General features: G+C 56.0%; 15 protein-coding genes and 1 non-coding gene across 37 annotated transcripts; 12 read left to right on the forward strand and 4 right to left on the reverse strand.

The window, feature by feature from the left end:
- Positions 1-4,274: 4,274 nt before the first annotated feature.
- Positions 4,275-30,937, forward strand: NECTIN2 (nectin cell adhesion molecule 2). Of its 2 annotated transcripts, XM_027619572.1 has the most exons (9): positions 4,275-4,584; positions 14,874-15,269; positions 17,930-18,226; positions 19,142-19,259; positions 19,730-19,878; positions 26,248-26,401; positions 28,881-28,944; positions 29,084-29,170; positions 29,830-30,937. In XM_027619572.1, the coding sequence occupies exons 1-9, from the start codon at positions 4,494-4,496 to the stop codon at positions 30,094-30,096; spliced, it is 1,623 nt and encodes a 540-aa protein (XP_027475373.1). In that variant the 5' UTR covers positions 4,275-4,493; the 3' UTR covers positions 30,097-30,937. The 2 variants fall into 2 exon arrangements, with proteins under 2 accessions (XP_027475373.1, XP_027475374.1); XM_027619573.2 differs by lacking the exons at positions 26,248-26,401; positions 28,881-28,944; positions 29,084-29,170; positions 29,830-30,937 and adding an exon at positions 23,495-24,176.
- Positions 30,938-32,331: 1,394 nt separating this feature from the next.
- Positions 32,332-42,963, forward strand: TOMM40 (translocase of outer mitochondrial membrane 40). The gene is made up of 10 exons (XM_035725309.1): positions 32,332-32,428; positions 32,525-32,804; positions 33,560-33,627; positions 34,097-34,189; positions 35,023-35,124; positions 35,204-35,309; positions 41,377-41,499; positions 41,596-41,672; positions 41,770-41,872; positions 42,293-42,963. The coding sequence occupies exons 2-10, from the start codon at positions 32,531-32,533 to the stop codon at positions 42,430-42,432; spliced, it is 1,086 nt and encodes a 361-aa protein (XP_035581202.1). The 5' UTR covers positions 32,332-32,428; positions 32,525-32,530; the 3' UTR covers positions 42,433-42,963.
- A 1,758-nt stretch (positions 42,964-44,721) lies between these two features.
- On the forward strand, positions 44,722-47,527 carry APOE (apolipoprotein E). Of its 2 annotated transcripts, none has more exons than XM_027619772.2 (4): positions 44,722-44,830; positions 45,607-45,657; positions 46,099-46,327; positions 46,660-47,527. In XM_027619772.2, the coding sequence occupies exons 2-4, from the start codon at positions 45,615-45,617 to the stop codon at positions 47,375-47,377; spliced, it is 990 nt and encodes a 329-aa protein (XP_027475573.1). In that variant the 5' UTR covers positions 44,722-44,830; positions 45,607-45,614; the 3' UTR covers positions 47,378-47,527. The 2 variants fall into 2 exon arrangements, with proteins under 2 accessions (XP_027475573.1, XP_027475574.1); XM_027619773.1 differs by having other exon boundaries at positions 44,802-44,897.
- Positions 47,528-49,500: 1,973 nt separating this feature from the next.
- APOC1 (apolipoprotein C1) lies at positions 49,501-52,839 on the forward strand. 2 transcript variants are annotated; one of them, XM_027619015.2, is made up of 4 exons: positions 49,501-49,700; positions 50,650-50,729; positions 51,229-51,376; positions 52,640-52,839. In XM_027619015.2, exons 1-4 carry the CDS (start codon positions 49,501-49,503, stop codon positions 52,698-52,700), a joined length of 489 nt encoding a protein of 162 aa, XP_027474816.1. In that variant the 3' UTR covers positions 52,701-52,839. The 2 variants fall into 2 exon arrangements, with proteins under 2 accessions (XP_027474816.1, XP_027474817.1); XM_027619016.2 differs by lacking the exon at positions 49,501-49,700 and adding an exon at positions 50,471-50,528.
- Positions 52,840-60,664: 7,825 nt separating this feature from the next.
- On the forward strand, positions 60,665-63,357 carry APOC4 (apolipoprotein C4). Its single transcript, XM_035725324.1, has 3 exons — positions 60,665-60,911; positions 62,071-62,200; positions 63,154-63,357. The coding sequence occupies exons 1-3, from the start codon at positions 60,836-60,838 to the stop codon at positions 63,317-63,319; spliced, it is 372 nt and encodes a 123-aa protein (XP_035581217.1). The 5' UTR covers positions 60,665-60,835; the 3' UTR covers positions 63,320-63,357.
- Positions 63,358-63,853: 496 nt separating this feature from the next.
- Positions 63,854-65,599, forward strand: APOC2 (apolipoprotein C2). The gene is made up of 4 exons (XM_027619303.2): positions 63,854-63,939; positions 64,730-64,814; positions 64,981-65,140; positions 65,368-65,599. The coding sequence occupies exons 2-4, from the start codon at positions 64,760-64,762 to the stop codon at positions 65,456-65,458; spliced, it is 306 nt and encodes a 101-aa protein (XP_027475104.2). The 5' UTR covers positions 63,854-63,939; positions 64,730-64,759; the 3' UTR covers positions 65,459-65,599.
- A 3,498-nt stretch (positions 65,600-69,097) lies between these two features.
- CLPTM1 (CLPTM1 regulator of GABA type A receptor forward trafficking) lies at positions 69,098-99,845 on the forward strand. Of its 4 annotated transcripts, none has more exons than XM_027619103.2 (14): positions 69,098-69,685; positions 75,946-76,058; positions 84,074-84,197; positions 85,835-85,993; positions 88,332-88,449; positions 92,559-92,644; positions 93,483-93,603; positions 94,157-94,401; positions 95,130-95,223; positions 97,137-97,327; positions 97,600-97,695; positions 97,991-98,126; positions 98,728-98,895; positions 99,061-99,845. In XM_027619103.2, the coding sequence occupies exons 1-14, from the start codon at positions 69,113-69,115 to the stop codon at positions 99,381-99,383; spliced, it is 2,547 nt and encodes an 848-aa protein (XP_027474904.1). In that variant the 5' UTR covers positions 69,098-69,112; the 3' UTR covers positions 99,384-99,845. The 4 variants fall into 4 exon arrangements, with proteins under 4 accessions (XP_027474904.1, XP_027474907.1, XP_027474906.1 ...); XM_027619106.2 differs by having other exon boundaries at positions 69,645-69,663; XM_027619105.2 differs by lacking the exon at positions 69,098-69,685 and adding an exon at positions 69,781-69,924.
- Positions 99,846-104,525: 4,680 nt separating this feature from the next.
- RELB (RELB proto-oncogene, NF-kB subunit) lies at positions 104,526-130,889 on the forward strand. 4 transcript variants are annotated; one of them, XM_027618836.2, is made up of 12 exons: positions 104,526-104,720; positions 105,707-105,754; positions 109,738-109,746; positions 111,222-111,568; positions 119,907-120,064; positions 121,421-121,512; positions 121,675-121,806; positions 123,358-123,462; positions 126,777-126,992; positions 127,736-127,804; positions 127,926-128,003; positions 130,076-130,889. In XM_027618836.2, exons 1-12 carry the CDS (start codon positions 104,666-104,668, stop codon positions 130,465-130,467), a joined length of 1,701 nt encoding a protein of 566 aa, XP_027474637.1. In that variant the 5' UTR covers positions 104,526-104,665; the 3' UTR covers positions 130,468-130,889. The 4 variants fall into 4 exon arrangements, with proteins under 4 accessions (XP_027474637.1, XP_027474638.1, XP_027474635.1 ...); XM_027618834.1 differs by lacking the exon at positions 104,526-104,720 and adding an exon at positions 105,343-105,587; XM_027618837.2 differs by lacking the exon at positions 109,738-109,746.
- A 198-nt stretch (positions 130,890-131,087) lies between these two features.
- On the forward strand, positions 131,088-154,473 carry LOC113936542 (CLK4 associating serine/arginine rich protein). 2 transcript variants are annotated; one of them, XR_003524285.1, is made up of 21 exons: positions 131,088-131,140; positions 132,156-132,283; positions 139,899-139,996; positions 140,532-140,633; positions 140,851-140,930; positions 142,822-142,906; positions 144,110-144,258; positions 145,134-145,230; positions 146,155-146,233; positions 146,327-146,400; positions 147,740-147,781; positions 148,710-148,925; positions 149,042-149,332; positions 150,857-151,108; positions 151,388-151,431; positions 151,782-151,842; positions 152,134-152,192; positions 152,269-152,315; positions 153,780-153,862; positions 154,086-154,110; positions 154,322-154,364. XR_003524285.1 is itself a non-coding variant. In XM_027619889.2 (21 exons), exons 2-21 carry the CDS (start codon positions 132,185-132,187, stop codon positions 154,362-154,364), a joined length of 2,022 nt encoding a protein of 673 aa, XP_027475690.1. In that variant the 5' UTR covers positions 131,088-131,140; positions 132,156-132,184; the 3' UTR covers positions 154,365-154,473. The 2 variants fall into 2 exon arrangements, 1 of the variants encoding a protein (XP_027475690.1); XM_027619889.2 differs by having other exon boundaries at positions 151,388-151,427; positions 154,322-154,473.
- Positions 154,474-154,966: 493 nt separating this feature from the next.
- Positions 154,967-158,772, reverse strand: ZNF296 (zinc finger protein 296). Of its 2 annotated transcripts, none has more exons than XM_027620050.1 (3): positions 158,400-158,772; positions 158,015-158,164; positions 154,967-156,016 (listed from the first exon to the last, which is right to left on the reverse strand). In XM_027620050.1, exons 1-3 carry the CDS (start codon positions 158,695-158,697, stop codon positions 155,064-155,066), a joined length of 1,401 nt encoding a protein of 466 aa, XP_027475851.1. In that variant the 5' UTR covers positions 158,698-158,772; the 3' UTR covers positions 154,967-155,063. The 2 variants fall into 2 exon arrangements, with proteins under 2 accessions (XP_027475851.1, XP_027475850.1); XM_027620049.1 differs by having other exon boundaries at positions 158,015-158,167; positions 158,400-158,769.
- Positions 158,084-170,722, forward strand: GEMIN7 (gem nuclear organelle associated protein 7). Of its 10 annotated transcripts, XM_027620057.2 has the most exons (6): positions 161,069-161,128; positions 164,276-164,339; positions 164,913-165,043; positions 167,130-167,217; positions 167,584-167,803; positions 169,943-170,722. In XM_027620057.2, exon 6 carries the CDS (start codon positions 169,951-169,953, stop codon positions 170,344-170,346), a length of 396 nt encoding a protein of 131 aa, XP_027475858.1. In that variant the 5' UTR covers positions 161,069-161,128; positions 164,276-164,339; positions 164,913-165,043; positions 167,130-167,217; positions 167,584-167,803; positions 169,943-169,950; the 3' UTR covers positions 170,347-170,722. The 10 variants fall into 10 exon arrangements, with proteins under 10 accessions (XP_027475857.1, XP_027475856.1, XP_027475861.1 ...); XM_027620052.2 differs by lacking the exon at positions 167,584-167,803; XM_027620059.2 differs by lacking the exon at positions 164,913-165,043 and having other exon boundaries at positions 161,087-161,128.
- Positions 170,723-172,254: 1,532 nt separating this feature from the next.
- On the forward strand, positions 172,255-211,942 carry PPP1R37 (protein phosphatase 1 regulatory subunit 37). Its single transcript, XM_027619925.2, has 13 exons — positions 172,255-172,777; positions 203,913-204,010; positions 205,451-205,496; positions 205,746-205,846; positions 206,551-206,670; positions 207,114-207,264; positions 207,360-207,515; positions 208,738-208,850; positions 209,442-209,583; positions 209,672-209,838; positions 209,983-210,724; positions 211,073-211,163; positions 211,260-211,942. Exons 1-12 carry the CDS (start codon positions 172,576-172,578, stop codon positions 211,153-211,155), a joined length of 2,121 nt encoding a protein of 706 aa, XP_027475726.1. The 5' UTR covers positions 172,255-172,575; the 3' UTR covers positions 211,156-211,163; positions 211,260-211,942.
- A 2,439-nt stretch (positions 211,943-214,381) lies between these two features.
- Positions 214,382-221,824, reverse strand: NKPD1 (NTPase KAP family P-loop domain containing 1). Its single transcript, XM_027619808.2, has 4 exons — positions 221,725-221,824; positions 220,427-220,837; positions 218,033-218,164; positions 214,382-216,512 (listed from the first exon to the last, which is right to left on the reverse strand). The coding sequence occupies exons 1-4, from the start codon at positions 221,822-221,824 to the stop codon at positions 214,705-214,707; spliced, it is 2,451 nt and encodes an 816-aa protein (XP_027475609.2). The 3' UTR covers positions 214,382-214,704.
- Positions 221,825-224,057: 2,233 nt separating this feature from the next.
- Positions 224,058-234,368, reverse strand: TRAPPC6A (trafficking protein particle complex 6A). Of its 2 annotated transcripts, none has more exons than XM_027619805.1 (6): positions 234,221-234,368; positions 227,351-227,468; positions 226,558-226,669; positions 226,268-226,361; positions 225,753-225,826; positions 224,058-224,137 (listed from the first exon to the last, which is right to left on the reverse strand). In XM_027619805.1, exons 1-6 carry the CDS (start codon positions 234,302-234,304, stop codon positions 224,071-224,073), a joined length of 549 nt encoding a protein of 182 aa, XP_027475606.1. In that variant the 5' UTR covers positions 234,305-234,368; the 3' UTR covers positions 224,058-224,070. The 2 variants fall into 2 exon arrangements, with proteins under 2 accessions (XP_027475606.1, XP_027475607.1); XM_027619806.2 differs by lacking the exons at positions 224,058-224,137; positions 225,753-225,826 and adding exons at positions 225,073-225,415; positions 227,674-227,741 and having other exon boundaries at positions 226,558-226,641.
- A 374-nt stretch (positions 234,369-234,742) lies between these two features.
- BLOC1S3 (biogenesis of lysosomal organelles complex 1 subunit 3) lies at positions 234,743-237,794 on the forward strand. Its single transcript, XM_027618844.2, has 2 exons — positions 234,743-234,894; positions 235,352-237,794. Exon 2 carries the CDS (start codon positions 235,361-235,363, stop codon positions 235,958-235,960), a length of 600 nt encoding a protein of 199 aa, XP_027474645.1. The 5' UTR covers positions 234,743-234,894; positions 235,352-235,360; the 3' UTR covers positions 235,961-237,794.
- A 23,109-nt stretch (positions 237,795-260,903) lies between these two features.
- On the reverse strand, positions 260,904-260,976 carry TRNAE-CUC. Its single transcript has one exon. It is a non-coding gene; the product is annotated as a tRNA-Glu (tRNA).
- Positions 260,977-270,324: the final 9,348 nt, after the last annotated feature.

Below are 270,324 nucleotides of genomic sequence, written 5' to 3' on the forward strand. Positions count from 1 at the left end.
ATGGCTTGGGCACAGGACTCAGGGAACAGATCTGGAGTCACCAGCAGGAAGAACCTCATCGACACGTGGACCTTGGGGCTTACTCGATCCTTCCATCCTTCCCATCTATGTTCAGATCATTCTTAACATGTCTACCAGGCCCCGTTAGTTGCTTCTGAAAAAACCGTTCTTTATTTCATCTCTCTGCCTCCTTATTCATGTGGCTTTCTTGTTTTCTATATGGCAGAAATGACTATCCTTTTTTTAAAAAAATACAGCAGACACAAGAGAGTTGTTGAGAGAATTTGATAAGATAACTGTGGAAAGTGTTTATACAAAGCCTGGCACAGAGTATGTTTTCAGAACATGTTTATTATTAGTAGTATCATCATCCAAGGAAAATGGAGGGTCAGAGAGAAAAGCAAAATAGGGTCCCTTGGTCCAGGGAAGGGACCAGGTGGAGAGAGAGACCCCTGTAAGAACAGACATTGGTGAGGGAGGACCTGGGGAGCTAGAGGGGGGTGAACAGATGGCGGGGAGGGGAGAGAGGGACCCCAGGAACGAAGGGGTTCTCTATGCTCAGCACCTGGTCCCTGAGTTAACGAGGGGAGGGTCCTGGCCTGCCTCCCAGGAGGGCATACATTTGCTTAAGGTCCCTCATCTGCATGGCATCCCAGGCAATTTGCATACAGATGGCAGTCTGTGCCCTTGGTCCAGGTCCAACCCCTCCCACCGTGGCCAAGGGTCTGGGGGAAAGGGAAAGGGGGAACCCACAGGATCTGGGGCTCCCAAGAAGTAAAAGCAAGTTTGGAGTAAACTACCATTGTTTATCCATCTTCTACGGCTCCCTGTTGCTCTCAAGAGCATGAGACGCCCTTCGCTTGGCATTTAGGACCCAAAATGTTGCCCCTCACTCATAACCCACGTCTCCCTCTCTCACACATGTCCCCGCCTTGTGCCTTCATGACTTTACTCTTCCTGGAATGCCCTCCCCTATTTCCCCCCTTGTCACAGAGCTAGCCTGTCCTTCAAAGCCTGGACATCTTGAAGGATTCTAGGAAGCTTTCACTCCCCTTTCCCTGTCCTGGGAATTTTATAGGAATCTGTGCCTCTTCTGGACTCCTATAGATTCCATCAGTAAGGATATGTTTGGTTGCAAATGACCAGAAAGGGAAAAAAAAAAAAAAAAAAGGGAGTCAAGAATGTGTGTAAGTGAAAAGGAAAATTATTCACTCATATAACCAGGATGATCAAAGACTGGCTACCTTCAGGCATAGCTGGATCCAGGGGCTCAAACAGTCTCACCAGAAAGCTGTCCTCTTCCATTTCACAGCTGCTGTCCTCCAAGCACAGGCGGGGGCTTTTTCTCTCAACTGTCCCCCTAGCGCCAGATTTCTACCCTTACCAGTTTAGCAACCCCCAACAAAAGAGTGTGTCCCGGGGCACCTGGCCGGCTCAGTTGGTACAGCATGCGCCTCTTGATCTCAAGGTTATAGGTTTGAGCCCCACGCTGGGTGTAGAGTTTACTTAAAAAATAAAATCTTAAAAAAAAAAAAAGTGTGTCCCTTTCCTATTCATTCAAGAGGAAGTCTGAAGTCTCAGGTCTAATGCCCATTGGACAGGAATGGGTCCCACCCCCATCCCTGAACCAATCCCTGTGGCCAGGGGATTGATCGAATGCTCTGATTGGCCAGGACCGGGTCAGGCTCACTCTGAAGCATAAGGACTGAGTGTAGGGGATTCCTTGTAGGAAAACTTGGTGGGGAGGGCGGGGTGGGGGGGCTACTGGAAGAAGAAAAAGAGGTCACAGGTTGCCAGGCAGGTAATTACTTGGCACCAACTCCAAAGCTTCATCAGGAAGACTTTGGCCTTGTGCCTGTACCTCCGGGTGGTTATGGCTCTTCAGTGAAGTGCCATGGGATTGCTCGACACTGAAGGCTGACTCCTCAGGCATGAGACCCACCCAGGCATTTGTCAACAAACACAGCAGTGCTCAGCCTAATGCATGTTCCCTCCCTCATGTGAAGGGCGTGTTAAACTCCCGCTTACCCTCCTAGGGCTTGCCTCCTGGGCTCCACAAAGAACAGCCAGGAAGGCTGAACTCACTCACTGACAGGCCCAGAAAAGAGCAGGTGCTACGGGGCCTTCCTAAAAGAAATCTCCCTGAGGACTGGGCACCTTGTTCAAGAGAGAAAGGGGTGTTGGGGGGAAGAGGGGAGGCAAGGATTTTGCAAAGCAAATTAGCAGCAGAGCAAAACCCAGAGATCCTCCACCATCTAGTCTGGCCCCAGACTGGGGAGAGAAGGACAAAGAGATCACATCTATTATGCACCTATTTGTCCAGCTGCGCTAATACCAGGCTGGTGCCAAGCCCGAGATACACATTATCTGGAGGATGCATAGGGTAGAAAGGCTAAGAGTGCAGACTGCCTGGGTTCAAATCCCTGCTTGCTACTTTCTTGCTGGGTGGCCTGGGGCAAATGACCCTCAGTGTACTTTTCAGTGAAATGGGGATCATGATAATGTCTCCTCCAGTGGATTCTTGTGAGGAATTAACTAAGATCCGTCAGTCCCGGATTTGCCATTTTGTAACTCTGTTGGGCCAAGTCATTTCATCTCTCTGTGCCCCAGTCCCCTTATCACATAGGGTCCTGTGTGGGTTATTTGAGATAATACAGTGCACCTAAATGTGTACCCAGCACACAGTAAGTACATTTATGAAGAGTAACATTACCAAGACTTGAAGGCAGGCTAGGAAGAACCCCTACCACTTGAGATCTTGCCGGTCGGGGAGGAAAGCTCAGGTGCGCGGTGAGTGGGAGGGGAGGGCAAGTCTGGGGGGAGGTGGTCCTCTCGCTAGGGCAAGAAGCTCTACAAGCATTTGCCCCCAGTTGGTCGGCACCCTCGCCCTAGAGGAACTGGAACGGAGGGATTTCAGGCGCTCAGTGGCATCCCCCCCTCCCCAGCCTCCTGCTTCCCGCCCTCACCCCAACACACTGGGCGGCCCCTCCAGCTCCCCGGGTCAGCCCTAGGAATGTGAAGAGGTAGGTGGGGGTGGGGAGGAGCGGGCGCCGCCGAGGAGAGACAAAGGGGCCGAGTCAGAACTAGAGACACAAAGACGCGAGGCGACCGGGAAGATAGAAGTGGGACAAGGACAAGGGGCGGGACCGGCGGAGCCTGGAGGCCCGACCCTGGCCCAGCCCCGCAGGGCCGGCGGAGCGCGGGGGCCGGTCTGTGCCGCCCCCTGGCGGGAGGCCGCGGTAACGAGGAGGTGCGGACCAGATGCGGGAGAGGACAGGGGGATGCACGCGGCGAGGGGACACAGAGAACCGAGGCAGGAACAGAGACATCGAGAGCGACACAGAGAGAGAAACGACAGACACCGAGGGACACACTTAGAGACAGAGTCAAAGGGATGGAAAGAGACACGGGGACCAAGTGACACAGGAACGGTAAGAGAAAAACAAAGAGAGCAGAAACACAAAGGTACACCGAGACGTGAGGACTGAAAGACCCCGGGTTAGAGACATAAAGGGACGAAGGAGAGAGAGACACAAAGCCAGAGAGACACTGAGAGACGCAGAGAAATCTGGGCAGGAATGGTGCAGCGACGCCCAGAGTCCGAGGCAGAGATTAGCCGAGACGCACCCAGACCGAGATAGATACTGGGCGGGGGGCAAGAACTGGGAAAAATCTGGTGGCTGGGAAGGGGGTGGTGGTCTCAGCCTGGGGGCGGAACTCCAGGGGGGGCGGGCCTATGAGAACCCACGTGCCTCACGCAGGTGTGACGACGAAGCCTCCGCTAATTCCGAAGAGGGCGGGGCTAGAACTTCGCGCGGGGCCGAGACCGGGCGGGACTGAGTTCCTGGGAAGAGACTGGATCCACTGCCTGGAGAGCGGGTGGGCGGGGCTGTACCGGGGGCGTGGCTTCAGGGGGCGGAGACCGCCATGAGCCCCGGAGGGGGGCGTGACAGAACCTTAAAGGAGCCACCCGGAGATCGGAGGAGGTGGGGCGCAGGAGGCCTCTTAGCGGGCGAAGGGGGCGGGGTTTGAACGCCAGGAGAGGCGGAGATACAATTCTAGGGGAGGGGCGAGATCGAATCCCCGGGAGCGGCAGGTGCAGAATCCTGGGAGGGGGCGGGTGCAGAGTGCTGGGCGGGGCGGGAGTAGAATCCTGGGGAGGACCAGCGAGGAATCTCAGAGAGGGCGGGACAGCTTGAGCCAGTGGGGCCGGAGCCCAAGGTCGGCCCCGCGGGGGGGCGCGGGGGGGGGGGAGGAGGGAAGGGGGTGGGTCCTGTGACGTCAGCGAGTCCGAGCTGCCCAAGAGAAGCCTGGGGCCGGGGGCACCGAGCGGGGAGAGCCCGGCCCCGAGAGCAGAGCCGCGAGAGTAGAGCGGGCGGGAACCGGCCGGGAGCCGGAGCCCCTCAGGCACCTGCTCGACCGCCCAGCGGATCGGCGCTCACGGAGTGGCCCGCAGGCCCCCGCCCGGGCCCAGTCCCTCCCGGGGCCCCCCCATGGCCCGGGCCGCAGCCCTCCCGCCGTCGAGATCGTCGCCGACGCTGCCGCTCCTGTCGCTGCTGCTGCTGCTGCTGCTCCGGGAAACCGGTGAGAAACCGCAGACGCCCACCCCCCGCGCGGACCCAACCCCTTACCCACCTTCCGAGTCGGAGCACCTTCCCCGCTCCGCCCCCGGTTCACCGAGCCTCCTCTCTCGAGCCCTTTTCCTGGCTGGCCCTCACCGACTCCGACCCTTTCCTCTCTTGCAGCCCTCTCCCCCCATCACCCTTCCTTATCCCAACTCCCCAGCCTACACCGGACTTCTCGGTCTCCCCCTCCCCCTTCCTCAGATTCTAACACCAAAAGGGTTAAATCCGAGTCTTCGCGACCCCCTCCCCACCTCGCACCGAGCTGTCAACCGGATCTAGGGTTCCGTCTCCGCTTACCCCCTCAGGCATGTGGGGAATTTACCCCCCCCTTCCCCAGCGGGAGGGTCGCGACGAAGAGACAAGACCATCCCCATTTTCCTTCTCCCAGGGCTGGGCGTCTGAGGCCTTGGGAGAATTGAGGGCGGGGAGCCAAATGTCCAAGTCCCCCAGAGGGGCCGGGAGCTCGGACTTTGGGTCCCTCGGAGGGCCAACGATGAGTTCCGGCGACCTGGGTAAGGGCCTAACGACTCCAACCCTGGGCCTCAGGGAGATGAAGGCTCTGATTCTTGGGACCCAGAAAACAAGGGGCTGGGGCCTGGCTCCTGGGCTCCAGAAAAAATTAGGGGCTGGGGGCTCCGTCTCCTGAGTCCCAGGCCGAATGAAGGCTAGGGGCTATGTGTACTGGGTCCTGGTCAAATTGGGAGCAGACAGGGCTCAAACTTGGTTCCAGATTGTGAGCAGGGGGCTCTGTCTCCTGGGTCCCAGGTAAAATGGGGGGGAGGGAGCGGTGGAAGAGGCTCTATCCCGTGGGCCTCAGATTTAATTGTGAACATTGGAATGTCTTCTGAAATCCAGATATAAAATGTGGGCGGAGGACCCCGTTCTTGGCTTCTAGATGTAATCAAGGACTAGAGGCTCCGTCGGGAAGCTGGAGCTCCGTCGGGGGTGTCCCAGGCCGAAAGAGAGGCTGAGTCCCAAGGCCTGGGACCCTTCCTTTGCCTTGTGAGCCGTCGGCCGGGACGTCCCTGGGGAAGTTTTACCGGTTTCACTTTAGCTGAACCCGGGCGGGAGGGGCGGGCGCTCTCCCGGCTCCCGGTTCCGGACTCCCAGGTTTCGGGACCTTATCTTTCCCCTGGTCGCGCCCTTGTCCTCGGAGCCGCCGCGAGGGGGGGCCGGGAGGGGGACGCGCGGAGCCGCCGCCCTAATCCCCCGCCCCTCCCTCCGTTCTGCCCACCAGCCCCCTCCTGTTCCCCTCAACCCCCTTGAGGGAGGGCGCAGCTCTCAGAGGAGGGAGGGGCTGGGAGGAAACAGGTGAAGGAGGTTCTGGCCCCGCCCCTTGCAGGTGACCGGGCTGTTTATTCTCAGCTAGAAACTCTGGATATTGGAGTTTACCAAGGGTTTGCCCAGAAAGTGTAGGCGGGGGCTGGGGAGGGTGTGGGGGGGGGGTGTCTTGGGGGAGCCCTGCTTACCCCCCTGACCTTATTTTTCCCAGCATGTCTCTGAGTTGTATCCCAGCCTTTACTCAAGAGCTGGGTACTGCCTCCCTTGGTGTCAGAGATAGGGAGATGAGATCAGAACCTGCCGCTCCAGGGAAATGCTCAAAACCCACCTGACCTTGAGCCAGGCTTTGACGTGATGCACGATCTCGTGGAGGATTCTAGAGCTCCTTGGGAGACACATCCTATTCCTGTTCCCATTTTGCAGATGGGGACACAGAGGTTTCAAAAGGGCAAGCTTCTTTCCCAGGGTCCACAGCCAGTCCCCAGGAAAGCCGGACTGCAGACTTCAGAGCCTTTCTTGGCTGTGCTCCACTGGGTGCCTCTGAGCCTCCATTTCCTCCTTTGTAAAACTGAGAGAATAACCCTTTTGCTGCAGGGCCATTGGGAGGAGTCAGAGCTCCCGCTGATCCCATGTGAAAGCTCTTAGCACCTGGGGAGGGGGCCTTCCCCTTTCCTGACCCCTCATCCTTGTGCCTACGCTCCTTGCTTTTCTCTCTGCCTCCCTCCCTCCCTCCCTCCCTGCCCACCCCCCATCACTCCCCTCTTCATTTCTCACCTGTCTCTGCCCCTCTGGCTCTCTCATCTCTCACAGAGCTCTTTCTCCCTTTCCTTTCCATCCATCTCTCTTTACCTGCCTCTAGCTCCTCAGCCTTCCCCCTCCCGGGCCTCCGCGGACTGAGGGTGCGCCACCTGGGCCTCCAGCTGGGTCCTCCCCAGCTTTCACTGCTTATCCTTGTCAGCCAGGCAGCCCCACAGTAGTGGAGGGGGATGGGAGGGATGGCGGGCCTGCTGTCTCTTCGCGTTAGGGAAGGGGGACTGGGCAGCGAAGTGGGGGTGGGTCTGCTCACAGGCGGGAGCAGGGAGGGGGAGGGGAAGGGGGGAGGGATACACAGAGAGGACAGAGATACAGGGATGGGGACAGAAGCCCATGGAGAGTGCATCTGAAAGAAATTTAGGGATGGGGTCAGAGACAAACACTAGAATGGAACCGAGAGATGGGGAGAATGAATTACAGCCCACAGGGGTGGACAGAAAGCTACTGAGAAGGGACAGAGAAAGGCGGGGGAGGGAGCTGGACAGAGACAGCAGGATAAAGGCAAGAATTGCCTAAGGAGAGAGACTTAGAGGTTTGGTGATGGGCTGGGAGCCCAAAAGCCCCCAGCCATCAGTGATGGAGATGTCATGACCCAGGGAGGTCAGGGCACAGGCGAGCCTCAAGGCCAGCAGTGTGTGGGGGCTACCGGGAGTGGCGCACATAGGAGGGACAGGGAGTTAGGCACGCTGGCCAGCTCCTCTGCCCCGCCAGGGACACTGTTACATTTTTAATGTCCCAGCGATGCTGAGAAATGGTGGGGGGGTGGGGGGGGAGACCCAACGAGATGGCCCAGGCATAGGAACAGTATGTCAGAGATGTGGAGAGATGGGCAGAGATGGGGAGACCTAGGAGGCAGGGGGGTCCCAGGGCCAGAGACCCTGAGAGATGTACCCCAGAAACCCCAAAAGATTAGAGACCCCAGGAGTCAATGCACGGCGCTGGATTCCAGAGATGAGACCCAGACCCAGGGAGACTGGGCTCTCAGATGTCAGACAGAGAGGAAAGAGAATATGAGAACAGCTAAGGATGTGGGCGATCTGGGGATAGTGGAAATGTTCCGAGATGGGCTGCGGTGTGCTGAAGGCCCGAATCTGTGAATATACTGCCACCGAGTATGTAGTATATGAATATACTGACGCCACTGAACTGTGAGCTTCCAAGGGGTGGATTGGATGGTACGGGAATTATGTCTCAATAAAGCTGTTAGAGAGAACGTGAGAGACACGGAAAGCAGAGACCGAAAGGGATGGAGACAGAGACCAGAGACCCTAGGAGTTGGAGGCACAGAGGGACCGACTCAGGGCTCAGGAACCAGATGCAGAGAGAAACACAGGAGATCAAAGTGACAGGACCTGCAAGAGGGAGGCCAGAGAGTCTCGTGGCCGGAAACATCTTTGGGGCACGGGTAAACTGGGTGTGGGAGCGCTTCTTTCTGTCCCAGGGACTCAGCCGGGAAGAGCAGTCCCAGAGACTCACCCCCAGAAATACCAAACCCCACAGGCGAGGCCTTCAGGGTGGTCAAGCCCCCTCAGAAAGGCAGGGAAATCTCAGCCCGGGGAAGGGAGGGATAACCGCCATCTGAGAGATGATTGGGGGAGACAGGGAGGCATGTGCAGAAATCCTGGGCACGGCCAGAGCGCCCCATATCCTAGCTGCTGCTGCTCACCATCCCCCCCAAACCGGCTCCCGGATGTCTGCTCTGGGGGTGGGCATTGTGATTAATGAAATTAATTAATTGGCAAGGTGGCTGAGGCAGCAGCTGGGGCCGGTGCTCAAAGCACGTTGGCCTTCCAGGGCCTGCTCAAGTCCCGCCACGCCCTACAGGGCAGGTCACAGTGTTTATGGGTCAGGAGGGGGTGAGCCAAGCCCTGAGGAGCCAGCCAGGCAGGAGCCCAGGAGTCCGAGCCCCCAGCCCCCTACTTCTCTGGGGTGCACACGCCTCTCTACTCTGCCACCAGAAAGCCCACAGGCCCGGGCCTGTAGGGAGAGGAAGTGCATCTGGGGACCTGGCTGACTCCTCGTTGAAGCTGTCACTAGTCTGGCTTGCTGATGAGGGAAGCTGAGTGAGTTCCCTGTTCCCAGGGCCATACTCTCCCCCATTGTGGTGCCAACCACGCCCCAGCCAAGGTCAGGGCACAGGCACGGCACCCGCCCAGCAGCACGCTGGACACTAGGATTCTAATTCCAGGCCAGCCATCCCCCTGGTTTCGATTCCCGTGCCTCCATCTGACCCACAGAACATCTGGGCATCGGCCCACCCCTGTGCCCCTAACTCCTGCAGCCTGTCGGCCTCATGTCCCGGCCAATCCACCTTTGAATTTGCCTCCGATCTGGCTCATCCTTCTTCCTCATAGCCCCCACCCCCCATGTCCCTGCCCCATCCCATTCTGAGGGCTGTTTCAGAAGCACACACCTAACCCTGCCCACCCCCCTCAGGTGTAACTCTCCGTGGTGCCCAAGCCCGTAACTTAGCCTCAGCCTGTGTGATCTGGTGCACTGCTGTTCCTCACCTTCATCTCATTCATTCATTCAACATATTAATGGAGCTCCTACAGTGTGCCAGGTACCATTCTAGGCTCCGGCGCCACATTAGTGAACAGACAAAGATCCCTGCCCCTGGGCCCTGATGTTCTCATGGGGAAGACACATCAGGTGCCTTGAGGAAAATGAAGCAGGGTCTGGGGTGGGGGTGGGGTGTTGTTATTATTAGGGTGGTCAGGGGGTGCCTAGCCGAGCAAGGACCTGAAGGAAGTGAGGGAGAGAGCCGTGGGGACATGTGGGGTAAAAGCATTTCAGCATGGGAGAACAAGTGCAAAGGCCCTGAGGTGGGGCTTGCCTGGCATGTCTGAGGAACAGTGTGGGGGCCGGTGTGGCCGGAGCAGGGAGAGCACAGGGGAGAGGGTGGGAGACTGGGTGAGAAAGGACGAGCGGGGATGATCGGGGGAGAGCATGCAGGGCGTTGTGGGTTGCTATAAAGGGCTTGCTATAAAGGCTTGAGTTTCTTTCCTGAGTGAGGAGAGCCACTGGATGCGACGGATCTTCAAGCCAGAGGATTTTAGAACCTCATTGATTCAGCGAATGTGGAACATCCACTGGGAGTCAGTCCCTGTTGTGAATACCGAGGGCGTAGCTTGTGAGCCTAACAGGGCAAAGAATCCCTGCCCTGGTGAATCTCCAGGGAGTCATGAAAGTCCAGGGTGGAAAATGGGGAGGAGGGCTCTGCAGAGGAAATGGGGTGCAGGGGGAGGGGCGCGGGGCTCTCTGGGGCCGAATATTGGGGGATGAAAGACCTGTCTTAGGAGCCTGCCCCACAAGAAGCAAGAGGGTTGTCTTGTTCTGTTTTTTTTTTCTTTAAGATTTATTTGAGAGAGAGAGAGTGCACAAGCAGGGGGAGCGGAAGGCAGAGGGAGAAGCCGACTCCCTTCTGAGCCGGGAGCCCAATGCAGAACTCAGTCCCAGGACCCTGAGATCATGACCTGAGCCAAAGGCAGACACAACCAACTGAGCCACCCAGACCCCCTAAGCATGGGCTTTTTTAATCCTCTGAAGCAGGCAGTGCTGAGACATGACCCTAGATCTGGGAGAGCTGCCTCCCTCAGAAGATAACAGGCATCCTGCAATCACAAGGGCTTCCTCAGAATGGTAAATCTGAGTCCCCGAAGGGACACAGGGACCCAGAGTTGGGGGTGTGGCTCCGTGGGCCTGAGCTCAGGTTCCCTGGAAAAGGAATTAAGTCTCCTTCAGGAAGCCCTCCCAGCCTGCCTCAGATGGGTCAGGCCTTGGCTCTGGGTTCTTACCCCCACCCACCCTCCGCCCCCTTCGGTTTTCCTGGCATCCTTGATGATGCCTATTGGTGTGACATTTGTCTCCCCACCACATTGTCAGCTCTTGGAGAACAAGCCTCTGACTTGTCCTGTCGCTTCTGCAGCACCCGCACCCGGCACAGGGCCAGATACTAATTTGGTGGTGTATATTTCTTAAAGATTTATTTATTTGAGAGACAGCGCGCGCGTGCAGGGGCAGAGGGAAAGAATCTCAAGCAGACTCCTTGCTGAGCGCTGAGCCTAACACGGGGCTCAATCTCACAACCCTAAGATCATGACCTGAGCCCAAATCAAGAGTCAGATGCTTAACCGACTGAGCCACCCAGGCGCCCCCGTTCGGTGGTGTTTATTGAGCACTTACTACAGGCGAGACCCTGCTGTAGGCTCTGGGGGTACAGCAGGGAACAAGACAGGCATCCTGTCCTCGGGCCGACCCTCTAGCACCCAGGACCTCTGCTGAGTCACTGTTTCTTGCATGGACCCGTGTGGGATGGGAGCAGATTCCACTTCCTCCCTGCCCCCCACCACTAAATCCCTTTCAGTTCTAAGCCCCCCTCAAGAAGTCAACCTCCTGGGGGCGCCTGGGTGGCTCAGTCGTTAAGTGTCTGCCTTCGGCTCAGGTCATGATCCCAGGGTCCTGGGATCGAGCCCCATGTCGGGCTCCCTGCTCCACGGGGAGCCTGCTTCTCCCTCTCCCACTCCCCCTGCTTGTGTTCCCTCTCTCGCTGTGTCTCTCTGTCAAATAAATAAACAAAATCTTAAAAAAAAAAAAAAAAGAAGAAGAAGAAGAAGCAGTCAATCTCCTGCCCTCTAACCAGTCTCCATCTTAACCTCTAGGTTCTTCTCTTGAGCCCTTGTCAGGACTTTTTGCTGGCTGGCCAGGTTTCCGTCCAGCTCCACCTGCCCTTCAGGTTCCCTTGCTTTAAGCCTAGTCATTCTTCAGCTGAGGAACCCTCAGTGGCTCCCACTTGCCTCAAAGGGGAGAACCTAACTCCTTGGCCCCACCCTACTTGGCTCTCTCCAGAGCTCACGAGGCCGGATGGTTTCTCCTGACAGAGCGCCCGTCCCTCCTCACCCAGCTAGAAAGGGGCAGAGTCTTTGGGGACCCTTGTCCCACACTCAGTGCCTTTGGAGGCCAGGTGGGGCAAGGGTGCTGGCCCCTGAAGGAAGAAGCAGCCTTTCCTTCACTCCACCCAACTGGGGACCCCCAGGAGCCCCACATCCTGATTTTTGTCTGACCTTTAATCGCCAGACCCCACGGTGGGTTAGTAGATTGTTGAGTGCTAGTTCATGTTTGAAACAATGCTCTGTGGGCCAAAAGTAAATACAAGCAAAGCTGGATTTGGGCTGCGGCGGGTGGCTACCGGCCTATTTGACTCACCGGTGCCAGGCCCTGCCAAGCACTGATGGGAGCAAATCATTCCATGGAACTCTCACAGGGGGCCCTGGAGGGTACCTTGAACATCCCCATTTTACAGATGGAGGAAGTTAGGCTCAGAAATATGGTCACCCACCTGGAGAGGGACTGAGCCAGCAGGAAGCCCGTGACAACCCACTCTGCAGCATGGCCGGTTCAAAGGGAAGATGGCCCCTTTCCCAAAATGTTAACTCTTGGGCTGTCTGGGGACATGTGTGGCGATACCATGAGGTGGTATATCTATTACGCAGTGGTCTTGACCAATGGCTTCTTTCCAAAAGTTTCTGGGACTGGCCCCTCTGGTGGGACGGCCTTCTGCCGGGGACCCTCTCATTAGGGTCTCCTGTTAATGCATCCTGGGTTTCCTGTATGGGGCCTGGTGGCCGCACCCGCTCCCCTCCCCCCACCTTGGCCAAAGACAGCTGGGCAGCCGTTGGCACCCCTTGCGACAGGGCATGTGCCCTTGACCCACCTCGAGGCTGAATGTCAAGAGCCACTTGTAATTATACTTACCTGGCCGGCCTTTATTTAACAAACCCTGATCTCCTATTTCCTGGGGCCCCTGTGCTAAGTGCTCCACAAATAGTCTTTCATCTTTATAACAACCCCTCGGAAGTGGGCCCTATGATTATCCTCATTTTATAGCTGAGGAAACCACAGTACAGAGAGGTTAAGTGACTTGCCCCAAGTCACATAGGCAGTGCATGGCGGAGCCAGGATTCGAACCCAGGCAGTCTGCCCTCAGTCCCCACGCTGTCCTGCCTTGCGCAACAGAGCAACATTCCTCTTCATCCTGGTTTCTGTTAAAAGTGAGAAAACAAGGGGCGCCTGGGTGGCTCAGTCGGTGAAGTGTCCAACTCCTGGTTTCAGCTCAGGTCGTGATCCCAGGGTCATGGGATCTCTGCGCTCAGCCGGGAGTCTGCTTGAGATTCTCCGCCTCTCTCTCTCCCTCTGCCCTTCCCCCTGCTCGTGCATGCTCTCTCTTTCTCTCCTAAACAAATAAAATCTTTTTTAAAAAAAGTGAGAAAAAAATATACATTCACACAAAAATATGTCTGCACACGTTCATAGCAGCTTTATTCATAATCAACAAAAAGTGGGAAGAACCCCAGTGTCTGTCCACTGATGAGTGGATAAAGGGAACATGGTGCATCCAGACAATGGGATATTATTCAGCTGTAAAAAGAGAACAAAGCACCGGTGTCAGTACTGATAATGGGTACAGGGTTTCTTTGGGGAAGTATAAACGTGCTCTAAAATTAATTACAGGGACGGACACTATATGCAGCAACTCATGTGAATATACAAAAAGTCATTGAATTGGACACTTAGGACATCTCAATAAAGCTGTCAAAAAAAAAAAAAAAAGGTGGGGGCGCCTGGGTGGCTCAGCTGGTTAAGCGTCTGCCTTTAGCACAAGTCATGATCTCAGGGTCCTGGGATCGAGCCCCGCGTCGGGCTCCCTGCTCAGTAGGGAGTCTGCTTCTCCCTCTCCCTCTGCTCCACCCCCCCTTGTGCTCGCTCTCTCCCAAGTAAATAAAATCTTTTTTTTTTTTTTAAAAGATTTTATTTATTTGAGAGAGAGAGAATGACAGATAGAAAGCACGAGAGGGAAGAGGGTCAGAGGGAGAAGCAGACTCCCCGCTGAGCAGGGAGCCCGATGTGGGACTCGATCCCGGGACTCCAGGATCATGACCTGAGCTGAAGGCAGTCGCTCAACCAACTGAGCCACCCAGGCGCCCCCAAGTAAATAAAATCTTAAAAAAGAAAAAAAAAAGATGGTTTAAGAGGGCTGTAGGTTTTCTAGAAAAGTGAGAGAAAGTACAATTCTGTGCAGATAAAAGTGAAGGCTGCCCTCACACTGTAAATATTTAAAATTTTATTTTGTGATAGGCTTATTTATTTTCCTATTGATTTGTTTTTGAGGGGGATTCTTTTTTTTTTTTCTCTCCAAACATTTTATAATGGAAATTTTCAAACATACGGGTCGGTATACGTTGGAAGAACAGCTCAGGAGCCTGCCTCCCCCTCTCCCGCCAGACTCCACATAGGATTACATTTTGCCACATTGTCTTCATGGCTTTCTCTGTAGCTTGTTTTGGTTTTGCTGACCCATGTGAGAGTATGTTGCAGACATGATGGTGCAGCCCTGTATCTTCTGAGACACAGGAATGCTGCATGCCTACAATTGAATCACCATGCTTAAGAATGTTAGTGAAAAATTCTAAGATGCCTGGGTGGCTCAGTCGCTTAAGTGGCTGCCTTCGGCTCAGGTCATGATCCCAGGGTCTTGGGATCGAGCCCCATGTTGGGCTCCCTGCTCAGCGAGGAGCCTGCTTCTCCCTCTGCCTGCCGTTCCCCCTGCTTGTGCTTGCTCTCTGGCTCACTCCGTGTCAAATAAATAAGTACAGTCTTTTTTTTTATTTAAGATTTTATTTATTTATTTGACAGAGGGAGACACAGCAAGAGAGGGAACACAAGCAGGGGGAGTGGGAGAGGGAGAAGCAGGCTTCCTGCCGAGCAGGGAGCCCGACGCGGGGCTCGATCCCAGGACCCCGACGTGGGGCTCGATCCCAGGACCCCGGGATTGTGACCCGAGCCAAAGGCAGATGCTTAACCGACCGAGCCACCCAGGCGCCCCTAAATAAATACAATCTTAAAAAAAAAAAAAATGAAAAGAATATTAGCGAAAATTCCACAGCAGCCCATAATCTAGTCCAGACTCCTATATCCCTAGTTTTCCTCAAAATCTGTTTTCTGGATGGCCCTTCTGGAATGGCGACCCCACGAAGCCTCCTGCGGGGCATTTGGGGCCCGCGTTTCCCAGTGGGGCCCTTCAGTGATGGCCCCGCCTGGCCTGGAGGCGTCTGGATCCTCCCCCGACCCACCGCTCTCTCTCCCCTTTCTCTCCAGGGGCCCAGGATGTGCAAGTCCGAGTGCCACCCGAGGTGCGGGGCCACCTGGGGGCCACCGTGCAGCTGCCGTGCCATCTGCTGTCTCCAGGACCTGAAGTCCGAGTCTCGCAGGTGACGTGGCTGCACGTGGACGCAGCCGGGGTCAGCAAGAGCGTGGCCGCCTTCCACCCTTCCTACGGTCCCAGCTTCCGCGGCCCAAAGCCTGGCGAAGAGCGATTGTCCTTTGTCACTGCCGGGCAGAGCCCCGGGACCAGGCAGGGCACGGAAATGGAGCTGCGGGATGCCACGCTGGCCCTCCGGGGACTGACAGTGGAGGATGAGGGCAACTATACCTGCGAGTTTGCCACCTTCCCCAGTGGCACCAGTCGGGGGGTGACCTGGCTCAGAGCCATAGGTGAGCAGTGGCAGGGGTGGGGGGAGGGTAGTGGGAGAGGCGTCATGGGGCTGAGCCCCCTTGTGGATCCGTTTCTCTCTCTGCTTCAGCTGTAATATTGACTTTCCCTGTGGTCTTGAGTCAACTAGCAAATATCCGTTAAGCGCCTACTGCGTGTCGGACTCTGTCCTGCAAGTTGAGGACACAGCAGGCCACGAGGCATACAGAAATATATTATATTGAGCACCTTCTATGTGCCAGGCACTACTCTAGCCTCTAGGAGTAAAGCAGTGAGTGAGAGAGAGCTCCCTGCCCTACTGGGGCGTATACCTCAATAAGGGGGTACCAGAGAGTAAATAACATCAGGAAGAAAAATAGGAGGGAGTCAGGTGGTTATAGGTGCTGTGGAAGCTGGGAGGGGGGCAGGTTACAATTTTGGCTAGGGAGGCCTGGTGAAATCTGAACAAAGACTAGAAGGAGATGAGGGAGCCCTGTAGGGCTATCTAAGGGAACAGGATTCCGGGTAGAGGGAATGGCAAGTGCTAAGGCCCTGAGGCAGGGCGCATTTGAGGAAGAGCAAGGAAGTCAGTGTGGCCAGAGACTTGGGAATAAAGGGAAGGTAGGAGGGGGCAAGGTCAAGAAGATGTTGGGGGCCACGGATCACAGGCAGCCTCATGGACCACGTGAGAACTTTGGCTTTCGCCCTGAGAGAACAGGAACTATGGGAAGTTCTGAGCAGGGGACAAGTGTGATCTGGCTTTGGTTTCCACAGGTTCCTTCTGGCTGCACCTTGGGGGCAAGGGTGGAAGCTCGGGGACCACAGGGCAGGAGGTAATGGCAACGAGACCAAGGTGGAGGCAGTTGGGGTAGCAAGAAGAGGTCGAACTTTGGAAATGTGTTAGAGGTAATGCCAGGGAATAATCAAATTAGCAAACAAAGGGAACACCAGGATGTTGTGATCCTCCCTTGGAGGAAGCGACCCGGTGGTCCCTTCTAGACAGAACGGACAGCAAGAGCCTCTTAGTCAAGTCCTGAAGTGTAAGGAGTCACCCGTGGACGCGTGTCCTCAAGCAGAGGAATGGATGCACACAGGGAGGGAACAGCATATGGAACAGCCAGGACGTGGGAGTGAGTTCGGCGTGTTCCAGGAATGGAAAGGAGGCTGGTGGCCAGGGCTTGAGTGACCCCTCAACGGGGCAGGAAAACCAACAGGGACAGATTGCGAGGGCCTCCTAGGCAGAGAGGCAAGGCAGCTGGACTTCACTGAGGGCAGACGCAGTGGGGGTGGGGAGGAGTGGGTGGGAAAAAGCCTCCTGGTGTTTTGTTTTTAAGAAAGATCCTATGTCTTTCTAAATCTTGGGCATTTGCCTGGGATCCCACCTTCCCCCGGCAACGTCCCAGAAGCCACATCATGCTGGACACAATCTTCCCTCTTTCAGCCCCAGAGGGCTTGAGTAGCCTACCCTGTACTGTCCCTGGGAAAAGCCTTCCCTTTTTAACGGAGCCTGAAACCCCAGTTGTTTCCCATAATTCAAAGCACAGATCTCCACCACACCACCCCTTGCAAAGGTCACTCCCTGTGCCATCATGCATTCTGTTCAAGAGATACGTATGGGGCACCTGCCTCCCACCAGCTACCTCCTGGGGCAGGAGCACAGGACAGAACGGCCAAAGCTCTGCTTTCACGGAGGAGCAGGTGACGTGACTGCCCCTAAAAGGGAGAGTCAGATGTCAGGGAAGTTCCCTTGAGGAAGTGAAGCCTGGATCTGGAGGAGGAGAAAGCGCAAGCCAAGGAGAAGGGAGGCCAGAGCCCTCCAGGCACATGGTCGCCAAGACCCTGCAGTGGATGGGAGCAGGGACTGAGAGGGGCGTGCATGTGCCCAGAGCGGTCAGAGGACAGATGGGTGGGCGACTAGGGAGGATGTGGGGAGGCCCAAGAGAGGCTCTGGCAGTCAGGGCAGAAGGGGGGGGAAGGGAGGGAAGGAGGGGCGGGCTGTACCACATCGATGAGCTCAGGAGAAACCCAGAGAGGTCCACAAGGTAGCCAGAGCCGTGAGGCAGAAACTCGGGACTGTCTGGTTAAAATTGCAGGTTAGTTGTTAGGGACGTTGTATTGTTTCCCTCCCAATATCTTTCCATGGTTTCCAGGAAGATGGGTGAGAAGGGCAAAAAATTTCCAGCTTTAGGAATCTCCGCAACCTTTATCCCACTTCTGGCACCACCATCTACTGGTGATTACGGGAAAGAAGTGGAAGGCCTTTTGAGCTGGACCTTTGAACTACATTATTCTGCTTTGGCTTTTTTGGGAAAAAAAAAATTTCAGCCTCTTCCAGGCTTTTGGACACTGTCTCTGCTTTTCTGGCAGAGGAGAACAGACAGAATAATATCACGGGGCACACTTAGCATAGGGAGCGCCAGGCACTGTCCAGAGGGCTCTTTATATCAATTTAATCTGCCCAACAGCTCTACGGGGTGGGCATTTTAATTCTCCCCACTTTACAAAAGAGGAAACTGAGGTACAGAGCTGGGAAATGGCTTGCCCAAAGCCAGGCACCTGCTAAGCAGCAGAGGTGGGATTTGAGCCCCGGTGGTCGGGACCTCCCTGCTCAGCCCCATTGCCGAGGTGTCCGTGGAAGGACCTCAGGTGAGGAGTGACGTACCCCCTCCATTGCTCTCCCCAGCACAGCCCCAGAACCACGCCGAAACGCAGGAAGTCACGCTCGGCCTGGAACCTGTGCCCGTGGCCCGCTGTGTCTCCGAGGGGGGCCGTCCCCCCGCCCGAATCACCTGGTTCTCGCACCTGGACGGGGAGGCCAAAGAGAGCCAGATGTCAGGGCCTGTGCCCGGCACAGTCACTGTCACCAGCCGATTCACCTTGGTGCCCTTGAGCGGAGCAGATGGTGTCAAGGTCACCTGCAAGGTGGAGCACGAGAGCTTTGAGGAGCCCATCCTGCTGCCTGTCACCCTCTCTGTACGCTGTGAGTGTGTCGGGATGTGAGCGCATCCCCAGTATTGTCTACACTGGCTTTTCTAGGGCACTGTCTACCCTCTACCTGAGCGTTGTCTGCATCAGCCCTCTGGGCCAAATTTGGCACTGCCTTCCTGCCTATTGTCTTTACTGGCTCCCCTGGGCGACGTCTACACCCTGGACCCCCTCCTTGCTCCCCTGGGCAACATCTATGCCCTGTACCCCCTCCTTGCTCCCCTGGGCGATGTCTATGCCCTGTATCCTCTCCTTGCTCCCCTGGGCGATGTCTATGCCCTGTACCCCCTCCTTGCCTACACCAGCTTCGCTAGGCTCTCTCCTTCCTGCCACCATCAGTGGTAACCTGGAATGGGTTCACAAGGGCCAATTTTATGCATTTTGTCCCAATGCCACGTCCAGTGAAGTCATATCGACAGCTTGAAATCAACCACTGGGGAGTATTTGTGCCAAGGAAATTAGCAAACTACACAAACTGTCTCCATCGACACCCCCAATATTACCCCATGGACCTGGCCAGAGCGTAACTTAACCAGCTCTTCTTCGCCCCGTCCAAACACACCCCAGCCCCCAACTCAGCATTCTCCATGCCAGCTCCCCAGGCAGCGCCTGCGGTTCAACCAATTCCTTTATCTGCTCCGGGCGTGGCAGAAATAACAGGCATTATCTTTGTGGCCCCCTCAGACCCTCCCCGCACTGAACAATAACTCCCTCGACACGACCCAGGTGGCATCCCTGGACGGTGTCTGTCTCACCTCTGCAGGCATAGCCCAAATTGATTTGTCCCAGTTTCCATGGGTCTGCCACCTGCCGACCCACCTCATTTCTTTAGGACTCCCGTCTCTCTGCTGACCTATCCCCTGTTCTGGGACTCTCCCTGTCTCTGAGCGAGTCTCCCCATTTCCTCCAGATCCCCCTGAGGTCTCCATCTCTGGCTACGATGACAACTGGTACCTCGGCCGCAGCGAGGCCACCCTGAGCTGTGACGTCCGCAGCAAACCGGAGCCCACAGGCTATGACTGGAGCACGTGAGTCCGGGGTGGTCCTGGACTCCCGAGTCTGAGAGAGGAGGGGGCTGGGGGCCTGGACCCCTGGGTCTGAGGGAGGAGGGGGCTGGGGGCCTGGACTCCTGGGTCTGAGGGAGGAGGCTCCGGGGGCAGGACCCCTGGGTCTGAGGGAGGAGGGGGCTGGGGGCTTGGACCCCTGGGTCTGAGGGAGGAGGGGCTGAGGGCAGGATTGCCGGGTCTGAGGGAGGCAGGGGCTGGGGGCCTGGACCCCTGGATCTGAGGGAAGAGGCGCCAGAGGCAGGACCCCTAGGTCTGAGGGAGGTGCACCAGGGACCTGAACCCAAGAGTCTCCAGAAGGAGAGAGCTAGCAGTGTCGGGTCCTGAGCATTAAGTTTTTTGTCCCTGGAGCTTGGATTTTGAAGGCTGTGTCATCGGGGATCAGGCTTGTGCTCCCCTGATGTTCCCCCTCCGGTGACCCCCACACCTTCCAGGACGGCAGGCATCTTCCCAGCTTCCGCAGTAGCCCAGGGCCCCCAGCTGATCATCCACTCAGTGGACAAACTGGTCAACACCACGTTCATCTGCACGGTCACCAACGCCGTGGGCACGGGTCGCGCTGAGCAGGTGGTCCTCGTGCGAGGTGAGCGGGTCTTGGAGGTGGTCAGCTCCCCAAGTGTTCCTCCCTTTGGGGGCTCGGGGGGGGGCACGTTGGGGAGGCTGTGCCGCCGGCCTGGGGAGGGATTCAGACCCGCCTCGCCGATGAGAAAGGAGGTCAGTGTGGCTCTTCTCTCTCGCCCCCAGGTGGGATCCGGATTGGGATGACAGGGTAGGACCGGTGGAAGAGTCAGGAGGGTGAGGCCTCTGCTGGGGGCTTTCTAGAAACTAGAGGCGTGGAAAGGGTCTCCAGGAGGAGACCCAGGGACATTGCCCCGGGCTCCAGTTGGAGAGACACATCAGACAGCTAGACAGACACAAACAAACGCATTTGAATACTGATTTCCTATAGTGAGTGCCGGTCAAGTCACATCAGGAAATCAGTTTTTGCATGAGTTGGGACATTTGTGTTTCTCGAAGGGGTGTTTTGGAAATGGCGGCTGATGTGTTTATGGGTTGAAGGTTCTCTGAGTCTCCCTGATAGGAACTCAAACTCACATGGGCCCCAAGACAGGAGCGGAAAAGAACAAAGCCAAACTAGGCCTGTGGCACTGGCTGATAAATGGGGTCGAAATCACAACTGTAGACCCACACACCTGGAGGGAGGCTGTGTGCCCCGAGACACAGACACGGGGATCCCAGGGCTGGGAACAGAGTCCCTTTCATGTCTTAGTGGGCAGATGTGCATGCCACATCTCCAGAAACATACTCTGTGCTTTGAGATCATGTCGGAATCAAAACAGAAACTCACCCAAAACAACCCGCACACTCAGACCCACTGTCACCAAAACACGCACCCCCAAGAGAGCAGGGGCACATGCACTGAACAAAGCCAGGTGACACCTGGCCAGAGTCCCCCAAGATGTCACGTGTAGCTGAAAAAAAAAAAAAGTTCTTGGAAACACCCGCCCAGAGCCACCATCCTTGCAGAACACCTGTGCAAACGCAAACACACACCACCGGGAATAGTGGCCTTGGTGGGACCCCCCTCAGAAATGTGACCCAAGACAAACGCACATAGTGTGAGGACAGACACACCCATACACACCTGGAGACGGGCGCCATGGCCAGAGACAGACAGAAACAGATCCCCTTCCTGAGACATAATCTTGTACTGCACTCGTGTACACACACACGCACACAGCCCTGGGGGGAGACACTATCACGCAGACATGCCAACACGGGGGAGAACCCGCACAGCAACAGTTCCACACACAGAAACCGTCACTCACACGCAGATCCTGACAAAGAACCGCAAAGACGTCCTCAGAGGTGCACACCCGCAGAAACTCTCCAGAAACCCCGCTGCTTTCAACGGATCGTCATCTGACAAATATTTGTTGAGGGTTCCTCTTTGCTGAGCATTCTCCTTGATGTTGGGGATGCCATGGTGAATAAGACTCCGTCCCCGCCCTTGAAGACACACCCAGAGAGGAGGGATGCCCGACTGGAAATCCATCTGTCCCAGATACACACCTGAGAAACTGGTCTCCCCATGCAGAGTCAGGAGGCATCTGTAAAGAGGCAGAGCCTCTAAGATACAGATGCAGCCACACCTAAGGGTCATCACAGGGATACACAACCACAAACACATGGATACCTCCCTAAAACCCTTTAAAACACACACAAATCCCAGAGATGTCCCCCGCTGGAAACCACCCCCTCCAAGAACAGACCAGCTTCAAAGTTAAGCCCTTCATCAGTATTCACCCTGTAGAACACATATTTAGCCCTGTCAGGAACTGGTGTGTGTGGGGGGTGGGGGGCAGCAGGGAGTGGAGCACACAGAATCCCCCCCCAAGAGAGGCTCAGCCCTGTGGAAAGACACCCCTCCTCCGCAGGGAGCCCGATGCGGGGCTCGATCCCAGGACCCTGGGATCATGACCTTAGCAGAAGGCAGACGCCTGACTGACTGAGCCACCCAGGCGCCCCTCACTCCCACCTCTTGAGTCACATCCGGAGGGTCTCAGGGACTCATCGCATTCCCACACACGCCCAGACCCAGACGTGTGGTCGCAGACACGTGGTTTGGGGTTCACATTAGCGAAGCCATAGGTACACAGGTCATGCCACAGGCTAGACATCGCCTCAGGGAGACTCGGAGAACTTTTGACCCACAGACTGGCGAACACACCCACCAGTTCCAAAATACCACCTCCAGAAATGCAGATAAACATTCCAGCATGCGCCAAAACAGGTTCCCAGACGTCACTGATGGGCATTCCCACCAAGAAAACTGTCATGCCTCTAACCAGTGTACCGGTGTAGACGTATATTACAGAAAAAAACGTTTCACAAAATAGTACTTACCCTTCCTACTTCGGAGACACTTTTTCTATTCTACCTTTTTTTTTTTTTTTTAACTGCTCCTTGTGAATCACTAAATGGATTTGACAGCCCAGGGGGTCATGGCTGTATTTGAAAACCACTCTTAAAAGAAACAGGTGCCCTCAGGAGCTTGGGTCCCAGCCCCTCTGCAGGGTGTGGGGAGGAGGGGTTTAGGTGTAAGTGGACTCCTCCCCCCTCCCACCCCACCCCACCCCCGTTTCTCCCCATCAGGGTCCGCATGCAGGGGGTGCGGGGGGTGGGGGAAGGGGCGTGTATAAAATGCTTCTAGGTTCAAACTGCTTCAATGTCTGTTGGGTGTGGGGCCCAGACCCCCCTCCCTCTTCTCTCCTGCCCCGCCCCCTGGACCCCAAGCACTCCCTGGCTTCCTTCTCCACCTTCCCCAGACCCCTCCCCTCCCAGCTGCTGGCCCACTGCCAGGAGCACTGGCCTAAAGGGCAGGACAGTGGGCCTCATGAGCCCCCGTTTTCCACAACTGGGGACATGGCCCAGACAGGAGGGAGGCCACATTGCCTGGACCAGGTGCCCCCAGCCCCTTCCAAGGGGGTAGGAGGATTATCAGGAGGACCGCCCCCCTTCTTTCCTCCCTCTCTCAAGTCCAAAGGGCTTTGGAATCTGACAGTCTTGAGCCCAAATCCAGCTCTGCCTCTTCCTGGCTGGATCCACCCAAGATTCCATGACTCTAACCTCAGAGCTTTTGTGACAAACCACCCCAGCCCATCCCGAGCAGGTCGCAAACTCAGATGCCTACGGGGTCCTGGCCAGGGCCCAGGTGGCCAAGGGCGGAACCCCTGTTCCGACCCAAGCAGCCAGTCTTCACTCAGCTACTGCCCATCGCCAAGTGGAGATGAGAGATCGGTGTGGCCCGATCTGAGTTCCTTTTTCCCTGAAAGGAATCTTGGATTTTTTTTTTTTTTTTATGAAATCGCCTGGTTTTTGCAATGTTTGCAAGTTTAATTTTTGAAAAGCCCCATGCAGGTGTAAGGAAACACATCTGGGGGCCATCGGTCGGCAAACTGTCCCCGCCCCCCGCCGCTGCAGTCCCCCCTCCCCCAGAACAAAGTGCCCAGTGTGCGTAGCACAGAACAGACGGCTTCTCCCCCACCCTCCACCTTCTCCATCTTCTGCCCAGAGTCGCCCCCCCAGTCTTGCCGTCACTGTCCCTGTGGTGCCCTGTGCCCCCCCCCAACCACAGATTTGCCTCTTGAACTCCTGTTTCCCCTTCTCTCTCTCATCCCCTCCTTCTCTCTCCTCAGACACACCCCGGGCCTCGCCCCGAGACGTGGGGCCGGTGGTGTGGGGGGCCGTGGGGGGGACACTGCTGGTGCTGCTGCTTCTGGCTGGGGGGTCGTTGGCCTTCATCTTGCTGAGGGTGAGGAGGAGGAGGAAGAGCCCTGGAGGAGGAGGCGGAGGAGGAGGAGACAGCCTTGGAGGATCCTACGATCCAAAAACTCAGGTGTTTGGGAATGGGGGCCCCGTCTTCTGGACACCAAGCGCCCCTGGTCCCCTGAAGCCAGATGGCAAGGATGAGGAGGAAGAGGAGGAAGAGGAGGAGAAAGCGGAGGAAGGTCTCATGTTGCCTCCACCCAAGGCTCTCGAGGACGACATGGAGTCCCAGCTGGACGGCTCCCTCATTTCACGGCGGGCAATTTACGTGTGACCCCGAGACAGACAGACAGACACAGAAACAGAGCCAGCCATGCCAGCCAAAGGGTTCCAGACTGGTTGGACTCGTTTTTCTGGACGACACTGGAGCTCAAATGCTCCCTCCCACTTCCCCGGGATTGGGAGGGGGCTGGAATCACACACTGGACTTGTGTCTCCAGGGCTGCATGGGGACCCAGAGAGGACCCCCCCCCCATCCCAGAGAACTTGTTTTTGGCTCCGGCCTGCCCCGGCCCGTGACACTCAGGAGTTAATAAACGCCTTGGAGGAAAACATCGGGGGTGTCTTGTAATACATCAGACCCCCTCACTGGGGGGTGGGACAGGGACTGCTAGGTCCCAGGGGGTGGGAGCCTGTTGGGGGCTAGACGTGGGAGGCCAGGGGAGGGGAGGGAGGGCTCTGACTACTTGGATCATTCGAAGACATACTGGATGCCTGAGACCCCCAGGGCCAGTGCGACCCAGGAAGTGGGTCGCTGGCTTCTGGGCTTAGAGGCTGGGAAGGTTGGACTTGGGGTGTGTGTGTGGGGGGGGTGTCCCAGGACTGAGGCTGCCTTTCTGGGGGAGGGGATAGCCAAACTGTTGAGAGCCCAGAGCTCCCCAGAACGGGATAGGGAACCTGGACTCCTGGGCCCTTGTGGGGAGGGGGCGAAGCTCAAACTTGACCTTCTGCCGTTGCTGAGGATCTCGGGAGGGAGGGAGGCCCCCTTTGTTCTCTGGGCCCTGAGGATACAGGGCAGGTGGAGGTATTAAGGAACCAGAAGAGTCCCATCTTGATGACACAGAACAGTGGCGTTTCTCAGCCTTCTTCCTCTTGCCCAGATCCCAAGGGGTTTTTCAGTGATTCAGAGGGGGAAGGGCTGCAGCTCTGTGTCTCTTCCCCCTGCTGCCCCCTAGAAAATCTCCCAAACCCAGGCCTGGGAATGAGGGACGGGAGTGGGAGGGGGCCGGGGTTCGTCCCAGTCACCTCTGCTGTCCTGAGCCCTCCACGGCCCCCTCTCTTAAGACACAGGTGGAGCTGCCTCTGGTCCCGCAGCGGTCGTGGGGGGCACCATGGGGTGGCACCCGGGATGCCTGCACTGAGCCACCAGGTGGGGCTTGGGGCATTCATTTCCCACCAGAATTGACTTCCACTTATTATGCCAGGGACACAGAGGTGACTCAGGCAGACAGAGCCCTCTCCTCCCCCCCCCCCCACCTCCCCTGTCAGGGCATGTCGTCAGGATGGCTATGTGTGGACTGAGTGAGTGGCAATTACCGTTGTCCCCCCAACTCTGAAGCCCTCCCAAGGCCACCAGGCTGTGGAGCAGGAAGTTGTGGAACCCAGACATTCTTCCTCTGGGCAACTGTATCTCCTCCTCTGAGCAATAGGGCTGACAGAGAGTGGAGCCTGTGGGTGAGGCTTTTGCACAAGTGCAGTTTCCTCATCACCCCCCTCGGGTCCCCCATGCTTCCTCCCCAAAATGGGAGGGAAGCGCCAACAGGCAGGGGCGGGGATTTGGACAGTCTGGCGCGGGGTAGGTCCTTGAGCACTGGCGCTGGGCCCCTCCTTGCACATCTGGCCATCACCAACCGTGTGCCAGGCCGTGCGCCTCGGAGCTCCCAGTGTATTGTGGAAATTGGCAAGTAAACGGGTGACATCAGGGAGCGAGGAGGGCTCCAACCGAAAGGCCCAGGGGGCCACAGCTTCTCTCAATTCCTTTTCCTGTTGGGTTGAAGGAGCCACACCCTCTGTCCAGGATGACTCCATTCCCTGTGAGGAATGAAGGGTTCTGATCCCGATTCCAGAACACCCACCTTTCTGTGCCTCTTAGCTCCGCCCCGTCCCCTCCCTTCCCTCCTCTCCCTCCTCTCCCCCACTTCTCTGGCCCCACGGTCTCCTTGCTGGTCCTTCAAAGTATCAGGAGGCTTCCTCCTCAGGGCTTTTGCACTGGCTGTTTCCTCTGCCTGGAATGTTCTCATTTCCTCGTGGCTCACCCCCTCCCGCTCCTTCAGCTCTTTGCTCAGATGTCACCCCATAGTAAGTCTCTCTCTGACAACCCCTGGGGTCCCCCGCTCTGTCACTTCCTTACCACCGTCCCCACTCTATGTTTTTACCCTCGATCGCTCACTGCCACCTGGCATGTCAGCTGTTGTGTTCATCTCTGTGCTCCAGGTCTCTCTGCCCAGCTGGAACAGATGTTCCATGGGAGCGGGGGCCTCTATATGTTTTGTTCGCCACTGGCACCCAACAAAGCCTCAGTAAGGACTAGGGAGAGGAGGTAGGCAGGTGGGTGATGACTTAGGGAATAAGGAGCTGTGGCTTCCTCCCGGAGACCCCCCTTACGCTGTCCCTCTTCTTGCAGAGACCCCCAACACAGCAGGCGCGGGGGCCACGGGTGGCATCATTGGGGGCATCATTGCTGCCATCATTGCTACCGCTGTGGTCGCCACAGGCATCCTCATCTGCCGGCAGCAGCGGAAAGAGCAGAGGCTGCAGGGGGCAGAGGAGGAGGACGAGTGAGTGAGGGGCCCCGAGAAGTGGGTGGAGGGGTCCCGGAATCGGGGAGCCCAAGGGGCGGGGGTAGGGGGAGCGACCCCAAATAACTGACTTAAGTGGGGTGTAGAGGAGAGTTTATTTCTGTCTCCCGTAACGCGTGGGTATGATAGCTATGCTCTGTGAAGCCATCAGAGCCCAGGCTCCTGCTATCTTGTTGCTCAACTTTCCTTTCACTCAAATTCCAAGATGGCTCCCCATACTTCTAGCACTGTCTGCATACTTGACAACCAGATACAGCTGTCCTGGCCTCAGAGCCCCCATTCCTGCGGGGGCGGGGGGAGACAAATAGAGGGCAGTGAGCTGTCCTATAAGGGAACCCGTCACTTCGCCTCACTTCCCATTGGCCAGAACCTGGTCACATGGTGTACCAGCTTCAGGGGAAGCTGGGAAATGTAGTCCTTACTCTAGGTGGCCGTGTGCCCCGCTAAAATCTCTTATAGGAGCCTAGATATGGGGGGGGGAGGGGGAACTAGCCACACTTCTCTGTGTGGGGCACTTGTTACGTGCCAGGCTTGGCGAAATGCATTTTACATGGGTGACCTTGATGAAGTTTCACGTCCGTTCATTGATACAAGTATTCAGAAAGTACCTGCTCAGAGCCAAGCCCTAGAGGTTAGGAATGCAATGATGAGACAAACATTTTTAAAGTGTTCACACACATAAGTGCAGCATGGAGACAGAAATTCTCACAGGGAACTAATGATACCCATCTTATCAAAGAGGAAACAGGTCCAGAGAGCTGAAATCACTTGCTGAAATTCATCCATCATGTGAGCATTTGGGGGGCAAAATGATTCTGAAGTAACACTACCCAGTGTGTATGTGTGTGTGTGTGTGTTTCTGTGTGTGTGTGTGTGTGTGTGTGGCAGGGGTAGGGACAATTGTTAAAAATGCAGATTCCTGGGGTGCCTGGGTGGCTCAGTCGTTAAGCGTCTGCCTTCGGCTCAGGTCATGATCCCAGCGTCCTGGGATCGAGCCCCGCATCGGGCTCCCTGCTCAGTGGGGAGCTTGTGCTTCTGCTTCTCCCTCTCCCACTCCCCCTGCTTGTGTTCCCCCTCTCGCTGTCTCTCTCTCTCTGTCAAATAAATAAATAAAATCTTTAAAAAAAATTAAAAAAATAAAAATAAAAATGCAGATTCCCGAGCTTACAGCAAACGTACTGAATCAGAACTTTTACAAGAAGGGCTTGGAAATTGTACTTATAACAAGCTCCCTGAGTTATTCTGATGCACAAGGAAGTTTCTGACCCACTCTCTTTAACATCTGGTCAATTTACTTATTTTTTTAACGATTTTATTTATTTATTTGAGAGAGTGAATGAGAGAGAGAGAGCACATGAGAGGGGGGAGGGTCAGAGGGAGACGCAGACTCCCTGCTGAGCAGGGAGCCCAATGTGGGACTCGATCCTGGAACTCCAGGATCATGACCTGAGCCGAAGGCAGTCGCTTAACCAACTGAGCCACCCAGGCACCCAACATCTAGTCAATTTAAACCAACAACTTGCTCTCAGCCTCCTATGCCCAGCCCAGTGCTGAGAGCTAGTGGTGCCTGAGATGGCCCTGGCCCTGCCCTCCTGGGAGACAGACCCATCCCTAGAGAGTGGCAGAGATGGGCTAGAAAAACTGAGGGAGCTGTGAGAGGCCAGAGGGGGCACTTGATGTAGCCTGGAGGGTCAGGGAGGGCTTCCTGGGGGAGGCGACATCTGAGCTGGGGATTGGAGACATAGTAGACACTCATCATGATGTATACAGGATGCTCTGGTCTGTGGGTATGTATAACAAGGGAATTTTAACATAGTTTGAAGGCCAGGAAAGCCTTTCATTTATTCATTCTTTTTTTTTTTTTTACAAAGATTTATTTACTTATTTGAGAGAGAGAGAGAGCATAAGCAGGAGGGGCAGAGGGAGAGGGAGAATCCCAAGCAGACTCCACACTAAGCACAGACCCCCACACAGGGCTTGATCCCATGACCCCGAGATCACGACTCGAGCCGAAACCAAGAGTCGGATGCTTAACCAACTGCACCACCCAAGCGCCCCTTGTTCATTTTTTAAACAAATACTTGCTGACTTCCTCGTAGCGAGTTCTGAGAACACTGCTGAGGACACAGATCTCATTTTTTCCCTCACATTGCTCACAGTGGGATAGTTATTGAATGATATCAGAAATAATGTTTCAAATACAAACTCAGTAAGTGCCCCAAAAAGGAAGAACAGCTAGATATAACCATATATCAGGAGTCCCTAATCCTCCTGGAGAATCAGGGAGGCTTCCTGGAAGAAGAGAAATTCATGGGATGAATAGGAGTTAGCTGGGCAAGGGGGCCTGGGGGGGGGGGGCACGACACAGCAGAAAGGGAGATCGGGTAGAGGGAAGAGCATCTGGATAGGAGGGCTTCTCGGGTCTGAGACTCCACTTGACCTACCTCCTACCCAACAGTCTGGAGGGGCCTCCCTCATACAAGCCACCAACCCCCAAGGCGAAGCTGAAGGAGCCTGAGATGGTAAGCACTTACCCCGGAGCCCAGACGCCCCCACCTCCACACCTACCTTTCCCCACTGAGGCCGGGGCTAAGAGGGGGGACTCGTGGGGAGAGGCCAGCTGTGAGAGGGTCCTGACCTGCCCCTCTTCCTTCCCTTCAGCCCTCCCAGCTCTTCACTCTTGGAGCCTCAGAGCACAGCCCACTCAAGACCCCCTACTTTGATGCTGGCGTCTCATGTGCTGAGCAGGTGAGAACTCGGGGGAGGGCAGGGGTGGGTTTAGGGTTTGGGTTTAAGGGCCAAGGATCCTCTCCTGACATAAAAGGTCAAACACTAAAGGTCACAACTCAAGGCCAGCGCTGTATCTCTAGTCCGAGCTCAGAGCACCGAGATGTGTTTAGGATTCAGTGGGGGAGATCATGGTTGAAAAAGTCCAAAAGGACATGAGGTTAAAGCCACTTAGTGAAGATTGGTTGAACATCTACATTTGCCAGATACCGTGCCCAGAGATGAGACAAAACTGAATGTTATTCCCCTCCGTGATCTACTGAATGTCAGGGGTCAGATATTAAAGTTGAGACAAATCAAGGTTCAAGGAGCTCTTTAGGGCTTAGGGCTTAAGGTTAAGTAGTTGAGGTCAAGATTGAAGTCAAAGGTTCATGGAGAAAGGCTTGTGGTCAGGGATCAAAAGACAAAGGAGAGGCCCAGGACTGACAGGCTCTGGGCTTTGAGCTGGAGACAAGCCATATCATTGCTCTAGTGCAGTTTCCACCCAGGCCAACAAGGGATGAGGTCGGGTCTGGTTTGGCATAAGGAGATGGTCAGGATTTGGGGCTGAAGGGGCAGATCGGGATCCTGTGTAATGCACAGGAGATGACCTTGGGCTCTTTTTCCCTCCCTGCCCCCAGGATATGCCTCGATATCATGAGCTGCCCACCTTGGAAGAGCGCTCGGGGCCCCTGCTCCTGGGGGCCACGGGTCCGGGGTCCCCCATCCTGGTGCCTCCAGGGCCACCTGTTGTGGAGGGCGCTTCCCTGGACTTAGAGGACGAGGAAGAGGAGGAGGAAGACTATCTAGATAAGATCAACCCCATCTATGATGCCCTGTCCTACTCCAGCCCCTCTGATTCCTACCAGAGCAAAGGCTTTGTCATGTCCCGAGCCATGTATGTGTGAGCTGCCATGGCCCTGGCCTCTCACCTCTCACTTTCTGATCCCTCCACTTTCTGCCCGGGATCTAGTGCCCCCTGACCTCTGGCCAGGCCACGGTCAGTTAACACACAAAAATGCATCTCATCTGTGACTTCTGCCTTGGTGGCTCCACTATGATCTCTAATCCATGATCTCTGACCCAGAGAAACCGGCCATGACAACAGAAACCTGGTAACCTTATCTCACATGGGGGTGGGGGAGTATGTTCCTGCACAACCTCTGACCCAAGGACTCCTCTAAGACTGTGACCTTAGATCATACCTCTCATGTCCCATCATCTCCGGACTCCCCCCAAATCCCAGAGAAAATCCCAGACCTCCGAGTTGTCCTCGGGCAGTAAAATCCCAATAGTTCTGCTGGGGTAGGTGTCGGGGGTACCCTGCTGCTCAGACCTGAGCCCTCCAGGCAGCAGAGCCCCACTCACCCCTCCCCACCCTGTCTGTTCCCCAAAGACAAGAGGAAAGGGATTCCCCAGCCCAAGGCTTCCCCATCTCCTCCCTCCTGCAGGCAGGAGTCTCAGGGTCCAGACCCTTCCCTGAGCCCCCACTACCCCAGTTCCTGTCTACAGGGAATTAAGCCCCAGCCCAGGACTAGATGGGGTAAGCCTCATGCGGTGTGCCTTTCCGGCCCCAGCCTTGGAAGAAGAATTTGCTGTTACTTTGAAGCTACTGAGTCCTTTTACTCCTGCCCAGTGGGATGGGACCCAGACATCTCCCAGCAGGGGGTGGGGGGAGGTTGGAGGCTGGGGATATAATACTGTTTTTGTAATACAGCATTTCCTACAAAATCTGAGTTTATACTTTGACCGGATGTCAACTTGTGTTTTCTGTGGGATGCGAAGGGGATGGGGGTGGGACATGATGGGAAACAAATAGGGCGCGGATTGCTGAAGGAAATCAGTAGGCTAGAAGTCAAGATGGGTTACAGGCAAAAAAAAGGGGGGGGCGGCAAAGATGTAAAAAAATTAAGTGAGGGGATAATAAGCAAAAATGCGTAAACAAAAAACATAATGATGGATAATGGAAGGAGAGTGGGAGGAGCCCAGCGCATGGTGGTTAATGACAAGGAACGGCAGTCTAATGGGTGACGGACGGAAATAAACGGAACAAAGATAGAAATGGCAGTAATCCAGTTTGAGGGACTCGGGTTTAAAGGATAAATGGCAAGAATAGGCCAAAGGCAAAATTAGGAATAATGTAATAACTCAGGGCATTATGGGTAATAGAACCGAATGAATGAGCCAAAGGCAGAGGGATAATAGAGAAACAGGGCCGGCAGGCATGATGGGTAATGGACCCAAAACATGATGGTTAATTAAAGAAGCGTTAGAAGGATGATGGAAGTGAACAGGCAGAAATGGGCTAAGGGTAGTTCAGGAAATGAAGATGAAATGAATGGGGCAGAGGCATGCTGGGTAATGGGAGCGGAATGAATGGGCCAAAGATAGAAGCCGCAGTGACGCAAGTCGGGGCGGGGAACAGAAGGCATGATGGGTAACAAAAGGGGTGGGTCTACGGCAACTGTCGCGTTAGAATAGCTAAGGGGCATTGTGGGTAAGAAGAAGCCTGAGAGGGTTCGCATAACCGGTTAGAATTCTCCCGAGGTACTGTGGGAAGGGCCAGCACTTCCGGTTTTCGGTCGCCGGCTCTGGACTAGGGGGCTGCCCCTCTGCCGCGGTGCCTGGTGGGACGAGAGGCCTGACCTTGCTGCCTAGCAGCCTCTGCCGCGCAACCCACCTTCACCCGTGTCCCTCGACCCTGGCACATTGGCCAATGAATGTACCAGCCAGATTACGTCACCAGGATCGGCCTCCTGTACCCGCCAGAGCCAATCAGAATGCTTCAAGGGCCAAGGCTGACCAATTACAGTGGCCATTTCGCTGCGGGGCGGAGTCGAAAGGGGGGGCGCCCTCTGGAGAGGGGCGGAGGCGAAGAGTCAGTGGGCGTTTCAAAATGCGCAGCGCAGACCAATGGCGGGCGAACAACGGAACCCGCGGCGTTGAGAGCCAATAGATGCGGTCTCCGCGGGCCAATGGGAAAGGCGGGGAGGTGTGTCTCGACCTGCCTGTGAGTGGGAACCAATAGAAAAGGACGTCCCAAAGAGGTGGGTGGGACTCCCAGCCATGACTCCAATTGCAAGGCCAGGCCTTGAAGCTAGTGGGCGGATCCCAGGGCACGCCGAACCAATGGGCTAGGCGGGGCGAGGCGACGGTGGTGGCAGCGGCGGCAGCGGGTTCGGTTGCGCGTGGCGCACGGGGTGGGAGCGGAGCCCAGGCCGGGTGCGGGCGCTGCCGCCAGTGAGAACCGGGGCCCGGAGCAGAGCGGGGCTTGGCTGGGACTGGACCCGGAGCGCGCGGGCCCTGACCTTCGCCCTCTGACCCTTCCCCTTGCAGGCGACCATGGGGAACGTCTTGGCCGCTAGCTCGCCGCCTGCCGGGCCGCCGCCGCCTCCCGCGCCCGCCCTCGTGGGACTGCCGCCGCCTCCGCCCTCGCCTCCCGGCTTCACGCTGCCGCCGCTCGGGGGCGGTCTGGGCGCTGGGGCTGGCGCGGGTCGAGGTTCGGAACGGACCCCCGGTGCTGCGGGCGGCAGCGCCGCAGGGACCGCGGATGATGGGGCCTGCGGCTGCCTGCCCAACCCCGGCACGTTCGAGGAGTGTCACCGGAAGTGCAAGGGTGAGGGGCGACGGACCCGGCGGGCGTGTGAGGGCCCGGATCTCGGGGGGAGGGGGAGCACTCGGAGGACCTTGGGAATTGGCACGGACCACTGGGAACATTTAACAGAGCGTTAGGAGTTGACGTTAGGATCGAAGGGTGGAACGTTGGACTTGGGGCATAGAACGATGGGATCAAATGGTGGAACCTCAGGATGGAATGCCAGAGCCGTAGAGGAAAGGCTTAGGGACCTCAAGGAGCCCCGGGGATCAGCCAAGCCAGCCTTCTTATGTGATCGGGAAGGAAACTGAGGCCCAAGGTCACAGTGTCAGCAAGGGTCCAGTGGGGGTGGAACCCAAGGCTTCTGGATCTTGGCTTGGAACAGTTATGATAGCAAGAGTGGTGGTGACTTATTGAGCGCTGTTCTGGCATTCACTGTATGTTAATTCACTAAATCCTTGCAATGTCTCCACGTGGTGAGCTTACAGTTGACATCTTACAGGTGACAAGTTTGACATAGTTAAAGTGACTTGCTTTGGGTCACATGGGTAGTAAGCGGTGGCACTGGGATTTGGATGCAGGCAAAGAAAGGCCCTGGTCCTGGCCCTGTGTATTGGGTTAGACTGTCTCTTTATTGGTTGGGGTGCTTTGTGTGATGTTGTGCTTGTGGGTCCCTGGAAGAGGGAGAGCTGGGATGGTAGGGAAGGAAGGGATGAGAGCGTTTGCGTAGGGGTGTGTGTATGTGTGTGGAGAGTGACAGCATTTCTTTTCTTCAGAGCTATTTCCCATTCAGATGGAAGGTGTCAAGCTCACAGTCAACAAAGGGTTGAGTAACCATTTCCAGGTGAGCCTTCCTGGTGCCCTTACTCTCCAGAGGTCATCCCAACCATCTCCCTGCACCTACGCATACAACCCCTCACTCCCCCTAAAGGGCTAGGCTCCTGGGCACCTGAAAGGACTCAGAGACACAATGCCAGTCTGACTGCTCATTGGGTCCAGTGGAAGTGTTTAGGGACCCAGAACCTGGGGATGCCCCTCCACCCTTCACATCCAGGCAGGACTGAAGCACTGGGTATGTAGCCTCGTCTCCAGCTTATCTTTTCTCTGAGTGTCTAATCCAGTCAGGCTCAACCTCCCAGTCTTCATCCCCTGCCCTACCCAGAGCTGCCTGTCTTTTTCTCCACGATGGGGAAGCCAGGTTGGCGAGTACCTGCGTCCCAGGCTTGTAGGGAGCTTTGCTGGGGGCAGGTTCAGCTGGGTTTATTGGGGGGTGGCCCACAGACTCATCCCCACAGCCTTCCCTCCTCTCCCAGGTAAACCACACAGTAGCCCTCAGCACAATTGGGGAGTCCAACTACCACTTCGGGGTCACTTACGTGGGAACAAAGCAGCTGAGTCCCACAGAGGTGAGGTTCCTTTTGTCTTTTGTTCATTGTATCTCTTTTCTAACCAATATGTAGCCAAGCACCAGGCGGAGAAGGCTCTTAATACTAGGAGAGCTGAGCTGCTGAGGGTGGTGGGAGGTGGGGGCTGTCTCTCCAGGGTGCTTTGGAACATGGTCACTCCTTCATCCTGAAGCCCTGCTCCCTGCCCAGCCCTGTGCTGGGTCAGGGCCCGGGTCACCCAGAGAAAGCAGGGCTTTTGAATGCCAAACAGGGCATTTGGACTTTCCCTAGGGGGCAGTGAAGAGCCACAGAAAGATTTGGACGGGGAAAGACATGGTCAGATTGACACTCGAGGACCCTACCTTGGGCTGCCATGCAGAGGCTGCGTTAAGGGAATGGGACTGAAAGTGGAGGCCTGGAAGGAGGCTGGGCAGAACACAGGTGGAGCTGAGGGGTTGAATTAGGTCTCTGCTTATACTAGCTATTGCCATTCAGGACATTCATTTATTCCACAAACCTTCATTGTAGTCCATTCTGTGCCCAGCCCTGTGCTGGGCAGTGCTGGGGACAGAGCAGTGACTGAAACGGCCTTGGGGCTCATAGTCTAGTAGAGAAAGGGAACGGACCTGTCCCCAGAGACTGTCCAGGGTAGGCAGGAGTGAAATGGGGGGGGGGCGGGGGGAGGAGGCGCCCAGAGGGGCACCTGACTCAGTCTAGGTGGCCAGGGAGGGCTTCCTGGAGGAGGGAACCTCAGTCCGAGGTTTTCTGATGCTAGGCCTCTCACCTAGGCTCACCACACTTGTATTTCTATAGTGCTAGACCTCTGACCTCTGACCTTGCTCTCTGCGCCACAGGCATTCCCCGTGCTGGTGGGTGACATGGACAACAGTGGCAGCCTCAATGCTCAGGTCATTCACCAGCTGGGCCCTGGCCTCCGGTCCAAGATGGCCATCCAGGTGAGTGGGAGCCACGTCAGCTGCTCCCGAGCCACCCTGAGCACCCGGCTGCCCTCTACACTGTCCCTCCCCCCTACAGACCCAGCAGTCCAAGTTCGTGAACTGGCAGGTGGACGGGGAGTACCGGGGTTCTGACTTCACAGCAGCCGTCACCCTGGGGAACCCAGACGTCCTGGTGGGTTCAGGTAAGAGCCGCGGGCCTGGAGGGCAGTCCAGTCTCAGTTGCAGCTTTCCCTGCAATCCATTCCCTTCTCCGGACCTCCTTTTCCACCGTCTAGAAATGGTCAGGGGCAGGAGTGACTTTGGAAACACCCGCAACATAGCGTGGGGTGTAGGCAAGTAGGTTCCAACCCCCGGCTCTGTCCCTGGCTTCACTGCAGCTGTAGGCGAGGTCCCTCACCCCCGTGGGCCTCAGTTTCCTCGTCTGTAACATTGGGCTCCCTCACGGGGCTGTTGAAGAGGGCATTTACGTTCTTTTGTGCGAGAAACTTCAAGAGGTGTGGGGCCTCTAACAGGTCCCAAGGGAATGTGGGCTGCTTCTGTTACTTACGGGGCTCTGGAGTGGTTTCGGCGCAGAGATCCCGGGGTGGGTGGGTCCACGTGCAGTTCGGGCAGGTAGTCTGAGTCTGAGACAGAAGCTGACAAGGAAAGTTCCTGTTTGGGTTGGTGTAGACAGGGACTGCCTGACTTGTGCGTATACGTCTAGTCTCTTCTTGGTTCCCCCTCCCTTTTTTTTTTGGTTTGTCTCTGGGTGTTTCTTTGATTTCTTTACATTCAGCGTGAGTGTTGCTTGGGCATGTACCGTGTACATTCCAGGCACCAAGGATAAGGTGTGGCAAACAAAGAGAATTCAGTTTGTCCTCTGGGAGCTTCCATTCCAGAGGACCGGGACACAAGCACTTAAAAAAAAATGTCAGGTGACGGGGGCTGGGAAAGATTGGGTCATTGGGAGGGGTGTGGGGTGCGGTCCTCAGAGAAAGCCTCTTTAGATAGGTAATATTTGATTAAAGATTAAGGATTTGAGGGAAGGTGCCAAGCAGATTTGTGGGGAAAGAGCTCGTCGGCTGAGGCAACAGCAAGCGCAAAGGCCCTGAGGCAGGACACTTTACTGGAACGCCAGGAGGGGAGTGGCTGTAATGGGTAGGGAAAGAGGGAGAGGGGCATCTGGGTGGCTCAGTCGTTAAGTGTCTGCCTTCAGCTCAGGTCATGATCTCAGGGTCCTGGGATCGAGCCCCGCATCGGGCTCCCTGCTCAGCGGGAAGCCTGCTTCTCCCTCTCGCACTCCCCCTGCTTGTGTTCCCTCTCTCGCTGTGTCTTTCTCTGTCAAATAAATGAATAAAATTAAAAAAAAAAAAAAAAAAAAGAGGGAGAGTTGGAAGTCACAGGGGTAAAGGGCCCAAATCAGCTGAGGCTTTGTAGGACTTCGGCCTTCACTCTGAATGAGTCAGGGGCCTTACCGAGGGTTTCGAGCCTGAGAGGGACAGGAGCTGATTTAGCTTCTAACGGGACCCGCTGTGCTGCCCACCAGAGAGCAGACTATGAGGAGTGAGGAGTGGTCAGGCCCGATGTACTTTGAAAGTGGAGCCCACGGGGTTGGCCAGTGGATTGGGTGTGGGAGGCGAGCGGGAGGAGCAAGATGACTCCGTAGGTTTGGGCTTGAATGACCGGAAGGATGGGAGTGTGGGTTCCTGCTGCCATTTGCTCAGTCTTGGAGAGCAGGCTCTTGGGCATTGAGTGGCTCTGTGAAGGCAGGAAGCCCGAATCCCGGGGAGAGCTCTCAGTTCTGCCCGCCGGAGGCTAGGGAGCCGCCTCCTCAGAGGTATGGCCTCTGAGCTCCCCAAGGAAGAAAAGGGGCTCCCCGGGCAGGGAGAAGGGGGGCAGCTGGAACGGGTGAGGAGAGAGGGAGGGGCCTCCTAGGCGAGGCTGCACCCACGGGTCCCGCGGAGGCATGAGGAACCTCAGGAAGAAACACGTCATGTTCCCTGCAGACCCGACGTCATTGCCCTCCTCTGCTCACGTGCTTCCTGCAGTTGGGCCACATGAGCTTTTCTGAGACTTTCTGGAACTGCTGCATTCTTTCTACCCCACAACCTTTTCACGTTCTGTCCCTACTGCTTGGAGCTCTTCTCCTTGGTCTTGACGTGGCCGAACGAGTAGTTTCAGGGCACAGCTTGCCCTCACAGAAGGACCTTCCATGAGGAAAGCCGTGCGCGGTTAGCGCCACATCGTGCCCGGGGCTTTGCAGTGCTTCCCCCGGAGATCTCCTGCCTCCCACACTAGGGTGGCAGCCCTTCCGGGGCAGGAACTTGCTTGTCTCACTTGCCACTGTGTGCCGAGCTCCTGGAACCGTGCCGGGAACAGAGTAGGCGCTGAGAAAACCCCGGACAAGGGAGCGAGTGGTGGTAGTGGCATGTCCCGTGTGGTGCTTCTTGCCCTTGGTCAGGCCCTAGGCGTGTGATGCGTATCCTTTCCTTCAGCCATTCTAGGCACTGGGAATAGAGCAGTGAGGAGAATGGCTTGTTGGATTCTCTCAACAGCCCCGTGAGGTAGGTGCTACCATTATCCTCCTCTTGCCAAGACCCAGAGAGGGGAAGCGCCTCCCAAGGACGCACAGCGGGTCAGACTCCAGAATCCACGCTCTTCTCTATGGCCCCCGGGCACGGCCTCCCTCACGCACTCGCTGGCTTCTGTGCTTCCCGTGTTTCCTGGCACTGGCCTCCGGGTCCCTCTTCCCCGGTGCCCGAGGCCGCCGGGGGCACTCTTTGTCTCGTAGTTCTTTCCATTCCTTCTAATGACACTGGTAACGGCATCTGTCGCGAGGGCACAAAAACGGCATCCCCCTCTGGGTGAAGGATCCGGAGCGGGAGTCCACCTTCGGCTCCCAGTGTGGGACCAGGCACGCGGTTGGGGGTCTCTCTGTGTTGGAGCACCATGTCCTGCAGCGGGCAGGGGGTGTCCCTGGCTTTCTGGCCCGCATTTCACAGGTGAGGAAAAGGAGGCCCAGGGGTGGAATGGGGTGCCCGGGCTCACACGGCCGGGAAACCGAGAAGCTGGAATGTGAATCAGGGTCCAACTCGAGGGCCTGTATTCCTTCTGGGTTCCCTCCCCGGGGCCTCGGCCTCATCTCAGGAGCCTCCTGAGAACCTAGCATGTGCCCAGCCCTTGGCAGGGCAGTGCCAGGATACAGCAGTGACTGAGACAGCTCCTTCCTCCCCTCACGGGGCTCCCAGCCCAATCGGGGCCGGGGGCATATGATTTTATTTTATTTTTTTCTTAAATTTTATTTATTTTTTGAGAGAGAATTAAGGGGAGGAGCAGAGGAAGAGGGAGAAGCAGACTCCCCACTGAACGGGGAGCCTGACACGGGGCTCAGTCCCAGGACCCTGAGATCATGACCAGATTCAAAATCAGGAGTTGGACACTTAACTGATTGAGCTAACCGGGTGCCACATAAGTCACGTTTCTTTTATTTTTTTAAGACTTATTTACTTGAGAAACAGCATGCGCGGGGGGGAGGGGCAGAGGGAGAAGCCGACTCCCCGCTGAGCAGGGAGCCCAACGTGGGGCTCAATCCCAAGACCCTGGGATCGTGATCTGAGCCAAAGGCAGATGTGTAACTGACTGAGCCACCCAGGCGCCCCGGGACATTTGCTTTTAAACAAACAATCACACAGTGACTTCAGTACTATTGTGAAAAATCCAACTCGGGAAAAGTTCAGGTTGCTTAGTGAGAGCTTGTAACTACTGCCCCCCTCCCCCCCACACACACACCCCTCTCACCTAAAGGCGGGGAACAGCATCTCTAAGACGGTGGTGTTCAGTCGAAGGGGGGTAGGAGGGCAGTGCTCCTAAGGCCCATGGAGCGCAGGGCGTGGAGAGCAGAAAGACGTCCTGTCTGGCTGGGTCCCAGAACTACACCCCGCTTTGGGTGCTGCCCTTACCTGAGCATCCGCCCTGGGGTGTCTGCCGTTCCTGCCCCAGCTGACTTCCCCAAGGACTCCTGGTGTGGGTCCTAGGCGAGCAGGGGAAAGGCCAGGGGGAGGCGCCCCCAACCTCCCTGCTGCCCCGTCTCCGTCTCCCGCTCCCTGCCCGGCAGGTTTGGGAAGTGGCTCTGGAGGTGCGACTTTGCTGGGTTGCCTGGCTCTGCCGGTTGCCCGAGGCCGCCTCCCTGCTCACAGACCTCACTTGCTTTCTTTCCTTCTCGCGTGGTGTCCGGAGCACGAGGTTCTTCCCGGCCACCCCACATGCTGCAGAATGGCCCCCGCTTGAGAACCCACAGGGGAGCCCACGGGCCTTGGGGGGCGAGGGGGCCCGGCTGTGGACCCAGCGGCAGGGATTGCCTGGGTTCAGGAGTTAGAGGGGTGAGGACTGTGAGGAGCTGCGGGCAGGGCAGCCCCCCGGGGAAGAGGCCCAGGGAGCGGGCTTGGGGAGCGGGGAGAGCGGGCCAAGCTGTGGAAACGAGGGGCAGGCAGTGGAGAGCACGTTGTGACCCCAGTTCTCAGACTTCCAGTGGCCTCTCTCTGCAGACTGCAGGGCAGGGGGAAGGTGAAAGCAGAGCGGGGTGACTGCCCTGGTCCCATGGTGACCATGGCTGCAATCGGGGCGTCGCCAAATCCAGGAAACAGGTGCGAATATGTAGTCGGCCAGGCTCAGCAGGGGAGAGGGCACCCCGGGCAGGAGAGACAGTGCATGCACGGGGAAGAGAGAGCTGCTCGAGTTCATCCTGCCTAGAGGGACACGGCTGTGTCCTGGAAAGAGGAAGGGGCTCGATTTTGAAGCTGGGGCCCAGCCATGTATGACCCTGCAGCTGGGTCTCCTGGGCACTGGGGAGCCATGGCAAGTTCTGAGCAGGAGAACGGGGTTAGGTGTGTGCATGAACAGGATCCCTCTGTGCTGCAGGTGAAATTGGAGAGGGTGAGGCAGGCCAGGAGGTGGGACGGATGTTCGGGGGGTCCCCAACCCCGAGTCCCGGTGGGTGACAAAGCTGAGAGGCCAGAGACTCTGAGTTGAAGACGCAGTCTCTCTGTGAGCACGGACAGTTAACTCTTCCCTCAGGGGCCACGTTTCCCCCCCCCCCCCACCGCATCGAGGGAGGGGGACAAGCCTGGCCCGGGGTGTGCGACTGCTGGCTGCAGGGGCCGACCCAAGTCTCCTGCTCTAGTGGTGAAGGAGTGCACAGCGAGGCTCACAGAAGCCCAGAGGGGTTAGGTCAGCCGGCCCCTGACCACGACACAGCACCGGAGCCGGGACCCTGGACCCTCGGCGTCCCCGGCCCCACTGGCAGCCCCCATCTGGATCGGGAGAGGCCTCTGACCCTGCACGCTCATTCCTGCTCCGGCCTGGCTCTCCCCCTGCCCCTCACACGTATGCTCTCTGCTCTCCCCAAGTCCCCCTGCATCCCTGCCCTGCCTTCCCCTTCCCTCCATCCTCCCCTCCCTCGCTGGCTCCTGACCTCAGCCGTGTCCTCTTAGTCTCTCCTGGGAGTCCTCGGCCCTCTCTCCCTCCCTCTCTGATTCTGTTTCCACTTCTGCACGTAAGTGTCTTGTTTTCTCCTTCACCGGCACTCGCTCTGCGGCTCCCCGGTTCTCCGGGAGATCACGTTCGTGGCGTCTACTCTCGGCTCCAAAGACAGGCATGAATGCGACAGTCCCTGGGCTCCAGGAATCCAGCCCGGCAAGCAGACAGTCGCTTGTTAGCCACGCCCAGGGGCCTCGGGGCCAACCCCGCTGCCAAGGGGCAGGGAGAGCAAGCTGTGGGCCTCGGCGTGGCTGGTCCTAGCAATCACTGAGGCCTGGCCACTGCACCGCACCTCATTCTCCCCTTGAGACTTCAGGGCCGCCTCCAGAGGTAGTCCTGCTCCCAAGAGAAGTGACCCCAGTGGCCCGCTGTTACTCCACCGACGAGTGGTGGGGCTGGGATTTGAACCCAGGCTGTCTGGCCCCCGGAGGCGTGCTCATCAACAAGCCTCCCAGCGGCGGAAGGGTTCAGAACCCAGGCCAGAGAGGTGGAGAAGCCCAGATTCTGCCCCTGACATAATCTTGTGACTGCGGGTCAGTGAATCACTCCCTTAGCCTCCGTGGACTCCCAAGTGGTGGCGAAGGAATGGCCGCCTCATGGGGCCTGGGAGGCCTGAGGGGTGGGCCCTGAGCCTCCAGCAGGGGCGCGCCTGGAAGGCCGCCTGGAGCAGGAGGTGGGCCCAGCAGAAACTGACCGCACCAAGCCAAGGTGACCCCCCCCCAATCTGGCCCACAGGAATCCTGGTGGCCCACTACCTCCAGAGCATCACGCCGTGTCTGGCCCTGGGTGGGGAGCTTGTCTACCACCGGCGGCCTGGGGAGGAAGGCACTGTCATGTCTCTAGCTGGGAAGTACACATGTGAGCCCGGGGCCTGGGGGGTAGGGTAGGGGGCGGGGTCCAGGGTCCCGGCCCCCTTGGTAATCTGCGCCCCACCCCCACCGCGCTCTCTTACAGTGAACAACTGGTTGGCGACAGTAACGTTGGGCCAGGCAGGCATGCATGCCACCTACTATCACAAAGCCAGCGACCAGGTGAGCTGGGCCGGGGACCCACGGCGAGGGCAGGCTTTGCGGGCCTGGGGGCCCAGCCTGGGAAGCTGACCCTTGCGTGTCACCCCGGTCCCTCCAGCTGCAGGTGGGCGTGGAGTTCGAGGCCAGCACGAGGATGCAGGACACCAGCGTCTCCTTCGGGTACCAGCTGGACCTGCCCAAGGCCAACCTCCTCTTCAAAGGTACAGGCCTCAGTTTCCCTGCTTGGAAACAAGTAGGCATCAGGTGACTCGGCCCTGAGTGGGTGTGTAGGCCAAAGCAGACGGTGGAGGTTGGGGGTGTGACAGACCCATCCCTAGAGAGTGAAGACCTGGAGTGGTCGGGATTGGCGGGGGGGGGGGGGGGGGGGGCCGGAATTGGTGTGGCCAAGGGCTTCCAGAGGGGAGGGGTCATCAAGCGGGGGTGGGGGTGGGGAAGGGAGAGGACAACTAAGCCAGTTGCTCCGAGGACTGGAGAACTTGGGGTTCGGGAAGAGGTTTCCAGGTGTGGTCAGAGGTCTAGAAGCTGGCAGTCTGGCTGGTGGCTATCTGAGGTGGCCTGGAAGTGTGACTCCACGGGGACAGGGCTGGAAGTTGGCTCACGACTCAGCTGTTTCCCTGCAGGCTCCGTGGACAGCAACTGGATCGTGGGCGCCACACTGGAGAAGAAGCTCCCGCCTCTGCCCCTGACGTTGGCCCTTGGGGCCTTCCTGAATCACCGAAAGAACAAGTTCCAGTGCGGCTTTGGCCTCACCATCGGCTGAGCCCCTCCTGGCCCCCGCCTTCCACCCTTCCTCCTACAGATCCCCCCTCCCCCTCCCCCTGCCACGGAGGGGAGACCTGAGCCCTCCTCCCCCTCCCTTCCCTCCCTCCTCGGGGGTCAGGGGGGCAGTGGAAAGGAGGGGACCCATCACCCTAGCAGCTGAGGGGGGGATTCTGGAACTCGCGCGCTTCAGGATTCGGAGCACTAGGGACAGGGTGCCTACTGGGCCTGGAGTCACAGGAGGGATTCCGGAATCAAGGGGCACGCCAGGTTCTGAGCACCAGGGGCAGAGGCGGCCAGACAACCTCAGGGAGGTGTTGGGGTATCCGAGTCCCCCCAAAGGGCCCTGGGCCCGGCCCTGAGGGGCAGGAAGAAGAGGAGCTTCCCCATCCCCGGTCAGTCTGCCCCCGCCCACTTTCCCACCCATCCCTCAGTATAAATCATGTTTATAAGTTATGGAAGAACCGGGACATTTTACAGAAAAAAAAAAAAAAAAAACAACAAAAAATATACGTGAACAAAAGTGAACCGGGCGGTGTCTCTTGGTCCGTGTGTCTGTCGCCCCTTTTGCCCAGTGCATCCAGACGGACCTCCCGGGGGCCAGCAGGGGGCGCTGCAGGGCGGAGCCGGGAAGGCTGACCTACCGCCCGGGGAGTCCGGCCTGGCCTGGCCTGAGATCACACATCCTCCCTGTGACTTGTGTGACTTCTGCTGGGACATCACAGGCCCTCCCGCACCAGCAGGGCTGGGTCTTGCGACCACACCCCAGCTTGGCTTGGCCTGGTCTGGCCCGGCCGGAGAGGCTACCAGAAGATTCCCCCTGCTGACTGCAGCAGCAGGGGTGATGTGTCTGTGCTGTGCAAGGATTGCGGCACAAGTTGGGACTTCAGGTTCCGAAAGGGGCAGGGGACGACGTCTTAGGACTTCGTGACAGGAAGGCCAGAGCCTGCAGAAGGCTCGCAGGGATTCCAGCACCTGGAAAGACTTCAGAGTCAACTCTGCCTGAGGGGGCAAAGGGCTTCTGGACTTCGGGGCCTAAGGGGCGGGGCTGGAGTCCGACTCTGGTCTGGCTACAGACGGCTCCTTGGCTCACATGGGGGGGAGGAGGTCAGGGTGTGGGTTTTGCCCACCTACGGTTCCAGTAAGCTCCCAACACCCCTGACCTCTCCAGACGGGAACTGAAACCTTGTCTGGCGGGAACACACCCACCACACACACACAGTTTGGGGAGGGAGGCCATTGAGCAGAGAGGACCCCTCGTTACCTGGGGAAGCCACCCCGCTCCTTCCTTACCGGCGCCTTCTGACGCCAAAGCCAACAGGCCTGGGCCTGGCTAGCCCTGGGGTTGCCTTCCTGGGAGGAGGCCCAGCCCTCCTTTCCCGTGTGGCCTTCCCCACCTCAGCTGAACCTGGGCTTCTCCGTGGGACAGCTGGGACTCGCCAGCCAGCTGCTGGGAGGGGGACGGTGCTCGCTGGGGCCAATCAGAGCAGGTCGTGCCAGGAACAGCTCTTGGGACTTCGGACATGACAGCAGAGCTTGCATCAACGAGCGGTGGTGTAAGCGTGACCATTTTCCTGGTCTTGTGGACCAAGAAGTAAAGGTGTTCAGATAGGCTAGATCATTTGCCCAAGGTCATGGAGCTGGCAGAGCCCCGATTTAGACGCAGACCCTTTCGTTCCCGAGTCCGCATTCCTAACCGGGCCCGGGACTGCTTTAAGCCCTGTGAAGGCTGGGACCTACAACGTCCCTGTTAGGGAGAAGGGCCGGATCTTCATCTGCAAACGGGGAGGGGGGCTCAGAGAGCTGCCTGCCCGTGCCCAAGGTCACAGCCAAAGAGGGAGCGAGGGCTAAAACCCAGGTTTACACAGTCCGCACCCCTCCCATCCCGTCTCTGTTTTGGCCTCCGGTGCCCTTCTCCCGAAGTCTCAGGAGTCTGCGCCCCCGGCCACCTCCCCTCAGAACCCAGGAATCCAAGCCCCCAGCCTTCTCTTTTCCTCTGACCCAGGATTCCGGCCCCCAGTCCCCTCCCCAAACTTTATTTATTCATCCACAGGAAAAGAGAAAGGCGGGGAATGGGTGCTGGGGAGCAGCAGCAGCTCCTTGCCCTGGCGTGCCTAGCCCCCCAGAACGGAGGAAGGGGCCTGAGTTACTGGGTGAAAATGTCACCTCCCTTTGTGGGGGCAGGGGGGGCATCACAGGGCCTCCAACCCCCACCTCCTTCCCCCTGCCTGCTGTGTGAAGGGGAAGGGGACAGCCCACCTCGTGACTGGGGCTGGCCCAGCTCGCCGCGGCCCGGGAGGAGTGGGCGGGGCAGGGCAACATTATAATTGGACGAGTCTGGGATCCCTGAGTCCTACTCAGCCCAAGCGGAGACCGAGGAGGAGGTTCCCCAGGAGCCGGTGAGAAACAGAGTTGAGGGCACAGAAGACCCGCTCGGGGCTTCTGTGAGGGAAGGGCTGGAGCAAGGTGACTGTCATACGCCAGGGTCAGGACAGAAGCAGGAGCTGGGGATGAGGACGGAAGCCGGGGTCGGACCTAGGGGAGGAGTGGGCCGCAGGGGCATCCCGTCTTGGCTGGAAGGAAGGTGGGATGGGGGAAGCAGCTGGACCTGTCGGAGGAACCAGATGAGCCCCTGTCAAGAGCCCACGAATGGTCACTGTTACTTATTGAACACCTCCTGGGTGCCCCCTCAGGTCTCCATTAGTTTGGAGGCGCAGGGGTGGCGGCCAGGTCGCTAGAGCGCTCCTCTTTCGGGGAGGGCTTTTTAAATGAGAATTAAGTTAGCTAATAGGTGGAAGATGACGTTTAAATGTGAAGCTGCGGCTTAGAATGTGAAGGGAGAACAAGGAATGTGAAGTTGGAATTTATAAGCCGCAGTCGGGGCTCGCATGGAACTCGGGGCAGGGGAAGTGGAATTTGAACCCTCGAAGAGGGGGATGGAATTTGGGCGGCGGAGGCCGACCCGGTGATGGGGAGAGAGGAGGACACAATGAAGGAGTTAGATAAACAATGGAGGGACCGCTTGGTGAAATGTTTGTGATTGGATTCGGCCGATGCAGATAATGGGGCGCGGGCAAGACTTGGAAGGCCCGGAACGGGTGGGGCGGGGCTCTGGGTGGGAGGGGTCTCCACTGGGGGCTGATTGACATTTCTCACTCAACCTGACCGATCGCAGGCTGCAAGATGAAGGTTCTGTGGGCTGCGCTGGTGGTCGCGCTCCTGGCAGGTATGTGGACGGGGCTTGCTCAGGTTCCCTGTCCCTTCCCTTCCCGTCCTCACCTGGACCCCCGTGCCCCCCTTTCATCCCTGGGTCCCTCCTTCTGCTGGTCTGTCTCCCCCTTGGTGGGGGGGCCCAGGTGTGAGGCCTCACATCCACTGGCTTTGAGCGGCTGTTTTTAGTCTCTCTGGGCCTCAGTTTCCCCACCCTTAAAACGAGAGTTAGAACAGTTCCGAATGCATAGTTGTCAGGCAGGCGGACAGCACTAGATTAGTGTCCTATTCATCACCTATTCATCACCACAGCATGGCCCTGCATGGAGCAGACACAGACACTCAGTACGTGCCCGCCAGTGCTCTAAAGAAGCGCAGGAGCATTTACGGAGCACCTGCTGCGTACCAGGTACTGTGTGCCTGGTGGGGGTGACTGCCGTGAACTTGCTCTGTGCAGGATGCTGGGCCGATGTGGAGCCGGAGTCGCCGCTGGAGGAGAACCTGGAGCCCGAGCTGGAGCCCAAGCGGGAGCTGGAGCAGGAGGTGGAGCCCGAGGCCGGGTGGCAGGCTGGCCAGCCCTGGGAGCTGGCGCTGGCCCGCTTCTGGGATTACCTGCGCTGGGTGCAGACGCTGTCTGACCAGGTGCAGGAGGAGGTGCTCAGCAACCAGGTCACCCAGGAACTGACGTGAGTGCCCCTGCCACTCCCCGGCGGGCAGTGCCTTCTGGACCCCTGGACCTCTGCCGGTGTCCCTGTCACCAACTCTTCGGCATCTCTGGTCATGCCTTGCTTCCTCTTGCCTATGGCGAGCTCCTGGCTTGATGGACCGCTCTCCCTTTCTCCGCTCTTCCTGCCTCTGGCCGCCGCCCCTCCAGCAGGCTAGCTCAGTCCCTCGCACCCTTCCCTTTCACCTCTGCTTCTGCCCGTCCCCGTCCCCACCCTGCCCCCCACCCCCACCCCCAGGGTTTTTCGCCCCGCTTCGGCGCACACACACGCTCCCGCCCTCTCTCGGCCCCCAGGACGCTGATGGAGGAGACCATGAAGGAGATCAAGGCCTACAGGGCGGAGCTGGAGGAGCAGCTGGGCCCCATGGCCTCGGAGACGCAGGCCCGCGTGGCCAAGGAGCTGCAGGCGGCGCAGGCCCGGCTGCGCTCGGACATGGAGGACGTGCGCACCCGCCTGTCGCAGTACCGCGGCGAGGTGCAGGCCATGCTGGGCCAGAGCACCGAGGAGCTGAGGGCGCGCTTCGCCTCGCACATGCGCAAGCTGCGCAAGCGGGTGCTGCGGGACGCCGAGGACCTGCAGAAGCGCCTGGCCGTGTACCGGGCCGGGGTGCGCGAGGGCGCCGAGCGCAGCGTGAGCACCATCCGCGAGCGCCTCTGGCCGCTGCTGGAGCAGGCCCGCACGCGCCACGCCAAGGTGGACGCCCTGGCCACCCAGCCGCTGCGCGAGCGCGTCAACGCCCTGGGCCAGCAGCTGCGCGGGCGGCTGGAGGAGGTGGGCAGCCGCGCCCGCAGCCACCTGGACGAGGTGCGCGAGCAGATGGAGGAGGTGCAGGCCAAGATGGAGGAGCAGGCCAACCAGATGCGCCAGCAGGCCGAGGCCTTCCAGGCCCGCCTCAAGGGCTGGTTCGAGCCCCTGGTGGAAGACATGCAGCGCCAGTGGGCCGTGCTGGTGGAGAAGGTGCAGGCGGCCGTGGGCACCAGCCCCACCACCCCACCCGTGGAGACCAAATGAGTACCCCGCGCGCGCCGCCTGGTGGGCCCCGCCCCTGCCCGTGCCCCCTGCCTCCCCACCCCCCCCCCAGCCTCCAGGAGGCGCTGTCCGGGCCCCAACCGGCCTCCTGGAGGGCCCTAGCTTAATAAAGATTCACCAAGCTCCACAGCAGCTGCTGGGCCTCCGTGTGTGATTTCTCCTGGCTCGTGCCTCGGTTTCTCTCTCCCTCCCCACACTGGCCACACAGCTCTGTCCTGTCCCCTCTGCTTGTGCGTCTCTTTGTCTTTTCTGATCTCAGTGTTCGCTTCCTTCCGTCCCTTTCAGAGTCTCCCTTTTTGCTCTGTCTCCGCTCAGCAGTGCTCACTCTCTCTTCTCTACCCTCGCTGTCCCTTCTGGTTCTGGACCAGATCCGCCCCTGGGGTAAATCCTGTGGTCACCCCTGACTACCGGGGTCGGGGGTTCGGGGGCGAGGGTGGGAAGCAGCCTCTCGGAGCCTGGGCTTGCTCGAGGGCGGGATACCTGCTCCGTGGAGTCTGGACTCCAAAGCCGCGACACCCCTGCCGTTGGGATGAAGCGCTTACTGTCGCTCTCCTGCCTTATCTGATTCTGCCGCCTGCTCTTGGCTGAGAGGCTTCAGTTTCTAGCTTCCTGTTTTCCCCCACCTCTTTTATCTCTTTCTCCTCCAGTTTCTTCCCCCACCTCCCTCCCCGGCTCCGCGGGTTTCTTGTTTCCCTTCTTGCCCCAGCTCGGTTTGTCCTCTCCAACCTGTTCGGTCCTCACTTGGGCCCTCTCTGCCTTTGGCGTTCCCTCTGGGTTAACAGGTGTCTTCATGGGAGCCGTGCTCCCCGGCCCCCCGCCCTCATCCTCCTTCCCTCTGTCCTCCAGCTGGGCTGCTGACCTCTTGTCTAGCCCAACAAGCCTGCTGGGTGCTGGATTCTGGCTGGAGAGAAGGCAGCCGCCCTCCCCGCTCCGAGCCCTGGGGTCCACGGCTGGGAGCCAGTTGGTTGACACTCAGGAGCGGTGAGGACTGGAGCCTGGAGCTGCCCCCTGGCATTCTCTCCCACCCCCTCAGTTCTCAGAGGAGGGGAGCAGGGTTCCCAGCCCAGAGGACAGGCCAGGGCTTGAACCTGTAACTCCCAGGCCCAGCCTGCGCTCTCCCATGTGATTCCTATGGGGCCGGCTGCCCTGAGTGCCATTGTGGAGGCAGGCACCCCTCCCCACCCCCAGATGACTCACCACAGTCTGGGTGAGGAGGAGAAAGGCCAGTGGGCTCAGAGGCAGGGGGCTTAGTCCCAGCCAAGCATGCTACTGATTCACGGTGTGCCCCGGAGCTGGGGCCAAGCCCTCTGAGCCACAGATGTCAATGGCCGGGGCTGGCCTCAGCCACATCTCCCCCTTGAAGAGCTGAATCTACAATTCTCCTGGATGAAGACCGCAGTCGGGTCTAGAGGTGGCACAAGGGCTGCAGAAGGAGTTTCGGGGAACAGAGTGGGTGCTGTGGGGCGGAGGCTGACAAGCCCGCAGAGATTCAGAGAGACAGCCTGGAGTCCAGAAAGTGGAGGGACAAAGAACTGACACCACCGCGCCCCCCCCCCCTCCCCGGCGCCTTAGCCCCTGGCTGAGCCATTGAATGCGCTTGGCTGTGCCTCAGTTTCCCCATCTCTAAATGGAAACCCCTGTAGCTGGAATGAGGAGGAGACTGGACAAGCAAAGTTGTTATTCTGTTCCGGTGGGGTGGGGAAGGAAGGAGAGCAGAACTTTGGGTGGATGGCTGGGGAATGCTAGGCTCGCAGGGGAAGCAGATGTCTGGGAAGGCAGCTGGGGGGCTGACAGGGACTAGATGCACTGAGCTGGCCAAGGGGTTGTCGCAATCCTGCCAGGGTCATGTCTGTGTGTCCCTTTCACAACCGTCCCCCCCACCACCCCCAGGCTGACACGTGGTTGTGGGGGCACAAGGCCAGCCAACCTCAAGTCTGAGGCCAGGGCCGCCCTTCCCTACAGCTGCCAGGGATCACTGGCGGTCAAAGGCAGCCAGAAGAAGGGGGGAAGCACTGGACTCGAGCCCTGAGGGACGGATGTGGTGGGAGGAGAGACGGGGGGCGGGGGTGCCTAGTGCCAGGAAGGGCCCGAAGGGGTAAGGGCAGATGGAGTGTTTACCAGGGGACCTGGAAGCTTCCAGAGTGGGAGAGCAGAGGGCAAAGAGGGGCCTGGTGGAATGGATGGAGGCACACACACTGGGATCTTTGCAGCTGAGCTTTTGCAGTTCAGACAGGCTGAAAGGACCCCTTCCCCAAAGAGAGATTGGGGGGCTGTGGAATAAAGACCCCAGAGCACAACCATGGAGGTCTGGGATGCTCCCAGATGCAGGGAGGTGGGGGTGGGGCTTGAGGGCTGGTCTGAAAGTGAGACTGGAGGTGGCAAGGGACTAGGAATGAGGGGGCAGATGGGGTGACCCTAGAGTCTTGGAGGAAGAGTTGCTTGCTTGTGCTGAAGAGGCTTGCTAAGAAGGGAGGGGGGCGGAAGAGGAGGCCTGAGGAGTCGCCGTGAATTGAGTTACAGAGTGACTAAGTGACTGAGAGACCCCCCCCTCCCCAGGCCTGGAGAAGGGTGTTCAGCAGGAGAGACCCCCTAGAGAAGTTGGCCACTGGAGAGAGACTAAAGGCAATGCCCCATGTGGGGAAGGGACTATGGCACGCTGAGATCCACCAAGTCAGGGAGATTTGGAGGTGCAGGTACTGAACAGGCAAGACGCTTTTTTTTTTTTTTTAAGATTTTTATTTATTTATTTGAGAAAGAGAATGAGATAGAGAGAGAGCATGAGAGGGGAGAGGGTCAGAGGGAAAAGCAGACTCCCTGTTGAGCAGGGAGCCCTAAAGCGGGACTCGATCCCGGGACTCCAGGATCATGACCTGAGCCGAAGGCAATCGCTTACCCAACTGAGCCACCCAGGCACCCTGAACAACAAGACGCTTTAGGCCTAAAGGATGTGCCTAGGCACACCTGACCCACGCACCAGCCAGGCGGGGAAGAGAAAAAGGTGGGTGGGCACAGGGCGGAGGCCATCTGCCGGAGGCTTAAGGGGAGGGATTAATTTGCTCCGCCCCCTCCCCAGCCCAATAAAGGCCTGGGCCGGGCCAGGACCTCCCACCGTGCTGTCCCGCGACTGATCCAGGTTGGTGCTCGATGCGCGCGAGGGCTACCCCTCCAAGAGCACTAGAAAGGAGGTTTGGAAGGAACTCCGGGTAGGGAGGAGGGGTGTCACTGCTCACTCCCACCCCTGCTTCTGCTTCCAGAGTGCCCCTCCGGCCCCCAGCCATGAGGCTCTTCCTGTCGCTCCCAGTTTTGGTGGTGGTTCTGGCGATGGTTTTGGAAGGTAAAAGTGGGATAGGAGAATCTGGGAGTTTGAGATTTGGAAGCTTGAAGCTGGCTACGGGTCTGGGGTCCGAGCTTGGAGGACCCCTGAGAGCTCTGCGGCCCCTTCGGTGCCCTGGTTTTCCTCTCTCTCACCGATCACCCCACCCCCAACGCCGCAAGGTGGGTGAGGGCTCTCTAAGGGGCGGTCCTCCGGGTGGCTAATCTGCCATGGGAAGCTCCAGCAACCGATGATATTATTGACTCGCCCCTCCAGGATTGGCTGTCCAGCTTTTACAGCTTGGAAAGGGGAGGGGTGAAGCAGTGCTGAGAGTAAGCTAATTCCCAGCGGCTTGAGCTCCATCTGGTCGCTTTAGTACCCTCTCCCCGCACCCCGCCTCCGAGTCTAACACCGTGACCTCCAAGAATCACTGTCAAGGATCTCCTTTCCCACCCCTGGAATTTCATCCTAAGGGCTCCCGATACTGAAATTTTTGTACTGCTGCCTATCTTCTGGGCAGGCCCAGCCCCCGCCCAGGCGGCCCCAGAAATCTCCAGCACTTTGGAGCGCATCCCAGATAAACTGAAGGAGTTTGGTAACACCCTGGAGAACAAGGCCCGGGCAGCCATTGAGAGCATCAAGCAGAGTGACCTTCCTGCGAAGACCCGGTTAGAAACCTTCCCAGGGCCTGGGAGGGCTGGGGTACATCACTACCAGATTGGGGAAACTGAGGCCTGGAGAGGCGGACAGCTTCCCTGTGGTCACAGCTGGATCGCAGGGTGCTTAGATGTGGGGGACAGGTTCCTGACTTCCATCTAGGCCACGCTGTAGAAATGGTCCTGCATGTTGGTGAAAGACCAAGCTTGGGAGTCAGTCAGACCTGGGTCCACAGGCCAGCGAAGACTCACTACTCTTTGTGTGATCTCGGGTGTAGGTCTGGACCAGCCTTTTTCCTTGCCTGTAAAACGGATAGTTCTGAGGAGAAGCAAACTAGGGGATTTGCATAGTGCCTGGCACATTGTAAATGCTCGATATGCTGTTTAACCAACATCAACTCCATTTGGCCACTTAGAAAATCATTCATTCATGAACAAATATTTATTGGGCATCGGCTCCGTGTCCGGGCTGTTCCAATGTGGGGAATAATAGTGATGAACAAGATAAAGTCCCAGCCCACAGGGAGCAGATTGTAAACCAGTGAATGTCCGGGAGATTAGCCCAAACAGGGCTAAGCACTAAGAAGACAACAAACAGGGTGGGTGTAAACAACCAGCGTGGGGCTTGAACTCACGACCCCAAGATTAAGAGTCGTGTACTCTTCCGACTGAGCTAGCCAGGCACCCCTTTTCATATCTCCATTTAAAGTGTTACTGCTTCGGGGCGCCTGGGTGGCTCAGTAAGTTAAGCTTCAGACTCTTGATCTCAGCTCAGGTCTTGATCTGGGGGGTTGTGAGTTCGAGGCCCCATGAGGCCTGGTTGTCTTGCTTAAAAAAAAAAAAAAAAAAAAAAAAGTTGAGATCTGAGTGATTAGGAAAATCCAGCCGGGCCTTAGAAACATGGGAAGAATGTTCCCTGTGGAGGGTGAGTGAGAAAGCCCTGAGCCAGGAAGATATGTACATAATCCAGGCCAGAGGGACAGCCTAGGCAAAGACAAAGAGGCTGGAGAGTGCCCTTGAATAAGCAGGAGACAGCTAGGCCAGAGCAGGCTTACTAGCTAGAGATAGCAAGCCTTCTGGGGCATTCTGACTTCAAAGGGCTCTGGTCCCTCTGGGAAACCCAGCCCAGGGCTCCTCCCAATCCCACAGATACCAGAGCCAGGCCTTTTCCTGGGGGGAAGGGAAAGGGGAAGATGGGGGAGGCAGGTAGGGGGCAGGATCTGGGCCCCTGAGGGGAGACAAACACAGTGACTCCTTCCCAATCGCTCCCTGCAGGAACTGGTTTTCTGAGACTTTCAACAAAGTGAAGGAGCAGCTAAAAACTACCTTCTCCTGAACACCAGGAGAGCCGCCCCACTCCTCTGGGCCGTGCGCCACGGAAGGAGCTCTGAAATTTCCCGTGCCCTGGCTCCTGTACCGAGGACTTCATGATGCCCATATCCACCCCCACCCTCCAATAAAAATCCTGTAGAGAATTCTGAGTGCTTCTTCGCTGTGAGGTAGGGGCTCAGGGTGGGGCAGGGTGGGTTGGGGAGAGAGGCAAGGAGTCAAATGTATTGAGCATTGTCTACTTGACCTGTGCGGAGGGCTTTCAACTTCATGGTCTCAAAAAAATCCTCACAAGAACCTTGCGAGCGGGGCCCTGTTAATTCTGTGAGGGCATTGAGGCCCAGAGAGGTGAAGTCACTCGTCAGGAAGGGGAGAGCTGGATTGGACCCCCAGCCTGAGGCTACTGTTCGCTATATTCTTCCCTGGGCCTGGCTGCCCAAGATGAGGGACCTGGTTGGTTCATCACCATGTACACAGCAGGTGTTTATTGTACTTAAAATGGATAATAAAGAGGGATGTGGAAGGGAGCAAGGGTAGGACCTGGGCTAGAGCCCTCAATGAGATCTATCTACACAATCCTCCACCCTCCAAGGAAGCTTTGATGTCCCCTCCTCCAGGAAGCCCTCCTTCGCCCCCAGGCTGGGTCATCACTGCCTAGTGTCTTTCCTGTCTGTCTTTCCTACTGGACTGTGAGCCCCAGGAGGACAGGGCCGGGGCTGTCATCCCCAGTGTCCCGAGGCACGGTCTGGCGCAGGACTGGGCGCAGTGTGGGAGCTCAGTACTACTTGGTGGAATGATTATTCTCAATCGGAAAAAACACCTAAACATTACACTTTTTTTTGTTTTTTAAAGATTTTATTTATTTGACAGAGAGAGACACAGCGAGAGAGGGAACACAAGCAGGGGGAAGTGGGAGAGGGAGAAGCAGGCTTCCCGCGGAGCAGGGAGCCCGATGCGGGGCTCGATCCCAGGACCCTGGGATCATGACCTGAGCCGAAGGCAGACGCTTAACGACTGAGCCACCCAGGCGCCCCTAAACATTACACTTTTTTAAACAAAGATTTTATTTATTTGAGAGAGAGAGAGAGAGAGGGAGCACAGAGGGAGAGTGAGAGGAAGAAACAGACTCCCCGCTGAACAGAGAGCCCGATGCGGGGCTCGATCCCAGGACCCAGAGATCCTGACCCGAGCCGAAGACAGACGGTCAACCGACTGAGCCACCCAGATGCCCCTAAACATTACATTTTCACAAAACTCCTCTGAGGTAGGTGCTGTCACTGCCTCTATTTGGCAGAGGAAGAAACTGAGGCACAGAAGTCTCAAGTCACTTATGTGATGTCACACAGCCCAAAATGGGTAGAGCTGGGATTTGAATGTAGGCTGGGGGGTGGGGGGGTTTGTTCCAGGGGCCACATCCTTACTCCACTTTCCTTGTTCCTGAGTCACCGGCCGTACACATTGGCTGCAGCTACACACACACACCCCTACCTGGCCCTCGGGCTCACCTGCATCATCCCCAGTATATTAAAATGTCCCCACATCCCTCATCAGAGAAAATTCATACAAGCAGTCACACTGCAGTTGGCTAGTTGGCAAAAGGATATATTCTGTGCCGATTTAATCAGTTACTCATCTTCACTTGGCCATATTTCCAGCATTTTGGAGCCAGTTTTCAAGCATTTTCCTGACCCCCCTGGACAGCTCTCAGGTTGGAGAGGGCAGGGACAGAGAAGATGGATGGCAAGCAGTTCATGGGGTGTGCTCTCCACCTTTGAAGAGAGGCTTAAGGGGCGCCTGGGCGGCTCAGTTGGTTAAGCGTCTGCCTTCGGCTCAGGTCATGATCCCAGGGTCCTGGGATTGAGCCCTGCATCAGGCTCCCTGCTCGGGGGAGAGTCTGCTTCTCCCTCTCCCTGCCGCTTCCCCTGCTTGTGCTCTCTCTCTCTCTGACAAATAGATAAATAAAATCTTTTAAAAAGAAAGAAAAAGAAACAGGAGAAGACACCCAGGGTGGTGCCACAGATGTAAACTTAGAACACATGCATGGGGAAGAACCTTGTGGGTTTGAGCTCTTTCTTTCTGAGGACTACTCCAAGCTCGTCTGAGGGATGCTCAAGGAAATGAGGGTGGAGAACAATGGTGGGAAATAAATAAATATAAGTCTCTGTACTCAGTGCCCCGTCCCCCGCAAATCAGCCCTCCAAGCTCCTTCTGCTCCCTTCCCACTCGGCAGCCAGAGGGATCCTGTTAGAACACAAGTCACATCACACACACCCTTCCTCTGCTCAGAACTCTCCCTCCAGGGGGCGCCTGGGATGGAGCCCCGCATCGGGCTCTCTGCTCGGCGGAGAGCCTCCTTCTCCCTTCTCCCTCTCCCACTCCCCCTGCCTGTGTTCCCTCTCTCGCTGTGTCTCTCTGTCAAGTAAATAAAAAAAATATCTTAAAAAAAAAAAAACAAAAAACAAAGAACTCTCCCTCCAGCCTCAGAGGAAAACCCGAAGATGGTATCAGAGTCCACCAGCTCCGCACTACCTGGCCCAGTCACCCCTGTGGCCTCTCCCCCTCCCTCACGTGCAACTCCTCAGGCTCCTCCAACACACTGGGCAGGCTCCTACCCCAGGGCCTTTGCATTTGCTATCCCCCTGCCTGGAATGCTCTTCCACCAGATGTCCAGATATCCACCTGGCTCTCTTGTCACCTCCTTGGGGTCTCTGTTGTGCTCCCCCCACATGGCTCCCCCATCACTCTCCCAACTTCATATCTGCCTTTTTTCCCAGTAGGTGCTACCCTCTAATATATCGTATGTCTATTTGCTTACTTGTTTACTGTCTGTGTCTCCCGCTGCTGAGATGTCAAGTTCGTGGAGGCTGTCTTGTCTCCTGCAGGGCCGCCGAGTGCCCAGAACAGTGCCTGGCACACAGTGAGGGCTCAGGCGATACTTCTGGAATGTGAGTGAACATTTCCATGGGCCAGCTTACATGCAGACCCATGATTCCCATTCATTACCCACTCGTGAACTCATTCATTCTCATTTTAAGATTTTCTTTTTATACTTTATATTTAGAGCCAATGCATTTGTTCTCCTCAGGTTTACAACATACCTTCAGGACCTCAGAGAGCAAATAGCCCGGATCACACCAAGAACAAAAACACGCAGAGAGCCCCAGACGTGCATGTAGAAACAGTCCCACTCAGGGAGCAAAGGTGGCACATTTGGACAGCCCCACCCATGGCACACGCTCCACACAGCGGGCAGGGCAGGGATGGGGGCTCCCCGTGGGCACCTGACTCAGCATAGCTGGTCAGGGAGGGCTCTCTGGAGGAGGGGACATGGCACCCGAAACCCAAAAGACGATTCAGAAGTCGTCAAAAAGAACTGGAGAAGAGCGTGACAAGCAACACAATTTTTGTGCCCATGAATGTTCATTCACAAACTTGATGTGAATGAAAAACTGGATATAACAACAAATGAATGGAACCCCTTTGGAAAAAAAACAGTTTAGCACTTCCTCCAAGAGTTCAACAGAGTGACCATGTGACACAGCAACTCCATTACTAGGGTGTCTACCCAAAAGAGCTGCTCACAGGTTCACATAAAAATGTGTACGCAGGGGCACCCGGGTGGCTCAGTCAGTTGGGCATCTGCTTGGGCTCAGGTCATGATCTCAGGGTCCTGGGATCGAGTCCCGTAACGGGCTCCCTGCTCAGCAGGAAGCCTGCTTCTCCCTCTCCCTCTGCTGCTCCCCCTGCTTGTGTTTGCTCGCTCCCTCTTTGAAATAAATAAGTCTTTTTTTAATTTTTTTAAAGATTTTATTTATTTATTTAACAGAGAGAGACACGGTGAGAGAGGAAACACGAGCAAGGAAAGTGAGAGAGGGAGAAGCAGGCTTTCTGCAGAGCAGGGAGACCGATGCGGGGCTCGATCCCAGGACCCCGGGATCATGACCTGAGCCGAAGGCAGACGCTTAACGACTGAGCCACCCAGGCGCCCCTAAAATCTTTAAAAAAAAATGTGTACACACATGTTTGTGGCAGTATTGTTCATGACAGCCAAAAAGTGGAAAGAACCCAGGGCGCCTGGGTGGCTCAGTCGTTAAGCGTCTGCCTTCGGCTCAGGTCATGATCCCGGGGTCCTGGGATCGAGCCCCGTATCGGGCTCCCCGCTCAGCGGGAAGCCTGCTTCTCCCTCTCCCACTCCCCCTGCTTGGGTTCCCTCTCTCACTGTGTCTCTCTCTGTCAAATAAATAAAATTAAACAAAAAAAAAAAAAGTGGAAAGAACCCAAAAGCCCAACAACTGATGAACATCACACAGTGTATGTATATGTGAATATTATTCTGCCATAAAAACAAGGAAACACTGACACACGCCACAGCATGAACGTACCACCGAAAACACGATACTCAGCGAAGAAGCCAACCGCAAGAGGTCATGCAGGGTACGATTCCAGTTACATGACATCCAGAAAAGGGAATTCCATAGAAACAGAAAGGCGATCAGTGGTGGCCCTGCTGGGCTGGGGGGAGAAGGCAAAGAGAGTGATCCTGGTGGGCTAACGGGTATGGGGATTTCTTTTCAGGGTGATGGAAATGTTCTGGAATTAGACGGTGGTGATGGTTGCACAACTTTGCAACTATGTTATAAAAAAAAACACCGAAACATTGGATTGTACACTAAAAGGGTGATTTTTACGGCATGTGATTATCTCTGTTTTTTTTTTTGTTTTGTTTTAAGTAGGCTCCACGCTGGGCGGGTTTGAACTCACAACATTGAATTCAAGAGTCAGATGGGCTTAACCGACTGAGCCACCCAGGCGCCCCAATATCTCTGTGTCTTAACAATGAAGGAAAGCAGAACTCTCAAGACAGAAAGCAGAAAGAAGAGATAAAGGAGGGGACATTTCAACCTTTCCTGGGCCCCAGACATTCCTGCCATAACCCAGGAGTGCCAGGATTCTGGGATTCAGGAGTGAGGGGATGGGGTCTGGACTGGGGGAGAGTGATTTTGGTGTCTGGTGGTCTCTCCAACACAGAGCTGCAGGCTCAGAGATGCTCTCTGCCCCCAGACACACGCACTGGGGTCTCCGAGCCCACCCCTCCCACCCCCACTCCCCTCTTGTGACCTCTCTCTCTGCCCCCATCACCTCACACCCAGCTGTTATTCAGCTGACTCTGAGGTCCACCCTGAACGACCTTCAGCCTGTTCCTGTCCCCAAGATGGGCAAACATTGCAAGCAGCAAACAGCAAACAGCCCACACTGACCTTGGAGCCAGGGGCAGGGGTCAGAGACCTCCCCCAGGCCCACCCTGCTGCTAGCCCTGCTCCAACCTCCCTCTTCGCCTCTAAGACCCAGGTGGGGAGGTGCCACAGGGGTTGTCCTGGCTTGGCTAGGTGTGAGGGAGCCAGGTTCAAATTCACCACTTGCTGGTTGAGGAACCATTGGTCCCCAAGCCTCCATGTTCTCATCTGTAAAATGGGAATAATGAAGATGTCCACGCCATAGCGCTGTTGTGTTGATTCAGTGAGTTAAGGCGCCAAACCACCACCTGCCGTGGTGCCTAGTGCAGAGTGTGTGCTCAGAAAACACAAGTTTGGGGCACCTGGGTGGCTCAGTCAGTTAAGCGTCTGCCTTTGGTTTGGGTCATGATCTCAGGGTCCTGGGATCGAGCCCCACGTTGGGCTCCATGCTCAGCGGGGAGTCTGCTTCTCCCTCTCCCTCCCCCCCTGCTCGTTTTCTCTCTCTCTCTCTCTCGCTCTCTCTCACTTGCTTCTCTCAAATAAATAAATAAAATCTTAAAAAAAAAAAAAAAGAAAACACAAGCTTAATAAACAGCCTCTGACCTTGACTGAGCACCCCAGCAGTGTATCTGGTGCTGCTTACAGCAGTTTACGTGAACAGTCTCCTCTACTCTCCAGGGCAGCTGGTCCATGACTCCCAGTCATGGATGAAGAAACAGGCCCAGAGAGGTTAAGCACCTTGCGCCAGGTCACACAGCAGGGCAGATGGTGGAGTCAGGCTCTGAAACCCACCTACCTCGCGGTTGCCCACGATGCACGGTGGGCTTTTCTTTTTCTTTTCTCTTATGGTCAAGTACAGAACATAAAACGTACGACGTCAACCGTTTTAGGGGTACGCTTCAATGACATTAGGTACATGCCCAATGTTGTGCCACCATCACCACCATCACCACCATCCATTTCTGGAACTTTCTCACCTTTCCAAACAGAAGCTCTCGGAGGTTTCTTTTTTTTTCCAGGAGGTTTCATTTTGCACATTCTTGTTAGCCAGGAGCTGCAGGGCACATTTGTTGTGCACCTACTGTGTGCCGGAGCCCATACTGGGGCCCCTGGAGGGAGAAGCACTCTGCTGGAAGTTGCCAGGTCAGCATGAAACTGCCCAGTAGCTGCCCCTTATCTGGGGGGTAGGCATTCCATGACCCTCAGGGGATGCCTGAAACCAGAGATAGTGCCAAACCCTGGATCTACTGGGGTTTTTTCCTATCCGTACACACCTATGAAAGTTTAACATAAATTAGACACAGTAAGAAATGAACAACAATGATGAATAATGAGCTAGAACAGTTATAATAATACACTGTAATAAAAGTTAGGGGAGTGTCTCTCTCTCTCCCCCAAAGTACCTTGTTGAACTATACTCACCTTTCTTCATGTGATGATGTGAGATGATAAAATGCCCACGTGAGGGGAAGGACAGGGGTACTGAGACGTGGTATTTGGTGACTGTTGGCGTATTGTCAGATTATCTGCTTCCAAACCTTAGTTGACCTCCGGTAACTGAAACTGTGGATAAGGGGGGACTACGGTGGGGGGCGCCTGAGGGGCATCTGCCTTCGGCTCAGGTCGTGATCCCAGGGTCCTGGGATCGAGCCCCGCATCGGGCTCCCTGCTCGGCGGGAAGCCTGCTTCTCCCTCCCCCGCTCCCCCTGCTTGTGTTCCCTCTCTCGCTGTGTCTCTGTCTGTCAAATAAATAAATAAAATCTTTAAAAAAAAGTACCAGGATCCCCGGTCAGATTTGAATTTCAGATGGATAACAAATAATTTTTAGGATACTTCCCAAATTTTGCATGGGGCATACTTATACTGAAAGAAAAACTTATTACTGGGGCACCTGGGTGGCTCAGTCGTTAAGCGTCTGCCTTCGGCTCAGGTCATGGTCCCAGGGTCCTGGGATCGAGCCCTGCATCGGGCTCCCTGCTCGGCGGGAAGCCTGCTTCTCCCTCCCCCGCTCCCCCTGCTTGTGTTCCCTCTCTCGCTGTGTCTCTGTCTGTCAAATAAATAAATAAAATCTTTAAAAAAAACATTATTTATCTGAATTCAAATGGGCGTCCTATATTTTATCTGCCAACCCCGAACCGAGGAATCCAGTCCGTGGTCCTCTGGCCAAGCCATGTGCCCTGGCGTCCAAGGAGAAAAGGCTCATTTTCTTTCCACCTGGTGTTGGGCCTGAGCCTGATATTGACAACTTCCTACTACGTGCACCTGGAACTTTCTCTCACGGGACCTCACCCAGTCTTCCCATGGACTCTGGGAGGCAGACGCTTATGAGCATGTGCATTTTACAGGTGAAAACACTGAGGCCCAGGGAAGGAGTTGGAATTTCCCGGGTCACCCGATGAGAGTGTGTCTGGCCTGTAGCCCAGAGCCTAAGGAATCTTAGAAAGAAAATAATCATAAACAGCCATGATCTGTGAGCACCACCATCACCAGGGTTCCGTTAAGACGTTTCCTTGTATCATTTCATTCAGTGAAAGTCCTGCCTCAAGTCTGGATGGATTGTGGGCCTCTTTTTCAGAGGAGGGAACTGAGGCCAGAGAGAGGGGCCAGCAGGTGAGGTGCTGCCAGGATTTGAACACCACTCACTGTAGGAGGCCAGAGAGCCTTCTGTCTTCCTCTGTCAGGCCAGGGTGCCGGGAGGGTAGGAAGGAGGGAGGCCAGCGGGGGCGGGCAAGGCCTCTGCTTGTCACCGTCACCTGGGCCCCTCTCTCTGAAGTCCCTGCCAAGCGGCGTGGGGAGGCAGCCAGGGGAAGGCTCTGATCTCTGCTCTGCACAGCACCCCCTCCCCCAGCCAGGAGAGCTGAGCGTGGAGGATCGAGGATCGAGGATCGGAGAACAAGAGCCCCCAGAAATGTTGCCTCCTGGACTCAGTCCCCAGGCCCTGCCTTCCCTCTGCTTCTGCATTCTGGTCCTGGCCTGTGTTGTGGGTGAGGAGGAGAGGATGGGCAGGTGCGGGGACCCTGCAGGGGTGTGGGGGGTGAGTGTGACCATCCATATGGTGTGCGGGTTGGCAGACATGCAGGTATGGAGCTTGTGTGTTTCGTCATGTGCAGACGGGTGTGCGTTTCTGGGAGAACGTGCTGGTGGTGGCCCCGTGTGAGGTGCGTACATGGGGCTGGTGCAAATGACAGTGGTCGTGGATGTGCGTTGCTGTGTGTATTTGCGCAAGAATAGGACGTCATGGTAAACGTGCGTCCGTGAACAAACATATATAGGTTTGTGTGCACACGTTTTTATGTAAAAGATACGAGTGTGTGGATGCTGTGAGGGTGTCTGGCACGTGAGCCTGTCTGCATTCTGCACGTGCATTTAAGACTTTAACACTCCAATGTGCAAGGCGCCCTCCCAAGTGCCTCATGCATGGTAACTCTGAGTTCTCCCAGGATCCCCGAGGTAGGGCCTCTCATTATCCCATTCTACAGAAGGGGAAACTGAGTACAGAAGAGGTTCAGTCGTTGGCTAAGGCACTCCGCAGGTCATAGGGGTGCCCCCGTATGTGCACGGACATGCGTGTCTGTGTGAAGGCTGGGATCTGTAGGTGACGCTTTACCTACTGGGCACGAGAGTGATGGACAGGCAGGTGTGTGAGAGGAGGTCAAGTGCGATCCGGGGCAGGACCCCTGGCCCCCCGGAGGGGAGGGAATGAACAGCACAGCTCTGCCAACCTCCATCCCTGGCGGAGCGGGGAGTCTTCCTGTGCTTTCCCTCGGCTGCTAGCAGAGGTTGTTCAGACAGCGTGGGGGTCACGGGAGACCCGAGAAGGCAGCAAGATCAGGTAGTAAAGGAGGCATCAGGAGGGGGACAAGGGTCAAAGAGGTGGGGTTACACACTGAGGGGGGACACAACAGGCAGACGGAGGGGTAACAGGAGGGGCCGTGGGCACAGAGGGTGACAAGAGATCGACTGATGGCTAAAAGGGGGACAAGGGATCAAAGGGACATGCAAGGTGAAGGGCAGCAGTGATGGACGTCAAGGGGCTGCCCTCGGGCCACCAGGAGGGACAGTGATGGTGAGCACAGAGGCGAAGGGAGGAAGGAAGGATTCTCGGGTCCCGGCCCACCCATGTGGCCCTCTGGTCCCACCTAGCACGCCAGCAAACAGTGCCCACAGAATCCCCGAGCCCCCGACCAGAGCTAGCAAGTGGTTTTTGGATCCCGGTGCCTGACAATGTGAAGGCTCTGGTGACCAGGACCAGAGAGAAGTGGCAGTGGTTCTGGTGAGTATGTGCAGCTGTGCTTGGGAGGTGGACTCCCGGGTCTGCGGGAGGAGGGCCTGGGAGTCTGGACCCCTGGGTCTGAGGGAGGAGGGGCTGGGGGCCTGGACTCCTGAGTCTGAGGGAGGAGGGGCTGGGGGCCTGGACCCCTGGGTCTGAGGGAGGAGGGGCTGGGGGCCTGGGCTCCTGGGTCTGAGGGAGGAGGGGCTGGGGGCCTGGACTCCTGAGTCTGAGGGAGGAGGGGCTGGGGGCCTGGACTCCTGAGTCTGAGGGAGGAGGGGCTGGGGGCCTGGACCCCTGGGTCTGAGGGAGGAGGGGCTGGGGGCGAGGGCTCCTGGTCTGAGGGAGGAGGGGCTGGGGGCCTGGGCTCCTGGGTCTGAGGGAGGAGGGGCTGGGGGCCTGGACCCCTGGGTCTGAGGGAGGAGGGGCTGGGGGCCTGGACCCCTGGGTCTGAGGGAGGAGGGGCTGGGGGCCTGGGCTCCTGGGTCTGAGGGAGGAGGGGCTGGGGGCCTGGGCTCCTGGGTCTGAGGGAGGAGGGGCTGGGGGCCTGGACTCCTGAGTCTGAGGGAGGAGGGGCTGGGGGCCTGGACCCCTGGGTCTGAGGGAGGAGGGGCTGGGGGCCTGGGCTCCTGGGTCTGAGGGAGGAGGGGCTGGGGGCCTGGGCTCCTGGGTCTGAGGGAGGAGGGGCTGGGGGCCTGGGCTCCTGGGTCTGAGGGAGGAGGGGCTGGGGGCCTGGGCCCCTGGGTTAGAGGGAGAACCTGGGTCAGAGGGAGGAGGGGTGGGCCCGGAACTCTTGAGTTCTGAGTGGGGTAAGGCTGTGACCTCCGGGTCTGAGCAGAGCCGAGCGTAAGAGTTGAGGGCAGGCACTCCTGGGTCTGAAGGAAGAGGGAGGAATGGGGCAGCGGAAGTCTTGAAGGTAGCTGGGGGTCTCAACTGTTATATCCCCTCTTCTGCAGGGGACCGGAGGCCCTCCAGGGCTTTGTGCAGACCTACTATGATGACCATCTGAAGGACCTGAGTCTCCGCACCCAGGCCTGGCTCAAAAGCTCCAAAGATAGCCTTCTGAACCGGGCTCACAACCTGTGCCCCTGGCTTCTCTGTGGGGACGGGGACCAGAATTAAAGTTTCCGCAGCTTCCACAATAAAGTAATGCTTCTCTGTGTTCCTGTCCCCATCCCTTCCCACTGAGGCCACCCCCAGCAGTTCATGAGTAGAGGAAGTGACACCTGGCCAGGGAGGGATAGCTGGGGGGGCCCTGAGGCGAAGGAGTTGGGAGGATGGCCCCCTTCCCCCAGCCCTGAGATGCACCACTGTGGGCTTGTGGAGGGAAGGAGACACCAGACAGCCGAGTTTGGGATGGAGGAAGAAGGCTGGCATGCAGACGGGGTCAGCAGGCCCCCACAGCGACCCCTCATTCAGAGCTTTGTGTTTGCTTCCCACGTGAGGGGCACCCCAGACCCCTTTCCTGGTGGATGCCCAGAACCCCCAACCTCTTCACAGCCCCCACCCAGCCTGGCTCTCTCAGGAGGGAGTTTTCAGAGTGGGGGCTCCCTGTGGCTTGACCCTTGGGACAGTCACTGCCCTCTCTGCCCCGCACCACCCCCTCAGCAGCCCTGTTGGCTCGGACTTTGGCCTGGGAGACAAGGTGGGGGTGGTGGCTGTGGACAGGGAGGTGGACCTCAAGAGCTATAAAGGCTTTCTCTGCCCGTGTGGAGCCAGTGAGAAGAGCCTGCCAGAGTCGGGTAAGAGAGGGACCAAGAGGGCAATGGGGAGGGGTCAGCGGGGAGGGGGCAAAGATAATATGAAGTCAGAAACCCTCAAGAGTCCCGACGTTAGATTCCTCTGTTGGAAGGGCGGAATTTAGAATCCTAGACTGTTTCCCTGATGCCCCTTGGGGTCGGATCTCAGCCTCATCTCCAAACTGAAGATGACAGTAGGGCCTCTGAGCACGGTTGTCGCTGAGCTGAGCCCTTCTGGCATGGGGGTGGGAGTGGGGGTGAAGACAGACGGAAGGCATGCAGACCAGGGCCCAGGGCATCAGAAATGTGCTGAGTCTGTAGGGGTGCATCCCTGTACCGACAGGGTGTCAGTGGAAGTGTCACCCTCTGCCAAGCCTTTCCCAGGCCACGTGACACGCCCTCCCCACTCCAGAGTACTTATCCCCCCGGGACACACTGTATTTTTTTTCCTCGTTTAATATCATTGAGTGTCTTTCTCTCTCACATGGGCTGTGGAAGGGCAGGGCTGTCGCCTATGGTCACAGCTGGGCCCAGGGGCTGTGCTTGGCACACACGGTTAGGTGCTCAAGAAATGCTTCTTGAGGGAATGAATGGATGTTTAAAGGAAGGTGTGAGAATCGGGAGCAGAATCATAAAGTGTTAGACAATGAGGCCCAAGCAGATGCACTGGCAACTGGACTCAGCTGTGGGGGGGAGGGCAGGGGAGAAGGGAAGCCCAGCCCCCTCCTCTTGCGTTTGGCGGGGGTGGGGGAGAACCCCAGGACTAGATGTCACCAATGACCTTGCCCCACAGCCTTCTCAGCGTTCCAGGTCTTCTGAAGCCATGGGCATCCGCTACCTCCTGGTTCTGGTTCTTGTCCTCCTGGTATTGGGATGTGGTGAGTGTGTTCAGCAGGGGACGAGGGGTCTGTGAGGGGGATGAGAGGAGCCTCAAGCATCTTCCCAGTCCAGTTCTTGCCTGGCCCTCCCCCTGCCCCCTCCTTCCCTGCCTCATTGTCCCCTGCGCAGGCTCCTCGGCTCTCCTAACGCACTCTCCCCCTGCAGAGGTCCAGGGGGCCCACATGCCCCAGCAAGATGAAGGCACCCCCTCCTCCCTATTCAGCCAGATACAGGAATCACTCTATAGGTACTGGGGGACAGCCAAGTCAGCCGCCCAGGAGCTGTACGAGAAGACATACCTGACCACCATGGATGAGAAAATCAGGTATCATCGACCTGCCCCCACTAGGAACCAGGAGTCCCAGCCCCCAGCCCTGTCCGAACCCTGGATTCTGAGATCCCAGCCCTGTCCTCTCTAGGGATCCAAGAGTTTGGGTTCCTGCCACCTTTTCCCTCGGGACACATGATTCTGGGCCCCCAGCTTGTTTCTCCCTTAGACTCAGGGTACTCCCAGCCTCCTCCCTGCTCTGAACGTCTGTCCTTTCTCCCCAGGGAAATATACAACAAAAGCACAGCAGCTGTGAGCACTTACGCAGGGGTTTTCACTGACCAGTTACTTTCTATGCTGAAGGGAGACCAGTAACAGCTGGGCCCCGACCAGGGGGGAAGGGAGAGTCCAGACCCCTTGGCTCCTCTCACCTACCCCCTACTTCTCAGCAGCTACCAGCATCCTGCTCCCAACGCTCGTCTGTTCTTCTTATAAATAAATTAATTTAAAAAACCATTTATTTTCTTCCATGTGGTTGATTTTTAAGACCTCAGGGGCCGAGATGGTGGGACTGATTCAGTCCATCCAACGGTTATTGAGTGCCCATTGGATGTATGTAGCCCTAACTTGGTCAGTGGGAATAAAGAGGTGAGTAATAACAAGGAATAACTGTAACAACAAAATTAGAAACTGTCCTTCACCAAGGTCTGGCTTTCTCATACGTAAAATGACAGACCACGAACACAGCTAACTTCCAGCGGCCTCTGGCACTATCTAGGCCCTGGACGGATCCTTTAAATGTACATCCCAGTGAGGTGTCCCGTGGTCCTGTGTCAGAGGGGAGACTGGTGCCCAGAGGTCACTACTGAGCATAGGAAGTCAGAGCCCAGGTTGGCTGGGACCCAAGAGGATCGATCTACAAAAGGTGTGCTCTGTGACAGTTCCTATATGCTTGTCCAATCTGTATTTATTGAAACCCTGCTAGGCCCAGGGAACACTGCAGGGAAAAGACAGAGAGCCCTGCTTTCTGTGGCCCCTTAAAAAAAAGCTATCAGTTGGGTCCAGGCCCAATTCCACGCAGTTTTAGTGATTACGGCTGTGTGGTGTGTTCTGTTAGCTGCTCTCTCCTTATTAGCAATAGTAGTAACATCTTCTGAGCTCCCATTCAGGATCAGGAGCTCTGTTCCGTCTTGAGGCCGCAGAGTGGCCGGGGGGGGGGGGGGGGTGGGGGGTGGGGGGGGGTGGGGATAGGGAGGGGGAAGGCAGAGGATGGGCAAGACGACCAAGGGAGAAGATGACTTCAGACAGCGATTTGTGCAATGAAGAAAAGAAGAAGTGAAGAGATCAAGGCCTGGGTGCAGCCCCCTTGGATAGGGGAGGGCCCCCTAGAAAAGCTGGCTGGGCTGGTCCCAGGGGATGCATCACAGTGTAGTGTGGTTGGGGCTGTTGTTGCTGGATTGTCGGGGGGAGGGGGACTCGCTTGGTCGGTTAGTGGTTGGGAAATGGTATCTGGGCAGTGGGGCATTGCAGGCAAAAAGCACAGGGTGTGCAAGTAAGAGCAGAGGAGGTGCAATCAGAGAGGACAGTGCTGGGGCCCCTAGGTAGAGGGCTGGGGGCCTGCCCTTCTGGGTCCTGAGGGAGTAGAGGGTGGTCTGGGGCCCCCAAGTCCCTGGGGTGGGGCTGTTGGCCTCTGAGGATCCAGGGCCTGTGTTTCTCCTAATCTGCTTGGCATTAATCTCCAGCCAGCCTCTCAGCACTCTTGGGGCAGCTTTCCCAGGTCTTGAGGATGGGCAGCTGGGAGTCTAGTAGAAAACGGGGGCTTTGGGGAGGGGCTGTGGGAAATGCCCCCAAGTCCCCAGGGCCTGGGAAGAGCTGAGGCTGCCAAACCCCAGGGGTGATGGGGAGGGGGGACCCTAGAGGAACAATCCCTGCTCTGTCCACTTGTTTCCCACGGACTCAAGCCAAACCAAACCACTGCCCAGGCCAGTTCTGCTTCCAACCAATCCTGGTGCCCTTCCCAGATTCCTCCTTCCTTTCTCAGGCCTCCACCCCAGTCCCACTCTCCCTAGGACCCCGGAGTCCAGGCCCCTAGACGCCTCTTCCCCCAGAATTCAGGAGTCTGGGACCCCAGACCTCGTTTCCCTCAGACTCCGAGTCTGGACCCCCAAGCGTAGGGCTCCCATCCTTTCCTCCCTTCCAACCTGCAATCGCATCTTCTGGTTGGTGTTGGGCGTCCCCTAGTGGAAGACAGAGGGGCTGTGGGCTGTGACTCACTTAGCAATTAGTAGAAAAGGAAGAATATGGTCACTCAGCAGACATGGGGGAGGGCTTCGCAGGGCTCCTAAAGTCACAGTCTAGCTGAGAGACCTTCATGCTCCAACAGATCAGGATTCTGCAGTTTATGAGAGAGGAGGGCAGACCGGAGCATTTTGTATCTACAGTTGAAAGCAGAGATTGGGTTACAGTGAAACTGGAGATTACGTTTCTAAAGCCCCTCACTTGGGCGCCTGGGTGGCTCAGATGGTTAAGCGTCTGCCTTTGGCTCAGGTCATGATCCCAGGGTCCTGGGATCGAGTCCCGCGTCGGGCTCCCTGCTCCTTGGGAGCCGGCTTCTCCCTCTGCCTCTCTCTCTTCCATGAATGGATAAATAAAATCTTTGGGGGGAAAAAAAAGCCCCTCACTTGCCTGGGTTTTCCGTGGTCCTCTACTTAAGCTTGTGTATGTAATTTTGTGCTTTAAAAAAAGAGGCCCACAAGTCTCAATCTGCCTTTTGTCTGGTGGACTTCAATCAATATGTTCATTTCATGCGTAGACTTAAAAACTGGGCCTACAATGTTTTAAAAAAATTTCTATTTATTTGAGAGCGAGAGAGAGCACAACAAGCGGGGGGTGGGGCAGAGGGGCTGGGATCCCAAAGAGGGGCTTGATCCCAAGACCCTAGGATCATGACCTGAGCCGAAGGTAGACACTTAACCAACTGGGCATACAATTTCACAGATTCGTTTTTTTTTTTTTTTAAGATTTTATTTATTTGACAGAGAGACACAGCGAGAGAGGGAACACAAGCAGGGGGAGCGGGAGAGGGAGAAGCAGGCTTCCTGCGGAGCAGGGAGCCCGGAGTGGGGCTCCATCCCAGGACCCTGGGATCATGACCTGAGCCGAAGGCAGACGCTTAACGACTGAACCACCCAGGCACCCCCGTTCTTGCTACTCTTTACTATCTGTGAGTGCACTGGGAAAGACATTCTCCAAGGTAACTTTTTGCCTTTGTGTTGGTCCTCAGAGGTAGGTCATCAACCTTCCACCCTCAGAGTTTCATCCTTTCACTTAGCAATCATCCCCTGGGGCAGTGCTGGAGGGAGAGCAGGGAGCGTGACAGCCCTCGGCTTCCCCCCGGCCGAGAGCAAGACGTGCCACATCCGTCCCTGACAGTGATGACATAAGGTGAGCCGGGATGCAGTTGCGGAGCTCAGGAAACGGGGAAGACTGGGAGGCGGTGCTCGCACAGCCTGGGGGCCAGCAGGGAAGGTTTCCTGGAGGAGGTGGTATTACTAGACCAAGAGGAAAGTGGAAGGAGTAGATAGTAAAATGAGAAATCAATTAATTGGAGAATCCCAATGCAAAGCCTGCTCGCCCTTTCAGGTAATCTGTAAGGTCCCTAATAACAGTGCAAGATATCGATCACTTGCTAAGAGTGAGGTGGGGTTGGGTGGGTAGGTGCTTTACATTCGTGACCTCATTAGGTCTTTCCAAAACCCTGGGGGGGGGGGCATAAGCGGGAGGGAAATGCTTCGTTTATAAAAAAGAGGAAGAAACTGAGACCCAAAGAGGTACGTCACTTGTCCGGGATCATTTAGAAGGTCAGCAGCACAACCAGAGTTTAAATCCAGGTGACACCTCCATTCAATTCATAGACTAAGAGCCGCTGATAGTTTTTTCTGATCCTCCGTACCACCGTCCCCAGGCCAGGGGTCTCGCAACACGTGCCCAGGCTTGGAACAGTACAAAGATACGTAGCTAGGAAAAAGTATGAAGTTCTTTGAGCCCTTGAAGCCGAGTCCAGAGTTGCGAAATCTGCTAGGAAGCAAAGATCACCCCGGAGCGCGCGTGCGGGCTAAACTAGGTGGCCCGAAGGCTTGGGGAGGGGCTGGCGGCTGTGAGAACCCTGAAACAGTAATTCTGAACGCACGGGAAAGCTCTAACCTAAGTGGACTTAGGAGAAAGGCTTGCTTTAGGAAGCGGGGTCCGAAGGTGACGGCATCGGCCGAAGGCCCGCCCTCTGAGTCTGGGTACGGCGGCCACGAAGGTTCATTGACCACAGGAGAGGAGCGCTTCGAGCAGAACGTTTTGAGGCGTTACGGTGGCCGGGAAAGCTCAAGAAACACGAAAACGGAAAGGCCTCGGAGAATCGGCGAGGCGGGCAGGATGGTCTACAAGGCTCACATAAATGGAAGAGGCGGATTTACTCGAGAAAGCAAAGGGAATGGAGCCTGTGGGAAGCTCCTACGCTGGCCGAGAAAGCCCGGAAGTTCAAAGCAGGGAGAACGTCTACTAGGTGAAAGACAGGCGGCCGAGAGGAGGTGGAGTACGACAGCCGGGCTGGTTCGTTCTTAGCCGGAAGCGGCTCTCTCTCGAGGCGTGGCTTAAAGCGCTCCTGCCGGATACGGTAGCTGGCGGGCCGGGCGAAGTGTGAAATCTCGCGCGATCGCGCGGGCACCGTCGGGGACGGGGCGGGGCTGGCGGCGGGGGCGGGGACCCGGAGCGGGAAGATGGCGGCGGCGCAGGAGGCGGACGGGGCCGGCAGCGCCGTGGTTGCAGCCGGGGGAGGCGGCTCCGGTCAGGTACGGAGGCCGAGAGGGGCCTGAGGGGTTCTTCCCCACCCGGGGGGCCTCCCACGGGGCGTGTCCTGCCCCCCTTCGCGGAATCCGGTGCACTGGGGGCTCCTTGCCCAGAGGGACCTTGAGTACCGGGCCCAGGCGGGGCCGGGCAGCCCTGGAGGCCGGACAGTGCGGGGAGCGGGGCCCTGTTGCACGCCGGGTCCCCTGCACGCTCGCGCTGGGCGGCCATCAGGCTCTTTGCTCGAGCCGGGAGACAGTGGCACGGAGGGGCGCAGACTTACACCCAAGCGCCCTGGTTCTCGACTCTGCGATTCCAGGCTCCAAGACCTTTCCTAAAGTGGACCGGCGTTTAGGGTCTCCCTTGCAGTACCTGGGATGTGGGCAGTGATTGATTAATTGGGAGTTTTCTAGCTCTGGGGAAGTCAGGGGATCATCGTGGGTAAGGGCACGGGCTGTGGAGGCCGACAGACCCACTTTACAGACGGGAGTCCCAGGAAGAATGAGACTAAGGCGCTTGCAGAAGGTCACCCAGCTTGGGTTTGGGATCCATTCCATGTAGAAGTGACCAGACATTGCTGACCCAGGGTGGTCAGGACTGGGATGGGTGTGCTTTCAGCATAAACTAATCCTACGGGGGAGTTAGTCCAGGTGCTGATCACTTCTGATCCATTGCTGCCTCAACTAAACCAAAGCTGCAGAACATACTAGTTCAGGCATCCATCCTTCAGGCATTTAGGGAATGGATGGAGTGACAGCAAGGTGCTGTCGACCCACCCACTGGGATGTCACTGACATGTGGGAGGCAGCACAGGGAAGAGGAGTGCAGGTTGAGAGGGAAGAATGAAGCTGACTTTCTGTGTGACCTTGGACAAGTTCCTTGCCTTCTTTGGGCCCTCGTTTCTCCGGTGGTAAGTATAGGGGTTGCACAGGGTGGCCAGCCATGCGATGGGTCCCAAAGATGGTTCCAGCCATGTCCCTGCCATCAGTGGAGTGGGAGAGAAGATTGACATGTAGAGAATTATAATCCTGAATGACTAGGATGGTGACAAAAGTCTGTGCCAGGGACTGAGGGAGCCCAGAGGAGGGGCAAATAATATCACTTGGGGAGGACGCCAGGATGAGATTTGCGTGATAGAGCCCAACATGTTTGGTTCAGCATCTGTAAGGAGGGCCTGGCCTGGGGGCAGCCTCAGGAAATATTTGTTGAGTTAGCTCTAGAATGAAGACTCAGTCCCTTGTCATCGGGGGGCTTTCTGGTCTTGCTGAAGGAAGGCCTTTTCCCCCCTCTGAGTTTCTGTCGATTACTGGGGGGGGGGGAGGGTGGATCAGAGAGACTAGGGTTCAGGTCACCCCAGTTGCCAGGCTTCCAGGGATCCCCTGATTTTCTCTTGTCCTACCTCTGCTTAAAACCTTTCAAGACTTGTTCCTTTGCCTTCAGGGTGAAGTACAAATTCTGTAGTAGATCAAGGCCTTGCACGATCTGAATTTTCTTCAGACTAGACTAGGATTCTCAGCCTCAGCATTATTGACATTTTGAAAGGTGGGTTAATTCTTTGTCGTGGGGGGCTGTCCCGTGCATTGTAGGATGTTTAGCAGCATATCCCTGGCCTCTCTACACGCTAGATGTCAGTAGCACACATACCCCTTTTCCGGCTGTGGCAGTCAGAAATGTCCCAAACGTTGCTAAATGTCCCCTGGGGAGGTGCAAAATCACCCCTGCTTGAGAACCACTGGGAGAGGGGAGTGTCACCCACTGTGAAGCTCTTTTATTTCCATCAGTGTGCCTTGCTTTCTCTTTATTGCCTTTGCACATACTTCTCCCTTCTTTACCTGGTTGATCCTTACTAGTTCTGTACGTCTCAGACATCCCCTCCTCTAGGAAGCCCTCTCTGACCCTCTCAGACTGGGTCAGGGCTCCCACGGCCCCTGGGCTCTCCTGTCCCAGGCCTGTCTGCTCTGGGTCATACCATCTGCCTGTCTCTTCCGCTGGACTGAGAGCCCTTGGAGGGCAGAGCCAGGACTGCTGGGGTCGATACTGTGGCCCCTGCACTGCCCAGCTTGGGACCAGGCACAGAGCAGGTGCCCGGTGTTTGTGGAATCAACAGATGTTGAGGCAGAGGCTGGGCTGGGATGGAATTCCGATGGTGGATCAGGCAGTCAGTGAGGATGTGCTGGAAAGCCTGTCTTCACGCTCCCGGCCCAACTTCATGGTCTCAGCTGCTTCTGGGTCCCTCAGCCACTGGTTCTGTAGGTTGCGTGTGAGATTGGATATGTGGGCCCCAGAGCAGGAGCTGTGTCTTCGTCACTGCTGTGTCCATAGCCGCCATACCCTCTGCGGGCCTGTGGGGCCTAGCACAGAGTGGGTGGGCCCTCAGCAGTCTCATGCTCCCGCCAACCTGCGTCTCCAGCCAGGGGCTCAGACACATGGTCCTCAGCCCTGCCTTTCGTTCCTTCGGCTAATGAATACTGAGTCCCCATTCCAGGCAAGGCCCCAGGCTAATGCTGGGGCTACAGCTGTGAACAGAACAGTCCCTGCCCTCTTGGAGCTCATGTTCTATTTAAGGGCTGGGCAGCGGGGGTAGAAGAACGGACAGGAAAACAGTGAATAAGATAAAATATAGAGCGGGTCAGATGGTGATAAATGCCATGGACAGAGTAAAGCTGGAGAAGAGGATAGGAAGTGAGGGGTGGCTGAGAGGGCTGCAGTTTAAACAAGGTAGTTTGGGAAGGCCTCGCTGAGGAAGTGACTTTTTTTTTTTTTTTTTTTTTAAGATTTATTGAAAGAGGGAGAGCGAGAGCTAGCGTGGGGAGGGGCAGAGAGAGGGAGAGAGAAACTTGAGCAGACTCTGCTCAGCACAGAACCTGACGTGGGGTCGATCCCACAACCCTGAGATCATGACCTGAGCCAAAACCAAGAGTCAGTCACTTAACGGATGGGCCACCCAGGGGCCCCTGAGGAGGTGACATTTGAACAAAGACTTGAAGGAGAGGAAGGACGGAGGCATGCAGATAGAGAGGGGCGGGAACCTCTCACATAAAGGGAACAGCCCATGCAAAGGCCCTGAGGTGACAGATGCCTTGCTGTTGGAAGGAACAGTGAGAGGCCATGTGGCTGAAGCCAGTGAATGAGGGGAGAGGGGTGAGAGTAGAGAGGCAGGGAGGGAGCCAGATCAAGCCAAGACGGGGAGGTCAACGTGAAGATTTCGCCTTTACTCCAAGGGAAGTGGAAGCCACAGGAGAGTTACCTTTCCTTTGAAGCATAATAGATAACACAGCATTCACCTGTCGTCAGTATGGAGTTCCAACGGCGTTTAGTGCAGTACAACCATTGCCACCCGGTCCCCATCCCCTCAGAACATTCCAGTTCCCTTTTGCAGCCACTCTGCCCCCAGCAGGGCTCCTTTTTATGACTGAGTAGCATTCCATTGTATGGATACACCATGTTCGTTAGCAGGTGTTCCTGGCTATTAACCAATAATGCCCCCGTGAGCGTTTGTGCATAAGCTTTCCCCTGTCTGTACGTTCTCCTTTCTCTTGGGTAGAGACCTAGGAGTGGGGCTGCTGGTTTGTATGGCAGGTGCACATTTCACTTGTTGTTTTTATTTATTTTATTTAAACAAATTTTTTTCTAAAGATTATTTATTTATTTGAGAGAGCGCGTGAGAGAGCACGAGCAGGGGGAGAAGCAGTGTCCGTGCTGAGCGAGGAGCCTGACGTAGGGCTCGATCCCAGGACTCCAGGATCATGACCTGAGCCGAAGGCAGACGCTTAACTGACTGAGCCACCCAGGTGCCCCACACATGTCGCTTTTTAATTCTCTGCCGTACTTTTCAAAGCCCCAGCTCCGTTTCCCCACCAGTAGTATACAGTCGGTCTGGCTTCTGCACGCCCTCACCGACACTTGTGATTGTCCATCATTTTGATTGTGGCCAGCGTCGTGAAGTGGCTTCTCATTGCAGTTTCCATTTACGTTGCTGTGGGAGGGTTTCCAGCCAGCTTGGGTGGAACCAGGTCCAACAGACCTGGTTGGACCTTGAGTGGAGCCAGGTCCAACAGACCTGGGGGTCAACCAGACCTGGGTTCAAATCCTGGCCTGGACTCATTTTCTGTTTCTTGACGGAGATCAGCTCAGACCTGCTGGAAAGCCTTACTTGGCCCCCGGTGCTCCAGGAGCAAGGCCAGCCCTGAATGAGGGGGCCCTGTGTCTGTCTCTGACCCTGCCTGGTCTCCCAGCCAACCACTTCCCGGAACTTGTCCCTCTCCCAACATGCCCTTCACCCAAATTTCAAAAATAGCTCCTCAGGCAGGCCTCTGACTACTTAATCCAAAGTGGCTCCCTGTCCCCACCCCATCTGCCCCTGCCGCTTTCCTCCAGAGCACTTTTCCCATTTACCAGTTTGAATGATGCCGTTGACTGTTCCGTGGGTGTGTTCCCCTCTAGACCCTGAGCTCCAGGAGGGCAGGGCCCAGAGCTGTCTGCCCACTGCCTACCACGGGGCGTGGCGCATAGTAGGTGCTCAGGAAACATTTTTTTCAACGCACAAAGGAGATAGTTTCTGTCTGTAACACACCAGTACTTTATCAGCCTGGCCCTTGGGTCGGAGACGGGAAGTGACGTGCCCAAGATCTCCCAGCCAGGACCCGCGGGATCCCAGGGCCCCCACCTTCTGCCACGGCGGTGTCCTGCACATCGGGAGATACAGGGATGAGCTCTTGCTGGTGAAGGGGACAAGGCATGACAAACGCCAGGGAGGGGGTGGGCTCGGGGCTGTGGCGGGGGGAAGGCTGGGCAGAGGCGGCCTGGAGGGGAGTGGTGTGGGGGGCCTGGGTGCTGCGGGCAAGCCCTTCGGGGAGCACATGTTGATTCCACAGGGGTTTACTGAGCCCCTGCTCTGTGCTGGGCGGTGCTTCTGCCCAACGGTGACCATGACAGGCCTGACCCTGCCTCTGGAAGGCGGAGCGGTGAGGGTACAGAGCTGGGAGGAGGGAGAGGACCCGGGAACCAGCAGGTGCAAGGAGGGCGGGAAGAGCTTCTCCATCTCAGGCCCTTCCTGGCGTCACGGAATTCCCTGCCTCTGCGCTTCTGTTTCTGAGTGGAGATTCTTCTTCTGGGAAGCCCTGCCTGACCTCCCTGGCCTACCCATGCCCTTGTCATCCTGCTGCCCTTGTCCTTCGTGAGTGACCCAGACAAATGGCTTAGCCCCCCGAGCCTCCCTTTGCCCGGCCGCCGAGTGGAGGTACTCAGGGCTCTGGCCCCACAGGGCAGTGTGTGCTGTTTGCGGCACGGACCTCTGTCGTGGCTCACACTCTGGCTGTGTTTTTCTACGTCTGTCTCCTGCTGGATAGGAGCCCCTGGAGGGGACAGGCGCCGCACAGGGCTGGCCACAGAGGAGGCCTTAGGAACTGTTTGCCCAGGGAAGGACCTCTCAGACAAACCCGGGCCTTCCAGAATCTGGCTCTGGTCACCCTTCTGCATTTTTCCCAGTGGCCACCTTGCATCCTGAGCTCTGGCTTCAGGGAGCAGTGTGGGCAGTCCTCACCACCAGACTTTTTTCCCCCTTTCCTTTCTGTACTCGCTGCCTCCTCTGCATTGCCCCCTTGTTACATTGTAGGCCTCAGCTCCAATGGTCCCTTCCTCTAGGAAGCCCTCCCTGACCTCCAGGCTGGATCAGATGTCCCCTCTGGGATCCTATAACCCCATCCTGTGCACTCTGGATCATCCCTGTCTGGGGACTCTTTGGCTCCCCGCACTGGACTGTGATCCCAAGGAGGGCAGCACAGGGCTGTCTCGGTCACCTCTGTGTCACCAGCACAGAGTAGGTTTTGGGGGAGTGTTTTTGTCTTGAAGGAATAAGATCCACCACGCTTCCTGGGTGATTTTATTCATTCGTTCTCCACTTATTGATCAAGTACCTACTCTGTGCTTAGCCCTGTGCTGGGCCTTGGCATGCAGTGGTGCCTAAGACAGCCCCAGTGCCTCAGGTGGCATCCGCCCTCCTTAAGCTCGTCTCTTGTTTCCTGCAGGTGACCAGCAATGGCAGCATCGGGAGGGACCCGCCGGCGGAGACCCAGCCCCAGAACCCACCACCCCAGCCAGCACCCAACGCCTGGCAGGTCATCAAAGGCGTGCTGTTCAGGTGAGCAGATGACGGTTGGTTTTGTTCACTGAAAAAAATTCAAATAAGGAAAGCATAGAGAAAAAAGGAAAAAGTCACTGGGGATGACCATCACCCTATCGGTGGAGATCTTTTTCTTCTTTTAATATGACAGAGTTTTTTTGTTGTGGTCGTGGTAAAATACACTGTTGTGGGGTTTTTTGTTTGTTTTTTAAGATTTTATTTTTAAGTAATCTCTACACCCAATGTGGGGCTTGAACCCACGACCCCAAGGTCAAGAGTCCCAAGCTCTACCGACTCAGCCAGCCAGGCGCCCCTAAAATATACTGTATTTGCTAGGGCTGCTGTAACAAATAGCTCAGTCCGGGGGTGGCGGTGCTTAAGCAACAGAAATTTACTTTCTCACAGTTCTGGAGGCTACAAGTCTGAGATCAAGGTGTCAACACGTCTGGTTTCTTCTGAGGCCTCTGTCCTTGGCTTAGATGGTCATTTCCTGTGTCCCTACATGGCATTCCCACTGTGTGTGTCCGTGTCCTAATCTCTCATAAGGACACCAGCCCGCCCTAGTGGCCTCACTTAGCTTTAATCACCTGTTTAAAGGCCCTGTCTCCAAATACAGCCACTGAAGTACTCGGGGTTAGAACTTCAACATATGAATTGGCCGGGGAGGGGGGTTCGCGGGGAGGGAACAGGGACACACACACAGCTTAGCCACAACATGTACATTACATAAAACCTTCCGTTTTAAAACCTATTTTTAAGTGCACAGTTGTGCAACAATCACCACCAACCATCCCATTCATCTCCAGAACTTTTTCATCTCCCCAAACTGAAACTGTGTCCATTAAGCACTTACCCCCCATTTGCCTTCCCTCCAGCCCCTGGCACTCAGCATTCTACTTTCCATCGCTATGAACTTGACTGCTCTACTTACCTCATATAAGCGGAGTCCTACAGGCTGTCCATTTGTGCCTGGCTGGTGGTGATTTTTGTATGGGTGCATTCAAATGGTCATTTCCTGGGCCGTGGGAGCACAGGGCCTGCCTTCTGGAAGCCCGGCCTCTCACCAAGGCCCTCGGGAGATGCTGGGTGGGGGTGGGGAGATTTCCTGGGGCTGAGTTCTTGCCTCTGTAGGCAGTTCTGTGACAGTTCCCTTCTCTGCTCTGGGCCTTTTTTGCCCATCTGCAAAATGGACATTTCTTTGTCTTTCCAGACACATATTTTAGCGAAATGTTCAAGAGACAGGCTCTGCATTTAAGCAGGCACTTTCTGTCCTTATCAGCTATAAGGAGTTCCATGGCAGAGTTGTTTGGTAGTTGGTTTATTAAGGTTTTATTTAAATTCCAGTGAGTTTGGGGCGCCTGGGTGGCTCAGTTGTTAAGCGTCTGCCTTCAGCTCAGGTCATGATCCCAGGGTCCTGGCATCGAGCCCCGCATCAGGCTCCTTGCTCTGCAGGAAGCCCGCTTCTCCCTCTCCCACTCCCCCTGCTTGTGTTCCCTCCCTCGCTGTCTGTCAAATAAATAACTAAATAAAATCTTTAAAAATAAATAAATAAATTCTAGTTAGTTAACCTACAGTGTGTTAGTTTCAGGTATACAATATAGTGATTCAACAATTCCGTGCATCACCTGGTGCTCATCATGACAGGTGTACTCCTTCATCCCCGTCACCCATTTTACCCATCCCACACCTACCTCCCCTCTGCTAACCAGCAGTGTGTTCTCTGTAGTGAGGAGTCCGTTTCTTGGTTTGTCTTTCTCCCTCTCTCTTTTTTTTCCTTTACCTGTTTGTTTTGTTTCTTAAATTCCACAGATGAGTGAAATCCTTCTCTGACTTATTTTGCTTAGCATCTAGCTCCATCCATGTCTGGCAAATGGCAGACTTTCATCCTTTTTTATGGCTGAGTAATATTCCATCACACACACACACACACACACACACACACACACACACACACACACACACACACACACACACACACACACACACACACACACACACACACACACACACACACACACACACCATCTTTATCCATTCATCCATCAGTGGATGGACATTTGGACTGCTTCCAAAATTTGGCTGTTGTAATGCTGCTGTAAACACCAGGGTGCATGTATCCCTTTGAATCAGTATTTTTTTTTTTTAAAGATTTTATTTATTTATTCATGAGAGACAGAGAGAGAGAGAGAGAAGCAGAGGGAGAAGCAGGCTCCCAAGGAGCAGGGAGCCCGATGCGGGACTTGATCCCAGGACCCTGGGATCATGACCTGAGCCGAAGGCAGACGCTTAACCATCTGAGCCACCCAGGCACCCTGAATCAGTATTTTTGTATCCTTTGGGTAAATACCTAGTAGTGCAGTTGCTAGGTCTAGGGCAGTTCTGTTTTTAACTTTTTGAGGAACCTCCATGCTGTTGTCCACAGCGGCTGCACCCATTTGCAATCCCACCAGCGGTGCAGGAGGGTTCCTTTTTCTCCACATCCTCACATGGCCCGAGTTGTTTAAACCAGTCCTCCCCTTGGCTAGGATGGCCTCACATGGCCGTGGCCTGCTACCAGGGAGCCTGGGAAATGTCTTTATTCTGGGAAACCAAGCACCCTGCTGAAAGCAGGAATTCGGTTCCTGAGTAAGAAGAGAGTGGTTTGGGTGAGCCAACTACTTGTCTCTTCCAGGCTGTCTTACTCGTTTTTTATTTTTTTTCTAAACTTATAAATAATACACATTTATTGTAGAAAGTAAACTTGAATACAAATGTGTAGAAAGAAAGTAACAAAAGCGTAACGGATCGGTGGCCATCCCATAAGCACACCCCTGCAGTTTGCCTTCAGTGAGATTGTAGAAGGATGCTCACAGACAGTTGTTGAAATGAGAGAAAAACTGCAAACAGCCTGCTTGTCCAAACTGGAGGATCAGCTACGGAAATGGCGGTGGGGGCGCTGGTAGAGTCAAATGATGTGTAGGAGCGCAGGTCTGTTCCCACATCTCAGTCCCCCCGCCTCCGAGCCGTGTGTCCTGGTTGGCTGATGGTCCCTCTTGTGCCTGAGTTTCCATCTCAAGAGTTCGGAAGACTGCCAGTCGGCTCGCAGGTCACGAGAGGATGCTACGAGGCTCTGGCGCCCGCCCAGAGTTGGCCAGGATCACTTTTGTTGTTGAGTGTTAAAAAACTTTAGAAAATTACAAAGAGAAACTGCTGGCGCGGGTGGGGGGGGGATCCCCACCATCCCAGATGCTGTCAACAGTCACATTTTGGTGTGGGCCAGGCCCGCCGGCTGGTACCCTCCGACAGTGCCATGCAGGATGCGAAATTCCTCGCTGTTCCGCCCGTAAGCTTGGGCGCCATCCCTGACGTGCCCCCGATCTTCTTCCACTGCGGAGCCTCCGTCCCCTCCCTTCTCCATTCCACTCTGCCCTGCCGTGTCCAGTAAGAACCTGGAGTTTCTTACCTGTCAGTTTCTTCTTTTTTTTTTTCATGCTCCAAGCAGCTGCGAATAAAGATTATTTTTATCTTTCCCTTTGCTTTTACATAAGAGCAGCCTATTTTACAGAGTTCTGCACCTTGATTTTTTCTCATTAACAATATATCTTAGAAATCTCTCCACATCAGTACATAGGGCACTTCCTTCAGATAGACATTTTTAATACAGTCCCAGCTTAGGCTCATTTCCTCCCTTAGAACCAGGCCGCACCGAACAGCCTGGCTGGAGGTCCGGAGAACATCTCATCTGGCACTCTGACAGTGGGGTTCAGGGTTTGTTTTCATGGGCCTGTGAACTCTCCAAAGCTTTGAGTAGACTGCATGGGAATGGCCTTTTTCGGGGGAGAGAGAGTGGAGTCTGGTTTTCAGCGCCTGTTCACGTTATACCCCCTGGTTACCTGGGCGTGGGGGATGGGACGGGAACCAGGTGGGAAAATGGATGAGGTGGGAGAGTTTTCATTCTGTCTTTTCATCTGTTTAACATCTTTCTGAGCCCATGAATGTAGGATACCTAGGTGGGGTGGGAGGGAAGATTGAACGTCTCTTTTCTTTGCTGAGTCCAGGAGGTTGAAAAGCATTAGGGGGACGCCAGCCCCCTATAGGCCTGTTGTCAGAGGGTAGGGCTTCATGGCCTGGGATGTGTGGGTGGAGGGGTGTGGCCATGTGCCCTCTGAGAGGACCCACAAAACTGTGGGTGTGCAGGTAACACACAGGTACTCTTCAGGGGACTGGGGATCTGGAATCCCTAAAAAAACTGTCTGGTCCAGTCGGCCTCATTTTACACATGGGGACCCAGAAGCCCAGAGGGGTTGGGACTCCTGCAGGCCACACAGTAAGCCAAGGCAGGGCTGCAAGTGGGTGTCCTTGCTCCCACATCCTTGGCATATGTACTAAAATGGGAGCCTCTCTTGGAGGTGGAGGGTTCCCCCGAGATTACCAGTCCCAGACCTTCCTCGGCCGTTGTGCGTCAGGGACTTCTTGGGGAGGCAGCAGATGGCTCAGCTGGGCCGTGGCCCCTGAGACCCCAGACCCCAGGGCTCCAGAGCTGCTACAGGCAGAGACCAGTCCCTGTGCCTGATCCTGCCCTCCGGTGTGGTTTGGGGCCCACCTACACTAGAATTCCCTTGTAGTATTTTTCCATTCCAAAGGGTTTGTCTGCCTCTTTTCCTATGATGAAACTAATAATAGCTAACACTTCTAAAGTACTTACTGAGTGTATACCAGGCTTCATTGTGGATGATATATATTTATCATGGGTGCATATGTGTATATACTTAGATAGAGATACATATCCATGCATTTAATGCTTACAAACAACCCCATGAGGTAGGTAGTGTCATTATCCCCATTTTAACTGTTGAGGAAACAGAGGTCTGGAGAGGTTAGGAGTCTTGCCTGAGGTCACACAGTTGATAAGAGATAGAGCTGGGCTTCAGATCCAGGTATTGCAGCTTAGAGGCTGAGCGCTTAACCTCTGCTATATTGCTTTTCATAGTAATTAATAAGTACTTCTCTCATTTAATAATTACACAGCAGCATGTGTCTGAGAGACCTGAATTAACACAAGAGAAGTATTTTATTTCTCTCTCATGTACTGTTCTGGCTTAGACCAGGATTCTGCAGTCTTCTGCAACCCAGATTCTTTCTTGCTTTTTGTTCAACCATCACTAGGTTTTGCCCCTTATCTGCATGGCTTAAGATAGCTGCTGAAGATCCAGCCATCGCATCTGCATTCTAGGAGGGAAGAAGAAATCAAGGAGGCATGCTCTGTCTCTTTAACGACACTTTCCCAAAGCCCAGCACAGTACACGTTGTTTAAATTTTATTGGCCAGGACTTCACCCTGTGTCCACTCCCTACCTATAAGCAGGGCTGGAATTACAGTCTTTATTCTGCGTAGCCAAGGGGTCCAGCTAAAATTTAAGAGTTTCCTTTTTGAGACAAAAGGGGAAGATGGATATTGGGAAACATCTAGCAATCTGCTATAGTTTTGTTTGGAGGCTTTTCTTTTGTTCATTAAAAAGTAAGAAAGAAATTCAAAAAGAAAAGCCTAAAGAAGAATGTAAAAATCACCTATGGATAACTATCATTCGTCATTATTGTATTAGTTGTGATCCTTTTACATGTTGATTCATATAAATGCTGGGGTTTTTTTGTTTTTGTTTTATTTCTTTGTGATCCTTTTACATGTTGATTCATATAAATGCTGGGGTTTTTTTGTTTTTGTTTTATTTATTTTTAAAGATTTTATCTATTTATTTGACAGAGACACAGCGAGAGAAGGAACACAAGCAGGGGGAGTGGGAGAGGGAAAAGCAGGCTTCCCGCTGAGCAGGGAGCCCGATGTGGGGCTCGATCCCAGGACCCTGGGATCATGACCTGAGCCGAAGGCAGACGCTTAACGACTGAGCCACCCAGGCGCCCCTTGTTTTTGTTTTATTTTTTTTTTAAGATTTTATTTATTTATTTGAGAGAGAGAATGAGAGAGAGAGAGAGCACGAGAGGGAAGAGGGTCAGAGGGAGAAGCAGACTCCCTGCTGAGCAGGGAGCCCGATGTGGGACTCGACCCCGGGACTCCAGGATCATGACCTGAGCCGAAGGCAGTCGCTTAACCAACTGAGCCACCCAGGCGCTCTCTCTGTTTTTATTTCAATGTAAAGCAAATACATGGTTTGGGGGTTTTGGGGGTGCATGTGTTTTTGGTTTTGTTTTGTTTTTTTTTTAAAACGGACAGCTTTTTAAAAAGATTTTATTTATTTATTTGACAGAGAGACAGCAAGAGAGGGAACACAAGCAAGGGGAGTGGGAGAGGGAGAAGCAGGCTTCCTGCTAAGCAAGGAGCCCAAAGCGGGGCTCAATCCCAGGACCCTGGGATCATGACCTGAGCCGAAGGCAGACACTTAACAACTGAGCCACCCAGGCACCTTGTATTTTGTTTCTTTTTAAAGATTTTATTTTTAAGTAATCTCTACCCAATGTAAAGCTTGAACTCACGACCCCAAGATCAAGAGGCACATGTTTAGGGTCCCTGGGTGGCTCCGTCAGTTAAACATCTGACTCTTGATCTCAGCTCAGGTCTTGATCTCAGGGTCGTGAGTTCAAGGCCTGCGTTGGGTTCCATGCTGGGTGTGGAGCCTTCAGAAAAGAAGAGTTGCATTCTCTACTGACTGAGCCAGCCAGGCGCCCCAGTGTGGTACTTCTGAAGCTCTCTTGATACCAAATTTTGAGGGTTTTTTTATAACAACAAATTCTGAAACATTAGAGTTCAGTTGTTCTGAGCATCTCAAAGTTATATATAAGAATAATTTCAGGCCTAGGATGAACATATTTTCCTCCAGAGAGGATGTGCTTTCCTTCTGCCGCTGGCTGCTTGGGGCATCATCCATCCAGGGTCTCCTTGCGCCAAGTTCAGGGCTCTGGCTGTGTCTACCTGGTGACTCCCCGGGAAGAGTAGGCCTCGCCTGCCTCCCCTGGTCCTGAATGTGGCACCCTGTGGGGTCTTAACTCTTTGGTTATCCTGTGTGGGCCCTCACCTAGCATTTCTGTTACCCATCAACATACCTAGCAAATGTCCTCAGACACAAAAAGAAGCTTCTGTTGCTTTTTTACTTCTTTTTTTTTTTTTTTAAGATTTTATTTTTTTGTTAGAGCGTGGGCGAGAGAGAGAGTGAGCAAGGGTACAAGCAGGGGGAGCTGCAGGCAGAGGGAGAAGCAGGCTCCCTGCTGAGCAAGGAGCCCGATGCGGGACTCGATCCCAGGGCCCTGGGATCATGACCTGAGCCGAAGGCAGACGCCCAACCGGCTGAGCCACCCAGGCGCCCCTGCATTTTTACTTCTTTTGGTTCCAGTCTTCCCTTCAGTTTTTGCCTGGTAAATCTACAGTCTTGTCCATTTGGTGTTTTTAAGAACATGTACTTCCATATAATCATACGTAAACCTGATAAAGAACATATATGAGCAGAATATATTCTTGTTATATCAGGGTATGTAATTATATATGTAAAACTAGTACTGATATGTTCTTAGTATATTCACTTTTACTAAGTTTTTCCAGTTGGCTGCTTCCAGCAGCTGTGTTGGTCTGAATAGCCTAGGCCAATATTACTACCAATTGGGACTAACCCTTTACTTACTCTCCCCTTCTCAGCGTTCAATTGATTTAAGCTCTAACATGTTGCTCTCAAAGCTGCTGTGCGTCTAAAATGCTGAGATTCCAGTTCTTAGGGGTCCCTGACTTTGGGATTCTGGGGGCCTGGTGTACTAGGTTTCCTAGGTCAGAGGGTAGAAGGTCCAAACCCTGCATCCCTGTGGTCACTGGGGGCTTCTGGAGGACTCATGGGGCGGGGGTCTGCGTGGAAACGGGGGCAGCTCCCCAGACGTGGCATCTGGGGCATCTTGGCTTCTCACCGGTCCAATGACTGCCTTCTCAGGGGCCCTCCCTCCTTGGTTGCCAGCCGTGGGTCAGGCCTCCAGTGCGTGCTGTGTCAGAAGGAGGTCAGGTGGGCCCACGATGGAAAGAAAAGGCTTGGGACTCACTGTCTGACCCTCTTGCCTCCTCAGGATCTTCATCATCTGGGTCATCAGCAGCTGGTTCCGCCGAGGGCCGGCCCCTCAGGACCAGGCAGGCCCCGGGGGAGCTCCGCGCGTCGCCAGCCGCAACCTGTTCCCCAAAGACACTTTAATGGTAACTGCTGGCTGGGAGGCCAGACTCGGGAGGCGACCAAGGGGGGGGGGGGCGGAGAGGGAGTGACATGGGCATTTGGAACAGACAGGTTCCTCGTTGCTGTCAGCTGGGTACAGGTCCGGGGTTGAGGAACTCCGGGTCCATCCTCAGCCCATGAGACCTGTGTCACTCTAGCAACACCCCTGAGGAAAAAGTAAATTCTTTCAGTTTTGTGGGGAAGAGGGACAGCAGAGGTTTCACTCAGCTGTTGTTTTTTTTTTTTAAAGATTTTATTTATTTATTTGAGAGAGAGAGAATGAGAGATAGAGAGCACGAGAGGGAAGAGGGTCAGAGGGAGAAGCAGACTCCCTGCTGAGCAGGGAGCCCGATGCGGGACTCGATCCCGGGACTCCAGGATCATGACCTGAGCCGAAGGCAGTTGCTTAACCAACCGAGCCACCCAAGCGTCCTTCACTCAGCTGTTTAAAAACTGTTTTAACAGGGTCCTAACATAACCTATTTCAAAAGTGCATTCAGGTCTTAAAAGTTGCAAAGGGAGAAGAAAAAAAAAGTTGCAAAGGGAGGTGTGCAGGGACGGGAAGGGAAGGAGTGGGAAAAAGAGAGAGAGAGCGGGGGGCCAGACAGAGCAGCCCACGAGAGCGAGCGAGAAGAGGGAGGCGTGTGCTGTCCTGCTGGGTCCCAAGGGGCCAGGGCTTGGGGTTCAGGACCCCCACAGGGAGTGCCCGGACCCCAGTAATTGAGACTTCTCCCACCTTTCGCTTCTTGCGCAGAATTCCAGTTAGCAAGGGGTGACCATGGCTCGGCGAGCCTCTCTGTCAGTGGGCCTTCAGGGCTCTGTTCAGAGATGGCCACAGGCACCTGAGAAGGGAGGGCGCTGTCTGCGGGCCAGCTCTGCACTTCCTCTGTGTTGTCAGGAGTCCGCTAGCCCTCTCGCAGCTCTGGGCTTTCTCCGTGAGCCTGTAGATCTCTGACCACGCAGGCTGTACAAGAAGGGAGAAGATCATGCAAGGAGACTCGATCCCTTCTGACCCCAAATTCTACCTCTTTTTTTTGGTTTTCTTTTAAGATTTTTTTTTTTTTATTTATTTGACAGAGAGACAGCAACAGAGGGAACACAAGCAGGGGGAGTGGGAGAGGGAGAAGCAGGCTCCTGGCTGAGCAGGGAGCCTGATGTGGGACTTGATCCCAGGACCCCCGGGATCATGACCTGAGCCGAAGGCAGTTGCTTAACCAACTGAGCCACGCAGGTGCCCCCTTTTTTTTTGGTTTTCAAAGTAAAAATAATGGGGCTTGAACTCACTCAGTTGCATGCCCTACCGACCAAGCCAGTCAGGTGCTGAGCCCAAATTCTAATTGGCAGGCTGGCCATTCTTCCACTGCTTTTTGCTCATGGATGCCACAGCCTGAGACCAGGAGAGCTGTGGTGGGGGGTGCGGAAAAGAGAAAATGGGTTCTGGGGGCTACTGTTCTTCACTGCCCCCCCGCCCCCCCCCCCCCAACTCCCACCACAAAGTCCTTCATCTTAGTGCACTAACCGCTGCCCCGGCTCTGGCTCTTGGTCTGCACCTTCTCCGGCTGCCTTCAGAAGCTCTCGGCAGCAGCCCTGAGCTCCCTCCCCGCCCCTCCCCTGCCCACAGAACCTGCACGTGTACATCTCCGAGCACGAGCACTTTACAGACTTCAACGCCACGTCAGCGCTGTTCTGGGAGCAGCACGACCTCGTGTACGGCGACTGGACTAGTGGCGAGAACTCGGATGGCTGCTACGAGCACTTCGCCGAGCTCGATATCCCACAGGTGGGGCCGGCTCCTGGGCTCCGGCTCTCGGGCTGCGCTGCTCACGCTGGGGGGCCTTTCTTTGAACCGGCTCCAGGTCCTGCAGCCTGAGTTTGGGCTCCAAGCCTGACGCTGCTGCCGTCCACCTGCTGTGTGACCACAGGGAGGCCCTGGGGGTCTCTAGGCCTCGGCCTCCCCAGCTGACAAATGTGAACAGGGTTGGAATTGGCCTCGGATCTTCCCAGCTACCTACAGGGGCGTGTAAACCTGTGCTTTAAACCAGTGAAAGATGAGTAACCGACCTTAGGGGTGCTGGCAGCCCTGTTTGAAAGTGGTAGTTAATACCGATGGAGCACTTGCTGTGTACTCCATAGTAAGTGGGAGCCTCCCTGCTCCCTTGTGAAGTGGCAGCTATCCTCTCTGTTTGACTGACTGATAAGGAAACTGAGGTACAGAGAGCTTGGGTGACTTACAAGGTCAGAGAGCTTGTGAGAGACTCAAGCTCAGGCTGTCTGGCTCTGGACTCTCACAGCCCCAGGCTCAAATCCTGCCTCCTCCAGGAAGCCTTCCTTGACATTCAGGCTCAGGCAGTGGACCCCCTCTGGGCTTCTGCATTCAAGCCTGCACACTCTGGGTGGTCACTCCTGGGGCTGGTTTGGTCACCGCTGTGTCCCCAGCCCTGCTCAGCATGGGGCCAATACTTCAGCGAATACACGAGTTGGTGAATATAATCAATCAGTGAATCAGTGGGTGTTGATATCTCTTTGGGGCCACCCTCTCATTCATTTCTCCCTAGCAGGTCTTCTCCTCGGCCCCTGGGGGGAGGGGGCATGTCTGCTCTGTCTGGGTGCCTCGAAGCAGGGTCTGGGTTCCGTCTTTCTGAGGCGGGTAGGATAACTCTACCGGGGGAAGGGGGGCGCGGTTCCACTGAGACCTCCGGCCCAGCCCCCAGAGCCCTCCCTGAGATGCGATCCCCGGAAGGCTCAGCGGGTAGCAAGTTGGATGGTGAGAGCCATTCCCAAGCATGCCAGTCAACCCTCCTTCCCAGCTTTGGGGCGGGAGGTAGCCCGTTTGTGCCTGATTTAATTTACTATTTGCATTTCCCATGCAGGGCCACAGGGGAAGCACCAGGTTTGGTCAGAAGCAGAAGGAAGGGGTGAGGGGGGGTGGGGAGCCCAGCTGGAGCCTTTTCTGGGGTTTCCATGGGAAAAGCAGGGCAAGCAGGGGAAACAGCTTAGGATTGGCTCCTTCGGATGTCGGATGTCAGTGGGCTCTGGGCTAGAGGGGTGGTCTCCAGCTGCATGTACCCCATCCTGGGTGATTTAGGGAAGCTTGGTATGTAAAAGTTATTAGATCAAGGGAGTAGGTGGAGTGTGGGCTTGGGATTGGCTGGATTGCATATAAAAGATGTGTACAAAGGCAGGTGAGTTGTCTCTAGGAATTAGTAGCCCTGGAAGGGGCAAGTCTCCTCAGCCAGCTAAGAATACCCCCCCCTCCCCCAACCCCATTGCCCCCCCACCCCTGCCCCAAGATGTTAAAACAGTGAAAATATATAAAACATGATGAACGCAGAGGTGGGCTTAAAAGGCAGGGAAGTGAAGGGAACAAGTAAATCCAAGTTCTGTACAGAGCTCCGACGGAGGCCTCAGATCGGCCTTGGCTGTCGCCCCAGGGCCTCAGGCAAGTGGCCGCCCTCTTGGGTCTCCTCATCTGTAGCAGGTGGGGCTGAGAATAGTCCCCGTCCTGGGAGATAGCAGGTGACAGGCACAGGCAGAGCGGGGGACACAGATGGTGAGGGGAGAGCCGCACAGGAGCCCACAGACTGAGTTCAGATCCACTGATGCACCACGTTACACAATCCCTGCGTGAGGCCCCGTTGCCTCACATGGAAGATGGGAGTGGTCACACCACGCAAAGCATGAGGTTTACGTGCGTCAGTCATACAAAGGTGAACGCACTGTGTTCGGTGGTTACCATTTGAAGGGCCTGGAGCAGGGCCTGGGCCATTGTTTTACTGTCGAATGGGTTAAGCTTGCTGGCGTGTGTGGAGCTCCTCCTCTGTGCCCACGTGGACGCGCCGGGTGCTCTCAGATAGTCTTCCCAGCGCTGCTTATCTGCATGGCTCAGGCGGGGCGCGGAGGCCTCAGTGAGGCGGAGCCTGGGTGTCCCACGGCCAGGGTGTGCTCCAGCTGGGACTCGAATCTGAGTGTGTCTGACATTAGCCATTTGCTCTTGGCCGCTCAGCCCCACTGCCCACCCGAGCGCTCAGTACCGGGGAGCTGGGGGTGGTGACGCTGCTGGGGCCGGGTGCCAGGAGGGGCTTCAGCGCGTCCCTTTTCCCTGTCGGCCAACCTTGCAGAGCGTCCAGCAGAATGGCTCCATCTACATCCACGTCTACTTCACCAAGAGTGGCTTCCACCCAGACCCCCGGCAGAAGGCCCTCTACCGCCGGCTCGCCACGGTCCACATGTCACGGAGTAAGCACCCCCGCCATGTGGCGGACCCCCTGTGCCAGGGGGGCCAGGCCAAGAGGGCAGGCAGGAAAGCCTGGGCCCAGGGAGGCTGGGGTCCGCGGGCTGGGCTCGAGCCCCACCCACCCGCTGCACCTCTGCGGACACCTGTGAGCAGACGGGAGAGGAGTCAAAGAGCAGGTAGAGAACGGGACTTCTGAAGGGCAGGGGACAGTGGTCAGAGAAGGGCGGGGCTGGCTCACGCACGCTTGTAGGCCTGGTCAGAGCAGACACTCAGGAGCGGTCTGTGAATGAACAACAGGAGAGAGCAGGGGAAGCGGGAGGACTCTGGGCTACGTTTGATCCCGTGTGAGGTCTGTAAGTGTGTCTGTGTTACCCCAGTCCCTGCGAATGGGAGCCGCACAAACGTGCCACCCTTCAGGGGCTTTGTGCGGCGGTGCCTGGCTCCTGGGCAGCCCATTTAGATGGTCCCGTGAGAGCGTGCTATGAGGGCCGCGCAGCCGGATGAGGTCCCCCGTTCTCATTCTGGCTGGCCACCCGGCCATCCCGACTGCAAGCACAAACCCCAGGGACTGTGAGTGACCCCGGGGAGCCTTGGGTCAGGGCGAGCCATTTGCGACTTCTGACATGGCCCGGTAGTGAGCGGGGGTCTTCTCCACCCAGAGGATCGTCTTCCAGTTCGTCGCTTCTTGCACACAGGTGTTCAAAATTCAAGTAATTCAGCAAGACAGTGCAAGTCCGCCGTCTCCTGTTCCCCTTTCCCCTCCTGCCCCGGCCCTACTCCCCACAGCCCACTGCCTGCAAGTTCCTGTCGCTGTTTCTCCGCTGTTTAACCTCCAAAGCTCCCCCGAGGGGAGAGAAGCCCAACACAGGAACGAGATTTTTGAGGAGATTAATACTCAGTTTTTAGGTGCTTTTGAGTACGTGGCTTATTGGCATCGGAGCCGCGTGCTGAACGTAGTCCTTTTTCCCTTTGTTTTGTATGAGATGAATCGTGGTTGTGCAGATTTTCCTTTTTTTCCTCCCTCTTGGGGTCTTTGTCCTTGAATCCACTGTGTCCTGATTGGCAGCCCTGGGTGTCTCTCGCCATTCTTGAGTTTCAGCAGATCTAGAGATTCGGTGGCTCCCTCGGAAAGTTCCCTTCCCCCTGTCATGAATCTCGTGTGCCCGCCTCGCTTTTATTTCATTGCCCCTGGGGGTTTAGTTCAGATCCCTCCGGCTGTTTCTGTGTGGGGCAGCAATAGATGCGCTTCTACTTGTTGGGTTAGGCCTTCCCTAACTTCGGGGCTGTAAAAATATCCCAAAGGATGAGAATTTTTTCATTATCCTCTGTAGTGGGCAAAACAAACAGTTGGTGAACCCGTGTCAGCCTCCAAAAAGTGATCTGGAAAAGTCCCTTTGTGTGTGGTGAGCCCTGTTCTGTGAGCGTGTCTGTGGAATGTGGTCTGTGGGACGTTCTGCCCAGCTGGCTTCCTTTAGCAGGATCTGGTGCAGGCGGAGGCGAGCACAGGGAGTGCGGCTTGCATGGGTAGCCTCCGCGGTTGTGGCCCCGGGAGCGGCATGGATCGGGGGTCCGACCTAAATGTGCCTGACGCCTCAGAGGTTGCCTTGAATGTGACAGCCGCGCTCTTGCATCCCATTTGCCCCCTACCGACACCACTGTTCTCTTCTGTGGTTCTGCCTTTGGGGAATGTGCTCGGTATCGAGGCGTGGTTAAGGTCACATCCACGGTCAGTGTGACACATGGTGGCATGGTCTGCAGAAGAGAATGTGCGGCCCCTGGACCTGAAGAGCCCACTAGGATTCCCCAGGCCTCCCTCCCCCGTCCCACACCTGGGACGGCTTGGAGCAGGGGCGGGAAGGGGCTCAGAGCTGGCCACACGCCAAGTCCAGAGGGAAGAACGAGAGTGTGGGGCCAGAGAAGCCCCCCTCTGCCCGGAAGACCGGTAGTCAGTACCTAGAGCAGCACGGTCCCATGGATATGACACCAGCCCCGCAAGTCCTTTATGCTTCCTAGTGGCCACGTGAGTGTTAGTAATAATCTTATTGACGTCAACATATGGTCATTTCAACATGTAATCAGTGTAAAAAATTAGCGAGCTATTTTACATTGTTTTTTGCGTTAAGTTTCGAAGTCCACTGTGTGTTTTACACTCGCAGCAGATCTTGGTTCGGACCAGCCACCTGGTCAGTGTCCGTAGCCTCACGTGGCCAGTGACTGTACTGGCTGGTGCAGTTCTAGAAGCTGTAACCCCTAGAAAGGGGGACTCTTCTCCCAGACAGAAGCCAGGTCCATCTCATGTTACAATCCAGTCTGAATGCCACCCGGTTGTAGAATGTTCTCCACTTAAACCAAAGCCTCTCTCCTCCTGCGGCGGGGCTGGGCACAGCTCCTGCCTTCCCTGGACAGCCTCTCCCAGGTGTGGAACAGTGGCAGAGCGTGTCCCCCTGGAAGGTTTCCTCTAGGATGCCCACCCTCGGGTGTTTCCTGTGTTCCCCGGAGGGGGGGGCAAGGTCTCACATGAACTAACATGATAGGAGTGGGGGTTAGCGTTCATGGTAACAAGAAAGAGCAGCAGGCCCTGGGCTGAAACCGAAAGCCAATTCCCAGAAGCATTTTTGAACTTGAGCTCATCCATAGACTCCAAAAGCCCCAAGCCCTGGTTCTGGGTGGTTGGGAGGGATCTGGGCCCTGTGGTTTGTGGAAGTGTGACGGGCGCAGATGCGGCCTGGCTGTGCTCTTCACAGTGGTCCTGCCAAGAAGGGGTGGTGCTTTGAACCCCCTTCTCCAGAGGAGGGACTGAAGCCCAGGGAAGTGACGTAGCTCACCAACGTCCCTCAGGGAGACAGAGCCAGGATATGACCCCAAAGCCCCCGCTCTTGGCCAGCTCCCTTTCCCATTTCCCCATCTCTCCCGGGCCCGCAGGGGCAGGATGGAGAAGTCACCAGATGGGCAGGCCGTGGTTCGTCCCAGCATAAGGAAGAGTGAAAAGTACCAGGCCAGGGTGGAGGAGGGGAGATGGGGCATAAGCAAGCACCGGCCTCCTCTTCCTGCCAAGTCTTGGCACTCTTTCGGGCAGGGCGGCAGGGAGCATGTAGCCCACCTGGCCCCCGCAAGAGAAGTGAGGTCCACTCCTGGCTGGGGATTCACAGCCCCATAGTAGTTCTCATATTGGTGGCTCGGGCCTTCTCCAGAACTGTCTGCAGCCCGCCTGTTGATGTTCACGGGGTTCTACTAGTTGTCAGTCCTGGGGTTCGTGGACTGGAGCGGGCAGAGAGCAGGCCAGCCAGCCGACGGGGCGGCGAACTGGGGGCCAGGATAAAAAGTGGGGAGGGAGGCAGAAATGGCGAGCAGGACAGCAGGATGGCCTCCTGCAGTGGGGTGGGCAGGGAAGCCTGTGGAAGAGGGGCATCTCACATCGCACCGGGGACCGGAAGGCTACGAAGGAGCCCACCGGGAAGGTTCCGGTCGCGGTGGATGCGTGCCAGGGAGATGGAGCAGGGCCTCCGAAGGCCCGGGGCTGGCAGATCTGGGGAGGGAGAGTGAGGCGGGCGAGGGCAGGAGGTCAGTGGGGCCGTGGTGAGCGTCACAGGTGCCCTGCTCGGGGAGCGGGAGCCTTCTGGGTTTCTGGAGCAGCGGGAGAAGAACAGACGCTCGGTTTAAAAAGAATTGCTGGTTGCCCTGTGGCGAGCAGGTCGTGGGGGCAAGGACTGTGGTCATCGGGAGGGGCACGCCGTGGCTGGCCCGGGCTGGGGCCCCGGAGGTGGGAGGAGTGGTTGGATGTGAAGCACGAGCTGGGGCGGGGGTTGGGGGGGGGGGGGGCGTCCCTGGAATGGCTGATGGAACGGATGGAGCAGATTCTGGAGAAGGAAGACTCCAGGTTTTTGCCTGGGGCAGTTTGGCAGGTGTGGGTGTCCCTGCCAAGATGGGGAAGTGGACGGGATGAGGTCTGAGAGGGCAGCTTCGGCTCTTGGGCTCCTGTTGCCGTCCCCTCGTTTCGGGGTGCAAGAGCGCAGCCAGGAGACCAGCGAGTGGCTGGCGGCGGGCAGCGGTCTGGTGTCTGGTGCCAGTAGCTCTCCTGTCTGCCCTCTTGCCTCCACCTCCCCTCCCACAGTGATCAACAAATACAAGCGCCGGCGATTTCAGAAAACCAAGAACCTGTTGACGGGAGAGACAGAAGCCGATCCAGAAATGATCAAGGTAAACGGGGGCGGAGCTGTGGGGCCTTAGGGGTGCGTCTGGGCCCTTCACCGCCCGGCAGCCAGCCCCCGTGGGTTCCCCTCGGACGCTACCACTGAGCCCCTGTGGAGGCTTGGTCGGGCCGCCTCACCTCTCTGGAAACCAGGCGAGGAAGCAGAGCTGCCTTTCAGGATGGGGCGGATTTCAGGCAAGGGCATAGCAGCCAGCACCCAGGGAGCAGGTACTTAGACGGACTTAGACGCTTCGCCCCGGCCCTATCGAGAAGGTCCTGTCACTGTTCCCGTTTTCAGGCAAGGAGACTTGCCCCAGGTGTCCCAGGCAGGATGTGGCAGGGCCAGGATTCACGCGCAGGCAGCCCGGCCTAGAGCGGGCAGCCGATAATGAGACTGTAGCAGGAATACTCCCTGGCAGGCTGGGGGCGCTGGGGGGGTGCTAACCTGTGCTGGGCCCCAAGAGCCCAGGGAAGGGAGAGGGAGGCTTTCTGCACAGGGACGAGAGGGACGGCCCCCGTGCAGAGGCTGCGTGTGGGTCCCACACTCGTGCTGTCACCAGGCCACGCTTTGCAGCCTGGCATATGACCGCATCCACATGCTCAGGCCTCGGTTTCCTGCTCTGTTAGGTGGCTGGGGGGCGGGGGGGCGTGGGATCCAGGGAGGGGGTGGGGAAGACTCTGGAAAGGCTGGTACGGGGATCATCTAGAGTAAGCCCTCGGCCAGCGGTCACTGTGGTGGTTTACTCTTCTGCTATCTCAATGTCACGGAAGCCCTCAGGAGGAAGCAGGCAGGTGCCTCTGAGGCCCCCCCCCCCCCCAACCCCGCCTCACCTCATCTTCCCTCAGAGGGCCGAGGACTACGGTCCCGTGGAGGTGATCTCCCACTGGCACCCCAACATCACCATCAACATCGTGGACGACCACACGCCATGGGTGAAGGGCAGCGTGCCGCCGCCTCTGGACCAGTGTGAGCCCCCAGCCCCCTCGGGCCCCAGCCCCAACTCCCTGCGAGATCTGACTGGGTCTCCACCACTCCCAAGCTCCCCCCACCCCGGCACTCCCCTTTCTCTCCTCTCCTTCCTGCACCTCCCGGTGACCCCAGCGCTGACCCCCTGTGTGCCCAAACCAGTCCTCTGGCAAGCCTCATCTAGCCCATGAGCTGTTGCCAACTTTTGAAGTTGAGACGGCATCGCTGAAAAACCCAGATTCCTGACTTCTTTTACAAAACCCTGATATGTGGTCATTGGCGGGGCAGCCGTGGGTTGGAACCAAGCCACGGATGTCCCCTTCAGGTGGGGCCTGCCCAGCCCTCTCTACCCCATCCCCTCCACGGAGGTCAAGCAGCTCTTCAGCTCCCTGTGGTGTAGCCGAGAAGCATCCCCTGTTCTCTGCCCGGGGTCCCCATGGACATCTGAATCTGCCATCTTTGCCCTTGGAGGCCCGAGGGATGTCCCCGCCCTCTTGGGTGCTGGTGACCTCCGGCCCTGGCTGAGCGGTGGCCCTGCCCCACGTGCCCGCAGATGTGAAGTTCGATGCCGTGAGTGGGGACTACTACCCCATCATCTACTTCAACGACTACTGGAACCTGCAGAAGGACTACTACCCCATCAACGAGAGCCTGGCCAGCCTGCCGCTCCGCGTCTCCTTCTGCCCACTCTCGCTCTGGCGCTGGCAACTCTACGCTGCCCAGAGCACCAAGTCGCCCTGGAACTTCCTGGGTGACGAGCTGTATGAGCAGTCAGACGAGGAGCAGGACTCGGTGAAGGTGAGGCGGGACGGGGGCTTTCCGGCCCCTTCCTGGGCTGCACGAAGGGGAAGTGGGCCTGCCGGCAGCCTGGGGACCTCCAGCCCGAGCTCCCTGCCCAGTTTCGCAACCTCCCGGGCCCCCTCCCCATAGCAGGCCCTGGCTGGCTCTGGGGGGGTCCTGTCTCCGAGGCTTCTGGGGGCCTCCTTGTCATCTCGTCACGGCTTTTCTGTCGCCTCAGCCAGGCCTTTCAGGTCTGGACCTGCGCCCCTACCCCCGCCCCCAGCCTGTCGCCTTGACCCTGGGCTCCGACTCCAAGCTTCTGCTCCCTCTTAGCGCATCCTTGAACATCTTCTGTTCCCACCTTTCTCTTGGCCTGCGTCTGTGACCTGGAGACTCGGCTGTGCCTCCCTGGGCTTGTCTTCGGTGCCGAGTTTCCAGTCCTCACCCCAACCGTCCCTTCATCTGCCTCAGTCACCCTGCCTCTCGCCCCGTCACTGTCACCCCGTCCCCCCGACCCCCGCCCGTCTGCACAGCGCTCACCCGGCCCTCCGTGCCCCTCCGCCCACCCTCATCCACTCTCCTGCTGGCCGGTGTGCTCTCTCCTTCCCCGGGGAAGCTCCGGGGCTCAGGGCCTCCAGGGTCCGGGGGAAGGAGAGTGGGGCTGGCTAGTGAAGGTGCTGCAGCGGTCACCCCTGGGCGAGGGCACGGCTGTGCTCACAGGCATCGCCCCCCACCCCCACCCCCAGGTTGCGCTCCTAGAGACCAACCCCTACCTGTTGGCGCTCACCATCATTGTGTCCATCGTCCACAGTGTCTTTGAGTTCCTGGCCTTCAAGAACGGTAGGGTGGGCCCCTGGGGCCGGTGAGGGGCCATGGGGGGGCTCGGGATAGGAGGCTGTGTGGTGGGGGGTAGGGCCTGCCCCCTTCCCCCTCTTCCTCCTTCCCCATAGGTTCTCCCTCTATGTGGGGTCTCTCGGCCCCACTCTCCAGAGGCCTGAGGAGCTGGGGAGGGTAATGACCCCAAAACTCCCAGCCCAGAAACTCCCATCCAGTGGGTGTGGCACTGGGGAAGGAGCTGGCCTGCTGCTCCGGCAGAGGCCGGGATGGCACCACCAGGAAGCGGGGCCGGGGAACTCCGAGGCCGGGATCAATGAGGGAAGCCCCAGAGCCGCTCCTGCTGCCCCACACAGCGGGCTTCTCGTTGGGGGAGACCCCTCGAGGCTGAGTGGGGGCCTACCTGAGTGGGAAGGTGACAGCCCTGTCGCCAGAGGGCCCCTAGGTTGCAAAGGCCAGCAATGCTGATGGCCAGCACCCTCATCGGTTAGCTTGTGGAGTCCCCACAGCCCCAGCCCCAAGAGGAAGCCTGTCATTACCTCCAGGCTCGCAGGTGAGGAAGTGGAGGCTCAGAGAGGTTAGGTAACTTGCCCGCAGTCACGCGGCTGCCAAGTGACAGAGCCAGGGTTTGGACCCAGGCAGGGGCTGCGACGCCCGCTTTCTTCCTCGGAGCCGAGTGGGCCACTGCGTCCTTCCCTAGGGAGGCCTGCTGCTCTGTAGCTTGTGCTGGCAGCGGTCCTAGCGGGTGTTGCCGTTACGGACACAATAGTGCCACAATCGAGCGTTACCTTCTAGAAGTTCCTAACATCCAAACTGGACGGTAGGTGGTGGCGACCACTGGGAGGGAGGGAGTTGTTAGCGGGGCCGCATGGAGCACTCACTGTGCCCGGCCACGCCCGGGCGCCCGGACTGCCTGCTGACTTCGAGCTGGGTCGCCCCACGGTCCCACTTCCTCCTGAGAAATGAGGGCACGGAGGGAATCGTCCCTTGCCTGAGGTCACCCAGTGGGGGGCATGGGCCCTGGGCGCCTTTACACCCCGTGCTTGTTGCCTCCCTGGCCTGAGGCGGGACTCACATTACCCGCCTCCAACCGAACTCCGTCTCCAGACCCATTCTTCCCAGTCAGTACTGGGGGGCTCTAGGAGTGTCCCCGTCAGGTCTCCTCAGGGCCTGATGGTCCGATAGGGGAGTGGGGCAAGCCTGCCGAGCGTGCTGGAGCTCTGGAATCAGAATCAGAGTGGGTGGACAGCTTTGCACGCTGATGCAGGGCCAGCCGTGTGTGCCCCTGGGCCTGGCTTCGCTTCTGTAAGACCGGCATCATGGTGGGTCGGCTGCCTGTGGCTGCGGGTGTTAGGCCGCACTGGTACCTGCTTTGGCCCCTGGGAGGCCAGGGCTCAGACAGGGGCTGGGGAGGAGCTCTGGTTGGGGACCAGAGCCCAGGGCCTTGTCTGCGCCCCAGGAGTGTCTGAGGTCCTTCCAAGTTTCAGGGTGGTGGGCTAGAAGAGCTGGTCTCGAAGTGCACGTCCCAGAGCCTCCTGCCCAGGGGAGGCGGCCTGGCACCAGGTGGACAGCCAGGTTCTGGTGTCGTGCAGACTTGGCTTGCATCCACATTCTGCCAGGGCAGGCTCTGTGGCCTGAGGAATGGGGCTTCCCTGAGCAGCCTCGACTCCCAGCGTGTGGCGAGCACCAGGACGTGGCAGGGGCCACCGTTCCCATCCCTGCCGCCACCACCCTGTCGACTGCTCTGGGTGGCGCCCGTGAGGCAGAGACTCTTCATGGGAGGGGAGGGTGGTGTGCACCCCTCCCCCTTGGCAGACCCAGCGCCACGTCGGGGTTTCTGAGGGGGATGGGGCCTGAGGGAGCTACGGGAGGGACTCAGAGGCTCCATAGCCTCTCGGCTTCACCCCAATCCTGCGCAGATATCCAGTTTTGGAACAGCCGGCAGTCTCTGGAGGGCCTGTCCGTGCGCTCCGTCTTCTTCGGCGTGTTCCAGTCTTTCGTGGTCCTTCTCTATATCCTGGATAATGAGACCAACTTCGTGGTCCAGGTCAGCGTCTTCATCGGGGTCCTCATCGACCTCTGGAAGATCACCAAGGTCATGGACGTCCGGGTAAGGTCGGGCCCCTGTGCTGTTCTGGGGGCCGCCGGGGGGTTGGAATGGGGGTTGTCTGCCCCAGCCAGACCCTGGAGCTGGCCCCTGGGGGTTTCCCAATGCCTGTTGCACTCCCAGGACCAAGGGGATTTTCGCACCAGGGGATTTTTTGGGTCACACGTGGGGCAGGGGAACTGGGAACAGTGAGGAAGGGCAGGGGCTGGAACTGGTGGGGGTGGGGGGTGGGAGCCAGGGTGGCAGCTGACCATGACCTCCCTCTCTATCTGCAGCTGGACCGGGAGCACAAGGTGGCAGGACTCTTTCCCCGTCCAACCTTCAAAGACAAGTCCACGTATATCGAGTCCTCGACCAAAGTGTATGATGATGTGAGTGTCCCCACAGTGGGCCCCGGGGAGGGTCTCCAAGCACCCACACACCTCTGGACCAGGACATGGGCGGTAGGTGGGGGTCCAGGGCATCTGCCTGCCGACTGACGGGCCCATCCATTCTTTACGGCCTGTGTCACACCCGCCAGTGTTCCGTGCCTGCCGTGTATACTTCCTGTCCAAGTCCAGAGTTCCCAGGGCCACCTGGAAATTCCCCTGGTCTGGCCTGCCAGCCCAGGTGTGGGTGGGTGAGGGTGGGGAGCCAGGGGTGCCAGCCCCGCCCTGTGCCCCACAGATGGCGTTCCGGTACCTGTCGTGGATCTTGTTCCCGCTCCTGGGCTGCTATGCTGTCTACAGCCTCCTGTACCTGGAGCACAAGGGCTGGTACTCCTGGGTGCTCAGCATGCTCTATGGCTTCCTGCTGACCTTCGGTGAGCGGGCCCTCGCCACACTCGGCACCCCTGCCTAGGGCAGACTCAGCAGCGCACGTTTCTGGGTCCTGTGCTGGGCCACGCAGGGGACCAGCCGGGTCCGGTCAGCCTGGCCCTGTCCTCCTAATGCTCATGGTCCCGTGCGGGAGAGACTCATCCCTAGACGGGGACGACCCAGGGTGGGCAGGGGTGGCACGTGAGGAGCCTTGGAGGGGTGCCCGGTCTAGGCTGGGGGTCAGGGAAGACTTCAGGAGGCCGTGCACGGTACGTTTCAGTCCTTGTGCTCAGGGCCCCTTCAGAGTGGACAAGCAGATAGGCGAGTGACAGCACGTGGCAGGTGCCACGAGGGGCTGAAGTTAAGGGGGTTGGGGAGATGGTTTACATACCTCTCTCAGGAGATGGTATGTAAACCGAGGTCTGAAAGATGCCCAGGGGGTTGGTGAGGAAGCTGTGGTAAGATGCGCCTGGGGGTGGGAGCGGCGAAGGAGGCCAGGGTGGCCAGGGAACAGGGAGGAGAGAGAGACCGGAAGTGTGGTCAGAGAGGTCGGGGGTCAGGGCACCCCTTCCTCGGCTCACGGGGCTCCTTCCATCATCACTGCAGGCTTCATCACCATGACCCCCCAGCTCTTCATCAACTACAAGCTCAAGTCTGTGGCCCACCTGCCCTGGCGCATGCTTACCTACAAGGCCCTCAACACCTTCATCGATGACCTGTTTGCCTTTGTCATCAAGATGCCCGTCATGTACCGGATCGGCTGCTTGCGGGACGGTGAGGTCCAGTGGGCGGGCAGGAGGCCCGGCGGGAGGCCCCCGGAGCCGGGCGCAGGCAGGGCCCTGCGCCGAGGGAGATGCCACAGCGTCGGCCTAGGGGCTCAGGCCAGGGGTGCCGGGCGGGCCCCTTCCTCTCACACTGCCCCCCTCACCCCACCCCCAGATGTGGTCTTCTTCATCTACCTCTACCAACGGTGGATCTACCGCGTCGACCCCACGCGGGTGAATGAGTTTGGCATGAGTGGCGAGGCCCCGACGGCAGCCGCCCCTGTGGCCGAGGCCCCGACGGCAGCAGGGGCCCTCCCACCGCCACCCGCCCCGGCCCCCGCCACAACCGCCGCCGCCGCCACCGCCGCCGCCGCCGCCACCACCACCAGAGAGGAGGCCTCCACGCCCCTGCCCGCCAAGCCCACCCAGGGGGCCAGCTCTGCCAGCGAGCCCCAGGAAGCCCCTCCAAAGCCAGCAGAGGACAAGAAAAGGGATTAGCTGCCCCTGGTCCTCCTCTTCCGCTCCGGCTCCTGGTGACCACCACCACCCCCACCCACCCACGCTGTCCTGGCCCCCTCGCCTCCCCTCCCTGTCGCCCTTTCCCTGGACAGATCGGGCCAGGGCGGCGGGAGGCCCCCCTCGGGCCGGAGCCCAGCGTGTGTCGGGGGGCCGGGGCAGGCCAGGGCATGTTGTCTGTGGAGGCGCCGTCTGTCCGTATGTTCCTCTGTGTTTCTAGCCATCTCGCCCTGCCGGCCCAGCACCATTGGGAATCATGGTGAAGCCGACGTGGCGCTGCCGAGGTTGGGGGCCAGGCGGGGAGAGCGGCCGGGGCCCCTCTGTGGGATGCCCATGGCCATCCATCATCTTGTCCCCTGTCCCCCGGCCACGCCCCTCCTCCCAGACCGCCGCCCTTTAACACAGTCTGGATTTAATAAATTCATATGGGTGTTTAACTTAAACTCAGCAATCCCCCCTCGTGCCTGCCTTCCTCTGCCCCCCTGGAGGCTAGCTTCACCGGGCTGCAGGTGGCTCTCCTGGGTCTGCGAGGGGGACCTGCAGGGTGCAGGACACAGTAGGAGACAGGGACCCTCGTGGCCAGGCCCCTTTCGCACCCTTCTCCCCCTCCCAGCAGCCCTCTGAGGGCCTTCGGTAATTGTCCCCATTTCACAGATGGGAAGCTGTTCGCTGGGACCTCCTTGTACCTGTGTTCTCACCACGAGGCTGCATCTGACCGGCCGAGGCTGAGCCTTGCCTGTGCCCACTGATTGCCTCCTGGGCTCACACTGCCAGGTGGGGGGCAGCAGCACAGGCCTGGCTCACGAGTAGACGCCCACAGACACCCACTGTCCCGATAACTGCCCATCAGACCAACTCGTTCAGCAGGCCCTGCATGCTGGACACACAGCCTCGCTTCTTGGCCTGTGAGCTCTCCGCCCGGGGTTGCGGTAGGGGTACAGGGGCAGGTCCTTAGGCAGAGTGGTGCTCTGGAGCTGTTGGGGTGACCTCAGCATCCTCGGGGCTCCCCGCCCTCAGGACCCAGCCAAGACCTTAGTGCGTAGCACACGTGTCTTCCCAGCTGCCTGGGTGCTGGGACTATTCTCCCACTTTATAGACAAGGACATAGGTCTCTGGGTGTCCCTGTGCTCCGAGGGCTTGGGACCCCGCATTTCCAGATTTATTGTTTTGGGAGAGGAGGACCACACCAGGCTCCACCTGCCACCCCGTCCTGCGGAGCCAGGCAGGGAATCCAGGAGGGCCCAGGGGGTGTTGGCACACGCAGAGCCCCACGTGTACACACGTGGGACAACGGGCTCCTCCTCGCCTCCGGCAGCCACGGACCGGCTCCGCCCCGCCCTCCCCCACCTCATTTCACAGTTGCCAGTGCCCCGGGAGAAAGCCCGGGCCCCCCTGCGGGGCTTCTGTCCCATGACTCTGGGAACCAAGGAAGGAAGCGCTCAGGCCACCTGGACTCACTGGCCTTCTCCTACAGGAACACGCCCAAGACTTTGGCAAGGCCCCTCAGCTATAACCCGCACCCCCATCACTCGGGAGCCTCACCTCTTCACTTTGTCTGGTCCAGGCTGTTCCCTCTTCTGTGCCAGTCCCGCCCCTCCCATTCGCTCAGCAGCCAGAGGGTTTTCTTTTTTTTTTTTTTCTTTTTTAAGATTTTTATTTATTTATTGAGAGAGAGAGAGAATGGTAGAGAGCGAGCACGAGAGGGAAGAAGGTCAGAGGGAGAAGCAGACTCCCCGCTGAGCAGGAAGCCCGATGCGGAACTCGATCCCGGGACTCCAGGATCATGACCTGAGCCGAAGGCAGACGCTTAACCAACTGAGCCACCCAGGCACCCGCCAGAGGGTTTTCTAAAGCACAAACCTGACCCTACCGGTCCTCTGCTCGGAACCTACCATGGTTCCCGGTACCCTTGGGAGAAGAGGCCAGGCCCCTAACGAACGAGACCTTGAGGGGATGGGATTTAACCCTAAGAGCCGGATGCACCCCCCCTCCTTTAACTTGCCATGATCACTTACCTTCTGGCTCTAGACCCTGCTCTCCCCTTACCTGGGACATGCCCTAAGGCATACAACTTTACCTTATCCTATGCATCCTCCACATTGTGGTTCCAATGCCTCTTCCTCCAGGAAGCCCTCCCTGACCACCTGCTCGGCCCCCTCCCCCCCAGATCCCTGGGTTCTCACACCCCAGCCCTGCTCGCTGTGGGTCAACACTGTCTGGAGACAGGTTATTCTCCACTGGAACGAGCCGGGGCTGTCTCGGTCACTGCTCTGTCCTCTGGGAATGTTTGCTGAGCACATGTTTGTATACTCCTGACTTGCACAGACACGCACACGTCCAGAAGCGTGGACATTGACAGGGCCTGCATTAACACACTGGTAGAGAAACTGATATGCAGTCACTCCACAAATTTTTCCTGAGCCCCTCCCCTGCATGCAGGGGTGTGTGTGCGCGTGTGTGTGTGTGTGTGTGTGTGTGTGTGTGTGTGTGTTTTCTGCTTACACAGCAGGGACCAAGACAGCCCAGGTGTGTGTGTGTGTGTGTGTGTGTGTGTGTTTTCTGCTTACACAGCAGGGACCAAGACAGCCCAGGTGTGTGTGTGTGTGTGTGTGTGTGTGTGTGTGTGTGTGTGTGTGTGTGTGTGTGTGTGTGTGTTTTCTGCTTACACAGCAGGGACCAAGACAGCCCAGGTGTGTGTGTGTGTGTGTGTGTGTGTGTGTGTGTGTGTGTGTGTGTGTGTTTTCTGCTTACACAGCAGGGACCAAGACAGCCCAGGCCTTCCCTCATGGGGCTCAAAGCCCGGCAGAAGCCCCGAGTGCTGAGGATTTCTGATCTGTCCCTCCGGTTATTCACCCAATAAACAGTGGTGAGGCCCGACGTTTGCAAGGGGCAGGGGGGCATCAGGTGGGCTCCGGGTCCTATGGTAGGAGCCACAGTTCGATGTTTCTTATCATGAACCAAACTCTAGTCTAAGGGTTGTTTGTGGTTTGCTTCATCTATCAAATGTAATGTTATTCAATGTCCCCATCACCTTACAGGCCGTCATTCAGTCCTCACGTCCACCACTTCTGAGCCTCCTTGTTGTTCCCTGAACATGCCATGTGTGTTCCCACCTCAGGGTCTTTGCACTCGCTGTTCCCTGTGCCTCGCACACTTCCCTGGATAGCCACACAGACCCTTCATCAATTCAACTCTGCTCAATGTCATCTCCGACCTTCCCTGAACGTCCTCCCCCAAACCGTGCCCTCCAAACCCAATCCATATATCCTGCTTTATTCTGTAATGTCGCCATCACCACCAGACATACATATATATTTGCTTCTCTACTTTTCCATCCGTCTCCCCCACCTTGGATTTCAGTTCCATGTAGTGGCAGGGGCTTTTGTTTGTTGGGTTCCTTGCTGTGTCCCCGGCTTTTGGAACAGTGCCCAGCACATGTAAGAGCCATATGCAAGTGTCCACTATTTTTAGTATCTTAGTTAATCCTCACAACCATCCTATTATAAGGCCCATTTTACAGACAGGGAAACTGAGGCTCAGAGAGTCAGTTGCCTGAGGTCACATGGCTGGTAAGTGGGAGACCTACGATTTGAACCCAGACAGCCTGATTCTGGACCCTCACATCATAACCTCTCTTGCAGGGCTCTTGTTGAACACAAGACTACAGCCTGCAGGCCAAACCCAGCTTTTCCTAGAATTTGTGTGATTTTTACATGTTTAAGTGGTTAAAAAAAAATCTCAAGAAAAATATTTGCTTTGACATGAAAATTACACAAAATCCAGATTTCAATGTCCATAAGATAATGTTTTATTGGAACACGGCCACGCCTGTGCTGTCTTTGGCCACTTTTTGTGGAAAAAGTCTGCTTGATATTTTGCTCTACGGCAGTAGCTCTCCAGCTTGGGCTTGAGCTCTCTGCATCACCCGAAGGGCTGAGGGCCACACTTTGAGACCACTGCTATACACGATTCTGCTTCCCACGAGCAGGTAACCAGCCGGGTTTGGCGACTGCTCTGACCTGGTGCTCAGGGCAGGCTCTGGCACACAGCAGGTGCTCAATAAGTGTATGTCAAATGAATCAATGAGGCTGTGTGGGTCATCCATGGAAATTTTACAGAAGCAGACACAGGATGCTAAAGCTTGGCTCTGTGGTCTGAGGGTGCCGGGCATCCCAGTTAGGACCTGATGGTCAACTAGTCATTTTCAGGGACAGGGAAGGCCTAGGAATGTGACCTAACCAAAGGGCTGCCCTTCTTGGAGCTTCAGTCTCCTCCTCTCTGCAATAATCCTGATTTGATCACTTGCCTCTGATGCTGGTGCAAGCCGGGAGGCATCTGTGAGGCCTGCAGGTAAGCCCTTTGCTCAGGGGTCAGGCACACAGCTCAGTATATGCACACTGGGAGCTCCCCGGTTGATGTTCCCACGCTGAGTTACCGAGCCCTCGAGCTGAAAGTGTTCTGGGCTATTAGGAAACTTGAAGGGGCAGTGGGAGAGAATAAAACGTCCATCCACTCTAGAAACATTCATTGGACACTTAACTGTGTTCCAAGGGCTGTTCTAGGCCCTAGGGTTAGAGCAAGGAACAAAACAGACAAATCCTAAAACTGGCATTCTAGCCATAAACGTTTAAGTATCTTCAACCCCAATTTACAGTTGAAGAAACAGGCATAGAGAGAGTGTGGTTTTCCTAAAGATCATTACTACCCATGGCAGCTGGAGCCCTGGCAACTTCCTGCTCCCGAATCTTCCCTTACAGCCAGAGAAACAGCAGGTTCAGCTCCCGCTGGCAGACCTGGGGGACGGGCCTCAGTTTCCCGACTTGCCCCATGGGTAGGACGTGAACGGCCCTAAGCAAGCCTCAGTTGTCTCCGCCAGAGCAAAGGGCAGCGGCGCTGGTCCAGCCCCTCCCGTGCGCCCGGCCTCCTCTTCCCGGCCGGCCCCGCCCCCGAGACCACGTGACGCGTGGGGGTTTTCCCGTTCCCCTAGCGTGACGTCACGATGGGGTGCGGGCCAATGGGCGCGCAGGCCGGCGGCGCCGGGGAATTCCGCCGCCCCGCCCCCGCCCGCCGCCCGCCCGGCCCGGCCCGGCGCCCCCCGCAGCCCCGGGCGCCGCGCGTCCAGCCCGGCCTGCGGCCCCAGCCCCTGCGCCGCTCGTCCGACCCGCGATCGTCCTCCGGACCGTGCCTCCTGGCCGCCCGGCCTGCCCGCGTGTGTGTTTTGATCTGGGCCGGCCTCCCGGCCGTCGGTCCCCACTGGTCGGGCCATGCCGAGTCGCCGCGTCGCCAGACCGTCCGCTGCGCCGGAGCTGGGGGCCTTGGGTAAGCGGGACCCGGGTTCAGGAGAGGAGTCTGGGGCGGGACTGGAGATGCGGGGGTTCTGGGCGCCCCGGAGTAGGCTGGGGGTTCCTACAGGAGTCTAGGGGCTTTGGGGGGCGAGGCTGAGGGTTCAGTGTCCAGGGACAGTGTATTAGAGGGAAGGAAGGAGGCAGAAGATAGTGACGGGGTCCAGCCCGAGGTAAGAGGGAGGCGTCCCACTACAGAGTGAGAAGGGGGCGGGGCCTGACCCTGAGGCAAAGGAGGGGGCGGGGCCCGACTCCGGGAGGGAGGGGCGGGGCCTGACTCAGAGAAGGCGGGGCGGGAGCCGCTCCTGCGGAGTAGGGGCGTGGCCAGGCTCTCGGAGAGGGCGAGACGAGGGAGGGGCCAGACTCAGAGTGGACGAAAATGAGGGTTCTGGCTCACCGAAGGGGGCGGGGCCTGACTCTGAGAGCGAGAAGGGGGCGGAGCCTAACTCTAAGAAGGAAGCAAGGTCCTACTCGGAGTAAGGGGGAGGGACCTGACTCGGGCAGGGGAAAGGGGGAGGGCCTGTTCCGAAAAAAGCAGGGCGGGGCCTGACTCGGAGGAGAAAGGGGGGGTGGGGCTTGCTTCAGGAGAGAAGTGGCAGGGTCTGAGAGGGAGAAGGGGACGGGGTGACACTGAAAAAGTGAAGGGGTAGGGTCGACCCTGAGAGAAAGGACGGGGTGGGGGCTTTCCTAACTGAGGTTGGGAAGGGCTCCTCCGGACCCGACCTTGAGGAAGAGAAGGCGCCGGCGGCCTGAGTGTGGTGCAGGGTGGGGAGAATGACAGAAACTAGGGATCCGGTCCGTAAGTTAGAGAAGGAAGCAAGGCCAGACCCTGCGGGCGTTAAGGGTGAGGGGGCCTGATCCGAAGGGGCGGGGCCAGGAGAGGAACGGGGTGGGGCCTGGGAGACTCTCGGGTCCTCCCGCTGCATCTCCGTCACCTCCTGAGACATGCCTCCCTCCCTGCAGGGTCCGCGGACCTCTCCTCGCTCTCGCTCGCCGTTTCCAGGACCACGGGTGAGCAGCCCTCCACAGTTCCGGCCCACCCGCGCGCTCGGGACGGGGGAGGGGGGAATCCTGTGGAGGTGGCTTTGGGCACGCCTCTGTCTGGGGTTTCGCCCAGGTCCACCTCAGCTTTCCTCTGACCGCCTGTGTTCGTCCCCGCCCGTTGAGATGGGGGCCCCAGGTGCCTCTACCTCCCGGGTGGTTAGGAGCTGGACAGGTAAAACTAACCACCTACTCACCCTCTAAGAGGAGTCCACTTTAGAGATTTGCCATGTTAGTGCAGAGGGCAATAATGACATGCTGGTGCCCTCCTCGCTCTGTGAATGCCTGCAAATCACTTCTCTCTGGGCCTCAGTTTTCCTCATCTGTAAGATGGACATAATATCACTGCCCTCCTTTGCCGGGGGATTAGGAGGGTTCAATGAGCTGCTACAGGCAGACTTTCCAAAGCAGTGTCTGGCACACAGTAAAGTCTCCGTAAGTGTTAACTGTTGATAGCTCGTTTTTATTATTATTTTTTTTAAGATTTTATTTATTTATTTGAGAGAGAGAGAGAATGAGAGATAGAAAGCATGAGAGGGAAGAGGGTCAGAGGGAGAGGCAGACTCCCCACTGAGTGGGAAGCCCGATGCGGGACTCGATCCCGGGACTCCAGGATCATGACCTGAGCCGAAGGCAGTCGCTTAACCAACTGAGCCACCCAGGCGCCCATCGTTTTTATTATTATCATTGTTACTATTATTGTTATCAGACAGCCCGTAACAGTGGTTCTTAAACCTTTGTGTGCACCAGAGTCACCCAGGGAACTTGTTAAAACAGATTGTTGGGCCCTACCTCTAGAGTTTCTGCTTCAGTAGGCCTGGGATCGGCCCTGAGAGTTTGCGTTTCTAGCAAGTTCCCAAAAGATGCTGAGAACCACTAGTCGGGAAGGTCCCTGAGCCAGTGCCGTCCAAAGTTCAGTGCCGCCCAAGAAAATGCAGAATCATGGCTAAATGACAACATCCTCTCTCTTATAAATCTGCTGGGATTCGGAAGGCAGGGACTGAGTCCTGCTACCATGAAGACTCAGCCCCTAGTGGGCTGGGGCTGGGCCTCCGTCCAGAGGTAGAATCTTGGGATGGACCCCAGCAGTGCTGGCCCAGCTGTGGAGGAGGCTCTGCCAGTTCTCTAACAGAGAGTGAGGACAATAGGGAAAGGTGGGGCATGGCACTGGGGACAGGTACTGCCTACGCACTGGTTCTGGGCAGGAACAAGGCTGAGGTTTTTTCTGGCCCAAGATCTCTGGTTTCAATTGAGAATAATGTGTGATGTCATCTCTTCAATAAATATTTATTGAGCGCCTGTTCGGTACCTCATCCTGTGCTGGGCAGTGCTGGGGACTCGTCGGTGACCGAGAGAGCCCTGACCCTGCCCTCATGGTTTCCCTACCTGGGTGGAGCGGCAGGCGCGTAGGCAATAAATTAAATGTGGATCATCACATGTGATAAAGGCTCTGAAGAAGTCTTGGGGTCAGTGAAATCTAACAGCAGTGTTAGGATGGGAAAACTAAATGCTGTGACAGAGTGGGAGGGGAAAATCTCCCTCATTCTGACAGGCTAGACGCATCCTGGGCCCTGGGTATACAGTGGAGATGGGGCAGACATGTCCCCTACTCTGAGGTGCTCACAGTCTACAGGAGGAGACAGATAAGAGTCCCTTAACACAAAGTCATACCAAATCCTAACCGGCGCCACGAAAATGGTAAAACAAAGGTATGTAATGATGAGTGACTGGAGCTATCTTAGGGGCCAGGGGGCTATCTTAGATAAAGTGGGCAGGGAAGGCCTATCTAGTAGGTGACATTTGAGCAGGGACCTGGAGGAGGAGGCGGCGGAGGAGGCCATGCAAAGAACTGGAGAAAGAGCATTCTGGCCGAGAACAGGCTGTGCTAAGGCCCTGAGGCAGGAAAGACATAACTGGTTTTCTGCTCACGCACGGCCCGTCCTGCCTGTCCCTGGATGGTGGCAGGTCTGTGTGGGAGGTTGGGGTGGGATGGAGTGTTATTCGAGTTGAGCCCTAAATAAGGAGAAGTTCCCAGTGTCTACGGGCTGAAAGAGGATTTCCCTCTCCCCCCCAAAGATTTATTTATTTATTTGAGAGAGAGAGTGAGTGAGCAGGGGGAGGGGCAGAGAGCGAAGGAGAGGGAGAGAGGATCCTCTAGCGGACTGTTCGCCGAGCAGTGAGCCTGACACAGTCCGGATCCCAGGCCCCCGGGGGATCATGACCTCAGCCGATATCAAGAGTCGGCTGCTCAACGGACTGAGCCACCCAGGCGCCCCTGAAAGGGGATTTTTAGATAATAAGGCTATTAGCTAAGCTTCATGGAGGGGCCAGGGCGGTCAGACACGGTGCTAAGCAATTTACCTGTGTGATTCCGAATCCTCATGTTCACACCTTGAGATGGGAGCTCAGGCCTGATTTTATAGAGACTCAGAGAGGTGGAGAGACTTGCCCGAGGCTACACAGTGAGTGAGTGACAGATAGGCTTCGAACCAGCGTCTGTGTGACTCGACGCTTCATGCTCTGAAAGCAGGTCGGTCACCCTCTTCATTTTATAGACAGGGGGCCTGAATTCTAGAGAGGGAAAGCGGGTTGGTTACCCAAGTCCATAAAATTATGTCTCCCAACACTTTATCCACTGGCAGCCAGCACTTACGCAACACCTACTACTGCGGCAGTTCTGAGTGCTTCCCACGTATTAGCTCATTTAATTTTCACAGCAGCCCAATGAGGCATTATTACTGTGTCCATTTTACAGATGGAGAAACCAAGGCACAAAGGAGTGAAGTGAGGGGCTCGGGGTCCTCCAGTTATCAAGTTGCAGAGCCAGGATTGGAATTGAGGCAGTCCAAAGCTCAGGCCACCGCTGCCTGGGCCTCGGTTTCCCCCTACAGCCCGGGAGCTCCTCAAGGGCCCAAAGTCTAACTCCTCTTCGGGTCTCCAGGTCATCCAGCACAGATGCCTAAGAGGGTTTTTCCAAGTTGAAGTGACCGGAGGTTGGCCCTGCCAGGGACCTACAGCCTGTCCTTTCTTCTGTCCCAGCCTCAGTGTCCCCAGCTACCAAGTGGGGGTATCTTCCCTTACCCTGCTGAATTCAGAGATCACATGAGATAAGGGGAGCTTTCCGAGGAGCAAAGGTCTGGCTGCCAGGAGCCACTCCCTGGGCATTGGACGAGGAGGACAGATCTGGGAGCGGGGCAGGCTGGCGTTGATCCATCTGTGGCCAGCGGCTGGGGCAGGCAACCCTGGGAGGGACATCTGGCCCTGGCCAGCCCTGCCTAGCTGTGTGACCCCAGGCTTGCCGGCTCGCTCTGGCCTCCCCCTCGTCCTGTCTATGGAATGACGGGAGGTTTGTTTCGATTTCTCCATGGCCCCTTTCAGGACCGAGCTTTCCTGAGGAGGTGATGAGGGTCTTCCCCAGCGTTGCTGTTACTGTCCCCTCCGGGAGCAAATCTGGAATGGTGGGTGGGCACTCTGGAGGGACTGGGCCAGGATGCAGAGCGGGTGATTGCCTGGAGGTGAAGGGTCAGTGTCCTTGGATCTTCAGATACTAGCCAGTGACCCCAGTGGGGTTCTGTGGTGGGTTTTAGGGAGGGAACACCCCCACATCTCATTTAGAATCTTGGATGTTTAATTTTTTCCTGGTCATAAGACCCTTGGCTTCCTTGGATCCTCAACGATGCTTTATAATTCCCGGCCTCAGTGTGGGCACTTGAGGGTACCCTGACCCTGGGGCCCCAATATTGGGAGCTGAAGGGAGGGTAGCCCAAGAAGGTGAGATAGGGGCTGGGGTTTGGCACCCCAGGGAGCCAGAGCCCAGTTTCCCAGGATGGAGGAAGGGAGAAAGGGGGAGGGTTCCAGGTGGGGATGGGGTTGGGGAATCTGTCTTAAAACATGAAAGTCTTGACCACTTTCTGGACCTCACCTTTCTCTTTCTCTTTCTCTTCCTTCCACAGATGAATTGGGTAAGTATCACAGGGCAGGCCTGGGGTGGGGGGTTGGCGAGATGTCCAAGTGCTCACAGTGCGGGATCTGGGCCTTCTTTGCTGTCGGGTAGGACTGTTGGGGGATTTTAATGTTCCTGTTCCCAAAGTACCAGCAGTACGTGATACTTAGAAAAAACTCCCCATGTCAGCTGCCTTTAGTGTTGCTATTACTGTGAGCATCAGTTCATTCTTTCGGTGAACTGTATCGAGCACCCACCACGTGCCAGGCACTGTTCTAGGCACCGGGGATTCAGCCACGGACCAAACAAGGTCCCCACCCTTCTGGAGCTGACACTCTGATGGGGGAGACAGTAGGAAAAGGAATAAATGAACAAGATCGTGTCAGATTGGGCTAAGGGCTGTGGAGAAAATAACAGGAAGAAGAGCAGATGGCCTGGGAAGACACACACTAGATGGGCCTTTCAGAGGAGGTGACATTTGAGCTGAGACCAGAAGGACACGGAGCCAGCCAGCGTGGGTTGAATGGGGGGAAGCATGGACTAGGCAGATGGGGAGTAAGCACAACACCCCAAAGAGGGCCAGGCTTGCTGGGAGCAAGCAACAGAAAAGAGGCCGAAGGCCCGGGACAGCAGAGGGCCATGGCCCACGCCAGGCTCTGTGGCCAGGGTCAGGGGTGTGGGTTTTTGTTTGTTTGTTTTTCTGAGATGAATCGAGTTTGGGGAAGGTATTGTATGGGGAGGATGTTGACCTCGACTCTTAAGGGAGATGGGAGCCATGGGAGGGCTCTGAGCAGAGCGAGGTCAGGGTTTGACGTAAGCTACCTCTGGCTATGCGTGGGGGACAGACTTGGAGGAGGCCAGGTGGGGACCAGGAGCAGTGGTTCAGAGGGGAGACAGTGAGTGTGGACCGGGCTGGAGCCAGGGGTGTGGGGACAAGCAGTGGGAATGTAAACACATATTCGAGGTAAGAGGCGGAAGAAGTTCAAGGATGGGGAACAGTTATGGGATCGTGAGATGTGCAGGCTTCCAGCTTGGGTGCTTGGTGGATGGTGGTGCAGCCGAGGTGGGAACTGCTGGGGCAGAGCAGCTATTATTCTTGTTATTATTAAACGGGGGCAAGGAGGAGGCGGGGACACCTGTTACCTGGCCCTACCTTTATCCAGGTGAGAGGGGATGGAGACGTGAATGCAGGTGCTGTTAGGGAGGGGAGTGGACACGAAGCTGCAGGAGAAGGAGAACCCAGGCCGACCCCCGTGTCTGGCCTCAAGAACCGGGGAACTGTTTGCAAGGACGGTAGAGGCTTTTTGGGGGGTTGGGAGCCGAGCCCCCCCCCCCCGCCCCGCCCCGCCCCGCCCGCACTCGGCCCACAAGGAAGATGTCTTGAAGAAATGAATGGATGGGGGAAAGGCGGGGCGGCACAGGTCTCGGGCTGGGGTTCATCAGGCCTTTGCTTCTATCATCAGCGTCACCCCCTGTTTTTTGCTTCTCCCGCAGAGATCATCGACGAGTACATCAAGGAGAATGGCTTCGGCCTGGAGGGGGCGCAGCCGGGCCCGGGCGAGGGGCTGCCGCGCCTGGTGCCTCGCGGGGCGGCCTCCCTGAGCACCGTCACCCTGGGCCCCCCGGCGCCCCCGCCCCCGGCCACGCCGCCGCCCTGGGGCTGCCCCCTGGGGCGGCTCGTGCCCCCGGCCCCGGGCCCCGGGCCGCGGCCGCACCTGGTCATCACCGAGCAGCCCAAGCAGCGCGGCATGCGCTTCCGTTACGAGTGCGAGGGCCGCTCGGCCGGCAGCATCCTTGGGGAGAGCAGCACCGAGGCCAGCAAGACGCTGCCCGCCATCGAGGTGAGGCCCGGGCCCGGGGGTCTCGCGCCTCCCCGCCCCCGAGATCCGCGCGCTGGTATTCCTCGTGTAATTCATGGCGGTTATTATTATTGCCGTTGCTATTGTTGGAGCGGATAATACTCTCACCTGGCCCCGGATTCCAAAGGACATTCCAGGAAAGGCCTCCTTCAGGGCACTTGGCAGTGTCGATCAAAATCATCATTGCCGGGAAAGGCAGGGTGGCCTACAAGGGAGGCCCTAGTAATTGGAGTGGCCCTGTCTGAATCCCTCTTCTGCCATTTACTAGCTGTGCAGCCTTGGGCTGGTTATTCAGTCCCTCTGTGCCTCAGTTTCCTTCTCTACAAAATGGGATAATAATAATAACAACTAACCACCAGGGGTTGTCGGGAGGCGTGAATGAGTTAAGAACACCTGCCAAGGGCCTCCAACATGCTCTGTGCTCAGGAGAGATGGAACTGGTGTTAGGACTATTGCCATCCTGACTCATAGGCCTGGCCATTCTGCTTCTAGGAAATTGACGATGTAGATAAGCCAGCCTCTGGGTGGAAAAGAGGGAGGTGCCAGATTATCCCCTGCAGCCTTGTTGTGTAAAGAGTTGGAAACTGCGGAGGTAATCAGCGGGGCACTGGTGGGATAATCCGTGAACATCTATCTACACATTGGAATCCTATGCAGCCAAGCGTGTGTGCGTGTGTGTGTGTGCGCGTGTGTGCGTGTGCGTGTGCGCGCGCGCGGATAAATATAAATACATACGGTTCACACAGAAAGATTTTAAAATGAAGCTGTCCCCTAGGTACTGATGTGGAACCATCTCCAAGATCTATTAATAAACCAAAAAAAATTTTTTTTGAGGCACAGAACCCTCTGTAGGGGATTATACTACCTTTGGTGTTAAAAAAGGGGGAAAATAAGATTCTGTATTTGTATTTGCTGCTATGTGCCTACAGAAACCCTGGAAGGAAAAAAAAAGTCAAGACTTTTTTTTTGGTGGGGGGAGTGCTGAATGAATAAGGTACAGGTAAGGTTTTTCACTACATGCATCTTTATTTTGCTTTATCGTTTTAAATCATATGGCTCAAAACTTTCCAAAATGTAAATTAATTTAATTAATACATATTAACAGAATTTAAATTAAACTGAACAAAAGTTCACCACTCCTGCCCTCAGGCCCCAGGTTGCCCCCCAGAGGTGACCATTTTTTTTGAAAGACTTTATTTATTTATTAGACAGAGAGAGAGAGCGCACACAAGCAGGGGGAGGGGGAGAGGGAGAAGCAGACTCCCCACAGAGCAGGGAGCCTGAGGTGGGACTCGATCCCAGGACCTCGGGATCATGACTTGAGCCAAAGGCAGATGCTTAACTGACTGAGCCACCCAGGAGCCCCGGTGACCATTTAAAAAAAAACGAGAGATTTATTTATTTATGTATTTGAGAGAGAGAGCGTGCGCACACATGCGCACACGCCTGCCAGGAAGGGAAGAGCAGAGGGAGAGAGAGAGAGAGAGAAATTCAAGCAGACTCCACACTGAGCACTAGCCCAAAGCGGGGCTCGATTCCATGACCCTAAGATCATGACCTGAGCTGAAATCAAGAGTCAGAGGCTCAACCGACTGCATCACCAGGCACCCCCAGAGGTGACTATTCTTGTCAATATCTCACGTATTCTTCTGGGAGGAGTTTATGATTATATAGGAGCATATGTACATACGTATGTACAGCCCCCCCTTTGTACATAGAGAGGAGTATAATCTATATACTATTCTGACAGTGGTCTTTTTTGCTTAAGAATGTATCTTGAAGGGGCGCCTGGCTGCCTCAGTCTGGAGAGCATGCGACTCCTGATCTCAGAGTTGTGAGTTCGAACCCCACGTTGGGTGTAGAGATGACTTAAACATAAAAAAAAAAAAAAAAACACCCTGGGGCGCCTGCGTGGCTCAGTGGAGTAAGTGTCTGCCTTCAGCCCAGGTCATGATCCAAGATCCCAGGTCCGGCATCTGGCTCCGTGCTCAGGGGGGAGCCTGCTTCTCCCTCTGCCTGCCACTCCCCCTGCTTGTGTGCACTCTCTCTGACAAATAAATAAATAAAATCTCTTAAAAATAAATAAATAAATAATAATAAAAATCTTTAAAAACTGTATTTTGGAGCTCAGCTAAAATAAGCCTATTTAAAGCTGTCCCATTCTCTACCATTGAACCATTGCATGGGTGGGTGCTAATTCACTGTGCAGGTCCTCTCTTGGTGGGTATTTTAGGTTGTTTCCCGTCACCTCTTTTGCGCAAAGCTGTAGAGAACGACTCAGTTCATCTATTATTTCCTTCATGTCATGCAAATAACTTCTGGAATTGGAATTGCTGGTCAAAGGTAATTTGATAGATATTACCAAATTGCCCTCTGTGAGCGTTGTACCCACGACTGTTTCTCCTAGCTGGTGTCTGAGAGGCCTGGTTCCTTGCACCTCCCTGATACAGAGCCTCCATGTGCTTCTGGATCTTTGCCCAAGTGTTTATTGAGTCTGAATTGGGTACTGATCATTCCACTAGCCCCGGGTTCTGGCCCAAGCTGCTCGCTGGCCATTGGCTCCCAGTGTCCTCTAAATTTCCCCCGACAAGGCAGATGGAGGGGCCCTGTTGAGTTATACATCCGCTCTACTCCCCTGCTCAGAACCCTCTCTTGGCTCCCTAGTGCCCTCAGGAGGAAGCCCAAGCTCCTCCCTGTGCCTCTAAGGCTCTCACTCTCTGACTCCTGTTGCCAGTTCCCAGCCAGCTCCTCCTCACTCACCACCCTCCAGCCACTAGGCCTTTCCCCATGCTGTTCCTCCTGCCTGCAGTGCTCTCCTCCTGAAGCCTGGTCACCCCGTACTCATCCGTGAGGCCTCAGCCCACGTCCGGGAAGCCTTCCTTGACCACCCTCCCCAGGTCCAAACTCCTTCATATGAGGTCTCCTGCTTCCCTCTTCCTCTCCCTCGATGGGATTTGTCCTCATAGGTTTACTAACAGAGCAACCCCGTCCTTCCCCCACCCTGCAGGAAGCAGTCAACAGAGTGGTTACAAATATGCATTTCAGAGTCAGAAAGACATGGATTTTAGTCTTACCAGCTGTATGAATTGAGGCGAGTCCAGTGCTTCTGCTGGCCTCGGTTTCCTCATCTGTAAAATGGGGTTGGAGTTCCCGGCTCCTGTAGGATACTATGAGGAAACCAGGAAGGTGGACCAGCACCAGAGGAGAGGCTCCCTCTTTACTCAGCGAGGTGGTTGTTATTTGATTTGGCTCCAGACATTGTGGCCAAAAGCAGCACGCAGGGCAGAACATTCTGGTTAAAAGAATTGTTTACTTTGAAATGTATATTCCATCACCGGATTTTCAGGAATGGGACAAGGGTGATGCATTGAGGGGCATTTTCATAGCCCCTTATTTATCTTTAAGGATTTTGTTTATTTTTCCAATTGACAGGGGATTTTTTAAAAATATTTTATTTATTTATCTGAGGCAGAGAGAGAGAGGGTGAGCGAGAGTGAGAGAGAGGTGGGGAGGGGCAGAGGGAGAGGGAGAAGCAGACTGCCCGCTGAGCAGGGAACCCGACACGGGGCTCAATCCCAGGACCCTGGGATCATGACCTGAGCTGAAGGCAGACGCTTAACCGACTGAGCCACCCAGGCGCCCCTGACAGGGTTTTTGTTTTTTTTTCAACTTTGTATCCCATCTTTTTCTTTTTAAAAATTTAAAGCCTACATGCAATAGACAAGAATAGTGCAGTAAACATGCCTGTTGCCTTATTTGCTTCATGTCCTTCTCTCCCTTTACATAGACATTTATAGAGGGAGATTTGAAAGTCAGTTGGAGATAGGATGATACTTCGCCCAGAATGTTTTGGTGTGTGTCCCTCAAGAGCAAGGATGTTTTCCAACAATGTAGGAGCTGTATAATCATAATACCATCACCACACTCTAGAAACTTAATACTCCTCCAAGGATATTATCTGATATTAAATCCATATGCTCATTAACCCCCAAATATTCTTTTTCTTTAAAGATTTTATTTTTCAGTAATCTCTACACCCAACGTGGGGCTCGAGCTCATGACCCCAAGATCGAGAGTTGCACACTCCACCGACTGAGGCAGCCAGGCCCTCCTCCCTTCCCCCAAATACGCTTGAGGGCTGTTGTTCTTGTTGTTCACTTGTTTAATATTTGGTCCAGGATCACCTGCTGCGTTTAGCTGGCAGGTCTTGCCATGGTCTGAATGTTTGTGTCCCCCTAAAATGTATCCCTCAATCCTAGCCTCCAGTGTGATGGCATTAGAAGGGAGGGCCCTTGGGGAGTGCTGAGGTTATGAGGGCTGAGCTCTCATGACTGGGATGGATGATTTTATAGAAGGGACTCCAGAAAGCTTGTGGGCCCCGTCCAGCAGGAAGAGGGCCTTCACTGGAGCCTGACCACACAGGCACCCTTGTCTCAACTTCCAACCTCCAACTGTGAGAGAGAAATTGCTGTCATTTGCGTGCCATCCAAGTTCACGGTATTTAGTGTAGCAGCCCACACGGACGAAGACAGATGTCTTTAGTGTCTTCAGACCTGAGTTTGTTTCTCCATCTGACTTCATGTTTGGGGTTGTGGACATTTGCAGAGGACAGGATCGATGTTTTGTCGAATGTCCCACGTTCCGTGTTTGTTGGCTGTTTCCGGATCAGATCAGGTTGTGTGTTTTGGCGGGAACACCCCAGTGGTGATGCTGTGGCCTTCTCGGTGTCTCACACCAGGAGACGTGGGGCGGCAGTCTGTCCCACTCTCAGTGATGTGGCGTCAGATCCTGTGGTTAAGGCGGTGTATTAGTCTCTCCAGCTGCCGTAACGAACTACCACAGGCTGGGTGCCTTGGACAACAGAAATGTATTTTTTTTTTTAAAAGATTTTATTTATTTATTTGACAGGAGAGAGAGAGAGCACGTACAAGCAGGGGGAGCGGCAGGCAGAGGGAGAAGCAGGCTCCCCGCTCAGCGGGGAGCCCGATGCGGGGCTCAATCCCAGGACCCCGGGACCATGACCCGAGCCGAAGGCAGACGCTTAACGACTGAGCCACCCAGGCGCCCCAACAGAAATGTATTGTCTTAGCATTCTGGAGGCTGCAAGGCCAAGATCAAGGTGTCAGCAGATTTGGTTTCCTCCGAGGTCTCTCTCGTTGCCTTGCAGATGGCCTCCCTGTCACCGTGTCCTTACTTGTCTGGTATCTCTTTGTGTGTCCAAACGACCTCTTCTTATAAGGACACCAGACAGATTGGATAGAGCCCATCCTAATGGCCTCATGAACTCAATCACCTCTTTAAAGACTCTGTCTCCAGGGTGCCTGGAGTGCCTGGCTCAGTTGGTTAAGCGACTGCCTTCGGCTCAGGTCATGATCCTGGAGTCCCGGGATCGAGTCCAGCATCGGGCTCCCTGCTCGGCAGGGAGTCTGCTTCTCCCTCGGACCCTCCCCCCTCTCATGCTCTCTCTCTCTATCTCATTCTCTCTCTCGAATAAATAAATAAAATCTTTAAAAAAAATAAAGACTGTCTCCAAATACAGCCACATTCTGAGGTCCTGAGGTTTAGGGCTGCAACATATGAATTGCAGGGGGATGGCAATTTAGCCCATAAGAGCGAGTGCCCAGTGGGGCTCTTCATTGTAAGGGGACAGCTTTTCTTTGTAATGAGTAACTTATCTGTGGGGTGATACTTTGAGGCTGTGTTTTCCCCAACAGTTTACTTCTATGTCTTTCCGGGCAGTTTTTCTGGCTCGGTGTCAGTTTTGATTTCAGAGAGTTAGAACCGTAAATATCCAATAATAGGGGATGACCTCGTCTGGATGTGGATTCAGGATTTTTATTCCTATCTTTCAGAGCGGCAAACTGAGGCTCAGAGAGGGGAACTTACTTGCTCAGAGGCACCCAGCAAGTTTACTGTAGTAATTACTAAGCACTCCTCTGTGCCTGGTACTTAATAATACCCATTCTACAGATAAACGTGGAATAGAGAGGTTTATCATGCAGATGGCCAGTGATAGAGCCTGGTATCAGGTCTGGCTTATCCCAAGGCCTCCTGTGACATCTTAAAGATGAGAAGCTTTCAGGCCTGCAGTTCTCATGAATCCTGAGACTGTTGACTCTGAACTTTTCTGAATCTCCTAATATTGCAGTGGGGAGCTGGTTAAATGAATAGCTTTAACCCCATCTGACTCAGTGGTATTTATAGACAATATTATGTCCCTCTACTCATAATCATCCCCCAAATCCATAATGCCCTAATATGAAGGAGAAATAAAAGGAAAACAATACAGCATAATAAGCACCTTTATTTCCATGTGTAAATGCTCAGGCACAGCCCCAGGGAATCATGATAAAGGTGGCAGTTGCTTGGGACCTCATGAATGCAGGCACCCCTACCTTTTTCTTTAAAGAGAATCTGGATGGGACGTCTGGGTGGCTCAGTCGATTAAGCGTCTGCCTTTGGCTCAGGTCATGATCTCAGGGTCCTGGGATTGAGTCTCGCATCGGGCTCCTTGCTCAGCGGGGAGCCTGCTTCTCCCTCTGCCTGCCGCCCCCCCTGCTTGTGCTCTCTCTCTCTCTCTGACAAATAAATAAATAAAATCTTGAAAAAAATAGAATCTAGAAATCTGGAATAACAAGATGTTTCATACTTTTTATTTTTTTAAGATTTTAATTTATTTATTTGAGAGAGGAGAGAGAGAATGAGCGGGGTGGGGGAATGGGGGGTGGAGAGGGGGGAGAAGCAGGCTCCCAGCTGAGCAGGGAGCCAGATGCCAGGCTGGATCCCAGGACCCTGGGATCGCGACCTGAGCCGAAGGCAGACGCTTAACCGACTAAGTCACCCGGGCGCCCTTTTTTTTTTTTTATTTTCTTAGGATTTATTTATTTATTTGAGAGAGAGAGGGAGAGAGAAACTTTAGCAGACTCGGAGCTAAGCGGGGAGCAGGAGATGGGGCTTGATCCCATGACCCTGAGATCCTGACCTGAGGCGAAACCGAGAGTCGGATGCTTAACTGGCTGCACCACCCCGGGGCCCCTGTCTCATACTCTTTAAATGCAGGCTCCATATTTTCCCCAAATTTGAACAAAAATTTCTGCTCTTTTTGTAGTTTTAAAAAAAGTTTTATTGAGGTATAATGTATATATACAAAATTGCACATATTTAATGCATACATTTTGATGAGTTTGGATGAAACATTTTTTTAATTACAGAAAAATGGGAAGAATAGTACAGTGAGCACCTGTGTGCCCTTAACCTGTATTTGCCAGTTGACGTTTTGCCACATTCACTGTATCTGTCATGCTCCTCCGGACAAACTCATGGGCATGCGCGCACACAGACAAATGCACACGTTGTTTTTGCTAAACTCTTTGCACCGTGCGTTGTAGATATCATATTACTTCACCGCTAGATATTTTAGTGGGCACCTCCTTTGAATAAGCTCCCGTGTGGTGACAATATTATTAGCATCCCTAGGAAAAGTAAAGATATCCCATTGTATCACCCAAAGTGTTAAATTTTCCAGTTGTCCCCAGAACATACTTTATAGTTGTTTCTTCCTCCTCAATCCAGGATCCGATTAAGGATCCTATGTTGCATTTGGTTGTCATGTCACTCTGACCTCTCCCACCTCCCCCCCCAACTTTTTAAAAATCAAGTTGCAATTGATCAAATCTTACGTGTACAGCTCTATACATTTTTACATACATATACACTGTGTAATTACCAGCCAGGTCAGAATATATTATTTGTTTGATTTTCACCGAAATATGTTGCCCATCTTTTTACTGTCTTTCACGACACTGATTTTTTTCACCTGATGACCCGCGATTTGGGCTCATTTGAGGAATCACGGTGAGATTCGGGTGACATACTCCCGGAGGGTTGTCACAGAAGTGATGTCGTGCCTTCCCAGTGCACCCTGTCAGACTGCCCAGATCATTTTGACTCTGTATTGGTGATGCTGACCTTGATCACCTGATTTAGGTGGTGTCCAGTGGATTTTCCACTGTGAAGGTGCTTTCCTCCCCTGGTCATTAGTAAATTCTCTGTGTGCGGTCCTTGGAGACCCTGTGTGCATCAAAGTTTTTAAAACTCATAGTGGCCAAAGAAAGCATATCTGTGGGGCAGCTATCCTGTTATGAGGCTCCCAGGCCACCAGCCAGAAGCCTTTGGTTTAGGATCTCAGAGGGGTCTTAAGCAAACCCCCTTCCATCATCCTGGGGAAGAAGGTTGGGAGCTATCAAAGGAAGCCCCAGGGAGTTTGGATGGGTGCAGGTGTCTGCCAGGGGACCCCCAAAATGCACCTGTCTCCCTGCAGCTCCGGGATTGTGGAGGGCTTCGGGAGGTGGAGGTGACCGCCTGCCTGGTGTGGAAGGACTGGCCTCACCGAGTCCACCCCCACAGCCTCGTGGGGAAAGACTGCACCGACGGCGTCTGCAGGGTGAGGCTCCGGCCTCATGTCAGCCCCCGGCACAGGTACTCGACCCCTGACCCCCAACCCTTCACCCCAGGTCACAGAGATGTGGAGGGGCTGAAGATCATCCAGGGAGACCTTAGGGCAAGGGGCCACTTGGCCAGATTCTCCCCACTGCATTTCCTGGACGGAGAGACCAAGGCCAGGCCTGGCGGGGGGTGGAGGGGCGTGCCTGGGCCTGGCCCCCTGCTGCACACACCTTCACACACAGTTGTATTCATCCCCATTTTGTCGAGGTGGAAACTGAGACTTGGAAGCATAAAGGAGCACAGATAGCCAATGGAAGGGCAGGGATTTGACTCCAGACCTGACTTAACTGCAAGATCATTCTTTCTTTCGCTTGATAATTTATACGTTTTTAATAAATAAAAAAATAAAAGGTTCAGAAAGACCGTACAGTGAAAAATAAATTTCCTTCCACCTTTGGTCGTGCAGCTGTCCGTGGTCCTTCCTGGAGGCAATTACAAATATGCTATGCATGTATATTTTTTCTCCCCTTACAAATGGTAGCAGACATTTGTACCTCGTTGTTATGTTCCAGTACATCTTGGAGATCATTCCTGTAAGCATTTAGAGCTGCCTTATCCTTTTTCTTGGCTGCATAGTATTCCAATGCACAGCTGTACACCGTTAATTGAACAAGCCCCCCTAGTAATGGGCCCTTAGGATGGTTCCAAGCTCCTGTGGCCCTGTTACTAAATGCATGGCTTTACGTATATATCATCTCTTCTCTAGGATAAATTCCTAGAGATGAACTCGCTGGCTCTAACTTCAGTGATTTACTCTCTGTAAACTTTCAGTGACTTATAAATTTAGCCAAGGTGTAAGGTCCATGAGAGCAGGGATTTTTGTCTCTTTTGTTCCCCGCTGTGTGCCCCCACATGCTGCCTGGCACACAGTAGGTGCTCAGGAAATATTTGTGGAATGAATGAATGCCGCCATATTGTCCTCCGGTATGTAACTGCTGATTACATTTACAGTCCTGCCCACCGTGGGTGAGAGTGCTTGATTCTTCACAACTTCACCGGTAGAGAACGTCACCAAACGTTTTGATCCTTGCTGTGCTGATGAGCTTTTTAAAAATTGGCATCGCATTGATGTTTAATTTGCAGTTTTCTTATTATAAAGGAGGTGGGCTAGTGTTTTCATGTGGTAAAGATGAAGGGCATTCCCAGGTGCTCTCGGAGAATCCCCAACACTCCTGAGAGGTTGAAACCCCAGGCCGCTCCTAATGCTGGGGCTCCTGAGACTGTGAGCCCCGAGGCAGCATCTTTGCTGGAGTCCTCCTGTGGGTTAGGGCTAGACCTGCCTCTTCATGAGTACCTCCCTTCACCCATTCCTCCCCCCTCCCCATTCAGCTTTAACAATCTGGGCATCCAGTGTGTGAGGAAGAAGGAGATCGAGGCCGCCATTGAGCGGAAGATTCAGCTGGGCATCGACCCTTACAACGGTGAGTCCCAGAAACTAAACTGACTGTCATGTCCTCCTGAACCCCTCATGCCCTCGGCCACCCCGTCCCCTCCCCTTCTCCCTTCTCCGGTACCCACTATCTCCCCAGCCCTCTCTGCCATCTCCATCCCCCACCCTCAGCCTTCCCATATCTCTCCTACAGCCGGCTCCCTGAAGAACCATCAAGAGGTGGACATGAATGTTGTGAGAATTTGCTTCCAGGCTTCATATAGGGACCAGCAGGGACAGATGCGCCGGATGGACCCTGTGCTCTCTGAGCCTGTCTATGACAAGAGTGAGTCTAAGGTGCTGGGCGTATTAGGATTGTTGTTGGCCACAGGTCCTGGAAAGGCCCAGGTATGATGGCATGGACGAACAGGGAGTTCTTTATTTTTATTTGTCTCATTATTAAGTCTGTTCGTGTTGACTCAGCTGCTCAGCAATATCAGGGCAGTGGTTGAGCTCTGTGATTCCCTTGGTTGTGAGCTGGTTGCCACAGCTTCAGATATCATGTCTGTGTTCAAGGCATGAGGGGCAGTGTCACCCTATATGGTGTGCAGGCTGTACACTGCCCAATTCCAGTGGTCAGCATTTATCAGGTAGCCCATGGAAATGAGGCCTCCTTGTATTGTAGAGTGCACAACCTGTCCCACTATACTAGGCAATTCTAGGGAAGACGCAGCATGAGCAGTGATACTTTTTTCTCTTTTATATGGAACATAATATATTCCCCAGAATCCCCCTGGTAGACTTCTGCTTCTGTCTCATTGGCCAGAACGTGGTCTCATGGCAGCCCCTAGTTGCAAGGGAGTCTGGAAAAGCAAGTATTTAGTTAGGGTTTCCATCATCTACAGAGGGAGATGAGCATGGAAGAAGAGATTGGGAATGGCTGTTAGGTTTTAGCAGCCACAAGCCTCAAAATGGGGAGGGAAGTTAATCCAGCCACGGCTTTCATGTATGCAAGTGATAGAATTCCAATTCAAATGGGATGAAGGAGAAAAAAAGAAGAATTTGTTTGTTCCAGTAACTAAAAAGGTCCAGAGGTCGTGAGGTGCTTCAGGTCTGGCTGTATCCAGGTGCTCAGTGATGTCATTAGGGATCCGTCTCTTTCCAGCTCTCAGCTATCCTTTCTTCAAGTTAGAGTCATTTTTGGCACAGCGCTCCCACGGTGGGAGCAAAATGACTGTATGCAGCTCTAGGCTTATATCCTACCAGCTTGGAACCTCTCCCCAGATGCCCAAAGAGAGCTTCTCTTACCCAGTATTTTTGGTTGGAGTCTCAGGGCTCTCATTGGCCTGGTTTTGGTCATGTGCTCCTCTCTGACCAATCAGCTATGGCCAGAGGGAGGCAATGCTCTAATTGGTCAGGTTTGGGGGCACGTGATCACTGCTGAGCTAGGGAGTGGGTTCCGCCCTACCCGATCCTCAGGACTGAAATGGGGCGGGGGGGGGGGGCTGTTTCCCAGAAGGGAAATAGAGGGGCTCTTAACAGAAGAAGGGCCAGGACTACTAGATAGGCAAAACCACGGGTCTCCACTATGCGTTTCAGGCCATTGATCCTCGTCTAAGAAGGGTCTTGATCCCTCACCCTGCCAACTCTCGTCTGAGGGCTGATGGTCTCCCTTTGGCGGGACGCTCACATGGAGGACTCGCGACTGTCCACTGACCCCTCTGAACATCTTCTTTTTCTCCCCGTACCACGGTCCCGGGGAGGATTGGACGCCCCGGCTTCCCCATTTCCCATGTCTGCATGGCGGGGGGTGGGCACCCACGGGGTACCTGCTGAGGGTTTGATGACTGAATTCTCCTCTTTTCTTAACATACCACTCCCTCCTGCGCTTGCACAGAGTCCACAAACACGTCAGAGCTGCGGATTTGCCGGATCAACAAGGAGAGCGGGCCGTGCACGGGTGGCGAGGAGCTCTATCTGCTGTGCGACAAGGTGCAGAAAGGTGAGGGACCTGGGACAGCGTGTGGGTGGAGTGGCATCGGGTGGCTTGCCGTGCGCGCGGGAGCCGGGGAGCCCGGGAGGGTGGGAGCATGAGACAGAGCTGGTTAACGCGGGCAGCGCAGTGGAAGGATCCAGAACTCTGGTTTTGGAGTCAGACTGCAACAGCCCATGGGTTCATTCACTCACGGAGCTCCTCACTCACTGGTTCATGTACAAAGATGGAGAGCCCTGTGTGATGGCCATGCTGGGTGCCAGGCAGGGCTCCCCACCACGAGCTGGGGTTGGGGGGGAGGGACTCCGACATTAAAATCCGCAATTCCATAAATAAATGCTTTATGGTGACTTGATAAGGAGATGAAGAAAACAGAATGGGAGAAGTATCTCCTCCACTTCATTCATGTCTGTTTAAATGCCCCTTCTTCAAATAGGGTTTTAAAAAAACAAGTGTGGGCACCTGGGTGGCTCAGTCGGTTAAACCTCTGACTCTTGATCTCAGCTCAGGTCTTGATCTCAGGGTAGTGAGTTCAAGCCTGGCGTTAGGCTCCATGCCCAGCTTGGAGCCTACTTAAAACAACCGCAACACCATAAAGCCAACAACAGGTGCACCCTGCATTACCTGGCTGGCGAGAGCTTTCCCTCTGACTGTATATATCTTTTCTGTATCCTTTGCATTTTTTATCCTGTGACTCTATTGTAAATAACATCACCACCAAGGGTGTTAAAGAGCTAACATGTATCTTGCTCTTACTATGTGCCAAGCTCTGTTATAAGCACTTTCTACACCACACTTATTAGATCATCTGATTGCCTAACAGTTCTATCAGGTAGATCCAATTATTACCTCCCTTCTATAGATGAGGAAACTAATGCACAGAAAGGCTAAGTAACTTGCACAAGGTCACACACGGAGGCAGGAAGAGACAGGATTTGAATGGTCTGTGCTCATAATCATTCTTCCGGAAAAATAAGAAAGAAAGAGGTTGAAAAAAACTTCAGGAAGATGGAGAAAAAGTAGTATTTGGAGAAAGGAGATAGGGAGGAATGGCTGGAGGCGTTGTGGGCACAATTTTACTCAGTGGGGCCAGGGAAGACCACTGTCAGGAGATGCCATTGGAGCCATGAGGCATCCATGTGAGTCTCTATAGGGAAGAGTAATTCAGCAAAGGGAACAGCAAGTGCAAAGGCCCTGGGGTGGTAGCAGGTCTCATTGTTGGAGGAACAGCAAGGCCAATGGGGCGGGAGGGGAACAGAGTGGGAGAACCTGTCACAGCCTCAGGGATCCCTTCCCATCCTTTCTCATGCTCTGTGATTATACAGTTAACGTCTGTCTCCCCACTGGGTTGTATGAGGCAGGGCTCTCATGGTGAGCAGTTGTTTCCCCCAAACTACCCAGTCCAGGGTCAAGCACCCATGAAGTTCTCAGGAAAAAATATTTATTTTTTTTACTTGTTCATTTTTTTGGGGGGCCACAAGTTTCACTCTTTAAAAATTTTTTTTAAAACCATTTTAAAGTGTAAATTCAGTGGCACTTAGTACACTCACAATGTTGTAGCACCACTGCTACCTAGTTCCAGGACATTTTCATCACCCCAGAAAGAAACCTCATACCCCATTATGCTATATAAGCACTCACTCCATTTTCTTCCCTCCTCTAACCCCTGGCAACCACTAATCTGTTTCTGTCTGTGGATTTGCCTCTCCCGGACATTTCGTATAAATGGCATCCTACACTGTGTGGCCTTGTGTGGCTGGCTTCTTTCACTTAGCTTAATGTTTTCAGGAATCATCCACATGATAGTACGTATCAGTGCTTAATTCCTTCTTATGGTGGGATGATAGTCCATTGTATGGATATCTAATTTGTTTCTCCATTCGTAAATTGGTGGACATTTGGGTGGTTTCCAACTTTTGGCTATCATAAAGTGTTGCTACAAACATTTGGACGTTTGCGTTTAAGTTTTTGTTTGAACACCTGTCTTCAGTTCTTTTGGATATGTGCCCGGGAGTGGGAGGTTCTTATAAAATTTTGAGTGAATGAGCAAATGGAGATTGAGTGGTTCCTCTGCGCTGGGCCCTTGTGTTAGGCAGTGCTGGGACATAGTGAGGACAGAAACAGGCCCGGGCTCTGCTCTTGCAGGGCTCCCAGTTCAGGGGGGTAGGGAAAGAAACACAAATTACAAGTGTGAGTTCTGCTGAAAGGGAAGACCAAATGCTAAAACTGGATGGAAGCACCAAAACAACAGGAAGACCAGATACGGCCTGGCCATGTTGGAAGGCTTCCCAGAGGAGATGATATTTGAGCCAAGATCTGAGGAATGCCAAGAAGATGGTTAGGGTCCTGGGGGTTGGGGCCAGAGCAGGGAAACCGTTCCACATGTGTGCGAATAACTAGAGGCAGATGTGAGTCTTGTTCCATCGTTTGTTCACTGTCCAGCCTCGGACCGGTGATTTCACCACCCTGAGCCTCTGTTTCCTTATCCCTAAAATGAGTTGGTGTTAAGATGAGACAGGATCTTACTTATCTAAGAACTACACTACAAAGAATTAGCATAGACTGAGAATTTCTGAGCGCCAGGCATGAAGCTAGTACTTTGCGTTCTAAAATAAAATAAATAAAATCTTAAAATATTTATTTTTTTAAAGATTTTATTTATGTATTTGACAGAGAGAGAGAGCACAAGCAGGGGGAGTGGCAGGCAGAGGCAGAGGGAGAAGCAGGCTCCCCTGAGAGCAGGGAGCCCGATGTGGGACTCGATCCCAGGACCACGACCCGAGCTGAAGGCAGTCGCCCAACCAGCTGAGCCACTCAGGCGCCCATTTATTTTAGAGAGAGAGAGAGAGAGAGCGAGAGCGCGTGCGTGCATGCCTGAGTTGGGAAGGGGCAGAGGGAGAGGGAGAAAATCTCAAGCAGACTCCCCGCTGAGCATGGAGCCCAAGCAGTGGCGGGGGGTGGGGGGGTTGGCTTGATCTCATGACCCTGAGGCCATGACCTGAGCCGAAACCAAGAGTCAGACGCTTAACCAGCTGAGCCACCCAGGTGCCCCTCTTAGTTTTATTCTCAAGAATATCAATATTGGGGGCACCTGGCTATTTCAATTGGTAGAAAGTGCAAGTCTTGTTCTTGGGGTTGTGAGTTCAAGCCCCATGTTGGGCACAGAGCTCACTTAAATGTATTTAAACTTAAAAAATATATATATGTGTGTATATGTATTTTTTTAAAGAGAATATCAATATTGATTTGGGGGGAGGCTGAATGAGTTGGGGGCCCGGTGGGCCAGTGTCCTGGCTCAGCTGATGTCCCCACTTTCCCGCCAGAGGATATATCGGTGGTGTTTAGCAGGGCCTCCTGGGAAGGCCGGGCTGACTTCTCCCAGGCCGATGTGCACCGCCAGATTGCCATTGTGTTCAAGACACCGCCCTATGAAGACCTGGAAATCGTTGAGCCTGTGACCGTGAATGTCTTCCTGCAGCGGCTTACGGATGGGGTCTGCAGTGAGCCTCTGCCCTTCACGTACCTGCCTCGGGACCATGGTAACCATGGCAATCCTGGGTGACCCCTGCTGCCCAGAGACCAGGTCTTTGGCCTAGAGGGGCCAAGAGGCAGAAGTAAAATGCAGGCTCATAACTGCACAGACTGAGGTTCAGTTCCTGGCTCCACCTCTTACTGGTTGTGTGACCTTGGCCTCTCTCTGAACCTCAGTCTCCTCCTGTGTAAAGTGGAAGTAATAGTACCTATCTGATGGCATGTGGGAACTATTTGATTATTTCTCCCCTCAGCATGCCTGCTCATGCCTGGCCCTGTACTGGGTGGTGCTGGGGACATAGCAGTGACCCATGATAGCCCCAGCCCCGCCCTCATAAATCTCACAGTCCTTTAGTGGGGATGGAATTGCTCAGGGGACTCAGATTGCTCAGAGGGGGCATCTGACCCAGGCTTAGAGATGAGGGAGGGCTTCCTGGAGGAGGGGGACGGCTGAGCTGAGAATGTGGGGATGACTAAGCAGTTCTCCAGGGGAATTGGGAAATAGTGTTTTAAGCAGCTGGAATAGCAAGTGCAAAGGTCCTGAGGCAGGATTGTGCCTGCAGTGTCCCAGGAAAAACAAAGAGGCCAATGTGGCTAGAAGGGGATTTGGGTTTCATTCTGATTAAGATACGGACATCTATTTGCATTAGTTGGCCAAGAACTAGAACAGCTCAATGACTTCCTAATGGTCTCTATAATTCTTAATTATTATTATTGATGGATACTGTTGCCCCTGGTATCTCCTGAACAGACAGCTATGGCGTGGACAAGAAGCGGAAACGGGGGATGCCTGACGTCCTCGGGGAGCTGAACAGCTCTGGTGTGTCCCCTCTGCCCCTTTCCACACTCATCTCCAGGTTCCTGGGAGGGGGTGGCTAAGCCCTAGGCTGGGGAGGAGGGGCTCTGAGGGTCCAGGGTTCCTCATCTCTGCCTTCCCTCAGACCCCCATGGCATCGAGAGCAAACGGCGGAGGAAAAAGCCAGCCTTCCTGGATCACTTCCTGCCCAACCCCAGCTCAGGTGAGTCATGGCTCAGCTGGGTCTGAGGGTGAGCTGCAGCCCTGCTTCTGGCCTCTTCAGCGTCCCCCCACCAAAGCTCCCCGAAGGCCAGGAACTCACATCTTAGGCAGCAGCATGAAGTAGAAAGAACAGTTCTGGACACAGTCTGGAGGCTCCCATCTCCGCTGGGCCATTCCCCTGCTGTGCAATCCTCACCAAGTTGCTCCATCTCTCAGAGCCTCAGGGTCTCCTCTGAGAAGTTTCACCGTATACCTCCCTCATTGACCTTTTAGATTTTAATGAATTTATTTTTACAGACACTATATAACGGGCACATAAGTGCAGTTTGTATGTTTACTCATTGAATTTAAATCGCATCACTCCCCCCCACCGTCGTTTTACTGGTGAGGAAACCGAGGCCCAGAAAGGTGAAGTCTCTTAGCTGAGGTCACCGAGTCTGCGGTGGAGCTGGGAGCTGTACCTGGGCACATGTACAGATGAGGGATGAAACACTATGTAGAATGGGTAGCAGGGAATAGATGGTAGATAAACAGGAGGGGTTGTCAGAGCCAGCCAACCTTAATTCAGAGCCTGTGTCTAGCCCAGCCACCCTCTGGCCTGTTCTCCCCACACCTTTATCTCAACTCACACGCCAGCCTCCACTTCCCATGGACTGCAGCCCTATCTGGCTGCCATCAGAAGCCTCCCCACCTGCTGACCACTAGCTCTAAGAATGCTGCCCCCCAATACCCCAGCTACTGCAGGGTCCCAGCTCCCAGCCGACCCGCCAACAGCCAACCACTCAGAGTCTGCTGAGCCTGGACCACTCCAGCCAGTCCCACCCGGGAGGTTTCAAGTATCACCTGTTGCTCCCCCTATCCACTGCACCTGGTAACCAATGCCCAGAGCTCCACCTATAGCAACCACCAATCCTAGCCCACTTTACCAGCCTTCAATCCCGTTTCCAGAGCCTCTCCTCATTGGCCACCTGCCATTCATCTACCTCCTCCATCAACCCCAATTTCTCAGTGCCTAAAGGCCCCCCGCCCCTCTCATCCTTGGGGAAAAGCTGCTCTGGCGTGATAGTATAATGGTTAGGGGCATGGCCTCTGGAATCAGACCAAGTTTGGATTCTGAGGCCTGAATTTAGCCATCGTGTGACCTCTTTGGGATCTCATTTGTCAGATGGAAACCTTACCTCTTAGGGTCCTTTTTGGAATTTAGTGAGGTCATATGACACAGTTAGTTAGCATAGTGGCTGGCACAGAGTTAGTGCTCAGATCTTAGGAACTTGCCAGACAAGAATGCCACCTGCATTTGTGATGATCATGTTTAGCTGCTTTCATAGTAAAACCCAAGTTAACAGGGGCTTCAACAGGCTAGAACTTTATTTCTCCTCTCAGCTAAACAGAGGTAAATAGTCCTGGGATGGTTTGAAGGTTGTATGATCATCAGAGACCCAAGCATGCTCTTGCCATTTTCAACTCATAGTTTCCATCTCATGGTCCAAGATGGCTGCCAAAGCTCGAGCCATCATGCCCACCTTCCAGCCAGGAGAACTTAGTCACATGACCACATTTAGCTGTAAGGGAGGCTGGAAAATAGAGTCCCAGCAGCCCTGGGTCCCTTTCTGAGATAAGCATAACATGCCTTTGCTGGTGAGATTTGTCTTGTCTCAGAGAGAGACTCTCCTAATGACACATAATTTTACCTTCCAGTGTGGGGACTGGTGACTGCTCATTTGGGTCTCCCGTGTGTGGGGATTTCACTCTTTGGGTGGCCTCTATAATTTGGGGGAGAGGGGACTTTAGAGCCTCTTCAACTTCCTTATTTTTTGGAAAAACTCCCCAGCCCTGCAGGAGCATGGTATGAACCCTGGTGCTACAACACTCCAGCTATGTGTGACTGAATTATTTTGCCTCAGTTTGCTTATTAAACGAGAATGGTGATAGTCCCTACCTCGGGGTTCTCCTTGGGATTAAAGGAGGCCACAGTGATGATGCATTTAGTACTATCAGGGCACTGGTGTTAGAGCGTGGCCAGAAGTCGCCGCTAAAGCCACCCTACTTCCTTCTGCCTTTTCATCCCTGCAGGCCCGTTCCTCCCGCAGTCAGCCCTGCTGCCGGACACAGACTTCTTCCCTGGCACCGTGTCCCTACCCGGCCTGGAGCCCCCCGGTGGGCCGGACCTCCTGGACGACGGCTTTGCCTACGATGACGCTGCGGCCCCCACACTTTTCACCATGCTGGACATGCTGCCCCCCGCGCCGCCACTCGCCAGCGCTGTCGTCACGGGCAACGGGGCTGTCGGGCCGGCTGTTGGAGAGCCTTCCGGCCCCGAGCCAATGACGCTGGACTCATACCAGGCCCCAGGCCCCGGGGACGGGGGCACTGCCAGCCTTGTGGGCAGCAACATGTTCCCCAACCAGTACCGCGAGGTGGGCTTTGGGGGAGGCCTCCTGTCCCCAGGGCCGGAGGCCACGTAGCCCCGAGGCGCTGGAGGAGAGGCGCTGGGTGGGGAGGAAGGGAGGTGGAAGGGGCCGTGCAAACCCAACCAGGATGTCCAGCACCTCCATCCTTGGGCCACCCTTGGTCAGTCTTCCGACCTCCTCATCCTTCTGATTGGGACATCTTCAGCGCTGGTGAGAAGCTCCGTAGCACCGGTTTCCCCTGAGCCCATTTTACAAATGAGAAAACCGAGTCCGGAGAGGAAAAGGGGCTTGGCTCCCACGCACCAGCTTGTAAAGCTGCCTCAGCCCCCACGAGTGGGGGCACCTTCTCCAGGCGGATTCTGGAGTGTACATATGGGAGAAAGGTGCAGATCCTCAGCTCTCCTACCCCGAGCTTGAAGGTGGGGGGTAAAGGTGGTTTGTTCTGAGTCTTCCCAAATAAAGATGAGTTTTTGAGCCTCTGGAGTCTGGTCTCTTCTCCGCTGGGGAAACACCCCAGGGCCCGCACGCCGGATCCCTCCGGGAACTCCTCGGCTCCGCCTCTCACGGCCGCACCCTCCAAGCCCCGCCCCTCCCCTTCAGGGCCCGCCCTTCGCGTCGGCGGAAGCGCGCTGAACCACGTTCCGCCCCCCCCCTGCGTGCGGCCTCCCACTTCCGCTTCCGGTGCGGGCCGCGCGCGAGCGCTGCGGTGGGAGGCGGCGACGAGCCGGTGAGTGCAGGCAGCGGGCCCCGACCTCTTGGCTTTCGGGCGGGCGTCAGCCCAGCTTCGCCCTCGTCTCGGCCTCTCCCCGGGGTGCTGTGAGCCTCTGCTCGGCCCCAGCCCCGAGGGCCGCTGGTCCCCGCACCCCCTCCGGCCTGCGGCGCCTCAGGCCGCGCCTCTGCCCCCGCTGTGGGCCCGAACTCGCCGTGTCGGACCCCGCCGCTTACTACAGGCCCCGCCCCCTTGTCAAAAACCTTCGCCCGAATTCGGAGGCCCACACGGGGTCCTCGATCCCAGTCCAAATCCCTGGGCTTCGCCCCTGTCTGCAAGCCTTGCCCCCGAGCTCAGCCCACCCCCTCCTGTCTGCCGGCTCCGCCTTCCTCATTCTCTACTCCGTTTTTCACCGCCCCACCTCCCCCCGCCCCCGCCATTCAGATTTCTTCTGTAGCTCTCAGCCTCTCTCCGGTCTTTATTTACAGCACCCCCACCCATGTTCCCCACCTCCCCCAATCGTTGTCGTCTTCCGCCCAGGCCCTTCACCTGCCCTCCATCTCCGCCACCCCCCCATTCCCCCATCTCCGCCCCATACCACCGCTCTGTTCCCATAAAGTCGTCTTTTTCACCTGCATTCATCCCTTACCCCCACGGGTAGCCCCATTTCAGCTCTTCTCCCTCCCTTGAACTACAGCCCCACTTGCCTAGGGTCTGCCTCCAGACCATACTTCAAACACTCACTCCTAGCATTCCAAAACCTTTCATCCTTGATTCTAGTGCCCTGAACCCAGGACACTCCTTTCCCAGGGATGCTCGTTCCAGAATCTCCTGGGGGGTTTTCAGAACGCCCAAGGTACTGGATCAGAGTTGTCAGGAATATGCTTTGGCATCTGGCACACAGTTCTGCAGCCTCACGTCCCTTCCCTGAAGCTGGTGTTTAGGGTCGGCTCTGTTACCGGCTTGTTAGGTGACTTTGATTCTGCCCATATGGTTTCTACAGCCCATCTGACCCTCCCCTCTCATCCCCCAGGTTGAGGCCCCCAGCTCGGCCTCACCACGATGTGGCACGAGGCTCGGAAGCATGAGCGGAAGCTTCGAGGCATGATGGTTGACTATAAGAAGAGAGCAGAGCGGCGGCGGGAGTACTATGAAAAGATTGTGAGTAACTGGCCTTGATCTGGAGTGGGACCTTTCCTGGAGGGTGGGGCCCCGGTCATCCTGGTGGGGTTTTGGGCTTGGAAATATGCCAAAACAAGAGCCCAGCTTTCCTCAGGAGAATATTTAATTCTTGAGCATCCTCATGGGTAAAAACCAGAGGCATTCTCTTAGTTCTGGTATGCTGTCTTGTTTGGTGTGGCCTCAGAGTACAGGGCTGGTGTTAGCAGGAAGGAGGAAAGTTTTGTAACACTCAGAGCAGTCCACATATAAGACGACCGCCTCCTGAAGGCTGTCTGTCTTCCTGCTGTATTTGCAGTGCCCAGAAAAGCTCAGCTGTTCTTGAGATTTGGCTTGGCACCCTGTGGGAGTGCCATCCATATTCATTTAAATGGACTCTGACCACTTTCCTCTGCTGTTTGATGCTTCGGTTGCTTTGGGAAAGAAGACCACACTCCATCTGTGACCTTAAAGGCCCTTGTGGTCTGACGTCTCCCAGGCTCTCAGCTTCATCCTTGGGTAGCTCCATTGGCCTTTTTTCCCCATCTCTGTCACCACAGGGCATTGTGCTTGTCATGTCTCTCCTTACCTCTTTAACTCCTACTTGCCCTTGAGACCCCAGCTTGAAACGGTACTTGTGTACTGGGTTCAGTTCTCCTGTTAGACGATAGTAATATAGATGTTCCCATTTACTACTGCATTTCTGCTTTAGCCTCCTACCTGGTCTCCTGGCCTTCATTCCTACCCTCCTCCAAGCCATCCTCTTCAGCAGGGCTAGAGAGGTCTTTCTAAAGCACAAGGCTGGGGCCCCTGGGTGGCTCAGATGGTTAAGCATCTGCCTTCGGCTCAGGTCATGATCACCAGGTCCTGGGATCGAGCCCCATGTCTGGCTCCCAGTTCAGCAGGGAGTCTGCTTCTCCCTCTCCCTCTGCCTCTCCCCCTGCTTGTGCTCTCTCTGTCTCTCTCTCTCTCAAATGAATAAATAAAAAAAAATCTTAAAGCACAAGTCTGACCCTATCCTTCCCTTGCTCTGAACTCCTCCATGGCTCCCTAGTGCCCTCGATAGAAAGCCCAGGCTCCTCAACACAGCCTTCAAGCCTCTGCATGGTCTGCACCGCACCCCCCCCCCCCCCCCCCCACTTAGACTCATGCCACTCTGTTTTCTGCCTCCTTCCTTTACTCAAGCTATCTGGCCTCCTCGTTATCGAGGGTGACTTTCTCTAACGCAAAAGATGTATAAAGAGTATCGGTTTAGCTCTCAGAATTACATAGCCACAGGGCCTTTGCATGAGCTCTTCCCATACCTGGGTAATGACTGACTGCTCATCTGTCAGATCTCAGTCCTTGAGGAAGTCTTCCCTCATCTCCCACACTCAGTCACGTGTCCCCTATAAAAGCCATTACAGCTCCCTGCTCTTCCTCTTTGGAATTTAACACACACATATCTAGCTCTGTAAGATTGGGGACTAGTATTCAGGTCATCTTTGCATCCTCAGCTCAGGGCCAACAGATAACAGCTTGAAAGAGTAATCGAGTAAACCTACTAATAGTAGCAGTTACCATTTTAATTTTTATTTTTTTTAAAGATTTTATTTATTTATTCATGAGAGACAGAGAGAGAGAGAGGCAGAGGGAGAAGCAGGCTCCCAAGGAGCAGGGAGCCTGATGCGGGACTCGATCCCAGGACTCTGGGATCATGACCTGTGCCGAAGGCAGACGCTTAACCATCTGAGCCACCCAGGTGCCCAGCAGTTACCATTTTAATTGTTCCTTCCAGGCACCCGGCCCTGTGAGAAGAGTTTTAGATGCATGGTTTCTTTGACTCCTGTGAGTCCCCAATGAGACAGAGGCTGCTATTACTCTAGGAGAGGAATATCTGAGAGCTCCTCACTTGCCCTCTGTCTCCCAGGAAGGAACCACTGGATCAAGGCGAGCCCCTCCCTGGTGGTGTTGGGAAAACTGTAACATGACCATGAGGTCAGGGTCCGGGTCTGTGCCGGTCCTAGTTGAGGCCCCAGTGTGGGCCAGGAACACGATGCTTAGGAAGAAATGGCTGCCATGAGCTATAGTGAGGGCTCATGGTGTGCCAGACCCAGTGCCCACTACTTTGGTGCGTTCTTTCTAGTCCTTTGGGCGGCCCTAAGAGGTTGGGGTTGATCCCTGTGTTAAAGATAATGCTGGTAAAAGCAGCTGGTGCTGTTGACACACACAACACACGTAAATATGTGTTGTCCATTATGTATTATGTGCTTGACATGCGTTTACGCTTCATCAGGTCCTCACTGCAGCCTCGGACGTGGTTCTTATTTACGTCCATTTTACAGATGAGCGAACTGAGGCTCGGAGAGTCATGGTCTGCAGTCACATAGCAAGAGGGCACAGCTGGCATGCTCACCCAGACTCTCTGAACCTTGACCTCTCCTAGCACTTCACCTGGGCTTACTGTTGCAGAAATAGAAGTTCTTTTTTTTTTTTTTAAGATTTTATTTATATATTTGACAGAGAGAGAGAGCAAGAGAGCACAAGCAGGGGGAGCTGCAGAGGGAGAGGGAGAAGCAGGCCCCCCACTAAGCAGGGAGCCCGATGCGGGGCTCGAACTCAGGACCCCACCATGATCGTGACCTGAGCTGAAGGCAGACGCTCAACCTACTGAGCCACCCAGGCGCCCCAGAAATAGAAGTTCTGAAAGGTGCAGCGACACATCCGAAGTGACACAGCGTCGAGCCAGAATACTAAAACGGTTAGGTCCTCAAAGTTTGAGTCCTAGGGCTCTGGGTTCCGATTCCAGCTCTCCTGCTTACGTACAGTGTGACCTTGGGCGAGTGACTGTCTCCCTGAGCCAGTTTCCTTTTTTGCATGTGAAATGATGAATTACGTCGAGTCAGGTTTGGCTGTGAAGATAGAAGTTTCTTTCTTTTTCCCCTGAAAGCCCCAAAATAGCCCTCTCTGCGCAAGAACCATTTTGTTGTTCAGCTGAACGTGGATCCTCTTACCAGTGTCCTCTGAAGGTCTAAGAGGGCTGCTCACACTCTAGCCATCGTGCCTGCATTCCATCCAGCCGGGAGGAAGAGGGAGGGAAAAACCTGGCTCATGCCAGTTTTTAAGAAAGTTTCTAGATGTTTGCACCCAATACTTCCATTCGTCCCACTGGCCAGAAAGTAGTCCCAGGATCATATACAAGTGCAAGGGAGCCTGAGAGGCCTAGGCTTCATTCTGGGTGGCCTTGTGCCAGACATATTGGGAGGGGGAATAGATGTTGGTTGCCAGCTACTGGTCTGCCACAGATAGTGGGGGCCGAGCACCTCCCTCACAGGGCTCTTTGTTTTGATGGGGCACATTGACCTCTGCTAGGCCTGCCCAGGGTGACTGGCTCGGTAAATGCTGGCTCTTGTTGTTCCTGAAGTTCTTCTTACCAGGTGGAGCTGGCATTGGCATGGTGTAGAGGAAAGAAGGCTGCAGTTGGGTCACTCTGAAAGGTCTGGGACTCCAGGCTATCGTTCTTGTTAGCAGGGGAGCTTCCTGAGCTTTATTTTCCCCCTCAGGACAGTGGTGATCGTCGGCCCCTCTCACTGGGTGACAGGGGAAGGAACGTCAAGAACAAGAACAGTGTCTGTGGGGCACTTTGTGGTGTGGGCCTGTACAAGCCGCCATTGTCCCCTCGAGGGAACGTGATCAGCATGCAGAGTGGAGCTGTCAAGCTGTGGGCAGCGGCTGACGGCTGCTTTGAGGAGGGGATGGGGCGGCTCACACGGGTCTCGTCTGATTCTTGGCTGGAGAGGAGGCTGTGGGGCGAGCGTTGAGGAAGCCAAGGAAGTTTATGGCAGGCTGAATGGGTGGCCCACACAAGGCTGGTTTCCCTGCTCCTGGTTTGTCCTTGGCATCTGCTCTCTCCCCCTAGCTGACCCTGGTTCTGTTGTTGCCCTTGTCCTTGTCAACTTTCTTCTTTAATCGGTGGTTTGGGTAAAGAAACAGAATTCCCTGTTGATAAGAAAATGGGAAATAGTTCTCAGTTCAAGCCTCTCCTCCTCTAGAAAACCTCAGGCTGACCCCCCTCTTTACCCCCACCTCTGCCCAGGCTGAGTCAGGCATTTCCCTGGGCTCTCCCATCCCAGCGCTGCCCACTCTGGGTCGTTACTGTGTGGGACGGGTCCGTCCCCAGCCCTGGACTGTGAGCCGTGAGGGTCGGGCTGGGGCTGTGTCTGTCATGGCCGTGGCCCTAGCATGGGGCCTAGCACATGGTGGGTGCCTGCTTATCAGTTGAATGAGTGAATGAAAGAGTCCATGAACCCCTCTGACTCCCATCTGATCCTGGAGGCAGAATAGTCCAATGGTTAAGAATGGACTTTGGATCCCACAGAGGTATTTGTACACCCCATGTTCCTTGTATTGTTATTCACAATAGCCCAGGTGGGGGAACAGCCTAACTGTCCCTCGACTGATGAAGGGATAAAGAAAAGGTGGTATGTCTGTACAGTGGGATATCGTTCGGCCTCAGAAAAAGGTATCCTGTCACGTGCTGCCACGTGGAGGAACCCTGAAGACATTATGCCTGGTGAAATCAGCCAGTCACCAAAAAAAAAAAAAAAATGATGCAAGATATGAGGTATCTCAAGTAGTCAGGCACTTAGAAACAGGAAATAGAAAGGTGGTTGCCAGGGGGGAGGAGAAAAGGGGAGTCATTCACTGGCTATGGAGTTTCAGTTTTGCAAGTTGAAGAAGTTCTAGAGATCTGCTGCCCTGCAAGGTGCATGTAATTTGACACAGCTGTACTGTATGCTTAAATGTGGCGAATGTGGGGGCACCTGGGGGTTCAGTCCGTTGGTTGAGCATCTGCCTTTGGCTTAGGTTGTGATCCCAGGGTCCTGGGATTGAGCCCCGCCCATGGGGAGTCTGCTTCTCCCCCTGCCCCTGTCCCTGCTCGTGCTGTATCAAATATTTAAGTAAAATCGTAAAAAAGAGAAAAGTAGTTAATGTAGATTTTTTATCATATGCTTTTCACCAGACTTTAAAAAAAAATTACTTTTGAAATAAAAAGGAGTGGATTTGAGGGTCAGGCCCATTTGGGTTCAAATCCTAGTTCTGTGTGTTACTGGCATGATTTCAAGCGAGTGGGCCACACCCCTCAGTTTCCTCGTCGGGAACACTGCTAACCTTTGTCCCATGCTTGAGAAGTTTGAGAAAATATACATAAAACAGTTCAGGGCCTGTCTTTTAGGACAGTTCATTGGCTTTTCCAGAATCTCCCAGCAGAGCCAGGCCCTGGACTTAGATTTTTATACCCAGCCCGATGCTTTTTCCCTTCTTCGGTTGCTGGCACAGCCTGCGGCTTCCCTGGACCAGTCGGTGCACTTATTGCAAGCAGGGTCCCGCGATGGCTGTGGGACCTGGGCATTGGGCCTGCAACAGCCCCAGGGGCTGTCACGGGGCTGAAGGAGGAGCTATGGGGCCCGAGACGAGGCATTGAGGGAGGGAAGTGAGGTGCGGGATAAGCAGCTGGATTCCCGCAGCACCACCCCTGCTGGACTCTGTGGTCTTGGGCGGATCGCACCTCAGCTGAGTGGGAACAGCCTGGCACAGGATGGACAGTAGCCCAGCATTAGCCGTGGTCGTCGGTGAGTGTTCTTCTCGGCCCTTTGTGGGTGGGAGGTGGAGGCAGTGAGGAAGTGCAGGGTTTTGGGAATTTGATGCTGTGGGTTTTGGGGGCTCAGTCTCCTCATCGGTCAGGATTCATTCTCTCTTCCCTTGAGTCAGTGCTCCTGAGCGCATGCTGTGGGGCGGGCCCTGCTCTGGGCACTGGGGATACAGTGGTGAACAGAGCAGCGATCCCTGCCTCATGGAAGTTATGTTCTAGTGCGGGAGATGACTGATAAATGAATGTAAGGTGGGAAACCGGGTAGTGGCAGGCATTGTGAAGAGAACAGGTGGGGTTAAGGAGATCGAGAGTAAGTATGCACTTGTGCAGGAAACTACTTAGAGTTGATGAGGAAGGCTTCTAGAAAGAGATCTGAAATAAGCCAGAGGGCAGCCACCTGCCAGAGCTTTGCAGGCCGAGGGAAGAGCGGGCACTGAGGTCCCGAGTGGAGCCTGAGTGGAGTGGTCACGGAGTGCTGTGGAAGCCGGCATGTCTGGGGCAGAGGTGTCAGGGATGTGGCCTGATAGGTTTTAGCAGCACCGCCCCCCCGCCCACCCCAGGCCCTGTGTGGGAGATGGACCGCGGAGGGCAGGCTGACGGCAGGGAGCCCAAGAAGAGGCTGCCAAGGGGTCTGGGCTGGAGACGCTGGCTGGACCAGCTTGTGGTGAGGGGGGTCTGGACCCTGGCGAGGCGTCGCTGGGAGCTTGGCCAGCATTCAGTGGGTAGTAGCAGTAGTCCTTCTTGTGGCTCTGGTGGGTTCCTCGGATGTGGCCCGCAGCAGGAGCCCAGCCAGGGCCCGGCACTCAGGAGGCTCAGCAGTGGGAGCGCTGGTGCTAGATTCTGCCCTTTCCCGCCACACTTGGAATCCTGACGTCCACACGAGGGCTCAGGCTGGAGGAGCATAGACTCGGGACGCGCTCCTCTATGTTGGTGCCTTCGTAACAGCTTTATTGAGGTACAATTCACAGGCCATACGATTCTGTGGTTTTCAGAATGTTCACGGGGGCGGGGGGTGCATCCATCACCACAGCCTAATTTTAGAAAATTTTCATGACCCCAAAAAGAACCCCATACCCATTAGCAGTCAGTCCCCCCCAGCTTCCCAGCCCTGGGCAGTCAATCATCCGCTTTCTGTCTCTGTGGATTTGCCTATTCTGGACGTTTCACATGAATGGAATCCTATAACATGTGGCCTTTTTGACCGACTTCTTTCACTGAGCGTTCTGTTTTCAAGGTTCGTCCACGTTGTAGCACGTCAGTTCTTCAGTCTTCATTATTGACAAGGTTCCGTGGTCTAAACATACCAGGTTTTGTTTATTGGCCATCCATTGCCGGCCACGTGATCGTTTCCATCTTTTGGCCGTTGTGAGTCGTGCTGCTTGAGTATTGGTGTACAAGTATTTGAGTATCTGTTTTCGGTTCTGGCGGGTATATTCCTAAGAGTGGAGTTGCTGGGTCTTAGGGCAGTTCTTTGTTGAAGAACTCACTTTCTGCACTTTCTTGTCAACGTTGTTCACGTCTGTCCTTTCCGTTTTCACTGTCCTAGTGAGTGTGAAGTGGTGTCTCATGGTTCTCGTTGGCATTTCTCTGATGAGTAGTGACACTGATCACCTTTGCCTGTGCTCACGTGGTTCCGGGGTCTTAGAGGCCGGTCTAGGCCAGAGTGCTCACACCTGGCTCCGAATGAGTGACCCGGGATTGGGGGAGGGAGGTGATTTGGGGAATTATATTTTTGGGGCAGAAGGTCTTGGTACTGACTGTACAGAAGGTTGGGCCAGAGCCCAGAGCCTTTCTCCACCATCTCAAGGTCCCCGTCCCTAGAACTGAGGTGGCCCCCGTGAGTGCTGCCACCCCCCTGCAGCTTAGTTTACCTCTGAGGCATGGCCCACTTGACAGAGGTGCACTTGCTGCTGAGCCAGGTTGCGCGGGGGTGGCAGGGTCTGGAGCTCAGCGCGTTGGTGACCTCCACACTGTCTCTCCCCGCAGAAGAAGGACCCAGCGCAGTTCCTGCAGGTGCACGGCCGAGCGTGCAAGGTGCACCTGGATTCTGCAGTCGCCCTGGCCGCCGAGAGCCCCGTTAACATGTAAGACTGAGAAGGGGGGAGGGTTGGAGGTCAGGAGGGGCCTGGGGTGTGGAGAGACCTGTGGGGACTCAAGCAGGGGTGGCCTGACCTGCATGAGGAGCCTACAGTGACCAGCCGAGGATAGCCGGCAGGGGTTGGGACGGAGGCCCCAGGGTGCAGGGGTGCTTGGGGGACTTAGAGGGGAATGGGTGGAACCAGGACCACAGGCCCAGGTGGCATGGCAAGTACGTTGCCAGAGGGGATGTTTCAAAGTGACCGGGGCTTAGGAAGTGGCCCCTGAGACCTGGTTCGAGTTTCCCACTCTTGCTTGGTTCTGAGAAATAGGGCCCCAGTTTCCCAGGATCCTATTCAGGCCAGGAGCCTGAATGTGGATTCAGGGGGATTAGTGACATAAGAGACTGAGAAGTGGGGGGTGAGGGTGTGGGGCCCATGGCCTGGAAAATCACAGGAAACTGAGGGCCAGGCTCCTGAGCTTGAGGTGACAGGGAACGGATGTGGACACTGGGGATCCTCAACTCCTTGCTCCCCATTTCAGGATGCCCTGGCAGGGGGACACCAACAACATGATTGACCGCTTCGATGTCCGCGCCCACCTTGACCACATCCCTGACTACACCCCCCCGCTGCTCACCACCATGTAAGCCACCACCCCTCAGGCTTGCCCAGCAGGGAGTCTGCGCCCTGCTGCCTCTCCTTTCCCAAGCCCTTGCCCACCTGTTCCCTTCCTGGGAAGGAGGAGGTGTGCCGGCAGGGAGCCTCCCAGCCCCAGCCAGGCTCCTCCAACCCCACTCCTGCTGGCTTCGGGTGGGGCCTCTCCTCTCCCTCTGATCTCAAGACTTTGGCCTCCCCCAAAGCTCCCCAGAACAGGAGTCAGACGAGCGGAAATGTAACTACGAGCGCTACCGAGGCCTGGTGCAGAACGACTTTGCCGGCAGTGAGTGAGCTGGGGCATGGCAGGCGGGTTGGGCATCCGTGGACATGGGGAGGCCACTTTTACTGCAGTGCTTTCTCCTCCGGGACCTCGGGTTTGCTCCCCGCTCTTTTCTCTCGGGCCTCCTTCTCTGGACCCAGTACGGGCCGAGTCTGCTGAGCAAGATGGTCCTGCTGGGGTCACTTCTATATCCCACACCCTCTGCCTCTCTGGTCTCTTGTCCTAAAAAATTGGGGAAAATAGCAAGAACACATTTTGTTCTCTCTGTCTTTCCCCCAGCCTGTTTGGGTCGGAATATCACTTGTGAAGAGGAAATTTCTTTTAGGAATTGTTTAGGAATAGTTAGACAGAGTTTGGCAATCTGCCAAGCTGTTGTATCTGTCGGTGTCATTCTCCAGGCTGTCACCATGCTGCTTCACAAATGAGAAAACAGGCTCACGGTTTTCCCCGCTCTGGGCTTGCCTGGGGAGGTTCAGGCCCTGACAGACTTGGACCTTTTTGTCGGTATTATATCTCATCACATTGGCACAACCACGTACCGGTGGCACCCATTTTACGAGTGAGGATGTTGAGGCTCAGGAGTTGGTGGGAACATGGTGTCCAAGGAGCTGGGATTCTCACCCCGCCCTTAACCACCGCCGCCTCTTGATGGACAGCTTGGAGCTTTAGCTCATCTCCTAAGGGCTGAGACGCCCCCTCCTAGGGTTTCCCTGTTGGGTCAAAGGGAAGATGGACCACACGAGGCCCTTCGCCTGGTGCGTCTTGGTCTCCTCCCAGAGAAGGGTGGTCATGATGGTTTCTGTCCCCCAGGGTGGTTGTAGGGGCCCAGCGAGGGGCGCGTCAATGCCTGGCCCCGAGCCTGGTGCGGTCAGCCCCTGCTGTGGTTTGCTATTCCCTCGTTTCTTTGTCTCTCATACCAAAGTTCGCCAAAATTCTAGCAATCAGCGAGGCCTTAGAACCAGGGAACTTTATCATCTTTCATACTGTTGCTGTTTTTGCCTTCACCCAGGGCCATAGGGGTTCTTGGCCATGGAGCCAGGGTTTCCTTTAGTTCGGTCTGACTCCGCATTTGTCCCTTGCCACCGTTCCTGAGCACCTGTGGTGTGGTGTGGCTGGCGCGCCTCTGGGGTCGGGGGTCTCGTGGGGGTGAGGGCAGCAGCCACACAGTCACCAAAGCGGGTGGCGATTGCAGGCTGAGGTGGTGATCTAACAGACGGTGGGCTCTTCTCTGAGGTGCTTGACGGAGGCTGGCGTCGGGGTTGGGGGGGCTGTGGGGGGAGGAGCTCTGGTGAGGAGAAGGAGGCTGCAGAAGAGGCCTGTGGGAGGGTGGGCACAGGCAGCCTGCGGGGCTGGAACAGGGAGAGCGAGGCAGCTTGGGTGAGACAGGCCGGCCGAGCCCTCTCTGCCTGGGCTTTGTGTGCCACGGTGGGAACCGGGGAGGGGGGTTGCTGCGGGAGCAAGGGACGGTGCTCTTCGCCCAGCCCACCCACCTGACTTGACAGAAAAGCTGAGACCCACAGAGGGAAGGGGACTTGCCCAGGGGCCCACAGCCAGTCAGGGCCGTGCATTTCATTGCAGGGAAGATCAGGGAAGGCTGGGGTACAGTGGGAAGCTCCCCAGGTCAGGTGTTGTGGGTAAAACGAGAACCCAGATGGCTCCAAACACCGGTAGTTTAAACGGAACCACAGGCCCGCAGTGGAGTGGCCCCTGGAGTCCTGCTGACATTCAGCGCTCAGGAGAAGTTTGTAGTTCTGAAGGGTCCACCCAAAGGCCTCCCTTGCGGGGATAATAGTAGCATTGCCCCCGGGCCAGGCGCTCACTCTTGTGTCCCCCACCCCACCCCCAAGTTCCTAGTGACCCCCCCCCGACCCTCCTGCTGCTTGCCTTGCTACAGTCTCAGAGGAGCAGTGTCTGTACCAGATCTACATTGACGAGCTGTACGGAGGCCTCCAGAGGCCCAGCGAGGATGAGAAGAAGAAGTGAGTTGGGGTCTGGGGGCATGCTGGCATTGGGGAGGCGGGAGGAATGTGTGCCCCACCAGGGCACGGCCTTCTCTGGCTCGTCCCCCTCGGCTTTCCCAGAGTCAGGGCCAGCGTGTGGCACACAGTAGGTGCTCATTTAATATACGCTTAGAAGGGGAAGTGGTGGCCAGAGGAGAGAATTGGCTGCAGAACGTCTGCATCGCATTTCTAGCGTGGGGGTCAGTGGGAGGTGCAGTCCGCGGAGCCGGCCGCGTGCTGACCCAGGCCCGGGTTTGCACCCTGCCCGCAAAGACTCCCTCGCTGAGCTTTGGGGCGCTCCCCTGCATCACGGGCCTGCAGGAGCCCCCCTTCCTGCAGCAGACGGAGCTTGTGGGTCGCCTGTCCTGTGCCTGCCCTGCATGCGCTCGGTAGCAGCCAGTGTCGCCCCAGAGAGGGGCTCCTCAGGGCTGTGTCCATCGGCGGGGGTAGGCAGGGCCTTACGTGGAGCCGCCTCTGGCTCAAGGAGGTCCCCGGCAGGCAGTCTCCCTTCTGTCTTCGGTCCCTCGGCCAGGGTGGCCCCTTGTCCTCAGCAGTGCCGGAGCCTCACTCCTTTCCTGCTGCCTCGCGCTGCCGAGGCTTCGCCTTTGTGAGCCTGAGCACTCGCTGCTCTCCTCCTCCTGGAGTTTCCACGGATGCCACGGAAGCTTCTTGATGACTGGTCCCCACTCATGAGCCCACTTTCAGGAGGAGGCTGACACTCGAGGGACGTCTGGGAACGTCGACTAAATTAATTTAGCAACACACGTGCATGAGGCCCCTCCTCTGTCCTGGGCAAAGCTGGGCCACGTTGTTACCCAAGAATTACTCTGTTACCCAGAATTCTGGCTCCTGCCCTCTTGAGCTTAGTCTGCTAGGGGGAGACAAATCTGTCCCCCGACAGTCAGGACCCCACGTGGGTGGGACTGAGGAGCTCAGGATGGTGCTTGACCCTGCCTGGGGGACGCTTCCCTGGGGACACTGGAGCTGGAGCTTGGGGGAAGAGGGAGGGGCTGGTGGGAGGCAGGTGCGGAAGGTTCGAGGCTGAGGGAGAGCGCGCGTGAGGGGCCGCAGGCAAGGGCGCCCTCCAGAGGCTGGAGCTCAGGGAGTCCGTGTGCCCTCGAGGCTTGGCTCTGGGCTCTGTCCTGCCCGTGGCCCTCCTGTTCACGGGCTTCCCCGCCCCAGGCTGGCAGAGAAGAAGGCTTCCATTGGCTACACCTACGAGGACAGCACCGTGGCCGAGGTAGAGAAGGTAGCGGAGAAACCAGAGGAGGAGGAGTCAGCGGCCGAGGAGGAAAGCAACTCGGACGAAGATGAGGTCATCCCCGACATCGGTGGGGTCCCCTCTCTGCCCTCCCCCACCCCGCAGTCCCTGGGCATCGTTTTCGTGTCTCGTTCCTCACCCTCTGTGGGGCACCCCGCGCTTAGGAGCCCCATCTGCCCCGCCCCTGCCCTGGGGCGCTCCAGCCCCTGCCGCCCTCCCTGTCTGACTCGGGTGCTCCTCTGTGCTGGCTTCCCTCTATCTGTCTGCTCTCATTTCTAGGACACTGCTCCTATGGTATTGTCCCCACCTAGGTTCTGTCTCTGTTCTCTTCCGCTTGGGTCAGCCTCCCCATCTTCCTCTTTTTCTGTCTGCTCTGGAGAACCAAGTGTTCATTCAGTTCTAGAACCATCCCTCACCCCTCCCCCACCCTGCCGTTCACCCCCTACCTAAATACCCGTGGCTCCAGCCATCCACCTGTCTCCCCCTCCTCCTTTCAGCCAGCTGCTGCTTACCACACATCCGGAAGGCATCCATCCCCCCCTTCCACTTCTTCATAGTGCGTCTGGCTCCTAAACACCTGCCACCCACACCCCAACCCCCGCCTCCCACCCACCCACTCAGATCTTCACCCACCGCCCGTCCGTCCGTGTCCACACGTCGTACATCGCACTGTCCGCTGGTCTCGCCCGTACATCCCAGTGCTCATTTGGGCCCTCATCCATTGCATCTCTTCCCCCCCCCACCCCCACCGCCCCCACCGCCCCTCGCCTCCGGCCAAGCCCCACGCCTGCCTGGGGTTGCCGAGATGAGCGGACTCGTTCCCTGCCTGCAGGGGCCTCCGGTCTGGTGGGCATCCCCTCGTGCCCCCACCTCCCGGGGCCCTGCCCCTTTCCCCCCGGTCCTCTCGCTCAGCTTTGGCCCCTGACAGCTCTTCTCTTGGTGCAGACGTGGAGGTGGATGTGGACGAACTGAACCAGGAACAGGTGGCAGATCTCAACAAGCAGGCCACGACCTATGGCATGGCCGATGGCGACTTTGTCAGGTGAGGCCTGCTGGCGGGGGTCGTTATCTCTGCTGCTGACCGCCACTTTGTTCCTGAGCACGAGTGTGCGCGGCCCCGGGCCTCCCACACACAGGCTCCTGGGATGGGTACTGACCACCGGGTGGCACCCAGCTCCCTGTGGCCTGTGGCCGTCTGACCCCTAAAAGCTCCCGGGGCTCCTGGGCCTGGTGGACGGCTCCCCCTGGTGGAGAGCAGGCTTCGTTCAGCAGATCATTCCCTGGCAGCTGCTGACCCGGCCCCTTCCCTGGGCCACGGCCCGTGTGGATGCCATACAGCAGCCCCGGCTAACACAGTAGTGAGTCGGAGTCCGAGTGATCCCATCTGAACCCAGCACCCTCTGCTCAGAACCCTCCGTGACCGCCCCGTCAGCCGGGCAGCCGGGGTCCTCACCTCAGCCACCAGGTCTTACCCGTCTGGTCCTCCGCTCCTCCACCCACACGCAGCGCGGCCTCCGCGCCGCCTCACTCCCTAGGCCCCCCGATTTCCGGGCTGCCGCGGTGCCGGCTGTGCTGGCGTCTGTGCTGCGTGCTCCCCGTGGCTCTCCCTAGCTGTTCCCTTCCCTGTGGGGCTCCCCGACCTCCCTGTTGAAAGCCGTAGCATCTCTGCTTGTCTGCTGGTACTTCCTCTCCCGTCTACAATGTCTCTTCCCGGCCGGGTTTTCACCGTTTAACACACTACATGTCGCCATGTTACCTGGGCCATTGTCTTCTGGAACATGAGCCCGTGAGGGCCGGGATTTTTGTTTATTTTCAGTAGTGAATCCCTAATCCATAAACTAGCATTTGCACGCAGCAGGCGCTCAATCATAGTGTTGCACGAATGAGAGACCCCAGGATGGAGTGGGATCCCTCACTGCTTGTGGCCTGCCCCCTCCTCCGTTGTGACCCCCCTGTCCCTCTGCAGGATGCTCCGGAAAGACAAAGAGGAGGCGGAGGCGATCAAGCACGCCAAGGCCCTTGAGGAAGAGAAGGCCATGTACTCGGTGAGGGCTGGGCCGGGGTGGGGTTGGGGGGAGGCGGGGGGGTGCCCCAGGGAGGGCACATCTCTCACCAGCATGGTGCCCGCCCTCCTCCAGGGCCGTCGCTCCCGGCGCCAGCGGAGGGAGTTCCGGGAGAAGCGACTGAGGGGCCGGAAGATCAGCCCACCCAGGTAGGCTGGGCTGTCCCCTGTGCTGCTGCCCTGCCAGCCTCATTCGGGGCTCTGGGGGAGGGGCTGGGGCTCAAGGAGACTCTTTGGGGTTAGGCTTGGGCCTGTGAACAGAGTCCCCCTGGTAGGGCAGGAAACAAGGAAGGCTTAGGGTAGGGATGGCCTTGTGGACACCCTGCTCCGCCAGCTGCCAACCCCCCACCCCAACCCCCCTCCCCCGCTGGACTTGGACTCTTGCCGGGTGTCGCAGGCACAAGTGGGGCGGTGGTGCGGGGCAGCCGAAGAATTGAGGGCAGAATCAAGGGAACAGCCCTGTCCCTGAACTTCTTCCTGCTTCTCCTCCTGGGCCGTGACCTCGTCAGATCGGGGGCAAGTGACTTCCCTTGGGTTTCAGTTTCCTCCTTTGGAAAAGGGGCACCGTCACCTCCCAGGATTGGGGGCGCACCAGTGCCCACTCTGAGGTCTGGGGCAGGTTGGGAGGAGGCGGTCTGGTGTGGTGTGGAGAGTCGGCCTAGGTCGAGGGGCCTCCAGACGAGCCTGCCGCTGCCTCTTAGCGCTGGAGGCCCAGTGCCAACCCAGGCCTCTTGCTGCACTGCCTCCAGACAAGGAGAGTCCCTCAGGGTAGCTGTGGGGCTTAAGCAGCCTGGTGTGGGCTCAGGGCTCGGTGTGGGGTCCGGAAAAGCCACACTGATTCTCGCCATCATCCTGCTTCCCATAGGGATGCAGTCCGTGTAGTGAGTAAAGGCGTGGGCTGGGCGCCCCGGCGCCTGGCTTGGGAGCCCAGCTCCTTCGTTTATGAGCTGTGTGGCGCTGGGCAAGTGACTCCACCGCTCTGGGCCGTGGTCTCGTGAGCTCTGAGCTGTGAGGGACGCCAGCAGCCGTGTGAGAGTTGTGAAGAACAGCTGCGTTCGTGGAAGTAAAGTGCTCAGTGCGCGGCATGTAGTGAGCATCCAAGACACCGTGGCTTTTCTAGTTTTCCCATCGTCCTTGTCTACGAGCCGGGACCCAGGTTGCAGAGCCAGGGACTTGGAGTGGCAGGAGGGGTGCTTCCGCCTGGGGTCCAGAGCTTAAGCAGGACTCAGGCTGCTGGAGTCCCTGTTGCTCAGGGTCGGGAGGGGCCCAGGACGTAGTTTGCGGGGTGTGGCCAAGGTTCAGGCTTCGGACAGATCGGAGGTGGGGTGCGCAGAAGGATCAAGGCAGGGGCCTAAATCCTGGCCAGCAGCCCCCTCCTGACAGTGCCCGGTACCTGACCCTGGGCTCCTTGGTTGGGTGAGTGGGCCCAGTTCCATGCCCGCTCGGATCCCAAGCCCCTGCTTGTCCTACCCTGCTTTTCTCTCCATAGCTATGCCCGCCGAGACAGCCCCACCTACGACCCCTATAAGCGGTGAGTTCCCAGGGCCTGAGGAGGGGCAGCTGGCAAACCTTGATGGAGGGGTATGGCTGGGGAGAAGGGGCGGGGGGGGGAGTAGAGGGAGGAGAGCAGTGTGTTTTAGGGGGAGTGGGGCGATTCTTGGCACCCAGTGTCATCTGTGGGTCTGAATCGTTTTTCTGCTTTCCAGAATGTTACTCTGCTTTCCCAATCTTTTTTCCTTTAAATGTGAACCTTCTTTAATTTTTTGATTTAAACACAACGTAGTCGTGTGTTAAAAATGACCCAGCGTGGCAGAAGGGCTTGATACAGAAATCAGAAGTCCCTTTGATCTAAACTCCCAGAAGTAAGCAGTGAGAGATTGCACAGGGGGTCCTGGCCTTGCACACGCGTGTCTCCGGGATGTGGGAGTGACGGGGCAGGGGCCTTGAGGGTGGACAGCCATCAGCCTGACCCTGCTGTGCTCATCAGCATGCAGTGGGAGGGGACTGTTTCTCTGGGCTTGTGAGAGCATAGGAGATGAGGCAGGTGCCTTTGGGTACAAGGTCAGGCACAGGTCAACACTCAATTCAAGGACATGGGTACTTTCCTTTTATAACAATGGAATTGTGCCACACTTTTCGTTGTAGAACTTGCTTCATGGACGTCTGTGTTGAAGTGATCTTTCGAGGTTAAATCTGTAGATCTGCTCATCCCTTTTTAATAGTGACACAGAATCGGTCCAGCTTGTTGCTCACTTTCTTGCTTATTTTGCAGAGGCTCCGCGGCGGAGTCAAACCCTTGCACGGCTGGGTGCCTTTTGGGCCCTCGGCTCTGTTCATGCTGGGTGTCCGGCGGTGCTCGGTGCCACACTGGCCGCGGTTCTGGGGCCCTGCACTGTGCGTGGTTAGCTGGTGGGCTCCCAGGGACCCTGGCAGCTGAGGCCCTCTGCCCTGCCTCGTAGGTCACCCTCCGAATCCAGCTCTGAGTCCCGCTCCCGCTCGCGCTCCCCGACCCCAGGCCGTGAGGAGAAGATCACGTTCATCACCAGTTTTGGGGGCAGCGACGAGGAGGCAGCAGCAGCTGCAGCGGCAGCAGCCGCATCTGGGGCCACCACAGGGAAGGCCCCCGCACCCCCCCAGCCCGGCGGCCCCGCACCGGGACGTAATGCCAGCGCCCGGTCGGTAACGCTCACGCCGCCCGCCCTACGCCCCAGCCACCGTGGGGGGGGACGCGGGGCAGTGGGGGGCCTTGGCCCAGGCCCGTGCTGACCGGCCCTCCGTGCCCCGCCTGCAGCCGCCGCTCCTCCTCCTCCTCCTCCTCCTCTTCTTCTGCCTCGAGGACCTCCAGCTCCCGCTCCAGCTCCCGCTCCAGCTCCCGCTCCCGCCGCGGCGGGGGCTACTACCGCTCTGGCCGCCACGCGCGCTCCCGCTCTCGGTCCTGGTCCCGCTCTCGGTCCCGCTCCCGGCGCTATTCGCGGTCCCGTAGCCGCGGCCGGCGGCACTCGGGTGGGGGCTCCCGAGATGGACACCGGTACTCCCGCTCGCCTGCCCGGCGCGGTGGTTACGGGCCCCGGCGCAGAAGCAGGTGTGTGGTACAGATGGGGGTGGGGCCTGGGGGGGAGGCATGGCCCCATGTCAGCCAGACTTGGCTCTGAGGGAGGGGACCAGGCCACGGCCGCTCTGTGAGGAAGCGCTCGGTTTGCAGGGGAGGTGTGCTTCCTCTGCTCCCCACGTGTGGTGACGTGGGCTGGCGCACAGCCACGTTCTCAGGGGACCGAGCTGGTCCTCTTGTGGGGAGTTCCCGGTGTGGGTGTAGACAGGTGTGCGGATGCTCAGGGTGTCCTGTGGTTTGCAGTGGGGACCCGGCTGGCCTCTAGGGCTGGGGTGCTCCACCAGTAGAGAGGCGCTGCAGACGGGGGTAGGAAACGAGGCATCTAGGGAGTGGAGCATCCTTCCTGGGTTCTTGCTTGGCGGGATCAGGCCTGCCTGTGCCACAGCGGCGTGGCTCAGCGGGGGAGCCTGGCTTCAAATCCTGGCTCTGCTCGGAAACTTCTGGGCTTCGGTTTTTTCATGTGTAAAATAAGGACAGTGCTTCCTTTGTGGAGTCATTTGGAAGGTGTGACAACACGCTTGAATGCTGGGTACGGGGCCTAGTGTTGGGCGACTGCTGCCGCCACCAACATTGACCCTTGTATTGTGGCATGCGTCTGAGCATCAGCTTTCTATTGGGGCTGGCAGGTAAAATAAGGGGCCAGGTGGGCCCGGGGGGACTGGGGTACACGTGTCCCATCCAGTCACGTCGTCGGCTGTGCAGTGGTGGGCCTGACGTCGCCCCATCTTGTGTTTCTCATGAGCAATTGAGAGTCTGGATTGTTAAAGGATAGTTCGTTTTCTCAGCATTGCCCACAAATTGGGGTTTTGTAAAAAGTTGGCCAGCCCCAGCAGAATCCGTGTATGGCCTAGACTTGGCTTCCAGGTCAATCCCTGTAGCCTGACCCAGGGCAACCACAGGAGAAAGGCCTGGGGGAAGGAGGGGGCCTGGCCACATCTTGAACCTCAGCCTGAGGGAGAGCCCTTGCTGAGGAGCCCCCAGGGTCCCGAGTGGAGAAAGGATGGGGCCGCACATCCCCCGACTGGGTCTCGTGGGTCCGTGCTGTAGATTGGTGGGGAGAGTGGGCGAGGGGTGGTCCCCACTGGACCCTAGCAAGGTGAGGAGGTGGATGAGGTCGTGGCCCCCAGGTGCCCAGAGCCGGGCACCGTGGGTAAGCGGGGGGGGGGGGGGGGGGGGGGGGGGGTTTGGGCGCTGGTCAGCCAGGTCCCGCCCTCCCAGAGGTCGCCTCCCAGGGGAGCCGGTGAGTGTGTGTCACGAGTGAGAAGCGAGGAGCCGTTTCAGGATGGTTGTATCTGGAGGGCGGGCTCTGTGTAGACACGGAGCAGGGCCAGGGAGAAGCCGGGGAACAGCGGGGGAGGAGCGGGTGGTCAGCCCCGGACCTCCCGACCTACTGCGGGGCCTAAGGGGGTAGGGGGCGCTGTAGCTTCGGAGCTGGGACAGGGGTATGCCGATGGGGGTCCCTGGCTCTTCACGGTCCCCCTCCCGCCATGCGCCCAGAAGCCGCTCCCGCTCCGGGGACCGATACCGACGGGGCGGCCGGGGCCCCCGACACCACAGCAGCAGCCGCAGCCGCAGCAGCTGGTCCCTCAGCCCGTCCCGCAGCCGCAGCCCGTCCCGCAGCCACAGCCGCAGCCTGTCCCGCAGTCGCAGCCGCAGCCCCAGCCCCAGCCGCAGCCGTTCGCCGTCGCCCCCGAGGGAGAAGCCCACCAGACCGCCGGCGTCCCCCGCTGTGGGCGAGAAGCTGAGAAAGTGAGTCGGGAGGGCGGGGTGGCGCAGGGTGGCTGAGCTCCGCTGTTCTCTTTCTCAAGAGAGCTCCTGCCTTGGGGCGTCCGAAGGGGACAGCGCTCTGCCCCCCGGGGTCTGGCCGTGCTAGGAACACGGCCGTGGCCTGAGGGATCCAAGTGGGGGCACAGTCCCTCCCCAGGGGGAGGGGGCGGTGTCTGAGGCCCAGGGCTTCGCTTGTCTGGTCTGAGAGCAGTGCTGAGGTGGCCCGGGGCCCAGGGTGCAGCCTCCTTTTCTTCCTCCCAGGACCGAACCTGCCGCTGGTAAAGAGACAGGAGCTGCCAAAGTCAGTAAGAATTTGGAACTCGCCCGTCTAATTCCCGCCAGCAGCAGTGCCCGAGAGCTGGGCCCGGTGGGCCTGCAGGGGGGACCCGGGGGGGGGCGGGGGGCCGGGAGATCCAGCCCTGGGGTTGAAGTGGGCTGGGAATGCTCTGCCCTGTCAGGTTCCATGTCCCCCTCCCCTCCTCCCTGTCCACTGGGGCTCCAGCTGTCCCCAGGCCTCCCAGATCCCTGGTGGTGGGCATCTGTGGCCGGTCCCTCTGCCCCACATTCCCCCGCAAGTCCCAGGCTCTTGGCTGAGGTGGGTGGTGGGAGCTCCGGACACCCACCCCCTGTCCCGCCTCTTCTCCCCCTTCCCCAGCCCAAGCTGACGCCGCAGGAGAAGCTGAAGCTGAGGATGCAGAAAGCACTGAACAGGCAGTGTACGTCCCACCCCGTCCCCGGTCTGCTCCGCTCCTCTGCCTGCCCGTCTGGCCTTGCGGGGGGACGCCCTGCCCGCCCGCTCCTGGACAGGCAGGCGTCAATGAGGTGTGGCACTTTGGGGGAGGAGCTAGTGTGTGTGCCGTTCCGTTGCCCCCATGGTAAGGGCCGTGGCCCCCATGCTAAGGGCCGTGGCCATCTGGTTGGCCTCCCTGGGTTCAGTTTTGGCGTCTGGGAAGGGGGGATGCTTTTGAGGGCTCCTCCTCAGCCACCACGTCTCTCCTTGCCCACAGTCAAGGCGGATAAGAAGGCAGCCCAGGAGAAGATGATACAGCAGGAGCATGAGCGCCAGGTAAGGGCAGCAGTGAGGGGTGCGGGACTGCGGTAGCGGGCCAGTCGGCCCGCCCTCACAGCCACGTCTGCCACAGGAGCGGGAAGACGAGCTTCGAGCCATGGCCCGCAAGATCCGCATGAAGTAAGACCATTGCGCTCCCCGTATCCAGGGCCACGGCCCCCCGCTTCTGGGCTGCCCACTGTTCCCCACCAGCTGGCTCCTGGCCCTGCTGCCCGCGCTAGCCCTTGGGGTGGGAGAACGCCCGCGCGCCCGCCCAGCCCTCTGTCAGCTTGCTCGGTCCAGCCACTGTGGCCCCTCCCAGCCGTGCCGGCCCCGGATGCACGGGGCCTCTGTGTTCTCCTTGGCTTCACTCGTCGGGGGCCCTCCCTGACCGTCCTGTCTAGAGTAGCACCCCAACACGCTCCATCCTCTAAGCCTGCTATGTTTTCTTCAGAGCACTGACTCCCGCCTGGCACGCCCCGTTTTGTTTCCTTGCTTGTCGTTGATGTCTCGGGAAAGGGGACGAGCGGGCAGGTCCGCCTGCCGGCTTCCTGCTGTGTGCTCAGCCCCCAGATCAGAGATGGTGCTCCGCAAGCCAGCCCTGCAGCAGGTTCTTCCCGGTTCGGGGCGGGGCTCTGCCCTGTTCCCCTTAGGTGTCTCGGGTCTTTGCTCCAAAGGGAACAGGCTCACGTCCTGGACCAGGCAGCCGTGGAGTCCAGTCCCGGCTCTGTCCCTCTGTGCTGTGACTGTGGGGCCCCAGGGGTGGGCGCTGGCCCTCTCAGGCCTCACTCCAGCCTCCGCAGCCAGGGCAGAACTCGGTGACGACCCCGCAGGGCAGCTCGGGGAGGAGTGCTCAGAAAGCACAGGCCCACTCGTGCTGGGGTGGAGGTGGGTCTGTCAGTGGCGGGGCTAGGTCACCGGCCGCTTGTTCGTGGGTCCTCGGAGCCGAGACTCCTTCCTCTTCCTCCCTTGGGGCCCCTGCTGCAGGGCTTCCCGCGCGGTGCCTAGTGTGTCGGCAGGGGGCTGGGTGTATCGTCACTGTTCCTGCTTATTGCTGCCGTGTGCTGGGCCCAAGGGTGCTGCCTGCCTCCGTCGGGTGGGGAAGCAGAGTGCCCGGGGACTCGGCATTGTGGTCAGTTGGATCCCGAGTTCTGATCCTGCCTCCGCTGCCCACCAGCTGTGGGCCGCTTTCTTGTCTGGGCCTCAGTTTGCTCATCAGTGAAATGGGGATGGAATAGTTGTCCCAGCCCACAGGCTTGTTGGGCGGATTCAGATCCGGAACAGGCGAGTAGCAGGGGCCCGATAAATACAGCCCTTGGGGTCGCGAGCCTCGGGCAGCCTGACGAAGGCAGAGGAAGCACTTAGTATGTGTGAGTCCCTGTGTTGTGAGACTACCTGAGCATGACGGAGAAAAGTCGAATTTTCCAGCTCGATCCCGTGTGTTTAGCAAGCCTTTCAAAGCAAGGCGGACTGAGGCTCCAGTCCTGGCTCTGCCCAGCCTGCATCCCTCCGAGCCCAGCACTCTCATTCCCCCCACACCCTCAAGTTCAGTGTTCTGGCCGCGTGCTCACGCCTGCCCCTGGGCTCCATCCCTTTTGCCTGCAGGGAGCGGGAACGCAGAGAGAAGGAGCGAGAGGAATGGGAGCGTCAGTACAGCCGGCAGAGCCGCTCGCCCTCCCCCCGTTACAGTGAGTACCCTGCGGCCGTGCAGCCCGCAGCTCTCACCTCAGAAGCACGGTACGGTTTCCTCCTTAGCTCTCCAGGAATTACAATTCTTAAGACACACACTTGACGTGATGGCTTTAGTCACGAGGGGAAAAAGGCAGGCGTTAGAAGCAATGCTTGTTGCCAGGCCTTGGAGCAGGCCAAGGGGCCTGGCCCCTGAGCACTGGCTTTGTTCTTTCTTTGCAGGTCGAGAATACAGCTCCTCCCGAAGGTAAGCTCCCAGCCCAGCGCCCTGAAGATGACCTTGTCCCTGCCCTGATTCTTTCATCTCTGCCCCAGTTGCACAGGCTGGCCTCGAGCCTTGTTAACATCCCTCCCCCTGCAGCTTGCTCCCCTGATCATCACCGATGCCGCGGTGGTCACGAGTGTGTTGGTGTGCGTGTGCACAAGCCCTCATGGGGGGCCCCTGTTTCTCTCTGCAGGCGCTCAAGGTCCCGGTCTCGAAGTCCCCATTACCGACATTAGGCAGAAGCGGGGACAGGGGCAGGGGGGTGGGGGGGGGGTGAGGGCTCAGGCTGTGATGCTGCTGGTTTTGTCTCTAATGAAATAAAATCACTCGTTATTTAATTCCCTTGACCTGGCCTCGGTGTCATCTGTGTGGTCCGCGTCGGCCAGCCACCGAGGGCAGCTGGGGAGGGAGGTGGTCGGGTTTCAGGGCGGAAGCCAACACTACGAGCCTCGTGGCCAGCCCTGCCCACGTGTGGGTGTCTGGGTGGCAGCTCCTGGTTCGGCAGCACCGTTCCTGCCACAGCCCGGCGAGGGCAGGGGCCCGCTCGGTGGGGAAAGGGCGCCGGCACCCCGCATGTGGAGGATGGGCCAGGACTTTGCCCAGAGGCCTCTGGTGACAGGTCCAGGCTTCCCCCCGCCCTCGCCTCGCCCACACCAGGAACCGGGAGCACGGCTTTCTGTGCCAGTCTTGCTGTGCCCGGGGCGCTGGGGGCTGGCCTTTCCCCTCACCCCCTCCAAACCGGTCCGTCCAGCCGTCCACCCCAAGGAGGGAAGCCACCCGCCCCCCCCCCGAGACACCCCGAGAAAGCCAGAGTCCATACACGGGTGTGACTGGGCGGGAGGCTTTACTGGCGGCAGAGGAAGGACAAGGACGTGGAGCAGCAGTGGCCCCCCCCCGTGCGGTGCCAGGACCAACAGGGAGGGCATCCCTGCAGCTCAGGCCTCCCCGCCCACGTCGGGGTGCTTCTGCCGCAGGTGTTTGTCCAGGGTGGCGCGCAGGCCGAAGGGCACGCAGCAGTGGGGACACTCAAAGCGGGCGCTGCCGGGCCCCAGGCCGTGCATGCGGCGGTGGCGGTTGAGCTTGCTGCTCTGCGCGCAGGCGTACGAGCAGAGCTCGCAGGCGTACGGCCGCTCGCCCGTGTGCGAGCGCCGGTGCACCGTCAGGTTGCTGCTGTTGGTGAAGTGCTTCCCGCAGAACTCGCAGCTGCCCCCGGGCCCGCGGCTCTTGCCCGCCGGCTTGGGCATCTTCTTGGGGGACGTCTGGCTCTTGGCAGGCTCAGCTGTGTGTTCCTTGGGGGTAGGCCCCCAGCTGGCCCCGCCGCCAGGAGCCCCGGGTTCCTGGACGCCCGCCGTGGCTGCTGCCCCGGCGCCCTCCCTGCTGCTGCACAGCAGGCTGCTGGCCGGGGCGGCTGCATGGGCGGCGGGCTCCGGAGGGGCGGTAGCAGAGGCCTGTTCCTGACTGGCTTTGGCCCCGCAGGGGCTCTGAGGCCGCAGCTGCCGGTGGGTCTTCTTGTGGCGGTTGAGCTTGCTGCTCTGGGTACAGGTATAGGGACACTGGTCACATGCGTAGGGCCGCTCGCCGGTGTGCGAGCGCATGTGCACTTTGAGATTACTGAAGGAGCTGAGGGTCTTCGCGCACACAGGGCAGGTGGGGCTCCGCCGGGCCAGGATGCTCACCCGGGGGCCCTTGGCCTCCGCTTCCGGCCCCACCACTGCCGACACGGCGGCGGCCACCTCCGCCAGGCCCAGCAGCGGGGCCTCTGGGGCCTCAGGTTCCGTCTGGTAGATGGACAGCCCGTGGTCCCACTGGGCATGGCGCAGCAGTTTCCAGGCCCCTGTGAACTGTCTCCCGCAGCGGAAGCAGCTCAAGGCCTTGGGGTCCTTGCGTTCTGCAGAGAGAAGGGCCGAGTGTTAGGGAGATGCATGAAAGCAGCCCTCTCACGCCTGCCAGTCGGTCGCCTTCTGCAGCAAAGGCCCTTTTCGGAGGGCTGAGAACGCACTGCAGGGAGACAGAAACTCCCTGTCCTCAGAAGCCGAGGTGCAGAAGTGGGTGGACAGACAAGTGAGAAAAATCTGTGGAGTGGATGATGACTACCTGGCGATTCTCTTTGTGTCTGAGAATCTTCCAGAAAAAAGGGACAGCAGAGTGAGGGATGGGAGGAGTGCTATTTTCTATTGGGGGTGGTGGGGGTGGGGGTCAGGAAGGCCTTACTGGAAGGCATGACCAAATTCTGGGTGCTGGGCGCCAGGCCATGCCCCCTGCTCACTGAGCTTCCTAACCTAGACAAGAAACAAGAGTGCCATTTTCCAGATGGGAAAACTGAGGCAGACACACTTCTCCAAGGTCACAAGCTTGCAAGGGAGGAGTTGGCATTTCAATCCAGAAACCTGGGGAGTGCGAGACAGATTTTCAAAAAAGACTGTTGGCTTGATTACTGAGTGGGTTTCTGTGCCAAGCTCCAAGTTCATGTGTTCCACGCATGGTCTCCTCTTCCCTGCCTCACAGAAGAGGGGGCCAAGGCCTTTGGCCCTAAGTGGGGAGAAAGCTTAGCAGCTACCTAGAGGTCGGGGTGGGGCAGTGAGTTAGGTGCCCCCCCTCGACATGGACCCCAAATTAAGAGCCCTCCAAATTGGATGTTTTCTCTAGACCCTCCAGGTACTATCAGTAAAGTACTTGCCTTTACCTTTCAAATTCTAGACTGTCTGGGATGGGGGTGGCTTTCCTGATCCAACACCAGGGTCAGGAACACAGATGGGGGCTGGAGAGTGTCAGCCTGGCCCGACTTCCAACTAGTTCTCCGGCTCCCTAGCTGTGTGGGCGAGAAACACTCCTCTCTGGCCCTCAGTTTTCTCATTTGTCAGAATATGGGGATCCTCTCCCTTTTAGGGCTGTTGTGACCTCGAATGGAGAAGAACTGAGAGTTCTGGTCCATGTCAGCCCTCGGTAAACATGAGCTGAGCCCACGTGGCTGAGGTGCCCACACCGCTCCAAGTCCAAGCACCTGGGAGTGTTCAGTGATTCCATCAAGGCCCCTCCCTGGGCCACCAGATAAGCTGCTGGCTTCAAGTCTACAGCTAATTCACAGTCCCTCCTTCCCCTCCCCGACTACAGGGAACCCCCCCACCCCCCACCCCACCAGCCAGCCCAGGCCTGAATGTAATTCCATCTCTCAAAAATCCTAGGAACTCGTGGGCCAGGGGATGGAAACATGTAGGTCTGGAGAAGCCTCGGCCTGCGATGACCAAAAGTTTACCATTGAGTCTAGTACCATGTCAAGGGCTTTCATTCCCTCCCAAGAGAAGGAACCCAGGTGTCCAGACACCCAGGACCTGGCCCAAACCAGGGGCTTCCCAGCGTGCAGGGCTGGGAGATTCCATCAGAGAGGGAAGCCAGAGGCCCCTTCCCTGACTCTGAGCAAATGCACCGGCGCCTCAATCAGAAGTGATCAAGAGGTGGGACAGGGTGGCCATGCCACGCTTCCAGCTGGCCTCGGCTTCCCCTCCCCCAGGTTCCTGCCCTTCCCAGAGGTCCCCCTACTGCCACAAGGGTCCAGCCACCTGGCCAGTTATTTCTGGCCAAGGGGAAGGAGAAGTGAAACCAGATTGGGGGTGTGTGTGTGTGGCAAATCCCCAGACCAGTCTTCAGGGGCTGGCCACACCCTGTGGGCGGCCCTCGTACAGGCCCCGCCCCGCCCCCACCTACCCCCCACCCCCACTAGTCCCAGCCCTAGGACAGGGCAGGCCCTGGCCACGCCTAGGCTGCACCCGATGGGGAGCGAGAAAAGGGAAGTAGTGCTCACTGCCCCGCCTGTCCAGCTCAGCCCCTTCTCCCACAGGAAGCCGGGCCCTTGAACTTGAGAGGGGGACTGCATCCCGGCTTGACTCACCTGAGCCCTGGCAGGGGCTGGGGCCTCTGAAAAGCTGACAGTCCACCTTCTTGTGGTCCATGAAAGCAGTGATGGCCTCCAACGGAAAGGTCTGCAGGCAACGGCCGCAGGTCAACAGATCTGGGTGTTTGTCAGTCCAGGGCTGGCGGTCTGCTGGGAGGAAACGGGTGGTAAGCGTGGGGTGGGGCCAGGATGGGGGCTGGGGGTTCCGAGGGAGAGGGAAAACCCGAAGGTCAGAATGGGGGCTGGAGGCCAGGATCAGGCAGCAGAAATAAGGCGGGGTCCGAAGGTCCGGGGTCGGTGCCTGGAGGAAGGCGTCCCACGTAGCCCCCCAAGCCCCCAGAGTGAAGGGGAGAGAGGCGGGGCAGGGGTAGGGGGCGCTCACCGCGAGGGTTGAGGATCAGTGGCGTCCACAGCGCCCACTGGTTCCGCTCGCCCGGGGCGTGGAGAGGGCTCCCGGCGGGCACGGGGTCGGGGGAGTGGCGGGGCTCGCCCTCGAACAGCCCCGGCGCGGGCACTTCCTTCGGGGAGAAGGGCCCCAGCCCCGGGGCCTGTAGGGACCGCGCGTCTGGCTCGGGCTTCACTTCGATGACGAGGTCCGGCATCTCCATCTCGTCGTCTGTGTTGGAGGCGGGCGCGGGGTCTACTCGGCGAGGCGTGCAGCCGGCCTTGCGGCGGGACATGAGTCGAGGGCCGGCCGGCCGGGCGGGCGGGCGGGCTGGCGGGAGGAGGACGCGGGGGCCGTGCGCGCTCAGTCCGAGGCGCTCAGGTGAGTGACTGCGGCGACCCGCCGCGAACTCACACGTGCTGGCCCGGCCCGTGGCTCCGCCCACCAGGGCGGGGCCTGACGGGAGAGCACGGGGCGGTCCCCCAGGGGCCCCGGGCGGCAGCCAAACTCGATCAAAGCTGAGCCCACTGCATTTTCTTAGGGACCAAACCTTAATGACGTCCAGGTCCCACGGCCACGCACACGAACAGCTATTCCTGATCCCGTTTTAGGGCCGGTGTAACTGAGGCAAAGGGTGCCCACACCCATCCCCAAGAGAGAAAACAGTAGGGGCCACGTTTCTCGCTAAGCGCCTATGAGTAATCGGGACTATTTCACTAAATGCATTACAATAAAAATTCAGTGGGCAAACATTTATTGAGCCTTTACTGTGCACTGGGTTCTGTTCTAAGCACTGAGGATACCGCAGTGAACAAGACAAAATAATCCCCGGCCTCACGCAGTTTATTTGTTGGGGAGACAGACTCTCAACGAGGTAACGGCAAAACTTAAGAGTGACTCCCAGGATGACAAGTGCAATGGGGCAAAATAAAGCTAGGAGAGGTTATAAAGGGACAGGGTTGCTGGGGTGGGGGTGAGGGGTCAGCTTTCTCCAGGGCAGAGCATGGTGGAACTGAGACCCGAGGGAGGTGAGGGGGCCAGCCGGCCTTGGGCATTCAAGAATAACAAGGAAGGGGGATGGGCGTGGGGAGAGGCGTGGGTGATTGAGTTTTGTGAGAAAATGAGGTGAGACCCAAGAGGGTCTTTTGATCACTTTAAGGTCTTTGGTTTCCTGAGACCAGAGCCTTGAGGGGTAGGCTTTAAGGCAAGGAGGGTTGTGATCAAATAGATCTCCTCTGCTCTGGAATCACCATTAAAACCAAACAGGCAACTGTCTCACCACCACCACCCCCCCACTCGGGCCTCCTTGAACTTCCCTCCGCAAAGCAGCTCACTCCGATCGCTGTTTGAAGTGGCATCGACACCCTGCCCCACCCTCCAACCCTGACGAGTTTCTTTTTCTTCCTGGCACCCACCACACCATAACATAGACCTATTTGTTGACTGTCCTCTCTTCCCTCCCCACCCCCACCCAACACAAGCCCCCTGAGGTCAGGGCCAGGGTCTGTCCTTCCCGGGCTGTCCCCAGCCCTGCTCCGAGTGAATTTCACATGCTAATCTCCCCAGAGTACTGCTCCAGGCCAGAAGGTTCCTCATATTGTTATTCAGGGCTGAGCTCAATTGTCCTCTGGGGAGCAGAGGACCTCCCTGACCACTGTATCTAATGTAGCCCCACCCTGCTGAAGGCCTCACAACCATGACCTCCATCCGTCCTCGCTTCTTTCCTGGCCCTCAGCTTCCCCATCTGTTACCTAAGGGGGCTTCTTCATGGCCACCCAATTAAAGAAGCTCCCCCAACTCTACCACCATGACCCTTATTTTATTCTTTTTATATCACTCATCACAAGCCCTGAAGGATCTTGTTGATGTATTTGCTCATGGAGACCCTGTATCTGCCCCTCCCGGCCCTCCTAGAATGTAGGTTCTAAGAGGGCAGTAGTCAAGCCAGCCTTGTCCACAGGGCCCCCAGTCGTTCAGAGGTTAACAAGTGTGTATTGAGGTCCTGCTCTGCACGGGCTTTCAACAGATATCGCAGAAGGCCCGTGTGCCAGGCACTAGGCAGGCCTTGGGGATCTGGTGGGGTGGAGAGGCCCGCGGAGCCTCTGCCTTACTGAAAAAGTGTGGGAGAAGGGAATTCTGTCTGAGCCCAGAGGAGCGAGGCTCCCTAGCCTTCAGGCCAGACATTCCATCTTTCAAGGCCTGTTTCCTTCTTTGTAAAACGGGGGTGGGGGTGGGGGGCTGCAGGGAGGTCTGCGAGACAGAACCACCACCCGGGGTCCATCCCAGCTGCAGCTCTCTCCAAACCTCTTTCCTCCTGAAACCTGGCTGCGCAGGGCTTCAAGGAAGGGAGCTGGGGTTTGGCCCGCAGGTGAAGGGTAGGAGTGTGCACGTGTAGGGGGTGGGGGTGCAAACACCAAGCTCCGTGCTTAACTCAGCCAGGAGGAAGTCTTCCCCCTCTCTGCGCCTCAATTTCTTCTTCCGTAAAGCGGGCTCCCGGACAGGCTCCTACGTCGCAGGCGGGCGGCTCCGGGGGCAGCGCGGGGCCAGGCTGCGGGCGGGGCGGGGCGGGACGCCGGGGCAGCGGTGGCTTCCGAACCCCAGAGCCCGCCCGCCACCACGTGGGGCGGCGGCGCGGGCGGAACCTAGGCGGGGCGGCGCGCGGCCCGCCCGGGCCTCTGCAGCCGGGACGCCGGCGGAAGTGGGAGCGCCGGCCGTCGCGGACCTCGGTGAGTGCGGGGTGTCGGTGGCGGGGCGCGAGCGCAGGGCAATTCCCTCCCCCGGGCGCGCGCCCGCGTGCGGAGCCGGGAGTGGCGGGAAAGGGGCAGGTCCGCGCCTGCCACGCAGTTCGGATCCCACCCCACCGCCCCCCCCCCCCCCCCCCCCCCCCCAGCGAGCGCCGGCACCGGGACTCCGGTCGGGGACGTCCCCGCGCCCGGGTCGGAGGGGTGAGGAGCCGGGGCAGCGCGCAGTGCTCCCGGCTCGGGCAGGTGATGGCGACGACGGTCAGGACAGTGACCACGACAGCAGTCCTGACGCCCCGCCTCGCTTGGGACGGGCTCGCTTGCCCGATCTGAGCCGGGAAGACGCCCAGCCCGGGCGGACTGGGGAGTGGACGCCTGGGGGCCGGGAGGACCTCCTTAGTATAAGAAAAGGCTAGCGGTGGGTGGCCAGGGCGGAATTGAGAGGAAACTGACCGGCCTAGGGGGCCCAGGGGAGGGGAAGGACTCTGTGCTGGAGCTTCTGGGGGGTGGGGGTGGGGTGTTGTGTGGACATATCAGCACCTTGGTTCATTCGCGGGCGTCTGGGGTCTTCCCTGTGAACCTGGTAACTCGGCTAGTTCCCTGCCCTGGCAACGGAAGGGTTAGCTAAGTGCGTGTCCACTGAACGGATCCATTGCCATTTCCTTGGAAGTCAGCCCCGAGGCCCCTAGAAGGGAGGTCTGCGAATCTCCTGCCCTCGCGCCCACCACCCAAGTGATAGGCTCTGGAGTTTTTATGCAAATCGTTTTTCAAGTCGTGGGGGATGGGTTTGGGCATTTTTCTGAAATCTTCCCGCGGGAAATCCTTGGCTTAGAGACTGAAAAGGTAAAAGATTCTGGAGCCTGGTCACCGGGGAGCTTGGATAATGCCTGCTTTTGCCTTCTTGGGCACACCCTGCCGGACCTTTCCTAAACCGGTTTCCTATCCGATCACACCTTGGTTCCAAATCCTCCAGTGGCCCTCCTGTGCTGGACGAAAACAAATCTGTCCCGCAGAGAGCAGGGGTGATGGGCCGGGGCCGTTGTCAGACCCACCTGGGTTTGCTCCGTTTTCCGTCTCCTCAGCCGGCTTGCACCCAGTAAATGATTTGGCATTTCCCTGTTTCCAGTTTCCTCCTCCGGGAAAATGGGGATCGCGTGGCCTGACCCCAGTCTCTTGTTTGTTTTCCCCTCACGGAGAAAGCAAGTCTGCACATTGGTCCACCCTTACTTTTTTGTTTTATCCAGGGATTTAACATCATTTGTGGCCATTTGATTAATTCCCATCAGTTCTTTAATTTTATTTATTTATTTCAGAGAGAGAGAGAATGAGAGATAGAAAGCACGAGAGGGAAGAGGGTCAGAGGGAGAAGCCGACTCCCCGCCAAGCAGGGAGCCCCATGTGGGACTCGATCCCGGGACTCCAGGATCATGACCTGAGCCGAAGGCAGTCGCTCCACCAACTGAGCCACCCAGGCACCCAGTCCTTTAATTCAGTACTAGCCCTAGAGACTAGGGTGTTTCTTTTAAATCACTCAAGTGTTACCCTAGGTTGCTTGAGAGCCCTGGGGGCTGATGATTCTTCTTTTTTTTTTTTTTTAAAGATTTTATTTATTTATTTGAGAGAGAGAGAATGAGAGATAGAGAGCACGAGAGGGAAGAGGGTCAGAGGGAGAAGCAGACTCCCCGCCGAGCAGGGAGCCTGATGTGGGACTCGATCCCGGGACTCCAGGATCATGACCTGGGCCGAAAGCAGTTGCTTAACCAACTGAGCCACCCAGGCTCCCTAGGGGCTGATGATTCTTGACTAAGCTTGGACTTCAGCGGTCAGATAAGTTAGCGGTCAGATAAGTATCCCTGAATCCCATTCGCAGTGGTAGTGGCCAAATAAAGAAAATGTATATTGTACACCTGAAACTAACAGTGTGTATTAACTAACTGGGATTAAAATAAAAACACAAAAGAAAAAAAGAAGAAAATGTATATATCCCATAAAGCCCATTTACTGTGGTCTTCCCCATTAGGGAAGACCCTGAGAGTCTGCCTTGGTTCTCCCCTCAGTCCATCAGCAAATAGTGAGGGCTCTCGACCTTCAAAATAAATCCTAATCTGACTACTTTTCCCCACCTGTGCGGCCCTCAACCTGTCCCAGGCACCATCGTCCGCCGCCCTCCTGGGCCACAGCGGTGGCTTCCTCACTGGGCTCCCTGCTTCTCCCTCTTTCCCTCCCAGTCCGCTGTCCCCGCGCGCAGCAAGCAGAGGGATCATGTGAAAATCCAAGTCCCTCTGGGTAGAGAGCCGGGTCATCACCTCAGTCTTCAAGGCCCCTCCCTGTAGCATCTGCCTTTGCTCCCGCGCCGCCTCCACGCTGGCCTCCTTGCATGGGCTTTGCATTTGCTGTTCCCATGGACTGGAAGGCTTTTCCCCCAGATCTCTGCATGACTCCGTTCCTTATTCCATTTAGGTCTGTGCTCAAATACGACAGCCTTCCTGGCCAGCTCTCTCTCGCCCCCGGGCTGGGCCAGGCGGCCCCTCTGGGCACCTGGGGCCCCCAGCCTCTATCCTTCCAGCCCTGCCCACTCAGAGTCAGTCTGGTCTAGAGACAAGTCTGTGGCAGCCGCTGAACTGGGGTGGTTTGCTCACGGCTGTGTCCCTAGCAGCGCCCCAGGTGGGCTGGGCCCTGAGCAGGCCCTTGGATAATGTGGATGGGTGAATCTTTTCATTCCTTCAACAAATATTTACCAAGCTCCCCCTGTTTGCCTGGCTCGGGCTGGGGCTGGGGGTGGAGTCATGAAATAATGGGACTTGGCTTTTCTCTCAAAGTCCTGTGTTCGATGGGACACCAGGGTGGCTCAATTGGTTGGGCATCTGCCTTCGGCTCAGGTCATGATCCCAGGGGATCGAGTCCCGCATCGGGCTCCTTGCTCAGCGGGGAGTCTGCTTCTCCCTCTGCCTGCTTGTGCTCTCTCTGACAAATAAATAAATAAAATCTTAAAAAAAAAAAAAAGTCCTGTGTTTGGTGGCAGCACAGACAGACACACAGGTAAACAAATACATGCATATTGTCAGGAGGGGGTCGTACCTCTGGGGACAGGAGAACGCAGGGTGAAGGGGCTACTGTTTCCCCCCTGTAAAGGCGATGTTTGAGCAGCGACCTGAGTGCAGTGAGGGAGGAAGGTGAGCCATGGATCCGGAAATATGTAAGTCTCCCATCTGGAAGAGGGTTCCGGGCAAGAGTGTGCTTGCAATGTTCGAGGGCTGGAGCAGTGAGGCAAGGGTGGGGGGCGCGGGATAGGAGGTCAGAGAAGGTATGATGGGGTCTTGGAGCCACTGTGGGGACTTGGGCTTTTTGCTCTTGGGGAGGTGGAAGCCATGGGAGGGCTCAGAGCAGAGGAGGGGTGTGCTGGGACTTAGTTCTAACAGGATCTCCCTGGCAGCTTTGTCTGTGCAGGGAGCAGACTGTAGGGTGAAGCTGGAAGCTGGGGACCCAATGGGGAGGAGACTGGTATAGTCCAGGTGGCCGGGGATGGTGGCCGGACCGGGGAGGAGGCAGAGTGGGGCAGGGGGTGAAAAGTTGCTGGGTTCTGGATACAACTTTGAGGTGGAGCTGACGGGCCTTACTGATGGATTGAATATGGGTGGCAGAGAAAGCGAGGAGGGGTCCAGGACACTGTGGGATGTCTTTTGCCTGATCACCCTGAAAGATTCTCCCTTCTCCCGGAAAACCTAGGAGGTCTTTTTTTTTTTTTTTTTTCCTTCCTTCATCGTTTCAGAGATGAGGAACCAGAGCAGGGAGGCTGCCATAGAGTCGCAGTGACCTGCCCAGATCCCTGGTAATGAATCTGGGAGGGCTAAGAACCCCCCGGGCTCCCCGAATCCACACCTTCATCCTCTCTGCTGCGGGGTAAGCTATGGCCTGCCTCCTGCTCTGGTATGGCCCACCAGCCAAGAGTGGGTCTTACGTTTTTAAGTGCTTGGAAAACTTTAAGAAATCTTTGTGGGTGCATGAAATAATATGAAATTCAAATTGCAGTGTCCTGGTACGGAGGGTTGTAAGGAGAATGGCCACGTTCCTTGTCACATCTGTCCGTGGCCGCTTTCTTAATACTATGGCGGCGTTGAGTAGTTGTGACAGACCCTATGGCCCACAAAGCCTGAAATATTTACTTTCAGGCCCTGTACAGAGAACATTTGCTCACTTCTAGTAAGGATTCAATCTGGGCCACCAGTGAGGGTGTCTGATCTGTAGGGCTTGAACAGCTAGTCCCTAGGAAAGGCCTGGGCTGGGACAGAAAGTTTGGGGAGCGGGTAAGGATGGGAGAGGAAGTTCAGATTCCCGAGGGGGAATCTAACATTTTTATTTGTATTTCTTTAAATTTTATTTTAAGTAGTCTCCTCCACACACCGCCCTGAGATCAAGAGTCGCACGCTCTACCAAATGAGCCAGCCAGACGCCCCAGGAATCTAACGTTTTTATTTATTTATTATTATTTTTTAAATGTCCAAATACTAAACAGTGGAAGCTTTTATTTATTTATTTATTTACTTACTTACTTATTTATCATTATTTTTTAAAGTATTTATTTATTTGACACAGAGAGAGCGAGCGAGCACAAGCAGGGGGAGTGGCAGGCAGAGGGAGAGGGAGAAGCGGGCTCCCAGCTGAGCAGGGGCTCCATCCCAGGACCCTGGGAATTACGATCTGAGCCAAAGGCAGATACTTAACCAACTGAGCCACCCAGGCGCCCCAGAATCTAACATTTTTTAAGGGACATGGGAGCATTACAATATGCCCCTTCCTTCTCGAAATTAGAATTTAAAATTTACTTTGATGGTGGTGCCTGGCTGGCTCAGTCAGTAGAGCATGTGATTCTTGATCTCGGGGTTGTGAGCTCCAGCCCCAGGTTGGGTGTAGAGGTGACTTAAACCAAATAAAATCTTTGAAAACAAATTACTTTGAATAGTATGGATGGCAAAAGGTATAAAAAGGTAGACAGTTAAAAGTCCCCTGCCCTGGGCTCTTCAGGGGCTGAATGACCAGCAGTGGTTGCAGTTTTCATGGATACAAACTGCCGCCCTTTGACACTGTCCTCATTTACACCCTTAGTCCTAAGGGCCATGAAGACGTTTCTCCACAGATGCACCAGCACGATGCTTCATCAGCCTTTAGTCCTCCCTAATCTGGGAGGTGAAGAATCTTACAGTATTGTAGCTTTAATCTGCATTTCTCTGGTTCTCTGTGAGGTTGTGAATATGTTCAGGAGTTGAGTAGCCATCTTTTTCTGCCCCCCCCCCCAACCCCACCTGTTTATCCGCCCTGGTGGTTCTCAACTAGAGATGTTTTATTTTGTTCCCCCCATATATGGAGAGCTCTTTTTTTTTTTTAAGAAATTATTTCTTAAGAGTGTATCCACTGAATTTTGTTTTTATTTATTTATTTATTTATTTTTAAGATTTTGTTTATTTGTCAGAGAGAGAGAGGGCACAAGCGGGGGGAGCTGTAGGTAGAGGGAGAAGCAAGCGTCCCCCCAAGAATAAAATCTTTAAAAAAAAAAGAGGGCGCCTGGGTGGCTCAGTCGGTAAGCGTCTGCCTTCGGCTCAGGTCATGATCCCGGGGTCCTGGGATCGAGTCCCGCATCGGGCTTCCTGCTCGGCCGGGAGTCTGCTTCTCCCTCTCCCTCTACCCACTCTCATGCTCTCTCTCAAATAAATAAATAAACAAATCTTTAAAAGGAAAAAAAAAAAAGGCTTTATTGAGATGTAATTCTCATACCATACTATTCACCAGTGGGCGACGATTTTGGGAGTCACAGCTCGGGGTGGGGGATGCTACAGGTGTCTCGTGGGCAGAGGCCAGGGCTGCTGCTAAAATCCTACAGCTCTGCATCCAACAGCCCCCCACAACAGGACAAAGAGTGACCGCGCCCCAAATATCAACAATGCTGAGGTTGAGAAACCCTCATCTGTTGCCTTGGCCCATTTCTCTGCAGGGTCCTTTCTTGCAAGGAGCTCACGGGTGAGCTGCAGACACAGGAAGAGCCTCACAAGGAAAAGGTTCATCTTAATCTCCCCCGCACGGTGAGTGGCCCCGGGATGGGACACCGGCTGCCTAAAATCTGTCATCACTTGAGAGGGGACTAAGCCACAGACAGGGGTGCAGCCACCTGAAACTTGGATCCCTCTCTCCCTCTCCCTCTCTCTTGCACACAGAACCAGCACTTCCCTATAGGCAACCAGCATCATGGTCGTGGCGCTTCACGTGTTCCAGGCCTGTGCTCAACACTGTGATTGTTCGTGCATGTAGTCCCCTGGCCGACCCTGTGGGGTTGGTCCTCTTACCGTGCCTATTTCACAGATGGGGAAACTGAGGCACAGACAGGTTAAGCAACTTACCCCAGTCGCACAGCAATACTAATAATAACAATTGTAACTAAATTTTTATAGAGAAGCTACCGTGAACCACGCGCCCCCATCCTGCAGGAGCCTGTCGCATCCTGATAACCCGCTGAGGTCACCCAGCGAAGCGGGCCTGTGAGCTCAATCTCCACTGCATTCGTTCATGCAGGAGCAGTGTTGAAGGGGCCGGGTCTTTGTGTCCCTGCCACACAGGGCTCCAGGAGCTGGGGATACAGCCGAAGGCAAGAAGCGAGGCCGCTGCCCACGGGTAGGCAGGCATCTAGCAGGGGACAAAGGGCATAAGCAGAATGACAAATATAGCCTACGTCAGAAGAGTACTGTGTGCTACAGAGAACGACGAAGCTGGGGAGGGCAGGAAGGGACGTGGGGTGGAACTTGAACATGGCGTGCCCAGAGAAGGCAGACGGCACGTACAAGCAGAGGGATCCTCAAGCGCAAGGGTGTGAGAGGCACTTCCGTGCCAGGTGTGCTTGCAGACCCACAAGGAGGCCGGCGAGGCTGGGGTAGAGAGAGAAGCGTGGCAGACCACGAGGGCGCTGGCAGGGTCCGGAGCCTGCAGGGCTGCTGAGGGCTGTGGGGAGGACTTTGGCTTCGACTCTGGGCAGGGCGGAAGCCAGGGGCGGGCTGTCAGCAGAGGAGGGATGTGACCTGACTCAGGTGTTAGATGGTGGGTGTCAGGTGTTAAGCAGGTCCCTCTGGCTGTGTGGGTGGGGATGGACTTGGGGTGAGGGGACAGTGAAGGTGGAAGCCAGGGGCCCAGGGAGGACGTGTCTTCAGTTGTCCAAGCAGAGAGCGACAGTGGCTGGGCCAAGATGTGGGCAGTGGAGAGAGAAGCGTTAGGCTCGGAATACAAAACAACACTTGATGCTTGAACAACACAGGTTTGAACTGCATTGGTCCACTTATACATGGATTTTTTTCCATAAATACAGTACAATACTGGAAATGTATTTTCTCCTCCTTGTGATTTTCTTCATAAACTTTGCTTTTCTCTAGCTTGCTTTAATGTAAAAATACAGTATATGATACATGTAACATATGAAATATGTCTTAATCAACTATTTATGTATTTATGTTATCAGCTAGGCTTCCAGTCAACAGCAGGCTACCAGTAGTTATGTTTTTGGGGAATCAAAAGTTATACCTGGATTTTCAGTAGTGCATGGGGTCAGCGCTCTAACTCCCATGTTGATCAAGTGTCAAATATATATGTTTTCCTCCTCAGGCTATGTCTTTTATGACCTTGATTTTTTTTTTTTAAAGGGTAAAGAGAATGCACTTCAAAGATTTTGTTTATTTGTCACAGAGAGAGAGAACACAGGCAGGGGGAGAGGCAGAGGGAGAAGCAGGCTCGCCACTGAGCAGGGAGCCCGATGCGGGGCTCGATCCCAGGACCCTGGGATCATGACCTGAGCGAAAGGCAGACGCTTGACCGACTGAGCCCATCAGGCTCTTTTTTTATAGAATGTCCCTCAATTTGAGTTTCCTCACGGTGAGATTTAGGTAATCCATTTTTGGCAGGAATACCACAGAAGTGGTGCCCCGTCCTCAGTGTATCACCTCAGGGGCACAGGGGGTCCATTTGTCCCACCACTGCACATGATGGCTTTGATGCCTAAGTTAAGGTCGTGTCCACCAGGTTCCTCTATTACAAAGTTACTGTTTACTCATTACGACAGATAAACATTTTGGGGGAAAGTACTTTAAGACTGTGGATACGCTGGCCCTCACCCAACACTCGGTCACAAATTTTAGTGTCCGTTGGATTTTAGCTCCTTCATTTATTTACTCTTTTATTTATTTATCATTAGTAGGGACTCATGGATTTCTCTTTTATTCAGTGGGTTATAATTATCATTTTTCGTTTATTTCTTTTAAGATTTTATTTTTAAGTAATCTCTACACCCAAAGTGGGCCCTGAACTTTACAACCCCGAGATCAAGAATCACATGCTCTACCGACTGAGCCAGGCCGGCGCCCTGTGTAACTATCATTATTGTAATGTTCACATCATTCCAGAGCTGGCCACCGGAAGCCGTTGTAAGCCGGCTCCTGTGTGACTGGGAATGTATTCGGGAGAGAGCATTTCCCTCTGGATTGGATAGGCTGTGCGTGAGAGAGTTGAGGAGGCTGGAGTTTGTTCTTTTCAGCAAGTATTTATAGCCAGGGACTAGGAATAAAACAGTGATAAAAGCAGTCAAAAGTTCCTGCTGTCGTGGACCTGGAGAATGGTGGTAGCAGCTCCTGCGGAGGGAGGGCACGGAGTTTAGGAGGAGAATTCGGCACGGGTTTTGGACAAGTCGAATTGAGGTGGGGTTAGACAGACACCTCTTGTTGTCATTGCACACTCCCCGTGTAACGGCTTCTTGCTTTCTTCACCCACCAGCCAGGACAATGCAGACTCCGCTGACCATTCCTGTACCTGTGCTCCGGCTTCCCCGCGGCCCGGATGGCTTGAGCCGCGGCTTTGCCCCAGATGGACGCAGGGCCCCCCTGATGCCAGAGGGTCCCGAAGCCCCGGGGTCTGCCGTAGTTCGAGACTCTCGGGAATCCCAGGAACAGCAGGCACGAGCTGCACTCCGGGAACGCTACCTCCGCAGCCTGCTGGCCATGGTGGGTCACCAGGTGAGCTTCACACTGCACGAGGGCGTGCACGTGACTGCCCACTTTGGAGCCACCGACCTGGACGTGGCCAACTTCTACGTGTCGCAGCTGCAGACGCCCATTGGTGTGCAGGCTGAGGCACTGCTGCGGTGTAGTGACATTATTGCGTACAGCTTCAAGCCCTAAACACGTTACTACGGTCATCTTTCTGCTTTGGGCCTCGCCCCGGGGCCCCAGCCCTCCACACATGGTCGTGGGCCCCAGAGAGTTTGGAATGCCCTTGGAATTTTGAGCCGAGCTCCAAGCACCTCTGGCTTCCTGGGACCTCCAGGGTGCAGTCAGTAAGATTCTACAACCCCAGGAGTTCTAGAGCCCGTTGAAGTGAAGGCTCTACCTCACAGAACTATAAACTCTAAAAACAGGGCCACTTGCCAGTTCCTGAAGACTGGGGGTTGGGGGTGGAAGGCAAATCGCAGAGTAGGAAATTGTTTCTTGAAGTTGCAAAGGTCAGCCACCCTGAAGATACTCTCCTCCTACTAAAGAACCAATTATCCCAGGAAAATTCGCCTCCTGTTTTTTTTTTTTTTTTTTTAAAGTGTACGACACAGGGATGGAGCCAGATTTAGGAAGTGGAAGGGTGGCTAGCCAAGGGCTGGATCTGGTGGATCTGGGACAAGAAGAGGACACATCACGGGGCTGGAAGGAGCGCGGTTATAAAGGTGGAGACTGGCTTGGTCCGGGAATGGCTGGAGCTACCTGAACGCCGGGCTTGGGACATTTGGACGCGATTTCTTTTTCGGGATGGGCGGGAGTGTTTCCAGCCAGGGGCGTGGCTCTCACTGGGTGACCTGGTCGCCCCGCCCTAGAGCGGTGTGGACCTCACTCTAGAGACGGCCGCTTCGCTTCCCCGCCCACTCCGGAAGGGGTCGGACCCCGTGCGGCGGCGACACAGAGGCCAGGCTGAGGACTAGGGGTTGGGGTGAAGCTTCACCCTCTCCATTTCGCTCCAAGCTGTGTGACCGTCCATATCATTACCTTCCCTTATCCCCGTCACCAGCTGTCAGCAGATTCGCCTTAAAACAGTAATTGCTGCCCCCCTTGTAGTCCCATCAACTTCAGAACGCAAGTGAAGATCCCATTAAGTAGAGAAGAGATTTGCTTTGTTCATCTGCAGTCGCGAAAGTGCGGCGGCTGGAGATGCTGAATGGGGCAGGCGGAGAGCCTCAGCTCCCATAGGTCCGTTCGCGACGCCGCCTCCAGCGAGTCCGGGGCCTAGCTCCCGAGTTGCCTTGGCAACGACGTCGCTCGCTCCTCCCCGAATCCCCCCCTCCCTTTTCGTTTTAGCCCCGCCTCCCACCCCCGGCCCCCAATTGGGGATATGCTAGGAAAGCGTGGCGAAAGTGCGGAGGCGAATATTAAGCGATTGAATTGAGGGGAGGTCTGGGGGTTGAGCTCGTGCCGGTTCCCTCCGGGCTTGGTGATCTAGCCTCTCCATCGCCCGATTATTTTGGTTGGCAGATTCGTCTCTTGGTTTTGGAACTTCTTCCCTTTTCCAGTTGTTGTTTTAATCAGGGCTATGATACTCCTCATGGGCTCATATTTATTTTAGTCTTTGAATTTAAATTGCATTTCACGCAACGAATACAGAGAACTATTGATGAAACCGCTGTCTGCAAATGGAGGGCTAGAGAGTAAGCAGCAAAGAGGCACAGGCTTCGTCTCCAGGCAGAGGATCCGTCTGTCAGCATCCATCACTTGTACTCATATATTCAGTACGGCTAATATCGCCTTTCCTTTCAGGTTCTCTGCCCCTTTGCCTCTCTTCTTATCAGTTGGCCTAGCCCCGCCGAGCAGATGTTTTTATTTTTATCAACTCCATTCCCCTCTCGGTTGCCCGAGCTCGTGACGAATGTGTGTGAGTCTGAACGTTAGTTACCTAGATTGAGGCGGGGAGGCGGGGGTGGGGGCGGCTCAGGTTCGCGCTTGCGCGCTGCTCCGGGAGACGGCGTCCACCTCGCCCCGCCCCTCGTATTCTGCAGTTCCGGCTCTGCAGATTCACTGCTCACGTTTCTTTTGCCCGTGGTTCTTTCTGCCTCTTGTTACCGGTTTCAACAACCCGCGAGACAACCCTGCCCGCAAATAGCTTAAATTGATTTTCTGCTTTCCTCAGTCCGCGACGGGCTCACGGGCTCTTAACGAAAGTGCGGCTGCGAACGAGCAGGCGCGCGCGAGGCTCGGGGGAGGCGCGCTCGAGCTCCCGGCGGCGACGACTACGACGACCAGGAGAGCGGTCGGAGGCGGCGCCTGAAGCAGCGGCGGAGCCCATGCCCCGGGACGGCGGGCGGGCCCGGAGAGACGAGCCCGGGGCCCGGGACATGTCCCCGGGGCCCCCGTGAGGAGGCGGCGGCGGCGGCGATGGAGATCCCGCCGCAGGAGGCGCCGCCCGGGCCGGGCGCGGACGGCGACGCCGAGGAGGCCCCCGCCGAGGCCCGGTCTCCGAGCCCCGCATCGTCCCCCGCCGACGGGCGCCTCAAGGCTGCGGCCAAGCGCGTCACGTTCCCCTCCGACGAGGATATCGTGTCTGGAGCGGTGGAACCCAAAGACCCGTGGAGACACGGTAGCTACCGCCGGGGCGCGGGGGCAGGCTCGTGGCGGACCCGGAGTCTGTGCAGCGCCGGGCACCGAGGTGGTGCTCAATAAGTTGCACCAGATGAGGATTTAAGGAGACTGTCGTCAGTTTAGTAGCAGCAAGATGTGAGAGATGGCGTGCCTGTTGGGTTGGGAAGGTGAAAAGTAGCTGGCTTATCCCCCCCCCCCCCCGCCCGGATCCCCCCAGTCGCTGAAGGTGGTCGTTTTAGGAATTAAAACGACAAGCAGTTAAAGTTTGGAGGCTTGGGAGATCGGTGGGGCGGTAGTCTTTGAGTTCCTAGTCGTCCTCCCCCCCCCCCGCCCCCCCCCCCCCCCCCGAAGGATAAAGCGAGCAGTCAGGGAAGGAAGAGTGGATCAGCATTGGCGTTCAAAGGGCAGGTGGAGTTTGATGGGCTCATAGGGTTGGAAAGAGGTTAAGTTGCGGGTCTGCAAACCTCAGGACAAGGGGTAGTCATGTTGCTCACTTTTTTGGCTGAAAGGAGAGGAATAAACCAGCCTGGCCTGTGGCTGCGGAGGAGTTGGTAAATCCTGGGGCTGGGAAAAGGGAGTCAAGGTAAACAAACTTCCAGGCAAGGAGCAGAGTTGATGGTCACTTTGGAGGTGGGTGAGATAGCCGGAGGAGGTGTTAGATCTTGACATTAAGAAGAAAAGTCACTGCATGCCTCCTTTTCTTCTCCCCAAAAGGGAAACAAAGCATTATCAGTCATTAAGGAGCAGAGGACCTTTGGGGTCTGGGTATAGAAGGGTCTCTTTTAAAAAAAACTTCGTTTCCTGAGAAAGAGTTGGGGAATTGGGAGTTGTTGGTCGGTAGACGGTGAGGGCCTGAAGAAGTTTGCTGACCTGAGATGTTGGTAGAGGGAGCAAGTCTGCAGATTCTAGGTCCCCTGAAGGTCAGATTTGTGTTGGAACTGAAAGGGCAGCTGGAGGAGTGTGTGTGTTTTACCTATAGGACTAAAGTTGGAAAGGCACTCAGTAGATGAGTTGAGCGTTGAGTCTTTCTCTGCTTGTCTTGCCATGGTGGAGCCCACAAAGAGGGGTCACAGACTGGTCCTGACTCAGTAGATGTTGGTCACTTGACCCCAGGAAAGAGGAGGCACTGTTGCTAGTCTGGCAGTGGAGGAATTGTGGCTTTTTTGTGAGAGTGGGAAACATGGTAACTGGAAGCTGAGCACATAGGTGGCCTGCCATAAATGCCAGTCTGGCTAGTTCTCGTTAAAGAGACAATTTATGATTGTTGGCATCGAGAGCCAGCCACGTCTTGGGCTCTGGGCCCCAGGGATAGGTGTCACTTTTGGGTTGGAGGACTTGGGCTGGGGAGGGGAAGGGTCATATGGGGCCCTGGCTATAGCATGGTACCCAGTCCAGGGAGTTGAGAGCCGGAGGAGAGAAAGACCTGCATAGGCAGAGTAGGGTGGGGGAGAGCAGAGGTTCCAGTTCAAATCCTGACTCCCATTTACTCACTTCATGACCTCAGGCTGGTTATCTAATTCCTCAGAGTCTCAGTTTTCCCGACTGTGAAGTGGGTGGTGATAACCCCTGCAAAGGCTTTAAGAGAGCACTAAATATGGTTGTGTATGAAAAGTAATTGGCCAGGGTGAGCTTTCACGAAGTTGCAGTTAGTGTTGGTCATTTTCGGGGTGATGCTGGGTGATACTGGTCATTTTAGGGGCCAGTCTAGACGTTCATGTGCTTGGGGCCTGGATGTTCCTGCTTCCCAAGCCTTCAGGAGAGGGACAGAGATGGTGGTCAGTTTGTGGGCCCCGGGCAAGCAGGAAGGAAGATGAAAAGTTTGTGGGCTGGAGGGCCATGGTTGAGGCAGGGGGAGAGTTGGCACGGGGTGGGGCTGGGGGCTGGGGGCAAGTTTCTGGTGTGCAGGTTTCCAGAAGAGGAACAGCTGTGTGTAACCAGCTGTTTGATTTTTGAGTAAGCTGTTTTCCTCTCTGCACCTCCTGTTTCTTTCTCTGCAAATGGAGGTGCTAATTTCTACCGCGGGTAGTTGTGAGGATTAAATAAAATAGTCCTTGTCAATTCTTGCCACAGAAATAGCAGCTGCTGTTACCCAGGCGGTGAAGGAGTTTGAGGGGAGGGAAGAATGTCAAGAAAGAAGGGTCACTTGGAGTCTGGCTGGGAGGAGCTGAGAGGACAGTTGCTGATTGGTCTTCCCCGGGTAGGGGGAGGTGGTAACACATTATAGGCTCGGGGAGTCTGTCATTTCTGGAAGTTTAAAGAGGGACGGCAGGGACTGGTCAGGGGCTGGACTCACACTTCAGAGTCAGTGGGTCTGAGGTAGAGTGGTGATGACACGGAGAAGTTGAGAAATCAGTTTACGGGCTGGCAGAGATGGTCTGTCTTGGCTGGGGAGAGGGGCCGAGGGCTTGGCCTGGCAGTGAAGGAGTTGGGGGATCTTGGTCCCCAAGCAGGGTGACGTTGGTGAGTTTAGACAATGGAATTTGCAGGACAGGAAATTGGAGGGCCTGTCAATGCTGCGGAGCAGGTGGCTAGCCTCTGTGCTTGGGGAGGACAGTGAGTTGCTGCCTGGCTCGGGACCAGGGAAGGTGGAGTCTTGCCAGGCCGTAGAAGAGGAAACTCGGTACAGAAAGTTGGGCCAAGGGGGTTACCTAGTTGGGAGGCTAAAGGGTCTTCGCTGGGGGCTGCGGGGTGGACTTGGTTGGTCTTAGAAGAGGGGCGGGAGACATGTCGGACTTGGTCTTTAAGCCATGGGAAAGCACAGGGGCGGTGTCTTCGAGCTGTGGACCTGGTGGGAAGGGTGATGGAAGAGTCATTCTGGGGCCTGCTGTGGTGATGTGACCCCGGGATCAAGGGTGAGGGGAGAGTTGGCCGGTCTGATTTGGGAGAGAGGTCATTCAGAGGCTGCTCTTTCATCATAGAGATGGAGAAGTTGCCTGAGCCAGGAGGTGCAGGAGCATCCCCAGCCTAGAGGAATCGGGGGCCCCAGCACAGGTGACCATTCAGGGAGGAGAGCTGGGCCAGGCCCGGACTGGAGTGGTGGCCCAGCTGGGTGGGAACCTCTAGGGATGTCTGCCTGAGGGCGAGAGCCCCATCAGGCCCTGCCTGAGGTCACATGTTGGGGATCCCTGCAGGTGAGACGATCTGGAGTAGGGAGTCCCAGGCCTTTGGAGGCACAACCCAAACCAGCGCTCAGAGGGGCCTTGCCTGGCTCCCGTGTCACATAGTGTCCCTGCCTGCCGGCCCCCAACGCTGGGGTCCTGCTTATTTTCCTCTGGGCACTAGTGGTCATCTGCTGTTACTTCACGTGCTCGTTTTCATGCCAGGGGTCTCTCTCCCCCACTGAAATGGGAGAGCAGATGCTGTCCGTCCTCTTTCCACTTCCTCGGCCTCTCAGAGGGCACACGGTGATCATGGTTGAATGAGCGCCGGTGGGCCTGTGTGCAGCTGTTCTGGAAGGGGTGACAGCAGGCCACACGTGGGACCTGTGTAGCCAGAGTGCGCTTCCCGGCCAGCCCTGGCAGCCGTGTGCAGTGGCCTCCAGGAAGGCACTCGTTCTTGCTGAGCTTGTTTGTTTCCTCATCTGTGAAGTCGTGATCCCTGCCCTGCTGACCACCCAGGGCATCTGAGCAGATGGGATGAACCCAGTGGGGCAGGACCTCCTCTGCAAGCCAGTTGTGTGTGGACGGGAAGTGAAGCTTGGGGAGGAGGCGGGGTGGAAATTGTGAGTGGAAGACGCTGCCTCAGAGCTGCCAGACTGGCCACCTGTGGGCACTGGTGGAGGAGGGCCTGGCTGGGTGCACCCCACCCCCTGGTGGCAGGCCCTGTGGTCCCATCTCTCCTGAGGGACTTGTGCCGGGGACCCTTCCAGACCAAACTGCAGGAATGCCCCAAGGCTCGGCTCCTTTTCCCAGTCCCATGAACGCTGTGTGGGGAGGAGATGTGGGCTCTGCAGGACAGGTGTCGGGGAGCGTGTGACACTGGCCCCGGTGTGGGAGGCTTGGCTCCCCTCCCTCCAGTCCTGCCAGGGACTCATTCCTCACTCCTGGACCTCTGGCCCACGAGAGTCAGTCCTGCAGTGGGGGGGAGGGGGAGTTTTGCCCACCAAGAAACTCCTCTTGTGACATGTCTGCAGGGGGAGGGGGCTCCAAAGATGAGGCCACCTCTGGCCGCCTGAGTTTGGGGGGTTGGAAGGAGCGGTGGGGGCAGTGGCCATGGTGTTCTCAAATGGGGATCAAAGAGGGTGGACATGCTTTACTGTTGGTTCTCCTTGAAACCCGTGGTGTAGATTTAGTCCTTGAAACTGGTTTGACAGGTGGAAATGCAACTGTCAGTGGTAGAAAGAGGCCCTCCATTAAAAGACTCAGCTCAAATAAATAAAATCTTAAAAAAAAAAAAAAAAATTAAAAAGGGCGCCTGGGTGGCTCAGTTGTTAAGCGTCTGCCTTCGGCTCGGGTCATGGTCCCAGGGTCCTGGGATCGAGCCCCGCATCGGGCTCCCTGCTCAGCAGGAAGCCTGCTTCTCCCTCTCCCACTCCCCCTGCCTGTGTTCCCTCTCTTGCTGTCTCTCTCTTACAGATAAATAAAACTCAGCTCAAGGGGTGCCTGGGTGGCTCAGTTGGTGGAGCATGTGATTCTTAATCTCGGGGTCATGAGTTCGAGCCCCACGTTGGATGTAGAGATTAAAATAAACAAATAAACTAAAAAAAAAATGAGAGACTCAGCTTAATTTAGCCTAAGTGGTGGTGTTGCTGGAGAGTAGGGGATGGGGTCATGGGGCGGGGGCGGTGGCAGCTTTTGATGCTTTTGCCCAGATTTCCATCTGGGCCCAACTTCACATCCTCCTGCCGGCGTTGGCACATAATCTGCCGTGTGACTTTGGGCGATTTGCCGTGTGACTTTGGCCAATTGTTCTCCCTGCCCGCGATTTTTCGGTCTATAAAATGCAGCTGACAATAGTACCTCCTCATAGGGTGATCGTGAGGATTAAGTAAGATAACAGAGTCCATAGTGAATGCTCATCAGATGTCTCCCTCGTTTTTCCTGTCCTCGCCAGCCCCCACCAGCTTCCTGTCTCTGTTGTGCGTTTGCACTCATCTTTCTCCCCAGCATCTCCCCCATCAGAACCCTGCTGTCCTGACCCTCACCGGGCATGGGAAAGACCTCAGGCTCCAGGCATGATCCGATCTGTTACAAGGTGGGTGACCCTGGGCAAGTTGCCCAACCTCTCTGAGCTGAAACTAAATCAGCCTGTCTTGGCCCACTAGCCTGAGAGGTGGCAAGGGTACCCAGATTCTAGACTCGAAGCGTTAGCCTCTCTGGATACCGGCCAATGACTTTGGACGAGTTACACCTCCTCCCTGAGCCTTAGTCCTGTCTGTAGCATGGACCCCGCCACCCAGCCCTCTGCGCTATCGGGCGCTGTGCTGGGAGTGCCGCTGTGCCAGGCTGGGCCCTTTGCACACTCGAACTCAGGCGGCCTGCGCTCCTTCTTTCCACCTCCAACTCTTTATTTGTGTTCGTATCGTTTTTCCCTCTTCAAGGGCAAAAACTGTATGCGAGTCACCTCTGTGACCTCAGCCTGTCGCACAAGAGGGCCCGGGCACTGAATGAATGTCAGAGGAGTGAGGGTGTCCTCACATCTAATAACCGGTGGCGGTGGTGGTATTTGGGAGAAAGCTTTCGGAGTAGTTAATCCAGTCTGTGCCAGGGGCTCTTCGTCAGAGATCTGCATGCTGGCTTTGGCGTCCGTCACGAGCCCCCAGAAAGAGCACACAGACTTAGCGGGCAGGAGGCAGTAAATAGTCCTTGAGTGAGTGAGTCAGTGGAAGTGCACGTGGGCGTCTCTGGGAGCAAGGCACCCGTGGCTCTCCTCCGTCTCATGCTCCGAAAGTTAAGAACCTTGGAGCCAGATGCCCCGGGCTGGCCTGGCTATGACTGAGGCAGCCCTCTGGAAATGGGGGCCAGGAATCTATGTTTCTAGAAAGCTCCCCAGGTGGTTCCGACAGCCAGGTTTGGCTGACCTGCTCAGGGCTCAGGCCATTCGGTACTCAATCCCAGGACTGCCTTCCAGCCCTCGGTTCAGGGCTGGCTGGGGTTGACCTCATAGACTGGTTTGGAGCAGATTGACATATCTGACTTGAGGTAACTGCAGAAATTTGAGCTGGGAAGGCAGCCTGCTGCAGTGGCACGTAGAGGGGCCTGGGTTGAAATCCCTGCTCTCTGGATGGCTTCTGGTGCTGTTCTTCCAATTTGCAGATGAGGCAGTTGAGGCACACAGAGGTGATGCGACTCACCTGAGGTCATAGAGCCAGTAGGCGGTGAAGCGGGGATTCAAGGCAGGCAGTCCTGTACTCATCCCCTGTGTACTGGCCACAAGAGCTGTGGGGATGGCAATTCTAGCCACCCACAGTCGCGGCTGGGATGAGAAACCGACCGAGTAAAGGGCCCAGCCCAGTTGACAGCTCAGGACGGGGGTTTGTCGTGGCGCTTGGCAGCTCCAGAGTCCTGGGAGGTCCATGCAGCTCCCCTGTCCTCAGCATTAGGTCCTCATTCTGACCCTTTGGCCGAGTTCTTCCTGTGCTGCACACTGTCTGGTACTTGGTAGGTGCTCGGTACCTCCTGGCTGAATGTGTGACTCGGTTACCCCATGGCCAACCATTCATTTAGCTCGGCATGGCCATGCCAGGTGTTAGGGGGCAGGCAGTGAGACAGGCCCAGGCCTTGCCTCCCTGGAAGTCACAGTCGAGTAAGGGAGACACACGGTAAACAATTCTAATCAAACCAGGGTGCCCAGGACTCTGATTAGGAAGAGGTCACAGGTGTGCTTGGGCCAGCAGGTGGGCAAAGGTGGCTTCCTGGAGTCAGGGCCATCTGAGGCCTAGAAATCACAGGAGTCAGCCAGGTGAGCAGCAGCTGGAAGCATGCAGCAAGGCTTGGAGGCAGAGAGTGAGCCAGGCACGTCTGCAAAAGCCAGTCGTCCTGGAGGTGGAGGCAGGAGGGTCAGAGGTGAGGTGCGCAAGGCAGGAAAGAGACCACCCAGCTGGGGCCTCATAAGCCGTGTTAGCCTCACGGCTGTGGGGAGCCAGCAGAGGATTTTTAAAGGGGCATGCCTGGTATTTTTAGGAGAACTTTCTGGGTGGTGTGAAGGGGGTGAGACCGAGGCTTAGAGACCAGGGAGGTGGCCCTGCATGAGGTAATGGCTGACATTTGACTTCATTGATTTACTCGTGGGCTTTATCTGAACTTCCCCTGCCCCCTGAAGGTTTTGCCATTGCCGGTGTTTCCATGACACTTCTAAGGTGACAGTTTTCTCCCATCCATTCTCTTCTTGGATCTCCGAGCACCGCTCCTCCCCAGTCAGTTCGTCCCGCCCTTGGGTGGGGTGGCGGGCAGCTTGTAGGCTGTGCATTCAGATGTGTGTGCCACCTCCCTGTGTGGTGGCACACAGGGAGGTGGCACACGTAGCTTCACCTGCACAGTCCCTTTAGATCCCGCGTTTCCCAGATCCAGAAAGTTCTAAAAGCTGTCCCAGACCCTCCTGGGGTCTTCGCATAATAGAGCTGTCTTATTTCTCTTCTAAAATCCAGAAAGTTCTGAATCCAGAATGCATCTGGCCTAAGGGCCTCCAGTAGGAGACCATGGGGTCCTTAGTGGGCCTCATTCCCCAAAACGTGAAATGGTAGCAATACAAGAGGCCTCCCAGGGCTTGGGCTCCAGCCCACTGGGGCCAGTCCAGCTCTGCCCCTAGGCGAATCACTCAGCTTCTCCGCGTCAGTGTCCCCATTTGTATGGGGATTGAGGATTAGATTTTTCCGTACTTGGAAAGACTGGAACAGTGACTAGCTATTATAGTCAGTCAGTAAAGATTTGGTGAAGTTGAATGAGGTCATGCCCCTGCTGTGCGCCTGCCCCGGCTCCCTCCTCTCTAAAAGCAAGAGGACAGACAGCCCCACCTCCCCAGGCTACATGGCAGAGGCTCAGGTGTGGGTTCAGCTGTGTGAATGTGGGCATGTCCTGAAACATCCCTGTGCCACACTGTCCCTGTTTGCGAAGCCATTTTGGCAGACGAGTCTATTTCAAAGCTTTCAGACGCCCCGGGAAAAGGGCCAGGCCTAGGACCTTCGCAGCTGGCAGCACACCCCAGGCTCAAGCAGCTCTGCCGAGAGTGCCTGGGGTCCTGGACATGACCGCTCCCAGGCAGGCACTGGCACTGCCCGTCCTGACCCTGGATGGACCCGTGGCCCCTCTGGCAGCTGGAAGAGATGTGGGGCAGCCCTCCATGGCTGGAGTGGCACAGGAGGCTGGGGCCTGAAGTGAGTGTGGGAGGGGTAGAGGGGTCCCCAGTTCCAGGGAGGGGTTCAGAGGCTGGACGCCCAAAAGAATTACAGACGTCATTGTGCTCTGGTTATATTTCCCCCCATTTGGAATACAGTTCCATGAAGGCAGGGCCCATATCAGTTTGGCTCCCGTCACCGTCCCCAGAACTTTGCGGTGCCTGGCATTCCGCAGGCCCTCACATCAGCTGGAGGTACACAGTAGGTGCTCTAAAGTTATTCTCACCCGCTTCCTTACTCTGCAGCTGGTGCCGAGCTGTTGCCTCAGGTGGGGGTGGCAGTTTGGGAAGTGTCTGCTGACAGCCACTCAGCTCATGTGACTTGCCTGACGCCCTCTTCCTTTCCGGCAGAAGCCTGGGTCCAGAGCCCTGCGGTCTGATGCTTCGGTGGCGGGGCGGGGGGGGGGGGGGGTCCTGTTGGATCCCAGCTGGGATGTCCTGCCTGGCTGGGTGGCCGGCCCCTCTTGGAACCCACTGGGGTCAGACCCATGTGCCACCGTCACAGCCACCCCTGCGTCTCTCCACTCTTAGTCTCCTGGCAGCTGTCTGCAGGCACGCCGTGGTGGAGCTTCCAGCGGTCTCTGCAGCCCTCCCCTTTCTGCAAAGCAAAGCCCCTTCACAGCTGGACTCCCTGCCTTCCTGGAGCATGAAGGCAGACACCAGGGAAGTGACCCGGTGGAGGGGTCGTGCCCCTGGATGATGGGGGCGGCGGGGTGGTGGTGATAATCACAGCTCACTTTCATGGAGCCCTTACCAGGTTTGAGCTCCTCACATGCATCTACTCGTTTAATCTTCACAGCAGCGGGAAGGCGAGAGCCGAGGCTGGGGTGGGCGGGGGGAGCCACGTTCACACCAGAAGGAGTGGTTCTCGTCCTCTGCTGTGTTCCCAGAAAACCTCTGAGGACCCCTTCCGAACCACAGGATGGGGTCCACGCCTCTGAGCCTGGTGGAGGCCCTCCCTCCTGACCCAGGGACACCGATTCCCTCTGTTCAGTGTGCCCCTGGCCAGTCCCCTGACTTTCCTGACCAACTTCTGCTCATCCTCCCCATGCTGGGGGCTCAGACGCCACCTGCACAGTCCCCGGGCAGGGTCCTGCTGCGCTCGGGTTCTCGTGATGCCTCGGGCTGTTGCTGTTTATTGGGTCCATATCCCCCGACTGGACTCAGACACTCCCCGAGGGACCGCATCTTGTCCGTCGGCTCCCCCGAGGAGGCACAGCGCTTCACACACCCAGGCACATTAGGGATTCAGCTGAAGTGGGTCGGCTAATGAGTGCCCCAGTCTGGGTGCCTTGGAGCCCTTGAAACCCAGTCGCCGGGGCCTCAGAAAGTCGGGAGCCCTGAAGAGCGTCGGGGAAGGGGGATGTCTGTCAAGGGATCATTTGTTCACCCACCCATGTATTCATTCTTCACGGGCACCCGCTCCCTGTGCCTGCTGCCCCTGCTCTCTCATGCTCCCCCTACATGCTCGGGAGGGCAGACCCGCTTCCTCTCTCACTTCAGATCACGCTCTCTGACCTGCGACCCCCAGTCCAGAGTCCCTGCACCAGCTTAGGAGGCCCGGCCCCTGCCGCCCTCACTGACCATGACTGTGATCGCCCTCCTCACGTCTTCCCTGGGTTCAAGCATGGTGGCAGAACATGGGAGGAACTTCCCCCATCTTGTCCTAGAATGCTGGCTTCGCTCTCACCATTCTGGTTTGTCCTTCAAGTACCAGTGGACCCTTTCTTCCTGGCCCTCTGAATCCCCTGTCAGGTGGTCTATTTATCTGTAGGCCTGCTGATACTCTCTCTTGCCCCCTAGACTGTGCACATCATTGAGGCACGATGGCTTGGTTTTGGTGCTACTGTACCCCCTGGTGCCCACACCATGTGGCACTGCTCCTGGCTCTGAGCAAGAGCTTATATGGCAGGTGGATAAGGAAGCAGTATGCAGTGGGGGGCCTTGGGTACTAGACAGGCCCTGCCCTCGTGTAGCCCATGTCCAGAAAAGGAAGTGTGAAGAGGGGAGGTTGCCTCTGATGTCCCCCTGCCAGATTTGGCAGACCCCAAAGCTAGCCAGCCTGGTAGAGCGCAGGAGAAGCTGGGTTTGCTGTTGACTTGCTGTGTGTCGTAGGCCAAGGCACTGCCCTCTCTGTTGCAGCAAGATGGTGTCTGAGGTCCTTTCCCACTGTGTGTGTTTCTCCATCTCTCTACATAGATCACCCCCACAACTGAAGGAACCAAATCATGGCATGGAGCTGAGAGAGCCTGCATTCTGGTAACTGATCTGCTTTTCCACCTTTGTGGCAGGTGACCTGATTCCCTGTTCCCCCCAACAGGAGGGAGGTGGAGGACGTCAGTGGCATGCAGCCACCCAGCTCAAGCCTCCATCCTCCCCCTCCTTCCTCCGTCTCACTCTTTGTTCTGTAACTCCCCTCTTTCCCTGGGTGGGGTCCTTGCTTCCTGATCCAACTCTCCCCACTTTGATCAGAATACCAGGAAGTGCTGTGTTCCCTTGGGGAGCCTCCTTCCTTGCTGGGCCTGGGCTCAGCCCTCAGGATCTGCAGTGCCAAGTTTTTCTGGGCTCCCCGTCCCAGCCCTGCCCACTCCGGGTCGTCCCTGTCTGGTGATGGTCCATCTCCCCTAGTGGACCGTGAGCCCTGGCAGGGCCAAGTCCGTCTCAGTCACTGCTGTGTCTCAGGCACAGAGCAGATGCTCAGGGAATGTCATAACATTAGGATGGAGGTCCGGGGGCGGTGGGTAGGGAGAGGGCCCAAAGAGGATGCCCTCGTGGAGCCCTGCTTAGAGCTGCCATGTCTGACAGCAGCCTGACTCTGTCTGGTCCAGGGGAGGACATCCTAGGCCAGTGAGCCCAGTGGGTGGAACAGGCATTCGAAGGCGGGCCTCTGACTTACGGTGCCACCACCAGCTGTTGGCTCCGATTGCCTGTGCTCACTAACCACCCGGCCAAGAGAACCCAGGGCTAGCGCAGACCCCTTCCCCATCTCCAGAGTACGGATTATCAGAGGTGGAGGCGTAACCTCCTTGTTTTATAGATGAGGCAGCAGGCCAGAGAGAAACGGCCTGGAACTCAGGACAGGCCTCCCACTGCTCTCCTCCGCCACCTCTGTAGCTTTGAGGGGCAGGGTGGCTCATCCTGGGGCAGGATGGGGTCCCCCCAGCTGCCTGTGTGAAGGTGGTATTTAGAGAAAGAATCTGTGCTCTGGGGAAATGGAGACTCCCCATCTCTAGCCCAGCATGGAGCCCCGTGAGCTTATTGGCTGCCAAGGTCTTAGTTTTCTCCTCTCCTGTCCTGGAGCTGGTAAGGGGAGTCGGGGAGAGGGGTGTGCAGTCACCCTGGAGGCTGGCCACTAGGGAAGGGATCGCTGCCTTGATCCCCTGACTTTAAAAGTGAGATATGTTCATCATAAAAAACAAAACAAACTTGGAAAGTCTAATGAAGAAAATTAAAAATTACTTGTTAATTTCACCATCTGGAATTTTTTTTAAGGGCTCGACTGAGCTGTAATTCATACATATTTCACCCATTTAAAGTGTATGTTCATTGGCTTTCAGTTCTTCCCAGAGTTGTACATCTATCATCACAGTCGATTTTAGAACATTTCTTCCCCCCCTCACCATAGAAACCCTGCACCCCCTAGCCATCACCCTCCCCAGCTTAGGCAAGGGCTGATCTGCTGTCTGTTTAGATTCCGGCCATTTCATATAAATGGAATCACACTCTATGCGGCCTTTTGTGTCTGGCTTTTTTCATTTCGCTTGATGTTTTCGGAGCTCACCCACATTGTGGCATGTGTCAGAACTCCATCCCTCGTTGCTGAAGAACGTCCCACCGTATGGCTGCGTCACGTTCTACTTCTCTCTTCATCTGTTGGTGCACGTTTGGGTTGTTTGCTCTTTCTGGCTATGATGAATAATCTGTGGATGTTAAGGTACAAGTTTGTGTGTGCACGTATGTTTTCATTTCTCCAGGAATGGAATTGCTGGGTCATGCAGTGGCCCTGTTTAACCATTTGAGCAGCTGCCACACTTGGTTTTCCCCTCCCCAGCACATGAAGATTCTGATTCCTCCACACCTTGGATATTAATGTTGTGTCATCTTCTTTCTTCTTCTTCTTCTTTTTTTTTTTTAAAGTACACTCGACTGCCAACATGGGGCTCAGACTCACGACCCTGAGTTAAGGAGTGATCAAGAGTCGCATGTTCCACTGACTGAGCCAGCCAGGCGCCTCAGTGTCTGTGCTTCTGATTCTAGCCACCCTAGAGGGTGTGAAGTGGTATCTCATTGTGGTTTTGATTTGCATTTCCCTGATGGCTCGGCTTGTGATGTCGAACATCTTTTCACGTGCCTATCCGGCACTTGTGTATCTCCTTTGGAGAAATGTCTGTTCTGATCCTTTGCCCATTTTAAAATTGGATTGTTTGTCTTTTTATTACTGAGTTGTAAGAGTTCTATATATATTCTAGATGCAAGACTCCTATCAGGGAAATGATTTGCACCACCTGGAATGTTTTCAACATTAAATGCCAGAGCATTTCCTTTCCATCTCTTTCCTGTAGCTAGGTGCATTGCCACAGTTCGATAAAAACAAAACTGGGAGGATACTCTGTATACGTTTGACTCTCCCGTTTTCATTTTCTAAAAAGCAGGATTAAAATACATCATTGGGCCATTGTAATTACTTGTAGGCATTTCCGCATTGCTGAGCATTTGGGTCCTTTCCCATTTTCAGTAGCATAAATAATGCAGCGATGTTCATCCTCGTCCATGAATCTTGATGTTCATTATGGGGAGCTTTCTCAGAAGTTCTTAGAAGGTGGTTTTACGAGGTCAGAGGGTAGGAACCGTTGAAACCTTAGATAAGATACCATCTGTGCCTGCCTAGGACTGTAGGCCTGGAGTGACAGGACTTGGTTTTATCTCTTGATTTCTTTTTTTTTTTTTTTTTTGATGAATGAATGAATAATATTTGCATTGGGCTATCTTGATGCCAAGATGGTGTCTTGTTTTTTTTGCGGTGGGGGGCGGGTATTTTAGAGAGAGAGAGCATGAGGGAGGCGGGCGGGGCAGAGGGAGAGAGAATCTTAAGCAGGCTCCAAGCTGTGCGTGGAGCCTGCCACGGGGCTTGATCTCACGACCCTGAGATCACAGCCCGAGCCAAAATCAAGAGTCAGACGCCCGGCTGACTGGGCCATCCAGGTGCCCCAATGGTGTCTTGTTTTAATGAGCATTCTTTTGACTGGTAGTTAAATCTATTTATTGTTACCTTGTTACATTCTTTGGGAGTTCCTTCTTCAAGCTCTTTGCCCATTTTTGTTTTGGGACCTTTTGTAAGGACTCCTTCCCTATTGAAAATAATTGGCTCTTTGGAATTTTATTGTACTGGTGTATATTTTTCCTTGTGTATCATTGGCCTTGCCCATGAGCAGAGCAGGACGCCTCTTTCCTTCTCTCTTTTTTTGTTTTTTAAAGATTTTTAAGTAATTTCTGCACCCATCGTGGGGCTCAAACTCATAACCCTGAGATCAGGATTTGCACGCTCCACCCACTGAGCCAGCCAGGTGCCCTCTTTCCTTCTTAAAAAGAATCCTTTTCTCCCTTGCTCTTTCACCAGATCTGCATAGCAGGGCATCCATCCCAGCTGGAGCAGCTCAGAGTGGAGGAGCTCTGGTGGCCAGGTCTGAGAGCAGATGAGGCAGTATCAGCCTGGGTCCTCAGGGCGGTGCAGCATAAGAGCAGGGCTCTTCAGTGGCGACCAGGCCGGGGCCAAGCAACAGTAGATTATAAAGATGATCCCTGTAAACACAACTGCAGCTGCTGTTTGCTGAGCACCAGGCTGAGGGACCTGGTGAAGCTCGTGGGGCCCTTCATTTTGTGACTTGGAGCCATCAGTTGCTTCCGGAGGTCGTGCTCCTTTGCAGAAGGCAGCCCTGTCTTGGTTCCTGGACACATCCAGTCTGCCACAGCTGCAGGGCTCAGCAAGTCCTGAAGCCCAGAGTCCAGCTCCCCCCTTGGCCAGGGCCACCATGTTGTCAGCACCCCACGGGTGAGGGTCCTTTTTATCATATGCCATCACCCCTGAGCAGCTCCCCAATCCCTGTAGAATACCATTTCCTGGCCCTGTGGGATGCGGTTCCAGCTCATGGCTCCTGCCTCGTCTCATGCCGCGCCCCCCTCAATCCCTAGGTTTTGCTCCACATGCCAGGCCTCTGCATTGCCTCTTTTCTCTGCCTGGGAGGGTTTCCCCACCTTTGGTGTGCTACTGTTTGCTTAAATCTGCTCACTGTCTTCTGCCCCCACTGTGCCCCGGTGTAAGCGGCTTGGGAGAGGATGGATGATGATCGCGTTCACTGGGGCAGACCTGGCATCTAGAACAGGGCCTGGCCCAGAATAGGCACTAAAGGAATATTTGAAGGAATGAATCTCTGACTCTTAACTCATCTTTTTGGTTTCAGCTTACACGTTCTTTTCTCTTACAGGTTTGTCCTAACTCCTCCTTCCAGTCTTAAGTTTGCATGCCCCTATTTTTCCTATGAGTGTTTTTTTCTAATAACTTGCTGCTTTTAATTGTGTGTGTATTTGTCTGTCTTCCTAGCAGTTACTCCCTAGGGGCAGGGATCAGAATGTTTTGTTTTCCGTTGCCTGCCCAGCCTATGTCATTTGGTAGAAAATTGAGGAATAAATATATCCTTTAGTTACCAAACGACCTCATGAAGGTAAGCGGTGTTGCTCACCTTCTGTAGATGGAGAAACTCAGATTGGGCAACAAGAAGTTCCAGGCACCCATTTCCATCCCCGGAGCCTTTGCTGGGCCAGTAAACAGCTCACAGTAACTTGATTTTAATTCTCAACTCAAACTCTCCCAGTGCCTCCGCATTCAGCTGGCCATCTGGTGCCCCTGACCGGAAGCCTGAGGCGGGCAGCCTGAAATAGCCCTTTTGGTTCTGGCAGGGCTGGTTGTCCCCTGATGGGCACCGACTTTCTCAGAGGCCCCCTTCACCGAGCTTGGCCCGTGGCCTACATGGGATTTCAGCGGGTGGCAGTGATAAGAAGCTGTGAGCCACTGGGTGACTTGCAGTCCTTTTTCAGGCACATCGGCGCCCCCGGACGTGTGCTGGGTTCCTTTCCCGTTTGCTTCCTTTGACCCTGATGGTGACCTTCAGTTCCCCAGAGGCACCATCAGCTCTGTCTCCACAGAGTTTTTGCATGTGCTGTCCCCTCTGCTGCTACAGTCTTTTCCCTCCTTCTGCTTTTTTAAGTTATTGTAATTAAATCCTTTTCTGGGCATATGAACTATATGTGTAACATACACGTTAAGTGTTAAAGTGTGATGTAATGAGGACCTCTGAGCCTACCTTCCAATTTAGGGATGAGAACATTGCCATTAACTCTCCTCTCCTTCTGGGGCGTGGGGGGCACAGAACTCCAAGAGTACTATCCTGAATGTCTGAATGTTATGACTGTCATGCCTTGTGGGGTTTGTGCGTGTGGTTTTTTGTTTTTTTTTTTAAGATTTTATTTTTAAGTAAGCTCTACACCCAACGTGGGGCTCAAACTGACAACCCCAAGATCAAGAGTCACGCTCCTCTGAGTAGCTGGGCTTCCTCTTTAAGTTTTATTATGTACGTGTGTGTGTGCCCGTGCACACACCGACAAATGCAGTGTTTAGTTTTGCTTGTTTTTGAGTTTTATAAAAATGGTGTTGCATCGTGAGGGGACTCCTGGGTCTTGCTTTTCCTCTCAACGTTATGTTTCCCATTTTCATCCATGTAGGTGCTCTAGAATCTTCCACTGTCTGACCATGCCTCAGATTGTCCATTGTGCTGTTTCTGCTTTTCAGTATTACAAACTGGTGCAGCTGTGAACTTTCTGGCACATGAAGCCTGGGTTGTGAGCAAGAATTTGTCGAGGTGCATAGACGTAGGAGTGGGATTGCTGGTTGTAAGTTGGTGGATCCACACAGCTTTACCGGTCGTGGCAGACTCTCCAGTGGCTCTTCCCTCTGTTACTTGGCTGCTCGTTCTCCCTGGCTCTCCTTCCCACCTGTCTGGGGAGCACCTGCCTTATGCCAGGTACAGTTGCGTTCTGGAGCGCAGTGGTGAGGGCCACTTGGTCCCTGCATGTGCATGACCAGTAGTATTAGGTAGCTCTTCTCCCACAAAGCCCTTTCTGACCGCTAGACGGGGTCAGGCACTCTACTGGGCTCCCCTGCCCCAGCCCTGCCCACTCTGGGTCATCACTGTCTGGAGACGGGTCTCTACCCCCTACTGGACTGGGAGCCCCGTGTAGGCAGGGCTGAGAGCTGTTTTGGTTGCTGTGTCCAGCATCACTCCACACAGAGTGCGGCGCAGAGCAGGTGTTCAGTGAAGGATCTGTGGGGTTACTGCTGAGACACTCACCCTGGGGGTAGGTGGGATTAAGAGGAAGAAATGGTGGGGCTCCTGGCTGGTGGAGCATGTCGTTCTTGATCTCGGGGTCGTGAGTTCGAGCCCTATGTTGGGTGTAGAGCTTACTTAAAAATAAAAAAAAAAAAAAAAGAGGAAGAAATGGAGCCCAGGGTCCAGAACGTGTCAGAGGTGGACCTGAGCCCCAGGCCCATTTGGCCCAAAGCCCACCATGTCTCCAGGGAGTGAGCACACAAGGTGCTTGGATGTGTGCTTGGCCCTGTGGCAGATAGAGAGGATACAGCCTTCGCCCTTGGCAGCTTTGGGTCGAGTCATGCCCGACCGCTGGCTCCTGACAGTGTGCGGGGCCGGGGCAGAGGTGCCCTGAGAAGTGTGAGGTCCCCCCAGTCCTCTGGGAGTTTGAGAGCGGGCGTGGGTGTTCTCTTGAAGAGGGCTGTGAGAGCCCTCACACAAAGTGGACAAGGCAGGAGCCGTGCAGTCCCAGAGGACGGTCGGGGCTGGGCAGGGTCACTGTGGTTTGAGGATCACTAACAACAGGAATCATCCTGCGCTGTTGGCAGAGCGCCCGTGGGGGGCTGGCGGGGCGCCAAACGCTCTGCGTGCTGTGGCTCGTTCTCTCCTTCCCATAGCCCACGAGGGAGGTAGGATTGTTGCCGCATTTTACAGATGGAGGGGGACCCTGAGACACAGAGGGTAAGCCCAGCTCACCTGGACGCCCGCCCTGGGAGCCTGGCAGCTCGCGGGCCTGCCCGGAGCACCCGACAGAGGGCTGTCCCTCCCGTGCACCTGACTCCTCGCTGCAGAGCCGTGAGATCGGAAGCAGCGGCTCCCTTTCACAGACAGGTAGACTGAGGAACAGAACTGCGTGGCCCCCAGCGCCACAGGCACACCTGAGTGGGAGGCCGTGAGCCCGGTGGTTCCTCCGCCTCCCCTGTCCCTGCACCTGCTTTCTGGCCACTCTGTTGGTGCTCACTTGTCCCCAAGTCTTCGCTTTAGCCCCCTGAAGAGGCCAGCCCTGGGTAAATATTTGCGTACGGGCCGATGGGAGCGTGTGTCACCAGTGCTTCTGAGCCGGGTGGCAGGGGACAGGTGGAGGCAGCGAGTGGGGGGCAGGTGCGCCGTGAGCCTCTGGCTGGGGCTGATGGCGTCGTTTGCCCTTTGCTCATCCGGCTCCCGCCCCGAGCTGTTGCCCAGGTGTCAGGCCCCGGCCCAGTGATGACAGTGGCCACTGTTTACCAAGCAGCAACCAACCCCGTGCCAGACGTCTTACAGGTGATCTCGGTGGTTGCTTCTAGAAGCCTCTGTTGTGTGTGTGTGTCTCGGTCTCATTGGCTCCATTTTCCAGATGTGGAGACTCAACCCTAAAGAGATTAGGGCCCTCTCCTGGGACAGTTGGGGTCCGTTTAAGTTGTCAGGGCCAGAATTCACTTGGAGCTGTGTGAGGTAAATGAGGGTGTTCACTGGGAGGACATGGGGTCCTCTGCCAGTTCCCAGGGGTTCTGAAAGCCAACAGGAACCAGGACTGGTACCAGCTGCCTGGGCCACATGCACTTGTGATTTGTTTCTCTTTTTACCTGGTCGTGGGCCAAAGAAGCCTGGCCTTCCAGGTGGCCAGGATGGGACTGATCAGTCCAGGTGCCTGCCCCGGGCAGTTCGTGCAGGCTTAGCAAAAATCCACATCCTTCCTGTCCAATGGGGCCTGCGAGGGCCTATGTCACCCTTGTGGGGGCAGGGGGAAGATCTTAGAGAAGGGTGCCTGGGCCCTGCAGACACTCTGGTGTGATGAGACCCTGAAGGCCATGCCCTCAGCCACCAGGCTGTACTGTTCCTCAGGTGGAAAATCACCAGTGTCCTCAGATGTACACATCCCCTCGGGAGCCCCTTCCAGCTGGGGGCTCACCGAGGTTACAGAGTACCCCCACATACGTCCCGGCAGAATGCCGTTGGTTAGTGGGGCAGTCTTGGGCACTTGTGTTTTGTGGATGTCATTAGTCTCTACTCACCATGGGATTGGATGTGTTTTCTTGGTGGTTCTGACCATCAGCCAGCCAGTATTGAGCTCTGTGCCCAGGCCTGTGCTGGGGACACAGCGGCCGCCAAGACAGACCTGGCCAAGCAGCCAGCGGAGCCATTATAGACAGACAGAGGCATGTGGAAGGGAATGAGCCAAGGGCTGGGATAGAGAATAAGGGAGTGAAGCCGATGGGTAGGTACCTGGCCTGCATAAGAATATTGAGCGTCACAGCTGTTCCCATGGGGCTGGGTCACCCCCTACCCCACGCCTGATGAGCTGAGCGTTGAGGGCACGGTCCTCTCTGTCCTAGCTGTGTGTCTTTGGCAAGTGCTTCTCCCTACCCGCCCCCGCCGCCGCCTTGGTTTCCTCTTCTGGAAAAGGTTGGGGAGGGGTATCTGTACCCTAAATGGTGGTTGTGACCAGCAAGGTGGCAAAATGTGTTAAAAGCAAGAACTGCGGAGCCAGACTGTTGGACTTAAATCCTGCCCCTTCCCTTTATTGGCTCTGTGACCGTGGGCAGCCTTCTTAATTTTCCCTTGCCTCAGTTTCCCATTTGAAAAATAGGGATAATCGATCTCATGGAGTTGTTGAAAGCAGTAAGTGGAGTTAACGTATGTAAAATGCTACATAAGTGTTGGCTATAGTTAGTGGTAATAATTTAGAATTAAAAGTTGCCTGTCATATAGCTGGGACGTGGGTGTTTAGTGTGCCCTGTGCCCCTGGGGACCCAGGGATTGGGGCGTTGACTTTCCCCTTCAACCAAGAGCACCATTGGCCTTATCAAGCTCCTGCTGTGTGTGAGGCTCTGTAGGGGGCCTGAGGTAAGTCCTGTGGTCTGCCTCCTTCCTCTGCCCCACCAGACTCAGAAAGCTACAGGCGTCCTCTGATCTCACATGTTTCTGTAACAGGATCTTCATTCAGTTGGGCCAAGTGGCTTGGAAGGTCAGGATGGGGCGGGGCGGGGAGTGGGGCAGGCCCATGGTACCTGCTATCTGTGCCCTTCACTGGAGTGGGCAGGCTCTCCCGGGGCCCTGCCGCTTCCTGGCTGCTTCTGCAAGCCCAGCCCAGCCTGCCCCCTGCAGCTGGCCCGCCACAGGCAGCTCCTGGCAGGCGACAGGCAGGCAGCATGGAGAAGAGCCACTTGCCTCCCTGGAGGGGGCAGGGAAGAGCACGAAGCACCCACAGGCTGAGGCCATCTCCTGTCCAGTGCAGTTGGGGTGTCCTCCCCGTTGTCCCTTGGGTCCCTGGGGAGAAGGGAGGGGAGGCTTTGGCCCCCCTGCCCCAGAGTAGTCATTTACTGCAGCGAGGTTCCTGGAGCCCTGTCAGTGGGAAGGGCGCGCTCTGCTGGGGAACGTACTGTTGCCCAGCTGCAGCGTGACCCGCACGCTCCCCTGGTCCCTCTGAGCTACTGAAAGGCTGATGGGGATGGAGGAAGCTTGCATGATTGTTCACTGGGAAGAATTGCTCATGACCAGTGTGCCTTTGTTTTTCCTGGGGAGTCACAGGCAGAGGTTTTTCCAAGTAGGTGGGGCTGCCAGAAGTCCGCACCTGGCCCTCTACCCACTGGCTGCTCCCCTCCCCTCTGTCTGGGCCACGTCCCCGCCCCACTCTAGGTCCAGGCCTCTTGGCATCCAGCGGCTGTCCCCCAGAGTCCCCTCTAGTATGCTGATCTATGCCAGGTCCTGGAATGAGCCCCCAGCCTGGCAGGATAGGGGGTCGTCCCCCAGGGGCAGTGGCTTTAAAGCCCAGGGCGTCAGGGGTTGTAGCTGACATGGGCAAGGGCGCATTTCACTTTCTGTTGTGGTTTTGGGGGCAGCTGTGAGGCCCAGGGAAGGGGCAGAGTGCCTTCATTCCCAGATTCCTGAGCTGCTGCACTTGGTACTCCATCTCTGTGTTAGTTTTGTTAGTTTTTTTTTTTTTTTTAAAAGTAATCACTACACCCAACATGGGGCTTTAACTCACGACCCCGAGATCAAGAGTCTCACAATCCACCGACTGAGCCAGCCAGGCTCTCCCATGTTAGTTTGCTTTTTGACAGCACGGAGTTTTATTTTCTGTTTCATGAAAGGTAGCATTCATGAGCACACTGTTCTGCACCTAGCTTTTTTTCCTTGAGCGTATCTTGGCTACTGTTCCCTGTTGGCTCAGAGCAAGTGTCCTCATTCTCTCTGGCCGCAGAGAGTTCCGGTCCCTGAGTGGTCCGGGTCTTTATCAGCTGCTCCCCCATTGTTGGGTAGTGCTGTCGGGCCCCGTTCTGCAGGTGCAGACGGTCCTGCAGTGAATCACTGGAGAGGCATATATCTTTGCATCTTGGCAAGGGTATCTGTACACTGCATCTCCAAGAGTGGAATGGGGGGGGGGGGTCAAAGGGTATCTGCATTTGGATTTTGGAATTCTGACTGGTATTGCCAGATTGCCTGTGGAGGGGCTTGTACCATACGGTTGGCATATTCAGCAGCCGCCTGAGGGCACGCCTGCTTCCCAGTGTCACCAGTACATGCTGTCCAGCGTGTAGGCTTTGGCCTGTCTGGTAGGTAGAGAATGGTGTTGGCATACTTTTGTTTCATTTGTATCTTCCCTTATTCTCCGATCACAGCGTGTTTAAGTGTTTTAAAACTCAGTTTTCTGCCTTGGGGAACAGACTGAAAGAGGCCGTGCTGGTGGCTGGCATGGAGACGTAGGTAAGAGCCCACAGACAAGCCAGCCCAGTGGTCAGGAAGGCAGCCGTGGAGACTGGCAGATGAGGACCAGACCCTCCCTCTGCTTTCAGCTGGAAAAGTGTCCTTGGGCGAGTCACTTCCCACCTCCAGACCTCTTCTGGGAAGCTTCCCAGGGCTGTTGGGAGTCATAAACGAGATCGGGCTTGTAAATCAGTCTGGGAGTCGGGGCAAGATGATGGCTTCTCAGAGCACCAGAGAGGCTCCTCAGGCTGCCCGTGTGCCCAGAGGGGCTTGGGGAGGGGCTTGGGGAGGGGCTTGGGGGTGGGGACAGGGCAGCTCTGTCTGCACCTGGGCAGCACAAGACGCCTGGCTCTGAGGGGACAGGGACCACACAGCAGAGGTGGTGAGGCCTCAGGCGCCCGGGCTTTGTCTCCTCGCTATGTCAAGCTGCAGGAGGCTTTGTGTTGCTGTGCCCCTGTGCTGCCCCCTGACCCCCCTTTGGGACAGCCCAGGCCATGGGAGGAATGTGTGTGGCATTTCCGGAGAGCAGGAAGGAGCTAGACGCCTGATGAAGATGCTTGGAGGGCATCTGCCCTGGTCAGCTGGGGGCTAAGCGTGTGCTCACCCATGACCTCATCACAGCTAGGTCCTCACTGCCTCCATGCGGGTCCCAAGAGGGAAGGACCCTTCCCTGAGCCCACCCGCCGGCCTGGGTGGAACTGGGGACTCAGACCCCTTTTCTTTCGATTCCAGAGACCCACTCTTTGCCCCACCTCTGTTCGTTTGTTCTGGCAATGAGCGTTTATTGTGCACCTACAGTGTGCCCTCTGCATACCCTTCTGCGGATACTTCAGTGAACAAAAGCAATAAAATCCTTCTCATTGTCTCCTAAGCAGAGTATAAAGCTTTGTCAGGTCGTGAGAAGTGCCACACAGAAAATGCAGCAGGATACAGGAATGGACAGTGACAAAGGGGACTGTTTATTTAGGGTGGTCAGGGAAGGCCTCTGAGGAGGTAATGTTGGAGCAGAGACCCGAAGGCAGGCAGGGAGGGATAGAGCCGTGGAGAGAAAAGGTGAAAGAGCACTCTGGGCAGAGGGTAGCAGGTGCAAAGGCCCTGAGGCCTTATGAACAGACACCTCTGTCGTTGACAAGGACTGAGTAGGTACCTTGACTACTGGGCCAGTTCTGCTCTCCTGCCTCTTCTGCATATAGGCTTTGCCACTGACGGCTCTAGGATGACACCCCTATCCCATGCTTGGTGACTGAGACCCTCCATGGGTGCCCCCCACCTCCCCTCACACACCCTAGGCCCTCCTGATTATGTGGCTCACTGCCCAGGTACACTGCGCAGTCTCCATGCCTGTACCTGTTCACAAAATTCCCTCCGCCCAGGATGTCTTTCTCTCTGCTGTCTCACTCTTCAGGTCCTCGCTGAGACTTTTCTAGGTGTCCCCTTTCCAGCAGATCCCAGTCTGCCCATCGTCCCTGCCTCCGTGTTCCCTCCCTACCCTCTGTTGCAGCCTATGGGGCTCCTCCTCTGTGATTGCTTTCAGTTTTGTCTCGCAGACCGTGCAGGGAGGCTCTGGGATAGGGCGGGGCGGGGTGGGGGACATCAGTGGCTACTTATTGTGGGGGCATGGAGGGGAGAGGGCTGTCCCGGGACGAGAGCACACCAGGCTGGCCCCACACCTGTGCGTCTCATGCCCAGCCAGTGCAGCCACTCGGGTCTCAGCAGGCACTGTGAGGAGCCCCGGAGGGTGGCTCTGCTAAGGGACAGGACTGGCTCTCCAGATCCTGGCAACCCTAAAGAGAAAGAGGAATCTTTCTGGCAGCCTCCCTAACCTGTTATTAGAGAAGGCTGCATGTCTAGGCCCCCAAACCTGTTGGTCCAGACTGCAGCTGAGGGCCTGAGGACCTCTGGGCACCAAGGTAGGACGGGGGTGGGCAGGCGGTGGGGGGGTGTGGTTCGACATTCCTGCCTTTGACCATCCCTCCGCCTCCTCCCTGCTTCGTGACTTAGGAGAGCATTTAGTGTCATGAGAGGTCTCCTCCTCTGTGTGGTGGGCAGTGGGCTGGCACGCTCCGCTCGGCAGCATTCTGGCGAGGGTGAGCAGCTCAGCGCGCAGTGCCTGGCGGAGCGCCTGGTAGGGAAGCGGCTGAGCTAAAGAGCAGCTATTGCCATTCTGTGCAAGGAGCGCTCTGTCACAAAATGAGTAGTTGCTGGCAGGGCTAGGCCCCGGCATCCTCACCTCCCTCCAGGCTTCCTGGGCCGGGAGGCCCTCGGCCAGGCCTCCACAGTAGTCTCTCCCCACGGAACAGGTGGGCCCCTCCTGCTCAGAGGCCTAGTACAACAGCCAGATGTGAGCTCGTCCCTCTGTCTGCCACTCCCTCCCCCGGTCTTGGTGCCTTCTCTGTGCCTGGCCTCCATGCTGGGCAGTGTTGGTGACACGGCCTGGACCACGCCCCTGGCCTGTCTTCCCAGGGTTCTCAGTTCAGTGGAAGGAGACAGGCCTGTCTCCCGACAGTGACAGCTCAGAATGGGCAGGGCCGAGATGGGGAAACCTAGAGAAGGGGACCTGACCCAGCCTGCAGGTCAGAGAGGGCTTCCCGGAGGAGGAGACATCTGTGCTGAGAGTTGACCTGAGAGAGGGGAGGGAGGGTATGAGGTGTGTGGAAGCACTGGGCCTTCTGGGAAGAAGAGTTGGGGGTGTGGCTGGAGCACCGTGCCCTGGGGGAAGGAAAGGGGCCTCTGAGAGCTGACTCCCTCCTGACTATCACATTTTAGCTCAGTCTGGGGTGTTCGCATCGCCTTCCTACGGCATACCTGCCTCCACCCCCCCAGCAAGGACCCCCAGAGGGTGGGGGCCAGGTCAGAGCCGTCCCCGTCTCTCAGTGCAGCACAGAACTTGGCATGTGGTAGGCCTCGGGAGGTATTTGCTGAATGAATGGCAAGATGGCACCTAAGTTGGAATTCTCCTGGATTAGAAGCTGAACTCCAAGCAGCTGAAGGAAAAAGGGAGAATTTGTTGGATATGGACCTGAGGAATCCTGAATGGTCAAGCTTCAGGCCTGGCTGGGTCCAGGATCTCAAACGTCTGAGCTCACCTTTCCTCTGAGTTGCCTGGGGAGGCCCTCTCCTCCTGGTGGATGCCAGGATGGCCACCAGCAGCTCCAGAAATGAGAGGTAACCTCAGCCCCAGCCCTGCAGAGGAGAGCTCTTTCTGCACAGTTCCAGCATGGCCCTGGGACCGTCTGTGGCTGGTTTCATGAGGGTCAGCCTCGGGGCTGTGGACTGACTGCTGTCCACCCCTGGAACCTTTGGGGAGGGCGGTGGGGAGTGGAGGTAATGAGCATGGTCCCCCTGGGGTCCCGGGATGGCAGCGGGAGGGTGGCCAGGGAAGCAGGCCATTCAGTACTTTGACCGGCATCGAGGCCAAGGCAGCACTCTCTGGGAGGACGGGTTGTGTGTCTGACACACGCGGTGACAGCCTCACCGCGTCCACAGTGCAGCTGTGGGCTTGTAGGCCTGCCTGTGCCTTGAACACCAGCCGGGTCCCCTCTGAGCCAGGCTTCTGCCCCGAAGGTGTGCGCCCAAGTGGCCTGGTTTAGGGCAGGATGGTGGTTCCACAGACCTCAAGCCATGGGAGCACCAAAGCCTGGGGAGTCATGCAGGAAAGAGCCCCGAGAGCCCGTTTCCTGGGTCCCACGTGGAGAGATGCCTCCTGCTGGGGCCAGGCCACCCACCTGCCACGAGATTCTTGGTTTCCTGTCTGTCGAGTGGGTGGATGTGATTGTGCCCCTCCCTCGTGGCATAGGAAGAGCGAGGCAGGCAGCCTCCCAAGTTAGGCTCTGCTGATGCTGCAGGCCAGCCCTGGGAGGTCATGGCCACATGCTGTGGGTTGATGGGGGGGGAGGGGGATTAGGAAGGGGATTAGAACCCAGGCCCCGGGCTCTGGGCTCCCCCACACTCTTAAACCTCACTTGTCTCCTCTGGTGTCCCCACCCTGGCAGGCTCCTTGTTACTGGGCACAGTATAAAGCGGTCTCCAAGAGACCCCATTCCTCTGGAATAGAATCCTCCCCAGGCCTCAAGTAGCTCCTGTCACTGCCCTGTGCCCAGCCCTGGTGGCTCCCGTCTCAGGCGGAGAGCAGGGTCCTCACTTCCCAGCTCTGCCCTCCCATGCACTCCCTCGTGCTGTCCTAGATCCTGCCGGGCCTGCTCCTGCCCTGTTACACCTCCCCCTCCCAGGGGCCGCTGCCCACTGCTCTGTAGCTGTCTTGTCCATGTGAAGCCCCAGCGGGGAGAGCCGGGCCCCTGCTCCCTTGCCCCTTCCCTTTCCTCCCCACACTGTTGTTTCTTGGTTTTTGATTCCCACTGGGAGGACTTGTGTCTTCTCTCTCCCACCAGCTCCCGGCTGGCAGGGATGGCCTGAGTCATTGCCGCCCCCTGGTGCCCAGCCTCTCCTTGTGTCTCCGGGGTGCCTTTGCACCTGTGTGCAGCCAAGAGCCCCGCACCAGACACAGATGTCTCTCTGCCTGTCATCCGATGCCTGGCATTGGATTTCTCTCCCTCCCTTTGTGAGGGCCAGCACAGCTGGGAGGGGGAGGCAGGCTCCGTGTGCCTCACAGCCTCGTCATGGCAGACTGGCATGAGCTGCTGGGGCGAGCTGCAGAGCCTCACCCCCGTGGGAGGTCCCACCCACCGACTGCTGCACAGCAGCATCCCTCCCCAGAGCTCACACTGTGCCTCACCCAGAGTCCGGGGGGGCCCCCCAGCCTGCCCCTACCCCCGGACCCTTCCTGCTCAGGCCAAAGCAGTATGAGAAGCCCTGCTCCAGTGTCAGACCAGCGCGGGTCTGCTGTGTGTTCCCGTCCCGCCTCTCCTGGCCCCAGGACCTCGCGCAGATGACTTGCCCTCTCTGAGCTGGCCTCCCCTTCTTAGGAAATGGAGTCGTAACTCTGCCAGCCTCGGATCTCCGAGCTGTGCCTAGAACGTACCTCAGCATCGGGTCTCCCACCGTGACTTCCCAGTTCCTGGAAGCGGTGCCCGCCATCCGTGTCCTCTTGGTCTACTCGTGCCTCCTGCTCAGACCTGGCACCGTGCGGCTGCTTAGCAAGTGCCCTCGCAGGTCATCTCCTGAGACCCTGCAGATGTCCCTTTCAGAGAGGGGAAGCGGTGGTCGCAGTTGTCAGTCACAGCCTCGCCAGGTCAAGGACGGCTCTTCCGATCCCAGGCCAGGAGCTCTGGATCCCCCTTCCCTGGCAAGCAGGCGCGTGCTCTCCCTTACTTGCTGCCGTCCCCTCCTCTCTGACAGCCACTTGAACTCCAGCCCCTGCTTGAGTGGGACCTTCAGGGTACTGGACTGGGGAGTTGAGTGAACACGTTTGAGCCCTGACCTGACATACACACGCACATGCACACATGTCCCCCCTGCTCCCACACATGCGTGTCCACCCGGCCTCACCGGCCATTCCGTAATGGACAGGTGCTTGCATGCCTCTTCTGGGTCCCTGCTTTCCAGCAGGGGAGAAAACACGGCCGTGACGGGTTCGTGTGCACCTATGATGAGTATGCTAAGCTCTGGTCGGAGGGATGAAGTCGTACTCTGTCACCAGAGGTAGCCGAGGAGTTAGTCACCCTCGCCCCGTTTTAGGGATGAGGTGATGGAGGCACAGAGGTGAAATCGCTTTGCTCAGCGTCAAGAGTTTTAAATTAGGAGTCAGAATCCAACCCCGGGCGCTCTGGTTCCAGAGCCCGTGTTCTTACCCACTTTGTGAGACCACGTGTCTCCGGTAGGGAGCCCCGGGTGGACGGGGAGGGAGGCCGCGAGGACTCAGGGCCTGGCTGTGCCCTCACTCTGCAGCCTCCAGGCTGGGCCGGCCGGCTGAGGGAGCTGCTCACTGACTCGTGCCCGCCGTGGTGAGGCCTGTGTGGTTCCTTAAGGCTGTGGAAGCCCGGGGGTGGGTGACCCCAGGCTGGAGACCTCACACCGGGGCTGGGGAGCTTTGTCTCTCTCAGTCCACGCTCCTCAGACTTTCACCCTGTTCTCCCCTTGACCATTTCGCCGCAGCATCACAAGCGAACAGACGTGCAGGGGGGCCAGGCCTGGGGTTCTGCCGGCTTATGGAAAGCTGGGCATGGGGCTGGCACAGCGTGAGCGCCGCCTAGATGCCACGCGGTCTTTTCTCGGCACCACCCATGCTGCTGTTACCTTTCCACTTTTTCTTAAATCGGTTCAGTTTTGTTATACTTGAATACGTTTCATCTCATTCCCAAACAATACGGTAGTTTGTTTTCGTTAATCCGTGTATGAAGCCCGCATACGTAATGATGACCGTAAGGTCACTGCCGAGCCACCTGACGCTCTCCTGTGTCCCCGCTGGTGCCGCGCCAGGACTTGGGGTGTGCTGGTGGTGCTGTTGGGGCCATCGAGGTGGGGTGGGGGTGCCCCCAGGCTGCCGTGGACTGGCTGAACACCTCCCTATCCCCCGCTCTTGTGCCTTCAGTGTCTTTCCCCAGTGCTGTCCCCTCTCGAAAGTCTCAGCTCGAGAGGGGAGTGACAAAGCTGCAGTTGTTATTCCTGTCACCAGGGGGCGCTAAGTCACTCCGGGCCTGAGGGGCTCTCCCACTTCTGGAGATATGTCCACTCCTCCTGGCCCCTGTTCTGTTTCCCCTTCTGTAAGTGACTGGGTGGATGCGACCTCTGTGAGCTCTGGCGGTGGCCTTGTGTGAGGCTGTGCTGCCTGCAAACCCCACGGACGCCTGGCTGAAGGGGTGGCCGGCCGGCAGCTGTGGCTGGTGCGGAGCTGGCCAGGTTAGAGACCCTGGGCTTCAAGCTTACCAGGAGGCTCCTCAGAACAAAGACCAACCCAGCAGGCAGGGCTGGGATGCTGGATCTGGGATGTCCGAACTGAACACCTAAGGGATTGATTGCAGCTTGAGAGCGTCCTTAGAATTCTTACTTCCTGCAGGCTCTAGGACGCTGAGAACCGCTAGCGATGGCACCCCGTGTGCCCACGCCCTCCTTCATTCCCATCTGATGTGACCAGGCCACCCAGCCTTGGGGCCTTTCTTGAAGTGAGCTTGCCTGGGGGAGCATCTGATAAAGCCTGCGCACCCCTTCTCAGAGTGATGATTTTGTTTTAATTTTTTGTTAAACTCTGTGCCCAACGTGGGGCTTGAACTCACCACCCCGAGATCAAGATTCACTTGCTCTACCAATGGAGCCAGCCGGGCACCCTTTGGAGTGATGGTTTTGTTTTGTCTTTTTTTAAGATTTTATTTATTTGTTTGTTTGTTTGACAGAGAGAGAGCACGCGCACAATGGGGGGCTGGTGGGGGGAGGGAGAAGCAGGCTTCCCACTGAGCAGGGAAACTGATTTGGGGCTTGATCCCAGGACCCTGAGATCATGACCAAAGGCAGATGCTTAACCGACCGAGCCACCCAGGTGCCCCTGAAGTGATGATTTTTAAAGGCAAAAACTAAAGTAGGATTACAAAGGATATCCAAATACAGTTAGCAAAAAAATTTTTTTAGATTGCAACGCGGTGTTTGCGTTCTTCCTCACTGGCTCAGGGAGAGAGCAGGAGCTCTGGTGACTGCCACCCTCAGAGTAGTGATGTGCTTTCAAAATCTGCGGCAGCCCGTGCACCGCGTGGAAGCACCTGTCTTTCCTAGCGATGACGAAGTTGCAGGGTCTGCTAAACACTATTTCTCTTCTCTTCTCTCTCTCTTGTGTTTTGCCCATGTTAATAAGGAAGAGCTACATTTCATTGTAGTTCACTTAGTGAAAGTAGAGAGGTCATTTTTCCTCCCTCATGTGTGAGGAACCCTCGGGGGTCAGTAGACCCAGCTTGGTTGGACCCCCTGAGGCAGCTGCTCGAGCCCCGGGGACTGCCTTCCCTGGCAGGGCCAGCTCCTGAGCTGGGGGCCACCAGGCGTCAGAGAGCTCCCTCGCTGGGTGGGCAGGAGGTGGCTGGCACCGGGGAGGCTGCTGGTCACCTGCATCTCCGCTCAGGGAGGAAGCGAGGGGCTAAGCTGGGGCCTCTGTCCGCTTCTTTCTTCCAGCACAGCGGGTCCAGCACAGTGGAGAGAAAGCTCTGGAGCCAGGTGCACAACTCTGCCCTGTACCAGCTGCCCAGCCTCGGGGAGGCAGCTTTCCCCCCTGAGCCTCAGTTTCCTCCCCTAGAAAACAGGGTAGTGCTTGATGCGATCTGGAGGGAGAGTCCACTGGGAGACGCTTACCTGGAAGCTTTGAGAGGGTCTCCTGCTGGCTCCGAGGGCCAGGCCAGGGTGGCAGCAGGGTGAGGGTAGGCCGAGGTGTGCCAGAAGGCCCCCTTCCTGCTCCATTCCTTGCCTGCCCTGTCGTCCCCAGGCCCACTCCATTCTGCTGACGCCAAGAGCTTTCTCCACCTGAGCCGGACTCTGCCCCTCCCCTGCTCGGAGACTTCCCTTCCTGTTCTCCCGGCTGCCCTGGGGCAGAATCCAATATTTCATAGACAAACACTGAAAACAGTATGAATGTCTTATCCAGTGAATGGATAAACAAAATGTATACATCAGGCATTTACTGTGCAGTCCTGTGAAGGGGCCGGAACTCAAAGCCCCTGTGCTCCACAAGAGAGGCTGGCTACAAACAGCCACATACTGCTTACCTCCGTCTTTTTTTTTTTTTTTTTAAGATTTTATTTATTTATTTGACAGAGAGAGACAGCGAGAGCAGGAACACAAGCAGCGGGAGTGGGAGAGGGAGAGCAGGCTTCCCCCCTGAGGAGGGAGCCCGATGCGGGGCTTGATCCCAGGACCCTGGGATCATGACCTGAGCTGAAGGCAGACGCTTAACGACTGAGCCGCCCAGACGCCCTGCTTACCTCTGTCTTTATGGAATGTCCACAGAAGGCAGATCTGTGCAGACAGACAGGCCAGCCTTGTCTGGAGTGTGGTGATGGGTCCTGGGCCTCCCAGGGACTGTGCTGTGCAGCTGTTGCGCCTGGGCTCCATCCCTTCATTCTGGGAGCACTGCCTGCTACCCTGGGCACCCGGGCCATGCCCCGTCTCCTCTGACTGCCGCCGTGTCCCCCAAACTGGAGGCCCCGTGCCGAGTAGCTGTCGGGGGGTGTTTTTTTGCTGTTGAGGGTGTTCTTTCAGGAGTGGGGACTCTGAGAGGCCACATGCATCACAGTTAAGAGCAGAGTTCACTTCCCCACTCCACCCCTCACGGCTGTGTGTCCTTGGGCAAGGTGCTTCACCTCTCTGGGCTCAGATTCCTCATAGCATCAAAGTACAGATTCATTCTCTCATCTAGGAAAACACACACACACACACACACACACAAGTTGAACACCTGCTCTGGGCCTGGCCCTGGGCTGGACAGTGTTGGGACAAGGTGGTGACCAGGATAGAGCCAGTCCTGCCCTCCCCATTTAGTAGGGGAGACAACCAGACAAGCAGAAAAGTTCTGTGATGTTAGTTGCGTGATGTTTGTGCAGAGCTGCTCGAGGAGCCATGGGAAGGTGTGGAGGGAGGGGCTGACTCATTTGGGGGCCCTGGGGCCACCTCCACAGGGCAGCAGTGGCATCGAGGGGCCTTGACGGGAGGGCAGAACTCAATGGGTCATCGGAAGGGGCGTTTTGTTGTGGAGGCTGGGCGTGGGGGGCAGGGGGTGAAGGGGCGCCCAGGGTGCGGAGCATCACAGGCCTGGGTCCTCTGTACCTGCAGCCCAGAACGTGACCGTGGATGAGGTCATTGGTGCCTACAAGCAAGCCTGCCAGAAGCTGAACTGCAGACAGATCCCCAAGCTCCTCCGGCAGCTCCAGGTACCCGGGCAGGGGTGGGGTGCAGTCAGAGCGAGGGGAGGGGGACAGGGGGGTCCCCAGGGTGAAGCTTTTCTCTCTCTGTCCCCTCCCCTCCCCCCCCAGCAGCCTCCGGGCCTCTGGGGTCTTCCCTGAGCAGGGAAAGGTGCACAGAGCACCCCCCCGCCCGGCTACCTAGCCCAGGGCCCATGTAAATACATCCTGGAAAATCCTCTGTTCAGTCGTAAAAGCAATCAGGCTCTTTATGAATATTTAAACAGTGTGGAATGATATAAAGTAAGAATTTTAACTGTCACTCCCTGAAGAAATTCGGTTCCCCAGGGGAAAAGCCATACGTATGTTTATTCTTTATGGTCTCTATACGTTCTGCATACACTTTTTTTTTTTTTAAGTTATAATACTACAGGCATAAAAAGCAAAATCCACGTCTCACTTCTTACTCAAGTCCCATTTCCTGGGAGTTCCGCTGTTGGCAGCTTGAGGTTTTCGCCCTCTGGCCCTGCCTGTGCGTTTGTCAGAGGGCAGCTCGTTGTCCAGAAGCCCACAGACCCAAGGACACATTCTTTGTCTACGTGAATGGGGTGCAGCTGTGCCCGTGGCATGTCCCCTGTAGCTGTGTCCCACAGGTGCCTTTCCTGCTGCCTGCCCAGCCTGGGCGTGTTGGTAAAGCACCACCTTAGTGCCTTCCCTCCGGATGGGTCATTCCAGAATGTTCCAAGGTTGCTTGTTTCTAGGGTTGTCGCTCCCTCAGACGGCATTGCTGTGAGCAGTCATGCTCTCCACCCAGCTGTGCACCCCAGGGTGAAGGGTTCTCTGGGGCAGTTCCCAGAAGGGCCTGTTGGCAGTTCCAGGGAAAGACGGCCCCTCAGTGTGGGAGCCAGTGGTGTGGGTCCTGGGGCCCCCAGCAGCTGGATCAGACCAGCCTGTCCCTCACTAGCAAGTGGACTTAGGCCAGGCCGGCCCATAGCCTTTTGTGTGTGTATGGCTTCGTCGCAGCACGGGCCGCACAGGCTAATGTGTGTGGAACCCAGAGAACAGAACCTGGCACCCAGTGGGGGTGGGGCTGGGCTCATAGCCAAGGAGGGCCGGGCAGACATCTGACTGGTGCCTTTCCTCCTCCTGACTGAGTGCTCTCCGTGTGGGGCCTGGTGCCCGGCCTGCACCCCCACGCCTGTCCGCCTTCCCCACCTTCGCACCTGCTTCACGGCCTTTGTGCTGGCTGCCCCTTCTTGCCTGGAATGCTCCATTCAGCTGAGCCGGAGGGGCGGTGCCCCTACCTGGCCCAGGCCCTGTGGGTACAGAATGCCCCGCTCTCTACCCCAGAACACTGCCTCACCTCAGAAACAGAGCCAGATCAGAGCCCCGCCTGCCCCACTGTCAGGGTCCAGCCCTGCTCCTGAGGGTGTCTTCCTGCCTTCAGCCCTGACCCCTCTGTTTTCCTAGGAGTTCACGGACCTTGGACACCGCATTGACTGTCTGGACCTGAAAGGTGCGTGTCGGGACAGAGGCCGGGACCCCCGGGGAGCGGGCAGGGCCAGAGCCTCTCGAGGTGGGTCTGGGCCGGCAGGTCCTGCTGTAAGAGCAGGCTAGCCCAGGGCCGTGGGGTTCCTGAGAGGTGTGGGTGCCCTCCCTGAGGGGAGGCGGGTACAGCGAGTCCTCCCTCTGCCCAGAGCCCCCATTTCCAGCCAGCCCCCCAAGCATGCGAGCACACACAGAGGTGCACTCCATCTTGTTCCAGGTGAGAAGCTCGACTACAAGACCTGTGAGGCCCTGGAGGAGGTCTTCAAGAGGCTGCAGTTCAGGGTTGTGGATCTGGAGCAGACGAACCTGGATGAAGATGTGAGCAGCTCCTGCCACCACCGCGACCTATGCCCCCAGCTCCCTGTCCCCTTTGAGGTTTAGGGGGAGGGGGCACTGCAGGAGGAAGAGTCCCCTTTGGCAGAGGCTGGGCCGGGCCTCTTGAAGGACAAGATGAGGAAGGAGGCAGCCAATATGACCAGAGTGGATGTGGGGCATAGGGGACTCTGGGGCAGGGCCCAGAAAAGGGATCTCATGGACCCCCCCGCCCGGAGGCAGGGCCTTTGTAAGCAGGGGAAGGACTTGGGGAGCTGGGCCTTAGTGGGGGCAGGTGTGTGGCCACCAGAAACCTTTTCAGGAACCCCCACTGGGGATCACAGCGCTTGTAAGAGAGAGTTTGAGAAACATGCAGATAGCAGCCTCCCCATTTGGGCCCAGGTGTCCTCACCCGCCCAGACTCAGAGACCACCAGGAGACCTGGGGGTGGGGTCCTGGAGGACTGAGCCCAGGTACTCCAGGGGCCTGTCCCGGTTCTGGGAAGTATCAGCCCACCTGCTGGCGGGGGCGGGGTAACAAGCAGGAGAAAGCAGATGGACTCCCGCAGGAAGGGCGAAGTTGGTTCGTAGAACCCAGAGGTGCCGGGGCAGGATCAGGGCCCTCCCCACCCCTTAGTTGCTTGTCCCCCACCTCCTGGCCTCCTGGGTCTGCTTCAGCCTGAGTCTGAACCCTGTTGTCTCGGCCCCCAGGGTGCCTCGGCCCTCTTCGACATGATTGAATACTATGAGTCAGCCACCCACCTCAACATCTCCTTTAACAAGCACATCGGCACTCGGGGCTGGCAGGCCGCTGCCCACATGATGCGCAAGGTAGGCGCCTCTCATCTGTGCCCCCCCCAGGGTAGAAGGGGCTCGACCGCAGAGGGGTCCAGGGTGCCTTCTCGGGACACCCGTCCCTTAGGGCCTGGTTTTCATGAGCCCTTGGAGTGTCGTTGTCCCAATGCCAAGGGGTGCCCTGCCTCAGGCCAACCCTGGCTCCTTTATCTCCTTTCAAGCATCTTTCCTTCTTCACTTGCCCGTAACCCATCCCTGGGAGGTGGCTGTGGTTGCCCCCGCTTCACTCATGTCCAGGGCATCTGCTGCACGGGAGTCCGGGAGCTCAGGTGTCACCAGCCCTGCCTGCTTACCTGCAGGCCGGGCCATCCCTCACAGACACAGTTGCCCCGCTGCACACTGGGACGTGGGGCTGGGAGATCCCTGGGGACTGGGAGGGCTGGGGCCAGCCTGTTCCAGCCCTGCCCCTGCCCCACCAGACGAGCTGCCTACAGTACCTGGATGCCCGAAACACACCCCTGCTGGACCACTCGGCGCCCTTCGTGGCCCGCGCCCTGCGCATCCGCAGTAGCCTAGCAGTGCTGCATCTGGAAAACGCCAGCCTGTCAGGGCGACCCCTCATGCTGCTTGGTGAGCTCTGGGGCCAGGGGAGGCGGATCAGTAACATGCTGCCTGCTGGGGCCCTGGGCTCAGCCGGTCACTGTGCTCTCCCCGCACTCCCCCAGCCACGGCACTGAAGATGAACGTGAATCTGCGGGAGCTCTACTTGGCCGACAATAAGCTCAACGGCCTGCAAGACTCAGCCCAGCTGGGCAACCTGCTCAAGTTCAACTCCTCCCTGCAGATCCTGGACCTCCGTAACAACCATGTGCTGGACTCAGGTGTGTGAGAGGCCTGCCCACGCCCACCCCACTCCAGCCACTGAGCACCCACTGTGTGCCTAGCCAGGTGCCCCATGGTGCTGGAGACAAGGGCGTGGCCCTGCCCTCATGGGGCTCACAGTCCAGTAGGGAAGACACACCATCCCAGGCAGGGACAGCTCAGACTGGGCTGGGCTGTGGGAGCCCAGGGAGGGCGTCCTAGAGGAGGGGGCAGCTCAGCGAAGACCTGCAGGTTGAAGCGAGGTATTGAACAAATAATTAAAATAATTATTCTCTGGAAAAAGTGGCCTGAAGGAAACAACCCTTGTTGGGACAGAGGGTCAGTCAGAGGCCATTTAAGATGGTGCAGGGAGGTGACCTCTGGGCGGCAATGTGGAGGGCAAGAATGGAACCGGCCCTTTTAAAAGCCTGGGAAGGGGTGCCTGGGTGGCGTAGCTGGTGAAGCGTCCGACTCTTGGTCTTGGCTCAGCTTCCCCACGTCAGGCTCCGTGCTCAGCGCAGAGTCCGCTTAAGATTCTCTTTTCCTCTCCCCCGCTCCACCCTGCTTGCTTTCTCTCTCAAATAAAAAAAAAAAAAAAAAAAAAAAACTGGGAAAAGAATCCAGGCAGAGTGAATAGAAGGCCCTGAGGTAAGAAAGAGCCTAGATGTTGGGTATTTGCGGGGGAGAAGCCAGAGTGGGCTAGAGGGTAAATGGGAAGGGAGAGGAAGTAGCTAGTGGTAGGAACTCTGTGTCCTCCTGGTTCACTGTTGAGCAGGGTCTCCGGGCCTCAGTGTGAGGAGAGCGCTGGGGAGACAGCATAGGGCATCCAGGCCAGTTCCTTCGCCCAGGGTGGCCGGGCCCAGACAACCACATTTACTGAGCACCTAGCACGTGCCAGGCCTGTTGAGACAGAGATCTCTGCCCTCGGGAGAGACACTGCCACGATAAATTAATAGAATATGCAGTCTGTCAGATGGTGAGATGTGCTCTGGAGAAAACTGAAGCAGACAGAGGGATGTTCCAGCCCAGGCACCAGGGAGCGAGCCATGGGTGCTGGGCCGAGGCAGGAGGTGGCCAGGCCAGAGTCTGGGGTGGGGGGGGGGGGTGCCGGGCAGGCAGGCCGACGGGAGGGCGAAGCTCCGGGAGGTTCTGCGCTCTTCTGGGGTAGCAGTGGCTCCCCACCGGTGTCCCCTGGAGAAGCGCCTGGACCACAGTGGGGACTTGCCCATGGGTCCCCTCCAGGTCTGGCCTACATCTGTGAGGGCCTCAAGGAGCAGAAGAAGGGGCTGGAGACCCTGGTGCTGTGGAACAACCAGCTGACACACACGGGCATGGCCTTCCTGGGCATGACGCTGGTGAGTCGGGCCGGGGGTGGGGAGGGGGCGCCACGGCTCCAGCACCGCCTCTCAGCCCCGTCCTCTGCCCCCCGTCTTGCTCACCCTGCCCCTCAGGGACACTTTGCAGGAGCCCTTTCAGCGCGGGTTGCTCTCCCTCAGCTTCCGCAGCCTCTCTGTCCTAAGGAAAGTAGCCTTTCTCATGTTGCCCTTGTCTTTCTGCATCTGGCACGGTAGCCTAGTACCATGTTGCGCACGAGGTGAAAATGTTCTGCATAGAAAGTTAATATTTTCTGGAAGCCTTCAGGGCGGGTTAAATCTTTTTACATAAATACATGGTATTTAAAGCAAGCCCACAGGCTACAAAGACTCACGTCCAAGTTAAGAATGACCAACGGCCAGGTGTGTGCGCTGAGCCCTCGGGATGCGGGCCCGGGCTGGGGAGTGGACAGGGCAGCTGGCTGGCACTGGGGCGGCTTCCGAGTCCACGAAGCATCTGGCCTTAAGCAGGACTGTCTGGGTGGCACTGCCGAAGAGGGAGCGCTTGGGTTTGCCTCTTTCCTGATTGGCCTTCTGGGCCTTTCCTCACTCTTCACGTGCGGCCCCCTCTAGCCACACACACACAGCCTGGAGACGCTGAACCTGGGCCACAACCCCATCGGGAACGAGGGCGTGCGGAACCTCAAGAACGGCCTCATCAGCAACCGCAGTGTGCTGCGCCTTGGCCTCACCTCCACCAAGCTCACGTGCGAGGGTAGGGCGCGGGGCCGGGCCGAGGGGGCGGTGCAGGTGGGCTCGGCGGGCGGCTAGCCCATGGCCAGCCCCTGCGGTCCCCCTCCCAGGCGCGGTGGCGGTGGCGGAGTTCATCGCCGAGAGCCCCCGCCTCCTGAGACTGGACCTTCGGGAGAACGAGATCAAGACGGGCGGGCTCATGGCACTGTCCTTGGCCCTCAAGGTGAACCACTCACTGCTGCGCCTCGACCTCGACCGTGAGCCCAAGAAGGAGGCGGTGAGCTGAGTGGGCTCTTCCCTGAGGCCTCCAGCGGTGGGGGGGGGGGGGGGGGGTTGGGTTCCAGGCTGGCCCAGGGCGACTGCAGGGTCCGTCGTGGGCACTGGCTGTGCAGAGCCCTAGCCAGGCCCGCTCCACCTGCAGGTGAAGAGCTTTATCGAGACGCAGAAGGCACTGCTCGCAGAGATCCAGAATGGCTGCAAGCAGAACTTCATGCTGGCGCGCGAGCAGGACGAGAAGGAGCAGCGGCTGCAGCTCTCCGCCTCCATGCCCGAGATCTCCATGACTGAGCCGCAGCCCGGCCAGGAGCCCAGGGGCCAGGAGCCTGGGGACGAGCCCGCCACCAGGGCCCAGCAGAATGGGGCCCCCGGCCCCAGTGCCCGGCCGCACTCAGACTCAGACTCGGACTCCGAGGAGGAGGGTGCGGAGGAGGAGGAGGGGGAGAGGGCCGAGGCCCCCTGCCCCGCCCTGGTGCCCCCCTCGGACTCCCTGGGCCCTGGGGACAGGAGCCCCCCAGGCAGCCCCGCCTCCCCCACTGAGCAGCGTATTTCTGTGTCCAGCCCAGGCCGGGGCCACAAAGTGTTTGTGGTGACTCGGGTTGAGAGTCCGCCCGAGAGGGCAGAGCTCCCGGCACCCCCCGCCCCTCCTTCTCCCCCTTCCCCCCTTGCTCCTGCTTTATCCTCCCTGCCCACCTCACCTGGCCTGCCACCAGCTGAGGCCATCGGCACTCTGGACCCAGGGGTGTCGGAGCCTCAGTCACAGCTGGAGCCACCTCAGTCAGGGCCACCGCTGCCCAACGGCCTGAAGCCCGAGTTTGCCCTCGCACTGCCTCCAGAGCCACCCCCGGGGCCTGAGGCCAAGGCGGGCAGCTGTGGCCTGGAACACGGTGAGTGGGGCTCCGGGGCAGGGTGACAGCAGGCCCTGGGTGCTGGTGTGACCCCGGGTAAGCACCTGCCCCTCGATGGGCTTCAGTGTTCCCTTTAAAATGGCCTGTGAAGGGGGTAGGAACAAGAACTTGGTCCTCGGCCCCCACCTTGTTTCCCTTGGATCCCTGGGAGCTCTCCCTGGTATGGAGCAGGCGAGGTGTGCTGACTGGAGTCTGATGGTCTCAGTGGTACCCGGGCCCTGTGCTGCCCTGAGGGCCAGACTTGGGCAGGGCTGGCGGGGATGGCCTGGGGTCCCCCCCATCCCCACCTGCCTGACTGGAGGTTGCTTGCCCCTTCTCCCCTTGCAGAACTGAGCTGCTCCAAGAATGAGAAGGAGCTCGAGGAGCTGCTTCTGGAAGCCAGTCAGGAATCTGGGCAGGAGACACTGTGACACTTTAGGTGAGGCGGGGGCCAGGGCCAGAGGGCAGGGGTTCTGGGGTTCGGCAGTAGAGCCCCTGGCTCTGACAGGCCCTCCCCCAATCTCTTCTCCCCAAGTTCCTTTTTTCCGGTCAGTCTTCGATGAGCTGAGGCCAGAGCCATGAGAATCTGCTCACCCTCACCCCCAGCCTTCCTGAGGCCTGGGCCACCAGGGGTGTGGGGGGCCTTTCTGGGGACCCCTGCCCCCCACAGCAACACTACACAGAGCGCAGGAGCCACAGGGACCGCCCTCCCTGCCCTGACTTAAGCACTATTTCTGTGTCCAGCACTCGAAGGCTCTGGGTTGGGGGGATGGGAGGAGGAGCTCTCCGAGGACATCAGCCACGAGGCTGGACGCCTTTTCCAGACAGCCTGTTCGGCCAGGCTTGCCCCGTGGAGGGCAGCAGTCCTGGGTGGTGGTGGGATGGCGCCCCGGTGCCCCCCAGGTGCAGGGCCAGGCAGGAGGCATGACGAGGGAGGGGCAGTGAGTGGTGGTGGAGGACATTGGTAGAGCAACCCCAGGCAGAGTGAGGGCCAGGGCTGGGGGGGGGGGGCTGGGAGCAGAGGATCAGAGCTTTCTTTTTCTTAAGTGCAATAAATCTATCAGGGAGCTGGGGTGAGGAGCAACCAGGGTTCTCGAGACCCTGCTGTCCAGGCCCCTTGAGGCTGCGCCCTGAGAGGCTCTACAACCCGGGGGGCGGCATGGGTGTGGGGTACGGGTGGGCAGGGGGCGGGGGAGGGGCTACTCCTGTCGGTGCAACTCTGTTCACACCTTTTCTAATAAACCAGAGCTGGGTTCACCGCACTCGCCTGCTCTCTGCTTGTGCCGTGCGGGAGCTGTGGGCACAGGGAGTGGGGCGCGCAGGGCCCAGCCAGCCCCCCGGGGAACGTCTGCGGGGCTGGTGCTAGGGGTCCCCCCAAGGAAAGCAGGGAGGCCGGGGAGGCAACAGCCACATTTCCCACAACACTCCCTGCCCCGGTGCCCTGCCCCCCACCCCCATTCTTTTTTTTGCCATGTCCGCGCTCCTGTATCTCCCTTACCATCCAGTTCACAGTCCTGTTTCTCCAGAGGAAAACAACCCCCAAAATATCTTCTAGCTTCAGGCCTAGGCTCCCAGGGTGTGATGGAGATGAACCACCCACGGCACAGGGGGAATAGGCCCCCGCTTTTGCCCCCGTGGCCTCAGGTGCTCCACGTTTCCGAGGGCGCGTGGCCCTGCAGACACATTTTCGGACTTCAAGCCTGGGAACCAGGAGAGTACATTTCTGGTGCTAGGCCACCCAGGTTGTGGGACTTGGTCCTAGCAGCCCCAGGGGACCCCCAGGCACCAACTCTGTGGTGCTCCTGATTTTCCAGCTGGATCCTGGATCAGTCCAGGATCGCAAGGGGGGGTTCCCTTCGGCCAAGTATTTTCTCCCCGTTGCCTTCAGCCACCCAGACACTCCTGGAACTTGTTGTGAAGACACACCGAATCCCTTTTATTACTGGGTTAGACGCTGTACCCAGTCGTAAAGATCTCAGTGCCACAACATGGGAGATGTTATTTCCACGCTTGTGGATGGGTAGGTAGCGGGCAGCTGTTCTCCCCTAAGTGACAGGCTGGTCCAGGCCTCGCCCTTGTGGCTCTGCCGCTCCTTAGGGCCTCAGGAGCCCCTGTATCCGGTGGGCAGACGGGGGGGGGTAGGGGAAACTGGACAAGGCAGACCTGCTTCTTCACTCGTGGGCACGATGGGAAGGGGATGCACATCGCTGGTGCTCCCTTCCTGTTGGCAAGAATCAGCCCCGTGGCCTCCCCGAGGTGCAAGTCGCCAGCAGGAAAGCTCCACGGACCCCACAGAGGGGACCGTGAGTGCTGGGGGACAGTGAGCCTTCCCGGCTACACCAGCCACTCTGGGACATCCCAACTCTAGCTCTGTCGGACTCAGACTTTGTCAGAGTCTAAGAGACACAGTGGCCACAGTTTGACCACCGCGTGGCTCCACTGAACAGGGACCTACAGCTCCTTCCCGGGGCCTGGAGTCCACAGGCCTGCTCCCAGCCCGTTGGCAGGTTAGTTCACGCCTACTCCTGCTGCTAATGTGTGTCAGCCTGGACCGGAGGTGGTGAGAAATGGAAGCCCGAGCCAGGTCGGCTGAAGGGAGGCCAAAGGGAAGGGACATATCGGCCCCAGTCCCACACCTGCAGACACCGACCTAACTGTCATGGTCCCCGTGTGTCTCTGGGGAGCGTCATTCTTGGGCAGGCTCCCCGCTGCTGTTGGAGAACCTCCCCCAGCAGGTGCAGGTCTGTACCACCGGCTTAGCCATGCAGCTAAGCTGGCCGCCCCAGCGGAAGTCACAGGCCGGTGCTTTGCCCTGTGTCCACGTGGAGGCCATCATTGGCCAGTGGAGGTGGGATGCTGTGCCCAGCCTTGGAGTAAGTAATGTGAGGTCAGTACCTCCACCAGGCCCCAGGGCCTGAGCGTGGGTGACTTCACAGAGCTCTTGGCTCCCTCTGGGTCTGTCCCCTCAGAAGTCACACTCTCGAGCTCTCGTCATGCAATGTAGGTTAAGTGTTGGTCCCATCTCCCAACTGGACTGGATCGGGCACACCACGGGCCCGAGTGTGTGGCTCCTTGACCAGTGAGAACTCTGAAGGTGCCCAGAGGGGTGACACCAGCATCCTAGGTCCGTGTCACACGGGTGGGAGGGGAAAGTGGTTAAGACCCTCCACCCCCCACCACTCTGTGGCCTGGCACAGGCTCCGGTTCTGTATGTCCCACGGGTACCCCATCTCTGCTCCTCAGCTCCCCAGTCCTCATCAAAGGGCTCATCGGGTGGGCAGTCACTTGTTCAGGGGAGGCCGCGCTGCCCGCCCCAGCTGGCTGGAGTGCCAGGGAGCCCTCATTCATTCATTCCACCAGGGCAGAGCCACCCCTTGAGTGGAGCAACCTGCTGAGGTCAACGGGACACCGCCCTCGGAAATGCCAGCTCCGTGCCTGCGCAGGGGCAGGTAGGGCGTGGGGATGAGGACCTGGATCCCCTGAGGCCTAGACGCTCTCCGTTGCCTGAGTCAACCCGCACATCCGTCCTCCCCTGCCTCAGGGGCCTCACCCACCGCCCCCGCAACCCCTCCTGCCACCAGAGATGCCAGCAGTGAGGCTGCCAGCTGAGGCTGCCCGGCTCCCTGGGGGTGACGGGACTTGGCAGGGTAGGGCAGGCCTGGTTCGCAGTCCCTGCTGAGCCAGGGAGCCCAGGACGCGAAGACCAGCGGGGGCTTTCACATCTCCATTTATTGCACTTGAACCCGGGGTTCTTCCCTGGTCACTGGCTCAGTAGCCTGCCACTGCCAGCAGCTCTCTGGCTCACAGTTTCACCTGGGTGGGGGGCGGGGGGGGGCCACCACAGTCCTCACTGCAGACCCGGACGGGCGGCCTTGGGCCCAGTCGCACCCCTCACTCCTTCGTCCGGGCAGACGGAGCAACGGTTCCCTCCCGCTGCTCCCGGAGTACTCTTTCAAGACCCACCTGGGCTGTAAGGGTTCTCAGGCCACGAGTCGTGGCTTGCCCCCGTGCGCCCCGTCCCGGGGCTGGTGGGCTTTGCCCGCATGCGCCGGGGCGTGCCCGGCGCCCTGACCGGGCGGGAAGGCCCCGGCTGCATGGTTGGCTCCGTCGGTAGCGTGGGGGGCGTCGTGGGCTGGGGACTTGGGCGGGCTGGGCGGCTTGAGCGCGCTGACCGCCCGGATGAGGCCCATGCGGCGGCGGATGGAGTGGTCCAGGTTGACGGTGCAGCGCAGCAGGGTCTGCGCCTGGGCCACGGTGAAAGGGAAGTCGGCGCCCAGGAAGCGCTCGAAAAGCTCAGGGTCGCCGTCCAAGTCCAGCACGTTCTGCAACGCCTTGGTCATGGAGTGCAGCTCGCGGCTGTTGTCGCAGAACACGTCCCAGAGGCGCGCGCGGGCCTCGGGCGCGCCCCCCGCCTGCTGCCGGTCCTCCAGGCACTGCAGCACCCAGCTGAGGCGGCACGGCCACTGGTTGGCCAGCACGACCCAAGCGACGGCGTGGCGCGGCGTGGGGCCCGCGAAGTCCCCGTCCTGCTGCTGCAGCAGGCGCACGGTGATGGGCACGGTGTTGACGATGCGCCGCATGGACACCACGTTGTCGGGCACGTACTCGTAGAGGCAGTCGCGCTCGTCGTGCAGGCAGAAGAGTGCCTCCTGGATGCGGCGCGCCGCCTCGGCGTCTATGCGGCTCTGCGCGCCCTCGGCGCCCGCCTGCGTCTCCACGGCCAGCAGCTGCGCGCCCTCGCCGCTGCCCCCGCTGCAGCCGCCCGGCCGCGGCTTGCGCGTCATCTCGCGGTAGAGCAGGTCGTCGCGGCTCTGCACGGCGTCGTGCAGGAACTGCAGCTTGGTGCGGCGGCCCATGATGGGCACGGAGAAGGGCAGCGTGACGGTGCGGTTGAGGAAGAGGTAACCGTTGTCGGCCGTGCCCTTCATGGAGCCGGCGCTCTCGAGGCACGCGGCCAGGATGCTGGGGTCCACCACCAGGATGAAGATGAAGGGTGCGTGGCTGTCGGACAGCAGCGTGTTGATGGCGTTGAGCACGCCCACCACGCGCTCCGGGTAGCACGTGTCCAGCCCGGTGACCTCGAGCACGACGCGCAGCCGCCGCCGCTGGTAGATTTCCAGGAAGCACAGGAAGTCGGTGAGCAGTTCCACCTCCTTCTTCACCTCGCACATGAAGCCCAGCTGGCTGCCGAACTTCTCGCGTGACACCAGCCGCTCGATCTTCTTGCGCTGGCTCACGAACAGGTGCTTGCCCACCGAGTACACGGCCATGAGCAGCCCCGAGCCCGACAGCGTGGTGGCCGCGCCGCCGAGCCCGCGCAGCAGGCTGCCGCTGGCCGCGCCGTGGCCCTGCGCGCGGGCGCCCACCGACAGGTAGAGCAGGCCCACGCCGAGGCCGAGCGCCGCCAGCAGCGCCAGCAGCGCCAGGCACACGCGGCGCCGGCAGTGCCACTCGCGGTCGCACAAGCCGGGCGTCGCGGCCGGCTTGTTGCCCAGCACCGAGTACACGCTGAAGGGCAGCGCGCCGTAGTGGTGGCGGATGCCCTCGCACAGCGTGGTCACCAGGCCGGCCCACAGCTTGTCCGTGCCCGCGTAGTGCCAGGCGCTGAAGCGGATGAAGAGGAACTGGACGTTCTTGCGGTGCAGGTGCAGCTCGGTGATGACAGGCTGCAGGAACACCAGGTACCACAGCAGCTGCGGGAAGCCCCAGCCGCGCACGGGCCGCGGCTGACACTGCACGCGCCGCAGCTCCTCAGCCTCGCGCTGCGCCGCCTCCTGCTGCATCAGAGCTGCGGGGAGGGAAGGGGTGGGGAGGGTGCACCGGGCCGTGAGCGGCGGGCCGGGGGCCCGGAGGCCCGGAGGCCCGGAGCGGCGCACGGAGGGGCAGGAGTATGAGGGCCAGGCCCGAGGCCAGCGGTGGGCAGAAGCAGCAGAGCTCCCAGGGGAGAGAGGACGGGAAGGGACGAGGAAGGAAAGAATGTGTGCCAGGTGCTGAGGAAGCGAAATGCTGGGCAGCGCAGTACAGCCTCTGTCTGATTTTCCTGGCTTGATGCTCCTCCTCCGGGTCTCAGCTCAGCTCTCTCCTCCTCCAGGAAGCCCTCCCTGATCTCCAGGTTGGGTCAGGTGCCTCCCGGGCTTCCGCACCCCAACCCTACCCACTGTTGGGTCATCGCTCTCTGGGGCCAGGTCCGTCTCCCTCTCTGGCCTGTGAGGGCACGAAGGGCAGGGCTCTGGTCGTCTTGGTCATCCTGTGTCCCCTGGGCACCAAGGAAGGGCTGGGGGAATGTCTGAAGGATGGATCATGAGAGGTTGGGGGCAGGGTCCATCTGCTATTGAGGTCAGTGAATGAATGAGTGGGAATGTGCCAGAGTCACCTAGCACAGAGGAGGAGCTCCCGAGTGCTGTTTCGTTTTTCCTTATGATCGCATGTTTTCTCCTCCCGGGACCCTGTTTATCACTCTGTGACGACACAGGGGGGCAGATGCAGTCTTGTTTAGTAGGTGCTCACCAGGGCTGGGCTCACAGAGGTGAGCCGCCTCCAGCCCCTCTGGCCACAGTCGGGGCTGGGGTCTGAGCAGGGCTAAAACCAGGTCCAAGCTGCCGTGGATCCTGGCCGCGTTTCAGCCCACGGGAGCGGTTAACCTCTATCCGTTAGGGCCCTTGTGGGCGCCAGGCCCTGGGTCCGTGCTGAGAAGAGATGGGTCTGGGGGGCACAGGAGGGACTCTGCAGGAGCCAGTGAGGAACCTGAGCTTTCTCCCTAGAGTGCTGGGGAGCCACGGAAGGCTTTTTGAAGAGGGAAAGGACAGGGCTAGATCTGTATCTTTTCTTTCTTTCTTTCTTTTTTTTTTTAAGATGTATTTATTTGAGAGAGAAATCAGGGGGAGGAGCAGAGGGAGAGAGAGAATCCCAAGCAGACTCCCTGCTGAGCAGGGAGCCCAGTGCAGGGCTCCATCCCATGAACCCACAATCATGACCTGAGCTGAAATCGAGAGCCAGACGCTTAACCACCGGAGCCACCCAGGCACCCCACCAGAGCTGTATCTTAAGAAGATTCCTTGGAGTGGCTCTGGCAGGGGCGGGGATGAGACTGTTAGCCAAGAGGCCAGAGAGGGAGTGAGCAGGGACCCAGGGACAGAGGCTGTGGGCGTCAGGAGGGACCTGGTTAATACTGACAGGCATCCGGACCGGGGCCCAGCGGGGTCAGGAGCGAGTGGGGCTTGGGGGAGCCTGAGGCTGGGCAGGGACCAGGGGACCGGGGACCAGGGGCTCTGTCCCCCTCCCCCCTCCCCAGCACACACGGGGCCTCACCAGTGATCTTGTCCAGCATCATGTGCAGGCGGCAGCCAAAGGGGGCATAGAAACCCACGGTCACAGGGACAGGCACGTGGCAGAGGGTCTTGGCCAGGCAGCTACAGTAGACATCATCTTCTGTCAGGATATCTGGGGGCCAGGGTTGGGGAAGGGGGGTGAAACTGAGTCAGTAAGGCTGGCCAAGCACCACCCTCCTCCCATCTGCCCTCCAGAGAGCCCGCCCTCAGCTCCTCCCTTCCTCGGCATCCCTCTGCCCAACTCCCTGAAGTGACTCAGGTCAAACCTGCAGATGGAGGTTTCTGGCACAGTAGGCACGCAACCCCCTTCTCCAGGGTCTGATGTGCGCCTCTGAGCATCCCAGGAGGAGCCGACCCCAGATCCACCAGGTCAAGGCTAGGAGGCTAGACTCCCCACCGAGCCCCTGCACAGAGGCCCAGAGGATTTGGGCTGACCAGGCCCTAGGTCACCAGGCTCTGCCACCAGCCCGTGGTTCCCCCGGAAAAGCGCCGTGGGCCTGTCTTGGGACTCGGGGCCCTCAGATAGCTTAAGACACCTCTTGGCACGCTCTAGAAGTTTCTCGTGTCAGTTCCTGCCTGCTCTTCTAGCCTGGGTCCAGTGCGGAAGGGCTCCGACAATCCCAGGCTCCTCTCAGCTTCCTGTCCATCCCTCGCCCTGATCTCTCTCCTCCAGGACCCCATGCCCACAGCCTCTCATCCTGCCCCGAGCCCAGGCAGACCGGCCTCTTGGGCCTGGCCGTGCCACCTTTTCTGCATGACCATTGAGAGCCTCAGTCCCTCCCTCCGAAGAGGGGTTACAGAGACACCAGGCAGCACGGATGCCAAAGGGTCAGGCCCGGGGCGAGCCCTCAGTCAATGCCATGGTCTGGAATGACCATTTAGGGAGCAGATTCAAGTTCAAATCCTGGCACCATGCACCAGCATCACGGTGTCCACTCGGCTGAGGGCGTCCTGGCCCTCCCCCCACCCCGGGCCCCCACCAAATGCTACTTCTTGGACTGGAGTTGGGGCACCAGAAAGGGAGGGTTTAGCTGTGGGCAGCCCTGGGCCAGCCTCCCCGTGCGTGGTGGGGATAATATACCCACCTTCCCCAGGGGCCTGGCGGGGGGGGGGGGGGCGCTGCAGGATCCCTCCCTCCTGGAGGGTCAGCCCCAGTAGGAGGACCCAGTAAGGTCAGCCGAGGGGGTGGCCTAGGCGGCTTTGACCCCGCTCTGCCTGGTGGCCAGGTGACCTCACCTCGCTGGGCCTCTGGTAGGACATGGGCGGCAGGGCCCCAGAGCCTGCAGGGATGAGGGACTGCCTGACCTGGAGCCCGAGTCCCTGCTCAGCGGTTGCTCCGCTTTCAAGGCAGACCCGGAAACCCGCTGCCGTGTGTCCCCACGCCCCTGCCATTAGCACCTCTCACCCCGACTTCCGCTCCCCGCACTCCCACGCCAGCTGCCGTCCCTTGTGGCTCCCGCCTGCCCCAGGGCCCAAGCCCCAGCCCTCAGTACAGCCACAAGGGTCCCCGGGGTATGGCCCTCGTCACAGCCCCGGGAGCAGGCCCACCCTGCTGCCACTTACTGAGCTCAGATGTTGCCCTAACGGAGGCTCGCCTGATTGATGACCCTATTTGCAAATCCCGATGCTCCCTTACCCCCTCTGCCTGCCTTGTTTTCCCCCAACGTGGTTATCACTGGGTGACACACTGAAGCTCGCCTTATCTGGCTTCCTGTACCCACCTCCCCCCCCCATTGCCGAGAGCCCTGTGGGGGCAGCAGTCTCTGCCCTGCTCCCTGCAGCCTGCACCCCCTCCCCGAACAGAGCTGGGCACCCACCGTGCGTATCCAGTACCTAGTCACAGGATGGACGGATGAACAAAGCAGAATGAGTGAATGAGTGAAGGGATTCCCTCCCCTTGCCGCACTGTTCTCTCCAGCCCCCAGGCCACTCCCCTACCGCTGCCCCTCTCCCCCACACCAGAGCTGGCCAGCAAGCTGGTGCCTGTCACCCTCTTGCCCCAGGTTCTCTCTGGCCCCTGGGCTGGGGGTGCGGGGCTGGGAGGGCCGGGAAGAGAGAAAGCAGAGCCAGGCTGTCCGCAGAGGGAGAGAGCCCGGGCCCAGCCACCCCCCCCCCCCCGACGTCTGCCCCCCCCCCCCCCCGCCCTCCACTAGCCGGGGATGAGGCACAAGGGACAGGCCTGGCCTGGCAGCTGTGGACAAGTGAAGCGAAAGGTGAAGCAGAGGCGGCTGCCTGGGAGGGGAGGGGCCCAGGGTCAGGGCCGAGCACCCTCCCATACACGGAGCAGAGTGAACGAGGAGGGCAAGCCGAGGGGCCAGGGGCCCGGGGGGAAGAGGCAGCGGGGACAGAGCCCGCAGGAAGGCTGGGTGAGCACCGGAGCTGTAGGTGAAGGGGCCGCAGGCTGCTGGGGAAAACAGGGGGCGGGCGACCCGGGGCGTGCTGGGCTCCAGGAGGGCGCTGGCCGTGGCAGGTGCGGCGGTGGGTGACATGCTGAGCTCGGGGGGCCGCTGGGGGGCGCTGGCCAGCTGCCTAGGGGCAGCAGCGGTTGCAGGCGGCCCCTTCCGGGCCGCTGGAACGGAGCAGAGCCGCTGCCGCAGGGGGCTGGGAGGCGGGGGCTGGGGCTGCCGCCGCTGCTGCAAGATGGGGGGCTGGGGGCCCCGGCAGCAGCCGCTGACACCCCCCCGGTGGCTTTGGTAGGCCAGCTGCCAGCACACCTGTGGGGGCAGCCGACAGGGCCCGAGGGCTCGAAGGGCCGCTGGGTCATGGCACCACTGGTGACGGCATCCTGGAAGGAAGGAAGTGGGGGTGACTGGGCCTGAGTCCCTGACCCCTGGGAGGGCACTGGCAGGAACCAGGTCGAGTCTTCAAGTGGAGGCCCCGGAGAAATCAGAGAAAATGCAGAGGGGATGTGGGGGGGGCAGTCTCTGTGCTCGCCTGTTGGGGGGCAGAGGAGAGGTGCAGAGACCTGGGCTTAGCCAGGCGAGGGGCTGCAGTGGGGACAATGCCTTGGAGTCCCTGGGGACGGGGGGGGTGTCCCTGGGGTTGGGGGGGCAGAAAGGAACCCATCAGGAACTGGCCTGGTTGGTCCAGAGGAGGCTGGAGTGATGGGAGGTGACCATGGAGAGGGGACAGGGTGGGGACTGAGAAGGGCGTGGGCCTCATACCCAGAATCGGGCAAGGCTGGGGGGAAGGGGGCTGCCCTGGGAGGCACAGGCCTCAAGAGGCTGAATTGGCCTGATGGGCGGTAACTGTCCCCACCCCACCCCCCAGCAGGAGCACCTGTGGTCACCACCCCCCTGGAAGCTGTCCCCCCACTCACACTGTCCCCCCCAGTGGTGGGGGCAGCTTGTTCTCTCTCCACACTGCTCCCCCCAGGTTGGGGTGAAATCCTCACAGGCCTGGCGATTTGGGGTGGGGGAATTCTACCTGGGAAGGGGTAGGCTGGGTGGACCCCCCTGCTGACATCCCCATCCTGGGCTCCCACTCTCGGTCTCCCCGGGGCCTGTGTCTCCCACACCATGACCCCTTTACGTGGAAGCCTCTGTGAGGAGTGCCGGGAGCCCCTCTCCCCTGGGGCCTGATGTTCCCCTTATGCTCAACAACCATCCACTCAGCAGCCCCCTGACTCACAGACCACGCTCCCTGCCAGGACCCCCCAAACTGAACCCCTACCTTTTTGCTGCGCCAACTCTGGGTCCAAGAAGTAGCGCTCGGCGGGGGTCCGAAGGGGCAGGGCGCCCTTGGTGAAGCGGGCGGTGTAGTGTTTGTGCATGGCGGCGGGGGGCCTGCTCCGGGGGAGGGTAAGGGTGGGTTCAGTGCCCGGCTCCCTTGGGTGCCAGCCAGAAGAGCCCACCCCCGGGATGTGACCAGGGACAGGTGGGAGACCCCGTCCCTGATGCTGGGGTCCCGCGTTACCAGCTGGGGTGGCAGTGCCCTTCAGAGTAAAAGTGAGTGGTCAGGACCGGGGAAGGACAGCTAGACAAGGGAGAACGAAGAATGGTTACTGGGGCGCTAAGGGCTAATGTGGGGTGCGTGAGATTTCCAAAGTTGGTGACTGGGTGTTTGGGAGCCCCTGGGAGTTTCCAAGAGGCTAGAACGATGGGGGTGCTGAGCAGATGTGGGCTGGGGAAACACAGGAGCCCGGGGGGTGGCTGAGTAAACTTCGGGGACCACTAGGTATTGGGGGTGCGCACTGTGGGAGGCGCAGGCTGGCGCCATGGGAGGGGACGCGTAACCAGCGCGGGGAGAGCTGGGAGCCCCGAGCCACCGCAGCCAAGTGACTGAAACTTCAGGGCTGGTACATCTAGGGTCTGAACGAGGGCGGGAGCAGGGAGGGGAATTCTGGGGGCGCACATTCAATCAGGGTGGTCCAACTGGGGAAGAGGTTCAGCAAACTCAGGGCGAGACAGGGTGCACAGGCGTAAAATGCGAAAAGCCGAAAGCAGCAGTGAGGGAAGGATGCTGGGTGTGGGGCGGGGGGAGGCAGGCAAAGCCGAGGATCAGCGGAAAGGGGATGAGTTGGGGCTCAGAGAGGGTTGGGGGCCCGGCGCCTGGCCCCTGCGCGCCCGCCCCTCGCCAGGGGTCCTCTGTACCTACCTGATGGCAGCCCTTCGGCCCCAGCTCCCTGCCCTGCCGAGCTGCTGTGTCGGCCCCACTGGAGAGAGGCCCCGAGCGCGGGGCCAGCCGCCCGACCGGTTTGCCTGCCCTGTCCCCGCCCCTTCCCCCAGAGCACCCGCCCTGCCCGCTTGTCCCACTCTGGAGGACTGGGGGCTGCCCCCGGGCGTGGTACCCCGCGTAAGGGAGGGAGGTGGCAAGCCACCGAGCTGCCTGGGGCTCCACCTACCGGGGGCTCCTGGGGGGGGGGGTCCATGGGACTGGGGGGTGGGAAGCTGGCGCAGGGATTAACAGTCCAGAGCTGAGAGAGGACAACAATCCCAGGTTCGGATGCCAGTTCCTCCAGGGCCCAGCTGTGTGACCTCAGGCAAGTGACCTCACCTCTCTGAGCCTCGGCTTCCTCATTGCTGAGTGGACCAGGGACAACCACCATCCCGCAGTTGTCAGGAGGAGTCCACTGAGCACAGAGCCAGGCACTCAGGAATGACCGCAGCTAACGTGTGCCGGGCACGGACTGACCCATTTACCAGGCTGCTCTAGATGCTTCTCATAGAAGGACGATAACATGCAGGTGAAGGCTTACCAGGAACCGCACACGGTTTATGCACTTTTCCCACAGTTAGCCCCTCTTCCTCACCACAGCCCGTCAGGGCAGCTGTGACACCCACGTTACAGATGAAGAAACTGAGGCCCAGAGAGCTGAAGTTCCTTGCCCCGGGTCACGTGGAAGCAGAGCGGGGCTTCTGGAAGCAGGGGTTTGCAGGGGCTGCAGGCTTGCTGAGGCTCTGCCTCCTGCCTGCTTGGATGCTTTGCACATTGTTCTCTGAGAGGTTCGAGAGCAGGGGCAGGGCTGAGCAAGAGGGGCTTTCAGTTGTGCGGGGCGGGGGGAGGCTCTGCTCTCCAACCCCCGTGTCGCTTCAGCTTCTGGCACGATGGGACAAACAGTCACTGCCTGGGGTAGATGGGTGACCTGGTGGGGATGCGGGAGGCTACCACCCAACAGTGCCCGGGACAGAGGGGTTCAGGACAAGAGAAAAGGGACCCCACCTGGTCCAGCAGGACGCCCCTCTAGGGGTTCTGCCTGGGTTACCAGACCCTGCCCCCTGTAGCCAGAGCCAAGCATCCTTCCGTCAGCTGGGGGCCGGTCCTGTCTCTCCTCCCCAGGTCTTCAAGCTGCTTTTCCTGGGGAGGCTTCCTCCCTGTCCTCCATTAGTTGGGGACTCTGCCCACTGCCCCCAGCCCTGGCAGCAGTCCAGACAACTGGGGGGCAGGACTAGTATGTTTGAGTGGGGGGTGAGTGTGTGGGGGAACCTCCAGGATGCGCTCAGGAGCTTCTTGAGGGCAGGATGGGGCTAACCCTCTGCGCCCCTGCCCACCTGCACACAGTTTAGCTGAATAACCAGTTCATTCGGGGAGATGTCTGCTAGGCTCTGTCCTGGGCAAAGGGATCCAGAGGGACCCAAGAAGTGCACTGGAATATAAGAAAACACCACAGGGCAGGAAGAAGCTGTCTAGGGGTCCTCCCGGGGCTGTGGGCACAGAGGGGGGCGGTGGCCAGCAGAAGGCGAGCGGCTGCTGGATGCCCCAGAGGGGGCAGGAGTCTGGGGAGTGGGCCGGGGCGGCCCAGGCGGGGACTGGTGTGTGCAAAGGCCAGAATGTGGAGCGCCGCTTTCTGGGCTGGGGGTGGGCAGGCCAAGGCAGGGGCCAGACAGGCTGCCTTCACAGGACTCTGTAGAGGTAGAGACCTGTCTTCTCCCCTTCGGGTCTCACCCCAGCCTCAGTTCACAGCTCTGATGCAGGGGTCCCTACCCTCGGCAGGCGGCAGAGCCTGGGCAGAGCCTAGGTGTGTGGTCCCCTCAGGTGCTATGAATGTAAAGTGGGGGGAGGTGGTGCCGGCGTGGGGAGGCAGGAGGCCAGGGAGGCCACACGGCCCAGGGGCAGGTCAGCTTGGCTGTTGTTCTGGGTGGGACTTCCATCTGCCGGCTCCCTCAGGTGTGTTTGTGGGGTTTGCGGGGGGGTGTGTGGAAATGAGGGAGTCTGGCCCGTTTCCCCCCCCTCTGTCCATCCTCGGTCCTGGCAGCCCCAGGCCTGCCCCTGCGCATGCTCGGGGTGGCCCCAGTCCTACTCCCTAGGGAGAGGGCCATTCGGTGCACCCCACCAGGGGAAGGGCGGCCCCAGACTTGTCGAGGCCAGCAGGGCTGCCGGTGCCCGGGGCCACCATCCCCCACCAGGCGTGCAGGCAGGAGGCGGTGAAGCACTAGGGCTCGGGGGCCACGGGGCTGGGGATGCAAGGGGCCTGCAGGGGGAGGAAATGAGCGGTGGGGAGGCACGCAGAGGGCTCTACTCCCCCCACCCCTGCAGGACCTGTGACAGAGCACCCCCCCCCACCTTCCACTTTTAAATCTGGCTGCACATATAGAACCTTTATTGGGCATCCGCCATGCAGAGGCAGGAGTCTGACGCAGGGATCCTTTCACACTGGCCCCAACTTGGGCCACCTTGTTCCTAGGACACCCCGACCTCCCTGTGACACCCACTTGGGGAGCACACATGATGCCCTAGGGCGGTTGGACCCCTGCACCCCCGCTCTTGTCCATCACCCACAGAGCCTGGGGTCCCCGACACGAGCCCTCCGGCCACCCCCAAAAGCGGTGCTCCGAGGTCCCTGGGCCTGCGGTGGCCGTGAGGCTCAGCGGGGGGTGAGGGCCTGGGGCTCCTCAGGTTTTCTGAATCACCACCTGGAACTTACCTGGAAGAGAAGGGCAGGCTTTAGCTCGAAGGGCTGGGATCTGAGGGGCGAGGCAGAAAGCACCCGCAACAGCTCAGAGATGCTCAGAGATGTGCCTCCCTGCCCTGCACCAGCAGACTGGGTGGCCTCGGGCTGGTCCGAGGGGGTGCTGCTCCCCGCCCACCTGGCCCACATCCCAGCGCCGTGTGGGTGACTAGGAGCACGAAGGTCAAGCATGCAGGCTGCTAAGGAGGAGCTGGCACGGGCTTCTTCGGCATGTGTTGCTCAGGTCTTGGCCACTTGGCCTCAGGTCCCCCCGCCATAAGAAGGCCTGGGGGACCAGCAGAGGGACAAACACCTGGGGGGGGTGGACAGCAGAGGGCAGGCTGGCCCCAGGGAGGCATGAAACTTCAGCTCGTCTGATGGAGGGCCCTGGGGGTCAGGAGGACACCCCGTCAGGCAGGCTGCAACCCACAGGCCCTGGCTGCCCTTTGGGGACCTCCATCGAGCATCAAGCAGGCTGACTTCTATCATGTCCACCCGGAATAACATTCACAACCAGTAGACCAGCGCATGGTCTGTCAGCAGTTCTCTGCTCCGGGCTGGCACAACCTAGGGAAGCAGGCTGGGGGTTGGGGGGCATCACAGGGCCAGGGGCGTGGATGGGCTGCCCCAGCCATGTGGTCTGGGCACGTGACTTAAGCTCTCGGGGCCTCAAATTCCCCATCTGTCAGTGGGGCTCAGCAGCCCGGCGCCACCTCCTGGAGCTGTGGGAGCAGGGACAGAACTCTGGAGCCCCACCACACCTGAGGGATGGGGAGGGATGGGGAGGGATGGGAAGGGATGGGGAGGGCCCCCTCCCCCACGACTCACAGGTGGGCAGGGATGCCACGGAGGCGGTGACCAGGCTCTTGATGCCCAGGATGCAGAGGGTGCCTCGCAGGAGGCCGCAGGTGAAGGCCAGGAACTGGGGACCGGGAGCGGGGGTACACATCACCCAGGGAAGCAGGGAGGCCCACACCCAGGCCCGGGGCTCCACACACAGTGGGGGCAACTCCTCCCCTGCGTCCTGGGCCATGGGCCAGCCCCTCAGGTTGAGGGTAGGCCACCTTGGGGTGGGGCTGAGGAAATAGGGGGAGGTCAAGTCCAAGCACCTTCCCTACCTTGGGTGCTTCCTCCAGATACTGCAGGCCCGAGGCCATCCGGATGAGAAGAGGGAAGCTATCGTCCTGCAGGACGTAGGTCCCCTAGGGACAGAGAAGAGCCCAGTAGGGGCTGGGGGGGGGCACCTGTGCATTTGTAGTGGGGGACGGAAGGCCAAGACCCAGCGCCCCCTGCCCCATTGGGCTGCGGTCTAGAAGGACCCGGGCCTCAGAACCCCTGTCTTCATGGGCCCCATCCTTCAGAGCTCCAGAAGGGCCCAGGGGCTTCCCAAGCTGGGCCGGGGATCCACCCATGGGGTGTACTGGTCCTAACCCCCCTAAGTGGCCTGGCTCCCGGAGTAAACAGTCGCACAGGCCCTTCCTCCCGGGGCTGTGGTGAGAAGCTGCAGGCCGGGCCGGGCACAGCATGGGCACCTAGTGGGGACTCGGCTGTCAAGCCAAGGAGGGATGCTGCCGACCATGGGACAGCCTACTGCTCACCCTGGGGCCCCATCTTGGGAAGCTTGTGGACATTCTGGAAATAGCTGTGACCACCCCCCGCCACGCCCTGCCCATTGCGGCCTCCTGGCTCCCCTCAGAGGATTGGGCGGAGGCCCAGAGAGGGGCCATGTTGCCAGTCGGGAAACCTGGCTCTTGCCCACGAGCTTAGGGCCACCCCCCACTCCCCCCCAACCCAGCCCAGCGGTGGCCGGGCCGCTGCGCCCTCCCTCCCAAGGGGCTCTCCTCCTGCCTCCTCTTGGCTGCGGTGTCCGCCTGGAGTCGGGAAGCTGGGCCCCAGGCGCGCGCAACACACCTGGTGATTGGTGCGGAGGCTGTCCATCTGCTTTTGGAACACGGCCACCCACAGGTCTTTGCACAGGAACTTGAGGATGTCCAACTCCTCTCTGAAGGCCAGTGTCTCCTGGGGCAGCCTGGGGGGCAGTGGCAGCCGCTTAGGCCCGGCCAATGCTGTGGGGCCGGGAGGGGCCGGGATGGGGAGCCCAGGGTAAGGAAGAGGGAGGAAGCCGGGCTGGGCTCCTCTCTAGAGCAACACAACCCCTGCAGGGACTTGACCTCAGTTCCTGCCTGCCTCCAGCCAGCCAGGGCAGGGGAAGGGCAGCAAGCACCGGCTCTCACCTCTCGCCCAGGGCCTGGCCCACACGGAAGCCCATGCCCTCCAGGACAGACAGGCTCATCTTCTGTCCCTAAAAGGTCAGGGAAGAGAGGCTCAGGGGCCCACAGCCACCTCCACCTGGGACAGTAGCCGCAGAGGGTACTCTAAGACCAATGTGCCCGTCCCTGCCTGCTCGGGGCTGAGGAGAGCCAGGAGGGAGCGCCTTCCAGGGCAGCTTCAGGCCTTCGGATGCCTTCAGGTGCCATCGCTCTTGAGACCAGCGCCCCCTTGCCTCGGGGAAAAATGGGGCTGTTCCCCAGGCTCGGCCTCAGCCTGCCTGTCAACTCCTTCCTGAGACCACCCGTACACTTGTCGCAAGCGTTTCCAGCCCTGTGTGGGTAGGCAGCATGCTCATCACCCCAGTCGGGGGCTCCAGGTGACTGGCCGAAGGGCTCGTGTGGCAGTGGGCACGCGGCCATGGGGCCCACCCTCCTGGCCAGGCCGGCAGGAAGCTGTAACAATCAGCTGTGATCGTCATGCCTTAAAACATCAGCCAGGAACCCCGGGAGGGCCCCACGGGGGCTCGGGCCAGGAGATGCCCGCTCAGGGGCTCGGGGAAGGCAGGCCAGGGTCCCACGGTGGAGGGGGGCAGAGGCACGGGGAGGGGGACAGCAGGCTGCACGTGGTGTCCGGGCACAGGCCCGCGGTGCTGATGGCAAGGCCCGAGGAGTCGGCCTGTATGTAATTCCTCGGGGGGGGCCTGAAGAGAATGGAGCGAGGCAGGCATCAACCTACCAGGACAGCGTATGGAGTGAGGCACCCTGCTCCTCCAGGAGAGGGGCCCCCCGGCTCACTCATGGCCCCATCCCCACGCCCGGAGGCCTCCCTTCCCCCATGCCGCGGCCTGGATCAGGTGCTGGATCCCGTGGGGCGGGGCCCTGGGCTGACCCTTAGCAGCCAGCACTGGCCTCGGCACACGGGGGCCACACGGCCGCCAATCGAAGTGAGCAGTGGGGATCTGAGCATGCACCGTGCGCCGGGCGCTTTGTACGAACCTCCTGTTTAATTTTAACAACTAAGGCAGGTTGTATTTCACACCTGGAACCCGGGGCCTGGAGGAGCGAGGGGACGGGGGGCCGGCTTGCAAACCTGGGCAGGGCTGGCTGCGAAGCCTTGATGGCTGGGGGAGTGGGGGGGCGGCAGTGGTCAGGGTGACACCCCCGGCTGTCCCGGCCTTCAGTGGGGTGGCCAGGGCTGTGGCCCATCTTCGGGCCGGGGGGGAGGTTCTGGGAGTAGGGAGGCCTGAGAAGAGGTCGCCCGTGTCCTCGAGCAAGGTGGCCCTCTTCTCTGCCAGGCCGCCCTGGCTCCTCGGCCCCTGCCCACCGTTCCGTGCTCCTCCTGCGGCGAACCGGACCTGGTGATGACACAGCTTCCTGCTGGCTGGCGCTGGCCAGCCCTCTGGTCCCTCTGTCAGCACGCGCCTCTGGTGTCCTCAGGCACAGCTGATGACTAAGGCATGCAGAGATGAGCTCAGGTGGGAGAGACAGTGAGGGGGACATGGGCCCCGAGCCCCGGCCTCCTCCCAGGGAAAGAGAGGACGGTGTTAGCCGTGCCACCTCCCTCCCTGTGTCCTTATGAGGATTAAACACAGGCCAAGTGCTCCCAGCCAGGCTCAGCAAGTGTTACTGTCCCTATCACTCACCGCCTCTGCGTCTGTCAGCCTGGGTGGCCAGCCCCCGGTGGAAGGAGAGCCCCATGAAGGAGGGGCTCCGATCTGTGGGCCGACTTAGCTCAGCACCTAGAAGGCCGCCTGCCACGCCCTCGGCTAGCCTTCTCTGACAGGTGATAGGGTGACCACGCTCCCCTGTCCCCTCCCTTCCAGAGGTGAGCGCCTTGAAAGAGGCAGGGCCAGCCTCCATGCTGACCGAGCACATCTGTGGCCCTGAGGCCTGCCCGGCGCGTGGGGACTCTCTCTCTTTCATTCCATAGACATTTCCTGGTGGCCTCTAGGGGCTGGCCACTGTGCCCGGGGTGGGGGGGGGGGGCGGGGGCAGGGGGTGACAGGTGCCCAGGTGACGGACAACCCATATGCGAGGTGAGCCGGGTAGCTCCCCCCAGAGCAGGGGTCCCCGGAGTGCTTCTCAGAGGAGGAGGCTGAGAAGGGGAGGGAACTCGCAGCAGAGGCTGTACGCCACGGCAAGGAGGGAGGAAGGGGATTGGGGGGTGCAGCTCCGGCCACGAGGGTCGGGGACAGCGGTGAGCGCTGGGGCGGGGCGCCCGTAGACCAGGCCGAGGAGGGCGCCATGGGAGAGGGTGCGCCAGTCCCTGCCCCGACCGTACAGGAACTAATGGAGCCGTTAGTGGCTTCAGCCGAGGCAGGACATCGGGGACATGGCCGGGAGAAAAGCCACGCTCTGAGCGCTCCCCTGGGGCCACGTATGAAGGGAGAGGAGCGAAGCAGGGAAGGGAGTGGGGAGGCACCCCAAGCCCGGGTCATAGCCAGGACAGCGGCCCTGAGGGTGGACAGCCCGGGAGTCAGCAGGGTCCTCAGCCAGGCCAGGGAGCCCCCCTCGAGGTGGGTGGGGGGGAACGTTCTGGAAAGGTCTCCCTTCAGTGAACTTCAGACTGCCTGGGTTCAAGGCCTGGCTCCGCTGCTTACTGACCTTGGGCAAGCTATCTCATAACCCCAGGCCTCAGTTTCCCCGTGTGTGAAATGGGCCTGACGGCTGGCCCTACCTCACAGCGGTGGTGTGACCCGCACTGGGCAACAGCTCCTCCCCAGCTGGTGGCACCGCCGGACTCAGCCCGCGCTGGAGGCCAGTGACGTATGTGCGGAACTGGAAAGATCGGGGCGGTGGGGTACGGGAACAACAGACAAGGGAGGGGAGAGAGGCAGTGCAAGGGAGGGGCCGAGGATGAGCAGGTGACAGAGGAAGAGGGTGGAGGAGGAAGGGAGGAGAAGCCTCCCGGCTCTATCACCGCCTGCCTCCCCTGGTCCCTACAAAAGCTCTTCATGGATTAGAAGTTTATCATTCTTACGAAAGCCTGGGCAGGACTCTCATCCTCCCGGCCCAGCCCAGAGCCAGAGCCAGAGCAGTTCTGGGCTCCTGGCACCCGCCCCCCACCTCAAATGAGTCTGCACAACAGCCCACTGAGAGGAAACAAGATCATGCAGGAACAGAGGGGAGCCCCTTCGAGAAAGCCCTCCTAGCATCCCCCCAACAGCACGGGAGCTGGGAGGAAGGGGCAGCCAGAGGGGCAGCCCTGGGAAACGGGAAGTATGGTAGCGAAAATAACAAAGGGAGCTGCCGGACAAACGCATCTGTAAGGGGGATGAAGCCTCCCAGGCTGTCAAGGAAAACCCTTGAGGTAGAAAAAAACTGGCCAAGAAGTTGTAAGTCACGCGGAAGGGACCCAGACAGTCCAATGTTCATCCAAGAGCCAAGAAGATGCAATGGAACCACGTGGAAGAAGCACTGCAGACAGAGTAAGAGAAGAGGGTGCTCCACTGCAGGAAGGTTCGAGTGTTTGGACGGAAAAGCGCCACCGAGCCCCAAGGAGGAGATGGGGAAACAAGCGATCCGATCGGAGCCTCCCCACCAGCCCGTGCATCCTGAGCCCTGCACTCGCAGAGAACATCCTGGACTGAAGGCGGGGAGCGGGCAGGGGCCCCGTGCCAGGCTCCTTCCCATCTCTTCTGCTGCCCTGGCCCTCAGTGATCTGTGCAGGCCCTGCTGGGGGACCGGGGGGACAAGCTGCCCGGGCTCCTGCCTCAAGAGGAGCATGGGGAGAGGGGATGTCCTCGCTCCCCCAGGTGCATGGGTTAAGAATGAGCACGCCTCCCACCCTGTGGCCCTGAACTCACCTCTCGCATCCACCCAGGTGGTCCCAGACACCCCCAGGCCCCACCTTCTCCCCCCAAACACTCCCAAAGCCCCGCCCCCCCCCGCAGGCCTAATTCCTCCCACCCCAAGGCTGAGGGTCTGCTAATTTGGGACTCGGGACTCAATCCCAGGACCCTGGGATCATGGATCATGACCTGAGCTGAAAGCAGATGCTCAACCGACTGAGCCCCCCAGGCGCCCCAAACAGCAGTTCTCCTGATATGGCCCTGAAAATGGGGCTTCCAGGTGGCAGGCACATGGGAGACCCACTGCAGACCTCACCCCTGGCTGCACCCGGGAAGCACTGGCGAGCTCCGGGGTAGGACCCCAGCACGGGAATCCCAGTGGCAGCTGGGTCCCGGGCACGTTCGTGTGCTTTGAAAGCCCCTGGTGAGCAGAGCTGAGTAACCCAGCATTTCCCACACTTGCTTGACCACAGAAACCCATTAAAATCCTCCCAGAGAGTGCCAGGGAAGGGGCACTGAGAAATGCGGGCCAGGGCTTACAGCGCGCAGGCTCTGGAGGTGGGAGGCCTAGTTACATTCCTGACTCTGGCACTTGAGAGCAAGCGCTCCTGTCCATCAAAGCCTTGGTTTCTCAGGCTCCAAAGCCTACAAATCGGGGAGGATTGTGCTGACCTCTGGGTCAGTAGGAGGATCAAATGAAATCGGGAGGGTGAAGCCCATGAGCGCGTGCAGGAAACATTCATTTGGGGCAGGTGCTCTTATTATTACAAATCCCGGTCCCCACCCCCGCCTTCCACAGCAGGGGAGCTGCGTCCACTTCAACAAACCCATGCTGAGGACCTACTGTGTGCCGAGGACCTACTATGTGGTGATCAGCGCAGACCTGGTCCTAGCCCACACGGTGCACAGTCTGGAGATGGGGGGGCGGTGACTGTGAATCAAAGGCTCACAGGGACCTATAATTCAGATACATACTTGGGTGTGATAGGGCTCTCAAGGACAAATGGGAGGGGGCTGCAAGAACATCACAATGACACCTGCCTTGGATTGGCGCCCAGGGAAGGCTTCCTGGGGGAAGGGGCATTTGAGCCAAAGTCCGAAGGATTAATCGATGTGAACGCAATGAAGATACAAGTGAAATGAGCTGAGAGATGAGGGAGGAGGCTGGTACAGGGGCAGAGAGGGGCCTGGACTACAGGGCAGGGGTGGGGAGAAGTGGCAGGGCCTGGTTGGGGGCTGCTGGTGAGGGAGAAAGGACTGATGTCGGGGATACAGGAGTTTCAAGCCAGGCTGGATGGGGTACCGAGGCACTGCAAACCGCCCCCCCAACAAAGGCCAATGAGCACTCTCCATCCCACGCTTTATCATTCTCGTTCTCATGGCATTTCCTTAACATTCTAGACTTTATTCATTTATCTTAGTGCCCCCCTCCCCCACTCCAGGAGGGCCAGGAGTTTTGTAGGTCTCACTGAGGAATTCCCAGAGCCTACCACAGGGCCTGACACTTAGTGGGGTTGAGATGAGAAGCAACACCCTCCTTGGGGCTCCTAAACCATAAAACCTAAGCCAGTAAAAACATCTTGCATACTGATGATGACAATGACCATGCTAATATGAAAAAAAGGTTAATCACAGCACTCACTTCTCAAGCACCTTACTCTCTCCCCAACCCTTTCTTTTTAGTAACAGATTTTATAACAGGAGCTCCCATGTTCTGGGGGCGGATTAGGTGCTTGACATCACCCTAAGTGCTTTAAAGTTTGAGTCATTTATTCCTCAGAAGAACCAACTTCCAAAATGCCAAGCAAGCCCCTACCTCAGGGCTTTGCACCTATTGTTCCTTAACTTCTTCTGGAATGCGCTCCATCCACCACTACCCCCACCCCACCCCCACCCTGCCTTAACTTCCTACAGTCTGTGCCTTGGGAAGGCTTTCCTCCACCATCAATCACTCCATCCCTAGTTTTTTCATGACTATGGAATTTTTTTAAAAGATTTTATTTATCTGAGAGAGCGAGAGAACACAAGCAGGGGGAGCGGCAGGGGTGGGGGATGCAGGCTCCCCGCTGAGCAGGGAGCCCGAAGCGGGAATTGATTCCAGGACCCTGGGATCACGACTTGAGCCAAAGGCAGACGCGTAATGGATTGAGCCACCCAGGCGCTCCTCTATGGAAGTTTTCTTTATGGAACTTCTCACTAGGCAGTGGCGTATTTTTGTTTGCCTCCCCTATAAGTTTCGCAAGGACAGGGAAACAGTGCTTGGAATACAATAGGTGCCTAATTGTTCGTTGGATGAGTACATGTCCCTCTCTGAGACTGAGGTGCTGTTATAATGCCCATTTTACTAAGGAGGAAACTGAGGCACACGGGATAGAGTCACTGGCTCTCACACCTAGTTAGTGGCGCAGGCGGAATTCAAGCCAAGAGTAAGTCCTTGGTACACGTCCAATAGTAGTAATTATGATAATTACTACCTGCTGACTCTGTGCTAGGCCTTGAGCTAAGCTTTAGCCGGAGCTGCCTCCCTCACTTTTAGGAGTAACCCGCGAGGCCGGCCCTGCTGCGATCCCCACTTTACAGAGGGAGTCAGCGCCCCGCGAGGCAGGGGCGGCGTCGGAGTTCGACCCGGGCCGTTGACACGCCCTCCGCACTACCCAGGGCCTCGATCGGCCCTTCCCGCCGCGGCCCGCGCCTCCTACCCCCCAGGGTCCGGCGCTCACCCCAGGGCCAGGGTCGGAGGGGTGCGTCCACAGCTCCGCCACCATCTCCGTGTGCAGAAACTCGAACAGCGCCGCGTCCGCCATGCGCCGGCCTCGCGCCCAACGGCCGTCCAGCGCTTCGCGCTCTCATTGGCCCGGCTGTGCAAGCCCCGCCTCCTGCACCAGGCGCGAGGCCGCCCACCCCCGCCTCCATTGGTGTTTCAGGCTGGCCCCGCCTACCGAGCTCACATGGTGCGCGCGTGAACCCGGGAGACTTGGAGGGGGGCCTCTTTTCATTGGCCACACGTGACAGCATCTCCGCCCTTCCCCCCCCCGTCTCCAGTCCGTTTCCGGGTTGCGGAGCATTTTCATTGGTCGAATCACTGGTTACACGCGACAAACCTCGTATTTTAAAAACTGCCATTTGTCCACTCGCCAAGCAGCACAATCCGGAAGCGCCAGCCCAGCCGCCTTCCTATTGGTCGTACCTATGCTCACGTGACTATCCCCCCCTACACACAGCTGGTTTTGAGCGCTTGCTTTCCGGGTAGGTAGTCGAGCGGCCCACGTGTCCGGCCGCCGTGCCCGCCCAACGTGCTCCCGTATTGGTTGGGGCTGTCACCCTCTTCCCACGGTGAAGACGGCGCGCTTCGGCTGCGTAGCGGATCCTGCAGGGTCGAGGCTTCGGTAACCAGGTACGGTGTTCGGTGATAGCGCTGCCCCGCGCCCCCACTCGTGTACCCTCCCCAGAGTCCAGCTGGGCTTGTCACCCTTTCTGAGACCCTGGTCTGGAGCCCGTGTGTTTCCGGATCTGACAAAGCCTCCGAGGACGGTGTGGCAGGTGTGGCCTCTGCTAGGAGGCAAAATCGCAGAGCTCGGGTGCGCAGAGCTCGGGCCCCAGAGCCTTCATCCCATCCGGTTCTGCGTTCCCCCGTCAGTGCACAAAGAGGGTGGGGTCCAGTGACTTCCTTTATCTCTGGCAGCAGGGATGATGAGCCCGTTTACAGAAGAGGAAACTGGGGCCCAGGCAGGGGATGCAGATGGCCCCAAATCGCTCAGCTAGTCATTGAAGGGGTTGGGAATCCAGAACCTGCGCCTTTGAACCACCGCCAGGCGCCTCTCATACCGTCCCTTCGCCCCTCTTCTCCCTAGTTCGGCGCCATGGCGTCCCAGGGTCGTCGGCGGAGGCCGCTGCGGAGGCCCGAGACAGTGGTGCCGGGGGAGGCGGCCGAGACGGACTCGGAGCTCTCTGCGTCCTCGTCGGAGGAGGAGCTGTACCTGGGCCCCTCGGGCCCGACGCGCGGCCGCCCCACGGGGCTGCGGGTGGCCGGGGAGGCCGCGGAAACCGACTCGGACTCGGAGCCGGAGCCGACCGCCGCGCCGGGGGACCTGCCTCCGCTGGTGGTGCAGCGGGACACGGCCGGGGAGGCCTGGGGCGCGGAGGAGACCCCGGCGCCGGCCCCCGCGCGCTCGCTGCTGCAGCTCCGGCTGGCCGAGAGCCAGGCGCGGCTGGACCACGACGTGGCGGCCGCGGTCAGCGGCGTGTACCGCCGCGCGGGCCGCGACGTGGCCGCCCTGGCCAGTAGGCTTGCGGCCGCCCAGGCGGCAGGGTTGGCGGCGGCCCACAGCGTGCGCCTGGCGCGGGGGGACCTCTGCGCGCTGGCCGAGCGCCTGGACATCGTGGCCGGCTGCCGCCTGCTGCCCGACATCCGCGGCGTGCCGGGGACGGAACCTGAGCAAGACCCGGGACCGCGTGCCTAGCGGGAACCCAGAACCCTGGCCTGGCTCTGCGCCCTGGGGGTAGTCCTCGAGGCCTCTGGCACCTGGTCCTGTTACCTGTGTAGCTCCCCGCGCATCTTGCTCTCACCCTCAGGGCGAGCCTTGCCCGCCGGATAACGCTGCGTGGTGGGGGGTGGGGGGTGGGGATGATAATATTGTGCAGCCTGGCCCTGCCTCTAGCGTCTGGTTCCTCGCTCTGGCCCTGCCCCTGCTTCCCGGTTCCCAGCCTGTCCCTGAGGCTTGGCTCCAGCCCCTAGTAACTAGTAGCTCCTTGATCTTTCTCCATCCTGGGGTCTCACGTTGCTTCTCCTCTCCTTGTGCTCTGCCTTTCTTGACTTTGGTTTCTGCTCATGGGGGCTGCTCTTGCTTCTTCCCATAGGAGCCCCAGAATCTGGCGCGGATTCCATAGCATCTTCCTTCACTACCTTGTCTCTGCCTAGCCTCCCTTCTGGAATTTTGTGCCCCTAGGCTGGGCCCTTTTTCTGCTCCTCAGGTTTGGCCCTGGTTCCATCTCCTAGTCCTTGTGCTATCTGCTAGCTTCCAGTCCTTGGGCTTAGCTCCAACCCCTGGGCCCAGTGTCGTTTTCTGAGTCCAGCTACCTTTAGGATTAGTTTTGCTTCTTTTGCCTTTCCCATTATGCTTATGCTAGCTACTTGATCTTTAGCTTCATAGACGCCACCCACCCCCATGGTTTCCTTCATCAGGCAGAAGATGAGGCCCCCTCCTGACCCAAGGGAGTCCTCCCAATTTTCCAGGCCCAAGATTGTGTCTGCTCTAGACCCTCCAGACCAAGTTGTTATGTTCTCCCCACCCTCCAAGCCAAGGTGGCATTTTGTGTCCAAGCTCTAGATACAATGTGGGTCTCCTTCTGATTCTCCAGGCTGACAGTGGCACTCTTCAGGCACTTAGGGTCTAATACAGTCTTGCCCGGGTACTTTGGGTACATTATGACTCCGATTTGCAGATAAAGACCACCACACACATGGTGTCTGTTCCCTAGGTTGGCCCCTGGAGGCTATAGGGATTTGGATTTCTGGCTCGGCTCAGGGTCTGGGGTTAGCAGACTCTCTGCCCTCTCTTCTGCCACCAGCCCTGGCCCCCAAGTCCCATTCACATTTACTTATCCACCTCCCTCACTTTGTAATCCCAACCTGAAGCTGAGATCTGAGCCCCCCACCCCAGGATGGAGAAGTGAGGAAGAGTGCTCTGTGCCTGTCTCATTAAAACTCAAAATAACACTTACTGCTATGGGGAATTTGTCTTGTCTCCCCACCTAAGCAGGGGGTGGGTTTGTTGATGATTTCTCTGAGAACGGGGCTCCCGAGAGATCTTTCATGCCCGGCCTATTGAAGGGGAAACTGTAGCTGGGAAATTGGGACCCCTAGGTTTTTTTTGCCCAGGTTCTTCATTTACTCCCATTTTGTTAGTTCAGCACACCGTTACCGAGCACCTGTTCTGCACCTGTCCTGTGCTGGGCATTGGGGGTACAGCAGCCAGCCCAGGCCCTCACAGAGCTTACAGCCCACTGCAGGAGACAAACACTAATAAAATATTCTCCTAAATAAATGGACAGTTTTCATAGTTGCAATTTTATACTTTAGCTGTGATTTTTCTGGCACTATGTTGAGTGCCGGGAAGACATACGGGAATTCTGTGAGGGCGGAACCAAGATCTCTCTGACCTTGTCTGGGCAGATGGGGGGAGGTCACATGGCTTCACCGAGGAAGCAGTGCATGAGTTTGAGCTGAGCCCTGACGCTGGAAACAGGTGAAACTGGATTGAGTGGAGAAGAGTTGCGGGGGTGGGGGGCAACAGCATATGCAAAGGCCCTGAGTCAGAAGAGAGCATAACTATTTAACAGAAGAAGGCACAGTCTTCCATTGGAGAGAGCAGTAGGGCGGGGCGGGGGGGAGCTGGGGAGAAGGTGGGGTGAGTGGTGTAACCAGCAGAGGCCAGATGAAGCTGGGCTTTTAAACCAGATGAGGATTTGGCCTCTATCAAACAACCAGTAAGCAGAGAATGGTGCCCCTGAATGTGTATTTCACAAAGGAGACTCTGGGATTGGTGCTTCTGTAGGGTGGCTGCCTCTGGAAAAATACCCAGAAATGCTGGTTTAAAAATAAATGAACTGGGGCACCTGGGTGGCTCAGTCGGTTAAGCGCCTGCCTTCAGCTCAGGCCATGATTCCAGGGTGCTGGGATCAAGCTCCACATCAGGCTCCCTGCTCAGTGGGGAGCCTGCTTCTCCCTCTCCCTCTGCCCCTGCCCCTCCCTCTCCCTCTGCCCCTCCCTCTCCCTCTGCCCCTGCCCCTCTACTCGTGCTCATTCGCTCTCAAATAAATAAAATCTTTAAAAATAAACAACCTTTAATTTAAATGTACAGTGGAGCTCAGAAGAGAGCATGGGAAATCTCCCCGGCCCAAATTGCAGAGGTAGCTTCAAACTGGGGGCCCTGATAATATTTGCCCAGAGACAGAGGACTTTGGAATTTAACGGCTGCCAGGCCTTGGGCCAGGCTGTTTGGAGAGAAGCAGATGCCCCTGCATAAAACTCTTGGTCCCTCAGAGTGAAGCTACGCCTCCAATGAGAGCATGCGGTGGGAAAAGGCTGATTGACACCATGGAGGCACACCCAGGAAACGCCCATCTTGGCTTGGGCTCTGGGTTGAGGGAATGTTTCCTCGGGGACTTCACAACCCCCGGCTTGACTGGGGTTTGGATTTACCCTGTGGAACAGGCCAGGAAACCCCCAGCATAGAAATGAACTGAAGGTGAGCTCTGGTGGAAGCCGGGGGACAACATCCCCAAGTGACCTTGTGCCGAGTTAGAGCAGGCTCGGGTCACCCAAATTTAAGGACATGATCGAAAATTGCAAAGCACACCTGAGGTTGATGTGATGAGCTAGTCTGGGCTGCTGGTTCCCTTCCCCAAATTTAACCTTGGAGAACCTGGAAGAAAGAAAGCATCCTGTCGTAGTGTTGACGTGTCTGGTCTGATAGCGGCCAGTTTGTGCGCTAAGCATGCGGACACCCAGCAAATGGGGGATGAGCCTAAGGCCAGAGGTAAATCTATGGGATCCATTTGGAACGTCTCGAGGGGCAGTGTGGGCCCTGCAGGGTTACCCAGGTATGCTGTTCTCCCCTGGAAATCTGGTGCAATTCACGAAAGGTGCACTGGGAAATGATTTGGTCAGAAATGTGGATGCCACAGCAGAACCGACTCTCCTGCGGCTCCTTGGCCATCCCTCGTCTGCACACAGGTCCTGGGATTTGCCACTGATAAGCGCAAGCCAGAAGGTCAAAAGAAGGGTCACGGGGCCCAACGCGTAATCTGCCCGATAATTGCTTAGCAGCCTTTGGTGTCCATTTGTCTTGTTCACATTGCACGGCATTTGCCTGACCAGCTAATCACATCGATCAGGGACGAAGGCAGATTTATACACACGGTGGAGAGAGGACAAGGGATCCCTTTCGGGCTGTGTATTTAGCCGCCTTGTCGACTCTGTCCTTCCCTAAACATACAGGGTCAGCGTCCTCAGGCCGGGCTCCCCAGTGCACAGTAGCAGTTTTAGCAGGAAGAGGAATAGCCCACACTGGGGCAGCGTTGCTATACCCACTGGCAATAGGAGTCCCAGCAGAGGTTAGGAATCTGCAGGATTGGGGCGCCTGGGTGGCTCAGTCGGTTAAGCGTCTGCCTTCCGCTCAGGTCATGATCCCGGGGTCCTGGGATCAAGCCCCGCATCGGGCTCCCTGCCAGGCAGGAAGCTTGCTTCTCCCTCTTCCGCTGCTGCTCCTCCCCACCCCCACTCGTGCGCACTCTCTCTCAAGTGAAATCTTAAAAAAAAAAAAAAAAAAAAAAACAATCTTTGGGATTTCTAGATGTGTCAGCAGCACGGCAGACTCGAAAAGCACAGCCGGAATTGGTGTGGATGGTGGCCGTTTTCTCCTTTGCCGCTTAGGTATGCTTCCGGGGCTTCGTGCGGGAAACCTATGCAGGGCCCGGCTCTCGTTCCCTGCCAGTTTCGTCTGCAGGAGCCGTCACAAAATAGAAGCAAGTCTGGGTTGTCCGCGGGGGGCTAAGAGGTCCGCTGGTGGCCTGGAGACCCTGTGTACCATTGCAGTCGTGGGCGGAGCAGGGACCCCTAGCCGGGAGGATAGGAGAGCGCTGGGTGTCAGTGTCACAGCCCCGGGAGACGATGGCGGGTGGGTCACAGGTGGTCTGCCAGCCGAGTAGAGGGTGCCGTGTCCTATGAACTTGAAACAGGGCAGGTGCAGCCTTGGGAGTTAGGGTGGCCGCTCACACTACTGCTGGCAGGCCCCGGGCCGTGCCTGACGGACTGGGTCTAACCGACACGAGAAGTGGGCTCCAGGACGCACCCGGGAGGCGGAAGCTTGTCCTAGAGCGCCTGCCGCCCTCCTGCTGCCCTCCTGGTAGCCTTCTGTCTCAGTCGGGGGGGCTCAGAGCCGGGGCTGAGCTGGGGCTGCGGGCGAGGCTCATTTTCAAGTTTCAAAGGTGGTCCCTGCCCCCAAGGGCCCAGAACTGGGCTGTGAGTAGCATCTGGGAGGAGAGCATATAAAGGTTGGGCAGGGGCAGCAAAAAGAGCCCGCCGTGGGCGGCAGTCTCCAGCTGCCCCTGGAGAGTCACAAAGCCCCTGTTTGGGTTTGGGGAGAAGGATCGACAGGATTGGGGGTGAGTTTTCGAGCGCGCTGAGACATCACCCACCTGAGCGGGTGAGAGCAGTTTGTGCCCATTGAAGGTTAGGTCTGGAGGCGTCATGGCCTCGTTCAGCTAGTGCCTCAAGGAGGAAAGGAGGACAGCGGAGTCCAAAGTCAGCGTGCCTAGTCTGATTTCAGAGCACGAGGTCATCCATGTATGGAACGGGGGGCTCAGTCGGTTGAGCGTCTCGTTCTTAATTTCCACTCCGGCCATGATCTCAGGGTGGTGGGATCGAGCCCCGCATCCGGAGCTCAGCTCAGAGTCTGCTTGTCCCTCTCCCTCTGCTCATCCACCGTCCCCTCTCTCCCTATCTCTAAAATAAGTAAAGTCTTTCGGGGCGCCTGGGTGGCTCAGTCGGTTAAGCGGCTGCCTTCGGCTCAGGTCACGATCCCAGGGTCCTAGGATCGAGCCCCGCATGGGGCTCCCTGCTCAGCGGGGAGTCTGCTTCTCCTTCTCCCTCTGCCTGCTGCTCCCCCTGCTTGTACTCTCTCTCTCTCTGTGTCAAATAAATAAAATCTTTAAAGAAAGTAAAATAAGGGGCGCCTGGGTGGCTCAGTCGTTGGGCGTCTGCCTTCGGCTCAGGTCATGATCCCAGGGTCCTAGGATCGAGCCCCGCATCGGGCTCCCTGCTCGGCGGGAAGCCTGCTTCTCCCTCTCCCACTCCCCCTGCTTGTGCTCCCTCTCTTGCTGTGTCTCCTCTGTCAAATAAACAAAATCTTTAATAAAAATAAAAAAGTAAAATAAAATAAAATAAGTAAAGTCTTTCAAAAATGTATATATATATTGAGGAAGGGAAGTTGGGTCCATATATATATGGACCCAACTTCCCTTCCTTTTTTATAGGCGAGATTGGGGTATCGCCAGGTGAGGAAGTAAAGATCAGGGCATCCTGCTATAATAAGTCTTGTGGGTTCAATTCCTTGTTCTGCACACGTTGTGGGGGAGAGGGTGAGGTGGAAGGGGGAGAAGAGGAGGGGAGAGAGGGAGGAGGGAGATGGGCCCCCATGAGAAAGCTTTATTCCTTTCCAGGCAACGCACGTGGGTTCTGCATAGTAGTAATCCAACTCTGTTTGTATATGAGGCCCAAAGACTAATCGGGACCTTTTTTCCCCCCCAAGATTTCATTTTTAAGTCATCTCTACCCCCAACCTGGGCTCGAACTCACAACTCCGAGATAAAGAGTCACATGCTCTACTGACTGAGCCAGCCAGGCGCCCCCAATTGGGACCTATTTTAAGGCTGAGTCCTCCTCAGAGGGATTTACATCACCTCTATCAGGGCGAGTAGGAGGTTGGAGGTTCGGTCTGAGGGCAGGGACGTAGAAGACACTCTCTTTATTGCACTGTATGGTGGCATTGCATTTACAGAACACGTCTCTACCTGTACGATGATTTGCAGGCTGAGGAGACGGAAAACCCACCAAGGCCTGGTGGGGGTAACGAGGGCCTGAGGATCTCAGGGGGCCTGAGGGAGGCAATGCAAAGGGTTGTCTGGAGACGGTGCGGTCCGGGTTGAATTCGAGGTGGAGGCCAGAGGTGAGTGCCCCGGGCCAGCGGTAGGCAGAGTTGCACCAGTTCCCATCCTCTAAGTAGCAGGGGCTGGGGTGTGACTGTACTTGCCCCACGGAAGGGGGAGAATGGACCTTCCGAGGGTGCAGGGGTCTCTGGAGATAGTTAAGCTTCCCTTTGTTTTGGGTACAGGACAGTTGTTTGCCTAGCGCCTTGGCCTTGGCCAAGAAGAAGAAAGGAGGGAGCATGAGCAGGGGGAGGGGCAGAAGCAGAGGGAGCTGAGCAGGGGGCCCGATGCGGGGCTGGATCTCAGGACCCCGAGCCGAAGGCAGACGCTTAACCCACTGAGCCAGCCAGGCACCCCTTAACCTTGGCTTCTTGCAGTATCTGCAATGGTCTTGACCCAAGCAGGTGAAGCTCTGCAGTTGGCAAGAGAAACGGGTGGACTTTGAGTCGCTCCTGGGGCCAACTTCTGTTTTTCTAAGGACTCAACCTGCCAGGCCAGGCCCGCTGACTTTAATTTCCTTTTTCCTCCCGCTCCCCCTGCAAGCTGTTTTCGAAGAATCGAGAAGAAGTGTCTATGACAGCGCTGAGAGATGGTCCAGCCCGGCCACCCACGCCATTTTGGATTTGCCTCCTTATAACGGGGGAGATTTCCAATTAAAGCGGAAACAAGGAGGTGTCTGTTGTGGGGCTTCTGAGTGTGCTGCGGTGTTTCTGAGAAGCCTGTGTAACATCTGCAAAGGCCTTCTGTGGGGGCACGACCGAACCCCCCGGGCCAGGTTCACCTTGGGGGGAAAGGCTTCTAGAATCCGTCCTGTCGGGCCTTGACCAGGGCGCCCGCCTGTGTCACTTCCTGGTCATCTGGAGGAGGGTTGGGAGGGGTTCTTGCGCTGTTTCCCCAGCGTGGGGCATTTTTCTCCCAGAGGCCTTGGCCTTTAACTACAGTCTCATCATGGGTGGGAAGGACACCCCTTAAAAGCCAGTCAAGCTCCCGAAGAGCGGGTTACAAATGACCACTAATCTCTCCAGCGTGTCTCTAAGTTAGGTGGCATCTTCTGACAGAGGAAGAAAGTGGCTCTGTAGTTTAAAAGGCCCTGCAGCTGGCCAGGGGCTAGAAGCTCTGTTCTGTGGGGGTCCAGGACGCATTCCAGAAGGGCATTGCATGGGAAGGCCTGAAGCCGATGGGTTTCCATTACGGAGCCTTGGGAAGTAGGAGGAGTCGGCAGGGGGCGACGAGGACCTTATTCCCGGAGCCTCTGCCAAACTATCTTCCTTTCCGTCAGCACTTTCAGAAGTAACCTGTGTCCCCTGGGCCCAGGCATCAGGCCAGAGCGCTTTCTGGAATTGTTGCAGGGAAAGGAAAGTTCATGCTGGCAGCTGGGTGTTTGAGGGATTTTTCTGGGTAAATCAGAGGAGTTTTAGGGATTAGAGGAACTTGCTGAGGAGGTGAGGCCAAAATTTGGAGGAGGCTGGGGTTAGATCAGAGGCCCAGGGACAGGGCATTGGGGGTAAAGGGGCATAAAGAGGACGGAGAAGGGGAGTTTACCGTGAATGAGGATTTTTAATTTTTATTCTAACTCTGGTCTCTGTTATTTAATCTTGTTAAGCGAGCCCCTAAGGCTAGCCACAAGCTCTTTTGTGTTCTTCTTTCAGTTTGATCTTAGATACTGTTGAAAAAACAAGATTAGGGACTCCTGGGTGACTCAGTCGTTAAGCGTCTGCCTTCGGCTCAGGTCATAATCCCAGGGTCCTGGGATCGAGCCCCGCATCGGGCTCCCCTGCTTCTCCCTCTGCCTCTGCCTCTCTCTCTCTCTCTGTCTCTCATGAATAAATAAATAAAGTCTTTTTTTTAAAGATTTTATTTATTTATTTGAGAGAGAATGAGAGATAGAGAGCACGAGAGGGAAGAGGGTCAGAGGGAGAAGCAGACTCCCTGCCGAGCAGGGAGCCCGATGCGGGACTCGATCCCGGGACTCGATCCCGGGACTCCAGGATCATGACCTGAGCCGAAGGCAGTCGCTTAACCAACTGAGCCACCCAGGCGCCCAATAAATAAAGTCTTTTAAAAGAAATTCAACTGAGTAAACTTGAGGGTCTAATTGCCTTTATTAAACCCTTCGTGAATCAGGCAGCAGCCCATCCAGCAAGCAGAGGGGAGCGCCACTGAGCTAAGGTAAGGCTACATTTCTGAGGAGGTTCAAACTGCAGTTAGGTTAAGTATTAAATCTTGATTTACTGATGTTGGGGGGGCCTCAAGAGGCTCCATGAGGGGCCTGTGGTTTTCTTTTTAAAGGTACAAATAAGACATTCATTGAGGATGAACGCTCTCCAAAATCTTTTTCCAGCGTACAAGCTTTTCCAAATCAAAGGAGCCCTCTCTGGCTGTTGACAAGTAGGCTCGTCAGAGGTATACCCGGTCCGATAGCGACTCAAACCCGTAAGTCCTTCCGTGGAAAGACCCAGAGTTAACTTTCCTGAGTTAGAATGAATGTTGAGCACGGTATACGAGAGGCATCCCCAGATGGGTGCAGGAGATGTAGCTGCCAAGATCCCAAAGGCCACTCCAGAAGATAGCCAAGAAAGCAAAGACCACCATTGCCACAGTAGTGGGGAAAAAAAAAAATTGCATTTACTCGTGTCTGCAGTCTCCCACAAAAATGGGACACCTGCAGTCACAGACCCAATAATCTGTGACAATAGGCAGCTGATACTGGGATGGGACTGTCCCAGCACTGACAGGGCAATGAGAGTAGAGATGACACGGCCCCTTGGGGACCGGGAGCCCTTATTAAGACGAAGTCCACCGAGGGGCGCTGTCCGAAATGCTGTGTGTCACTTGGCATCTTGGGTCCCTAGCCTGCCGGCTAGCCACTCAATGCAAGCAGACAGCCTGCAGCAGCGGAAACCAGAGGGAGCGTTCCCAGGGGTTAGAGCCGAGCCCTGAGAAATGACGGGAAGTGAGAAGAGCATCTCACCCGGTTTGGTTTCTTTTATTGGCGACCCACAGCAAAATGTGTCCAGGTAGATGCCAGGCTGGCGAGAACTGCGGACTCACCGGGCTGTGAAGCCAGCTTGAGCATCAGGCTGGTAGGACCCATGCCTTTGTCCTACTCTGATTTTCTCTATGACCAAGGGCACAAGAGACAGATGCAGAAGAACACAATGACCATCTCTGGAAGGGAAAGGATCGGGTACCAGCAAGAGCTTTCCTACAAAAATCACAAGGGTCGCCCCACCCAAAGAACTGGTTGACACAAATATTTTCTCAACTACTGGCAATTTCAGAAGGGAAGACATGACAGAGTTTTGTATGACTTGACTTGATTGGACCCAGTGCAGAAATCCAGGAGACCGAGAAGAATCCTTACCTTTTCTGCCTCGCCAGGCCCCAGGGACTCTCAGCTGCAGCCTCTGGAGTGAGCAGAAGGTTCCAGCCAATGATACCCCATCACCGTGGCCAGAAGCCATAGGCGAGAGAAGACTTTCCTTCTACCCTCCTACATTCAATGGCTGGGTCTACAAATAAGCTGACAAGTTAACAGGAGAAAGTGTGTACAAATTTATTAATTTTTATTTTTTTTTTAAGATTTCTTCATTTATTTTAGAGAGGGCGAGAGCACATGTGTAAAGGGCAGGGCCAAGAGAGAATCTTCAAGTAGACTCCCTGCTGAGTGTGGAGCCTGATGCAGGGCTCCATCTCACAACCCATGAGATCATGACCTGAGCTGAAACCAAAAGTCTGATGCTTAAAGGACTGAGCCACTCAGGCATCCCCCAAATTTATTAATTTTTAATTTCACATGCATGGGAGTATCAGGAAAAAAATGTCTGTTTTTTTAAATGGTCAATTATTTAAAAAGAAAAAAAAAGGCCAGTTATTTTCAGCAGGGATGCCAAGAGCATTCAATAGGGGAAGGATGGTCTTTTCAGCAAATGGGCTGGGAACACTGGAGAGTCACATGCAACAAAAAAAGGGGGTGGTTGCTCCCTTACCTTCTACCACATACAAAAGTTAAAACAAGTCAAAGACCTAACGTGAGAGCTAAAGCCACACAACTCTTAGATGAATCATTATAAAGATGGGAGAAAAATCATAGTTTTAAAAAAAGTATTAGAAGGGGTGCCTGAGTGGCTCAGTCAATAGGCGTCTGCCTCTGGCTCAGGTCGTGATCCCAGGGTCCTGGGATCGAGCCCCGCATCGGGCTCCCTGCTCCGCGGGAAGCCTGCTTCTCCCTCTCCCACTCCCCCTGCTTGTGTTCCCTCTCTCTTTCTGTCAAATAAATAAATAAAATCTTAAAAAAAAAAAACTATTAGGAAAAAACAACATGGGGGGGAGATCTTCATGACATTGAAGGATTTTGCAAGGATTTCACAGATAGGACACCAAAAGCACAGGTAAAAAATAGATAAGTTGGCCTTTATCAAAATTAAAAACTTTTGTGCATCAAAGGACACTGTCAACAGAGTGAAAAGGCAATCCACAGAATGGAAGAAAGTATTCACAAATCATATTTATAGTAAGGGATTAGTATCCAGAATATATAAAGAACTCCCACAACCCAACAACAAAAAACAATCCAAGTCAAATATTGGCAAAAGACTTGAATAGACATTTCTCCAAAGAAGATATACAAATGGCCAATAAGCCCATGAAAATATGCGCATTAGGGAAATGCGAATCAAAAGTACAGTGGGAGGAGTGCCTGGCTGGCTCAGTCAGTGGAGCTCATGACTCTTGATCTTGAGGTCCTGAGTTCGAGCCCTGCATTGGGTGGAGAGATTACCTAAAAATAAAATCTTAAAGAAAAAAAAAACAACACAATTGGATGCCACTTCACACCCAGTAGGATGGCTCTTACAAAAAACAATGCCAGAAGATAACAAACGTTGGCAAGGATGTGGAGAAATCTCACCCCTCACGCATTGTGGTGGGAATGTAAAATGGTGCAGCCGCTGTGGAGAACAGTGTGGGGGTTCCTCAAAAAGTTAAATATAAAACAACCAAATGGTCTAGCAACTCCATTCTAGGTTATGCCTCAGAAAAATTGAAAGCAGGGCGCCTGGGTGGCTCAGATGGTTAAGCGTCTGCCTTCAGCTCAGGTCATGATCCCGGGGTCTGAGTCCCGCATTGGGCTCCCTGCTCCTTGGGAGCCTGCTTCTCCCTCTGCTTCTCTCTCTCTCTCTCCCTCTCTCTCTCCCTCTGTCTCTCATGAATAAATAAATAAAATATTTTAAAAAAAAAAAGAAAAATTGAAAGCAGGAGCTCAAACAGATATTTGCCCATGAATGTTCATAGTAGCATTGGTCACAGTGGCCAAAAGGTGAAAACAACCCCATGTCCAGCAACAGATGAACAGATAAACAAAATGGGGTCGAGCCGTACAAGGAAATCGTATTCAGCCTTAAAAGGGAATGAAATTCTGGAACATACCACAACAGGAACGAATGAAAGCACTACGCTCAGTGAATAAGCCAGATGTTAAAGGACAGATATGTATGGGGATGCCTGGGTGGCTCATTCGTTAAGCATCTGCCTTCGGCTCAGGTCATGATCCCAGGGTCCTGGAATCGAGCCCCGCATCGGGCTCCCTGCTCAGCGGGAAGCCTGCTTCTCCCTCTCCCACTCCCCCTGCTTGTGTTCCCTCTCTCACTGTGTCTCTGTCTAATAAATAAAATCTTAAAATAAAAAAAAGGACAGATGTGTATGACTTCTCTTACGTGAGGCATCTAGAATCCTCGAATTCATTGAGACAGAAGGTAGAATAGGGGTTATCAAGGGCTGGGGGAAGGAAGAATGGGGAATTATTGTTTAATGGGCCCAGAGTTTCGGTTTGGGACGATGGAATATTTCTGGAACTGAATAGTGGTGGTTACACAACACTGAATATATTAGTGGCACTGAATCATACCCCTAAATAGAGTTAAAATGATAAATTTTATGTTGTGTATATTTACACTAAAAACAATAAACACTGAGAACAGTGGGGGAAAAATAGCATTTGTAAACAGGAAACGAGGAACCAGGTCACGTGGGAGGCCATCGTAAGTGCTGTGGCTTTTACTCGGCCTGAGCAGAAAATATGTAGGTCACGTTTTTCTGACAAACTGTGTGTTGGCCAAACTCTGGTAATTGGTGCTGTCGGAGCAGGCCCCCACCAGCAGCCAAGGTGAGTGCAGAAGATGTCTGTCCTACCACTGCCCCCAGCCCAGGGCCAGGCACAAAGATGCTGTGCAAGTGTTTGTTGAATGAATGAATGCCCTTCACACCATCACACAGCATCGACCCCTCAAGTGCACGAAGCTGTTGAGATGTTTGTGTCCAGCCTCCCTCCAAAGCTGATGGACACTCAGTCCCACATAATCTGTCACCCTCAGATATGTCAGTCAAGAGGGTCAGAATCTGTTTCGAGGGGAAGGATGTTCAGGGCAGAAGGGGCAATACAAGCAAAGGCCCAGAGGCAGGAAAATTCAGGGGTTGCTTTTGGGGCTAGATGAGCTGTCTGCTCTAGGAGAGGCCAGAAGGTACAGCTGAAGACTCGGGCAGGAGCTAGGCCACTCAGGGCCGGGGTAAGGAGCTTGGTTTTGTCCCAAGGGTCCTGGGGAGTCAAGGCAGGTTCTGAGCGGGAGAGGAGAGGCGGAGGCATATTTGTGCTTTGGAAAGAGCCCTCTGGCTACTGAGTGGAGGGTGAAGGGGAGGAGAAGAGACTGGGTCTGTTGTGGGCACCTTGTGTCCCCAGCACTACCCAGCAAAGAGCAGGTGCATTTGGAATAAATGTACGAAGGAAGGAACACAAATTATTGGATTCTTATATGACAGAATGAAAGCCAAAGCCTTTCCTGGGGCATTCGAGGCCCCACGATCTGGTCCCTTGCCCACCTGGCTGAGCTGCTCTACAACCAGGAGCATTGCGCCGTGCACGCTGGGCTCCATGCTGTTCTGTAAACCGCCAGCCTTTGTACCAGGGCCTTTGCACTTGCTGTTCCGTCTTCCTGGAATACTCTTCCCCAGAACGCTCCCTGCGGGCAGGTGTTCGCTTTTCCGTTTTGTTCACCTCTGCATCCACAGCACCTAGGACACTGCAATACTCAGCAGAGTGAATTTGTGGAATTAGTGAATAAATGAATGAATGAGAGCTGCACATCGGCCTCAGCAGTAGAAACCCGAGTGAGTTGTGGAGCACGGGGCAGAAGAGAAAGGCGCGAGAGCCAGAGGCTGGGCAAGTTTGGGGGACGGGGTGGGGCTATGTAGGGGCGTGGAGAGGAGGTTCCTGCTGCGTCTGGGCCAGGGAAGGAGGGGGGGAAGGAGGGGGGAAGGTGGGGGGGGGGGCGGGATTGAACCGGGAATAGGGTGGGAAGGACACCGGGGTGGTACTGGATTCCAGTGAAGGGCCTGGCTCCCACTGCCCCCTTCCCAGAGGGGCTTCATGGCAGGATCCATCCTCCAGGCCGACTTCATCCGGGGCTTGGAGATCTATGGAGCCACTGAGGCAGGACTGAAGGACCTGGAGATTTGAGAACTGGGTATGTCTCCATGCCCGATCCAAGGGCCCCTGCCCTAAACTGCCTCTTTGTCACCCTGACCCAGAGCCCTCTGGTGGTCGCCTTCCCTCTGCCCCCACCTGGTCTCCCTGAGACTGTTGGAGTGACGCAAACTATTTGTCCCCTTTCGCTCACTGAACAATGCAGTGTGCACCCGGCTTGAAAAACTGCTCCAGTGTGAGGCCGCCAAAGCCAGGGCCCAGCTCCTCTTGCTCAAACTGCTGCCCTCTATCGGAAAACCCACGCAGTCCGCTAGCTTTGTTAGAACCAGGTACTCTATTGCCTTCCGCTGGAAATGTTTTTTTTCCTTTTTGGAAAATTGTTTTAAAGAGCTACAAATGTGTGATGTCCAGGACGCAGAGGAAGTCCCTTTCCATGGGGCACCCTTGTGCAGTGCCCAACCGGTACAACTGTTCAAGCTGAGTCTGACTCCGCCCTTTTATATTCCTTGGTGCTAACTTTAAAGGGGATAACCCACATGGGAAAACCAGTACCTGACCTTTGGAGTGTGTGATTTTCTAGATTTTTATTTGGGATCATTCTTGATTGGCTTCTTTTCTCCTAACCACCTATACACATATCCCCCATACTGACTGAGCCAGCCAGGAACCACGAGTTTTGTTGTTTTATTATTTTTTTAAAGATTTTATTTATTTATTTGACAGAGAGAGACACATAGCGAGAGAGGGAGCACAAGCAGGGGGAGTGGGAGAGGGAGAAGCAGGCTTCCTGCTGAGCAGGGAGGCCGATGCAGGGCTCGATCCCAGGACCCTGAGATCATGACCTGAGCTGAAGGCAGACACTTAACGACTGAGCCGCTCAGGCGCCCCTTGTTGTTTTATTAAATCAAAATTATAAAGAGTCAAAGAGTTCCAAGGGTTGTTAATGAACACAGCATTCCCCTTTCTCATTTCCTGTCCTGGAGAGCAGAGTTTCTCAACATCTGCCCCACTGACATTTGGGGCCAATAATTCCGTTCTGGGGGCTGTCTGTGCATTGCAGGATCCCTGGCCTCAACCCACTAGATGCCTGTAGCACCCACCTTCCGGCTGTGATAACCAAAAATGTCTTCACATGTTTCCAAATATCCCCTGGGGAGCAAAATCACACCTGGTCGAGAACCACTGCCCTAGAAGCTACTACTTGCAACTTATAAAAAAATATAACTCATACTTTTAACTAATATGTTTATGGTATACATCTTGATTTGTCAGTTTTAACCGCATTAGTGACTACCCACAGTGAAAGATAAGGATTATTTCCTGTTCACAGACACCTGTGCCCACACCGAAGACACACACCCTCCCCGGCTTCCCATCCCCCAGTGTATTTCATGGATGTGGCTACATCACATCACTGTGCATAGGAAAACACTGTCCACGGCCAAGTCATGTCGTGGACTATGATGATCTTTTCCTTTCTTTAACAACTGTTATTCTCCCTGGAGTTAGTCATTGCCTTGATTTTTCATCTGCTTGGGTCGCTAGCTACTTACTGCTACTTCAACTCCAAACTATAATCCAAATATATAAAAAAGTTCAAGGAATTTCATCTTTTTCTTTTAAACAAATTATTGTTGTAAATTGAATCATACAGTTGCACTAGAGAAATTTGTTTTTATTTGTTTAGTTTTAAAGTTTATTTCTAAAGGTTTTATTTGTTTCTTTGGGGGGGGGGAGCAAGGGGAAGGGCAGAGGGAGAGGGAGTGAGTGAATCCCAAGCAGACTCCACGCTGAGTTGGGAGCTCGTCATGGGGCTCAACCCCACGACCCTGAGATCATGACCTGAGCTGAAATCAAGAGTCAGATGCTTAACCAACCGAGCCACTCAGGCACTCCAAAAGTCTATTTATTCTTAAGCAATCTCTACGCCCAACATGGGGCTTGAACTCACAACCCTGAGATCAAGAGTCCCATCTTCTTCTGACTGAGCCAGCCAGGTGCTTTCTGTCCTGCTTCTGTCTGGACTGGTTACCCTCTGTGCTACAAATCCTGGTACCTCCCTTTCTCTTTTTCCTAGGAAGCCCCTGTTTTCATGTGTCATATGAAACATCACAGCATTTTTTGGTTTATGCCCTCATTTTGTTGGAGCATATCCTCTAGTAGCCTCCTGATAAAGGATGTATGGGTGGAGATAACTTCAGCCTTTTTTTCTATCAGTTATGTGACTTCAGTAAATGACTTCATTTCTCTTAGCCTCGATTTCATAGCTATACAATGGGAATAAATCTTTTTGCTGTTTTGACAATGGAATGAAATAATGCACATAAACCTAAGTTGTATGCTTGGGGCGCCTGGGTGGCTCAGTTGTTAAGCATCTGCCTTCGGCTCAGGTCATGATCCCAGGGTCGTGGGATCAAGCCCCACATCGGGCTCCCTGCTCGGCGGGAAGCCTGCTTCTCCCTCTCCCACTCCCCCTGCTTGTGTTCCCTCTCTCACTGTCTCTCTCTCTCTTTCAAATAAATAAATAAAATCTTAAAAAAAAAACAAACCTAAGTTGTATGCTCTGTAAGTATTGACTCTTATTATCAGACATAGACCAAACAGAAGATCAACATGGTTTTAAAATTTTTAATTTTAAATATTATTTCAAATGTAATGCATACCCTCATTTTATAAAATTTGGAAAGAGGCTAGCTGTGTATTCTCCTTCTGGAATTAGAGGAAGTTGTTTGAGACGAACCATGCAAATGAGAACAATTAGGAAAGCTGGATAAGATATTTTATTTTTTAAAAAGATTTATTTATTTATTTTAGAGAGTGAAAGGGCACAAATGGGAGGGGCAGAGAGAGGGAGAGAGAATCTCAAGAGGACTCTGCACTGAGCACAGAGCCCATAGCATGACTCGATCCCATGACCCTGAGATCACGACCTGAGCCAAAACTGAGAGTTGGCCACTCAACCAACTGTGCCGCCCAGGTGCCCCTGGATAAAATATTTAAAAAATAACTGTCTGAGGGACGCCTGGGTGGCTCAGTCGTTGGGCGTCTGCCTTCAGCTCGGGTTATGATCCCAGGGTCCTGGGATCGATCCCAGCATCGGGCTCCCTGCTCCGCGGGAAGCTTGCTTCTCCCTCTCCCACTCCCCCTGCCTGTGTTCCCTCTCTCGCTGTGTCTCTCTCTGTCAAATAAATAAATAAAATCTTAAAAAAAAAATAACTGTCTGAGGGCGCCTGGCTACCTCACACACCTGGTAGATCATGTGACTTTTGATGTCGGTATCAAGAGTTCAAGCCCCACAATTGGGTGTAGAGATTACTTAAAATAAATAAACTACAAAATAATGATCTTTAAAGAGGTATTGAAAAAAGAAAACAACACTGAAGACGTCATAGAACTACAAAGGCAATGAGGAATCGCAGCACCAAGATTTGAGGGAGGGAAGAATCCAAGAAAGGCAAATTTGACATTTGGAGCAACATTTCCCTTCAAGGTGGCTGAGAGTTTAAGAAGCTAACCAGGGCTTTCAACATACTGTTGGTGCTGCAACAAAGAATGTAGTTCAAAGCTTTGGAAAATACCCAAGGCTTTGGTTGGGACCCTGAAGAACTCTAATCCCGGAGTTAGGGCAAAGCGGAAATACACTAGGTTTCACAGGAACTGAAGCCGGGTTTTAAACGATCTCCATCCCTGCGAGGATTAAGGTGATACGATATTTTAGCGCCCCCTAGTTTAGCGGCCTGGAAGGAACCAAACACACAGGCGCACACCAAAACCCCACAAAACCCCCCCCCCCCCGTCATCTTCCCATACAGCCCAGAGCCTCAAATTCGCAATACCTTTCTTTATACTAAACATCCAAGCTTTGGGTAGTACTAAAACCTCAGCAATATCAGGAATATTAGACAAAAAATCATGACTGAAAACAAAAGAAATAATAGGTTAAGGTAAACAGGTCCCCATGTGACCAAGATCATGGAAATATTAGCGTAGATTTTTTTTAATTGTGATATGTATAACATAAAAAATTACCATTTTAATAATTTTAAAGTGTACATCCCAGCGGCATTAAGTACATTCACAGTGTTGCCCAGACATCACCACTCTCTATTTCCAGAGCTTTCTCATCCCCAACAGAAACTCTGGACCTATTAAGCAGTAGCCCCCATTTTTCCCTACTCCCAATCCCTGGTAGCCTGTATTCTACCTTCTATGTCTATGAACTTGCTGATTCTAAATACCTCATACAGGTGGAATCATAGACTATTTTTCCTTTTATGTCTGTCTCATTTCACATAGTATAATGTTTTCAATTTCATCCATATTGTAGCGATTATGGGAACTTTTCTCCTTTTATTTTCTTTATGTTTTGTTGTATTTTTTTATTTTCAAGGAGGCTCAATGCCCATGTGGGGCTTGAACTCACCACCCTGAGATCAAGAGTCACATGCTGGGGCACCTGGGTGGCTCAGTTGGTTAAGCATCTGACTCTTGATTTCGGCTCAGGTCATGATCTCAGGGTCCTGAGATCAAGCCCCATGACGGGTTCCACGCTAGAATATATGTAACATAAAATTTGCCGCTTGAACTGTATTTCAGTTCAATTGTGAGACCATCACCACCATCCCCACCCAGAACTTTCTCATGAGACTTTCTCATAGAGACTTTCTGTCTCTATGCATTTGACTGCTCTCAGTACCTCGTATAAGTAGGATCATACAGCAACTGCCCTTATTTGTGCCTCGCTTATTTCATTTAGCATATTTTCAAAATCCATCCGTGTTTGTAGCATGTGCCACAGTTTCCTTCCTTTTTAAGGCTGAAGAATATTCCACTGTATGTACGCATCAATGTTCACGAGGGATATTGGTCTGTGGATCTCTTTTCTTGTAGAGTTCTTTCTCTGGCTTTAGTGTCTGGGCAATGCTGGCCTCATAGAATAAGTTAGGAAGATTTTCCCTCCTCTTCAGTTTTTGGGAAGAGTTGAAGAAGGATTGGTATTATTTCTTCTTTTAATGTTTGGTAGAATTTATCAGTTAAGCCATCTGTCCGGGGGTTGCCTTTCTTGGGAAGTTTTTTACTACTGATTCAATCTCCTTACTAGTTACAAGTCTATTAGAGTTTTCTATTTCTTCCGGATACAGTCGTGGTAGGTTTTGTGTTCCTAGGAATTTGTCCGCTTCTTCTAGATTATCCAGTTTGTCGGTGTACACCTGTTCATAGTGCTCTCTTATCATCTTTTTATTTCTGCAGAATCAGTAGTAATATCCCATCGTCTTTTCTGAGTTTAGGGATTTCAGTGTTTTCTCTTTTTTTCTTAGTCAATAAAGGTAAGTGTCAATTTTGTTAATCTTTTCAAAGAACCAATTTTTGCTTTCATTGATTTGCTTTATTATTTTTCTATCCTTTATTTTCTCTGCTCTAATCTTTATTTTTCATTTTCTTCTCTTAGCTTTGAATTTAGTTGGTTCTTCTTTGTCTAGCTCCTTAAGTTATAGTTGTTATTTTGAGATCCATTTTTTTTAAAGATTTTTATTTATTTATTTGTCAGCAAGAGAGCACACAAGCAGGGGGAGTGGGGATAGAGAGAGAAGCAGGGTCCCCACTGAGCAAGGAGCCCAATGCAGGACTCATAAAGGCAGACACTTAACCGACTGAGCCACCCAGGCGTCCCTAGATAGATCTTTTGAAAATGCAAACAACCCAGTTAAAAAATGAATAGGCACTCTACAAAAGAGGAAATCCAAGTGACCAGTAAACACATGAAAATGTTTTCAATCTTATTTTTTTTTCCCTTTGGAGAGAGAGCACGTGTGTGCGAGAGCAGGGTGGGGGTAGGCTGTGGGAGAGGGAGAGAGAATGCTAAGCACTCCAGGCCCAGCGTGGAGCCCCATGCAGGGCTCAATCTCACCACCCCAGACCATGCCTTGAGCAGAAATCAAGAGTCAGACACCTAACAGACGGAGCCACCCAGGTGCCTCTCAACCTTATTCTTACTGAGGAACTACAGATTTTAACCGCAGTAAGACGCAACTACACAGCCACTAAAATGGTTCACCCTAAAATTATTGACAGTACCAAGTGCAGTCGGGGATATGGAATAACCGGAATTCTTAAGCTTTGCTAGTGGGCATGTAACTGTGCAGGATCAGGAAAACTGGCAAGTCCTCCTAAGATTGGAGATATGCATACTCTGTGATCTCTCCATTGCCCTCCTCGTTGTCTCTGAGTGCACATGGGCTCCAAAAGACACATCCGAGAGTGCTCCTAGATGAATTATTTGTGACAGCCCCAAACCAGACACAACTTAAATGTCAGTCGATAGGGGGATAGTTGAATACAACATGCTGTATTCACACAATGGAAAATTACAGCGATGAACAGGGATGACCTTCTGCTACACCCAGCGTGGATGGATCTTCGAAACATCACGTCTAGCCGAGGAGGCTAGAGATGAAAGTGTACATACTGCGTGAGCCCACTTACATGAAGTTCAGAACCGGACAAAACTATTCCAGAGCACATTAGAGGTCAGGACAGTGGTGAACGAGAGAGGAAGCATGGGGGGTGACTGCAAGAGAAGACTCTGGGCAGCTGTCACTACCCTATTTCTTCGTACGGTTGGAAATTAGGGATTTGTGCTCACTTTTTATGTTAAAGATCTGTGTACTTTGGTGTGTGTATGGTATGCCTTTATAAAAAGTTTATACACCAAAAATCCAGAAAGAGAATTTTTTTTACAATGAATCCTAATTAGATGCACCTGGCTTTTTTTTTTAAGATTTTATTTATTTATTTGACAGAGAGACACAGCAAGAGAGGGAAATACAAGCAGGAGGAGTGGGAGAGGAAGAAGCAGGCTTCCCGCGGAGCAGGGAGCCCGACGCGGGGCTCGATCCCAGGACCCGGGGATCATAACCTGAGCCAAAGGCAGACGCTCAACGACTGAGCCACCCAGGTGCCCCAGAAAGACAATTTTATGAAACGAAGGTGAAAATCTCCCTTTGTTCTCTATCTCATTCCCCAAAAGTGACCCCCAATTAAAAATGTGGTAGATTTTTTTCTCTATTAATAGTATATATTACACGTTACACGTTATATATGTATGACATGTCATATGTTATTTATACATATGTATAAATATATGTACATATGTATAAATGACATATGCATAATATGTATAATATGCACAATATGTATATGCATATATGTATAAAATTTATGTATAAAATCATTTAAAATATACATCATATATTATATACACATATGTGTGTAAGTAACATATATGCACATAACATGTATACATTATATATGTGTAATATACACAATATATGTGTATATATATAAAATCTGGAGGGCAGGCAGCTTGCTGTTCTGCCCATGCCTTTTACCAGAATGCATATATCTTGGGGATGGTTCTAAGCCAAATGAACAGCAGAGCCACCCTTCGTATAGGCTGCCCAGTGATCCATCCACTGGCTACACTGTACCTTTTTAGTCATTCCTCATTGATGAACATTCAGGATGTTTCCTCTTATGTGTGACTACAAATAGTGTTGCAACCAACATCTTTGGACATATTCATTTCCTGCACGTGGACCTTGGAAAGCAATAAATTTCCAGAAGTGGAGTTTTTGATGGGTCAAAGGGTGTGTGCCTTTTAAATTCTAGCTGCTGCTACCTTTTAGAAAATGTGTTCCATGCTCAAAGACAAGTAAGCTAGGAAATAAGAAAATGGGAGTGGGACAGGGTTAGTGAAGGGAAGAACTGGTTGGTTCTATCTTCTTCCCCATACACTCTTGGATATTGTAAACTGCAACATGATGTGGGTGGTCCAGGTGAAACCGGGCTGGGAGGGACGGTGTTTAAGGACAGCAAAGCTCTGGACACTCTGCAGGGGACCCAGCCAGCATCCGCCAGCCTCAGCCTGATGTGGAGGAGAATCCCCGGGAGAGTAAAGAGATGGGAGTGAACTTGAGGAAGAGGGGCAGGTGAAGGGATTGGAGAGAGAAAGATGCGGTGCTCCCTGCTCTTCTCTTCTCATGACTAGAACTGTCCTGCCCCAAGTGGTCATCAGGTAATACGCAGTCTCTTTCTCTTCCAGGCTGGATCGTCCCCGACCCAACCTCTAGGCTTTTTCTATTCCCAGCTGTCCCATCCACGTTTCCAGCTCGGCCCTGTCCCTCTGACTCAACAGTAGGGCGGCGCTAAGGGCCAGTGGGGGTGTGGGAATCAGCTGGATCCTCTTGTCCCCCTTGGTGGTGACCACCTTCCAACGAAGGCTTCCTCCTCCAGGGGCAAAGACATCATCACCAACATGTCTGCAGTGATTGACAAGAACCCCTATTCTATTGTTAGCAATGTACTCGGACCCCACAGACCCGGCCCAGGGCTGTCCTGCCTGCTTTGCTGCAATCTCCCGCTTATAGCCTTTGTTCTGGCTTTGAAAATTACGGTGCAAAGTCTGTGTGTGTGTGTGTGTGTGTGTGTGTGTGTGTGTGTGTGTGTGTTTAAAGTGCCACCTGCGTCTGGGGCTCCTAATAGGTCAGACAGACATCTGGGGCACAGTCCAGTGAATAGGGCAGGGTTGCTTGGTTTGTTTATTTGCTTATAGAGAAACAGGAGGCTAGGGGTCAAGATGTGAGACTGGCCCAACTAGAATGCTGGGTGGGTGCATGGAAACAAGGGTAGGGCTTAGAACACGCAAATATTCAGGTGTTAAGGGGAGGACTTGGGCCCTGAGTCTGGAGGCTTTCTGGAGCCACGCAGTGTTCCAGGATCAAGGACGGCGCTGGGCAGGAGCGGGCTGCCGGAGCCCGCGCAGGGGACGCTCTGGTCCTGGGACCCGCCGTCTCCTTCCTCCGCAGGCCTTCACGTGAAGCTTCTCCGTGGCAGTGGGCACAGAGTGCTCCTCTCGGGGGTCACCCTGCAGGTGCCTAGCCGGAGTGGGCAGCTCAGAAGGGGAGGGGCTCTGGCAGGGGCAGGAGCTTAGGGACAGTGGAGCGCAGGGGCTGGGGCGGGGGATGTCTCAGAGAAGGCGGTGACTCAGGAGGGCTTCGAGGAGCGGCGCTCAGCAGCGGCGGGTCCTCGCGGGGGCGTGGTCGAGGGGGCGTGGCCTCTGCGGGACGCGCCCCTCGGGTGTGGCCGCCTGGGGGCGTGGTCTCGGGGGGAGCTCGGAGACCCAGGGGCAGAGCCGCGGGTGGGTGGGACTTTGGGATTCTGAGAGGGTCTGGGAGCTTGGGCGGGCGGGGACCGGAGTTCTTCTCTTTATCCCCTTCCTGCAGTGAGCCCCTTTATGGCCGACACAAATATGACCAGACACGTGCAGTATGGGCTGCTAGCGTCTGGTCATATTCCGAAGACTGCTTGGCAGATGTTCGACAAACTTGGCCTTACCTCCCAAACCTCTGGGTGCCTCAGCCGCACTGTGCAGGGTGCCTTCGTGGGCAGCCACGGGCAGAGAGCTGGACATTCCCTGGCCCAGCTCCGGTAGTCCTCAGAAGCAGGGGAGGTGTCCAGAGGAGGGGAGGGCCCCCACCTTGGGCTGGAGAGAGAGGAGAGGAGGAGACAGAGGGACCCAGGAGTGGGGTGTTCCTGAGCCCTGGTACCTCTCTTTCCCAGGATTTCCTGCCGCCCCTCCTCCTGCCCAGTTGGTTTCTCTCGGTGGTCGCTGGGAGTAAAGTTTACAGGTCGGTGGAGGAGCTCATATCACGCAAAGTTCTTTGATAAAAGCCCTTGAAGAAGTGTGGCCACGTGTCCCCCCTCCCCCATCCAGGGCCAGGGCTGTTGTTAGCAAAGAAGTCCCACACGTGGGAATAGAGGGACAAGCAGGCCGATGGAACAGAACTAGACCCCGAACACCTGGGCACTCAGTGACAACTGGGACATCTCAGCCTCTGGCAGAAAGATAGAGCTTTTAACATATGGTGTTCAGACAACCAGATAGGAATTTGGAGAAAAACAAAGTTATATATAGATCTAAAATTGTAGTGGTGGTGGTTGCAAAACTTTGTGGATATTTTGAAAAGCAGTGAATTGTACACACTTAAAGCGTGAATCTTATGGTAGGTGAATCATATTACGATAAAAATAATTTTTCCAATAGAGTTCTCCCCCCACCAAGTGTATTGATGGCTGCAACTTATTTTGAAATGCTTTGAAAAGTTAGGTGAATTATCGGATGGGTAGAAGGATGCATAGAGTGGACAGAAATATGAGAAGACAAAAATGGTAAAGTGTTAGTAATAGAATCTAAGTGGCAGACACGTGGGTGTTCGCTGTACACTTCTTTTAACTTTCCCGTGTGTTTGAAAATCTTCATAATAAAATGCTGGGGGAAATTCAGGGGCAATAAAATCAAACTTATAAACAAAACTCCTTAAGCAGATTTAGAAACTGGTTAAGAAAATATGATCCCATAAACAAAGTAAAAATGTGACAATCTCAGAGAAAATATTTACAACTCACATCACACACACAATGTTTATCTCCTTAATATATAAGAAAAAACCAATAGCCCAATGTTTTAAAATGTACAAAAGAATGAACAAACAGTTCACAGAGAAACAGATATGAATGGTCCTTAACTATATGGAAACATGCTGAACTTCGCCCATAATAAGAACAATGCCAATGGAAACTTCTCTGAAGTAGCTTTCTCCCCTATAAAATTGGCAAAAACTCATAAACTGGAAAGCACACTCTCATGCATCGCTGGTGGGGCATGCCAAATGATAACTTTCACGGGGAGAAATTTGACAATAGCTAACTAACAAAACAACATGCATTTACTCTCCCACTTCGCAATGCTCTTTCCAGGAAGATACCATGAAGACCCACCTGCGCCTATCAAGCGATAGGGTGTGAGAGTGGAATCGAGCCAAATACCTTCAAAGAACAGAAAGGAGGCCCAGCATCTCTGAAAGAGGTGGGGCTATTTTTAACTTTCTATTTTGAAGACTAGTATCCATATACTATTCATCTAGATTCACTGCTCATTAATATTGGCTTAACTTGCTTTTATCTCTCTCCATGCATATGTGATGATGATGAATGGCCCATTTGAAAGTAAGCTGAGACGTCATGATCCTTTACCTTGAAATACTTTAGCGAGTAATTCCTAAGAACAAAGACATTATCCTAAAGACAACGGTGATGGAATTTAGGAAATTTATCATGGACATGTACTTTTTTTTTAAGATTTTATTTTTAAGTAATCTCTACGCCCAATGTAGGGCTTGAACCTACAATCCTGAGATCGAGAGTCACAGGCTCTACCAACTGAACCAACCAGGCTCCGAGACATGTACTATTTTTAATACACAGTCTATATTCAAAAATGTCCGAGTGTCACAAAAATGTCTTTTTTAGCCCTGTTTTTTCCAAACCAGGATCACACATTGCATTGAGTTGTCCTGTTTCTTTAGCCTCCTTTAATCTGCGGCACTTCTCACCATGTCTTTGTGCTCCGTGACATGAACATCTTTGAAGCAGAACTGTTTTGAAGTTGAAAAACACTGTGAATTTTGTGGAATCAGGGCTTTATTATTGGAATAAGATCTTAGACAATTGCAGATGATGGTGGGGAAAGAAGGTCCAGAGAGAGGAGTCAGGGGGAGAAGTGGAAAATCACCAACCAGCCCTCCCGAAGAGCTGGCGCAGGTGCACAAGTCAGAGCTTCCAGGAAAATATCTGGGAACCTGGCATATCCAGTCTCCGGAAGGCTGTTGCCTCTGCTTCTGGTGGTGGGCCTGGGGGGTCACCGCTGGTCAGCAGGACAGAAAGTTGAGATGAACAGAGTGTGAGGGAAACAGGTCACAAGGTCCTGTGCTTTTGTTTGTCTGTCTGTCTCACAACAGCAGAGAGCAAGAGTGAACTGGAACCCACTGGCACATCCATATTTGTCTCTTGCCACGTCTGAATAGAACCGCCAGTCAGAAGCAATGACCATGCTTCACTTCTTCCATTGAGTTTTTGTATGGTTTTCTCTGTGGCCTGCTCTAACCTTGAACCATGAAGGGAAAGGGGTTCTGAGGAACGTAGGCACAGCTCAGCCCAGTTGACCCAGTACAAAATCACCAGAGAACGTGCCCTGTTTCTTCGAGTCCCTAGAAGAGCTTCTGTGATATTGGTTATCAGTTAAGTGTCTGGAAGATTTCACCAGTGAGACCATCCGAGCCTCGAATTTTGCAGGAAAGTTAATTTGGTGTTAAATTTCTTTGGTAGATACAGACTATTCAGATTCCCTATTTTTCCTTGGGTCAGTTGTGGTTAAGTTTTATTTTTCAAAGAATTTATCCACTTCATCTGAATTTTCAAATGCATTGACATGAAGTGGTTCCTAATATCCTCTTATTACATTTTTCATGCTTGTAGGATCTTTAGTGATGTCTCATTTTAATTCTTGATATTGGTAATCTGTTTTCTCTTTTTTCCCCCTTTATTGCCCTTAATAGGGATTTGTTGAGTATATTAACCTTTTATTTATTTATTTTAAAGATTATTTTTTTATTTTTTATTTTTTAAAATATTTTACTTATTTATTCATGAGAGAGAGAGAGGCGGAGGCAGAAGGAGAAGCAGGCTTCCCGCTGAGCAGGGAGCCTGATACGGGACCTGATCCCAGGACACAGGGATCATGACCTGAGCTGAAGGCAGATGCTTAACCATCTGAGGCACCCAGGCGCCCTGATTTTTTTTTTTTTAAGTAATTTCTACACCCTGCACAGGGCTTGAGCTCCTGACCCCCGAGATCAAGAGTTGTGCACTCCACGGACTGAATCAGCCAGGGGCCCCTAACCTTTTAAATAAATGACCTTGTCTTGTTGGTTTTTACATTGTATGTTTTCTATTTCACTGAGTTCTGCTCCTACTACCTATATTACTTTATATTCTACTTTGTTTTTAATTTGTTGTTCTTTTTCTACCTTCTTAGATATTTGATTTTAATTTTTACTTTTTTAATATACACATTAAAGCTAATTTCCCTCTAAACATAATGTTTACAGCACCTACAAGTTTTGCTGTGTTGTGTGTTTACTAGCACTCATTTAAAAATGATTCCTTATTCCCATTTTATTTCTTCTTTGACTCATGAGCCATTTAGAAGTATGCTGCTTAATACCCAAACACGGAGGGTGCCTGGGTGGCTTAGTTGGTTAAGCGACTGCCTTCGGCTCAGGTCATGATCCTGGAGTCCCAGGATCGAGTCCCGCATCGGGCTCCCTGCTTGGTGGGGAGTCTGCCTTTCCCTCTGACCTTCTTCCCTCTCATGTTCTCTCTCTACCATTCTCTCTCTCTCAATAAAGAAATAAAAAATCTTTAAAAAAATATCCTAACATGGAGATATTTTAGTTACCTAAGTATTGCAGTGCTCTGATTTATCTTTTTTTAAGATTTTATTTATTTGAGAGTACGAGGGAGAAAGAGAGAGAGCATGAGCAGGGGAGAGGGAGAAGCAGACTCCCTGCTGAGCAGGGAGCCCGACTCGGGGCTCGATCCCAGGACCCTGGGATGATGATCTGCAGACGCTAACCGACTGAGCCACCTAGGCGCCCCTGCAGTGCTCTGATTTAATTCAAAAGTGACTGGAGAACAGGTGTTGGCAAGGATGTGGAGAAAAAGGAACCCTCCTGCACTGTGGGTGGGAATGCATATTGCTTCAGCCACTGTGGAAGACAGTATGGAGGGTCCTCAAAAAATTAAAAATAGACCTACCCCATGACCCAGTAATCGCACTACTGGGCGTTTAACCAAAGAATATAAAAACACTAACTCGAAGGGATAAATGCACCCCTGTGTTTATTGTAGTATTATTTATAATAGCCAAGATATGGAAGCAGCCAGTGTCCATTGATAGATGAATGGAAAAAGAAGATGTGATATATATTTTTTTTCAGCCTTAACAAAGAATGAGGTCTTGCCATTTGCAACAACATGGACAGATCTAGAGAGTATTATACTAAGCAAAATAAGCCAGTTAGAGGGATGCCTGGGTGGTTCAGTCTGTTAAGCGTCTACCTTCAGCTCATGTCATAATCCCAGGGCCTTGGGATCGAGGCCCGCATCAGGCTCCTTCCTCAGCAGGGAGCCTGCTTCTCTCTCTGCTTGTGCGATCTCTCTCATTCGCTCTCTCTCTAACAAATAAATAAAATATTTTTTAAAAAACAAGCCAGTCAGGGGTGCCTGGGTGGCTCAGTTGGTTAAACGACTGCCTTCGGCTCAGGTCATGATCCTGGAGTCCCGGGATCAAGTCCCACATGGGGCTCCCTGCTTGGCGGGAAGCCTGCTTCTCCCTCTGACCCTCCCCCCTCTCATTCTCTCCCTCTCTCAAATAAATAAAAAAAATCTTTAAAAAAACAAAAACCAAAACATTAAGCCGGTCAGAGAAAGACAAATACCAATGATCTCATTCATGTGTGGAATTTAAGAAACAAAACAAAGGAACAAAGGGTGGGGGGAAGGAGAGAAACCAAAAAACAGACTCCTCTATAGAGAACAAACTGAAGGTTGGGTGAGGGGGAGGTGAACTAAGCAAAGGGGATTAAGAGTACACTTAATCATGATGAGCGCTGGGAGATGTACAGAATTGTTGAAACAATTATATCGTACACCTGAAACTAATATAACACTGTATGTTAACTATACTGGAATTAAAATAAAATAATTTAAAAAGTGATTGGAGAGGGGCGCCTGGGTGGCTCAGTCGTTAAGCATCTGCCTTCAGCTTGGGTCATGATCCCAGGGTCCTGGGATCGAGCCCCGCTTCGGGCTCCCTGCTCCGCGGGAAGCCTGCTTCTCCCTCTCCCACTCCCCCCCCCCGGTTTTCCCTCTCTCTCTCTGTCAGATAAATAAATAAAAATCTTTAAAAAAAAGTGATTGGAGAATATATTCTATAAAATTGTCATCCCTTGAAATTTTTATTTTATTTTTCTTAAGGTTTATTTATTCATTTTAGGGGGGGTAAGGGCCGAGGGAGAGGGAGAGAGAGTCTCAAGCAGACTCCCCACTGAGTGCGGAGCCCAAAGCGGGGTTCCATCTGAAGACCCTGAGATCATGACCTGAACCGAAGTCAGACACTTAACCTACTGAGCCACCCAAGCACCCCTCTATTTTATTTTTTAAAGATTATTTTTATTTTTATTTTTTTTAAAGATTTTATTTATTTATTTGACAGAGAAAGACAGAGCAAGAGAGGGAACACAAGCAGGGGGAGTGGGAGAGGGAGAAGCAGGCTTCCTGCGGAGCAGGGAGCCCGATGCAGGGCTCGATCCCAGGACCCTGGAATTATGACCTGAGCCGAAGGCAGACGCTTAACGACTGAGCCACCCAGGCGCCCCAAGATTATTTTTAAACATTATTTTAAAGATTATTTTTAAGTAATCTCTACACCCAACATGGAGCTTGAACTCACAACTCCGAGATCAAGAGTTTCATGTTCTACCGACTGGCCAGCCAGACGGGTGCCCCCGTCCCTTAAAATTATTAGAGGTTTGATTTATGGCCGGGAATATGGTGTACTTTGGTAAATGGGCCAAATGTAATGCCCTTCTTTATCCCTGATAACTTTCCTTGCTTTGAAGTCTGCTCTGTCTGAGATGAATATAAGTAGATCTACTGGCAGCACACATAATACTAAAGATCCATTTAGTTCCTTTTACCCAGCACATCGTGTCTGGCTATCAAGAAAATCTTACAAGGCATTTACCAAAAGGAAAAAAAAAAAATACAGTTGGAAGAGACAGAGTGAGCACTGGAAGCAGGTATAGCAGGGATGTTGGAGTTATCAGACTGGGGATTTAAAGCAACATATGATTCATATGCTAAGGGCTGCAGTGGATAAAGCAGACAGGGTGCAAGAACAGACGAGCAATGGCAGCAGAGAGATGGAGAGCCTAAGGCAAAAAAGTCCAAAAAGAAATGTCTGAGGTGTTGGGGGGAGAGGAAGTGTTCCAGTCCTGTGATTAGCGAACCTGCATCACTAGACCATGAGCTTCACAAGTGTTTTTAATTTTTCCCCCCTTCTTAAGTTGGGGAGGACAGCTGAGATGGGCTGGAGGCGGGGAATTCTCTCCCCGCAGGTGCGCCAGGATCTCGCGAACTAGTTTCTCCTTAGGGTGAGAGCCTCGTTAAGAACAGAGTGCTCTGATGAATTTCACCTCCTCTTGCTGCCAGAAGCACAAGTGGGTTTTTCTCTAATATTTACTCTGGGAACCAGCTTGAGCTCCTGGAGGCAAATCTCGTAAAATTGTGGGGTTCTCCGAGGACTGGGTCCCCCTGGGGTTTTTTAACTCTCAGAATTGTCCACACCGGGCCTCCAGCAATTCATCAATGAGAATTCTGCTGTTCCCGGCCCGGCACCGGTCCCCGCAACGGTTTCTGCCTATGAGTCAGCCCCGGTGAGTTATTCTCTGTATTCGCCGGTCAGTCTCTCCGATCGTGGGGGGCAGGGGTTGGCCGTGTCCTCACCTCTCTTAAGGATCCCAGTAGAGTTGTCGACTTTTCAGTCCGTGCAGCTTTTTATTCGGTGTTAAGATGGAGTGGTGACTTCCAAGTTCCTCACTTGTGAAACTGGAAAGCAGAAGCTACCTTTAAAGGGCACTTGAAAAAAAAATGTGTATTTTGCAGTTGTTGGATGTAGTGGTCTATATGTGTCGATTAGTTCAAGTTGATTAATTGCATTAGTCAAACCTATATTTTTTCCTACCTTTTTTGCTTGTCCTATCAGTTACTGCACAAAGCATGTTAAAATACCCAATTATGATTGTGAATTTGTCTCCTCCTTTTAGTTCTGTCGACTTTTGCTTTATGCTTTTAAGATACATTATTAGGTGCATGTAAGTTTAAGATTATTATATGCTGCTCATCACTTTAAATTATGGAATGTTCCTCTTAACTCTTGTAATACTTCTCTCTAAACTCTATTTTGTCTGATATTAATATGGCCACACCAGCTTTCTTTCTTTTACTTAGTATTTGCATTGTATGAATTTTCCCTTTCTTTTACTCTAACTCCATCTGTGATTTTTATATTTAAGGTAAAAAGAATAGGGGCGCCTGGCTGGCTCAGTCAGTGGAGTGTGCAATTTTTGATCTCAGGGTTGTGAGTTTGAGCCCCATGTTGGGCATAGAGACTACTTAATAAAGAAAAAAAAATTTTTTTAATATAAAAAGTATAAGGGCACCCAGCTTGCTCAGTCAGAAGAGCCTGTGACTCTTGATCTCAGGGTTGTGCATTTGAGCCTCATGTTGGGTGTAGAGATTACTTAAAAATAAAACATTAAGGGGCACCTGGATGCCTCAGTCGTTAAGCGTCTGCCTTCGGCTCAGGTCATGATCCCAGGGTCCTGGGATGGAGCCCCACTTCGGGCTCCCTGCTCAGCAGGAAGCCTGCTTCTCCCTCTCCCACTCCCGCTGCTTGTGTTCCCTCTCTTGCTGTGTCTCTGTCAAATAAATAAATAAAATATTAAAAAAAAAAAGTAAAAAGTATATAATAAGATCTTGTTTTTAATCCAGTTTGACAATGTTTTCCTTTAATTGGAGTGTTTATTTTCATTTACATTTAATATATTTAGGGATATGGTGTTTGAGATTACTGTGTTAGTTGTCTATTGCTGTGTGACAAATCACCCCAAAATTTACAGGCTTAAATCAAGAGTAATCATTTATTATCTCAGTTTCTGTGGATTAAGAACTCCTGAGTAGCTCATCTGTATGACTCAGAATTCTCTGCATTCTTGTCAAGACTTGCTACTATCTGCCTTTTAATTATAGCCATCTAGGGGTTTGAAATGGTATCTCACTGTGATTTTTTACTTGCATTTTCCTAGTGACTAATGATTTTGAGCATCTTGTCATGGGCTTTTTGGACACTTGCATATGTTTTTTGAGAAATGTCTATTCAGATCCTTTGCCCATTTTAAAATTGGGTCCTCTTTTTATTATTGAATTGTAAGAGCTCTTTATATATTTTAGATACAAGTCTCTCATCAGATCTATGGTTTGCAAATATTTTCTTGCATTCTGTGTATTCTTTTCACTTTCTTTATGCTATGCTTTGAAGCACAAACCTTTTTAATTTTAATGAAGTCCAGCTTATCTATTTTTCCCTTTGTTCACTTTCATTTCTAAGGCTGTTACCACTGGTATAGAATTCTAGGAAAACACTTTCTTTTTCCTTTTGGTTCTTTAAATATGTTATTCCATTGTCTTTTGGCATCTGTTATGGATTAAATTGTGTCCCCCCCCCAAAAAAAAAGACAAGTTGAAGTCTAATCCCCAGGACCTCAGAATGTGACCTTATTGGGAAATAGTGTTATAGATGTAATTAGTTAAGATGAGGTCATACTGGAATAAGGTGCACCTCTAATCCAATATGACTGGTGTCCTTATAAGAAAATGGCCACGTGAAGTCAGAGACCAAGGAAGAAGGCCATGAGAACATGAAGGAAGAGATTGGAATTACACAGCTGCAAGCCAAGGAGTGCTAGCTGTCAGAAGCTAGAAAGAGGCAAGAAAGGATTCTCTGCTTTCAGAGAGAGCAGGGCCTTGCTAACACCTTGATTTCATACTTTGTAGCCTTTAGAACAGAGACAATAAATTCTCATTTCAAACTACCTACTTTGGGGTACTTTGTTACGGCAGCCCTGGGAACTGATACTGCTCCATTGTTTCCAATGAACATTTAGACACTCTTCTCGTTTTCCCTTTGAAAGTGATGTGACTTTGTCTTTTTGGATGCTTTCTATTATTGTTGTTTTCTTTGGTTTCAGTACTTCTATCAAAATGCTTAGGTGTCCCCCTCCTTGGTTTTTATTTTTTTAAAGACTTTATTCATTTGACACACACACACACAGAGAGAGAGAGAGCACAAGTAGGCAGAGCGGTAGGCAGAGAGAGAGGGAGAAGCAGGCTCTCCGCCGAGCAAGGAGCCCGATGTGGGGCTCAACCTGGGATCATGACCTGAGCCGAAGGCAGCCGCTTAACCGACTGAGCCACCCCCTTGGTTTTTATAGTGTTTGGGGTTCACTGAGATTCTTTAAACTATGAGTTGCTGTTTTTCATTCATTTTGGCAATTTCTCAGAAATTGCTTTTTAAAAAATTGCTCTGGGACCCATGCTCTCTTTTCTCTTCTGAAGCTACTCCAATTATACACATGATAGATAACTTAATGGTGTCTACATCACTCAGGCATCTGTTTTATGTTTTTCCCTCCCATTCTTTTGTTTTAGAGCTTCATTATGGATAATTCCTATTGACCTGTCTTCAAGTTCACTGTCCTTCCTTTGTGTTATCAGTAGTCTCCTGTTAAATCTAATGAATGAATTATTTTAAAATCAACATTATAGGAGCACCTGGGTGGTTCAGTCAGTTAAGTGTCTGACTCTTGGTTTTGGCTCAGGTCATGATCTCAGGGTCATGAGATCAAGCCCTGCCCCAGGCTCCGTGCTCAGTGTAGAATCTGCTTGGGGTTCTCTCTTGCCCTCTACCTCCCCCTCTGCCCCTCCTCCTGCTTGTGGTCTCTTTCTCTCTAAAATAAATAAATAAAAAATCTTTAAAATAAATAAAATCAACATTATAGAAGTATAACTTACATATAATAAATTGCTCACAGTACATGTATATGGTTCATTGAGTTCTGAAAAATATATACACTTGTATGATCACCATACAAATCAAGGTATAGAACATTTTTATTATTCCAGGAGGTCTTTTGTTCTTTCCAGCCAATTTTCCTTAACTCCTCCCGATGATCACAGATCTGGTTTATATTATGATTGATCAGCTTTGCATAGACTAGAGTTTCATTTAAATGAAATGGTATTATCTGTACACTTTTGCGTCTAGCTTCTTTCTTTCAGCATGATGGTTCTGGATTCACCAGTGTTGTTACCTGGATGTAGCCTATTCCTTTTTATAGACAAGTGACATTGTATGACTATACCGTGATTTGTTTCTAATTACCTAATTACCTATAATTAATAAACATTTGGATTATTTCCAGTTTTTTTGATATTATGAGTAAATCTTCCACGAACATTTGTGTAAAGTCTTCTTGTAGACATATGCTTTCATTTCTCTTGGTTAAATACCCAAAAGGAATTTCTCAGTCATCAGATAAAATTATGTTCATCTTGACAACAATGTCTGGTGTTGTCAGTCTTGTAAAATTTTAGCTTTCCTGGAAGACGTGTAGCGATAACTGTTTGTGGTATTAATTTTCATTTCTCTGGTGATTGTAGATGTTGAATATCTTCGTGTGTCTGTTGGCTGTTCGAATATTTTCTTTTTGAAAGTGTTAAGGGTTTTGCTCACTTGGAAGGTGGATTTTTAAAATCTTTTTATTATTGGAGCACCTGGCCAGCTTAGTTGGTGGAACATGGAACTCTTGATCTCGGGGTCATGAGTTCAAGCCCCACTTTGGGTGTAGAGATTACTTAAAGAAATAATTTTTAAAACTCTTTTTATTATGGAGTTGTACAGGTCATTTATGTATTCTGGATCCAGCTTCTCTGGCAGAAATACATATTGCAAATATTTCCTACCAGGTTCTGGCTTAGATGATTATTTCCTTAATTATGTCTTTTGAAGAACAGAAGTTTTTAATTTTGATGAAATCCCATTTATCTTTGTTTTTTTTAAGT

The sequence above is a fragment of the Zalophus californianus genome, chromosome 17 (assembly GCF_009762305.2).
Source record: "Zalophus californianus isolate mZalCal1 chromosome 17, mZalCal1.pri.v2, whole genome shotgun sequence".
NCBI classification, from domain to species: domain Eukaryota; kingdom Metazoa; phylum Chordata; class Mammalia; order Carnivora; family Otariidae; genus Zalophus; species Zalophus californianus.

Coding starts and splice junctions, on each gene's coding strand:
- NECTIN2 (XM_027619572.1), top strand. CDS start 4,494: ATGGCCCGGGCCGCAGCCCTCCCGCCGTCGAGATCGTCGCCGACGCTG. Junction 15,270..17,929: donor GACCTGGCTCAGAGCCATAG/GTGAGCAGTGGC, acceptor TGCTCTCCCCAG/CACAGCCCCAGAACCACGCC. Junction 19,879..26,247: donor GCAGGTGGTCCTCGTGCGAG/GTGAGCGGGTCT, acceptor CTCTTCTTGCAG/AGACCCCCAACACAGCAGGC.
- TOMM40 (XM_035725309.1), top strand. CDS start 32,531: ATGGGGAACGTCTTGGCCGCTAGCTCGCCGCCTGCCGGGCCGCCGCCG. Junction 35,125..35,203: donor GGTCCAAGATGGCCATCCAG/GTGAGTGGGAGC, acceptor TCCCCCCTACAG/ACCCAGCAGTCCAAGTTCGT. Junction 41,673..41,769: donor ATCACAAAGCCAGCGACCAG/GTGAGCTGGGCC, acceptor CGGTCCCTCCAG/CTGCAGGTGGGCGTGGAGTT.
- APOE (XM_027619772.2), top strand. CDS start 45,615: ATGAAGGTTCTGTGGGCTGCGCTGGTGGTCGCGCTCCTGGCAG. Junction 45,658..46,098: donor GGTGGTCGCGCTCCTGGCAG/GTATGTGGACGG, acceptor TGCTCTGTGCAG/GATGCTGGGCCGATGTGGAG. Junction 46,328..46,659: donor CAGGTCACCCAGGAACTGAC/GTGAGTGCCCCT, acceptor CTCGGCCCCCAG/GACGCTGATGGAGGAGACCA.
- APOC1 (XM_027619015.2), top strand. CDS start 49,501: ATGGAGTGTTTACCAGGGGACCTGGAAGCTTCCAGAGTGGGAGAGCAG. Junction 49,701..50,649: donor CCCAGAGCACAACCATGGAG/GTCTGGGATGCT, acceptor TTCTGCTTCCAG/AGTGCCCCTCCGGCCCCCAG. Junction 51,377..52,639: donor GACCTTCCTGCGAAGACCCG/GTTAGAAACCTT, acceptor CGCTCCCTGCAG/GAACTGGTTTTCTGAGACTT.
- APOC4 (XM_035725324.1), top strand. CDS start 60,836: ATGTTGCCTCCTGGACTCAGTCCCCAGGCCCTGCCTTCCCTCTGCTTC. Junction 60,912..62,070: donor GGTCCTGGCCTGTGTTGTGG/GTGAGGAGGAGA, acceptor GGTCCCACCTAG/CACGCCAGCAAACAGTGCCC. Junction 62,201..63,153: donor GAGAAGTGGCAGTGGTTCTG/GTGAGTATGTGC, acceptor CCTCTTCTGCAG/GGGACCGGAGGCCCTCCAGG.
- APOC2 (XM_027619303.2), top strand. CDS start 64,760: ATGGGCATCCGCTACCTCCTGGTTCTGGTTCTTGTCCTCCTGGTATTG. Junction 64,815..64,980: donor CCTCCTGGTATTGGGATGTG/GTGAGTGTGTTC, acceptor CTCCCCCTGCAG/AGGTCCAGGGGGCCCACATG. Junction 65,141..65,367: donor ACCATGGATGAGAAAATCAG/GTATCATCGACC, acceptor CTTTCTCCCCAG/GGAAATATACAACAAAAGCA.
- CLPTM1 (XM_027619103.2), top strand. CDS start 69,113: ATGAAGTTCTTTGAGCCCTTGAAGCCGAGTCCAGAGTTGCGAAATCTG. Junction 84,198..85,834: donor TCCCCAAAGACACTTTAATG/GTAACTGCTGGC, acceptor CCCTGCCCACAG/AACCTGCACGTGTACATCTC. Junction 93,604..94,156: donor GCCGCCGCCTCTGGACCAGT/GTGAGCCCCCAG, acceptor ACGTGCCCGCAG/ATGTGAAGTTCGATGCCGTG.
- RELB (XM_027618834.1), top strand. CDS start 105,518: ATGACAGAAACTAGGGATCCGGTCCGTAAGTTAGAGAAGGAAGCAAGG. Junction 111,569..119,906: donor AGACGCTGCCCGCCATCGAG/GTGAGGCCCGGG, acceptor GTCTCCCTGCAG/CTCCGGGATTGTGGAGGGCT. Junction 120,065..121,420: donor CATGTCAGCCCCCGGCACAG/GTACTCGACCCC, acceptor CTCCCCATTCAG/CTTTAACAATCTGGGCATCC.
- LOC113936542 (XM_027619889.2), top strand. CDS start 132,185: ATGTGGCACGAGGCTCGGAAGCATGAGCGGAAGCTTCGAGGCATGATG. Junction 145,231..146,154: donor GCCGATGGCGACTTTGTCAG/GTGAGGCCTGCT, acceptor GTCCCTCTGCAG/GATGCTCCGGAAAGACAAAG. Junction 148,926..149,041: donor GGACGTAATGCCAGCGCCCG/GTCGGTAACGCT, acceptor CCCCGCCTGCAG/CCGCCGCTCCTCCTCCTCCT.
- ZNF296 (XM_027620049.1), bottom strand. CDS start 158,697: ATGTCCCGCCGCAAGGCCGGCTGCACGCCTCGCCGAGTAGACCCCGCG. Junction 158,168..158,399: donor ACTGATCCTCAACCCTCGCG/GTGAGCGCCCCC, acceptor GTTTCCTCCCAG/CAGACCGCCAGCCCTGGACT. Junction 156,017..158,014: donor CAGCCCCTGCCAGGGCTCAG/GTGAGTCAAGCC, acceptor TTCTCTCTGCAG/AACGCAAGGACCCCAAGGCC.
- GEMIN7 (XM_027620056.2), top strand. CDS start 169,951: ATGCAGACTCCGCTGACCATTCCTGTACCTGTGCTCCGGCTTCCCCGC.
- PPP1R37 (XM_027619925.2), top strand. CDS start 172,576: ATGGAGATCCCGCCGCAGGAGGCGCCGCCCGGGCCGGGCGCGGACGGC. Junction 172,778..203,912: donor CAAAGACCCGTGGAGACACG/GTAGCTACCGCC, acceptor CTGTACCTGCAG/CCCAGAACGTGACCGTGGAT. Junction 207,265..207,359: donor GCGACCCCTCATGCTGCTTG/GTGAGCTCTGGG, acceptor GCACTCCCCCAG/CCACGGCACTGAAGATGAAC.
- NKPD1 (XM_027619808.2), bottom strand. CDS start 221,824: ATGCACAAACACTACACCGCCCGCTTCACCAAGGGCGCCCTGCCCCTT. Junction 220,838..221,724: donor AGAGTTGGCGCAGCAAAAAG/GTAGGGGTTCAG, acceptor CCTTCCTTCCAG/GATGCCGTCACCAGTGGTGC. Junction 218,165..220,426: donor CCCCTTCACCTACAGCTCCG/GTGCTCACCCAG, acceptor CCTGGCCCCCAG/ATATCCTGACAGAAGATGAT.
- TRAPPC6A (XM_027619805.1), bottom strand. CDS start 234,304: ATGGCGGACGCGGCGCTGTTCGAGTTTCTGCACACGGAGATGGTGGCG. Junction 226,362..226,557: donor ATCTGGAGGAAGCACCCAAG/GTAGGGAAGGTG, acceptor CCCGGTCCCCAG/TTCCTGGCCTTCACCTGCGG. Junction 224,138..225,752: donor CTGCTGTCCACCCCCCCCAG/GTGTTTGTCCCT, acceptor CTTATATTCCAG/TGCACTTCTTGGGTCCCTCT.
- BLOC1S3 (XM_027618844.2), top strand. CDS start 235,361: ATGGCGTCCCAGGGTCGTCGGCGGAGGCCGCTGCGGAGGCCCGAGACA.